The sequence below is a fragment of the Phasianus colchicus genome, chromosome 10, assembly GCF_987193195.1.
Source record: "Phasianus colchicus chromosome 10, bPhaCol1.hap1.1, whole genome shotgun sequence".
Taxonomy (NCBI): domain Eukaryota; kingdom Metazoa; phylum Chordata; class Aves; order Galliformes; family Phasianidae; genus Phasianus; species Phasianus colchicus.
In genome coordinates, this window is record NC_143445.1 from 16,140,876 (window position 1) to 16,382,629 (window position 241,754).

General features: G+C 46.7%; 7 protein-coding genes and 1 long non-coding RNA gene across 11 annotated transcripts; 5 read left to right on the plus strand and 3 right to left on the minus strand.

The window, feature by feature from the left end:
• Window positions 1-588: 588 nt before the first annotated feature.
• PDE6D (phosphodiesterase 6D) lies at window positions 589-31,056 on the minus strand. Its single transcript, XM_031603496.2, has 5 exons — window positions 30,879-31,056; window positions 6,011-6,099; window positions 4,002-4,127; window positions 3,095-3,200; window positions 589-1,222 (listed from the first exon to the last, which is right to left on the minus strand). The coding sequence occupies exons 1-5, from the start codon at window positions 30,926-30,928 to the stop codon at window positions 1,141-1,143; spliced, it is 453 nt and encodes a 150-aa protein (XP_031459356.1). The 5' UTR covers window positions 30,929-31,056; the 3' UTR covers window positions 589-1,140.
• On the plus strand, window positions 23,957-27,241 carry LOC116235379 (uncharacterized). Its single transcript, XR_016469685.1, has 3 exons — window positions 23,957-24,571; window positions 25,613-25,908; window positions 26,776-27,241. It is a non-coding gene; the product is annotated as an uncharacterized LOC116235379 (long non-coding RNA).
• Window positions 31,057-31,322: 266 nt separating the features above from the next.
• On the plus strand, window positions 31,323-52,148 carry COPS7B (COP9 signalosome subunit 7B). Of its 2 annotated transcripts, none has more exons than XM_031603492.2 (7): window positions 31,323-31,919; window positions 37,958-38,134; window positions 38,367-38,442; window positions 39,905-39,993; window positions 40,554-40,756; window positions 41,992-42,097; window positions 43,515-52,148. In XM_031603492.2, the coding sequence occupies exons 1-7, from the start codon at window positions 31,536-31,538 to the stop codon at window positions 43,671-43,673; spliced, it is 1,194 nt and encodes a 397-aa protein (XP_031459352.1). In that variant the 5' UTR covers window positions 31,323-31,535; the 3' UTR covers window positions 43,674-52,148. The 2 variants fall into 2 exon arrangements, with proteins under 2 accessions (XP_031459352.1, XP_031459354.1); XM_031603494.2 differs by lacking the exon at window positions 31,323-31,919 and adding an exon at window positions 35,925-36,023.
• A 694-nt stretch (window positions 52,149-52,842) lies between these two features.
• NPPC (natriuretic peptide C) lies at window positions 52,843-55,458 on the minus strand. Its single transcript, XM_031603495.2, has 3 exons — window positions 55,176-55,458; window positions 53,962-54,289; window positions 52,843-53,099 (listed from the first exon to the last, which is right to left on the minus strand). The coding sequence occupies exons 1-2, from the start codon at window positions 55,266-55,268 to the stop codon at window positions 53,975-53,977; spliced, it is 408 nt and encodes a 135-aa protein (XP_031459355.1). The 5' UTR covers window positions 55,269-55,458; the 3' UTR covers window positions 52,843-53,099; window positions 53,962-53,974.
• A 5,949-nt stretch (window positions 55,459-61,407) lies between these two features.
• On the plus strand, window positions 61,408-225,954 carry DIS3L2 (DIS3 like 3'-5' exoribonuclease 2). 3 transcript variants are annotated; one of them, XR_016469686.1, is made up of 23 exons: window positions 61,408-61,562; window positions 63,324-64,034; window positions 79,136-79,294; window positions 79,598-79,740; window positions 84,833-84,886; window positions 88,167-88,268; window positions 116,559-116,793; window positions 128,234-128,340; window positions 129,528-129,775; window positions 136,263-136,436; window positions 150,262-150,341; window positions 164,841-164,953; window positions 170,903-171,010; window positions 174,152-174,385; window positions 197,162-197,241; window positions 217,794-217,977; window positions 218,536-218,622; window positions 221,913-222,060; window positions 222,257-222,387; window positions 222,673-222,777; window positions 223,353-223,454; window positions 225,192-225,666; window positions 225,808-225,954. XR_016469686.1 is itself a non-coding variant. In XM_031603497.2 (22 exons), exons 2-22 carry the CDS (start codon window positions 63,344-63,346, stop codon window positions 225,288-225,290), a joined length of 3,384 nt encoding a protein of 1,127 aa, XP_031459357.2. In that variant the 5' UTR covers window positions 61,408-61,562; window positions 63,324-63,343; the 3' UTR covers window positions 225,291-225,676. The 3 variants fall into 3 exon arrangements, 2 of the variants coding, with proteins under 2 accessions (XP_031459357.2, XP_090003584.1); XM_031603497.2 differs by lacking the exon at window positions 225,808-225,954 and having other exon boundaries at window positions 225,192-225,676; XM_090147458.1 differs by lacking the exons at window positions 61,408-61,562; window positions 225,808-225,954 and adding an exon at window positions 61,759-61,892 and having other exon boundaries at window positions 225,192-225,676.
• Window positions 225,955-225,994: 40 nt separating this feature from the next.
• LOC116235508 (intestinal-type alkaline phosphatase-like) lies at window positions 225,995-230,150 on the plus strand. The gene is made up of 12 exons (XM_090147459.1): window positions 225,995-226,762; window positions 227,000-227,120; window positions 227,209-227,325; window positions 227,493-227,608; window positions 227,676-227,850; window positions 227,930-228,102; window positions 228,184-228,318; window positions 228,389-228,458; window positions 228,538-228,670; window positions 228,752-228,945; window positions 229,071-229,187; window positions 229,346-230,150. Exons 1-12 carry the CDS (start codon window positions 225,995-225,997, stop codon window positions 229,630-229,632), a joined length of 2,406 nt encoding a protein of 801 aa, XP_090003585.1. The 3' UTR covers window positions 229,633-230,150.
• A 15-nt stretch (window positions 230,151-230,165) lies between these two features.
• LOC116235381 (intestinal-type alkaline phosphatase-like) lies at window positions 230,166-233,260 on the plus strand. The gene is made up of 11 exons (XM_031603502.2): window positions 230,166-230,315; window positions 230,799-230,915; window positions 231,000-231,115; window positions 231,222-231,396; window positions 231,480-231,652; window positions 231,730-231,864; window positions 231,953-232,025; window positions 232,111-232,245; window positions 232,351-232,542; window positions 232,646-232,756; window positions 232,837-233,260. Exons 1-11 carry the CDS (start codon window positions 230,246-230,248, stop codon window positions 233,100-233,102), a joined length of 1,563 nt encoding a protein of 520 aa, XP_031459362.2. The 5' UTR covers window positions 230,166-230,245; the 3' UTR covers window positions 233,103-233,260.
• Window positions 233,261-233,374: 114 nt separating this feature from the next.
• Window positions 233,375-241,385, minus strand: ECEL1 (endothelin converting enzyme like 1). The gene is made up of 18 exons (XM_031603503.2): window positions 241,012-241,385; window positions 238,968-239,786; window positions 238,160-238,228; window positions 237,979-238,089; window positions 237,407-237,499; window positions 236,946-237,070; window positions 236,450-236,672; window positions 236,262-236,360; window positions 236,098-236,172; window positions 235,596-235,699; window positions 235,429-235,487; window positions 235,262-235,313; window positions 235,113-235,180; window positions 234,902-235,026; window positions 234,676-234,741; window positions 234,481-234,576; window positions 233,981-234,057; window positions 233,375-233,880 (listed from the first exon to the last, which is right to left on the minus strand). The coding sequence occupies exons 2-18, from the start codon at window positions 239,715-239,717 to the stop codon at window positions 233,781-233,783; spliced, it is 2,292 nt and encodes a 763-aa protein (XP_031459363.1). The 5' UTR covers window positions 239,718-239,786; window positions 241,012-241,385; the 3' UTR covers window positions 233,375-233,780.
• Between the last annotated feature and the right edge of the window lie 369 nt (window positions 241,386-241,754).

Consider the following 241,754-nt stretch of genomic DNA (forward strand, 5'->3'; position numbering starts at 1 on the left):
CAGCGGAGGCACTGGGGAGGAGGGATGGGTTGATCCCAGGGCAGCAGCAGCCGCGAGCTGCTTCCCGTGGAGCCACTGGAGGGCGGCAGTGCTGCAGCACTGGATGGACAGCAGGACGGGACTCGGAGGAACCTGCTCCCAACCTTCCATTAATATATTTTTATTACTTTGCTTCTCTTTGGCAGAAACACCGCTATCGCTGGATGTCATCCCTCAGTGAGGTGTCACGAGAGAGCTTCTATGTACCAATAAAAATGCTCTTCATAGAGCATATGCGATTAATGATCCCACTTCAACTCAGCCAGGAGAAGAATTGGGTTTTACCTCCCACCCACACACTGAATGGCTGAATTTGGGATCGGAAATGCTGCACTTCAATCCCCGCATCTCTCCTGAAAATCTCAAGCCTGAGCAAAGGATGGGCTGAGCATCGAGTGATCACAAAGTGGTGTTTGTGAGCAGAGGCTGAAGATAAACTCATCCCAAGAGTTACAGTGGCCAGAACTGCAGAGAGCCCTGTTCTGCTGCTGGTGTGAGTGGCAACAGTGTGTGCTGCCAGGCACTGCCGTAACAGAAAGAACACAGAATCAACAGTGCTTCCCTTCTTTGGACGGTAGGAATGTTTTAATTGAGAAATTTGTTTTAATTACATTAGGTGATATCACAGTCTATTTTACAAGTTCAGGGTAAGAAGAAGCGTGGACCAGTTACACAGAAATCCAGTGAAAGGATAAAAACCTACAACATGAGAGAATGAAAAGGTGAACTTAATCCCCTCAAAAAGGAAACGCATTGAGTTTGGTGTGAGTGGAATGGGAAGTTTTTTAACAGGATCCATAGAAGTACAAAGGAGGAAACTAACATAATTTACAGTATTGGTTCTGCATGACCATCGTTGGCCCGTTTTCAGAGACAGCCTCTGTTCCCCAACGCACCGCTGAGCAGATGGTGCTGTCTCTGAGGGTTTGGTCGGGTCTGGTCGGAGAAGAAAGCAAAATAACCGATGGGCAAAGGTCACAACCCACGTTGAGGTGGTTCCCAGGGTCACCGCCTACAGGAGTGTCTTCCACTGGATAGTCAGGAGGTTCTGCACCAAGAACTGCATGGAGGAAAACTAAAACAGCTCCAAAAAGCCCCATCTCAAACGTAGAAAAGTCTCACTCTGGAAGTGCTTACAAGAAGGTCGTCATCATAGAATTTGGTTTCTATAATAACATTACCACTGTGGAAGGAAAAGAGGAGAAAGAAGAGGCATTAGAAGAATGCACAGCAGAAAACAACTTCTCCTTTCTGTGCTGATGTCTACCCCTGCTCCACCAGCAAGAGTTTGGAGCCAGGTGCTGGGAGTGCTGTGTCCCAGCCCTGTGCCCACTGGGGCTGAAGGATCTCCCCACTGCATTCCCATGTGGAGCAGCTCCCACCACCCCAACAGTGCTGTCTCCCTCCTGGGCTCAGCCCCATGCAGGCTCACTTCTAACCCCTTCCCCCCTTCTCTTCAGTGAATCTGAAAAGCAATGCGGTTTCATTTTTATAAGCTGTCTCTCTGTCTTCTAGTGCTGAGCAAGGGACTACAATCAACTGAACACATCATTTCCTCCAAGACATGCTTTAACACAAATATATGAGCACAGTTTACATGAACTGCAATGGTAATTTAGATTTGGGTGTGACAAAAAGCGCTGAGACAAACATGAAGTCTTCGGGAGTATTGGAAGGAGTGGGGCTCTCCATGTCTTAGCAGCTGAAAAAGAAAAAAGCTGATTTCTTTGGGCCACAAAGTGTGTTTGGATCTGCTTGGGCTAACTATTCTCTTGCAGAAAAACACTGCCCACTGCAAGTGGACAGACACCAGGGAAAGAACAGGACATTGGAAAATTCTCAGTGTCATTCAAGAACTGGACCCTTGGAACTCAAAGTCATGCAAATGACATGATGTCCTGAGACAGACAATGCCAACTTGTCTGACATTTCTTTACTCTATTCCTAAACTGGCACCACCTGTACAGACTGGGAGCTACCAGTTCTGTGAGCCAAGGGCATGTGTGACACCTACAAACTTCTGAGCAGGCAGTGCCAGGAAGCACCAACTTAATGCTAATACTGTCTTCTGAGCCCGCTATCTCTTTGGAACGTGTTGTGAATACAAAGCAGTGCTGGTGGTTCCCGTCCCAGTGCCTTCTCTATGTGACTGGCTTTCCTCCAGATGGAACGAGAGGGAAAATGCAGGAGAGGGAGGTCTTCCAGAGGACACGGTGACCTTGCAGTGAGACTAGCTGCTCCCTATCTGCCTTGTGTTGGCACGAGGATTCCCACAGCCTTCTGTCTCTGCTGGCAATCTGCTCCTTGTGCGCTTGCCAGCACCCATCTTGCACCGCATCAGCCGCAGCAGGGAGGGAGGCCCTTCGTCAGTGATTACAGCTTCCCTGGGGCTTTCCTCTAGGAGCCTTTTCCTTCATCCAAACAAAGCCTGTGCCCTGCTGTTCCCATTCAGAGCAGTGCCCAGCACACGTTGTTCTGACCTACTCAGAAGTCGACGTGCAGACTCTGACAAGGACTGGGCGTTTATGAGGAAAGTGTGTGAATCCCATTATGGACTGCAGTAAAACAGCTGTTAAAGGTGTTTTATCCCCATATACAACTCCATATGACTAAATGTATGGTTTATGCTCCGATGTATAAGACACAAAGCCTGGAAAATGGTAGTGATGAAACAGCCATTAGAGCAGCTCCCATTCACTTACCAATAGCTGTATCTGAGAATGGCCCAAACAGCTTTTTATTTTATGGGCCCACGTGGATGTAAGGAGTACTAAGTTGTAAAACATTTAAAAACCCTTTTGCAGATCACCTTTCAAAATATGAAAGCAGCTCTAATGAGGGATCAGTTCCAGTTTCTCCAAACTTTTATTGCTATATTAATGCAAATTGGACCTATGGGACAAAAGGTAACGAGGTTGGCTTAGCCCCTTTTGTCTCTCAGTGACTAACAGCAGTGAGGGTGACTCAGTTGGTAGCAGCTCCCTCTCCATTCCCACCGTGGTCCCCAAGGAAATGTCACAGCTACTCTCAGATTCCACAAGCCCAAGGCACTCACGTTAAAACGTTAGCTGACATCATCTGTGATTCAGGTGCTGCCTCTATCAAGGACTGCCAAGTGTTTGTGGAGTTAGGAATCACAAAACCAAATTCAAAGAACCATTCTGCAAAGTAAAAACAAGAGGCATGTGAAAGAATTACAAATAAAGCAACAAATGTTCTTTTGCTTTTCACCTGACAGGCTGGGGAACTCCCTGAACTATCCTACTGCCAACGTTTTACATTTAAATTCCTTGGTGCTGCACCAAACCCTGCCCTCCTCTTACTGCTGATACTCCTTTCTGTCATAGCTGACAGAAATGATAAAGGCATGCCGTTTCCTCGACATTCAATGGAAATTCCATCACACTTAATGAGGAACAGGGAAACCACATTCCCCTCTTGCAGCCATCCCCCAGATCCCTTCAGACCAAGCATTACCCCAAAGACAAGGAGGTCAATGTTTATCTGCCCCTCCTCCCCCCAGATTAAGACTGATGCTGCAGTGAGGGAGATGAGATGAGCTGTGCTGCGTGGAGGCACGCAGATGACAGGCAGTGGCACTGCTGCAGTCAAAGAAAAGCAGAGCTTCTGTGGCCCAGCCCACAGCCTGATTCCAGGCAGCATGAGGTGCTGCTGAGGAAGATGCACGAGTGCCCACCACGGTGCCACTGAAATAACCTGGTTCCTAGCCTCAGGCAGCCTGTGGTGGATTTGTGTCCCGCAGTGTGATTACCCAGATTTTTGGCTTACATAACAAAGTGTTAATACACTTATGAAATGCTATCCCTAATACTGTGGCCCATTAGTCCTGATAAGATGAACGCTTCAGGGTTACTCAGAAAAATTAAAATTTCTGTGTTCGACCCACTTGAGCTCCTCTGATCCCCCACCCTAGGGTCCCTCCCCACACTGCAGATGCCCACCTTCTAAACACTGCCCTTTGAAATAAACTTTCTGTTCCAGTCGGAATTTTTCCATTTGTTCTGCTGAGGAAAAGTTTAACTCCCGAGACACTGCTTTGCATTTCAGGATTTTTTTAGGAACTCGAGCTGTCAAACAGATAAACAAGCATTATTTGGACGCAATGAAACAAACCCAGGTGCTATTACAGTACACTCTGAAATACTGATTAGTGCAGTACGAGATCACAGTAGCAGGAGAAATACAAACACAAAGGGCTCCCCATGCTTTGTTTTTGCACTTGTGGGAGTGAAATCTGAGATGCAAACAGGTGAAGTACCTTGCTCAGAGCCAGGAGTACTGCACTGCTCTCTGACTCTTAGCTCTTAGCAGTCTACTGCTAAAACACACAGTTCTTCAAGCCAAAACATGAGATGCAACTTGAGTTTCTGCTTTAGGAACTGTGCAGCCAAGGGGCTGTTCTGAACACTGAGTGTCTTTCTCACTTCTTCTTCCCTTTCAGACCATGCATCCCCAGCAAACTACGAAGAGCTGCTTCTCAGCCCAGCAGCAGCAGTTTCAGCCATCTACACAGCCACAGGCAGAAAAGTCTGCTTCAGAATTTAAGGGACAGTTCAAGAGAGAAAGTAATCAGTGATCCAAGATACCCGGGCTCTTGCAGGATGAGACACTGATACCATTGGCAAACCATACCTGTATTTCATATGTTTTTTTTATAGGCAAAGGGGTAAGAGAAGGGTCATTTTGCAGCAGATATTCATTTGCTGAAAGGTCCAAATCAGGAGAATATATTAAAAATCTCCAAAGCCCACTGTATGTAAGTGATGTGATTGTACATAATCCTTCCTGTGTATCAGAAAATGTTTTTTTCATGTAAATTTATTAGAAATAAAGCAGGGAGGGAATACAGCTGGTGTGTGCTTTATATGCCAAACTGTTCCTAAATGGAAAACCTACCAAAATGTTGCTGAGCAGACAGCAGGCTGCTGTTTAATAAAAGTAAGAGTCTATCAAACCCCAGGCAAATCCAGCTAATGTAAAACAGCTTAATGGAGTAGGACCTTGATATGAGACCAGTCGAGAGAGCAGGAGGGGTGAGGGAATGCAGGCTGTCCTATCCCAGGGAAAGCTACACAGCCCATGGTTTGCCAAAATAAGAAAATGAAAAAGAAAGCTGGAAGTGCCAAGGAAGAGTTTTAAATTTAAAAGTGCTCCGATTTTTTGTTGTCTTTTTTTTCAGCTTGGAAATCTGCACAGCACCATTCTTTACTGCCCTCACAGGTATAGACTGCAGCCTGTTGTGAATAAACAGCCCTCTGCAGTTAAGTGTAAAGTGACATATTAAACTGTTCTGCAATTTAGTAATTACATTTCTTGATGAGCAGGTTTGCTTTAATAATGTAAAACTACAGAAGAAAAGGCCACTTTTAATAAAAGTAGGTCTGTGTAGTCTTTAAACCCCCGACCTAACAGATTTTAATTGATGTTTATGACATCAAGCAGAACATTTTCATTCATTTATTTTAAACTCATTTTACCTTTGTACCTCCATCCATCTCAGCCTTCTTTCCTTGCTAAGCTATATGGGAATAGCTTTTCCCCCTCTCTTTTCCTAAGGAAGACCACCCCCTCACCCTTAACCTTTCCAGTGGCTTTTTCTCATAGCTATTCTCTGCACCAAGTCAAGTTTGCAGTCACCTACCTAGAAGATGGATGACTGAACTGCAGGCCAGATAAGGTCTGACCAATTCCTTGAACAATGGACATTAATCTCACACCAGAATATGCTTTAATTAATTCCCCAAGCTCCTCTGATCAAGGTGAGCTGCTCATTCTTTAACCAGACGAGGTTCTGGCTCAGCACTGTTTAACTTGTCCCTTTTGCCAGACACCAATTTATTCCCATCCTTCTCCACATGTTGCAGATGCCCTTCAAAGCACAGCACGCTAGCAGTTCTGGTGACCAAGAAGTACAGTGGCACCCAGCCCCAAATGCACACTACAGCCATACCTTCGTGCTCCACTCCAGGTACAGACAGATCTTCTGTTCCTTGCCAGAGGATCTTCCCCGTTTCTGCATCCCGAAGATTCATCCAATTTCTGGTTGGGAACAATTAAGGAAAACAAGCTACCTATGTCCTCAAATGCAGAAGCGCCTGGAATTCTTGGTGCAGCTCTAATACACACTATCCAGCTGAGTTTCAGTAATGTCTTCTGGTTTGTAGGAGGCCAAGGAAAAAGGTCATGGAGCAAATAAATGAACCAACCAACCCTTGACCAGAATGTATGCAATGAGAGCTGCGGAGGCACAGATTCAGTTTCCACTCAGACTGAAGCTTGTTAACCTCAGTTATCAATTTTTGTCACTTCCAAAGGATAGAGGCAATGTCATTGTGGTGCAGAGAAGCAGGAACATTGCTAACAGCAACAGATAATTCCACACAAACAAATGCTCCTCTCCAGCATTTGAAAAATGCTAGAAAAGAAGTGCTTCCTATATAACATTAGAAAAAAAGAATAATACTGATCACACTTGAGCTTTTGTAGTTTCTAAATATTAATATCAAAGGTTGTTCTATTGCTGTTGACCTGGTAACTGGCACTCATGGGAATTCTCCAGCCGCTGAGCATGAAGAGAAAAGAGACTTTTCACTCTGCATCAGTGGATTAGGCACCAAAGTACAGGCAAATATAAAACAGTCACATTTTCAAAGGAATAATTAGCAATGATCTTAAGCCTACCCTGGAAAAATCTCTTCTGTAGCAGCACTCAGGCATTTCCACATCAAAGTAAAGTGCCTGCACACCTGCAGTGCTCTTCTGGACAGGGACACAGCGCTCAGCCCTATGGCCCTATCACAGCCCCTGCTCTGCTGCTCACCTGAGTGAGGTACAGGGAGGAGCTGTGAGATTTGTGTATTGACTTCATTCTCTAACACACACAGTTTCTGGGCAGGCTCACACAGATTCTTCACATTGATCAGTTTTCTTTCTGGAGCTCCTGGGAAGAAACAGATGCTTCAGCAAATTCTGTGTTCCAGGGTAATGTTGTTCTCCAACCTCTCGTCCCCCACTCTGTGCGTACTGGACTGAATTGTTCCAAAAAATGTACTTACTATCTGCCATTTGATCCACAGGAAAACAAGAAGAAGGTGAAGAGCATCATCCCTGGAGGGCTCTACATACTGCCCTCATCTCCTGGCAGAAAGCTAACAAGTTGAAACCCTTTCCCAGGTACCAAAACAAGGGAGATAGTGCTGCAGGCAGCAAGTCAGAGAGAAAACGAGCAGCAGTTTCATGGCAGAAAGAACCTGCAGAGGGGCTGGGCACTTCGTGTGGTTCTGGCTGGAAAAATCCAAGACCCCAGCCAACACAGGCTGCAGGATGGAACCGCCTCAACTGTAATTTAAGATGTCAAATACATAAAAAAAAAGCCACCATTTTTAGATACATCTTCCCACAGACACAAAAACCAGCCAGGGTGGAACTATGTGCACAGAAAGCAGTATGCTATCTATCACACACCACGTACGAGAGAAAAATAACAAATGAGACAATCTGAGCATCTCACTGACAGATTCATTTATCTTCACAACACCCTGAGATGTAAAAAGACTTGACTATTAGCAGTACAGTAATTCAGTAAATTGGGCACTTGATTACTCAAACCCTACATTATATTTAAAAAATGAGCTCCTTCAGATGTACACCCTTGCTATTTGTTAACTATCAGTATCAGTGGGAATGAGCAGCTCTCAGGTCTGGCTGTAGGCTGTACAGTGGCAAACTGAGCAGCAGATTGCAGAAGGGCTTGGGTTGGAAGAGACCTTAAGGACTACCCAGTTCTTACCTCCTGCTGTGGGCAGGGACACCTCTCATTAGTCCAGGCTGCCAAAGTCGCCTCCAACCTGGCCCTGAGCACCTCCAGGGCTGGGGAACCACAGATCTGGGCAGCAGCACCAGCACCTCACTGTCCTCTGAGTAAAGAATTTCCTCCTTACATTTAACTCAAATCTTCCCTCCTTTAGATTAAAGCCATTCCCCCCTGTCCTACCACCATTAGGCCATGTAAAAAGTCTCTCCTCCTTCTGCTTATAAACTCCCTCAAGGACCAGAGCCTTCTCTGATACATTCAGCCAGTTCTTTTTTCCTTGTAACTAAACATTATTAAAAGGGAAGAAAAGATCATCACATCTCGAACACACACACAATCCTCTTCTACTGGAAAAAGAGCTTCAAGTGCAGGAGATTCACTCTTTAAAAAAAATAAATCTTTTAAACACAAATCTGCATGCGATTTTCTGAGTCAAAACTGAAATCATTTATAAAACTTAACTGCAATGGAATTAAAAAAAAAAAAAAAAGGGCAAAACTCATCACAAGTGATTTTTTGGCAAGAGAACACCTGACAAAGCTGCAGCTGTGCTGCTTACCTAGCTAGCAGCTTATCACACTATTTCTGTCAGCTCGGACAGAAAGGCTGGTGCTGGGACATAGCCCAGAGTGAAGAAAATGGAGATCTTGAACCAAACCCCCACACACAGTTATCTTCTAATGTGTTTAATTGGTTTAAGATTCTTCCATCCCAGCATGAGAGATGTTGTTACTAAAAATAAAAAGCACTCCATCTTCCGAGCTGCAGCGGAGACCTGCGGGCAGGATGAAGAGGGCATTTTGAGGATTGCTGGAAAGGAAAAAGCAAATGAGTACAGGTTTCACACAGCTGCTCTTTTTGGAGAGGCTCGTGCCAAGCCACCTGGAGGGAGAAACTACAGAGAGCAACTGCAGGGCCATGCAGGTCCAGCTTTGTGAGCGTAATGTGTATTAAAGAAAAAAAGGAAGAACTATGGTATATCCTTAGTTCTGTTTCTCATTCTGAAATCACAAGAACACTCCCCAGCCATTAAATTCTCCTGATTAGCTCCTTTTGGGCGATTTTTTGTAGGAAACAACATCTGATTTAAGACTCCAGAGATCAAATACTCTTCAATCCCGAAGGCAAGGAAGGATTAGGTAGAACAGCTGAAGGAAGGGAGTACTGTTGATCTATTTATATTCCACCACCTATTGGGTCAGCAAAGTCTTACATAAAAGCTTTGTAGTAGCTGGAATTTGACTTGCTTTATATACTTGACATGAATTAACTTCCTCACAGACTTACTTTGCTTAGCCTGATGAAGGGAAATGGTTTGTGCATTTCTAAATCCAATTTCTGTTGTCTCGAATGCCTCTGATCTCAGAGCAGAAATTCCTCCCCTTTCCTATCTGTCACAGACATCGTTTCCTTCAAACAATTCAAAATATACATACTTATCTTTAAATGTTTTAGCATTGCAAAGATTCCCATGCATTACCACACTGGTAATTAAGAATCCCCTTGAAGAAAGGGGATGAGTACCAGCAAAATTAATTATTAAAGGAAAATGGAGTTAAAGGAGTTCTGGCCCGATCTCCCAGATTATTATTTATATGCTGTAATGTTTAGCACTTTTTGACTATCTGAAAGGCTGCAGAGAACAGTGGGTGTCATTTCTCCCATTACAAACCGGTCTATTTTTTGTTCTGTTCCTTGCTGTCTACACCATTCTGAAACCTTTGGAGCTGCTGCACTCTTATCTCTCATAATAAAAGCAAGCTTAACGTTCATAACCGCCCCTGCATGAGGTCTTTCATCATCTTTGCCAGTTCTTTTTGGTACAAGAAATGCAGCATCAAGAACAGTTCACTGCATGCCAGGTGCAAACAGGATCTCAACAATCAACTGGAAATAATGATTGTCCTGCAGGATAAAAAACAAAGAGAAGGCAGAGCTGAAAGCCCCAAACCATTCCGACTTACACCTCTATTGCAGACCCAGAGAAGCTTCAGATCCGAACTGCTCAACCTTCACTCCTGGTTCCACACTGCTGTGCAGAACAGCTACAGCCACACACTGCCTAACGTGGGAGAGTGTGCTGCTTTTCAAGAATAAGTGAGGATCAGCCTGTAGGGCTTATATTTTTTTCAGCTGCATTTTCCCAGAAGAATTCTGTTTACTCAGAGGTTTCAATCCAGTCTGAGGAGTAAGGACCAAAACAAATCATGCAAACTACAACTAACAAAACCACAGGATTACAGAGCAGACCACCTGAACATCCTTCTGCTTCTACTCCACTGATGCCATTAGTCCTCTAATCGTAACAGTCTCTAATCTCACTTTTTATTACAATTCCCAAATCCTTCTCTCAGAGGACTCTTAATTGTGTGCTTACATTTAAGCATGTGCACACATACCCTGTGGAATCAGGCCTTAAAGTTCACTGTTTGCATACAAAAGAAAAGCAGCTGTCTTTAGTGTTTAATAAACCACAAGTGTAAATGTTGGCAATGTGCTAAGAGAAGAGGAGTCTCTCCTCCTAGGCTAAGGCTAAAATTCAGTGTAAGATCATATGTGAAGGAAGCAAACAGATACCCCTCCACTCCATCTAGTAATAGAAGGGCCAAAACAAATCACAAATATTCCTCCAACACCCCTGGAGCCTTTGGGCACTGCACTGTCACCTCCTCTTGCTTTCAGACAGCAGCAGCATCCCCTCGGTTCCAGGTGAGTCGGATGGTGCTCCCAACAGCTCCCCAAGCAGCAGGTATTTTTTATGCACCATCCTTCCTGGAGTGACACACAAGATACGGGTTACTGTGCTTCTCCAAAAGATGCAGGTGCTGAGGACTGGAAAGGTGCTCTATTAAATCCTCAGATGGGAGGAAGGCAATTATCCCTTCAAAGCACTCCTGGCACTCCAGTACTCACTGAACAAGAGGCTGCTTCTGAAGTCTCCTGTGCAGAACAAATTGCTGCGCAGCAGAAACCAGGCAGAGCCACTGATTAATGACAAAATGCAGCAAAAATCCCCAGCAACAAAGTTATCTCATAGCAAATTATGTTATCAGGGGATATACTTAACAGCATTGTAGCAAAAAAAAACAAAAAAAACCAACACAGTGTCAGATACTTAGTGTACTTTGTGCTAGTCCTCCCTGTTTGCTGGATTCCCTCTTCCATCTTTGCTTGCAGTTGCTGTGTATAAATATCCTGTATCTTCACAACATGTTTTCATCCAACATCAGACAATCCTGGATTAAGCTGTGCTTGGCCTCTACTTGGAAAGACACTCATACACATAACTGAACACTGTGTCAATCTTACATTAATTTTAATAGAAAATTGTGCTAATAGTGCAGAAGTTAATACTGCTACATCCTATTATATTAAATAGATTTCAAATCACTTCTGTGGCAAAAATGGTCCTATCAGGCAGTCAGGTTGGTCCCGCTGTTAGGCAACAGTATTCACTGCTACATGTCACACTTTTCCTGTAAGAACTTGACAGAGACACTCTGCACTTGGGTAACATCCCTGCAGATGAGCTCTGTCCCCAGCCTGGATGTATTTTCTACTTGAGTTCTGCTAAGATAATATATACTAGGAGGTTTGTGTTGCGGCACGCTGTCGATACCTACAACACAAATGCAGCATAGATCAATCTGTAGTCAGATCAGCTGCAGTGCTAGCAAATGGGAGAAACACACAGCCATTTCATTCTGCCTACCCTGGAAATGCAGCAAAATCATGTCCAACATTTGCCAATAAAACATGTATGTGGATTATCCCGTTTAACATCTGTGCCTTACAAACAATTCTGGTCCAGTAAGACAATTATGATTCACTATTTTCATCCAAATGGACACCCAACAGTCATCTCTACTCCACAGCACCCCAGTGACACCACGTAGCATAGAAGGCACAGGGTTTGCTTGCAGTTGGCTCACATCTGATATTCACTCCTGGCAGTTTACTGTTGGACATATTCACATGCCCTAACAAAAGGAATGCAGATACAGAGTTCCTTAACTCTGAAAAGAGAAGCGTCCAGCATAGGCAGGTGGGTGGGAGAACATGTTTTGTTTCTTTAGAAACAGAGAAATATTGCACACCAAGCCAGTCTTCCACTTCACTGACTTTTCTTCAAACCAAAAGAGCAAGAAACAGGTGCTCACACTGAAGTGGAGAGTTACAGACACACTGAGACGAAACTCAGCCTAAAGCCAAACCGCTCCTAAGCTCCAAAAGAAAACAGGTAGGCTTTGAGATCTCAAACTCTAAAGGAAAAAAAAAAGCACTCATGGAGCAAGGAGTTAAGTGCTGTTTCAAGTGGGAATAAGCCCCAAAGCAAATCTTGTGGGACTGGTTCTCCTGTTGGAGGGAGCAAGCTGCTTGGTGTGTCAGCTCTGTGAATGTTAGAAATGGGTTTTGTTTCCTGTAGAACCAGGTGCTAAGATGGTTCCAAAGCCCAGACAACAGCAGTACAACAAAAACGAGCTGAAGCAATGCAATGCCTTTCTGCTGCTTTTTGCTGCCTGCGTCTTTTAGGCTTCTCTTTGGCTTCTCTGAACAGGCTTGATAGAATTCCATTATAGCAGTGCCTCAGCAGGAAGAATAATGAGAGACCACATCTAGAGATCGCTTTACATCCTAGGTAATAAAACAATCAATAACATAAAAAAACTCATCATTGTTTGCAGGACCATCTCATAAGCATGACCTGCACAAAGAAAATTATTTTCTCGTTCCCAGCACAGTAACACCGCTCCTCCCCACCTTCCTTCCATTTTAAATGGATCTTGAAATTAGCATGTAAGAAAAGCCTGAGCTCACGCTAAGAAAGCTCTGAATATTAACATAATTAATGTCATCAGTAATACTTGGAGTTTGCAGAAACAGCGGGTGAATCAATGGGAACGATGTATTCATCTGAGAAAAGAATGTGACCTTTAAAATCCATAGGGCTTTATCAGAAGGCAATTTTAAGGCGGTTTCCTCGTTGCTCAACAGCAAGAATAAAACCAAATTTGCTAAGAGAGAGAACATACAGGAGAACTAAAAATGCAATTAAAGCCTAATTACAACCCTGGGACCACCGTGCAGAAGATGCCCCACCTATAGAAAGGTGTGGCAGCACGCAGGGCAGCCTGAGAAGCCACCCCAAGGAGAGGCAATTAAAAGATCATTCCTGCAATTCAGATCTGCCTAGATAGAGGTGTTTTTGTTGTTTTTTTTTTTAAATCCAGAATGCTTAAAATTAAGTTAAATGCTCTAAACCCCAAAACAATTTGGAATAAAAAGTGTGCAATTCAGCTCACCTGCTCTTCAATTCTAGCACATCACACCATTCTCCATGCAAGTGAGCACTGTACTGTGATTCAGCGACTGGAAAAACTTCATTTTATCTCAACTGCTTTAGAACAGTCTTCTCAACACAACAGAACTATGATGATAACACTTCAAGGTTCTTAGCAGTAAGTGAACCAGAGGGAGTTTCATGGAAATAACTTATCAAGGGGTTCTGGTGAATAGCTTCACCCTGGTAGATGAGGCTGCAACCAGAGAAACGCACCGCCCTGCACATCATTGTGTGCTGCTGTTCTTCACACTCTGGATGTCCTGATGGTCACACAATGAAATCAGCTTTGCTGGTATTTTGAACCTCAATGTGCCTTTTAATTTATACCATTATTCGACTGATTCAAAATTCACATGATGTTAGTTTGTCTAGAAAGGAAAGCTTGGTTTGATTTCGTGTCAGTCTATTAAGGACCTTCACATTCCTCCATGCAGAGCACAGACTTGAGCAGAGAAACAGAGACTTCTCTGACCAAATATTTAAATGGGATAAGCATGGCTGCTTTGCTGCTGTCCTACACAGTTTCCTTTGAAAGACCTGTAGCCTTGTGTAAAGTGTGAAAAAAAAATCCTGAAAGGCTTTAAAAAGGCAGTTCTATATAGCACTGTTTGTGGTCAGTCAATGCCTTTATTCCTCGAAGGCCTCTGCAATAATTTCTCCATTGAGTGATGTTTATTGAAAATGGTGCAGCTGAGCACCAGCGGGTTCCCCTGCTGTTTGGTTTATCTATCCTCTGAACTCCAAGCAGCATCTCGGTCTGAAAGTGTTCCCCTGGTAAAATAAGCAACTGACAATACAAAAAGCCCAGATGACTTCCAACTGCCAGCACTAATGTTGTGCCTACAAGCTTTTTCCTCTGCTGCAGTTTCTCCTTTTTTTCTCCTTTACTTCTTCCAGCAGAGCTCTCTATCACATCAGCCCACTGAGTTCCAAAAGACTACTCCTGAAAATCCATAGATTTATTAGAGTCACATAATTTAGAAGCATATGTCACTTCCTGGATGCATTAACACATCAGGTATTTCTAAGAACAGGTCTGCAGACTGGAAACTGCTGTCTGATCGAGCAGCTGGCAACCCTGCCCACAGCAGGGGGCTGGAGCTCAGTGATCTTTAAGGTCCCTTCCATTCTGGGATTCCATGATTCTATCTCCAGAGGTGTCTGGCTTCAAGTCTCATGCTTCAATACAATCCTGCTTCTCTCTTTAGGCAGCCAGGAGCTGTGCTCTCTGCCCGATGGAAATTCTTACTCTGGCTTGGAAGGACTGCGCAGAAGCAGACTGCTGCAATCACACTGCGGGGCGGGTGCCAGTGGTTCCCTTCACTCCATGTTTTCTTGCTTTTGGTGGTTTTTGTTCACTCTAACTAGAAAGCAGGGCAGCTCTGAGTCACTGCATCGCTAATGGAAGTGGGGAGCAGGAAGGAAATAAAGATGACTGGTTACAAAATTAGAAGTACTTCTTAGTGTCTAAAATGGCTTTGTAAAGCAGGGCAAAAAAACCCAGATGTGTTAGCTCTGTGAATAGCAGCAAAATACTTCCAGGCAGAAGAATGAGTAAACCTATGAAACTTATCAACAACACCTTTGTTCATTCAGGCAACATAAAAGCACCTGAAATATAGGAGAGTTATAGGGAAAAATACTGTATTTGTTTCTTCCTTTGTTCACTTTAATTCAGATGGAGTTCCTGTGAAAATGCTTTATTTCCTTTTCTATTTCCTTAAGTTTGGATGCTCAGGCAAATTTTGAAGTGAGATGCTTCAGTGAAGTCCACATATGGGCCATATTTAAGCTCATAGGTTGTTTCTTTGTTCATTTAAGACAAGCAATCAGCTAAGGCAGAAAAAGTGACCTCCTCCACTCAAAAAATTAGAGATGCCAATGATGTGCAGTTTCTAACACATCTTTATGGACCAGGCTTCCTTGCACAGGATGTCATTAGGTGTAAAAGGGAGCCCAATGAATGAATGAAGACACAGCACTTTTTCATGTATTCAGGCTGTCCTCAAAATTGCTAGCTCCAGAAACTGCAGCAATAATTTTGCAAAATGTAGTCAGCACTAAATCTGGAAGGTCAGTTTTAGGACAAACGCTGTGACTGTTCCTTTCTGGCACAGACAGGCATGCACCATTTTGTACCAAGCAACCATCTATTTTCTACAGAATGACATTCAGGGACTGCAGTCCAAAAGGCTCCGATGAGCTGAACCAATATTACTTAATATATTACTTAATTCCAAACAGCCTGATATCACCTTAACTCTATCGGCACTCTCAGTGTCAGTTCCACTGAATAGGAGCAGCCAGTTTTTTTTCTTCCTTGTTTTCTTTTTTTTCATTAGCTTTTTTCAGAGCCTCCTGGGGTCAGAGCAGTCCTAGAATACAACGCCTCTGGAAAACAGGCAAAATGTTCCAGTAACAAGCTTTTCCTAACTGAATGTTGCTTGAAAAAGTTTCCAGTAGTTCCAGCCTCATCAGATCCAGCTGGGATTGGGCAAGGATTTGGAACTCATTTTTTTCACTCACAGTGGTAATGCTTTTATAAAATCTACTAGCACATCCAGTTCAATGTTTTAGTGGGAAATCTTCCAAATCGTAGCCATCTACCTGAAACCAAGCTTCTACATACAAGGCTATCTTCCATTCACAAATTCCCATGCAGGAACATGTGTATTTACCTTGATGAACTTCCTCTATTGTGAAGGACATCTGAACGTTTGCTAACTCTGTCATATCAGATTGCTCCACAAAGGCCAATTTTAGAGAGAAACAGCACATCTGTTAGCACAGACACATGCTGTGACTGTACAGCAGGGATCATCAGCCCAAGTCTGGCTACCAGAAGTACTCCTGTGTCTTAGCACTGTACCTCAGCACCACAGGCCAGGAATACAGGCTAATGACAGCCAGACAGAGCCAGCACGTGTCTATCAGACCTTGGAATGCTGAACCTCCCCTGTGACATTTTAAGCCTCTTCTTTGTGCTTTGGGAGAAGCCACCGCCCTTGGCTACTCTACCAGAGGAATAACTTTTGGAAAAACAAATTGATTACTAAGTTGAAGAGAAAGGTAGAACACCATTTTAGGAAATGAGATGTGCACTTACATGAGCCTGAAATGGATCAGCTACATACACACAAAAGGGTGACTGAACCTTACTTGGAGTTAGCAGAAACAAGCCATGGGGAATTCCACCTGTTGGCGCAGAGTGCATTTTAGTTCAGCCTAGATGAGCTGCTTGGCTTTCCAACACTTGTTCTATTTATTTCTCTACTACAATCTTCTCAGTGTGACGTCTTCAGTGAGGAGATCACCACTTCCCCTATCCTGGTCAGGGAGATTAAACAACATCACACAGTGAGAAAGCAAGTGCCTGAGATTGTACTCAGAATCTGTGCTGGTTTGCCATAAAGATCTGGCATTTAAATGACTGAATAATGTAAATCTTACACTAATATTAGACTGCTGTTATGAGTAGGTATTACAAGAAAAAAAACAGATTTTCCTTTTGAAAACATTTCTCTTTATCTCTATGTAAAAGATTTTCCCTGAGGTTTCTTATGTTCCTGGGAGATAGGAATTTAGTGGTGGACTTAATTGTGCCCAGCTGGCACTGAGACCACAAGCTAGGGAACAAGGAGGTTGTTTTTCATTTTCATAAAGCTCAATAAATACACTGTTCACTACAAGAATGACAAGTGATATACAGGCAGAGCAAAGTCCATCTATTTTTGAACAGACCAGTACCAGATTTTGTAGCATTTCTGTACAGGATTTACCAGTATAACGAGGATCCCAAGAACATAATGGAAGTAATTAACCTCCCAGTTTTGTGTTCACATTCATGGGAGGCTGCTTTAGGATGAGAAACATGGAGAGAGAAAAGAGGATCACAGCTGAAACAAAAAGAGAGGATTTATTTCTTGTCAGTTGTTTGGCCACACTACAAAGTAAGCAGACACAGCAGCAATAAATTGGGGCATTTTAGCAGAAAAACTAAGCAACAATCTTAGAACCACACAGCTGAAAGCTCAGATGCATGGCATCAGAATAGCCGGACACTTAAATAAATCTGCTTTAATTGCTTATTTTCTATCTTTCCCCATTGTAAAACAAACAAAGATGCCATTGAGGAGGCCTCTGGTAAGGCAATCAGAACATGAGCTCGTTATTACAATAATATTTTGCATAAAAGCTTCCCTTACATTTATTAATCCAAAAGAACTCTAATTTCAAACCCATTATTTTACTATGGCTTCCATCCTCAACAGCTCAAAGACTTTTCTGGATTTTTCTACTTGCTTTCCAAGCTACTAAACTGGGCTGCCTCTCCTTACCTTCACTTTCTCAATTTCCAGCTGCATGCCCAGCAGTTCAGTAACGTGTGGTGCCCCGTATCACCCCTGCTATGGATGGCTGCCCATACCAAAGTTCAGCACCACACAGGTCACACGCACAGCATGCACGTACTTCTAGACATCTATGCTGCTAAAGCCTCCTATTAATCGTTCCTGTGCTGCCATCAATGAAGTAGCTGATTAGTGTTCACAAAGGAAGTGGTCCCGCCAGCTTGGTTACCTCCCTCAGCAGGATGCTGTTTGCTCAAGAATTTTACTGTAATCTCCGTTGGCAAAAAAAAAAAATATATATATATATTCCACACTGAAGACGTAAATATTTCATCTTTCAGGGGAATCCTTTTCCTCAGTCTTCATTAAGGAAGAAAAACATCCCAGTCCTTGCAGCAGCTGCAGGCCTACAAATTCTGTAAAATGAGGAGGAGATACAAGTCCTTCCAACTGAACTGTGTGCCCCTTACCTGTCCCTCACAAAAACACTGTTCTGCAGACAACTGCTGGTTAGAAAAGGTTCCATCCACGAACCTTACATGAGGCAGACTTCCCCCCTCCCTCTACCAAAGTACCTCATTAATACAGAGCAGACAGCAGAGGGATGCACTAACATGCGAGACAGCGGAAATCTGGATGGTAAAAATCAGCAGTTGTTTGCAGTACTCTCTGCTGAACCAAGTATCTTGGCCATTCAAACTCTACATCTTAAAACATAGATTTCAACACCAAATCTCTCTGCAGTCCTAATTTAGCTTGATGAGAAAAAAGCTGCAGCAAGTATGCCAAATGGCAGACTGATAGCATTTATCGACATACTTAAACACTGAACATGTCCTAAAGGAGATGGGTCTTCAAAAGAGAACACTTTTTTTACAGCTTTTTTGTTAACCCAAGCTGACTTAGCTATCCTCTTAGTGTCTGGAATAACTGATACATAATGCTAACTGTAAGTATAAAATTTGATACAAAATTCAATCTTCATTCCAGATATATCAGTGGGAACATTTCTTCCCATAAAAGTTTTGATGGAATACAGGAGATTGATTCACCCTCCCAAAATGATATGAAAGGATTCTGCTTGTTGGAACTATAACAAGAAAGCCTTAACAAGAACCAGCACTTCCATCTATGAAGAAAAATAACAGATCTGGAAAGCAATCTAAGAAACCTCTAGCAGCAATCCTGAGATACCAGAGTTCCTTAAATCTAAATTCCAGAATCTAACAGAGCCAACACTAAGATTACTCTACATAACCCATTATATATAAAGCCATAAGCTCAAAGAACTCTCAGGAGATAGTTTGGTGTTTGCCAGCCTTCTTATATAATTAGTGACTGTCTGGCACACGAAAGCAGGCAACTTTTGTACCAAGAGCTTTCGTATTTGGCCAACACTTTTGCATAAGGGACAGAGAGTAGTTCCTAGAAAGTCCTGCCCTGACTTTTTACATTTCTGTTAAAGCTGACGTTGCTCAGCCTCTTGTTCCTGCAGAGAATGGGGAAAGAGCAGAAGCAAAACTGCCTGCAATGCCACTCTTTAATTTGTGCTGCTGAGAACAGATCCTGGGCTGGGGGAGAATTCAGAGTCATTGTCAAGTCAGGTGCCCACCTACACAAAGAAAGCAAAAAACTGCCATGGAACAAGACTGTGTGCAGAAACTCCCTACAGGGAAAATCTGTAGCTCAGTCTTCACAGAGCCACATCCTGATTTCAGAGAGGTCTGTAAAAGAGGAAGAATTAATTTCTGCAAAGGACTTCAGAGGCTCAGAGGTTGTTATTTGGCCAATCTTTAGGTTCACAGTCAGCTCTCCAAAGCCCCTTCAGATCAATAAAGCCTACAGCCATGATGTCTGGTAGCTCCAACCTTCCAGGAAATGAGCTTGTGAGTTTTATTCTAATTGTAAACACACAGGTGTTGAAACCACCAGAATCAATAGTAAAAGGAGCACTTATGAGATTCTTGATGTCACTCAGAGAAAAGTGGGAATAAAAGGTCAAGCACTGAATTTCTCTTGCATTCGTACACTGATTCTGTCTAAACCCTTCTTGTGCTATGCAAAGAGAATTTCTGTTCCTCAATAGCTTATCAATAAAATATCAATTTTTAAAGAGTACCTCTTGCCAGCAGCTGAATTAATTAAGGGTTTGCCAATGCACAGAAGCCAAGCCAGATAAGGCCCAGAACAAATTCAGAGTTGAGCTATTCATTCTGTATTTAACCCTTGTCAGAATGTTCTCATCCTGCATTGAGTCCAATTCCAAAGCAGCTTGATGTGCTTTGAAGTGACTTCCGTTATTCAAAACTGGCCACATCCTGGGATAAAGGTATCCACAGTGAAAAAATTAAGCAGAAATGGTTAAGCTGGAGTATATTTTTAGGATATAAAGCCTTAGATTTCATCTACACCAAAGCCTTTTGCAACAGTATAGCTGGGGAAAAAAATGACAGGCACTGCTTTACTCACACAGTGGAGCTACTGCAGTTCAAACACTCCGGGCACGACAAGCTGCACACTGCTCAAGGCAGCTGGCTTAAAGACTGTGTGTATTCCCTCGGGGTGGGATTACTGCTCTGCATGCTATTCAGGAAACCAGGCCAGACAGTTGACCTTCATTTTCCAGGTGTGCTCATATGCCCTCTCATAAGCACTGCTAAAAAGTGACAAAAAGGAATGAATCCTGAAAAGAAAGCTCCTTTACAGAGCTTACAAAGGAAACGACAATCGCAGCCACCAGAGAAAAGGTGAAATGAGTACTGTTGCTAGAGGACAGCTGTTAATTGGTCTATGAGGATTTGTGTTTATGACAGTGAAAACTAACGTGTAATAGAACTAAAGCTGCAAACACAGTTGTGCTGTTTTGTTCAGCCTCACAGCAAAACTCTGACTCTCTGCACTGGAATTGCTGGAGCAGAAGACACTCAGTTTTACTAAAGGCAAATTACTCAAAAAACTTTGGGCTTTTTTTGGACACTCACACCTCTAGCACTGTTCTGACATACAATGCACACAGCACATCCCTGGCTGCTTCAAGCCAGCGCTGCTCTACAACCAGGGATGCATTTAGAGACAGATCACCACAGGTTCTCTGGGAAAGCAACTCAGTATCCTTGAAATGTAATTAGAGAACCACAAGGGGATTTAATCTTATTGAGATCACACAGGAAAACAGTGTTTAACCCTGGAACTTAACACTCTCCACCTAATAAACAAAATAAAAATTCCAATCAGCCAGAGGAACAACTAAGACAAGCACTTTCATGAAGTCCACAATGACAAATTCCAATCTTGTATTTGCTGGAGTGGCACAGCATGGAAAATAGCCGCATCCTTCCTGGCATTACTTTAAATGGTTCACAGATCCACATACAACCCACGAGACAGCACCAGCCTGAACTTCACTGTGTTTGTGTAAGTTAGCCCATGTGTGCATGAGGAATGGGCATACTTGAGCCTTGCCAACAGTACAGCCCTCACAGACAGGGCCCCCAAGAGGAAACACAAAGAACATTTTCACTGCTGACTGCCAGATTTTTCCAGGCGTGAGTTGGCCAGTGAATCCTAGCATTCTCAAGACCAAGGCAGGGCATTAAGTGAGGATGTAAACGTTTACGTGAATGCTAACAGCCCTCTAACCTCATGAGACGAGTGAGGGTCAGAGGTTCTCCAAGAGAAAAACAGTCACAGAAGCACCTTTTAAGATCATCTCCCTCCTCTGCTGTTATTGTTCAGAGCAACAAACAATTGTCACTGACATGCCAGGAGGCCGCTACGCAGACAAGGAGTTGACGGCTCATGTCAGGATACGTGGTATTGGAAAGACAGAATATAAAATCACCAGCTGCTGCTCTGGACAAGAGTAAGTTATTTACAAAGTGAAAGCAGTAAATTAGCTTAATGGCAAGACCACATGCTGCGGTACAGATCAAACAATTTTTTTGTTTTCCATTTCCAGCTGACAGGATTGAGATTACTCAAGGAAATCGAGTTCATTATCTTGTCTCTTCTGAGAAAGGAAAGAAAACCTGGGGCATAGAGACCAAGAAAGGAATGAAAAAACCACCATGAAAATACAGTCAAGAGGGAATGACTGGCGGCTGCGTGAGGAATGTAATCTTATAAATGGACCAGAGTGCACTGAAAGCAGAGGCAGAGGGGAGGAATCAAGGGGGATTTAGACAGATAGAGGCAGAACTCTCAGGAAACAGGGATTCCATATCAGAATTACTGTGCTTTTTTAGGAACACACTAGAATATGAGAAGTGCTTAAATCTGCAGTGTGGATTAGTGGATTAGACAAGTTAACCATCCCAGCATTGTGCAGCTTTAGACAGTATGGCTGTCTGAAAAGACAGTAAGTTGTCTGGAAAAGAGCTACAGCAAAGCACCAACACCGTAAGCAATAAACTCCATGCCAACGTAGTTCAGAGTAGGTAGAAGACTGGTATTTGGTTCTGAATGTTGAACACTGATGTATGAACGAGCTCCACAACGCGTCTCTACAGATACACTGATGTGAAGTGCGCTGCTGTGAGCACTGGAGAACATCACATCATCAGGGCATCTCTGAGAAGGAGGCCTGGGCACCTTCTGCTCTAACATTGGAATCCAGATTAAAGATATTCCTGTGGGAATGCTCAAATCACTACTGAAATTACAAAAAAGCCCAATGAGCTCTATTATTTCCCAGCCGTTCCTGTGGCTTTCATTGTCAGGGAAACTTACAGTTAAGCTCATACTAAGATTTTTGTTTTCACTTATTTTGATAACAAATTTGTAGCTATTTATGGGATATGCTATACAGAACTGGATGACCCTTTAGGTCCCTTCCAATCCAAGCCGTTCTACACTTCTATGCTATGTTCTCAGACAAGTTGAGATCTGATCTTTAAAAAAAAAAAGCATATTAATATAATTTTCAGCTGAAACAACTGAATAGATTACTTCTACTGTGAAAAAAGATGTATACCATACACGTATATGTATAACACCACATATAAATAGTACAATCAGCTTTCCTTCACAAGTAGATTATTAATCACAATGTGGGTATTGGAAAACTATACTTCCATGCAGTTGATACAAGTATTATACTTTTTCAAACATTATCTTTTGTTTTAAAATGTGTAACTTCATAAAACTCAAAAGAAAGTCTAATTGGCATTACCTGAAGCCTCTACAGGTGTGCCTACATTAAAATGTTATCTTTAGTTATTTATTTGACTGCATATAACCTTTTCAAATACGTCCCTGCCTCCTTTTCTGCATTTACTATTTCAGAACTGGCAAAACTGAGGCTTGTGCATGCAATTTTGTTAAGCAGTGCCACTTTTCACTTCATTCAGCAGGAACCCAGAAGGTACCATTGCATCAACGAGACAGGATCAAGTAGTTGCTGTGATCATGTCAAACATTTTCACCTGGCCTTTGGCAGACCTGTATTTACATGAGGAAGAGGCCACAATAAAAGCAGCATGGCTGGGGCTCTAGAGGAAGATAGCCTTGCTTCCCAGACTCCTGGGTATTACCTGGCCTGTATTTCACATAGGTTATGGGGGGAGATGATGGGGCTGCCTGTGGTGAGAAGGGAGGCTTGATTCTCTTCTCTGAGGAACAGACCAGGCTATTGAAGAGGTAAGTTCACAGCCTTCCCTGGGAACCTGTTTTTATTCTGCAAGTGGTACTTCAGTTCAGGCTACTTCATAAAGATGATGCTCTTAATTTTTATGTTTTTGTGAGTCTTGGAGCTTAAAACTCTGAAGACCTTGTTCCAAAGGCAGGATTCTGATAGGACTAGGGAACTTGTCTTTTCTTTCTGAGAAGATAAATGTTTCCCTACAGAAGTGGAGCTTAAGGTTGTTATTATACTAATATAACATAGTCCCCTTTGAATGAATCACAAGGGGAAAGCATATAAAAACAACTCCTTTCTGGGGCTGCTTAAACACGGCATTTTCATTGCAAGTGTAACTGTAATAACTCCTTGTGAATTAACTAGGGTGTCATAAATGAACAGCCCAAAGTAGCTGTGGAAACTTGCTGGCTTCTTTCCCTCTTTCTGGAAAGACTGTTTTAAAAACAGTGTGCACTTGTTCCCTAAGGCTGCATGGGATTTCCAGCCACTGGCTTCCCATGTCTGGCTCATCGTTTGTGGGAAAATCAAGTTTCTAAGGGCATTTGCTCAATGGTGAATTGCTCAACCTGGTGATGTGGTATCAACATTAAGAACTTTTTGCACAGAACAAGAGGAAAGAGAAGATGTATCTAAAGGGCATTTTCTTAAGTAAGGGAAGTTAAGTAAGTGTAGACTTAACAATGTGGTATTAGCAGCTGAACAATGCTAACCTAGGATTTTAGACTTGGTGCTGCAAGAGTAGCTAAACAAGGCAATGTGGGCAGAGCTGTGTCTGTGGTGAGGACTGTGTCCCACAGTGCTGAGTAGTGGAGGAGGCAGTGTGAGGCTGAGCAGAAGCTCAGTGGATGCAAGAGTGAGGCTGGGAGCTTTGGTATGTGCCAGCTGCAGCTGGCTGCAGACAGGGCTGCTGCTCTCTGCCTTCTCCAGCTGTGTGCAACTTTCTCCACCAAATCTAACACCTGAGCTGTTTGTAAAACTGCTAACCCCATCTACTTGCCTATCACAAGTCTTTGTTCCTTGGCTTACTGCTGAAGCTGCATAAGCTTGTGTGCCCTGCTCTGACTGAAAGCAGAAGGTTGGATGGCTCATCTGAACAAGGGGTAACAAGCAGCTGGAAATGGTACTCTCAGCTCTGCACGCCTGCTGTGATAGCAGTGCATGTAAAGAATGTAAGGGTGGATAACTTTAGAGGCTTTCTTTCCTCAGCAGCAATAAAACCACATCACTTCCTAGACTGAACTTCTGGAAAAAATCATATTAATTTCACCTGGATCTTATTAGCCTTACAATTAGAAGGACTTTTTTCACTGTTTTGTGTTCTGGGAGAGAAAGTGACTTTACTGGATTAAGCTGGGCTAGACTGAGAGGTGAGTACTGTAATGCACTAAAGAGTCTATTCTAAAGACTAAAATTGGAAGCCAAATGTCTAAAGCACCTCTAGAAGATTCCCCTGCTTTACAAATAGTAGTTACTTCTAGATATCCAGTTTGCAGATGGAATGCTCTGTTTCCCCATGTACGGGGACAATGGTTCTTCCTCTGCCCTTTCTCTCTTCCCCTTCTTCCTAATGCAGAATGTTCTCCAAGTACAAAGCTAGCAGCAGTCTGTGCCAACAGAGGAACAGAAAATGTGTTCATCCTTAGTGAGGCTCTCCATAAGCATTTTCACATGCACAGAAAGACTTTTATTTAAGGCAATGTAAATAGCAACTTTTTCACTGCTTTTTAACATAGAATTTACTTTTGCTTTTCAAACCAGTGACTTGAAATGAACTCTGCTCAGCAGGCCTGCCCCTGACCAGAAGTCTGCCATGCTTAATAAAACATCAGCTGAGCTTCTTGCTTCTAAGCATGTGAAGTGAGGGGGAAAGAGGCATACAGGCAATCTGGTTGGGTGGGGTACACATTCCCCTGGAATGAGGGCAATCTTGCACTTTCTTTGATGCAACAAACAGAAGGGGAAAAAGTCAGCTGCTCTATGTAACAGCCTTCTGACTAGCTACTGAGTAGATGACTGGTGCACACATCACAGCATGTAGACTGACACATACAAATACTCTGCCATAGAACTACTAAGTAAAATCCCCTACACCTCCTGTCTAGGGGAAGACAACATTGCTCAAAGTTGTTAAGCTATCCTTTCAGTGAAGGAATGGATAAATCTAATAACACAATGCTTTAGTGCATTGTTATCTCAAAGGCTAATGAATGTGAAAATGACTCTTCTTGCTCTTGCCTTCTGCCAAGCCTGTCATTCTCCCAAGTATGTAATATCTAGTCATGAACACAATCAACTGAAAGGCTGAATTATCTGACAGGTTCTCCAGAAGTATCTTCTGTACCTAACACTGACATCCCAGTCAAACCTTACTTCAGGAAAAATCTGATAATGGAATCTTATGTTCATAGATACAACTGAGAATCCTGGCTGTCAGTCAGGATTCAGCACTGTGCAGCTGAGAGGTGGCTCCTGTTCTCATTGAAGAGTACCTCAGTTACTGGAAGGTACCTTCTGGATGGAGCCTTCTAATGCCCTTGCTGTGCATACCAGGACATCCTGCCAAACATCTGGGAACTTCATAGCAATGCCCAATGAGGATGTTGCCACATCTCTTTTGTCTTTACCACAGCCCTGGTAATGATATTACAAAGATGCTGATTCTTTTTCTTTGTGGGTGCTTGTGATGCATTCTCAGGATGAAAAGGTAACTGCTGAGAGTACTGAGCATTGCATTAAAAAATAAAATTAGTATTATATTTTTTACACATGAAGTGTGTCCATACATGATCTATTCCTTAAGGCGTGCGAGCAGCAGAAAAAGGCTTTGTCTCATCCATTTACAGAATTGTTTTTTTGATGATATACAAGAAGAAAAAATCTCATATTTGGAACTGAATTGAGTTCTGTGCTGGCTACCTGTATGTGGGAGCCCAGCAACGTGTCTCATACTCCTGTGTAAGGTTTGACTGACTAGATAGAAACAGAGCATTGGTTTGTTCTTTAACTGAGGGTCTGAACTCAAATTTGGAGCTGCCTTAATTTCCCAGTTTAGAGCTAGGGAAATACAAAAGGGTTATAGATCTTGTAGAAGTCAGAGTGCAGTGGCCTGCTGTCTTACCAACTTCATGTAAAATTCTCACTCTTGACATTCTTTCCAGATCCACTTCAATTCTGAGATGATGTGTAAGAAAGCTGAATTAGCTTCCATGCTTTCAAACAAGTGTTAGTTAAGACATAATGCTGTAGCACATGGCAACTAATTTGTTATTGTAACAGATGAGCTCTTGATGTACCTCCCTCCTTCTTCTGCCTAGAACACAACACACTGCTTCCAATGCTACAAGAGAGCTGCACTAACTCTAAAATACAGAAAGCTGATTATAGCTCATTCAAACTGTCTATGGGAAGAAAAGCAACAACGCTGTTAGAAGCATGATTCTCCAATGAAAGAGAACTGGAGGAGTGCTGTGATGAATTTTTTTTGGATGATGTGAAGTTTTGTGGGTTGTGAGTGTTGAGGAAGAGGTAGGTATAACCAAACCTGGTAAAACTGCTCTGGTGGTTTTTGCAGATGTGCCTCATGAACTGTGTGATAAACATGGAGAGCCTGTCTTGTCTCCAGTCTACTATAACTACAGATCATCAGAGCAGAACACCTGTTGATGCTGAAGACAATTCTGATAAGGTGCTGATAAGGTAAAGATACCTCAATCACAATGATACTTCAATACCACGTATAACCTGGCTAAAGCTTTTAGGTGAAGCTGGCATCTCTGAAACAAAGACCTACCAATTCTGTTAAGGTGTGAACTTGTGCTGCAGCTTGTGTGAACTAGGAAATGCATACCACCCTTTCTTGTAGAGCACCACAGCAAAGTGGTATAAGATCAAATGTTCAGGTTACATAAATGAAGTCTATGCCTTCAATGGGAAGAACTATTCCTCTTTTTAAAAAGAAAACAACCAATGGACTTGGACTTGAGTGGGAAGCTCCAACTTATGTCTCCCAGCTTGCACCAGTGCAACTTTAAAATCGGCTAGATGCAAGTTTTGCTTTTGGATCTCTACAGAGTACACTTCCTAGCTTCTGGGCTGCCCTGCTCCCTCCTAGGTGGGCAGTGTCTCCTAACCCATCAGTTTAGTGATTCATCTTCCTCGTCAGCTGCAAGAAATCCAAACAAGCCAAAATCTGAGAGAGCACACAGAGGGAGAACACAGAGACGACTTCTAAAGCCAGTTGAAGCTGCCACCTTGTCATTCCTGTCAGTACTTCAATAAATAAGTATTTTAAGAGAATAGTCAGTTAAAGATTGACTGACCTGACGAGAATAAATTGGAAACCCAATCTGATGGAACTTCTATTTGGATTTGTCTGTTTGTGAGTGCTGCAACAAACCAGTCACTTTCTTATTTTGGGAACTGGCAGGCAAGATTGTGATTCATCACAGTTCTTGTGTGTATGGCAGGAACAAGGTAGAGGTTGGAGATGAGTCCCATTTTCTGCAGATTAAAAACAAGGTTTGTTGTTCATAAGGATATAACTAAGACCATTACTACAGTTGCATCCATCCTTCCAAGATATTAATGCCCTTGAAAAAAAATTGATTTCCTAGATGGAAAAATAAAGATGAGAACTGGAAGAAGCTCTGGGAAACTGGAAGACATTGCAAAGGAAGCCTCTGGGATTTCAGGGAGCAGGACAGTCTCCAAAGCGTTCTGCCTACAAAAGCCTGAGTGCCCGAGCTGCTGGTATGTGCTTACACTGACACAAGCACTATTTTCATGAGTCCGTAATTATTCTGACCTATAATTAATGCTTTCCTCGTGCTTTGTTTACTATATCAATTTGTTTCAGGAGCCTTCTGAAGTGCAGCAAGGTACTGTATAGCCTTTAATGGAAGTTCATTGAGGAAAGTTACCCTAAATTGTTAAGTGTCTAGGTGGCAATTACCTAAGGTTAACATTCTGATGAGGCTCTTCTGCGAAGCAGCAAATAATAGAGGTAATATCTTGTCTGGATTGGAAGTTTTAAAATAGAAAATGGATATGCTTACTTAGTACCTTAACCGTGGTACAAGAGTCAACTGGCTTTTCTGAGCTCCTTCTTCCTTGCTGGTCTGAGATCAAGTAAAACACCACTCTGCAGTTTGACAGAGAAACTGCCCCAGTGCAGGGGGAAGCTACGGAGGGAGTGGCAGAGCACAGAGCAGAGTCAGACTGAATGCACTTGAGATGACAGGATCAGCTGTGCACAAATACTTGTGGAAATGAAGCTCAGTAATTACAGATGCCTTCCTCTGGAATATTAGCTAATTGAGCTGGTATTACTTATGGCCAAACAACCAGAATGTATTCTCAGAGTGCTAGACCACCAAAATGCTGTATTTTAAGCAGCACCCTTAGGACAGTGAGTTGATGAATGAACCTGTAAGGTCTGATAACAAGAACTGTCTCTCAAGAAGCGACAAGCTGTAGGAGTTCTTGATAGTTGCTTTCCATCTTTTATTGTAACACGTTTACTATGCTGTTGGTATCTAGTTAACTGGTGCCACAAAAAAAAATCCTAGTGTAATAAAATGAGTATTCTCTTTGCCTGCAAATATCAAATATTTCTCCTTTTGGTTTTCATCTTCTTAAGTAACAAAATCTATGGGAAGAGGGAGTAAAATATTCTGGTCTGAATTTGACGCTAGCCACAGCATGTTTCTGTGCTGGTGTCATAAAGGAAGGGAAGCATATCTTGGTCTTAAGTCAGAGGGTGGATTTAGGCTGTAATTTAATGTGCACAGCAGCATGTCCCAATCAGCTTGAAAGCCTGTAGTTAGTCTCTTCTCAGGAGCCACAAATGAACAGCCTTTGGCTGAGGGTGCTTCGTTACTCAATGTGAACTCCATTTCCACATTGCCTGTTCTTGTATTAAAGTGAGTATTCTGGAAAACTGATTCCTCAGTGATGCCCTCTACCACGTAAACCTATCTTGTCACAAAAAGAATTAAATATATTCATATCTGAAGTACTACTGTGATGGCTTATGGTGCTAAAATCAAGTTTGCAGGGTGTGCTTAAGTTGATGGAGATGAACTCCTTCCCTCCTGGGCAGAGCAGAAAGTTTTCAAGTACTCCAAATATAAACCTAACAGCTTCTTAGAGGCTGTTTCTCTCTTCCTTTTATACTAAGGGCACTAAGTTAGCACATACAGTAGTACAGGGGGCAGAAATAAAGCATCTCTTTAAAATGTACCATTCTAGAATACACACCCTCAAAAAGGAGGTCTGAGCTGGTGGCTGACTTACAGAGAATGAGGCCACATCTGGGCATGAGCTGCTTCCTGTGTGGATGGCGCAGTGTCTCAGGGCTTTCTCTCATAAACAAGGAATGCCTGCTCTGCCATTTTCCTGTTATACTAGAGGCATGCATGCATATTATTTAACTATTTCAACTTAAGTTCCACCTACGAAATGTGTAGAGAAATGTGTAGAGAAATACTCTCCTGACTCTCCAATTCTTGAGCTATTGAGTTTAGTTTTACCACTTTTCTCCCAAAGGTCAAAAAGCATTTTCTACTGAAGCTACCAAACAACAAAAGTGATTTTTCATCCATAGCAGGACACAGACTTTCAGTCAAATTCTGCTTCTGGCAAAGAACACGCACAAACAAGTAAAAACAAACACATAAAAGTTTGTAGCTTAGGCTTAACTCTCCCAACGCTTCTCATCTCTACCAGAAGCTCAGTCTCATCTTGTCAGAAGCTTATGCTTTTCCTAATTACTCGCACAAAACGTTCTTAAATCATGTTTTGACAGCCGAAATCTTACATCTCCATAAACAAAAAGAACTGTCAATATTACTAGTGCAGAAGCAAAGGAACCAGATGCACCAGAACTAAAAGCTGGGGGGAGGGGACAGTGATTCATAAGTTCAGAAAAGCATCTGCCAGTAGTTTGATAGCAGCTGAATCCAACTGAGTAACTCAGATTGTGCTGCAGCTGGCACGGAGGTTATCAGCACCTCGCTGGCCAAAAACACGCTCAGGAATAACAGCACTGGAGCAAGAGGGCATTCACTTTGCTCCCGTCCTTTCCATTATGGGAAATAAAATACAACCGATGGTCTTCTCGTGCTTTGAGGCCGAGCTGGCACCTGCCCGCTCTGCACAGAAGAATCTGCTATGCTGAATTCGGGAGCTGTGCGTTTCTCCCTTGCACACGGACTTCACGCTGAGCCGTTCCCTCCCCGGGGCTGTTAGGCCGCACGCAGGGACACCCCGAGCCCGCATCTGCCTCTCCGCATCGGCACCAAACTCGTGCTCGACCAGCACGCCGAGCGACAAGGCGAAAACTTTTACCGCGAACCGCAGAGAGAGGCGTAAAGAGCCGGAGCACGGCAGCGCTGCCGCTGAAGGAGCCCGCGGTGCCCGCACGCAGCCCCGCAGTGCCCGCACGGAGCCGCACCGCGTCCATAGGGACAGAGCCCGCAACCCGCGGCGGGGGGCAGGACGCGCTAGGAACAGCCCCGGCTGGGGGAGAGCGTTGCCATGACAACCGCCCTCACACAGGGAAACGGCGATACCCAACCCCCTCCCCCCCCCTCCGCTACCCCCCCCGGCCCCGCCCGCGGCCCGTTCGCTCGCCCGCCCGCCCGCCTCCCCCTCGGGCCCCCGTCGGGCGGATACAGCTTGAAGCCCCGGAGGATCTCCTTGGCCCGCTCGTCCGTGGCCGACATGGTCCTGCCGCGCCGCGCCGCGGGCGGAGGGCGCTGCGCCGGGCTCGCCTGGCTGCGCGGGCCTGGGCGGGAGCGGCGCTGACAGCGGCGCCTCAGGACCCCCCGCCCCTCCCCCTCGCACTCCCTCGCACCCGCCACCGGCCGCCGCAGCCAATCCCGCCGGCCGCCCTCCCCGCCCCGACTCGACGGCCAATCGAGAGCCGCCGACGCCCCTGCCGGCTGAAGAAGGACGGCAGAACGGACCAATCGGACGGCGCGTCCCCCCCCTCGGTTTATTCAAGGGCGGCTGCGCAGCGCTCGTTAAGACGCGGCTGACGTCGGCGAGGACGGGAATCGCCGCGGGCCAAACCTCGGTTTGGTTGGCGCGTGCCCGGAGCCGGGCCGTTCGTTAATACGTTAGCCCCTCTCTCAACGGTCCGCGTGCGGGCGGCAAGCCGGGGGCGCGGCGCAGGCTGCCTCAGAGCTCCTCAGTACGGCGCCGTGGCGCAGCCCCGCTGAGGAGAGCTGCGCGGCGGCCGAGGCCGCGTCGAACGCGCGACGGTGTTTCACAGCTTACGGGTGGCCTTAAGGCCGGCGGCGGGCAGCGCCGGGCGCCCCGATAGCTTACATGGAGCGGCCTTGCTGCGTTCTGGACGGCGCGCCGCTTCCCAGTGCGTCCAGGGAAGGGCAGCGAGCGCTCCCGAAGAAAAGCTGGCAGGGAGGCAGGGAGAGCGCGGGCGGCGGCAGAGCTGGAGGCGGCCAAAGCGAGCGGTCGTGCGCGAGGGAAGAGCCTGCGGGGCGGCGGCTGCTCTGCCCGCAGCGCGGGGGGCTCCGTCCCGCCCCGCTTAGGGCTCCTGGGAGGCGGCAGCCCGAGAGAAGCGGCTCTCGCAGCGAGCAACCCCTGCGGCAGAGGAGGGCTCCCGACACGCGGCTGGCAGTGCTTCCAGATGTCGGTGTCGGGGCCTTTGTGGTTTTGACGCGTGTTCCCAAGCTCGCCGCGCTGTGTGAGGAGGTACGTGCTTGGCAGCCTCTGCGTCTCTCAGTTTTGAACCCCTACCCAAAATTAGGGAAGAAGCGTGCGGTCTGGGGAATGCAGCAGGCAGTGGTACCTGAGGCGGCTGAACTCAGGAGGTTCAGGTCCGGTGTCAGGAAAAGGTTCTTCAATTAGAGGTTGGTTGGGTGGTGGCACGGGTTGCTGGAGTTCAGAAAGCGTCTGCACGGTGCTGTCAAACACATGGTCTGAGTTCTGAATCGCAGAATATCCTAAATTGGAAGGGACCCATAAGAATCATTGAGCCCAACTCCTGGTTAGAAGTTCCGCACAGGACCACTCAGAACTCAGATCATGTGTTGGACAGCACCGTGCAGATGCTTTCTGAACTCCAGCAACCCATGCCACCACCCAGCCAACCTCTAATTGAAGAACTTTTTCCTGTCCAGAGTGACAGAAACCCTGAGTTCTTTCCTCAAAATACTTTTTATTGCAAGAAAGCTGCAGCAAGTCTCGCTATTCCCTTGCACCATTTTGTTCTGAAAACCTCACCTTTGTTTTTACATCTCTGGAGCATGCAGACCTAGCAGGCATCACAGTCTCTGAGCTGTCATTGCAGGTGAGGAGATGCCTCCAGCCTGCTTTCTGCCTCCCCAGAGCACATTGCAATGCTGTTTTCCAAAGGTACTGGTACAAGAGCTGATGTTTCAGGGAGATGGGTTCATAAGCTGGGGCCTTCCCCCATCTGACACTTGATGGAAGGGGTCATACAACTATACATGTGCCACTGTCCAGCCACACTTCTTGAGGCTTACTCAAGGTGAGAGATGGTTAGACTCTGGATCCTGGGAAATGTAGAGAGTTTGACAGCTTCTTTAGCAACTCTTGGGTGTCCCCAGCACCTTGTGTTCTAGAGATGTGCATTGGCAGCTACGGTGTTGAAAGCCTGAAAAGAGGGAGAAAATAAATGGGTAAAGTATAGTGAAAGTGTGTGTGGATGAGGAATGAAGCCACATCCAGGACATTGTTAACATTTACACAGCCCAGCTTACCCCTAGAGCCACTGTCTCTTGGGTCAGGCACAGGTGCTCCTGCTTTAATGTAGCTGTGGTGCCAGCAGTTGATTGTGGTTTGCTTTAAGTTGGTTGGGAAGTAAAATTAGTAGACGCTTTAGGAATCTGATCCTAATCCTGGTCGATAAACCTAGCCTAGTGCATAGTTTCTTAAAATAATGTGTATTATGTGGGTTATTGGTAAACTCCTATATTGTCCTAAGTATCTCTCTTCACAAGAGTTTTTATTTAAACCACTTTATTTATTTGTTGAGGAAAAAGATAAGAAACACAAAAGTACCTGCTTTCATCAATTGCCCTCTCCTTGGTGACACCAGGTGAGAACTTTCTTGCCAATGATACTTCAAACTGGGATTTCAGAGGATAAAAAACAGCTCCGGAATCACATGTTATGGTGCAAGGAGGTGCACACCGACAAGGGATGGCAGCAGAGTGCAGACATGGGCAGGGCAAGCAGCCAGAAGCTGGAACTCAAGAGCCTTAAGCTCCAGACACTGACATTGGTGTGACAGAATCTGCTGGACAGGGGGATGTCACTGAGCTGTAATCACAGCCTTCCCCATCTCAGTCACTTACAGGTGACTTTGCAGCCTCGTGCGTTATTTCCCAACTGAGAGAAACAGTATACTCCAGGTCTCTCTCTGGGGCTCCATGATTCCACTGCTTGGAGAGGTTCCTTTTGAATTTGCGGTTTCTTTTCTCAGGCAACACAGGGAAGAAAGGTGAAATTATCTGCTGCCTTAAAGGGACCTAGATTGCAGAATCACAAGGGGAAGAGATGGGGTGAGTCAAGAGATAATGCCAACATTAAAAGATAAAATGGATTAACATCTCCCTAAGTGTGGAAAGCTGCGTGGGTGGAGCAAGACGTTGCAGTAGCAGTTTAAAAGGGGACGAAACAGCTGTGTATGCTTGTATTTTTCTATTTTTTTAAAAAAGAAATCCATCCCAAAAGCTTAACTGATGCTATCCTCCAAAGTGCGCTTCAGACAGGCATGCTGGTGGGCAGCAGTCAAGGGATGTCAGGACAGCCTGACAAAAAGACCCCCCCTGGATGACCTGAAAGGAACTAATGCAGCAGGGCTTGGTATCAGCTGGCAGTTTTTTATCTGCAGACTCCAACAAGAGGTTGCAAAAATGATCCATGGGAAATAGCTCACAGTCATGTATTTCCATTTTTGCTTCAGCCCTGGATTTCAGTTTTAACAGCTCTTGAGGTAAATGAGGTGATGTACTTTTCTCCCAGGGCAGTTGTGTCAGTGTACCTGTGGGGTAATATGAGCCATGGTGGAGGGCCTGTTTAGGATGTGATTAAAGAGTTAATTCTCCCTCCCTGTGCAGATGAGATCTAAGTGTGGCTTAAGCAAATTACTGAGTGGCTTGTTATAGCCCTGGCTGAGTTCCCTTGCTGTGCTGGGCCTAGTTTTTTACATCCAATTTGCTGTTGTGACACTCAGAGCTTCAAAGCATCCCAACAGCTGCATTTCTGTGCTCTCCTGACACCCCTTCTCTGGAAGATGGGACCCCAGGGATCAGATGTGGATGGCTCTGAAGCACAGGCTAAGCCCTGTCAGTTTCCCTAATAGTTTCTGATGTTCATTCCCCGAAAGCTCCTTGTTCCTGGCTGTGCAGGTCCATGGTTTGATCTTCAGGGACTGGCTGACTTAAAGCCAGAAGCACTTTGCTGTTTGCTAAGGAATTTTAAACAGAAGCATGCTTTATTCGCTGCAAAGCATACACAAATGTGCAGATTTCAGGAAGGGAAACAGCTCCCACAGCCCTCTTGCTCCCACCTCTGCTCTTCTCCTCCTTCCATGGAATTTTTTGGGTCCTGGTCTGTCTCCTGGAGAGGCTCTTGCTTCTCCAGCTGCCCCCTTGATTCCCCATATCGCTCAGTCTTTTGGTTTGTCACTCATACACATCAACCATTCACCTCAAGATCCCAAACCCACTTCTCGCACCTTGTGATCCTTCACCCCATCTTTTGGCAAGGTTCCATTTGCACCCTAGGAGGACTGGCTGGCTGGCTGGTCAATGGCTCAGCTGGCAGCCTCCATTGTCCTGCCCAGCACAACTGCTCAATTGTTTATTGCCATTAACAGCCCCATTGCGGCTCCTCAGGCATTGTCTGGTTCTTGCCATAAAATGGAAGATTTAATCCACTCTGAAGGCTGTAGCATATGCACAGATTCAAAAGATGAATGGAACCTGTAAGTGTAAAATAGACCCAACTCTGTCACGCAGTCAGAACAAAGAACACACTAAAATGTAGCTTTGAAATGGAAGCCCTTTGCACAGGTCATTGCAGAATGCAAAAAAAAACCCAGACGATGCCCTGGCGCGTCGTATCCCCAACACCTGCTGTGCCCTTGAGACAGTCAGACACTTTGCTTGCTTGTAATTAAACTGGTTTTCAGGAAGTGGTGCAGCATGAGAGCGAGCGTTTGCTCTGCGGGCCGCTGGCGTGATGGCTCAGGGAGATCCAGCCCAGCCCTGGGGCAGCCTGGCGTCCCACGCTCCTGGGGAAGCCGCAAGTGTTGCCAGCATCACCTCACCCCAACAAATGAGTGTGCATCAGGCGGGGCGTGTTAATCACGGTCTGCAGGTGGATGTCGTTACGTCGATTGCAGAATGGCCCCTGCCGTGGGCAGGGACGAGGGCTGGGCAGGGCAGGCGCTGTGCGCTTGTGGCTTTGTCCACATGGACGTGAGGACCGGGTAATTCAGAGACCAGAACCGGGGGGGAATGAGCTGTGCCCTAGGAGCAGGAGGGGGCGAGTTGGGAAGGAGCAAACCTGGCTGCAGAGGGCACGCTGTGTCTCAGCCCCGCTGCTACACCCGGCTCGGGAGGCCGCGCTGCGGGCACAGCGCGCCGCTTGGGCGTCGTGCCGGCGACCCCCGGCCGGGGCCGGAACGCTCGGAGCGCGGCGCTGTGTGCCGGGGGAAGGAGCCGCGCGCGGACCCCGCGCCGCCATCATGGCGGCCTGAGGCGCGGCGGGCACGGCGCCGGGAGCCGCGGGGCGGGAGGTTGGGCGGAGAGGCCGCGGGGCGAGGTAAGGCGAGGCCGGGAGAGCGAGCCGGGGAGCCGCCTTCCCGCCGGCCGGCCCGCGGAGCCCTTCCTCGCTTCCTCCGGCTCTGGCGGAGCGGGGCGGTGGGTGCCTGGGCTGCTGAGGGAGGGCGCGGCGTGCGCCGGGGAAGGCCGGAGTGGGGCGCGGAGCGGGGTGCTGCGCGGCGGGATGCTGCACGGTGCTCTCAGCCCGGAGCCCGGCGGGAGTCCCAGAGGCGCGGCTCCGTGTGGCTGCGGTGGCGCTGGAATGTGAGCTCCGAGAGAGAGGCGAAGAATTGGCGTTCGTTTCTCCGTATCCCACGTCTCTTTTGTAATCCTGTGTGGGTTACCGGAGACGGAGGCGAGGGAGCCACGAGCTCTGCCTTCTGCTCCCAGCATGGCTCCGGGCTGGGGGAAGTGTCAGCCCCTGTGCCTGCCCCGTATCCGGGAGCGGGGGCAGCCGGGGGGTCGGGAGGCAGATGGAGTGGGGCTGTGTTGCAGGCGTTTCTTAGGTTGGGAGTGCAGAAATGATCCAAGGGATGGAGCACCTCCTCCACTGTGAGGACAAATTGAGAGCTTGGGCGGCGTGAAGGAGGGAAGGCGCTGGGAAGACTGGGGAATGGGGCTCTGGGTACCCAAAGGAGGGCTGTGGGGAGGGGACAGATTCTTCAGCAGCGCCTGTTGTGATAGGACAGGGGAAACATTTTCAAACTAAAAGGGGAGATTCAGATAGCGAGGCACTGGCAGCACAGGTTGCACAGAGGTGGTGGTGCCCCGTCCTTGGAGACATCCAAAGTCAGGCTGGATGGGGCTCTGAGCACCCGATGGAGCTGTAGGTGTCCCTGTTCAGTGCAGGGAGTTTGACCTTTAAGGAACCCTTCCAACTCAAATGGTTTTATGAATGAAATGGAGCTAAGTGTGTTTTCAGAGGCTGAGTGATGAATGAAGCTGCACTGCCTGCAGTGCAGACGCCCATGTCACCCTGCACCCTGTCTGAGGCAGCCGTGTGCCAGGGCTCAGCCCCAAGATACTGGTTCTCCAGTATCTGATTTCTTCACCAGAGTGAGGGTTTCCTCCTCTACCTGAGAGTCATATTACATCAATATAACACGAAGAACACCCCTCACCCCCCACTGGTGTCTGAATAATATGCTTTGAAAGTTTCTTTTTTTAGTGTTTGTAAAAATGTCTTTTTGTTTCACATTGTTTACAAATAGTGCTTTATAAAAGCAACATGCTGGTGCTGAGAGACAACATGCACACAGGAAATGTCAGGCAGCAGCAAAAGACAAAGATCTCTCTTTGCAGAGACTAAAATAGAGCCTTTGTAGAAAGGGTATTTCTGTCACTGAAGCTTTACCATTAACCCAAAACACTTCTACTGTATAATGGAGGCTGTGTACAGGCCACAGTTCTTTTCTCCTTTCAGGCTTAAGAAAGCAGTGGGCGTTATGTGCTCATGCTTTGTCTGTGGTGATGTCAAAAATGCATTATGCAGGCCTCAAGGTGGTTGAATTCTTCCAAGTGAATTTGACCAGTTGCTGTTTTGCAACCGTGCAATGAGTTTTGGGAAAGAGGAAGTCTTAGCTGCCCTGTGGTAGGCATAGTGATGTCATGCCTGATAACATGTGATAACACCTCTGCAGTTGTCTTTTATTTGACAGCATCAGTAGGTGGAAAAATCTGAAAAAAGCATGAAATGTAAACTCCTCACCTACTAACAGAAGTGGATTCTTGAGGGAACTGACCAGCCTGAAATTTTGCCCAAGTATTATCTGTTACTTTCCAGATAAATCGGGATTTGAGCCTGCAGGGTTCTTCTGAATGCCAGAGGGAAGCAGTTTCAGCTCATGCTGAAAGATTACTGCTTCTAACATGTAGTTGGACTGAATTTAGCAAAGAGGGAATGTATGAATTAACTCCATCTTGTTTTATTGACAGATTGAAAAACTTAGAATGGCTGGAGAACAGAAACCGTCCTGCAATCTTCTAGAGCAGTTTATTTTACTAGCCAAAGGTACAAGTGGCTCGGCTCTGACTGCTCTGATAAATCAAGTGCTGGAGGCTCCTGGGGTTTATGTCTTTGGAGAGCTGTTGGAGTTAACAAATGTGCAAGAGGTAAGAAATAAATTTCTATCCTCATGTCCCCTCTGCACTTCCAGTATAAGGGTTCCCCTGAAGCTCCCTTGTGAAATTTCTGTGCCAGGCCTGGTGTGACTTACCTCGTTTCTGAGATATTTGTGTATGAAGCTGGCATTGTTTTTGTCTGTATCTATTTAGATGTGGAGAAGTTGCCTACCAGTCTCATGTTGTCTGTGTTCCATGGGATTTCTTTTTTCTTCCCATCCAGCTTGCTGAAGGATCTAATGCTGCTTATTTCCAGTTACTGAACCTGTTTGCGTATGGAACGTACCCAGACTACGTAGGTAAGAGACTGCTGCCTGTTTGCAGACTGCAAAGCTGGATTGCCCATTAGAATTGTCACAGACAGTTCTTTGCTTTTTGTGGTACCTGGTGTAGTGTGGCTTGGTTAAAGTGTCTAAGCACACAGTTTGCTTGGGAGAGTTTATATAGGGGATCACTGGGTCATAAGCACTTCTTAAGAGAAGTGGAAGGGCCATAACCAGATGAGAAGCTCTGGTATTTTAGTGGTTTGGCTTGGACTGCAACACTAGATCCAGCTGATCTGTAGCAATAGTCATTGATGTTCATAGGACGTTTACATCTGCAAAGCACAATTTTAGACATCTGTTCTCAAATTTGAAAGGCACTGCTTATGAAAGTTGCAGAAACTTTGTAAAAATTGTTCTACGTTATTTATTATTTAAACCATAAAAGTTTTCATAACCTTTTATTGTGACAGCATTGCTGAAACAAAATGCAATGGTTTTTTTGCTCGAAAAGAAATTATAATAATGACCCTACAGAAGGGCTACATGTGAAACATCCTTTTGTCTGTTAGGATGTGCTTCAATTCTTCTACTGCTTAATTCTTCATTGATGGGTAGCAGCTCAATCCAGACTATTACAGACTGTGACAAATAATTCTGTCATAGTGCTGGCTGTCACCGCAGTGGGTGAGCATCCAGTTCTGGTAAGGAGAAGCTGCATCAGTAAACGTAAGTGCTGGAAATTCCAATGACTGTAGGGCAATGTGAGCCTTGTGCTTTTTGTGACCAAGCGGAGGATGTGTTTGCCATGTGTGGGTCCTGCATCCCAGCCTGCAATAGTGCGGTTCTTTTTTGAGAGAGGGCAAAAATGAGAATTGGTCAAAATGTGGATCTTTGAATGAGATGGAATGGCTGAGAGAACTTGAGCGCACCAAAACACTGATTTTCATTAAAGCAGGTATTTTAAAGATTTGATTTGGAAAGCTGGCAGTTTCCTTTCTGCTTTTAAATATTCATAAGCATATGGATACAGCATGGTGACAGTGAGGCTGTATAAGTGTGTGGATTCAAAGTTGCCAGGTAGTTGAGGTACTCTCAACTAGAAATTCTGTAGCCCTTCAGAGAGAAAACCAACTGCATTTTACAAGCAGATCACCAAAGGATGTTTAAATTTGTCAGCCCATTAATGAAACAAAAATAAGTTGGTTGTGGAAACCAAGCATATACCAGCTGTTTTGTCAGGGCATTACTTGTGTAGGTGTGAATTCTAATTCTGAAGCCAGAATTACTAAAACAGAGAAGAATAGAATTGTAAACCTGCTTTTTAAGATTTTCCTCTCTTTTATCTCTGGGCACAGCTCTCTGCTTTACCAGCACCCCCAGTAGTTGGAGTTTCCTTTCAGCATTCAGCATAGTGTAACTGGCCGGTGGTTCTGCAACCTGGATTGTGTTGTTTGTGTAGGAAAGCTCTGAATCTTATCTTTTTTAACATTAACAGCAAACAAAGATAACCTGCCTGAATTAACAGCAACTCAGAAAAACAAGCTGAAACACTTGACAATAGTAAGCCTGGCTTCTAGAATGAAGGTAAAGTACACTGTGAATGACAACAGACTTTTGTTTGTTTGTTGGAAATTGAATCAGTTCTTTGCATTTGGGTTATATTAAGCTGAGTGCTCACAAAAGTGCTGCAACTTGGAAAGAAGCTGTAATGTGTGATGTTCCCATGGTGCATTTGGGACATTAACTTAATGGACTTTTGGAGATGAGGTATGGAAGTGTCAGAACAGCCATACCATTTGATTAGTAAGGGCTGGGAAACTTTGTACGGCTTCTTTCACTGCTGGAGGTGAAGAATCATCCTTAAAAGGACAACCTCTTTGTTCTGGAGGAAACTAATCGACATTCTTAATTTCTTCTCCAGTCCCATTACCTTTTTCCTCCAGAAGGCACTATGCCAAAACTTCAGGAACTACCCAAGCCGTGCTGGAATATTAAATAGCATAGTAGCAGACGTTTTGTCCCTGTTGTACTTTCAGACTGAAGTGTAGGTTGCCATAAATGTCTGGGCCTTGACCTTCTGCCAACACTATTTCTGTTCATTCTGGTTAGGACTGCTAACTTAGTCTTGGACTTGCTGATTTCAGTGCATTCCCTACTCCGTGTTGCTGAAGGACCTGGATATGAGGAATCTGAGGGAGCTGGAAGATCTGATTATAGAAGCGGTTTATACTGATATTATCCAGGGGAAGCTGGATCAACGAAACCAGATGTTAGAGGTGGATTTTTGTATCGGCAGAGATATTCAGAAGAAGGACATCAGTAACATTGTCAAAACACTCCAGGAATGGTGAGGCATTCTCTCCAACTCGATTGTTTCTTGTGCATAGTTTGCCCTATTTCTTTCTCTTTCCTTGAAAATTCTAAGTGCTGGCTTAATTGAAACTTGTTCCAGCAATCATGAGTCTTATGCGGCAAGCAGAAACTTAAAAGAAGAGTCTGTTGAGTGATTTTTTCCATGATCCCATCTATATTTCAATTTCTGTTATGTATCAAGCCAAACTATACTAGGTCTTGAGATTCTGATTTCACCAAAACTTCTACATGACAGAGCCCTAGGGAGGAGTCAAGGGCTTTTTCAAACAGTTAGGGCCAAATAGTGGTCACTGACTTAGGGTCTGTACCACTCCCTGTCCTGCTATTACACTCAATAACAAAAGCAGAACTATTAGTTTTCAGCCATTTGTGATGAGACCTTATGGGGAAATTCCAGAGAATCACACTTCTTAGGACAGATGTCTCTTCAAGTCTGAAGTGTTACATGTTTGCCTTTTCTTTGCTCCTGCAAATGCAGGCTGCATGCAACCACAGTGTTTGGGGCTGTGGTCCTGTCTTTGTATACCTGAGTGAGAATCTGCTTCTCACTTTTTGTCAGATTCTCATCCAACAAAATCTCCCTGTAGTCAGTGGAGGCTGTGGCAAGTTCTGAGCTGGCTGGACATCACTGCCTGGTTTTTGTTACAGTAATGGGTGTGTAGAAAGTGATTAAACTGCTGTGGTAGAAGCAGGGTTTTTCCCTTTTCTGCCCCAATCCCATCTCAGCAGGAGAGCTCTGGCAGCCTTCAGGAACTTAAAGCATCATTTGGAAGTTAACAGTGAACCCATTGCCAGTTTCTTTTCTGTCTTCTCCAATTATAAGCTCTGTGTTGGAGGAACACTTTTGAACACTTGCTGTGCAAGGGAATTCTCTCAATCTGACTCCTGTGTTTAGTTTAAAATTTCATTCTTTTACATCCTATTTTAAGCAGTAATTCTGATTGAAAAGGTAACTGATGGTGCAATAAACCTGCACTTTGTGATGGACAGGTAAGAGTAACACAGATTAGCTAAAAAATGCTGTGAAATGCACCAAGTAATCAATAAAGCTTTTTCTTGCCAACTTTTTTGGAATTGGTCTTATAGCAGGACATATGAATTTAATAATCTTTTGATAATCTCACTCGAGCATAACTTTTCAGATTGCACGAGTGAGCTGCTCCAGAGAGCAGCTCCTAAATACTCTTGGATATTTGTTATGTCTTGCAGGTGTGATGGTTGTGAAGCGGTTCTTTTAGGGATTGAGCAGCAAGTACTGAGAGCCAACCAATACAAAGAGAACCATCACCGAACCCAGCAGCAGGTAGAGATGGAGGTGGGTGCAAATTTATTTCAGACTGCTCAATGCTTTTTGATTGAATGCTACTGTCAACTGGATAGTCTGGTAACACCTGGTTAATGGTTACAGCTCCTCTGATGTACTCTAGCAATTGTGCAAATCAGATGTACTGTTCTGGAGTAGGAAAAATAGAAATCTTTTTCCTTGTGCTAATAACACCACAAAGACCTACATCAAATTTGCCCACTCTAAGTGGGTTGGAACTTTTCTGTATAAAAACAGGCCAGGTGGGTGCAGTGCTTGTAGTTCCCTGTAGGCTGATTGATTAGGGAAAGAGCCCTTGTGATACAGAGCTTGTATATAGTTCTGTTTCTTTTGTGTAAGGAAGTAAAACCTCACTTTTCTTCTCAATCTGAGAATGTAGGGCAAAACAAACAAAAACTAAAAATCCCTCGGGGTTCATTGCTTTTGCTTACAAGGGCTCTTGAGCAGTGTGAGCTGGGCATGCTCCCACTGTAGGCTGTATCTCTTCTTAGTCCATAGATGGCAGCACGAGCACACAATGTCAGCCCCAGCTGATGTGTATTTACTAGTGAGAACAAATCTTGGCTAATACAGCTGTAAAGGTGAAAATGGTCCTCCCGAGACACTTGCTGAGGGTTTATTTCTTGCAGAGTGCTGCATCCCTGCAGGTTTACATTTGCTTTCCGAAGCAGTTCATGCTTGGCGGCTTGATTGGCATCTGTAGTGCCTTTTGTTTGCCAGATGCCTTTAGCCTGGAGTTGGTGCACCTAACTCCCAAACTTGTTTTGGCCTTTTTTTTCTCTTTTTTTTTTTTTTCTTTTCTGTTTTTAGTGTTTGCTGATTGTATTACTGGTGAGTCCTACAGAGTTTCATGAGGCAAGGTACGGTGCCTGGTGCTTTGTCTCTCCTTTTCAGCCAGTGCAGTGGGTGCACTACTCCTCCCTCCCACGGACCAGTTCCTGTTCTGCTTCTAGCAAATATCCGTGGCTCAGCCAGATAGATCAAGTGGCATTTTTCCTTTTTGTTTTTGAGTGCTGTTGGAAGCATGCATTTGTTTCTCTCTGACTCCTTTGTTGCTGCTGCTTCTGGCCAATCTAATGGTAAGATGGCTGACTTCTGCACCAAGGCAGTAGTAGCTCCCTTTGGCCAACCAGGAAGATGGAATAATACTGTACTTTTGTCTCTTAGAATAAGTAGGTAATCTCTAGTTGTTTCCAGTCTGAGTCCAGTATGGATTATAAGAATGCTGGCTTTAAGTGAGCACAAAATGTTGCCCCTTAAAATTCAAATGCAGAGTCTGTTTCTGGTGGGAGAATTTTTGATAGCCCTCCCTGTGTACTCCAAGGGATTTTCAGCATGTTTATGAACAGAGTTTCTAATGCAAAGAGAAAAGGAAGCAGGTGCTGACTCACTGTCTCTTCTTGGCCAGGTCACAAACATAAAGAAAACATTAAAAGCTACAGCCTCGTCGTCGGCACAGGAGATGGAACAGCAGCTGGTAGAGCGAGAGTGCCCTCCACACACAGAACAAAGGCAGCCCACAAAGAAGATGTCCAAAGTTAAAGGGCTGGTCTCCAGCCGTCACTAGAACATACCATCCAAATGTCATTCAGCTAGGAATGACAGCAGGAGGAGCAAAAAAGGGCCTGTGTCTCCTTTTCCAGTGGGTTCTGGGCAAGCCCCTTCCAGGCTGGCAAATAAAAGCCCTGTTTGAATGCAGCACCTGGCAGAGTTAAACTGTGCAGCCCCTATTTGTTATGAGGGTGTCTCTGTTCTGGTCCTTTAAAGAGGGACTTTCGAAGAGAGGGACTAGCACAATGGGGCAGTAAAAAAAATCTGTGGACAGTTTTGCTCCCTCTCAGCCAGTTTCATTGCTGCTTAACTTTTAGGAAGCTGCTGTACTAAATCAGATCTTGGGAGAACTTCTATATTAAGAGTGAATCCCAGGGTTGAAGTGTGGCTACCAAAGCCAGGCTGGGAGCGAGGAAGCCATCAACACAGATCTTTTCATTCCCAGAGGGAGTGCAGAAAGATTTCTAGGCCAGGAACTGCTTTGCATGGAAGTCTTCAGCCTTTCCACTACCCCTGTCTGTTTTGAACTGGGGTGAAATTCATGCTACCTCGCTCTGTGAGGATGAGATTCAGTGCTGGGCTGTTTACTTAACTGTCTGTTTACTGCCCTTACTAAGCCCTTCAATCTCTCGCAGATTTAATGCACTGGTCTGCATCTCTGAGGTTTCAATACAGAAAGGAGGAAGCAGGCTGCTCTTCCAAGCCTTCCTTCTTACAAATGGTTAGGGACACAGCAGAAACAGTGTTCCTTTGGAATGTGATGTCACCTCTCAGAGCTGCTTGTGAGTTGTTCCCCCATTGATACCTCCAGAGGGTAATGCATTTGTTCTTCCTTGGGTGCTAGTGACAGTGGTCTGTGTGGGAGAAGAGCCCCTTTAGCATTGTGGCAGGCTGGTGGCCCAGGACCCACTGGCAAGGGTCACAGCAGTATCCCCTTGCTGAACCAATGGACTTGACTAGTCTTTCTGAATTTTGAACACTTTCAGGTTGTATTTTCTTCTTCTTTTTTCCTTTTTTTTTTTTGTACATTGTTGTGATTCTGAAGCATTTCAGCCTTTGATTTGTGTTTTTTTTAATTTGTTACAGACTAACTTCAGGTGGTTTGCGCCTGATTTGGTGAGGAATGGGTTTTTTTTTTAAGGGGGAGGATGGGGTTGGCAGTGAAACAGCAATTCACAAAAAAAAAAAAGCACATTTTAGAAAAAAAATTAAAAATGCTGATTTAATGTCAGAGTTCAGAGTCTTGGCTTTGAGACTGCTTTAGCACTTGTTCACATGAGCATTTACTTGATTCCTGATGTTACGTTATCAGAAGGTCTGACTAACCTCCCTGACGCATCTGGGAAACAGAGAATTACTGTTCCTTTTTTGTCAGTACTTCATCTTTATCCAAGTTTGCATGGAAGGATCTGTGGCAAAGACAGTAACTGAACCCACAGTCCTGAGCCTAAACACCGTTGCTGCCTGATAATGGGAGGTTTGAAGTTTTGCTCCATTTTTGGCAGTTGGATGCCTTTCTCTTGGTCTCACAAACTGAAGTGTTTTACTTCTGTCAGTGTTGTTAAAAAAAAAAAAAAGGGGGTTTCCAGGAGCAGGAAGGGGGGCTGCTCTAGCAGAGGACAGTCACAGTACTCTAGTCCTGCATTTACTTTGTGCAGTGCACTTGCCTTCCACTAAATGCTGTAGAGTTCTTTGCCATCTTCACATCCTCAGTCCTTCATTTCAGGACCTGCTGTGTGTTTGCAAAAGGAAATTCTCTCCTTTTCTTTTCTCCTGCAGTGCAGGCACACCAGCTTTCAGTCTAAGAGGTGGATCTAAATGCTTCCCACCCAGCTGCCTCTGGGTTGAGTCCCTTGATTTCTGATTCATTGTCAGCTCTCTCCCTTGAAAATTCTAGCCAAAAAAATTCCCATTGAAAGATGTTAAATGTTAAGTGAGTAAGCCCAAAGCATGAAGCCTTCGCTTATATCTCAAGGGAACCCTTGCAGTGGCTGTTCTGGTTTCTGTACTAGCATCTCCTGGTGTTTAGCTGACAGCTTCGGGAGGTGTAGGTGGACTTTGTGTACCCAAGTCTTTTCGATGTGTGTGATGAAGAGGGGCTGAGTCTGCTTCTGGCTTCCCGTGTGGGTGGCTGCAGTGTACTGGTCATCCAGCTCCTTGCAAGGTTTGGCTGGTGAGAGGTTGTGTGGTCCTCAGTAAGCTGTTTTCTTTCCCTCCCATTTCTAATAGCAGTCCTGCAAAGATGCAAGGGGAATTCAAATGTCTTTGGAAATCAGTTTAGCTCCTCAGCAAGCCTTAGTGGAGGGGAAATAGATGTGAATTTGACATCCCTGATGTTTGTTCCCTGCCAGTTACTGGAACCACATTAGTTTGCTGAAAATTCTTTAGTGTGGTGGAAGCTCTTGAGTCCATTCTTACATTTTTGCTGTTCTCAAAGCTTACTTGGACTAAGGGTCCTATCTGTGCTTCAGTACGTGTTGCCTTTGATCGGCAAAGAAGGGAGGAAATAGCACTTTGAATAGAGCAGTCCTGTGTTTGATGGTGAGAGGATGGAGGGGGGAGGGACATTGGGAAGAATTGAGCTGTTTGCGTGTTTGGCTCGTCCTGGTGTGCCAGTGATGCACTTGGTGCAGCAAAAAGAGAGGGGTGTCTTTGCAGTGAGCCCAGCCTGAGATGAGTCATTAACAAATGACATGCACAGAGTACCTGGGGGAGGCAGACAGCTCTGCAGCAGCTGGTTAATGAGTCTGGCTCAAATGAAAGAGTTAGAAACTATTCCAGGAATGAAGCAGAAGGCATAGTTGTTAACAGGGAAGGATGCAGGAGGTGCTGGGCTTTTTGAGAAGGGCAACACAAAGATGGTGACTGCAGGGAGGGCAGCAACTTGGAGCAGATTGGTCTGAATTACACAGGGACTGAACTGTGGACAGTTTGGAGTTGGGAATGTGTGGAGAGAATAACTGTGCTCTGAGGACAGGAGGCAGATGGAAGTAGAGGTGGTTTTGATGCAGTTCCTGGTGCACTGTGTGTGCCTGTTGGAGGCAGCTAACACAGCTAGTGTGGGCGCTGCTGGACATTACTCCCTGATGTGGGGAGAGCATCCTGACCTACTTTGTTTTATGGCAGCCATGGGCTCCTCCAGCTGCAGCTTGCTTCAAGATTGCAGCAGGACAGAGTTTGAGCTATTGAACTTCTGTTTGCCTCCTCCACCCGGAGAGAGACAAGTAGACAGAGCTGCTCTTAAAGGCTTTATTGTCTAGCTTCATGTTCTGCAGCTCTGCTTGTACTAGTGCTTGTTTAATATGGAACTGAGCACTGAGCTGGAAAATGGAAGAGAGGATCTCAGCTGATTGCAGTGCTGGTAGACTGCCCTAGCCCTAAAGCTGTGCCTCGTGCTAACAAATGTCCCTGCTGTTCCTGCTGTGGCTCAGTTGATAGCAGCTAACATCAGGCAATTCTGGAACATGATAAAGCAATGCTGATAGCAGTCTTTTTTTTTTTCTTCCTTCTTTTCCCTTAAAACAAAGTTTGGGTTGAGCATCTACTGTTCTTTTGCCTTCCTCCCACCTCATTAGATGAGTTGGATGCTAGTTTAAGTCTTCTGTTGAGAAGAGGAGGTTAAATTGGTAATGCTGTCAGACCTTCGTATGTTCTGATTTGAGACACATCCTGCACTCAGTCTTAGAGCGCTGTCTAAGCTGTTTAGAGAGACCTCTGATTTAAAAATAAATAATAAAGCCCACCTCCTGCTGGGATAAAACAGGCAGAGTTTGTGCACTTGTAGGTTTGTTGGTGCTAAGCCTGTTAAAAGATTTGCCATGGAGGGAAACATTTATTTTTATTATTATCAAGGTGAGGAAATGGACCCAGCCAGTCAGGCCTTCGTCTACTCCTGCACTGAATTTTCTGTTGTTTTTTTCCTTCACAAAGTCCTTGGTAGCATCTGATCTAATGCATAGGAGCCAAAAAGTGAAATTGTCAAGTTTATTTTTGTGTTATCTGAAGGAGAGTAACCCAGGGGCATCGTGAAAGGTAAATTAAAGTTGAGAGTGATCTCAGTTCCTACTTGTAACCTCAACCTTGTGTGTTTGTTATGGAATTAAAACCTGTCAGTCTGATTGAATTTCTCAGCAGAGATTTTAGAAATATGTCATTGTTTCGCTCTGCTCTGTGGCAATGGCCAATGTCTCTCAGGGACTGTTGACATTTTGCTGATATTTCTTCAAGTTTGGCCCTACCACAGAGGTAAGTGATTGAAGCCAGCGAGAGGTGTGCTATAAGGAGAGTGCCTATTGACCCCCCTTAGCTGATTGCCTGCAGCCTGCTTCTTAGTGGCACTTTGGGGGCACCCCTGTTCCCAGATAGTGGACCAGGCAGAGGACTTGGCAGAGCAGTGCTGTGCTCCCTGTCTCCGAATACACAGGCTTCTTTTTTCTGTAGACCTCACAAGGTGCCCTGATGTATTTGCTACAGGTTGCAGACTGTGAGAGTGTGATAGCTGGGACCGTGGCTTTTTCTTGTCAATTTGTGCCTGTAGTCCTCATTTGATGTGGTTTTAGTGAAAGGTGAGGCACCTCTCCGCGGCTCCAGCTCTCCTATGGAAGCTTGTAAATCTCAGTATCATGCAGGCATTTTTCAAATGTACCCATGGCACCTCTGTATTTTCAGAAGAGCTCATTCAGAAGAGCAACTCAGAAGAGTTGCTGACTGGGTAAGTGAAGCCTTGCTCCGTCAGAGATTGGTCTTTTCGTGCTACTCTGACCGTAGGTCCGTATCTTCATGGGTATGAAGTTTGGAAGTAGTGCTGTTTGACTCTCCAGACTCTTCCTGAAGATGCTGTTTATCTCACCAGCCCTGGTGTCTCATATGCTGCATAATCCTAATGCTGCCTTGTGCTGATGCAGTGACGTCTTGGTGTTTCATTGTCACCTTCGCAGCTGTTAGAGAGCACTGGTTCCTACAGGACCACCTGCCAGCCTGTGATGCTGTTCATTTTACATCACCGTCATGAGATGACACCTCCTTGCTGGCAGGCGAGCCAGGTGGGTAGGCATTGCTCCTCTGAGCTGTTTTGCATTTAAGAAAGGGAAGTCTGTTGCCTGATTTAGTACAGTGAAAATCAAGGACATAGGACAGATTTATGAAGAAAGGGCAAAGCATGAAGCTGTGCCCCATTCCAACTCTGCTACAGCAGAAAGCAACCCTGGGCAAATCAGCCCCTCAGCAGCTGAGTTTCCCTGGACAGCTTCTCTCGTGTGTGCTGGCTTTGAGACAGAAGTTTGTGAAGTGTTTTGGTCTCCTGGCTGGGCACAGCTTAATTGCTGATTTAATTGAAGAAGATACAATGCGTGCGTATGGAAGGAGGGGACCTCAGAGCTTCTTAAGCTTTTCTAGAAGTCGTCTTCCACTTGTGTATTGTACTTTCTTTTCCCTGATGCAAATAAGGTGCTCCACTGTGGGAATATTGGCCTGGAGTATTATGGGTAGTATGCCAGGTTAATTATGAAGGGGGCAGGAAAAATAGCCTGTGCCGTTTTCAACAATATCAAAGGGATGCTACCTAATGATTTTCCTATTAGCTCTTTTCCCAGCCTGCCAGAGTCACTGCAGAAATGTCATTTACAAAGGCAGTTTGCAACTCATTACCCTGGATTTTCACTGTAGTTCTGCTCCAGAGAGCGTGGGCTTTTGCTGTGTGCCCCAACCTAATGAATTGCCTGATTCAGTTAGCACTGCCATCCTTTCTGACAAGGTTAGTTGCTGACTGACAGGAAGGGGCCTGGATTCAATTCCCTTTTTGTTTTCAACTCATGCTTGTGTCAAGTGCAGGCTCCCTCTGGAAGCTGCCCTGTGATCCTTTTCCTTCGTTTTTCTGCATTCTGAAGGAAGCAGCCCATACTCAGAGAAGCCCTTGAGCAAATGGGGGGTGGGGGGTGCATCTGCCCTCAGCAGTCCCTACTCAATGCTTCAAGTCCCATGTCAGGTGGAAAATTCCACCGCTCCCCTGCTCTGTGGCTCTGGGCTTTTCTTTCTCATCATTGGTTTGGGACTTGCTGTCACCTGAGCTGGGCTTTGTGACCCTTCAGCAATAAATACCTTGGAAAAGCTGTGTTAAGGGAAGAAACGTGCATTGTGACCTAGGAGAATAGAACAGATTTGCCATGTGGGAGGGCAACTGTGCCCTTATTTCTGGGAGGTCCTTCTCCAAGGTCTGCCCTGAGCTCTTAGGCCTATGCAGGGCATCTGTAGTACAACTCTAGAAAGAACTGCTGTCCTGATCTACCAGCCAGCCATGTGCTTTTCCATGCTGTGGGTCTGTGGCTCCTGTCATGCTAGGAGTAGCTCCTGAAAAGGAGAAATCAAGGCTGTTCCTCTGTTTTGTTTCACAGTGCTCCCACCTGAAAGCCAGACAGGGCTGCTACTCATTCTGCTGCTGGAGCTGGAGGTGTGCTGGTCCAGTGTGCCCTCAGTGTGGACAGGAGCCTGGGACTCCAGCCTCCCTCATTTCCAGGCATGCAGACACGTGTCCACCTCTGCTAAATGCCACTCTCTGAGCTCACTTTTCAGAAGTGGCTGCCACCCCCCTGAGGCTGCAGCTTGCATCCAGAGCAGCTCTTGGTGTTCAGTCATGCTGTGTGTGCGCTGAGATGTGGTGAGGAAATTTTTCAGTGCTGGCTGTCGATCCTTTTGATGGATGTCATGAGGATTTGACCTGGTTGGACCGCACGAGGGGCAACAAAGTCAGATCCATTTGTTTCTGCTGCACATGATACCTTTTTCCCTCTTAATTGGATTCCTGCATCTGCTCTTTCCTCCTGGCCTCATTTCCTACCGAGCCCCTGTGAGGAGGACCTAATTGTGGCCTTATCAGATGCTCACTATGCTCTAAGGAGCCGTTTCCCATTCTGGCCGGTCTGCCAAACCAGGGAGGTGCTCTGAATGCTGACCTTGGCTCACCATGCCGCTCTGCCCTGCTGATCCTCCTTCCTGGCTGTGCACCGTGGTGCTGAGTTGACCTGAAGGTTTTCCCAAGTGCTCTTTCAGCCCCGAGTGCTGTCTTCCTTCTGCATCAGCTGGCATCTCCACGTGGGCACGGTGTTCTGTCCTGCAGGTTGGAAGACATTGTGCTGAGGGACAGGGCAACTCCTCTTTGGTCAGAAAGGAAGCAGCAAAGCAGGGAGCCAAGTTGTTATCCCCTCCCTTGGCATGGGGAGCTCTCACTGTTGGCTGTGCTCCTGACAAACTGGTATCCTTCTGTCCTCCTCCTTGGGCTTGTTCTTTCCCAGGGAGCCCTGGGGACAGAAAGGACCAGTGCTCTGAGGCTGTGTGTTTCCCCTCGGACTGCACTCTGCAGAGGAGAAACGTGAATCCAGAGCGTGGGCAGCCCTGGGCTGTGATATCTGGGGTTGCCCCCAGCCTGAGCTCAAACAATGTGCTCTGCTCAGGTCATCAAGGTTTGCAGAGAGAGGTGAGCCAGTTCACTCTGTTGGACAGAGGCTCTCAGACCTCTGGCAGATGGTTCCATCCTAGCTCTGGGCCTCTTCGTCTCAGCCTGGTGCTCTTAGCATTGTGCTGAAGGACCAGGAGCCAGCAGGCAGCCAGCAGGACTGTCTCCTTACACTGCTGCTAGACCTGGTGCGTGTGATCTGACTTACAGATGACTCCTTGCTCTCTATCCCTTAGACTTGCTGGGTGACAGGCAGTCCCTTCTGATGGTCATCACTTCAGGAGCGCCTGGCACAGCCCCTTCTGTCCCGTGAAGAGCTGGTAGAATGTGCTTCATGGGCACATTGTTTGCTTTACAGGGCCCTGAGGGCCGGTTGTCATCACATGAGGACATCTCTGGCAGGCTGAGCTGAGGGTGGGCATGGAGCTGCCTCCCTCCCTCCCAGGATGCGTGTTTTGTTCCCTGTAGGCAATGTCTTATGTGGTCCATGATCTGCTGCTGCTGCAGGGCTGTGGGCACTGTGAGCTGGATACCAGCCTCTGAGTGGGGAGCTTTGTATGAGGCTGGAAATGCTGCATGTGCACTTCTAATGTGATGGTTGAGCTGTCGGGGGGGTCAGGATGAATCCTGCTCTGCAAACTCACGTTACCTAATAGCTGGGGAGAGCATGACTGGATGTTTCTATGATTTCCTGATGGTTGCTAAGGGGAAGGATCTCTTTGCCTTTAGGTCTCTGTGACTCTTTGCCCTGCCCTATGTGCCAGAGCACAATGGCACGCAGCACCCGCTGCAGTGGGGAGGGCACAGTGGGTGCCTCCCATCACAGCTGGGCTGGGCACCTGCTGCTCTTTCCTTGGGCCTCTGAAGAATGAGACCAAAAAGCCTTCATGCAGGAGTTCGCCACCGTACTGTGCTGCCCACTCCCTTGCTGGCTGTGCCCTTCAGAGCACAGAGATGTTTTAATGATTTGTTTCATGCACTTTACATAGCAAGAAGCTGAATCCTTACCAGGCAGTTTCACTGTATTTTGGTGTATGGTTAAATACATCGCTGCTGCACGAGAGGACTCTACATCTTAGCAGCAAGAGGGAATCTCAGCAGCTGAGCAAACTGCCGGGTCCTGCAGTGCGAGCAGCTCCAGCACGCGGCTCTGCTCCTGCTGCACAGCACATCCAGCACTGGGACGGCAGCTCCGTACAGCACCCAGAGCTGCACAGCATCAAACAGGGACTGCAGCCCGCAGCCCAGAGCTGTGCTGTCACACTGCTGCTCTCCCATCCGTCTGGGCACTGCTGCCATGGGCTTTGGCAGTGAGCTCAGGTGGTTCCACCATGCAGAATCTGCTCCGTCTGAGCGTGGCAGCGCATGGCATGGGTTCACCGTGCAGGCAGGATCAAAGCTTCCCCCATCACGGCCTTTCTCTGGCTCCTGCCTTTTCTAAAGCATCCAAACCATTTCTTCTCTCCGCTCCGTTAAAATCAATCAATCTGACGTTTCAATTGTACGTGGGTTTGATAAATAAAGACATGTTACCAAATGCTGCACCAAATGATTTTTTTTTCTTTCTTTTAACCTTTTTGTGAACTACTTAGGACAAAAAATGTTACAATGCTTGACTTCTCATTTAGTTACATAAATAATTTTTTTTATAAATATCTCTTTATAAACAATATATAAATAGCTTTACAACATAAATACATTTATGCATGACATGAATTTACAAACAGCAACGTTATACAGCCGGCTTCATCAGTCTCTCAGAAAAGCACTGTCCCTTGTCTCGGTGAGTGTTTGTATATATAATATATATAAGATAGAGAGCGCTTTTTAAAAAAATAACAGAACCAAAACAGCTGGTGCCATGACTCCTCGTACCGAAAAGAAAAACACAGCCACATCTTTTGTCCGATCCGGGGAGGTCTCTGCTCTTCCGGGCGGTGCTTGGGGGGCGGCCATGCCCGGCCCTGGGGGGAACAACGGAGCCGCTCCGGCGCTCTGCGTGGAACGAAGGAGAGCCGTGAGCGGCCGCCCTGCAGTGCCCCGCTGCGGCCCGAGATGCGTCCCCAGCGGGATGTCCTGGGTTGGGGTGCGGGTACGAGCTCGGGCGCTGTGCCGGTGCAACAGCAAGGGGAAATCTCTCGCCCTCCGCTTTCCGGGTCTGGGTGCCAGTAGATGGGCTGAGGGATGCTGACTGCTTGTCCCGGGTCTAGCCAAGGACGGGGAGGGCCGCCGGGGGCTTGCAGCCTTCTCGTCCTGCCCGACGCTGCCCGCCGCGCTAAAGCTTTATAGGCAGGGGGGGATCCGGGAGCAGAATCCGAACGGAGTTGGGATTCGGGGGAACTTCCACCCCCAACCCAGGCCGAAGGTTTCTGCTCCTCGCACCCGGTATGGACACGGGCTGAGAAAACGCCCCGAGCTGAGCCGGGCGCGCTGGGAGAAAGTTCTCATCAGCACTTAACGAGAGAGGGCGATGCCGCCCGGGGATGCCGAGGGCCCGGCGCCGGCACCCACGGGACGCAGAGCCGCGCACCCGGGTCCGGGACGCGCTACAGGCGGGGGCAGAGCCCGGACCGGGGTAGAGCGGCGGCAACCTCGGTCCCCTACGGCGCGGAGGAGCCGCCCCGTCCGACGCTCCCCGGGCCGTTGGGCTCAGAGGATCTCCCGACGGCTCAGCGCACGGCCGGCCTCAGCGAGCGGAGCTCCACGGGAACCACCGGCCGCGCGGTGCACGCACCCCTCGCCCGCCCCCTCCACGCGGACGGACGCTGCCCTCCCAGCGCTCCCCCGGGGCAGCTCCGCGCCCGGCACCGCCCCGCGCCCAGCACCGCCCTCGGGCCGCGCCGCGCCGCGCACTCACCGCCAGAGGTCCCTCAGCAGCCGAGGCCGCTCATGGCGCCGATGCGGTCCAGCTTGAGGCCGAAGCAGCCCTTCCCGAGCCCCTTCTTGTGCAGCCCCTTATGGCGGCGGCCCGACGGCTCCTGCAGCAGCCGCGCCCAACCCGCCCGGGGCCGCGTTTCTGCCCGTGCCTCCCGCGCCTCCCGCGGCCCCGTGCCGCCGCCTCCGCCGCCTCCTCCGCGGTTCCGCTCCTTCTCCTTCTCCTTGTCCCGCTCCGCGCCCGCCGCCTCGGGCGGACCCGCCGCCGCCGCCGCCGCTGCCGCTGCCGCTGCCGCTGCTCCGCGGGACGCCTGCGGAGAGACGGGCGGTCATTGCGGGGCGGTCCGCGCGTCCCGGGCTCCGTGCGTCCCCACTCCGCGGAGGAGCATCCCCCCGCCGCCCCGTCCCCGCGTGGCACCCGCTGGGTCACTGCGCCCCGGAGTGGGGCTGGGACGGAGCTCCCCCAGACTGCCGTCAGGGCACCCCCAAACTGGGATCGGAACACCCCCAAACTGGGGTCACTGCACCCCTAAATTGAGATGCCGTGCTTCCCCCACCTCCCGCCAGCCCTCAGCCCCTTTCGGATGGTCCCGCTCCCCAGCTGCAGAGTCACTGCCACTCTGTGCTGATGCCGCTGTCCCTGCACTCTGCAATGTGGGGAACAACCGGGACCCCCACTTTCCCAGGTCTGCTGCTCACAACTAGTTAACGCGCTCTGGGCACTCCCAGTTCTGCCTCCTCCTCACTGCCCCCGCTGTCCCGTTTGGGACTGCCGCTCACCCCCTCTCTCTCCATCACAGCTCCCCAGCTCCCCATGCTGACACTACCCCCCATCCCCCCGCTGTCCCACTCCGGCTCCGTGTGCCGTATCTCCGGCACAGGTGTCGGTGGCCTCCAGGACATCCCTTCTCCATCCCCGAGGGACACCATGGATGCCCCCCTCGGGTTTCGAACTCACACCTACACCCGGGTCTGACTCCTGCACCGTAGGGTGACGTGGAGACAGCTGTGTCCCCGCTGGCTGTGGTCCCGCAGGGTGAGGGCACGCAGCATCCCCTCCAACCACAGTTCTCCCCGACACGTGGGTCGGTGGTCTCCTACCACTCAAAAAACCCCATGGGAAGGAGTGCCCCGCAGTGCCACCCCCTCGCCCTAAGGACTCTTTGGGACGCAGCAACGGGGCAGAGGCAGCCCTACCTTCTGCGGGAGCTGGGATGCCGGCTTCGCCTCCAGCCCGACGGAGAGCAGAGCGAGCAGCAGTCCTCCGGCCAGCACGGGTGAGATCTGCATCCTGCGGTGCAGCCGGAATGGGGCCGGGGGGCAGCGGGGAGCCCCGGGAAGAGGCCGGGACGGAGGGAGTCAAAGTTCAGCGCGGAGCCGCGAGGTCCCTCCTGCCGCCCGCGCAGTGCCGAGCCACTGAACTTGGGCTTTCTGCTTCATTCATTTTATAACCCAACCTGCTCGGTGATGTCATCTAAACAACCAGGTCCAGCCCGGCCTCCCACTGCACAATAGCAGGAATTTAAAGGGGGGGTCCCCTCTCCCCTGGCAGGAACAAATGACACATCAGCCCAAGGCAATGGGCTCACGGAGTTGCAGAGTCAAAGAGGAAAGTGAGGGGCATTTGGCTGAGCTCCCCCAGCCCCCCCCAGGGTGGCTGTTGCCCCATATCCCCCCATCCCACAACCCCTCTGCTGCCCCCCCATCCATGCTGATCCCCAGGAGGGGCACGGGACGGCTGCTGCACTCTGTGGGGGGGGGGATCCTGGAGGGGGATTAAGTCCCAAAAGCAGAAATTAATGCAAAAAGCACTTTTTTTTTTTTTTTTTTTTTTTTTTTTTACCCCCTCCGTCCAGGCTTAAAAATCAGAATGAAACTTCCAGAACCCTGTTTACCAGGAGAGGGGGACACTGCCCTGCATGGCAGTGACATGGGGACACATGGGGACACATGGGGACACATGGGGACAGGTGACAGTGGCACTGCTGGTGGCATGCAGGTGGATGCTGTAGCTCAGAGCGGGGACCTGGTCCTGCTTCTTGTCCCTGCCCTCCCACTGGGGGTCGGGATGCTGCCCTCACCCTGGGGCATATCACAGCTGCTGGTGGCTTCTTCTGCAGGGCATGTCAGTGTCACCCGGCCCCTGCAGGGACAACCCTGGTGCAGCGTGGCTGTGATCGCTCCCACCTGCCGCTGGGGCTGTGATGGAGGATGAGCCCTGGATGCTGGTGGCAGCTCAGGGCATGCAGCTGAGGGCAGGATTTAAGATTTGTGGCACCACTACTGCTGCCATGCACGGGACTGGAGCAGCACCAACCCCATCCCTGGCACCCCAAAGCACAGGATGCTCTTAGTGCTACAGTGCCCCAAATCCTATCCACAGGACCAGAGAAGAGCTCCAGGCTCTCCTCAGATTGATGCTTTCCCCATTCTCTGGGGCTCCCTGGTGCTCTGCTCTGCCTCCAGCAGGATTGGGACTCTTTGGGGGGCTGTGGTTTCCCCCCCTGCAGCTGCACTGCTGGGCACGGGCCACCTCGCAGGGAACCATCCCTTCAGCTCCATGCGGCCGGGAGCTGGAAAGAGAAGGTCTCGGTGGTTTTTCCATTGCGCCTGCCAGGTGGAGACAACTTGGGCTTTTTGGAGAGCAAAGTTGCACTCGGGCACTCGTCTGCATGCAGGCAGATAAAGGCGATGGAGGCAGCCGGCCCCGCATACCAGGTGACCACACGCAAAGGCGTGGGGCACACAAGGCTCTTCTGTGCTTTCTGGGGCTTGGCACACAGCCCCATGGGGAAGGAGCCCCCCTGGGGCTGAGAAGATGCAGCCTTACGCCAGAGCATCCTGCACATGGCACGGCACGGCTGGATCTCACTGCTGTGCTCTGCTGGGTTTCTGTGAGCATGTTTGCTTTGTCCCGATGCTTGCAGACTCAGTTTTGGGGGCTGTGCTTTTAAAATCCAATTAGTGCTGTTATTCAAATCACCCTGCCCTTAACCAAAACCAGACCACATCCACCCGTGCTGTTTCACAGCAGCAAAAAGCTCTTGGGCGGGAGGGCGGGGGGCAGAAGGGATGGAGAAGGGGTTAAAAGCAACGAAACCTTTTGCTTTGTGGGATGGGGGCTTGGAAGCCTTTAACCCTTGGAGGGATGTGCTGTATGACCCCATGGCTGAGATCTGGCAGAACTCAGGACATGGGTGGATGATCTCCCCCCCAAAGCATAGGGGATGGCACTGTGCAGGTGGATGTGTCACCGTGTCACCATGCATGGCGACAGCACGGCTGTTCCTGTAGAAGTGCTGCCTGATCATGCAGGTGATTCCTGGGGGTCCTGTGTCCTTTAAGACCCTCTGGATCTCAGCAGAACTAGGGAGCCAGGTTTTGGGAACATCCTGCATCTCAGTGCTGATCTGGGGCTCGCTGCTCCGATTTGGGTTTCTGTGGCTGCCATGGGCCAAGGAGCAGCTCCCAGTGGAGGGAAGTACCACTGCAGCATGAGGATGATGCTGTGCTCCTTGCATGAGAAATCTGTGTCCACAACAGAGCAGACAATTACCCTCTGGCAGTCCCAAATAGCATTGCCCCAGAGCGAGCCGCAGGCTGGTGTCTGCCAAGGGACCTCTATGGAGGCTTTGATGTGACACAACAGCAAGTTTCATCAATTCACCTTGTTTTACAAGATTTCGGCTCTGGCCCTAGAGCAGAATAGGCAGCCCTGGTGACACAAGGTGCAGCCGACCCGTCTGGCTCCATGCAACTTGTCCCAGGGGAGGCTGCACGGCCACGTTTGGGGGAAACACCACCCCAAGGGGGTTGGGTGCTCAGAGATTCCTATCGCAGGACTGTGGGCACCTCCTCGCCCACTGGCCCGGGTTCTCCATGCCTGAAGTGCTGATGGCAGCCCTCGTCCTGTTTGAACATCCCCGGTGTTTATTTTGGATGGTTCTGCTGAATGAGGTATTACAGGAAACGCTAAGTGGTTTTACATTTCCCCTGTCTCCTTTGGGTCTAGGAGAGGGCTTAGGTCCAGGACACACACGTGTCCAACAGCCTCTCGTCCCCATCTGGGATTGGGATGAGCATCGGTTCTGATGAATGGGATGGGGACACACTGACTGCCAGCAAAGGATCCAAGGGAACATTCCAGTCTCCTCCCCAGCACCCTGGGCAGCAAGAGCATGGGGACAAAGGAAAACCCCAGGCAGAGAATACTGGTTCTTTGCTGGTGTTGGAGGCAGAGCCCAACACCATTTGGATTTGCCATGTCAAGGTACCTGGGATGCTCCAGCATCCTCCAGACTTCCTGGGCGTTTCTTTCCCAAGGACATGGCAGTGCTCCAGGGCTGGAGTGGGAACTTCTCAGACTTCTGTTTAATATATATATATAAAAAAAAAAAATAATTACAAGTTAGGCAATTAGGATGTGCTGAGAGCATACGCCATGAGTCTCCTAATGTGTCAGCTGTGGAGGATGTGAATTACATCGCCTCCAGCTGCCGGCAATGAACATAGGAGCAGGTTGTTGGGATTTTCCAACCTACATGCCACGTTATTCTTTGTCTTCCCTTTCCCAGATGCTGCTCTAAAAAAAAAGGGGGGAGGGGGACAGTTCTGGGAATATTTCATCTGCAGTAAAGCCCCAGCATCAGCCCCATACTGGTGGTTTTGGTGCTGAGCATTGCTTTGAGAATATCTGCAATGCTTTGAGCACTGCTTTGGCTCTTGGCCAAAGGATGGTGGCTTGGAATGGCTGTCACCACCACGCTTGTCCCAGAGAGTAGGAATGAGGCCACAGGGAACTGAGCCTCATCCAGAGACCATCCAAAGACCACGGTGGGGACAGACACCCAGCCCAGTCCCAATGTCCCCTTGGTACCACCCAATGTCCCCAGGGACATGTCAGTACCATGTCCTGATTGGTTGTGGATTGGACACCTCCTGGCTCAGACGAAGCCCTGAAGCTCCAGCTGCTCTGAGATGATTTCTGAGGAACTGCTGGGAAATCCCATTTGGCATCGGCCCACGGGGTAAAACCATGGGCGCACCGAGGGCTGAGATGGATGTGAGGGATGCGCGGAGCCACGTCCCTGCTGCTCTCATGGTTGCAGAGGTGAAAACCTGGGAATGGCTCCTCCTGGGGCCATGGTCTTGCTGGAGCCAAATCTGGGCATTCTGTCCTTATTTTGGCACGAGGCCTGGACATCTCCCATGGGGGGACTGAGGGCAGGAGCCAGTCCAGAGCTGTGGACGTGCGGGGCTTCACAGCCCCGACCTCCTGCAGCCAGGCAGAACAACAATGCAGGCTCGCACGGACATAATGGCCAGGGCTTGCTTGAGATACAAAAGCTCAGGGCTTTCACATGAGGTAATACTGATAAGTTACACTCTCATTCACCACTCTGTCTGCCAGCCGGCAGTAGAGCTGCCCTTCCCTGCTCGCCTTCGCTGGGACGTGCCCGGCCGCCGTGCTCTGCTGCTGCCTGATGGGAATGGGGCCGTGTCCTGCCCACACCCCAGCGCACCGGAACCCTGGGATTTATCACTCATAATTTCTCCGAGCATCCCTTCGAGGCTTCACCTTGCCTCTGGAATGGGTTCAGCCATCAGCAAGCGAAGAGGATGCTGAGGATGGAATTGGAAGGCATTCAAGAGGCAAAGCTTGAAGACCCCGACCCTGCTGCTTCACCCAACACATGGCTCTGGCTTTCCTCAATGTCCCCTTCAGCTCTTTCTCAGCTCTTGCCCTCTGGGGTCTGGGTATCCCTGGACAAACAGCCACTCTCCCCGGCCTCGGGGGAGCAGGAGACATTCCTGCATGTGCTGCTTTGTCTGAAGGAGACGGGAACCCACCCGTCCTGATCTTTGGTGATGTGTTTCCCAAGCAGAGGGCCAGAAGACTGGAGAAGCTGAAAGACAGGTGGGGCAAGACCATGATGGTTGTGACACAGTGAGCAGATGAGTATCTATTGAGGAGAGAGATGGCTTTTAGCTTATTTCTGGCTACACATCGTCTATCTTCTATCTCTCCCTGAGCCCTGCAGCTTGTGCCCTCAGGCATAGTGCCCACGCTGTAGCAATGGCAAATGATCATAGAATCAGAGAATTGTTATGGCTGGAAAAGACCTCAAAGATCACTTAGTCCAAGTAATGATGAGACTCTGGCCAAACTTTTCAGGTGCTGCTGCTATTGAGATATTTCCAAAAGAGCTCCGAGACCACAAACCCACAGCCCCACTTTGCTCAGGTGAGATTTGGGAAGCAGAACTGCTTGACTTTCACCCAGGGTTCCCTCCATGCATCACTCCGGGGCGGTCCTGTCCCCGTGGCCAGTCACCCCTGAGTAACACTGATGTAAATGAGCACAGGGTGGGCCTTTGCTCTAACAGCAGAGGAGCCAAAGCCTTTGTAAGATGATGAGCCACACGGTTTGCTCCTTGGCTGAGGTGCCGCAACACGTTGGTACAGCCACCAGTGAGTGCCCGGGGGGGAAGATGGTGAGATAATGGTGTGCTGTGGAAAAGCAAGCCAGGACACCGGGCTGGGCCTGCTGCTACAGGACCCCAGGGAATGAGAGTGCAGGAGAAAAATCTGCCCTTTGAGAAAGGCCGGGAGGCACCGCGGAGGGCTGTGAGGTGAGCGCTCGTCTCTGATTGACAGCTGTAAGGGCAGCAGAGAGAGAGGAGTGAGGCCTTTCTTTGCCAAGGGAACACTTGGGAACATCCCGTGTGAGGTTGTGGCTCGCAGATACCAAATGCCCCTGCTTCTCCCTGCCACGGTCCATCATCTCCTATGGAAGGAGCAGTGCGTGGTGAAGCTGTGGCAGCCAGCGGTGCCACCCGGTGCGCCAGGGAGCCGGGCCAAGCTGCCAGCTTGGCTCTGTCCCCACAGGGGTGATGAGGAGCGGAGCCACAGCGTGACTCAGTGGCATGGAAGGGAGCTGCCCGCACCACATGGCTTCACAGCAAGGGAGGCTGTGGGCTCCCATGACCCTCTGCCCCATCTGAAGGGATGGCATGGGCCAGCTCTGCGCTGCTGGGATGCTGGGATGCACTCTGCTAGCTGCTGTGCTGTTAGCAGAGTGCATGGCAATCGCTTTGCTCTGGCAGCAGCTGGGAGGAAGAGGGAAAACACAGAAAGGAGCTGCCCATGTGACGGCATGTCCCCTGGTGCCAGCTCCGGCTGGGAACGGCGTCCACCCTCTGTCTCTGGGGCCGGAGGACCATCAGCTGTGCTAACACAGAGGGATGCTCGCCTCCCTGCTGCGCGGCGCCCGCTGCCTTGATGGTGACATCCCAGCGCACGGGGAGATGTGACAGCCCTGCGGAAGGCATCTCTGCCTGCCGCTCTCGGCCCGCACAGCAAAAGCCCTCCGCTTCGGGACAGCTTCCCCGGCCAACCCAGAAGCCGGAGCCGGCGCTCTCTGCTCTGCACGTCTGCCATAGGAGCGTCCCGTTAGGCAGCTCCATCGAACGCTCCGCGCAGCGAGGCCTTGCGGGCCGTGCCGCGACCCGTAGCCGCTCCGACCCGGAAGCAGACGGCGGGCGTACGGACATTTAAACGGCGCGGAGCGGCGCGGCGCGGCCGGTGAGTGGGGGGCCGGGGCGGGCCCGGTGCGGAGCGGCGCCTTCGGGGGCTGAGCGGGGCCGGTCCGCAGCCTGGCGGCGCTCGGGTCCCGCGGGCAGCGCCGTCGTCGCCGCGGGTGGCGGTGGCCGAGGCCGCGCGTCGCGGTGTAGGGGCCCGGCCGTGCCGCCCGGCGGGGAACCGGCGCTGTTTGCTGCGCCTGGTGCTGCCGCGCGGGGACCGCCGGCCGTGGCTGTTGATGTCAGCGGCGGCAGGTGTTTGTTCTTTGTAGATAAAGATGGCAAACTCCCATCTGCCGGAACTGCTGCTCGGAGAGCTGCCGCCGCCGGCTTTGTGAGTGTTATCTGCCCCTATTGAACCGGCAGTTGGCGGGGTGACGTTAAAAGAGAGCTCGCTGCGGACCTCCCCGCGCGAGGGTTTTGTAACAGCCGGTCAGTGTGTTAGAGGAGCCCGGCTATTGGCCGGCACCGATGGAAAATCTTAGGAACGAGGATTGCAAACCACACAAAGAATTTTTCCTATTTATTCAGGGATTTTTAATTTTTGCTTTGCATTGTGCAGTCTGTTCGCATCCGTCCTCAATTACTTCAGCAAATCCCATCGCAGTGCGCTGCTTCCCTGGGAGGGTCAGAGCGGGGAGGAGGCAGCGCTGAACTCTGCCCTGCCACTGGGCTCGGAGGTGCAGAGAAAGGAGGGTTGAATGGGCAGTGTCCTTGTTTGAGTTTAAAGGCTGGTTTTGGTGGAGGAAAGGTGAGAGTGAGGCCTTGAAGTGTCAGCGTAACGGCTGGGGTGAAATTGAGCTGTTTGGATGCTTTAGAGGAAAAAAAGAGACCTTTTTAATGGAACCCTGCAGGATGCCATGGTTGCCCTGGTGAACAGCCCCATCGTGGTTTTCAGTTCCTCCTTGGTGGTAGATACAGCAGAAAGAAATCATCAATATTCCTGTCCAAGACAACAATATACCTGAGTAGTTTAGCAGTTTAATAGGTTGTTTTGCTCCAACAACTTACACTACAGCAGCTGAGGATTATAAGTTGATGTACTGAAGTCCCATGTTTGTGCTTGCAAAGGTGGAGAGATCATACGCTCTGTGGAGACCGATGCTGGATGGGGTGGCAGCCTCTCTTTACTGAGAATTAAGAGCTCTTGCAAGATACTGAGGTGTGCAAAGGAGTGTGTTTCATGTCAGTCACGGTGGGGCAAGTTTGTGGCTAGAAAGATGGACTGAAATGGTCAGTGTTGGTATTCAGAGCAGCTGTTCTATATAGTTCTGCAGTCTGTCACTGTGAAGGTGAGGTAACACGCAATATGTGTTCTTTACTCCAACCTGTAAGGACTCGGTTATTTCTGAAGGCTTGAAGTTGAACACAAGATTTTACTGCTGATGATCTCTGGACTGACACATCTGGTAGTCTTGTGAGCTACTCCCTTAATTTACCTGGTTGTCGAAAGGCAGGGAAGGGAGGATTAAAGGAATCAGTTTTGCAATGGAGGTGTGAGCACTGGGACAGAAGTCCTCGCTTCCTGTGGCACCTGGATTGTGGCCGCTCCTTGTTCACCACCAGTGGTTTGGTACAGGGCAGGTGTTAACGACACGGTGAAACCCTTTCCCCCAGTAGAGCAGTTAATCAAACTGGTATTTGTGAAAAGGTCAATATGTTCTCATTCAGTACGTTTGTGTCTTTAGCGTAGGTAATTATTTGACATTTTGTTTGAAGAAAATGACCCTCTTTTTTCCCCGTGTCTATTTATAACTCTTTGAAGTCTGGCCCTGTTACTGCACTATGGATCCATCAGGGCATGCAAGAAGTGCTCCTGCCCAAGGTGCCAAGGAAGGATTAAGCAAGCCCGCCATTCCCCAGAAGAACGCTTACGCTCGGCTTGTGCAAAAGCACCACAGCGGTCGGTTCCGGTCCTACATGAACCGAGTTGCACAGAAGATGCAGCTGGAAGAGAGCACATCCAATGAGCACAGCTCGGACCTGGAGCCACCCCTGCGGAGAGGGCTGGTGAAGGAAAACCTGGCCAGGAATGGATTGAACGTGCGCAGCTATTCCCCAGTCAGAGCATCTCACCTGGAACAGCCTGGAGGATTTGAGAACGATAAACCCCAAACCCTTTTCAACAGATGTCTTCATAGGAAAAATGCCAGCATTAACTCGGAAGGAGACTTGGAGGTGGAGGAAGACTGCTACGTACACCGGCACGGGGCTGCGGCTGACTCGTTAAACGTGAGTGATGCCATGGGTAGGCGAGTATCGACCGGCCTGAGACACAGCGCGGCTCTGCAGAAGTCTTCTGGTTCTGATGAAAAGGATGAGGAGGACATGTGGAGGAGGAAACATAAGAAACGAGGCAGGTGTCCTGCCAACACTGATATGGCAGCTGGACACTTGTCGACTGAGCACTTTAGTGGGGATGTGCTGGCAGCAAATGCCAGGAGAACCAGTCTCTTGTCTGCAGGTCAAGTCCAAGGTGAGTTCAAAGTAATGAACTGCTTTGTGCCTTTGCTGCAATTACCCTGGAATTGAATGCGATGTTTTAGCCATGAGTGAGTTAACAGGAGTCACTTCTACTCTGTCCAAATGAGTCAGCCCCTACTTACCTGTGGGTGGCTTCGTTCTGATTTACAAGTAAGCCATAGTCCATGTGCAAATGGCTTTGTGTGGAGCCAGCTTGGTGCTGGCAGGACCTCGTCCCCTGGCGTCAATTCTTTGTGGCTGTATTGCTTCCAGCACCAGCTCAGGACTAGGAGAGCCCAGTTTCTGTGATGTGCAGTCCAAATTAATAAGACTGCTGGATGCGAGCTGGCTCAAGGCAGAGGCACAGCTCCCCCTGCATCTCTTCTTTGGAGTGCTGGTTGGCCTCTGCAGAGCATCCGAGTCCGTCTGATGCTCAGCCTAGGGTGCCTGCATAATATCTAATCCCTGATACGGTATTGGCTGTAGTAAATCTTGCTGTTAGTAACAAAACAAACGACATCTTGCAGTAGTACAGTGAATGTCTCTTAAATGTGATGGTTAGGGCAAAAAGCCAACCAAGTTACAGGGATTAAAAAAAAAAATTGTTAAAACACTCCACAGCATTAACAAGCAACCAAAGCCAGGCAGTTTAAATTTCATCTTCCTATGTAATGGGTTAAAACTTCCTCTGAATAATATTTATGGCAAAATACTTGGATTGCCTGGTCTTATGAGCTACTATGGAGGAACTCATAAATGTCACTGCATTAAATTCTCTGTAATAAGTCTAAAAGAAATGGATTTCTCAGCTGGGTACAAGGGGCCTGAGGTCTGTCACAACTTTTGGATTGGAAATCAAGTATATGCTTAACTCAGTCACTTGCAAAACTACGCCCCATCACTCAAGGGTGGCAATGTGCTTTTTACAGAGCTTGCTAGATTCTCAAGGCTGCAGCAGTAGATTATGTGCTAAAGATGGTAAATTCTGATGTGTCCTTGCAAGGCAGATCATAATTAGAGATTAACACAAGCAGATTATGTTAATATTTGTAGATAACCCTGATTTTGGGGAGTGGTTTTTTTTGCATGCTTCATTGTAACACTTCTGTATTCATCATGCTAGGTTATTACAATAAACTTCATTGCCTTTTGCCTTTAGGGGTCTAATAGCTTTTGGAGAGTAGGGAAGAGCAGCCAACAGATTCCATGCTGATGTTAATTGAGACTAGTTAGCTTGTTGGTGTTAGGTGCTGTGCTTTACAGAAACTGAATCCAACACCATACAAGCTAATTGTGTGGGTACAGCAGGAGGTGTGAGATGCCTGCATGGAGCCATCCAAGCTGATCTGCATCAGGGCTGCTGCAGGCCTGGGCTCCCTTCTCTTCCTTCTAACTCACTGCCAGATGCTGAGGCAGTGAGAAGTTCTGCAGGAATGCAGGTTGTAAATCTCACCGACAGCAACGTTTTGTACGTGTACTGTCTGCAGCACCCTGAAGGATCGAGGTAAACTTCTAAAGCAACTCTAAAATTTGGCCTGAATCCATAAATGTGTTCGGTGCGGAACGTCGTGGATTTGTTTTGTTCATGGGGTGAACTTCAGTGGTTTGTTTGGGCATTGTTTCCTGATTCTTTGAAGCTGGTTTGGGATTTGTATCTTTCTGCTGTGGGAGAAGAGCGATGCTGTCACCCTTCCCAACCCTCGTGGAAGTCTTTCTGGTGTTAGGAAAGCAACAGCACCTGTCCAAAGAGGAAGTGTGAGAAAGCTGTATGTGGATTAGGAAGGCTGCTTACCGTGAGCGTAGGGATCCCAAGTGTCAAGGAAATGCATTTGCAAAAAGCATGTTCAGTGGGGAAGTCTGGAGAACCTACGATTGTAGCCACGAAAACTATAGGTGCCTGCGTGGATTTCAGTCTAACAGGAGTAGCCTGACTTTCAAAATTAAGCACCTGCAGTTCCTTCCCGCTTTTTGGGGAGGGAGGTTTACAGACCCTTTGAAAACTAGTTATTTATTTAGAAACTCAGTACAGAGACTGAGAGTAGAAAATGTTGGCCCTTGTGTTTGACCTCCCAGGTGGAAAACTCACCCTGTGGGGAAGATTATTGGAAAACTATTTACTTAAGTGACACCCTTCCTTTTCTTCCCCGTGCATAGCTGAGCCTGGTTACACTCCAGAACGCTTGCAGGGATGTAAAAACAGCTTCCTGGGGAGGAAAGAAATAGGAAAAAATAGATGTAATTTGATTCAGCTAAATGTCTTCTGTTTGCTTTGAGTACGTTTTAGCACTCCTGTCTCAGTGAAATGAAGGCTTTGCAATATGCGAGCACTTAGATATAAGATCTCAGACATCACAGTACTAGATTAATATTTTCCCACTTCAAAGCTTGCCTTTTTCCCTTGATGCTGATATAAGTCATATTACGTTGCGCAGGCAGGTGTCTGGTTTGATCAGTTTAAATCAAGACTTGTGTGGCAAGAATTGCTTCTGTCATAGCAGTGAGGCATATCATCTCTTCAGTAGTGACATTTCCTCACAAATTGACTCTGCTTGGGCTGTAGCATGCTTTCTGAAAGGCTCTTTGAGCTAATCTCAAAGCCCGGCGTCTCTCTTTGTATTGCTTTGTTTCATTGTCCTCGTCTTAACAGCTCTTCAGCTCAGATTTAGCTGTGACCCTAAAACTGAAAGTGCCACCGTGGAGGGCTGAAAATCCTCTTTGGGGCTCTGTGCAGCAAGGAGCTGGTCCCTGTTCATGTCCTTTTGGTGGTGCTGCAGTTGCTGTAAGATTGTGCGGATAAAGGGGAAAGCGAAGGGGTTTGTGTGGCTCCAGATGAGCACTGCTGAGCCCTGCAGCTCGCTGCCAGCAGTACTGTGCTGTCTGTGGGAAGCAGTGAAGAGCCCTGGCAGTGGTCTGCTAGTTCCAAGAGAGCCTCATCTTACATGGAGCCAAGCTGCCGAGGTAGGAATGCATTGAAATCATTCACTGGCTCTTCCAAAAAAGCACATCTTGTTTGGTTCTTCTCTTACCTTTCTCTGCTAACCTGCTGTGGTAGGACAAGAAGCTAAGACCCAGAGTCTGCATCTGGATGGCTGCCATACAGGAGAAGTAGATTTTAAGTTGTATGTACATCATTGTTGCCTCTGTCATTCTGTACTCTACGGTCCCCAGTCTTGGGGGGTAGAAGTAGATCTGTAGCAACTAATTGAGAAGCTGACTGTGACAGTCTCCTCTGTGGCACCTGTTGTTACAAAGTACTGGTCTGTCAATGCCCTGTCTAGCTGTACTGACATATTAACTGGAAAAAGTAATGAATGATAGGTGGAAAGGCTTCCTTAGGAGCTCGGATTTGTGTGAAATCGAGCAACATGTTTAAAATTTGATAATAGCACTGTCTTGGTGTGAGCTGTAATTAGCAAATGGAACCTGCCACTGAGCAGTGAAGATCCCTTGTCACAGCAGGCTGAAATGTTCTGTCACTCATCAGACTGGTTCCTTCTTTGCTGTTTGCTGTTTCTTTTCTTTGGACCTTTCCCCCCTCCTTCACTCGTGCTCAGCTGTGGATCCAGGCTTAGAGGTACAGCATCTGGCACTGTGCTGGTTGACGTCCTCAGAATCAGCATCTACTGCACAGCTCCTGCTGGCATCTTATATATATACCTTTTATATAAAAGTTCGTATAAAGTTTATATAAAAGTTCATGTGTCCTGTAAGATATTTCATTCGTTAGAGCTCCCTGAAACCAAAGCATTACTAGAGGCTTTGTAAAATCCTGGAATAACTGTGGGATGAAGAAGTTGAAAGAACGCTCTATAATGCACATGGATGTCGTGGATGCCATGTTTTCTTCTCTGTTCAGAGAAATTCAGAATCTTATGTGGCTGACTTATTTCTTCCTTGGTTAAGAGAGTTCTCTGCTCTGTCAGGATGCCCTTTACCTGCTTTTCTGCCTGTGGGGCTTTCATCACAGAGTCCTACCTCTGAGCACTATGTGGCTCTGTAGTTTTTCAGGCTGTACCACCAACTAATGTTGGTTCTTTGGGGAGCTTTTCTACCTCTCTGCTCCGAGTCCCCTGGGGTTGTGTGGAGCCTTAACGTATGCTGTCACCATCTGGTGTGTCCAAAGCTTGGGTTTGAACAACTCTCTGTTGTCCCTTGTCTGAAACATGTGACACAGCTGGGAACAGCACATGGCATTTGTTGTGAAGGATCTACAGGCTTCAGGAAGACAAAGCTGCATACAGACATGTTCTGCGGCTTGTTCCTCCTGCCTGCGTGACCTCTGTAAGCATAACTGTTGTAAAGCCTCCTGTTCTGAAGCTTCTTAAACTATGATAAAGCAGAAAATCACTCTGAAATGTCATTTTAAATTGTAACGTGTATAGATTTTCTTCTAATACAATTTCCTTGCTAGTTTTTTTCCCCCCCTCAATCTCCTATCCGTTAGGCTCGTTGTTTAAAATTTGGTTTTCATGAACAGAAAGTCTTTCATGAAGTCTCCTGAGTTGTTTTCTGGTTTTTGATCAAAGACTGTAAGGGTTTTCCCACTTCAATCCTGTTTGTTATCAGAATTTATTTTCAGGCAGGCTACTGACGTCTCTATCATAAAAGGCCTTTAAACCCCCTTTTCCCTGAGGATGGAAGCATGAACTCTTCCTGCAGCATCTGTCTGTCACATGGCTGCTACATGAAGCTTCGTCTTAAATATCTGTGGTGTGTCACTTCGCTGGTAAGGAGCTTAGATCAAGATGCCTGTTTTGTTTGAGACAGCAGGGTCTCGTTGCTTATTGGGTACGTGTGTTCTTCAGCCTATTTCTGAATGATTGTTGCTGTTGGTGCCTTCCTGAGTCTGCAGGGAAATCTGCAAAGGTGAGGGGCCTCCAAGTGTGGGATACAGCATGATCTTTGGGAACACCATCTCCCAACCAGACTATTTCAAAAGATGTCAGAAAATCCAGTACATGAGAGTGGGGTGGTTTTATTGATGCAGAAAGTTGGGTGGAGCAGGGTGCTTCTGCCCCTTTGAAGGCTGATTGCCATGAAATAGGTTCTATTGCAGGGCTGTATCTGTACTTCCTTGGGAAGAACACGAGCACCAGCTTTGCCAGGTACCCCCCTGAGGCTCCTCTTGCTAAAAGCTTTGCAGGGTTGTGATGTAGTAGAGCTCTCTTGCCCACCTGCCAGGGTCAGCATGGCCCCTGGGCAGGAGAAGCCAACTCTTGGGTAGCAAAGTGCTTTGCCTGAAATGGCATGAGATTTCTATGGCTCTCTGATTTGTCATGTGTCTGACATTTATTAGGCCAGTCTATGATACTTAACCAGTTTGGGCAGCTTCCACGAAGAAGGGTTTCTGGCAAGCAGGCTGGTGTTTAGCATCATAGCTTTAAAAAGAGTTGTTGCTGTCAGATGGAGTCGTGTTTGTGGCTGCAACCCTGACACTTGAGAGGTTCAGCATGGGTAAAGGAAACGTTCTGGGATGTTTTTCCTGTATGTTTGATGGGCACAGCTGGTCAAGAAATCCCAGAGGTTTTGCCTTTTCATCCTGCACTGCAGTAAGTGTTGTTTGTGTTTGTTCCTCAGGTTGAGCTCTGAAGGAAGAACCATAGCTTTTCCCTTCTTGCAAGGCAGAAGTAAAATAACGTTACCTTTAGTGACGAGTCTTCCAGCTCTTGTGTGGAGCAATTCAGTGCTTAAGAATGCTGCTATCTCCCTATCTGGCACCGATAAACATGAGCCAGCGACCGAGTAAAGGCTACAGAACCAGCTCAATAAATGGAGAATGCTGGTTGCTGTGGAAATCTTTTACATGTAGCAAATCTTGCCAAGCCCCATGTGACATCTGCGTGATGTTAATCATTGTAATAAGATATGGGAGAGGAGGGAAAGCTGAATTTACTGTATTGCCCCATCAGAGAAACACTTGAAAAATAGAATGCTCCTTTCTTTAATGGTTTAGCAACGTCATCACAAACATAAATTTCTGCATTGCTTTTGATAGGAAAAAATGCTGCATTCCCAAAGCTTGTGCAACTCTGTTTTTGGCTAGCATCAGCTGTAGTATGTGAGTTAATATCTGATGCGTCCTCTCCTGGGGAGATGAGGTCCTGCCTTGCAGTGGCTGTGGTTTTGGTGTGTGATCTCACAGCTCTGTCTGTGCCTGCCGACGGTTCACCTGCTTTTCTCAGAACTGTGTCTGTTCTTTTTCTGTCTTCATTCTCTGAGATCAGACCTTGATTGTGTAGCTCTGGTTACTGGGCCTGCCAGTGCGATGCCTGTCCAGAGAAACAATAGCTAGTCCAAGAATTGATGTAAATTTTTAATTAGTTTTAAACCCATAATGCAGCTTGTCATCAATTTATGTGAGCAAAGTCCTGTTGAGTTCCCTCAGTACCAGATTCTTTGCAAAAGGGTTTGATGATAGCTGTGTGGGTATTGATGGCAGCATGTTAGGATAATAAAATCACAGTGCGTGTGTAATGGCTTAAAAGCTGCTTAGCCGGGCTAATTAAATGCAGCTGTAAATTGAGAATGGTTACCAACAGGTATGGCTGGTTCCTACAGTGTTATGTTCTGCCCTGTTCCTTCAATAATCAGGAGGAAAACATGCAGGTATGGCTGAAATTTTTGTATCTTGGATGTCTCAGAGACAGCGGGGAGTGTTGAGTAATGGGGGCAGTTACTGGCAGCTGCCTGCATCACTTGGTGGACTGGGAGCAGGCAAAACAAAATTCATTTACTGGGCCTCCATGGAGCAGCACAGGGAGCCCAGCTTGGGAAGCAACAGCTTGGAAAAAAGTTTGGAGTTTTTGATGGATTAATCAGCTGAACATCTCCCTCCTGTGAAATGTGACCCAAAGGGTAATGTATGAGTATGGAAGCTGCAAGATGGAGTATGGGCTGCGTTTGTCTTCGGTGCAGCAGCAGCTTCTGGAGTGTTGTATCCTGCAGTGATGCCCTCTGTTTGGGGAGGATGGTGATGAATTGATGGATGCCCATAGGAGGGCCGCGAGGAAGATTAAAACGCTGGGAGCATGAGTGAATGATGTGAGGAACCCTGCTTTACTTATCAAAGAGATGCTAGGGGGAAGGGAGCTCTCATAAATTGCCTACATGGGGAACAGATGTTCCATAATAGGCTACTCAGTTGAGCGGATTATGATATAATGCATTTGAGGCTAAACAAATCCAGGCTTGAAATAAAGTGCAATTTAGCAGTGAGGGTAAATGACCGCTGGAACAGTTTTACCAAAGCTTGTGGTGTGTATGCTTTTACTGGCATATCTGAAAACCTTGATAACAAATTCTGTACGCACAAAGCATGCTGTGGCTCAAACAGGAGTGGATTTCAGAAAGCCCTCTGTCCTTTGCTCTCCATGAGGTCATCCAGCCCCACACCCCCATCACCTCTGTTGCTCAGATAGTCTCTGCAACGTCACCTTTGCTTCAAGTGCCAAGGTAGGACAAACATTGTGTCAGCTAAGTGCAATTCCTCTGCAGGCCCTGCTTGCTGTCTGCTGGTGCCCGGTGCTCCAACCTCTGCTCCTGGCCCTGTCCCTGGTGCTGGAGGCCACTTCCCACCTCAGGCCCCCAAAACCTGGTTCCATGTGCTTTGGAACTCACGGCCCCAACTCCTTCTTGTGGGGAAATCCAAGCTGCTGAGTGCACTTGAGTGGGGCAGGATGGAAAAGAAAATGTTGGGATCCACTGAGTAAAATAATGTTTTCAGTGACAAGAACAAAAATTTCCAAGGTGCTGATGGAAAATGTCAATGCATTGTCAACACATCTGTGAGCTGCAGCCCACAGATGTATGGGGCAGGTCATACCTTGGGACTACTTCTGGCTTTCTACAGATAAAAGCTGGCAGCAGTAGTGTGTTTTGTTTCATTCGTGTGTTTTTAAGGCACTTTTTCCACAACAGCACTAAGGACTACACGATGCGTACCTACTGGGTTGAATGGGCAGTATGGGCAATGATTCTTCAGCAGGTTGTCATATTCTGCTGCACAAAGGGTAACTTCAAGATATGTCTGAATCTAGAAACAGTTCTTTCATTTCTTCAGCTGTTAACATCTAGTGTGTTAGCTCCTCCTGTCAGGTGCCTTTCAAAGCATCTCGATTTCCTCTGATCTCCGAGCGATTTGCTTGAATCCCAGAGAAATCAAAGAGAACTTCAGCGGCATAATGTTTTTTAAGTATTTCTCTTGAAGTGTTGAACAAGCCTGTTCACATCAGGGCTGCTGGATAAGAGGTTTGGCGGAAGATAATTTGAGCAAAGGGAAGGATAGAGGTCAGGGTAGCAGCCCTGACCCACATCCTGGGGTAGGAGGGGAGGCCTGGGGGAGTGGAGGAGCACAGTCATCAGGCGGAGTAGGTGCTTAGGAGGTCACGAGCAGGGTGGAGCAGGTTCACAGAGAGTCCTGAAAACCAGCGGAGCTGCATCCCCTCCCTGACAACGCCGCTCTGCTGCTGCACGCAGCTGGAGCACAGTAACTATTTTGATAAACTTTTAGCCTATTGCTACTAAATGAGTTTCGTCACCAACCCCTAGTTCAGAGCCTGGAATGGTATCTTTGGCTCTTGTGCTCCTATAGTTTTCCTACAACACAATCCTTGATGAGGAATTGAATAAAATTGTGATTCCTGCCTACTGAAGGCAAAGTCTTGCAGGCATGAGGATGCATCAGAAGTGTTTTGCAGAGGAAGCATGCTGTTGCAGGCGCATGATCTTCGTGTTTGGAAGCAATTTCTACAGCATTGTTTTCCTCAACTGAAAGAGTTCATTTTGCATTTTTTTTTTTTCCTGAAGCATAGGCCCTTTCAGGAAGCCACAGTCAATGGAACCATTTCATTTTTCCTAGATCCATATTCAGATCTAAGCGCATGCAACACAACAGTTTTAACTGAGAATACACAGTTTAAAGCAGAGAAGGAGTGGCCGCATGAGCTTCCCACAGCTCTGTGCTGAGCTGGGTGTGGGTCTGGGAATGTGCTTCTGTCTCTGCTCTCTACTATCTATGTATTCCTGGACATGCCGCGTCACTTATTTACTGCCTCCATCTCGTAAGTGGGGATGTTTCCTCAATGACATACTCCAGTGACCAAATTCTGGGAGCCAACTGTAGGGGCACAGAAGCAGCTTGTGACCCTACAGACTTACTCAAGAGCCATGGCAATGAGTATTTCCCCATCCTGAGAGTCACTCTTGGACATCAAACTTTTCTGTGTGGATTTTGACGCTTTCTGCCAAAAGTGTTTGGAGTCACCCTTTCCAGAGATGCTAGATTTCTTCCTGGGTGCACAGATGAGTCCCAACCAGACGTCAACCCAGTGTGCAAACAGTTGTGTTCTCTAGAGGAACTGGTTGTTTGAGTTGCTTCTAAGATCATCTTTAAGAGGTGTGTGGGAAGGCTTTTGCTTTATGTGCTGTCATCTTGCTTTGTTTTATCTAGGCTATGGAAAATTATAGCTTGGGTTTATGCTGTGCTGGGCCCTGATGGCCCATCCTAATGTGTCAATTAGGGGAACTTGGTGGGCATGGGAGCTAGACCTGGAGCTGAATTTCAGTACACCTTCCTCTCAGTTCAGGATATTTGCATATAATTTACATTTTTTTTTATGAGTCCAGGCATTTAAGTGTAGGTCTGCGTTGTTTCTCCTCTTTGAATGACTGTTTAATTAACTTTAAACTTAATTACGCAATCTGCCATCTGCCTAAATCCCTACAGTGCCGTGATGTCACCCTCCTCTTCCACTTCTGCCACGATGCTCCTCTTCCTGGAAATTTGCCCTACTTTTAAATTGTTACGGTAATTTGAAATCACCTGCATCCTTAATTTTTTTCTGAGTAGATCCTAAAGTCATGTTGTAGGAAAGGTTTTTTATGATAAGGGTAGTGAGGCACTGACGTGGGTTGCCTGGGGTGGTGGTGGATGCCTCGTCCCTGGAGACACCAAAGGTCAGGCTGGATGGGTCTCTGAGCACCTGATGGAGCTGTAGGTGTCCCTGTTCAGTGCAGGGAGTTGGACCAGATGGCCTTTAAGGGTCCCTCCCAACTCAAATGGTTTTATGATTCTATGAACAGCCTGTAGCTCCGTGGTGCATTCCTGGATTTTTGGGGTTGTGGTACAGCACAGGGGTGTGGCAGAACCTTCAGTTAAGGATTATTTGAGTTTGTTTCATCAGAAAAGAATCTTTTTTATTTTCTTGTGATAAGGAGAATGTGCTCTCAGACTTTCTCGTAGACCACGGATTGAACACCCGAAGTACTGCCTGCCAGACTTATCTCTGCGGCAAGGAAACCTCAACGAACTGATAACATATCTCTAAGTCTTGACTTTCCATTCCTAAATTTCTAATGAATTCTTTCCTGTGACATCCTTATTTCTCTCGATTGCTTTGTCTTTAATCTCAGGCCGTCTACTTTATTTAACCTGTTTGCTCTGAGATAGTGTAAAATGCATTTGAGACGTTTCTGTTTGGCGGCCCTGAGTTCTGAACTCACGGGATTCCTGCTGAAGCTCCCAGCACAGGCTGCCATGGAGCTGAGCTCATGGGGAGCACGGGAGATGGGATTTGGTCCTGCTTATGTTCCTGAGCCATGAGCACAGAATTCTGCTTGAGCTATCTTCCAAGGAGTATCCTTTTTCTTCCTGGTACAGAACTCTTTCTCTGAACAGCTACACCAACAGCTGTCTGTGTTTTTCCTTCTAAAACAAAATAGAACAGAAAAAGTACTTGGCTGTTACCATTAGTGGGACATTTAATCTCTTAAATCCACAAAATGTTTTTGAAAACATAAATAGCTAGTTACTTGTGACCTGTCTACGACCAGCTTTTTATTGTCATTGCTCGCATTTGAGACGGCTTCACTGGTGTTTGTTGTTTTTGCCTGTGTGCAGTAACTTGATCCTACTTATTAGAGTAGTCATTTAAGTGCTTGGAGCTCTTGTTAGTCACTTTTGTATTATGGCACATACTGGATGTCTCTGGTGCATTAGGAATTAAAAACAATATAACAAGCATTTCAGCTTTTGAATTTTTAGATGAAATTTTCAGAAGCTCCCGAACAGCAGAATATGTCAAATAGCTTGTCCACTGCCTATTTTAGACCATGAGAGGGGAAGACGTGGGGATCCTAGCAAAACCTGCCTGATGTTAACACAGCTTCTACTGGCAAAGTATGCTTCTGTTAGTGGAGTTTATTTGACTTCGGAGAAACAAATGAGCCAGTTGCCTGGTACAACCACATCAACTATGTGCCTAGCTGGAGCTACCAGCCAGAAACTGCATCCCCCAAGCTGACAATTGTTCACTTGGGACGGGTCGTTCACGGGCTGGTAGCTGCCGTGCCTTCTGGTCAATGGGTGTATCCTCTGTGGTGTAGTAAGTGCATAGCTGGGCTGTCTTGAAGAGCTAAATGTCAGGGAACCTCTTGGAAGATTTGGAGGAAATTGGCTTAAGTCATTGAAATGTGTCAGCAATAAAGGGAAAGGTTGTAGGAATAGGGGCAAATATTTAGTAACCATGTGTCGAGGGTGTCTCATTAGCTGATAACAAATTGTTCTATTGCGTTTTATCAGTTCTGGGGATATGCTTCTGTTTCTCTTCACGCTTACGCTAACTGGATAAGCAGTGGTATTTCAAAGATTCCTTTGCACATCTAGATTGTGATCTAATGCTGGGAAGCAATGGGAAAAATCCCTTTAGCAATAGCAGAGCCAGCAGAAGGCCTGATGCCCAGTTGTGGGCTGATCATGGTAATTAGTAGAAGGAAGTATTTAGTGTTGAAAAAGTTCTTAACAATAGGGTTATAGTTCCTTCCAATGCTTTCAATGTTCTTTTGAGAAAAAGGAGCTGTGTTGGGGTGGCTTTCAGTGGGGAGAGATCCCTAGAGCTACAGGGCAGTGCCCAGATAGGACCCAGTTGTTGTGGTTCTGCCTGCACCAGGGGAGCTGGGGTAGGTACAAACCACACGGATGGGGATGCAGCTGGAAGCTCAGCTGGAGGTTGAAGTGCCAAGAGATCTGGTAGATGTCCTTCGGCAGGAGAGGGAGCAGAGAGGTATTCAGGGCTGGGTCAGCATGGACTGGTGCCTGACGGAGTGGTTGGCAATGCAGCCCATGGCAGGGGGTTGGAATGAGATGATCTTTGAGGTCCCTTCCAACCCAGGCCATTCTATAACTCCGTGGTGTCCAAGGAGTCACACGTGTGCTAATGGCAATTCAGTAAGAGATACGTTCCTTCTCTGCTGGTAGGAATCAAATAGCTTGCCATGTGTTAGCATGCAAACTGAAAATGTTTTATTTTTAGTCAGTCAAATTTAGGATCTCGGTCCTTTCTTATATAATCCTTTATGCAAATTTTAGTATAAAAATCAGACACTTTGGCCTTGCTAAGTTCATGATTAGTTACCATATTTGTTGATTTAGTTGTCCATCTAGTTGATCAACTGACTAATAGATACAAGTTTAATGAAATGCAGTAATTTTCCAAACGTAAACTATAGTGGTTTTCTGTGAATTATGTTGAAATAAGCTGATTTAAAGCATCTAATCTCCTTTCTTACTGTAAGGCAGATCAATTATTTTGGGAATCTGCTTGATTTTTTTTTTTTTTTCCCCACTGCACTTTAGCCTCCCTTCTGCTGCAGGTTTTATTTATTTTTATTTATTAAATCACTTTTATTAAGTATTTTAATGCCTAGAATGCATTATACTTTGTGTGACTTCTGCACGTTGCTCCTTATCCTAGAAGATTTTATCTTACAAATCATGCATCTATAGCAAAGTAAGAAAATGAAAACTCTTGCCACACCTGCTGTTGGAATAGTTTCATTAATTCTGTGATTGCAGTTATATCAGGGTATTCTGAATACACCCATGCTAGCTATAGAGTTTTGCAAGTTGTGGTTTGCTGTATAGAATATTGTCTGTTTGTCCATCAGAGCATTAATGCTCATCAACACAGGCAGCAGGAAAGCTTATGGGAAATGTTTCTGTCTTCCAGTTTTGAGGGACAGGTGTGTAAAGGAGGCAAATGCTGAGTGTAGCCGAAACAGATGGCAACCTGTGGTTTTCTCTTTCCCTTAAAAAGAGAAACTCAAGAAATTACACTCGTACAGAATCAGGCACGTTCCAGTTGAGCGCTAATTGTGACAGTTGTCTGTGGCTTTATAACAGCAGTGGTTTTGTTTAGCCAGAAATGTCAAGGTCAACACGGTCAGACATTTATCCAAAGTGTCTGTGTGCAGACTGGCTTGCAAGCCAGCTACGTTGAAGCACACTTTGTTCATTTGAGTAAATTGTTTCTCTGAATTTGTGTCCAAGTCTGAGCGGATGAAAAAGATGCTGGAGAGCGAACCAAAGGCTCAAGTGTTGGAAGTGTGTGAGTGCCTCTGATATCTGCCTTGCATGGAAGGTGCTTCTCCTCTGCTGCTGTTGCTGTGCATGAATTTGGGCGGCTGTGGCCCAGGACTTGCTGGCATAACAGCCATGGTGAGTGCTGGGGCAGCTCTGCTCCACCATGGCCAATTCTGGCTCTCAGCTCGCTTGCAGACTTACTAGACAGTTGTGCTTTTTTTCCTGCATTTTAATTTTCTGCTTTTTTTTCCAGCTTAATTACATGTTAAGATCTAGCCTCCTTTTTATCCCAAGCTCTTTAATTCATAGTAGTATTTTCTGTGACTCGCTGCCATAGAAACGAGGGCTTTAGAGCACCTTAAGAGCTCATGTAACCCATTGCACCACCTCAAGGAAAAAACTACTCCTAGAGCAGCTCTGACAGACGTCTGTCGCACCTATTTTTAAGAACCTGCAGCAAGGCAGATGGCATGACCTCTCTGGCGAACAGCCTCGCACCTCTCTTTTTAAATAGCTTTCCTAAGATCCACTTCTCTTGTTGCAGTCCAGGTGAAGTTCCTTCTTGGAAGTGCCTGAACAACTTCTCCAGGACCAGTGGTGCTGCCAGTTCGAATGTTTTGCTGCTCAGTTCTCTAGCCCGTATTTTAAGTGTCTCGTTATCAAACTTAATCTTTTGACCCTTAGGGCATTTGCAAATCAGGTAATTTAGTTCCTTATAATTGGGTCTGTACAGGTAGCGTTGCCTCTCCTGCATCTGTGGAAATCTCAGTCTGCAGTTGTGCTTGTTGTTTTGCAGCTGAAGCTTCCCTCAGACTCCTCCCCTTCTTGCTGCTGCTTCAGTTTAATTCCATGAAGCAATTTCCAATTTAGTTCGTGAAGGATATTGTATTTTTTTAAATTACCTTGTAACTTGGATAGCCCCATAGCAAATAAGTTGGCACTGCACATTTTCTGACTTGCAGGTACAAGCTTGGACCCAGGGAGCGTAGCCAGGAGGGGCTGGAAGGCAAAGCTGTGATGACATGTTCAGTATCCAGGTGGAGGGCCAAGAGGGCAGCTGCACGGCGCTGGGTTGCATTCCAATGTGCTGATCCGTGGAACAGCGTTGGCATACGCTTTGGAAGCTGCTGCTTGCTCTCCTGGCTGTAGGGAAGGGTCTGAGGTGATGGCAGGGAAGGAAGGGGTGAGTCTTTGCAGAATATTTTTGTATGATCGTGACCTATTCTGAGCAGGCTGGGCGTTTGGAGCCTTGGCATTTCTTGGCAGTGTCATTGTGTACAATGCTGCCTCTGGTAGCAAAAAAGTTAATTAGTCCAGGGTGGGTTGTTGTGATTCTTTTTCTTTGTCCCTGAACTACTTTATTTTAAATGCAAGTTGCAGAGAAGTTACATTTTCTCACTATTTATCTGGGGGCTTAATGGGGTGGAGGTAGGGGCTTTGGAAGCCGTTTAACAATTTCACATTTTATATGCTCTAATGAATTTCCCAGGATTTTGGAAGGGTTGTATCCAACTTTAGGATCGTAATTTCCAGAGTTCCGTTTATGCTAAAGTAAGTTAGTGGTGGATTAAGAGGCATGAAGAGCCAACAGATTACAAATGAGCTAATGAAGACATCATTTCTTTTGGATAAAGAGCATGACTCACAGTTGTGACTGGGATTGAGGCACTGCAGACCATGAGTTTCACCAGGACCATGAGCTGGCAATGAGGTCTTTCCTCACCCCCCTGCTATTTCAAACTTGTGTTTGATTTCAGGTGCAGAAAAGAGAGGGTTTGCAAGGACCAGAAACAACTCGGAATCCGCGAGAGCTCCCCAGAACTTCGATAGGAAGAGACAACTTTCTGAATCGCAGACAGAAACAATGAGCAATTCAGACAGCAGAATAAATCCTAGACAACTGGGAACTCCCAGAGGTATTAAAGCAGAGCGCGTACACGCTTCAGGAATAAGCTGCCTTGAAGCATGTGCTAAGTGCTATTAAAAGATGGGCTGGGATGAATGCTCTTAGCTCTAAAATGAGCTGTAAAAGCTGTTAATTATTTGTAAAATATGATCATTCCAGGATTTTCAGTGCTCTGAAGCTGGGTGCCAGTATTTCTAGGCAAACCCTTCCCAAAAGTTCAACTTCCAGTACAGAGCGTCTGTAGAGCTGCTGTTACATAGATACACAGACAAATTTGGTGGGCAAGATAACATTTATTAATTTCTGTTTGCAGGAGGACTCTATGCTGCTGTCCCAACATCTGGTGACAGAAAGAATCGAAATAAGCCTGCTCGAGGGAAGAAGAAGAGTATATTTGAAGCCTACATGTCAAAGGAAGATGTTTCAGCAGGACTGAAAAGGAGAGAGCTTATTCAGGTGCCTGGAACATAGAATGCTGTTGTGCTAGATCTGTGGAAATCACAGGCAGTTGTTAGAAGTCAGTATCAGTTAATTGTTTGGCAGGGCATTGATGTATGACTTGTAAATGCTTTCTCTGGACTTTTTAGAAATGGAATGAAACTTTTTATATCCAGCTACAGTACAGTTTTTGGTTTGACTGTAAAATTCCTGATTCACATTCACAATGAATTGCAGGGTTGCGTGGTCTACTAGCCATGATTGTGACCTTTGTGGAGTCTTAATTACTTTTACCAGTGACAATCAGAAACACAGCAGGTGCTGGCAGCCTCTTTCTTAGTCAGTGTAAGTGAAAAGGAATGCCCTTAGCAAGATGCTTCTTGCTAAAATTCTTTGCAAAGACAGATGTTAGTTCTCACCAATGAGGTGCAAGTGCCTTCTCATCCAGATGTACTCATCTCCTTTTAATTTGTCTCTATGAACTCTTCCCAGAAGTCTCCTTCCCACAAAAAAAAAAGCACCACAGGAGAGATGCAGGTAATGATGTGGTCCCTGAAGTGTCATAGGGCTGTGCCTATGGAGGCATTCAGTAAAGTGTTATAAACTACAAATTAATATCAAACAGCCAGCTAGCAGTGCTGGAACTTGAGTTACTTGCATGATTTTCTTTGTGATCCCTTAAGGACATAGGGCTGGCCCAACCTCCAATGACAGCATGGCTTAGTGAATTAAGGCACAAATATTAGATGGAGCACTAGAACCCAGGATAGTACAGAAAATCAGCTGCCTGTGTATTTGTAGTTATTTGCCTTGAACAGGTAGCATGTTCTCATTTTACAGATTCTATGCCCATCAATCAAAGGTTGGACTTTGTGCTTCCATTTGCAGCAGCAGAATTGGAGCTGTAATTGGGCAGCAGTTCTTCCAATATCTAGCACAGTGTAGGGGTGGACCTGCCACTTGTGTGGGTAACTGGATTGTGGAAGGAGTTGTATGTGAAAGCAAGCAGGACTGAGGTTTGCTGAGATGCAGAAGTGGAGAATGTCATAAAATAGCAGCTGTAATGCAGTCCTCATTGTGGTGTGATGCAGAGGACACACCCAGCATCCCAGTGAGGTCAGATTGGCTGAGGAAAGGGCAGGTGGAAGTCAGTGAGGGCATTCCAGTCACTCACACTGAGGCATCATTTACCCAAACGCCCACTGGTTGTTGTAATGCTGTTAAGGTTGTGAAATTTTCATCAGTGCATCAAAGCTGCTGTTGGCATCACCTACCTTTTTTGTCTGATAGCATTAAATGCAGAGTGTGTAGACTCCTGGTGAGGTCAGCTGCAGCTGCTGATGAGGCACATCAGGCTATGGCCAGTACCTGAGTACTCCATGAAAATGCCAAGTCTCAGAAGGCCTGTGATTACATGCTATCTGGCAAAACAATCCTTCGTTCTTGTAAGTGCGTAGTGTCTACTCTGGGTCATGTGCTATGTGACTGAAAGAGTCACATACGCTTTCTTAAGCTGTAGCTGTTTTCCTTTCACCCAGTCTCATGTCTCAGGGAAACAGCTCAGGCTGTACAATCTGGATTTAATCACTTAGGGCTGAGTGTCAGATCATGAGCATTTCAACTCAGCGTCTCTCATTTTTGACTCATTCATCCTCATGATCTCATCAAGACCATTCATCATTGCCTTCAAGCAGGATAGGTGAGATCCTGAAATTCACTGAATGAAATAATATTAAGCACCGCTCTGTACAGTGGCAAGAGACACAGTCAACAAATATGTTGTGGTAATCCCTTAATGCAAGATATTAGTGGCCTGCAGAAATGCTCAGTAAGAACTTGCAGAAGAGGATACATACTAGTCTGAATCTCGTGGTCCTGAGCAAACTTGGAATCATAGAATCATTTCAGTTGGAAGGGACCCTTAAAGACCATCTGGTCCAACTCCTTACACTTAACAGGGACACCTACAGCTCCATCAGGTGCTCAGAGTTTCAGCCTGACCTTAGGTGTCTTTAGGGATGGGGTGCCCACCATCTCTCTGGGCAACCTGTGCCAGTGCCTCACCACCCGTAGTGTAAAACACTTTTTCCTTATATCCAGTCTAAATCTCTCCTCTTTCAGATTGAAACTTGATTGCTAGCTGGTCAGAAACATGGCTCTGAGTGGGAGGGTGCCAAGATGGTGCAGGGGAATGCCAGATGTGGGTGGCAGGAAAACACAAGATCTAGTAGGAAGGAGAGACCCTGCTGTGAACTCTGAAGATGCTGCTGGGCTCTGGTAACAGAGCAGTGCAACTAAATATGCCTGAAAGCACAAACTACTGGCAGATGTGGGAGATCTCCTAGATGAAACACGAGTGCAATGAAGATTAAGCAGTCTTAGATCAGGAAGGACAAAAGTGTATCTTGATGGGCGTTGATATCTGTCAGTAGCAATAGCCTTAATGACTTCTGGTGCTGTATCTAACATAATTCAGTTTTCAGTAAGTAGCATGGAGAAGTGTGCCCTGCAGCATTCCTGGATTCATTTAATCAAGGGACGGGTGCAGAAGTGTCCTTCTACGATATAAAGGATCCGAGTGCAGGTGCTTGAGAGTGCACACATCCCGCTTCCACACTCGTAAAGCTGTCTGCAGTGAGCAAACACCAAACGTATCAGGTTGATTGGAATCGGAGGCTGAAGGCAAACAAGATTGAATAACTTCTACATGGTTACGTAACCGGATGGTGTTGGCCATACACAACAGATGAAGTCAGGTTATGTGTTAAGGAGCATTGACCCAAAGGACCGTGGTCATCTTACGAAGCGCCAGCCAGAACCTCATGTCTGCCCCACGCCTCCAGCGTCTCCCAGACCCTCCCTGCAGGGCTGCTGGGGTCAGGCGGAGCGAGAGCTCGCAGCACAAAGGCACTCAGCTTGCTTTGCCACCTGGAGGGTGTTTTAATTTGGAGAACTGTTGCTTTGTGTGTATGAAGGCTGGGGATCCCCTGCTTTTTGTGGGCTGTCTTCTCAAAGGTGGCTTGGTAGCAGGCAGGCACTTGAATCCCGACCTTTAGTTTGGCACATACAGCCCAAGTGAGGTGTAAGTGTTATAACTGTTGCAAACTGCTGGATTTGAGATCCTTGAAGTACCGTCTGAGTATTGCCTGTCTGGTTCTAGCTGAAGAACTTGAGAAATGCTAACTTTTTTGTATCTTGCTGGAGGAGTTTAATTAAGTTAGAAACTTTTTTTGGCTGGTCTGTGCAAAGCTGACTTAAATAGTCAGAAAGTGTTTTAGGAACCTTCCTCCAAACCTCTATCTTCCTTCTCAAAACAAAGGCTCTACTGCCATAATAATACTGATAAATATAGCAGCTATTATTTGTGAGGTATTGTAAAATAATACAACATTCGTGTGACATCATGAGACTCTGCAGCCAGATCCTCACCCCCTAATACACATATGAGAACAGTTGTTCGTTGCAGATGGGGAGAGAGACTGGTTCCAGATATGATATCACAGCGTGAAATGTACAACATTGTAAATAGGATTTTCATAGGCACAGATAATAGGGCCCATCTGCTTTCTAAGATAAATTTTGGGAGTTCCTTGCTTTAAGGAAAGAACCGAAGTATTTTAATGCTACTTGACGTAAGAATTCTAATGCTGATCATAATTAGGTAGTGCATATAAAATGTTGTTACACTGTAAACATGGTAACACTCTGCTGTGTGTTTGCCTGAGCTGGGTGTCCATGCACACGTCGCCACTTCGGCGCCTTCTGGGCCGTGGGCACAAAAGGGGATTTTTCACGCTCAGGATGGGCATCTGCACCTGGCTGATTGACAGCTGTCCCACACTGTTCAACAGGGTTCTCCAGAGTAACATGAGATACGCACTCATCTGCTTTGTGCTGTTGGGCAGATCCTGGGTATGAGAATTATTTGACTTATTGTCAAGTGGAGCAATCATTGCTCTTATTTTTTTTTTCCCTTTCTCTCTGTAGCAGCTTCTTTGCTAATGGTGTGTTAGTTTGGATGGCTGGTTCTGGAATATAAGTGGGGAAAAGACCCTTGAGAGTTCTCTGTGAAGTATCCCCATGCTTTTCTTTCTGTTGTTCCTGGTCACTGGCTAGCCATGTGGCTAGTGCACTCATTGATACTAGCTTCATAAGGCACAACACGATGGCACAGCAAGGTAATCAGGTAATGCCTAAGGAATACAGGCTATATGGTGCTGGTGTTTCCAAACTCAAACAAATAAAAACAATGGAAAACCTTCATAAATCTGCAAATTCTTTTTCAAGGCAGCAAAACTTCCTCATGTAATCAGTTTTATTTTCCTCTCGTCTGAATGTTTCCTAGAATACATAAAAATTATGTGCTGCAGTAAATTTTTAAGGAAGCAATCCCTGTGAGAGACTTCTATGATTACTTAACACAGAAGTGCAAACAGATGGAATCTGTTCGTGTAACAAATTGGCCAGCATTGTTTCAAATATCCAAATGAAGAAAGTTTAAACTTTTCAGCACAAGGCAAACACCTGTGCTAAGCAGATAGCTAATTAACAGGGCTGCGGTTCTATAAGAACCGAGTTCTGTAAGCTTTAACTGCAGCCACCTGAACCCCAGATCCTGGGACTCTCTGGAATGGAATCACAGTTGCATGTTCATGCAACAGCAGGTCAGCTTTTCCTTCTTCTTTCTCTTCTCCAAACTAAGTGAAGCCAATGCTCTCCTTTTCCAAAGCAGAGCAAAACAAATTCTTTCAATTGTCTGGTTTTTTTAATGAAGTTGGTGGATGCTCTGCAGGAAACGTGTGAAGGGAACAGGGGGGCTTTTGTATCCATAGTTCATGCAGTAGCAGCAACAAGCAATGATTCAACATCTCCTCTGTGACAGACTGCAGTAGATCAGCTTAAGCCTATGATGAAGCTTCTTTTTGGCTAGAAATTTCTCGGATGCTAAGTTGTCAAGACTTAAAATGTATAATGGAAATTTAGATGTATCTCTCATGTTTCACAGCAGATGTATTACCCACAGCTCTAATTTAACTGATGTTATATAAAATTAATAAGATTCAGGCGTAATCTTTCTCTGTCTCCTTTTTTTTTTTTTTTTTAATTTAAGGGACCCTTGAGAATAAATCCTAAGAAGTACCATGAAGCCTTCATTCCATCTCCAGTAAGTGTAATTTTAAAATGCTTTAAAGTTCATAAGTAAAGGTGCATTAAGATAGGAGTTATGCTGTGTATGAAAGGTCACTCAGAGGTGAGTGAGCTGGAATAAATGAACATGATCTGGATTTACTTTTAAATCAGATACTCCCAAACAAATCTTGCTTTTTTATCCTTCAAAGAACAACTGACTTTGCTTGTGCTGAAGCTGGGGATACTGCTGGGTCCCACAGAAGCCAGCTGAACTCAGGTTTGAGGACCACCACACAGCGTAATTGTAAACCCCTGGTTCATGGCTACAGAGGTTTTATAGATTTTCCACTGATTTAAGTTAATCTTCCCTAAACAAATATGCTCTCCTTTTTCGATCTGCTGCATGAGCTAATTTGAAAAGTCATTCCAGAAATAATACGCATGATTCCTTTTCATGTGCCCGCTTTTGCACTAGCTGGATATTGGTTGGCTTGGGATGTGCTTCTGTCACGTGGGACTGCTTTGTGCCTTGTCTCCCTTCTTTCTTTATGTCGACCCAAAAGAGGGGCTCTTGCAGTTTCAAGGACTTCCAATTGGGAAAGTGACCTCACAGATGGTGCAGCTGAAGCTTTTTATCCGCATCTGACTTGGCCAAAATGTTACTATCAGTGAGAGAGTTTAATATTGAAATGTTTTGTAGCTGTAGGGGATAGGCAGTGAAACACTGACACTCTTGTCCCTGCTACTGACAGCAGTGATGTGTTGGAGCTTGGATTGAAAGTCTTGAAATGTGTGCAGTGTCAGTTCAGTTTGTTCATTGCAGATGATGTTTCACAGCGCTCTGTGTTGCAGGAGGCTGACGTGGTTGAAGCTCAGGGTGCATGAAGTGGGTTCTTGCTATGAATTAGAGGAAGAAGTACAGAATACCTCAGTAAAGTAACACTGAACTTGTAAGGGAGAAAGGAACTGTGATCCTTTCTTCTTGGAAATTACGAAATACAAGGTTACATGTAAAATCCAGCTACTGACATGAGTTTCAACAGATGTGAAGCTGTACCTCTGATCAACCCTGGTGCCTTGTGTGGCATATTGCTTGCTGCTTTGCAAAGGAGGATTAGCTGAGGTTACCTCATTTACCTTTCTACTTTGCTTTCCCTTGTTGGGCTGAATCCTAGAATCAGCCTTGTCCTTAGTAACAAGCAGAATTAACACCTGGGTGAATGTGGATCTGGTGTGAGGACTGTCCTTGCTCTGACAGATGTTTTAGGAACTTCTCTTTCATGTGACTGTATTTGCCACTGAGGGTAGCAGGAGGGTTTGCAGCCTTAGTGTTCTGCAGGACTTCCCATCATTACCAGATGCTGCAAGAGCTACAGCTGTGAAGAATCACCCCATGTCCCCTGCTGCTGGCCAGGGCACCATCTCCTCTGCTTGCAGCTCTCACTTGGCTACAGCTCCATGGATGTTCAAATGCAACAGCTGTTCACCTTTTAACACCAGAAGTCCCAGCGTGTTTCTTGCTGTGCATGTTCTGTCTGTCTGTCTCTTTGTTGCACGGCCCAGAGCCTCTCTCTCAAAAACCTTGGGGAGAAGGGAGACAGGAAAAAAGTGCAGAATAAACAAATTGTCCTGAATGCCAGCCTGTGTCTCACAGCATGGAGCAGCTGCATGTAGCAGACAAAAAAAAAAAAAAAAAAAAGGCATTTTCTTTAATAAATGACTCTGATGAAGTGGTGGATTTAGGTGAGGAGCTTGGGCAGAAGGCAGAGGGTGGGGAGGAATGAGGAAAAAGACCATGTGTAAAAAATCTGGCTTTTTGAAAAGAACAGCTTCCAATTTGAATTATGTTGGTCCAAGAAGCTCTGCAATTTTTCTGCATCTTGTCATGGGAGGCAGCTTTCACACAGCTGTTGAGCTGCTGCTGCTGCTTTTCTTTCTAAGAGTAATTTGGTCTCTTGGAGGACAGCCTTGGTTTCACATCACGGCAGGGTTCTGTCGTTTCATTGTTTTGGTATCTAAGCAGAGTAAGATATTTATGTGATATTAAGGCCTCGTGTTTTCAGGTTATAAAAAGTTTTTCTTGGAGGCTGATTATGCTGGTAGTTCTGATTGGATTTACTCAAGCATTTGAGATTCTGAGAAGCCACTGACGTTGTGAGTGAGATTTTAACTTTTGTGAGGCAGCTTTTTCATTGAAAGACAATGCAGTTTTACTCTAAAGAAACTCATCCTCTTTTTTTTTAGTTTGTTTGTTTGTGTACTTCAAAATGATGATAAGATAGCTCTCTGTTGGAAAAGTCTGTTCACTGCTCACCTTGAAACTAAATGCTCACATTGTTTGATGTGTTCGTGGTAATGTAAACAGATTCATGGAATTCTTCATATACCAAATTGTGAGAGGATAGAAATGAAAGCAGCAAGAGTGCTATAGCTAATTAGACAAAAATAGGGACAAAATTGGCAATACCTTAAAAACTAAAACATCTGCGCTGGCATCTTCAGAAAACTTTGTCTTTATTCACCCCATTAAGAAAATCTTCTGCTCCAAATCTAGATTAGCAGAATGCCAAACGTGTCTAGGGTGCATAATCATAGTGTCTGCAATTAGTAGAAGCTCTTGTGCAAGGATGTTAACAAAGAGTATTGAGAAAAGATGCCCTAACACGTCTGCTTCAGCAGATGATACTCATGCTTGCAGTTGGCTTCTGTAGTCACCATTCCTTTCTGAATTTGTTCTAACATCAGTTGTGCCAAATGCGGGATATACTGTGTTTCTTCATTCAAAGGAACTGCATCCTCAGCCTCTGTCCAGGCCACCTCCACAGGCTGCCTCTCTGATCCCTCTGGCCCTGCTTTCCCACCTCCTGCAGGACAGCAGCAGGCAGCTCCGCGCGGGGCACTTTGCAGTGACTGCCTTGTAAACGTGATCTGAACAATAGCTTTTGTGGTGCTTCAACTGGGAACTTAATACATGGAGAACCGTGGCTGCGGAGAGCTCTCTACTCGTTCCTAAGAGTAATTGCAGAGGAACTGAGCAGAGTTTGCAGACAATATACTTGGAGAGCTTGACTCTGCCTTGGATAAATACTGTGCAACTACTGTGCTGGCACATGCACAGTACAAAGAGCTTATTTGCTGAAAGATGTTGCATATTGAAGGGCATGTGGTGAATCCATTTCACTCCTGTGCTCGACTGCAGGATGTTTGTCTCACTCGGGTGTGTCTTGTTGATGACAGTGTTTTAAACCTCATAACAACTGTAACTTAATACGCTTTGGTCCGATGTTGATTTTTTTTTTTTCCTCTTTGTCCAGGATGGGACTCGTGATATCTTTATTGATGGAGTGGTTGCTCGCAACAGAGCCCTGAATGGTGACATCGTGGTGGTGAGACTGCTTCCCAGGGAGCAATGGAAGGTCAGTTCAGTGTTTGTGATATGACAGAAAGATCTTATTGCTTTTTTCTTCACTGAAGTTAGGGCCTAAACAGAGAACAGAGAATTTCCTACAAATCAGATTAGTTAAACTGCAGTTTGCACGGCTATGGATTAAAATATTTATCTATTACAATGCCTGGAAGGAGCAATACCTGAAATGTTGAAACATTACTCTTTGCATGGGATGAACTTTGTTACCGCTGTGTGAAGTCTGATGACAAGGCTGATTCAAAGTGCAGTTATTAGAGGTTACTTTTGATATCTGGTCTTTGTGCTGTGGCACTGGACAGCTCTGATAGGGTATTTGCAAATGATGTTGTTATTTCACAAGTGCTATTCACAAAGCTTTCGTAACGATGGACCCTTTCTACTTTGTGCGTCCTCAGTCCATGGAAAGCTCATTCTGACACAGCTCCGGATTTTGTAGTAATACCCATCCTCACATGGTTGAGGAATGTGTAAAGCAACCAGAGCAATGCAAATGTGAGATAATCTGGTTTTCATTTTAATGGCCATGAAGTCCTCTCTGTATTATTATTTTTTCTTTCACTAAGCAAAGTCAGAGTCTTTTCAAACATCAGAACGATATTATTTTGTTTGCAGGTTTATCTTTAAAACTTTTATGCAAGAAAAGTTCTTTCTCTTCTAGAGATGTAAACTGTGGGAAATATTAAGATACAGTCAGCGCTTGTAATTTGGGTTTGTATGTGTGAGCATGACAGCACTGCCACAGTTTGCTTCCCACACACTCATAGTTTTCAAATTCTTCTTAAGAATATGAAGACTATTGTATATTGTTTGGACAAAAGTAATGAGGATGATTCCAGCAGGGTGGGAACAGTTCTGGACTGTTTTGGCCTGGTTCTTTTTACTGATTCGAGCTTCTTTCTTTGTCTGAGTTTGTGTGATTTTAGACATGCAAATGCAAGGTTTTCGGTCTGTTCACTTATGGAACTTCTTATCTTGGCTGTTTCATAACAATTGGAGTGATGGTTTGAAATGCATTACAACGTTTCTCTTCCTTTTAAATCTGTATGAAGTGAGTAAATGAACTATGTGTATATTGGCACATGTAACTGCAAAACTGCCTTATGCAACAGATCATCATGTGAGAACTAAAACATTATACATATATCCATATACAGTCAAGGCGTCTGCTGCAGTTCATGCAGCCTCTGAGAACTGATATTGAAGGTTGAAGCAAAAGTTCTTTGATTGCTATTGGAGAGTCCAAATCAGTTCAGGAAAGAGTTCAGGAAAGCTGTGTCGACTGCTATAAGTTTGGATCACTAAATCCCTATGAGTAAATTGTATTTAGTATTAGACTATTTCCAAAAGTTGGAAAAATAGAATAGTTTGGTGCTTAGATCCCTTGCCAAGACCTGCCAGCACAAGGTCTTCTTTGTAGGCCTGGTGCAGGTTGCCTGGGCTGGAAGCTTTGTAGTTTTACAGTTTTATCACCGGCTCTAAACAAAGATAATGCCTGTCTCACTTATCCTCACACCTTCGTATGTTCCATACTAATGGTCTTTTGTGAATAGGTGAGCTATTTTATAAGAGGAAGAGTTCTGAGTATTTTCTCTATTCTGGGCAAATGCTGAAATAAATAAAACTGCTGAAGAAATGGTGTCTGACTGCAAGGAGGCAGTTCAGAAGGCTTCAGTGTTTTGTAGTACGATTATGATCCTTCTGTGGTGAATTTAACCTTGCCAAGTGAATTAGCTGGAACATGCCAGTCATGTTTTTCAGTCGCACAGGTGCTGCCCTATGTAGTGTTATTTTTTGTTTCTTGCCATCAGCAACTTAATCAGCGATGACATCCCTTTTCCCCTATTCCCTGAATCTCTTGCTATGTGCTCGTGTTTGTATTAGTTCTTTGGGAAAGGTGCCATAAAGTTGCACTGAAAGATACTGAATTCTGCCAAGTAATTCCTACTGATTAATGATAAACTGTCGCAAGCTATTTTAGGTTTTTCCATTTGTTTAGTCTCATGCTGCTGCAAAGCTGCCACATAGGTATCTTGAGGATTTTCTCCTTCCCATTGGGCTTTCAGAGCAAGCTGAACAGCTTTGATTATTTCCTTGAGAAATGTAAATCAGACGAGTGGTATAACTGATGCTCTCAGAGGAGACTTTACAGGCTCTGTACATATTGGTTTGTTAGGATGGAGATGTGCATGCTGATCGTTTTTATGGTTCACCATTCCCAACCCATTAGCCTGCGTTCTGCTGAGAGCTGAGCTGCTTTTTTTTGCTGGTGAGCCTGTGTCCTGCAGAAGGTAAGGCTGCTGATGGAGCCGTGTCTTCAGCAAATCAAGCACCCTGCTCATCCTGTCTGTCTGAAGAGAGGTTTCGTCAGGGGTGCACTGTGTTCTGCTGTGCTTGTGGTATTGATGCCTTATCCACAGGTTCCTTTGTCACAGTGAAACATACAGGAACGTCTAAATATTCTGGATGCTTTATGTAATACCTTCTTTGAGAGGCAAAGCAATATTTTCTTCCTCCAGCCATCCACTCCCTGGCTCAGTGGTGGGAAATTTATCAGGCTTGAGTTTCTCAACATCATGTCCTTCCCAGCATGTGCACTGAGAGGTTGGATGAGTGCTGTGGTCCTCCCTGGGCTTTTTCTGCTCACACATCCTCTGTGAGAGCTGCTTGCTGCTCAGGGATGGTCAGTTTGTCAGCTCATATTCCTGTGCTTGCTATTGGCTCGGATCAAGAGCCAACAAATTCGATGGGGCACTGAAGGAGAGACTTTGTGTCCTGGGATTTTTGTCCTGGGATTTTTGGGAGAGACTTTGTGTCCTGGGATTTTTGTTATCTTGTGCTCCAGTAGAAGGTAGCCGCCGTCTCCTGCCAGGGCAAAGCGGCTGGCGTTGCGGTGACCACATTTGGAGGCTGTATTTCAGAAGTTCCTCTCTTGTCCTCTTGTGTTACATCTTGGGAATACTGAGGTACTATGGTAACTTTCAAATATTTAGCTGTTGCAAAGTAAGGTATTTGACTTAGACTGTTTTTCCAGGTACTTAACCTACTCTTAGCGAATGAAGTCAGAGTATCATCGCAGTCAGTTTGACTGTCCCCCTCCTCGTTTGGGCTGTAGGGCTTCCCTGAGTCTGTGCCTCGATTTTGTGGAAGAACGTCATGATAAAAGATAACCAGTGATGGAGAACTTGCCTCAGACCTTGTCAATTATTCTGATAAGGAAGAAAAACAGCGCTTTTATTTCTTGACTGATTTTCACTACTTTAAGTTCCAGCCATGGGTTTTTATTATGTTTTATGGACTTGTGCTTACATCAATTTCAGGAGCTTCAATTATACAGTGACATAATTACTGGAAGGCAAAAAAAAAAATAATGATACGATGATTACAGCAATATTTCTCAAGCTTGTCAGGGAGGGAACAGCGTGTCAGTATAAAGGATAAGCCCAACCCATCTTTCCTTGCAGCCTCTCTTTGCCTCTTTTACCTTCTGCTTAATTGCCAGATAGAATTTGTTCAATTTCAGATAGCTGTTTTGGTTTTTCTTGCGAGATGTAATTTCTTTGGTTGAAGGAAATAGCATAATAAGTCACTTGATATCACTTGGGACTTGGATTCCTGGCCCAATCTCTGGTGCTTTTAGAATAGTGGTTTATAACGTGGAATGTTTTTCATGACAACCGTCTCACGCTTTGCATGCTATGGCTGAAACTTCAGAGTTTTGCTCTGAAAACAGTACTCACAAGGACTTTATGCTGCATATTTGACTTGTACTGCTCAAGGTTATCTGAGAGGATCTTTGGGGTTCAACCCCTTATCTACAGGAGAGAGCTCTGGCTCTGCGTCTTCTTGCAGCAATGATATATTCAAACAATAATGTATGCTCTCTATATAATAATAACGTGTATTAAATAATAGCATATTATTAAGAGATTAATCTACTAATTTCTTTACCTGCTGTGTTTGGTCTGTGTTGACTGCTGTAAGCTTGGATCACTAAATCCCTATGAGTAAATTGTATTTACTCCATGGCCAAAGCTGTGGTTTACGTATAGTGTGTGCTGCTGGATGGCAGGGCCAGCATTTTGGTCACCCAAAATGTTAGCAGTAGTCATTTGTATGAGAACACGTTCTATTCAACAGAGGTGTCAGAGACAATACTACGCAGCAGCAGATCTTGGTACTGCCTCTTTCAGAACTGTAAATCAGATAAATATTTAAATGCTTTCTGTACAGAAGATGTAAGCTGCAGTTCACTTTTCCCAGCTGTGACTGTTGTTGGCATAACTACAAAAAACAAAAACAAAAACAAAGCCCAACACAGAGTAGGAACAATTTGCTTCAAACGCATCACGAATACCATCATGTATAGTTTGAACAGAGCTACATATCCTGGCAAGCCACTGCTCCAATTGTTGGTGTGAACCCCTGAACCATCAGCTGGCCGGAGGGGATGCTAACTTTGAGTTTGCCCCAGTGAATAATGATTCGTTTCCACCAAATTCTTCTGAGAGTCAGTTTCTTCAAAATCTCCCAGCTAATGTAAGGATAACAGTAACGCAGGAGGAGATAGGGTTCTTACAGGGTTATCACAGCAATACTGTTTGAGTCTGACAATCAAGAATGTTGTTTGGAAACATTACGTTCATAATAATAATTATATTAAAAAAAAAAAAAAGTTCTGGAGAAGCCATTATTGAAATAGTAAGTGTTTTGGCATGTTAAAAGCGTTCAAGTGGAATTCATGATATCCAGGAGTAAAGTGGGAAGCCTGGGAAGCCAGCTAGGAAAGTGTCCAGAAAAGCAGAGCTGTAGCAGATGTGAGGGTTTGATGGATGCTGTAGGGGAGGAAGGGCAGCTGGTGTTTTGCTATAGACTTTGTAGAGAGGGCTGTGAGCTGCACACGGGTGTGTGCAACCCCTCCCCATCTCAGAAAATCAAACACAAAGAGAAGCCTCACTACGTGCATACTTACTGACAGTGCTATTCTTTGGGTGTCTACACGTTGTTCCACAATGCTGGGCCTGGTGGGCCTTCACTGTTTGGGCTGGGTGTGGGATAATGACTGTGGGCTTATAGCAAAAATACCGAGAACGTAAGAAAAGTTGTTCAGTGAGAGATATGTGGCATGAAACTTCTTCTGGATGTTGCTTTCATGACTTCTTAATCAAATATCACTTGAATTAATCAATGTTTTAATGCAGTGAATTTTAGTAGATAGACCTGGTATGCTTTTTATGAAAAGCAATTGAATAAGAATGTTTTTGAACAGCGTAGTGTCCTTATAATCCTTCCTCCTTCTGTGCAGGATGAGAGTGATATTAGAAGGCAGAATGTTTAGGGAGGGAGAAAGGCAAGTGTCTTATTATTGACTGCATCCTCCCTTAATGGCACAGAATTACATCGTGGTTTGGCTGCTCAGATGCAAGGTGTTACCTTCAGTGAACCATCAAGCACTGAATAGTAATCAGTAATAATAATCACAAGCAGTTGGTTGTTAAACCTCCAGTGGAATACCTGCAGAGAACACCCCCTAGTGATGGGGTGACTTCAAGCTTAATGGCATCACTGAATTCATTCTGTTCCTGGAAGAGCTGTGTCTTGAATGGTAGTGCTCACGAGGGCCTCTGATCCTACTTCAGAATAGGACTCCAGCCAACCTTTAATACCTGATCTCTTTTACTGCTCATTTTTCTCCTCGGTCACATGAATATAACCTAGTACAGCAAATTGTTTCCTTTAACAACTAACTTTTCATCAAATGATTGTTTGAAACACTGTTCTTCCAAGTCTTCTGTAAATATGCACACATCACTGTAGATTATTCCTAATCCAATCTCTTATATAACCACTATCATTTTGGACTTTTCTTAGTCCTTACTTCCTGTGGAATTAGTATTTCTTAGAACTGTTTGCTTTTTACCAGTTTGGAGACACGTTTGATGATATCACATGAGCCTTTGGAGCCCACACCTTCTGAAGGAGGGTCAGATACCTGTTGTTGTGATGGTGTTGGACTGGGGAATGTCACGCATGTTAAACTCACACAACTTTTTAATAAATGCTCCTTGAAAGACCGTCCAGATTTTCAATAGTCTGGGCTTCTTTCAGATCCACACAATTAGACATAAGTTTAAATAAAGTGTACAGATGATAAAGGTCCTCTCTGGCTGAAGCTTTGTACAATGAATATTATACTGTAAAGAAAGGGCCAAGTGAGTTAGATTAAATTTTAAGAAGATTGCACCCTTGATTAAATTTGAGATCTCTAGAAATGAAGAGCTAACATGACACCAAAAAGCTGTTAATCATGAACATCCCTAGATGTTTTGGATAGCATCCTGGGTTCTGAAGAGAAGAAGTGCTGCATATCTGTGGCATGTTTATTCTTGCTATTGGCTGGCAGTGATTGGCTGCAGTATTTGCATGTGGTCAGAGCTGCTAAGCTGGCTCATTAAGTCTTTTTCTTATTTCCTTATCTCATGTCTATTTTTCTTAAAACCATTAATCAGAGGGACGGGGTATCAGAAAGAGGTCATTTATGTAAATGAAGTATTGCAGCAGCTGGTGGTGTGGGGGTGAGAGGGTTTTCTGCTACAGGTTCTATGGGGCAAGATGTGGAACCTCATTAATAACCAGCTGATTCTTGAAGATAAGGAAGATATTTATTGTTAGTGATGACATGCCTTAAATTGTGGGCAGAAGGTAATTTGTAACTCAGAAAAGTTGTTGCCAGCCTAGTAGGTAGGTTTAGAATCAGTCTGTTGCTAGCTGCCAAGTGCTGGGATGGGTGAGCCTTCTCCCCAACACTGATCCCATGTTTGTGTCTAGACAAGGCCAAGCCCTTCCAGGGCCTCCCACCGTCCCTGTCATACTTCCATGAAATCATTTGCTATTGGGGGGATTCCCTGCTGCTCAATCTCTGAAGCGAATGCTAGGCAAATCACAAGAACTGGGAATGAATCTATTCTAGGTGCAGTAACACCATGAGAGGTGCCCGTTGTGCTGTATGCATCAACACTGGTTTTCTTAACGCTGCCGACATAAGAAGTCTTACTTCAGCTGCTGCCTGATGTTATCCTTAACCTGATTAACATACAAATCAATGCACTGGAATCTGTATCTGTGGCAGCATCTCGTTCTGCAACATCTTGAAGAATTGCAAGTGATTCTTTTAAAATGAAGCTTCTTGTTTAAGAGCTGTCAGTCATAAGACTGGAAGGTAAATTAAAATTCTTCCTGATTATCTTTTCCAACAAATTCCTCACTGCTTCAGTAGCTGTGCACTTGACATCATTTCTCAACGTGTGCTTGCTGATAAGACAACTGGTGTTTGCAGTTTTGAAGGTCCCAGATTCTATCTGCATTATCCAGTTTTTGTCCCAGTCTCAACTATGTGGAAAATCTTTTAAAAAGATTTGGTAATGACAAGAGGAAATTAGTGCTGGGCAGGCTGCTGATCTACTGAATATGCTGAAAGTGGCACTGCTTATTATTTTTATCGTTGTTTCTATTGGCTTATTTTTGTTTTCTACAAGTTAGGCAATAACTGGTTTATAAAAGTAGGTCTACATCTTTTGTGATTTTGTGTTTTATTTGTTTTAAGCTCTCCAGTATGCTAAATATTCATCCATATTCAGTTGTATTATTTTCTGGGGATGGAATATTTATTTTTACTGTTTTCTAAATTATTCTAAAACAGAAAGCCGTGCCAAAATGCATATTTCTTAATTGTTGAGCAACTTTGGAAGTGTGAAAACGAAGAGTTGGCACAGTGTAGCTAGCACTTGTGTATTTTGGTTGTGAAAAGTGACTGGTGAAGAATTCCCCAGGCGTCATTCTGTGTTCTGTCTGAAAAACATCCTCTTCTGGGTTTCTGCATGAAGGCGTATATCCTGTATGGTGCTTGCTGGTGCTTGGAAATCCCAACTGCTTTTGCTCATTACCTTGTAGTTGGAGCATCCTCGTGGTTTTGTTCTCCTTGGTTTTTTTTGTTTGTTTGTTTGTTTGCTTGTTGATGGAATGAGCGTTGACCACTGTTGTTTGTACGCTATGTTTAGATTGGATATCAGGAAAAGCTTATTTACAGGAAGAGTTGTTAAGCACTCGAGTGGGCTCCGCAGGGAGGTGGTTGAGTCACCATCCGTGAATGTGTTTAAAAACTGTCTAGATGTGGTACCCCAGGGACGTGATTTAGTGGTGGGTTGTTAGAGTAGTATGGTTATGTTGATTTGATGATCTTGATGATGAAGGTCCTTTCTGGATGTGGTGCTCAGGGACATGATTTAGGAGGGTTGTTAGAATTAGGATAGTATGGTTAGGTTGAAGTTGGACTTGATGGTCTTGAAGATCTTTTCCAACCTGAGCAGTCAATTTTATGTGAAAATTGGCATCTCTTTTACTGAGGCCTCCAGCTCCCTCATGGGAGGAATATGTGCATATATACCTCTGTGGTCTGTGCTGAGCCATGTAGGGATACCCAAATTTAATGGAGAGCCATTAGTTCAGTCTGGTTTAGTTCAGTAGCTCTGCTTCATGCACAGAGCCATGTTCTGACAGCGTTGGCGCTACGTTACTCTTAGGACTGTTGTTGAGCTGTGGGTGTAATGTGTTTATCAGCTTAGAGTCGCGTCTTGGAAACTTGGTTTACCTCTTTCTGTAATAGTTTATCACTAATGCATGGTAACGTTTCCTGGCAGGATATGCATTGTTAAAGTTCATTAGTAGAGGGGGGAAAAAAAAAATCAAGGAGCGGAAGGCTATCCTCTTGTAAGGTTCAGAAGTTTGTGAGGCAAAGGAAAAATGTTCTTCATGGCACCTGACATCATTCTAGTCCCACCGTGCTGCTTTCCCATGGGTGACTCCTATCAGTGACTACGTTATAACAGAGCCCAAAGAGTAGGTGTGGTGGCAGCTGGAACTGTCAGATGGAGGAAAGGCTGGGAGGGGAAAGCCTTGTCAGGGCAGTGTCTCTGTCTGTACAGTAATTTCCTATGAGCTGACTGAGACCTTGGGCAGTCTTTTTGCTACTGTTCACAAAACCATGAGCACGCATCAAAATTCTTTTTTTTTTTTTTTCTTTTTTTTTTTCCCCAATTGTCTTTTGATCACTGAAGGAGTCTGCGTTGTCTGGTAGTCAGTTTTAGCTGTCTGCCCTTCTGTTCCAGCAAAGCCACTTATGTGAGCTCACATGTGAGTGGCACAGCACTGTAGCAGCCAACTTCATTGACATGGGAATGGACCTGGGGCCTGAGGGTTGACTTTGGGAGGTAAGCTGCTGTGAACGTAAATAAACTGTTATCCTGTGCTTGAGAGCTCCAGTTTCCAAGCATTAATTTCTTGTAAGTGCTTTGTGAAAGCAGAAAAAAATAATAATCTGCAGTTAAGCTAATCTCTTCTAACAATATATCATGTGTTCTGAGGATCAGCGCTTGAGTGAAGGGCGTTGTCCAAAATGCCAGACAACAAAATACACAAAACTGTGCAGTGCTGTTAGGAAATGGAGCTCCCAACCTTATCACCCTCTGATTAAACACTGTGGTTTTACCTGCCAGGGATCCATTACTTTAGAAAGCCATAAGTATATGTCAAATACTCTTCATTTGGAAATTTTACATCCTGTTCCTTTTGTCTTCATGGACTTGCCTCAACACCTCTGTTCTCAGCAGGCTGGGATTGCTCCCTCCTACCTCACCTCAGGGATTAAATGTCACGTGTTGTACCCTTCCTCAGCTTTAACTTTGTATAAAATCATTGTGGTTGGAAAAGACCACTAAGATCACCAAAGTTCAACCACCATCTAACTCATCCCCACCATACCCACTAACTGTGACCCTCAGTGCCACGTCTCCACTGTTCTTGAAGACCTCTGATGATGGTGACTCCACCACCTCCCTGGGAAGCCCTTCCCAACATATCGCTGCTCTTTTTGAGAAGAAATTTCTCCTAATATCCAACAAAAATAGCTGTATGCATGGGGAATCTGTGTCACTTGAGTGACCAGGATGAGAACAACCCTTTGGCTCTGCTAAGCAGCTCTGTGCCTGCTTGTTAAAGAAACTCCCTTCCCTTAATAGATGTGGTGTGAAGGAGGTACAGACAATGATTCCTAAGTCCTGTCTACCAAGAAAGCTTGGGAAATGTTCTTAGGTTAATTGCATCAACCATTTTTAGGGTCAGCCATTTTTAGCTAGGGCACTGAGACAGGTTGCCTAGAGAGGTGTTGGAGTCACCATCCGTGGAGGTGTTAAGGAAATGTGGAGATGTGGCACTGAGGTACATGGTGAGTGGGGATGGGTTGGACTCGATGATCTTAGTGATCTTTTCCAACCATAATGATTCGGTGATTCTAGCTGCATTCATGGCTGGATATTTCATGGATAGTTTAGGATTATGATATTAAAAACAGCAATGAAAAACATCAACGTGGGGTTTTAAATTTGCCATGTGTTATTTATTAATTGCTGCCACCTTTTTAAATTTTCAGATCTTTTTCAGGGTTGGTCAGAATGGCATTAGGCATCCTGCCTGCTCTGAAATGAAAAATAGTATTGGGTTATCATCAACTCCATTGTTTCCTGGGACACGACCAGGGTAGTTTTATTTATTTCTTTACCCACATACACATAAACTTCATGATAAAAAGACAAAAGCTCTCTTCCCTGAACAGCATTAATTACTGTGATACGCAGTTGTGAAAAAGTTATGCCTCAAACCAGTGAGATTTTCCCACCCCACACTTCCCAGTATTCTTACTGTGCAGAAGTAAATCCGGACTAACTGAATGAGTTTAAAATGAGAAAGTTCAGTTCATGTCTCTTTGATGAAAGGTAATGAATGCAAACAAGATTTTTTTTGAAGAAAATCACTGACCAATGTTTAAATCGTGCCTTAATACATTATGCATGAAAGTATGTGTATGTTTCTGTAAGCACTGTAGTTACAGTTGGGTTTAGTCAACCTTTCTGTGTTACAAGCTTAGAAAATTGAATGCAACTCTACTGTAAAACTTGGGTCTGGGCAGAAAACTGACTGTAGAGGTTTGTTTAGAAGCCAATGCTGTGTGGACAAAATTTGGTGAGTCTGTTTAGTGATTTTTTCCAAATTATGCACACTGAAGTGGTTTCATATCACTTTGAACCCATGGAAGGACTTAACTAAATAATTTTCTTCTAGAATGCAGTTTTGTAACTTAGGTCTTCAGGATAAAAACTTGATGTGTATTCCAAGGGTAGCAAACAAGAGGATGTGTTTAAACTTTTGCAGTTTCTTTGGAAAAGCTTATGGTTGCTGGAATTGAATAATTGAATACCCAGTCAATCATACAAGTGCACTACAAGTGAGTATTCCAGTGTGATTGATGGGGAAATCTTAAGCAGTTGTTGGCATGATCCATAGGAATGAGCCACTCCCTCTGTGGGTCAAGAGTACAGTAGTACCTGTATGACAATTTCTGACTGTGTGAGAGGAACAAGAGTGGTGTAAATTCCCAAGAAATGCATAGGTCCTTGAACTGTAACCTAGAAGTTTCTGGCTAATATGCTTGATTAACTGAGGCTTCTAAAAGTTCTGTATTTTATCATTAAATGAAAATGAAGCATACTACTTCTTGTATTGAAGGACTGTAGCATGCTTGTTTCGCTGTGCCTCTGTTGCAATATCCATATGTTTCATATGATATGATGCAAAATATTTACACAGGTGAGAACAGTGCCTAACTACGTACAGATTTGTATATTGATTTGCTTCAACCCCTACTTTCAAACAACCATAGCAAATTTCTGTTTTCCTTTTAGAGATCTGGTGGATTCTGAGGGCTGGTAGGTTTTGCTGTCTGAATGGTTTATGACATTTAGAGTTTTGAAGCTATTGATGTTGAAATTGTGTCTTTTAGTTATAAATTCGTAACTGGCTGTAGTATCATTTGAAGTGGAATTTGACAGGGGCAGCTCCTGAAGTTATGGATAAAATGAGAGATGCACTTAAATGTGTAAGGATTGAAACTGGTTTTCATATAGGTTTTGAATTATCAGCTTTATTTTAACTTGCCTGAAGTAAGGGTTTGAACAACACAAGTACACAGGCTGCATTGGGCAAGGAAAGCAAAATTCTTTTAAGACCTCATAAAAGCCATTTAAATGGTAAAGTTTGGGTAGAACATTTTAATTGCACTTGTAGGACTGCACATAAAGCAGTGAAAGAACTTCTGGGAGGTTTCAAGGCAACTTTACAAAGTGGTCAAATTAGGAAGAAAATTATGAGCTAAGAACCAAATAACTCGCTTAGTTTTATTGTGGTGGAGTCCCATTAAGTTTTTACAAGGAAGCAGGTTTGATCATGCACTTGGTTTGAAGTCAAGTTTGCGTTGCATGTAGTCTTTGCTCTTCAGAAGCCCTTCTTAGTTGATTTGAAGGTGCTTGTTGAAGGGAAGATGCCTTTTTGGAGGCGGTGGCTGTGTATGCCCGTGGCAAGCTGCACAGGTGCTGTGATGCATTGCGGGGAGCTGTGGTGTGAGCCGGGAGGTCATCGATAACCTTTGTGTGCTTAGCAGGACAAATCCTTCCGTTTCATTGTTCCACTGCAAGCGGACGCTTATCACCGGATGTTTTCAGACTTGTATCCCTTTTAATTTGTTTTGGATCGTGGACTGCAAAAGCCATTTAATCATCTGCAAAGCGCAGGAAGAGCATTAACTCCAGAAAGTGGCCGGAAATGGGAGCGAGGGTTTGTGGTGTGCTGCCCCGGCTGGCTGCCCTGGGAGCCGCGGTGCCATCCAAAGCTGTCTGTGTCACAGAGCGCGCAGCGAGCCTTCCACGGCTGGGAGGATTGCTTCAGCAAGAATTGTTAATGTGCAACCTCTTGGTGTCATCTGTCCTTTGACCCTTACGTAGCCTGGCTGAGGAAGTGCAAGCAGGGACTTTGGGTCCCAAATGGAGAATAGGGTTTGGGATTTGAATCCCCAGCGGCCCCAAAACAAACTGCAGTGTGTAGAGTTCCCTTCCTCAGATAATGCTGTGATTGACAAAATAACCAATTAGCTTGCAGTGCAGATAGCTGCTTCATAAGAGCACGGAATCATTTAGATTGCAAAAGACCTTCAAAATCATCAAGTCCAACTTTCAAAACAAGGCAGAGAATTTGAGGTATTTAAGAAAACAAACAAACAAAGGAAGTGAAGGACTCGGTGTCTTACTTAAGAGAGCATTAACTTGCTTTTCGTGTCTCCTTAGCTTTCCTAATAACTAGGATGCTTTGGGTACTAATAGTCTTTGATGGAATATCATCTATGGATAGAATAAAAGCAGCAAGTAGGAAGTTTGCCTTGTCAGAGCCAGCAAATACACTGGAGTTGCTGGTGAGAAAGCAAATTAAAGGAGCTTCCTAAAGCTGTGAGCTGCCTGGATAGGAACTGGGAACTTTCTCCTTCCTTTCCTGTACTATCAGCTTAAGATGAATGGTGAGTCATTGTTAACTACACATCGTGTTTTGTTATTGGAGAACTGTCAGAAGATTTGATTAATAATCCACAGCGTTTGGGTTCATTGTGATAAAAGCAATCATAACAAAGGACTTTAGCGCCTAGCTTGGCACTGAGGGGAAAATCTTATCTTAAAGGTGTATGTATATAGAAGGGCAACTTTTTTTCTTTTTACGACATAAATATAGGCTCACTTGGTGAGTTGCAGGCTCGTGGTACTGTTTCTAGAGGCTACTTTCCAGGCTTTCCTGCAATGAAGTGGAGATTTAGTCCTGTCTTCTGTGGAGTTTCAAGAATAGAGCCCTTGAAACCTCTTAAGTTACGTGATGGAAGTTGGTATGGAAACAGCTTGTTTAAATGATGCATAAATTATAGTGATGAACATAAATTTACTTTCTTCCTAGTTTTATGGAATCATTAAGGTTGGAAAAGACCTCTAAGATATCAGATCCAACCGCCAGCCCATCCCCACCATGCACACTGGCCACGTCCCTAAGTGCTGCACTTTCACAGTCCTTGAACACCTCCAGGGACGGTGACTCCCCATCTCCCTGGGCAGCCTGTGCCCAGGTTCCTCACCACCCTTCTTGAGAAGATTTTTTTTTCCCCTAATATCCAACCCTAACCTCCCCTGGTGCAACGTAAGGCCCCTGCCTCTCATGCTGTGCTATCACTAGTTTCCTGGGAGGAGAGGCTGACCTCCACTTCATCACAACCTCCTTTCAGTAAAGAAGCCTTCATGGAAAGGTACAACTTTTTTCTGGGTGCGGATCTTTGAGTTTTTCTTTTTTAATGTCTTTTTACTAGTTGCTTAAATACACACACACACATATATATAATTTACACATTTATTATATTGCAGTTTGCCTTCGTGGATAACCTTGAAATAATTTCTCCCAAGTAAGGAAAGTTAGTAGACACCATCCTCTAACGACTTTTACTAAGAGGGGAAAGTTGATGTAGTGAAGATTGCATTGAGTTCAGCAGTTCTGGATGAAGTAGCTTCAAATTGACCAGGCTTGTTTAACTGGTGAGGTGGCAGAAATCGTCACTGCCTCTCTTAGTCTGCGGAAGGAAAGAGGCTCCCTCCTTTCTAGTAGAGGAGATTGGCATGCTGTAATTTTTAGAAAGGAATGCTCACAGGTAGCACAGCCCAGATGCACTGTTTGGGCTGGCTACCTTGCTGAGGTTGGACTTGATATCCTTGTTCCGTGATTTCCAGTGTTGAAGTGAGAGCTCTTGCTGGATGACTAACACATTTCAACACCGGTAAGCGCTTTTGAAGACTGAGTGCTCTTAATATATTAAATATTTTATTAATGACATAAGCAGGTGTCAAGGCTGGTTCACAGTCACATGTTATTGAGCTGTGCTTCTGAATTTGGTCATTCTCAGATTTGTTTTGCAGGAGTGTGGAGTGGGGTTAATATTTGACACTGCAGAGGCTGTGGCTTTTTGCCCACATGGCCTGTTAGCAACTTGGCTTTGTACCTTTTAACACAACCAAGCACATAATTCTTCTTGTATTTCTACTTTCCATTGCATTTCACTGCAGTGTTCACTGTGCATTTTGAAGAGAAGTGGAAGTGTGTTCAGGATATTAAGAGGACTACGTTGCACAGTGGGCACCGATTCATTCTATTGGAGGTAAATCTCTTCCACTGACTCTAGCTAGGCAGCTCGTCACCACTTCTACATAGCCTGTGAGGTGTGGGTTGTGATGGTATGCAGCCATGCATTTTTTTTACTGGAAAGCAAGGTTTATCTGGAGGGAAAGATTCCTGGCCAGCTGTAGGGCAGAGGTTTGGGTTGTCAGCAGGGGGGAGCTGGCTTCTCTGTGGCCGTCTGAGCTGCATCTTGTAGTGGTGGGCTTCACTGTGCTGAGCCAAAAGATAAAATAGACAAAACTGAATGTAGATCAGTGGATTAATCATTTCTGGGAACGGCTGTGGTATTAGAATTTGGAAGCGTAATTCAGAGATTTGCCAAGTTAGCCAGTGCTGGCCACTGGGAGAAGAGTTTGCCCAGGAGGAATGAGTTATAGAGTAATTCAGGAGTTTCTTAAAAATAATAATAAAAAAATCTTGCACCTTAGTAACCGAGGTAATGGCTTTGTACTGCCATCGTCACTGCTTAAATCTTCAGTGTTATTTTTTCTTTGCACCTGTTTTTACTGATCTCATAACTGGCCATTGTTACAGAATGAAAGTGGAATTTGGTGGAGAGACCAACTTTTCCCTTTGGATGGGATGCGACCTACCTATCGCAGTAATATTTCTGTGCTTGTGACCGTGGGCAGTCAGTGTTTCCATTAAAAATTTCTGGATTTTTTTAAAAGGAGCTTAATACTCAGTTGTAAAAATTTGTTCTTGGCAGAAAAAGTGTATACAAAATCTCAGCTTAAATAAGGCTTTTTAATGAAGGGAGAGGAAGAGAGCCCAGGCTCCTCTGCAAGTTGAAGTCACAGAAGAGAAACACTGAAATATCTCGTTAGAGACAGAAATGTAGAACAGAAACCCTCCAGTGTTAGCTCTTTGCCCCGTGTTCAATTTTAATTTGAATTGTACCTTTTGGTTCATTCTGTGGAAAGGTTTTGGTGGAACAGCATCCAATGCCAGGCAGGAAAAAGCACAGCAGAAGGTGGCTGGCATTACAGAGCCCTGAGCTCCGCGGTGACTTCTGAGTGCTTGCTGCTGTTTTGCAAAGGTGGGATGTGTTGTACCGTGCTCAGGTGGGGGGAAACCTTGTTCTGAAGGTAAGGAGCAAGAATTTGCGTTTCCTATTGGCTGACTTTTCCAGTGCTGCAGGAGATGCTCAGAGACCAAGCTTAATCAATGTATATTTTCGCTGGGTTAAATAAACCTGAATACTGACGTAATGAAAATCAGTTGAGGAGCCTGGTGGAGGAGGCTGATGCATTTTACCCTTCTAATAAACACTGTTTCAGAACTTAATGAGGGATACCATATTACTGGAGGTTTACGCAAGCAGACAGAGCTATAGATGTGTAGCTTGAAGCACTTGCTTTGTGCTAAGATTCATCCCCAAGTAATTTGAGCAGATCCTTGTGACGCAAATGCCAGCAGTCATTTCCCTGTCACCATTTCAGGAGGAAACCTGGTCCTACTGATTGTTTTCACCAGGTGGAGAGAAAACACTGCAGCAACACGCATCCTCAGCAAAATGCTCAGCATCTCCCATTTGGTTCAAGGGATCTTTACTGCACCTTGGGCCCCTAGGTGCAAATGCAAGCTCAAGTGATTTCACTTTAACTCCATAAGATGGGCTCTTTTCCAAGTCAATCTGTGCATAACCTTATTGTTCTCATCTATTCCCTCCTGTTAATGTTTTATCTTTAATAAAAACTTCCTAAAAGTTCTGTGCAGCAGTGTTGTATGGTGCTGAGTACAGTGTGTCCCTGATTCAGACCGGAGCAAAAGTGCACAAGTAGAGAACAAATACAGTCATCAAGGTATGAATTCATTTCAGATAAGTGAGGGTAACCAAATTGTCCATAATTCTTATTAATATGTTTGAAACTTCCACACTTGCTACCATCAGCTGTAAATGAATTGACCCATCTCTTCCACCATGTGAGTTTCTATGGTGGAAGGCTGATCTGTGTAGCTGTGAGCACCTCAGTACGTTCTGTGTGGTTAACAGAAAGTGAGAGGGTGTGTTGGTGCTTCTGATAAAAACCCTAAGCTAACATAATGCTCTGAACCTGGGTGTGAAGTATTTGGGAATGTTAATCCTCCCATCTGCACATTAACCAAAGGCTGTCCCCATTTAGCGAGTGGAGAAGTATCCCCTCACTTTGTCTTGGGGCACCTGCCTGCCCAGCTGCCTTAATTTGCTTTTCCTTGACTTGTGCTTGCTTTGACACCCATGAAACAGAGCAAACCAGGACCTCTAATCTGTGAAAACTGTTCGAGTATTTATTTTTGTGGCTTTACCCCACACAACCTTGCAGCCGCTTTGCTCTTTTCAACCTTCTTCTCACACTTGGCCTCTGTCTTCCTAGCTGCGTTAAATTCAGCTGTAACCTCTTCAGGAGTGAGCAGGTCTGCCCAGCACGGTGTCAGGTACTGGGAAGTTGGTAGAATGGTTAGAATGGCTTACCTGAAGTCCTGGTAGCAGATGGCAGGATTGTTTTCCTTAAGCTTTCCCTAAAGGACCTGTTGTGTGCCTTAGACAGGGATGGATTCCGGGTGTTTTCTGGCTCTAATAATGTTTTGGTATGAATGTGGTATCATTTGAAGCTCTGGAACTGCAGCCCAAAGAGCTGTGGATGCCCCGTCCCTGGAGGTGCCCAAGGCCAGGTTGGATGGGCACCGAGCAAACTAGGCTGGTGGGGGGCAGCCAGTCTATGGCAGGGATTGGGTCTGCATGGGTTTTAAGGTCCCTTCCAACTCATCCATTCTGTGATTCTGTGATGGCAGACAAAGATTGCAGATGTCTTTCTAATTAGGCATTGAAAACCCAGTTGTCTGCATGCTTAGCTGAAATGGTGTCTCAGTCAGGAAATCCGAAGAAAAGGGATCTGTAGCAGGTTTCGGACACTTGTGGGGAAACCTTCCAGCCCAAAGCCCCACGCTGTGTATTTGCAGGAATCTCTGAGCAAAGCATGCTGCTGGCTGCTCCCTCCTCCTGCCCACAGGCGCTGTGTGCATTGTGTCGCAGTGAGATGCTGTTGGAACTTGCTGATATCAAAGGGTGAAGGAGTGCTTTTGGCTTCTCTTCAGAAGTGACTTTGGGCACAGAAAGCTCTCAGCGTGAGAGGCAGCTGGGGTGCCCCTGCAGCACCTGTCAGGAAATCCTTTGCCTTTATACCAAACGGTGGGGATCTATGGAGGAAGCACTGCTGTAATCATACCCTTTAATAGCATCGCGCTGCCTTCGGAGGTGGCTGTTGTTCTTGGCTGGAGCTGTGTTTTGATGCGATTGAAATCTGCTTTAGGAATCAGTGGAGGTGCCAGTTTCCTCGATGTGACAGAGGTTGGAGGAGTAGCACGTAGTTCTGCCAAGCTCACCTGATGGACCGGAGGCAGCATGGCAGGATGCAGGCAGTGTGCAGCTGTGCTTTGCTGCCTCGTCCTCCAAGTGCACTGATGACAATGTATGTGCAGGAATGTTTCTGCAGAAAATGAAATGAAATGAGGATGGGGCAGCCAAGCTGTTGACTGAATGCAGCCATGAAGATGAATGACAGAAGGGGCTGAGAAGCGAGGAACTATGTGAAGCACTCCTGGAGTGGGAACCTCAGTGGCACTTCAGCAATGACTTGTTTAGGTTCCTGATGCTCTTCTTCGCTGCATGAATAAATAAGCAGACCTGGGCTGATGGAACACATCAAAGGAGGCTCCCACTGGGCCATATATACTGTGAAAAGTTCCGTAAATTATTCTGTAATATGACAGTTTCCAATTATGGATTTTCATATTAAGAGACTTATTGGCAAACAGTAATGAGAGTTAACTGTGGAAATTTCTATTGCTTTTCTTGGCCCCAGCGAACTTCCTGAACACTGTGTGCTTTGTCCCAGGTGTACCATTCTGGGCTTTGAATGTGTCAGAACATGTGTGGGGCTGAGACCCCTGGGAACTGGCACTCAGAGCCCAATCAGAAAGACTAAATGAGAAAATGAGGGACTTAAGGAGCAAGCTGCGGCGTGTTAACTCCCTGCTGAGTTGTTTGTTTCCCTACTCCATAACTTCAAGTGCTGATCTCCAGTGAGGGATTTTCACAGACACGTAAGGAATCATTTTTTACGTGATTCTAAGCAAAGCTTCCAATCTGCATGGCCTTAGGAGATAAAGAGATGCAAATATCTTGGATAGCCCTCACGGCACATTTCGATCAGTTATCGTTGTCAGCCCACTTTCCTCATATGGGCACATGTGGGTGCAGGCTTGTGAAATGCTGAAAATGTCTTCAAAGAGTATTATTGTTTCCAGGAAATACGTTTTTCATACATAGCTGTATTGTGAAAGAAAAAAGAAAAGGCAGTTAATGGGTAATGCTTTGGGTTTGTGTGAGCCAGTGGTGTGGATTTGCTTGGATCGAGGCTCTCAAATGATACACTCGGCACAAGTAGATTCTTTTCTGATTACATGCACGCACTATGTAATAATCACATCTTTTTAAAGATATTGATTCATGGTATTGTTTTGAAGTTGCAGACGATCCAGAAGCCTGCCTGCTCCTCTGCACCAGCTTCATGCTGAAGGACTTTTTGCAGTAGTTTGCAGAAAATGCAGCGATTTCAGAGAATCATATCTTTTGAAGATGTAACCTTACGTTGCTCTCTTCCTCTAATCCACCCCTCATGAGTGATTTATTCTAGGGACTGTGCATCATAGGCTTTGTCCTGGCACCCGTTCCCGTGGTGTTGCAGCGCCTGTCCGCGTTACCAGAAAAAAGATGGCTGGGAGACAGTTTCTAAAAAATAAGTTAAACCAAAAAGAAAAGAACACACACGCAAAGAAAAGAAAACCAATTCCAGTTAGCAGAGAGGGTTTTGCTGCCAGTGTGGATGGGGCATAATTTGATTTAAATGACTTTTGAAAAACAGTTCTCAAAATTGTTCCATGCATTTTCTTCCTGGCTACTGTTGAAAATATGGAGCCGAATATTTTCTGTGATGTTTCAAACCAATATGTTCTGGCAACCTCAGAGCTGGGCCCTGTGCATTACGCTCTCGTTTCCAGTTCGCTGTGGCCTGGAGTGCACCGCACAGCTCATGAGATGCACCAAAGTGGGAGGTCTTGCGAGGAGCAGGCAATGCAGAGCCCCAAGGTACAGGGAACATTGCGCTGGGGTCCAGCAGGGCGGCTGCCAGCCCGGAGGGCCTCTTTTATGAAAAGGGTTTGCTTGTAGATGGAGGAACTGCGTGTGCCTTATGGGATTTTTGAGCCTGACTGTGGGGTGAGAGTGTAGGAAAAGGTCAGTTCCTGCGTGTGAAATGTTGGATGCTGAACTGCATCTTGTGCACCTCCCTGGGGTCAGAGTTTTTCACCAGGGAGATTTGAGGGGATGTGATAATACTGCTAAATATTCATCGCTGCTTTAAATGTGACAGCGTACAGCTGCCCAGGAGAGCCGTGTGTGGGCTGTGAGGTGTTTGCTGCATCACTTCTGCTCCGGGGACTCCTGGAGAATGTGTGTGGGAAGGTCCGAGCCATAGCTGTAGTCATGCTGAAAATAGAGGCTTCGTTTTCAGCCTCGCACCAGATCCTGGGGGTGGTAGCTGGAATGGCAACTGTGGAACGAGTTTGTTGATCTGGCTATAATAATACACAGCTCTTTGTAGTGCATTGGGAGCCCAGAACAGGTTGGGCTTGTCCACCATGGAGATTGCAGTGTTCCACGAGAAGACCCAAGGATGCTCTGCTGCCCTGTGTCTCCTTGATGCTCACAGCCTCCACGTGTCGAAATATCACACGGCTGCTGTGAGGTGCCCTCATGCCCAGAGCTGGAGGATCTGAGAATCAGGAGCGTACTGATGGAGCTGTCTGATTTACTGAGTTACAGGACAACCAGATGAAATGAACTCAAAGCAATGGGGTGCTGATCACAGAGGCGTATATCCTACTGCCAGAACTGGGAGAGATGGGGAGCCTGCAGGCAGGCCTGGAGGCAGGAGGGACTTCAGGAGAAATGGGGGCAGAGGAGAGCGGCTCCTGCCTGGTGATAATGAGGTGTTGCTGGATGTGTTTGGAAGCAGACCGGAGGTGTGGGACAAGGGCCAGGCAACGTGAGCGTGGAGCTCTTTGGGAAATGATAGGTCAGAGACCAGATAGGGAATGGAGGTGTGTGGGGAGGAGGCAGTTCTTGTTTTGACTGCAGAATTCAGAAAGGTCAGACTTGAAAATATTCCCTTTTGATGCTTTTCCACTTGTTGCTCTGGGTGTTTGTACAAAGGGTAGGAGAAGGACTTGGGGTGGACGTCTGTAACCTGTGATGTTTAAGTACAGACCGAAGCAGAGAGAAGATAAAAGAACAGCTCAGGAGTGATGGAAACAGGGTAAAGTAGTGAGAAAAGGTGACTATTTGGCAATGACTTTTTGTTTTTCTGCAGTTAATTCTGTTACTTGGGTCATCATTCCCTCCCTGTGGCCAGACTCATTGCTTATTTCAGGCAGGACTGATAACTACTTCTGGTGCTGGAGGCAGCCTGGAGATTCCTGGTGGCATTCACTTCACTGCAGGCTGCTCTGAGAGGAGAGGATGAAGGATGCTGGGAGGGAAGGGCAGGAGCAGGCTTTGGGGATTTGCTAGGTTTGATGAACGTATTGCAGATTTGCCTCTGTATTTTGTTTTGAAAACACGTGTGTTAGATTTCATTTGTTTCTCTCCCACCTCTCACCTCCTGCAGTGGAGAGCTCTGAAAACACTCAGCAATTAATCGTGCTGTCTCCCCTGCACAGCTGGGGCTGGCTGCTTCTATGGAGCCTTTGCCTGCTTGTGGAGTTTACTCCTTGGAATCTGCAACATGGCTTTCTTGCAACTGTGTGACACCTGGGAGCAGCAGAGCCTACTGGGGAGCAAGCACCCTTTGCTTGTCAGGAGGAGAGATTTTTGGTTTGGATGTTTGTACGATTATTGCGTCCAGTGTGATGTGCCTGGAATGTAAACTATAACGTGCTGTATAATATAAAATAGCGATCCTGCTGGCTGTTAGCAAGTGTTTCCAGTGACTTAGAATTTAAGATTGCTTAAAAAAAGCAAACACAACACACGCACGAAAACAAAACACAAAAGAGCAACTTTAACACTAACACTACAGTTATTTTAAAAGCAACACCGTAACAGCTCCCACAGAGACTGCTCATCTGCACCAAGCTGTCATCTTTGCCAGAGCGTTTGGTGTACGTGAGATTGCAAAGAGGAGGGAAAGTGCCTGGGACAGGTGGTTTTTCTCTTATTGGAAGTACCATCCTTTCTTTAGCCAAGGAGGAGCTCGAGCAGGCCAGCCTGTGTTTGGTTGCTCTTTTCAGAGAAGCAAAGCTCTTCCTTGTTAATCTTTGTGGTAGCTTGGCTCTAGCATGTATGTATGAGCTGTGACAGCATCCTCACGCTAGCCAGGCTCGCTCCTACTCCCTCGTGAGTGAACATGAGGGAACCAGGTTGAAGTGAAGCCTGTTTAATATGGCAAAAGCTGAGAGACTAATAGATGCAGGTGTTCACTGTATTGGTATGAAATGTGTTGTTTGTGTTAGTGTTGTGGTAGCAACGGTCTTTTTAAGGCTGAGACGGTAATTTGGTCTGAAGTCCCTGTTTTCATCTGTCTTTCTTCCTTTTGAAAATAACCCCTTTTAACCTGTTTCTCTTTTTCAAACTTATTGCTTAACTGAGCTCAGCACCAGAGAAGACCAATGGCTCTGCCCTAAACTTTGTCTCTACCATAACTTGTCCACAGCTAAAGCAGAACTTGTGTTTGAGCAATGCATTATTTGGAAGGAAGGCATCTTACCTTGATTTGCTGGACTCGGGAGATAGGCTTGGGCTGATGACCTTATTTCCTTAGAACTGTTGCTGTGTTTTGTGCTCCCTGTTCCTTCTTTGCTCCCTGTCCTTCGCTTCCATGTGCTGACGAATTGACTGCACCTTTCTGCAGCAGCTCGAGGAGCCCCTTCGGACCTCACTGAAGGCAGTTAGCACAGGTGACCCGACACTTCAATCTTGCACATTCTGGGTTTGATGAAGTGCTCTGTCAGCTTTTCAATGACTTGAGGCGAAGGGCTGTTGTACTCTATCATCTCTGACTTTTCTGCTCTATCAGTATGAGAATATGCACTGCAAAAGCCTGCTGTCTCCCAGCAGTGAGATGTTACGAAGCTAAGATTGCTTTTACAGTTTGTAGCAGAAGGGATCCCAGTGCTGACATTTGTGTTAGAAATCTTCCACATGCTTTCCAGTCAGCAACTTCCAAGGCAGACCCATTCACAGGCATGTGCTGCGTATTCTTAGATACTTGAGTTTACTTTTGGCTGTTCTCAAACGTTCTGAATTCTGATCGGCCTTGTTCACCAATTGGACTTGACTGCTCTGCAAGTCTTTGTCATCCACAAGTTTTATTACCAGTGACTTAATACGTAATTTCAGATTATTGTGAACGCTTGGCCAACTGCAGACCTCCGTGGAATCCCACCAGAAACCTAATTCGCGATGGATTGTTTTGTATTCTTGTGGGTTTCCTACCGCATGTTCACAGCAGGACCTCCTTTGGGGACTTTGGTGAATTCTGGAGCAGCAGAAGGCTCCTCCCAGGGTGTCTGGCTGACTGAGTTTGACTAATCTGATAAATATCATGAGCATACTCCTTCGCTGTCAAATCTAAACGCATTTAAGCACTTTTCTTTTTTAAAGAATGAGTCATGTTCTATTTGTTGTTTCTTTCTAAGTGAAAGCAAATGCTGTCTTTGAAACTTTTAATCAGTTCTGCTGTGGGAAAGGACAGCAATTTTGAAAACCGAGCACAATTAGTGAGATGTTTAAAGAACATTTTAAGATGCTCTCTGCTCAAGGTAACACTTGATGTCTCAGCATGGTGGAGAAGCCTCACCTGAAGAATCTCAGGAAGAGTGTGTTCTACTAGAAATATCTAAACTTTAATATCTTAGTCCCTCTTTCTAATGCAAGCATTCTGAGATGAATTTCACTCTTTTTTTTAACCCCTGTCCAAAATACTTGCAGCAAGGATACTCTGCCCAGGGAGGTGGTAGAGTCACCAGCCCTGGAGGTGTTCAAGAACCGTGAAGATGTGGCACTGAGGCTTGTGGTTAGTGGGCATGGTAGGGGTGGGTTGGGGTTGGACTTGGTGATGTTGGTCTTTTCCAACCTCTATATTTCTGTGATTCTACTTCCTTACCTGCAAGGTGCTGGCAGTGGAGAGGAGGACTCTGCATGAGCTTCTGTTGAAAACAGTGGCACTGTGTGCAGGTTTTAGCCATGCAAGGTGCATACCTCCAGCAATGCCTAGTCCAGCAGTCTGTGTATCTATGTCTCCTGGGTGATGTGGTTCCATGTGTGGTTTGTAAGGATCAGAGATGAGTGAGAAGGAAAAACGGGCCTATTAGGATCAAGGTTAAATACTCTGGGGAGTTGGTACATGTATTGGTAAAAGCAGTGGGGATTCGCAGCTCAAAGGAGGTTGCAGGTCACTGCTCTAGCTCAGTAGTTGGAGATGGAAGACACATGTGAGTGGTTAACTCTTGCCATTGAGGAAGCAGCAGTAGAAAAACCATGCCTGGTGTGTGAGAGTAAACAGGCCTGTGCTTTCTCCTATGGATAGAAGGCTTAAGTGGAAAGTCTGTGAGAAGTCTGGAGCTAACGGGGCAGATAGAAGATTGCTGCTGGCAGAGAAAGCCATTCTCTGTGGCTCGGAAGGCAGCCCTCAATGCTTTCAAATGTACGGCTTCCTGGTTCAGTTTTCTGCTGGAACAGATTCCTCCCAAGTAAGGACAATCATTCATTTGATGGCTTCTTCAAGACTGGCCTGGATACAGCGAGGTAATTGCTCTGCTGTCCAAATTATGCATATTCATGCCAGGATGCACTTGCCCACTGGCTGTTTTTTATTACATTTATGGTTGAGATGGGATTTTCATTCAAAGATCTTGTGTTCAGTCATCTGTGACTTTACAAACCAATCACTATGGGGCAGAAACTTGATGCTTATTCAGCAATGGGTGTTTGTTTAAAGTTGGAAGAAAACTTATTCAGCCACTATCTTAAGGATCAAACATTCAAATAAGCGATTGAATGTCAAGAAAGCGCTTCTTAAAAGGTACTTTTTTTTATTAAGGAGCATATGAAAATAATACAGCAGTGAGGTTGATGTTTAACTTCCCAAGTCAGAAAGTTAAGCTTCTTTTATGGATTTCAACCATGCATCCTGGGATGTCTGCATGATAATAGGGTCATACACTAGAAGGGAATCCTCTCTTTGTGGGTCTGTGCAAAGTACTGAGTGCTCTACTGCACGTATGGCTGTGTGACAGACATGCACAATTGTGCATTTGATTTGTTTGACATTTCTGATGAAGTTCTGATATATTCTGTCTGTCCGCATTATTTCATATATGAGCTCCAATAGCACAGTAAGAAACAGGAGAGCAGAATAATGAAAGTGTCTATCTTCCAAGATGCTGCATGCAAGAAGAGGTCAGTCTGCTGGTCAGATATGCTGCTGCTGTGTTTTAGACACTGAGTGATGAGCTCATGTTGGCCAGTACCTCTTTGATCTTAACTGGAATAATTGTATCCATTGAGCTTCAAATTTTGTGAAGTGTAATGCAGCTTTCCAGCTGTGTGATGTACAGCTTCCCCAGATTTTTGATGTGATGTAAGAATTTTTGTGAAATTCCCTGCTCTGTTATGTCAGCCTAAGTGATCTGTCTTGGCCTTACAAAGATAACCAATCCTATCACCCATGCTTGACAGCATCTAAACGTTTTGCTGTTCTGCTCTGCGTGGAGGCTGTGATTTTGCAGACTCTGGAAAACTTTACTCAAAAATCCATTTGCAAATCTGTAAGGAAATGTGTGACTGGGGGCTTAGGTAGTCACAGCTGGAGCATCACACGAGCTGGTGGCAGTGGTGTGTATCCTAGCTTGGGGGAAGCATGCTAATTTTAGAGTATGGCATTTAAAAGGAAATGAGTATCTGCTGCTTTCTTTAACACAACATAAACTCTTCAAGCATAAGCTTGTCAGTGCTGCATCTTTAGAGGAGTGCTTCCTAGCATTCAGATCTATTTGATGTTGTTAACTGCATTAGATATAGAAAGATTTGTGATTTAGCACCCAAAACACATCCCACACTCCCAAAGAATGACTTAAGAAGAAAAAAAAAAACACCCAGGCAAAGCCTGAAGGGGTTGAAGAAAATGAACTCCTGCTGCAGTTGCACACTTGCACACATCTGGTGCAACTGAAACTTAAGAGCTGAGTACATCCACATCTGACCATAGCAGGGTCCAAACATTACTGTTGACACTAGTTTTCTTTTTGGAGAGGCACACTGGCAGCATCACTCGCGTGTGGAGCCTTGTCAGCTCTCTAATCTAATAGACTGTTCTTGCCCAGACCATTGTATGTCAGTATTTTGTGTACTGAATGTAGCCAGCTTTAATAATAGGCAATTTTCCCACCTTCTGCCAAACCTTCCCCTCTTCCCCCCCCTTTTTTTTTTTTTCCACAATTGAATGTTTGATTCAGAATCTGCCATGGTAACAAATTATATACGTATTAAAGAAAAAAAAAGAAAAGAAAGATGAAAAGCAGAGTCACAAAAGGTAACAGGAGTTCAGGGTAATGTCATCTTAGGTTTTTGTTTTTTTTTTTAAGACTTGAATTCAACCCCATTTTAAAATTGATTTTCTGTTACATATTGTGGAAAGATTACAAAAAAACGGGTACTGCTTGGAAGCATGGATGTAGCTTTATATATTTAAAGTTCTGGAAGTCTTGCTTGCATAGGTCTGATTTGATCTATTTGCCTTTTAGTTACTGGACAAAAAAAGTGGAGCTTTCTGGATTGTACTTTTCCTCATTTGGAATGGTTGTCTCCAGCTAGGACCTTTTGAGGCTGCTTATGCTTTACTGCTGATGACTGCACATTATCAAAAATATGTTACAGGAAAGCTTTTTTCCTGTATTTTTAGAGGTCCCTTTGCTTGGGGACTGGGGATGGAGGAGCAGCACCTCCAGCATGCATTGTGCCCAGCGATCACCAGCAGCAGTGGTGCCAGGAGGGCTTTGGCATGGGATTCCCCAGCTTTTGGTGCCTGTGGGTTTATTCCTTTTCCCACCCTGATCTGAATTTTGCACTGATGTACTGCAGCTTGAGGGAAACTTAAACACGGCTTTGAATCTGGGCTCCAAGACTGCTTGGGTCGGTTACATGGTTGGGTTGGCTGCAGTTTGCTGCTGGTTGTGCAGAGGATGCTAGGAAAAGCAAACTTGTCCAAGGTGTGAACTGTTTTGATCACTGTAACCAAGACAGAGCAGTTCCTGCAGTGCACAAAGAGGGATGCCATCCAGGTCAGTTGCTGGCTTTACCTGGACAGGGTTTCTGCATACGCTACATGGTTTCTCCTCCCCATGTGCCTCTGCTGTACCAAGGTGGGGACAAATCTGTAGCAGTGGCCAGAGTTACTAGTCTGAACTACCAGGTAGTTATTTACTGGTTAAATGCTCTGAATTTGTACCCCTTGGTAATTTATTTAGGAGATCTGCATAGGTAGCAGCAACAGTGGTGTGCCTTTAACAAAAAGACAGCAGCCTACAATAAATGTAGATGTTGGTGCCTCACTGAGCTGCCACAGTCCAGTTCCTCCCCAGGTCACAGGGCACAGTGTTCTCCTCTCTGTTCTTTTTCAGTCCGTTCCAAATCATGTGCTGGGAGCTCCCTGGGTGGGCACCGTGTCTGTGGACAATGGCTGAGCAGCTCCTGCAGCTGTACCGCATCCTCCTCCATCGCTGCGCTCACTCCCAACTTCTGGGAGCTGATTAGAGGCTTGGCAGGAGCTGGATGGTTATGCTCTAAGTACGTTTTGGATATGTTATTGTCACAGTTGAGGTACTGCAAAAGCCATGCTGTTCTCATCTTTATCCTAGCGAGGTGCTTCTTTTGATTGTGCAATATCTGTGGCTAATTACATGGCAATTGCAGTGTGCCACCAGCCACCCACAATTCATTGTCAGGTCCTCGGGGATGCGTATGAAAACAGAAAGATAATGTTTTCTTTCTTCAGTCCAGTGATTTAGCTCGCCTCTTGTTTTTAATCCCCTGCTCCTCCAGGTAATAAAGCCAGATGGTAGTGACAAAGAAACAGAAGCCACGCATGAATCAGATGTCCCCGAGGATATGCTGGGGACTTGTGTTCCTCGAGAGGTGGCAAAAGGCGACGCTAAGAGTCCGGATGTCATTATCGAAGCTCAGTTTGATGATAATGATGCAGAGCAGGGACAAGACCACTTGCCGGACACGTTGGCTCATGACATCAAGAAACTTTCCCTGGATACCGCTGAAAAGGGTGAGTAGATCAGAGAGCTGATTTAAACCTTTATTTGAGCAAACTGTTGAAGTATTGCTTTGTTGCCTCGCTTTGTTGCAAGATATAAAGTACAGGCATAAAATCTTAATGCCTTATCGCTTCTATCCCTTTCTGCTAAGCCGCCTTCGTAGTTCTGAATGGATATTAAGGACTGGGTTTTATGTAGTTGTGATTGATGTAAAGTAAATCTGTGAAACAGAAGTCACACCTTTAGATTTGCAATTCTCAGGGCTGTCTGGGGACTGCTGGTTGCTATTTTATTCAAGATGCTGCTGTAGCAGTTTTCATCGCAGTTTGGCTGGCCAATCTATGTATGTCAGTCTGGGGATAAGAACATATTTCCTTAGGGGCAGCGAGGTTTGTTGCTGTTTTCAAACAGTTGAGTTATGAGCAACTTAAAGATTTGGTCCATTTAAAAAGAAAATTGCACTAAAACCTAAAGCCAATTATGTGATCTGTTTTGAAGGCAAACCTATTTTATTCTGAATCTGAATTCCATCCAAACCATCAAATGTTGCTTAGAGCAAAATAAAATAGGCTCCCCTGTCCCAGACTATTCCATGCTGTTCTTTGCGTGCACTTTCTGGTACTAAATCTCTGAAGATTTCCTCTTCTGAAGAGCTGTGTGTCGAAAGGATTCTGACAATTGGCGCAGCAACTTAGGTTATAAGTAGTTGTTGGTCTCTGACAAATCTTGGTGGTTGTTGTAAAGCTATTCTATTTAATACTTTGCATTTTCCTGAGATATTTTCCTGCTTCTGGAGATGCGCAGACCTCTGCTTATGCTGTTGGTAGGTTTCCATTTCTCACACCCATCTGTTAATAGAAATGGAAATAGCATTTATGTAGAAGTGTTGTAGCTTTTATGACAAAAGGCTGGTTTCAGCTTGTGACTGGAGTTGCCACCCCACCAGTTCATGATGCTATTTCCTTCTGGTACTTCCTCTGGCTTTCATTTACTGCCAAAGTACATGAACCAACTTCCATCTTGTTCCATTGCTTTCCAGTCTAAGTTTTGTGTTGGAAGTTACTCGTATTGTCCACAGCTGTTTTGTGTAGCTAGCAATTAACGCCATCTTTTGGAAATCTTGGACCCCGTGTTAAAGTTGTACGCCGTCAAGCTGCTGCTTTGACTTGGCAATTCTCAATTTCCTGATGTAATCCTGAGTCACGTGTCTGTTGCGTCTCTGGTCTTGCTTTTAGTAACAATGGCAATTCAAAAGTCAGAAACCCAGAAACTGTTGGGACCGGTAACCTAAAATAAGTATAGACTTGACCCAGTATTTTATTTCACCTGTATAAGTAGGCTTGGGTGTAAAAGCACAATGGGAATTATTTTTTTGGTGTATCATAGTTCTCAAGGTGCCCTGGAGTGACTGCAGTTGGAGGCTCTCAGGTTGTCTCTTAAAAATCTGAGGGAGTTCTGCCATTCATTTCTATCTTTGGATAGTATGTGTAGGACAAATGTTAGATCATATTGCTGGCTACATGGTGGAAACCCAGCCTATTTCTCCATTGCTGTTTTCTTTTTTTCACGGCCTTCCCTTGTTCATCCTCAGACCCTGTGGTTGGTGTGATTGTGCTGGTTAGATTTCTGCTGAGTTTATTTTATCAACTCACTTAATAGCTGCTTCATCTTCTTTGGCTATTCAACCCATATGGATTTTTCTCCACTTTCTTCCTCTGCTATTTAATGCCCTCCTTTTTTCGTACATATAAAGTTTACGATGCTGCTTTTTCTGAAGGTGTTTTTGAGCAGCTAATGATTACTTTGGCTTGTTTCCTGTCCTCCATGCAATTTCTCATATCATCACATATCCACATTTGCCTGGAAAACAGCTGTAGTTATTCTAGCATCAGTGATAATTGTCCTGAAAAAAGAAGAGACGCTGCCAAATTCTGCCCTCAGGACAGCCAGGTGTGGCTTAAAATGCTTTTTTAAAAGGACCAAACGTGTACTTTTTCAAGGCAAAATTTAGAATTTAGAAGTTTGCTGCACTTGCTAGGGCCTTCCAGTGGAACAAGGCAGCAGCGCTGGAAGGCAGGGTGGGCCTGCAGCAAATGCAAGTGTCCATAGCTACCCTAGTATAATAAAAAGCAAACTCTGCTCACTCTGGGTTGGGGGGTAAAAAGATCTAGGGGAAAACAACAAAGCCAAAGTTGCTCTTGACATTAATGGGCAATGCTCAACTCTCTGTGCACTTACACAGGCTTTGTAGGTAGCTGTCTCTCAGTTGCAAGATGACTTTTGTCCTTTCTGATGGAGTAGAATTACGCAGTGTCTTTGTTGACCTATTTGTTCTGCTGCTGCTAATCAGGATGAACCAGGAAGAATAAAAGTAGATGAGTCATTCAAATAAGAGCACTCTGGGTCATGCTGGGAGTATGGGTTGATGTGATGTCCTTTCTACCCTGGCCTGTTTCCCATCTCTCCTCGTGGCTTTGTTCTTCAGAGCACAATCCCCCCTTCATCTCACTTATGCACTGGCATGAAGAATTTTGAGTTGGATCTTGCTGTCCGAAGCTCTGAAGCATGAAACTTTGTGCATGCTGATTATGGCCCAGGTCTGAGCAGGCTGAATTTCCTGAAGGTGTGCACTGGGATTTCTATGCTTCTGCAGGGCTTAAAGTGAGCCGAAAAAGGATGGGAAAAACAAGAAAGAAGTCTGCAGAATGAAAGAGACAATTATGTCGAGCCTAATTCTCAGCCTATGTAATTTCTGAAAGTTTCATACTCGTAAAAGTGCTCAGTATTTGCTCTGCTCAAGGATCTTTACATAAAAGTTTGTCACTGATGTCACTGTACCGGAAGCTGTTCTGATCAAACTAGTTTGCCCTGCTTTGCTGAGCAGTTGGGTTAAAGATTAGAAAGGTCTCTGGTTTGGGAAGTGATGAGCCCTTTTCCTCTCCAGCAAGCTGTTCCACATGAAGAGCAACACGATCTTGTTCCAAAGTTAGATCTTCTTAATGTTAAGTGCTGGTCACTGGATGTAAGTCTATTTTAGTAAAGTTGGAAATCCCTTTTCTCCTTTCCTCCTGCGCTTTCAGCTGTATTTCCAGGGCACAAATATTTCTACACGCTGAACAAACTTTCTGTTCTTTCCTTGTGAGGACTGTACAAATTAGCACTGTGAGTGCCCAATCTGAAGAAAGCCTCTCAGCTCGCTCACTGGTGGCTTTGAGCCCTCCAGGATTTCCTATGCCCTCCTGGAACGCAGGCAAAGACCAAGGCGTAGTATCCTGGCACTGCTCTGAGCAACACTGCGTGCAGAGAAAAGATTAATTCTCCGTAGTGCTTGGTAAATCCTCACAGTCTTACCCTGAGTTCTCAGGGTTACTCTGTGTCACTGCTATGCAAAGAAGTCATCCACCAGTGGGTACGACCTTTGCCAGATCTGTAATTCTTTTCCTTCATCGTCATTCGCATTCACTACTGGAACAGAGGTGGTGTAACTTGTATCGTTATTACTGAGTTGGAATATGTTACTTCTGTGACTTATCACTGCTGTAAAAGGATTTTCCTTACACTACATGTCAATATGTAATAAAAAATAGAATTTTTTCTGAATCCTCCCAGCCTAGGAAAAGGGCAAAATGTTCTGTACAGAATGCTTTGCGATGGTGTATCCTCACTCAGGCTTGTATGTCACCTGAGTTTGTACAAATGTGAGCTGTCTCTTGTTAAATACCGGTATCGTTTTGCTCTGATAAAGAGAAAGTAGCTGTGGAACAGTAGCAACTACTAGTGAGAATGGCAGCTGTGCTCATAAAATGCTTCAGCTTTTCTTTGCGAAAGGATGTTCAAATAAAATTTGTAAAGCCGTGTCGCTGTGCCAAGAGCTATCTTGGTCAAACTAGTTTGCTTGGCTTTTCTCAGCTCTTCTCATGAGAGATCTTACTTTCCCAGATAGGCTGAATATCCTGCTTCCCACAGGGTGGCTCACAGAGGTAATTAGGTCGGTGGACCGCCTGCCCTGGCGGCAATCAGATAGCTGTGTTTGTTCAGGATTTCCCCTTACACCTACACTGCTGCAGATCAGAGTTTAAATGTGTGAGAGGTTTGCTCGCTGCCTTGACGTCATGAAGTTTGAATAGAAATAGCTCGCTTACGGGCAGAGTAAACTGACAACCAACTCAGCCAATTGTGGGATGGAAAATTGAATCAAATAGCTGATGGTTAATAGGTAGAGTCAGGGGAATTGGGGCTAGAGGTGCTGCACAGCTTAGTCCTGTCTCCCTGCCTGTTCAGCATTGGCCAGGTGGACTCTGGTCAGTCTCTTTACAAGTCAGATGTGACTATCTCAGTCTCTAATAAACCTGGTGTCAGCAATTATCACCTAAAATTGCTTGGTGTCCATGCTGCCGACTACAGGATGTTACTGAATACCTTGGGGTTGCTTGGTTCAGTAGGAACGGTGACGTTTGGTACCCTTGCATTATGGTCATACTGTAATGCAGTAATGCATTTTTTGCTTGAGGTTCTGCTCTGGAGTCAGTGCTCAGAAAGGCTTTTGGACCCTTCTTGCAAAGAGGAAAAATGTATCTATAATCTTAGGTTTGTTTTGCACTTCTGCAACCACTCCAGAGCTTCTGTGAGTCTTCTGCTTTCATGTGCTTTCTCTTTTTTTCTTTCACGTGAGCGGGTGCTTCTGTGCTCACCTGGAGTCCTTCTGCAGTCAGCAGTGTCTCATATTGGCATAGGCAGAGTTTAGAGCAATATTCCCATTTCCCTGCTTGGCCAAGTCCCCTGGTAGGGAAGGGAGATGGTGACGAGAATCTGGACAACGTGCTCATCCCTCCACTCTGCTCAGGTCCCATTCTTTTAGTTTAGCTGACTTTAAATCTGTGACAAATGTGGAGCCCACCAACCTCACTGGCTGCTGGAAGGAATAAATGTTCCTCTCTCTCTTCTTCAGAGGCTCCTGTTTGTTCTGAGTACTTTTAAGGAGCCTTCATGGTTCTTTCCTAGCCTGCAGCTTTCTGGAGATGGATCGTCTCCACTGCATAGCTCTGAACATTTCTAGGCCACAACAGAGTGAAAGCTCACCAGGAAATCTTCTCAGTTACATGGCTTTTAATAGAAATCCTTGAGGTGGAACTGTCAAAAATCAGATCGGTTTCACTCTGCTTGAAGCCTGGAAAACCAGCAGAGGAGCTGGAGCCATTTCAGCTGCTCCACTCAGCTCTGTATTCGTTCATCATAAGTTCACGTTTGCAGGTCTCTGGATCTAGCTCTTTTGGTTGTTGCTGTAACTTTTTGTATACGAGAGCATAGATGTCTTGAAGAGTAAACAGTGCAACAACTTAAACGTGTTCAACTGGTGTTGGACAAATTGGGCTTTAAGGTAGTATTGATTGGATGCTACAGACTGGCTAAGCCTCTGTTGTTCTTGTGCTGCACAGCTGATGCCTGCAGTGGAAGTTAATGTTGCGGAAGCTTCTTATGCTGTTCTTTCCCAGTGAGTTATCTTGACCCCCAAATGACTTCTTAAACAAAGAAAAAAAAATGACTTTGGCAGTTAGTTAATGGGAATTAGATTAAGTTCAGCGTATTACCATATGTTCCTGAATTCACCTGTGTTTCTCCTTTGAGTTAGGAGTCTAGGTCAAGAAAAAGGAGAGGTTATGGTATTACAACTGAATGGTGGGTGTGAAGATAAACATGTTAGAGTATGGTCATTGTTAGCAGCGTGATTTCCAGGATGAATCAGATTAGGGTTCATTTAGTTAACATATTTTCCATGCAATTGTAAAATTGGACACACACGCTTTAGGAACAAATGCTCGTACAGGAAGGAAGAACATTAAGTAGGCAAAATAGTTAATGGAAATGTTTCTGTAACATTTTAATTTTGCTTGTTGTTAATGTAATAAAACTGTATTTCTGTAGACTGTCGCACTGCCTGAGTTTTTGGAGATTTAATTCTTTTGCAATAGAGCTTCCAGCCCCCCTGTTGACTGGCAGCTTCTCAAGGATGAAAAAGGGTCTGAGGTCTGAATACCAGCGCTGTGGTTGCAGTCATGTTGTGAGACAGACACAATTTGATCTCTTGGGTGAGATGGCAGCTTTCCAAAAGGACGTTGAATCTTTGTTGATCAGGCTTAGAGGGTTCTAAGGAGCACTGACACTTCTATCTCATCATTCTGCCATCTCCACTGTCCTTTCTCGTGGAGGTGGCTAAATACAAGTAGGTGGCTGAGCTGTGTGTGTAAGGAAGCTGGCTGTACTCGTGTCTCCATGTTGCCTTTGCTCTGTGTTATTGCAGATGGTCATTTTTTTTGCTGTACACATCTGTTGCTATGCCCTTCCTTTCCCTCTCTGAGGGTCTCCTCCCATTTGTGTGCATCTTCATCAATCTCCTTGGTCATCATCTGAGTCTCCAGGTCAGCATTGCCATTGGCTGTGCAGATGTTTGAATCCAGGTGTTCAGACGTGAGCGGCTGTGGCAGGATGAGTCTGCTTACAGTGTTCAAAACCAGCATCTCTGGGAAGTCACCTATGTTCTGTTGTCACGCTGACCTGTGATGAGGCTGCTCAGGAGTGCTGTGTGTTTCAAAGCTGCTTTTCTTTTATACCTGCAGAGCCTTCCCACGTTGCACACACAGGAGCAGTTAGGCTGAATTTGGACAAGCTGCACTTGTGGAATTCCAAAGCTGTTATCTTAGCAGTGTTGTCACAGCCAGCTGTGTGCTCCCTCCATCACAGGTGGAAAGCTCCATGTGTGTAGATATAAATACTTGCAAAATATTGCTTCTTGTTTTCCCAAACAAGACTTGTAGCTTATTTAATGTAAGTTCTAGTTCTGGATTGTGTCTGGTGACAAGTGAACAGGCCCTTTCACTGCCCAAGTTGTGACTGGATTTCACATCAAACTGTGTTGGTGTACCTCTCTCAGAACCAAAACAAGTTTCTAGAAGCTGAACTCATTTGACCAGGAACAGATCTTCCTAAGAAACCAGATTCCTTTTACTTTGACCCTCAGAAAATTGCATTTTGGTTTACTTGGTGATGTGTAAGACCAAGCATGGCTGTGAAGTATTGTTTAGTACCAGTGGTTTTGCATTCTGGAGTAAAAACCTGCTCCGTGCAAATGAATACCAGTGACAGAATGTGAAGAACCATGTAGCACCATTAGCAGAAATGTGTTTCTTTCTTATCCCTTATCCCTTACCTGTTATCCCTGCCGTTAAGATCAAAGCACAATGGCTGTGATCCAGCACGTGTGCATGCATTTGAATGTACTCGATTTTGGTTTAGGGGAGTTTTCCTTTCCATATGTCTCTTGTGTTAGAAGGCAGAACTTCCAAAAACGCATCATTTCAGCGTGGTGTAACACACAACCCTTGAGGTGATATTTATAATCAATTGTGTTTTTTTTAAACATCGATTTCCATGTTTTGTGGTACTAAAACATAATAAACCGAAAACTGCTTATTGAAACAGACAGCAGAAAACCTGAATTTTGCCACTTGGTTAGGAAGTAATAAGCTTTGCTCTTGAAAAGCTTACAGGTATTCTGCTACCTGAGCACCAAACTGAAGAATCACATTTTCATTTTTTACAAGCTTCCTACCACTGATGTCTTCTGATGAGCTGTGTAGGTATGCCCATGTAAGCCAGCTAACTTCTCAAGCAGATGGTTCTTCTAGCTGAAGTAGCAAATATTAAACTATATTTTTTTAAAAACTTGTTTCTTTCCATCCAGAAAGACTTTTTTTTTTCCAGTGAGTTGTTTTTGAGATCTGAAACTGTGATATATTTTCATTTGCAAGTGGATATTGCATCTTTAATTGTATTCTTTTTGGACAGAATTGCAAATTTCCACAGTGACCATAGTGAAAATAACTTTGGATCTGTCACAAGTAATCAGAATTCTAGTCTGATGACTTTTGGTCCACTTTGGCCATATCTTAATGCCTGGTAATTTAATTGTAGAAGGAAATTTGGGGGAACTTTTTTAAAAAAAAAAAAAAAAAAAAAAAGGGAAAGTTTGAGCTAGGAATGCTGTCAGGCAGATCTGGCTGTGCTCTGAAGCTGCCTCTATCCATCTGTGACAGAGGGAGGCGAATTCCACAATGTCCTGGATCTATTTTTTTGGTAATAACAGAACTAATTTGACTTGCTTTTTGTATCTTGTGCCTAATATATATTTTTTTAAAGTAAGACTGTTACAGTTTTGGTTTGTCAGATAATCGCTGAAAGGAAAACACTGAGATTATAATGCAGTTTCACTGGATCCTAGTTGCTGAAGTGTGTTTTCACTGTAAGATAAGCTTATGAAGTATTGCCCAAGCTAACATAGTAAATCTTTCTCAGAAAACATGTCTTTGCCCAGGGTGGAAATATTGAATGGTCATTGGATAACCACTACAGTAAAGGGGTCAGAATAATTCATTTTTAGTTTGGCATAATGCAAGGAGTTTCTTCCCACCTCTCCTACTCAAAAATCTGCTTCTCTCACAAGTTAACTCTCCTTTAGAATTGCCTCTATGGCTCTGCTTTGCTCTGTGAGCTGTCTCCCAGCTCAGATCTTCCAGACCACCAGCTTCTGCAGGAGCCCTGGTTCCTCTCTCCACCCACCTACCCATCAAATTCCAGCTTCAATGAATAGAAAGGCAAGAGGGAATGGCCTCAAGTTGTGCCATGGGAGGTTCAGGTTGGATATTTGAAAAAAGTACTTCTCAAGAAGAGTGGTGGTGTGCTGGCACAGGCTGCCAGGCAGGTGGGGGAGTCACCATCCCTGGAGGTGTTCAAGAAGCATAGAGATGTGGCACTGAGGGACGTGGTCAGTGGGCAGTGTTGGTGGTAGGTGGATGGTTGGACCAGATGATCCTGGAAGTCTTTTCCAACCCGTATGATTCTATGAAGGCAGATGTGCAATACTGTCAGACTGTGTTCAGGGGACTCAGGTACAATTTCTCACTGCCTTTGTTGTAAGGAAGCTGTGCTGCTGGTGCTCTGCTGGTGTAGACCTCTGAGCATTAGATACAGCCCTGTTACCAGCAGAATGTTAACTTCAAAAGAAGCAGCTACGAGCTATCAAAAAGTCCACATCTTTTGGCCCCAAGAGTACAGAGCTTCTTGTGCATCTGTTTTCCTGTCCTTGGTTTCAAGAGTGTTGTCCAACAGTGAATGTATGTGTTGGCCTTTTAGATACTAGAGAAAAGTGGGAGGAATAAGTAGATGTCTGGGACTTACTTCTTTTTTTTTTTTCTGTTGATGTTGTAGATCTGACCCTCTTTCTGATGGAGTTTCTACTAACTCCAGGATTTTTTGGGAGGGCTGCTGAAACTGGAGAGACCCCTGAGGAAGGAGGTATTCTCCAGCCAGCCAAAGGCCCCTGGTTGATTTTGGCTGTGAAGGCAAGAGGCAGGCTGTGCCATGTGTCAAAGTGAGACTTCATATGCCTTCTGGTACCTGTCCTGGGTTCACATAGGCAGAAATACAGCAGTCCTGCCTGTTCTTTGTCCCAGGTGAAGGACTTGCTGGTGACCCATTTGCTGGGCTCTAAGTGACAGCCCTTGCTGGTGGTTCTGTGCTTTCCTATGTGTGCGTGTGATACCTTCCAAGGACGCTGCTGCTGGCTCCTTTTCTTCCTGCTTTTGTGAAAAAATGCAAGCAACTTTTTGGAGAAATTGGAATTGGAAGGAAAAGTGGAAAGAAGTCAGCGTCAGTAGGGACGTATTCCTCGAGCATGGTGCTCTTCTCATTCTTGTCTGATGTGCCTCAGGTCAGTGCTGTCATTCTGCTATGCTGGGAAAGCACTGAGTGCAAATCTTGCTTTTTCCAGACACGTGTAGGTCTGGTTCCTCTTCCATCCAGCGTGTGCTGTGTGGTGGCAGAGTTCACTCCAGCAAAGCACTGAGCTTGCGTCAGGTGTGCCTGCACAGCTGGCCCTTGGAAGGCTACCAAGCTCCCATTGCCCCCCACTGCCTGCCAATTTTTCCTTGTCTCGGATCGTCCCGTTCTTGGTCCAAGTTGTCTTTATGGTTGGCACACCATAAACCCTTTCCTATTAACTGATGGCTTGAAAATTTTTAAGAAAATAGAACTGCTCCTTGCTTTTATTCTTTGCTGACCAATTTCCTGGTCCAGCCTCTAGCTGACAGTGATCTTAGAGGGGAAAAGCAATGAGGTGTGTAACTCGAATATCTCCACTTTTTAAACTGTGTATAATGATCCCAGCAGGTTTTTTTCCAGCTTGTTTATAACCATGAGGCTCCATGGGGGATTTATCCCTCAGTAACCCTTGTTGTGGCAAACCCGAGTTCATCCAGCAGAAGTGAGGGAGAATCATAGAATCACTAAGTTTGGAAAAGATCTCTAGGATCATCTAATACAACTGCCACCAATATTGCCCACTGACCACGTCTCTCAGTGCCACATTCTCATGGTTCTTGAACTCCCCCAGGGACGGTGACTCCACCACTCCCTGGGCAGCCTGTGCCAGTGCATCACCACTATTTCTGAGAAGCACTTTTCCCACATATCCAAGCTGAATGTCCCCTGGCACAACCTGAGGCTGTTCTCTGTCGTCCTATCGCTGTTACCTGCAAGAAGAGGCTGAACCCCACCTCGCCACAACCTCTTTTCAGGGAGTTGGAGAGAGCAATAAGGTCTCTCCTGAGCCTCCTCCAGAAAAAAATCACATCCTAAAGCCATTGTCCGACCAGTAGCCACGGGCTCTCAGCAGCCATTTGGCTCGCAGGGGGCTGGTCCAAGCCTTCTTGATGGCAAGGATTGCGTTGACTGTTTGTAAATACACAAAGCATTGGCGTGCCAGCTGCCTGTAACAGATATTTTCATTGTCAGTTGATTTAAATACTCTTGGCATCTGGTGAAGGAGTTTCAAGGGGAAGGAGCGTGGCTGTTTGTCATACACAGCAATTACTTTCATAAGGCTTTTTAATAATCCTGGTCTGCAGCCGAAGAGGGTCAGCTTTAGTAGATGTGGTTTCAATGTCTAAGATAAACATGTGTTTTATAACCTTGCATAACATTTGTTAAGGAAATTAAATATTAAATGAATGTATGTACTTAAAGGACTGTTTATATAATGTTAATGACTCCAACTAAGTAGTGCCAGGAAATTAATGTATTTCTTAGTATTTAAGAAATAGTGTGTTTTCCACCATTTTGTTTATTATGGCTGATAAATTTGTACTTGTAAAGTTTGGATTTGTTTTGACTTTTGTTGTTTTTCAGCAGATCTCCATGGTAAGTGAGCATATACCTGCTTTCTTTTGTAGTCTGGAGAAATAAAGTTGCTTAATACTTGGCCATGCAAGCACTTGAGAGCTCTCTCCTTTCTGATGAGTCTAATTCATGCACCTCACATTGTATTTTACTGTAAAAGTCCAACATAAATTCATGATGGAAACATGCTACAGTAATGGCTGTGTTTCTCGTCTGTTGCAGTGAAAGCTGGTGGGATGGGTGCTGTGCACAGAACAAAACAAGAGGACGTACCCAAGGTGAACGATCCCAGGCTCCTCCCAGATAAGTTCCTTCAAAGGACAGCTAAGGTAAGTCCACAGAAAGTGGCAGCATGAGTGTGTTTCCAGAGGCTGAAGGAGGACCAGCATTGGCCTCCCTGTAGCCTCCATTTGTTGATCTTTGAATAAATGTTCCCTGTTTCAAAGAGAGTAATTGTCCGATCTGATAAAACTCAAGTGTTTTGTTATTTTTTCCAATTATGCTAGTTTAAATTCCCTTTCTTTGTTAGGCAAAATTATTTAACAAGAATCAGAAAAAAAAAAAAATATTGGATACTAGTATGTGTGTCAGAATATCCAGAGTTGTCAGAATTAATACTTGAAGACTTTGGAAGGGCTGTTAGCGCTGTTGGTTCAAGACTTGAGCCAATCTTCGAATGTCAAGAGACTGGTGGGACAGGCTGGGTCAGGTCTTTTCCACGTCTTGTGCTTTCCTGTGCAGCCTCTCATTCTGGTCCCTATTCTGGGCTGGGCTGCCCACTGGTCTCCTCCAGCGTGGCAGCTGCAGCGTTCAGAATCACACAGAGGTGCAGCTTCTGAAACCTTCAGGAAGGACTCGTCTGTATAAGTTTAGGAAATCAGCTATAGTATTTCTGTTATCCAGTTGATTTATTATTGTCTACAAAAATATAGCCTGGATGAACACCTCTCTGGAACAATTATTTAATGATATTGTAATTTATTATTCTTTTCAAAGCAGTCTTGTATAAAGGTAAAATAACCCCTAACTTCAGAAAGCACAGAGAGGAGAGAACTGCCAAATTCCCCACAGCACATCCTTTCCTGTGGTTAGCATTGGATCTGCCAGAGGCACCGTTTTTGAACTGGCCTGTTCTGCACTGAATGTCAGAATCGCAGGCCGAGGATACAAATGAAAGATCTAACAGGAGTTGCTTGTATGTTGTGGCTAATTCCCTGCATTTGGAAGCATCTGCTTCATGTCTGGTTTTGTTCTGTAATCAAGAAAATCATTGTAGAGAGCTAGCACTTGGAAGGCACATAGCTCATCTATAGCCATCAGCAAGATGGCAAGGAAAATACACTGTAAATAGGTGCTCAGTTTAAAAATGCACACAAAAACATATGCATAAAAAAGTATAGGATGTAGGCATTGTGATTTTCCAAAGCATTCTGCTGAGCCTCTGTGTACCCCTATTCTGCTGTAGGAAATAAGTTCATCTGAAGGTATTAACTGTAGAAAACCTTGCCTCTTCCAGGTGGTCTATATTTTGGAAAAGAAGCATTCTCGAGCAGCTACAGGCTTCATCAAGCTTCTGGCAGACAAGAACAGTGAGCTCTTCAAGAAGTGTGCCATGTTCTCACCTGTGGACCACAGAGTGCCCAGGGCCTACGTGTCTTTGGCTGATTGCCCCTCAGACTTTGTGGCCAGACCCGAGGACTATTCAAACATGCTCTTCATCTGTCGCATAGTGGATTGGAAAGAAGACAGCAACTTTGCATCAGGGTATGTGGCTGCTATTGGAAGCAGAGATAAATGAGATTCACTTATTTCGATGTATGCAATAAAGACATGAATCTGTTAGCTGCCCAGTGAGGTTGTGGATGCCCCATCCCTGGAGGTGTTCAAGGCTGGGTTGGGTGGGGTCCTGGACAGCCTGGTCATGTATTAAATGTGGAGGTTGGAGATTCATGATCCTTGAGGTCCCTTCCAACTCAGGTGATTCTGTGACTAACAAGGTACTTGCCTTGCATACCTCCTATAGCTAGTGGAGAAACTCAGATGAGGCTAATGACTGCTCACTGCTAGTTATGTCTCATGGCAATGTAACATTAATTTCTTTTGGTGCTTGCTCTGACTTGCTGGGATATCACAGCATTAATGAGTGTGCAGTCCTTGCTCAAAAAACTAACAGTCTAGAGAGAACACACACGGGTCCTTAGCCTGACCAGCAGAAGCACTGCAGGGTGCTGGACTGGACACCTTTAGCCTTTTTTCCATCCATGTAAGGAAAGTGCGAAGTGTGTAAGCAAATTCACGTCTGCCAGAGGATGAAGGTCAGTAGCTGTGGGGCCCATCTTTGGTTTTCTTTTAAGTTGAAAAAAGTCACAAATGCGATATTTAAATTTGCATTGCTTCAAGGAAGGATGCTAGAAATCACAAAAGGATTCATTGATATCTGAAACAGATGAGAATGATATTACACTCTGTGCTTTTTAGGAGGCACTGTAAGGCCACTGCTGTCCAGAGTTCAAATCAGAGGTGTTACTGTGAAGGTGAAGATTTTAAGCCAGTGTTATTCAAATGGTCTGTGCAGAGCTGGATCCAGACTGTAAGTTCATCTTACCTTTCCCTGGTGAAGACCTTGTAGTCCTTAGCATTTTTGCTTTCTTGGGAACTGCTGCAGTGCACTAAGCACCCACCTGGAGCAACCACACTGTTTCCTATTGATTGGGCCTCAATAAGTAGTGGTGGACATTGATAAATCTGTTCAGTCATCTTGGGAAAAATGGAGTAGTCCTGATTTAGTTGGTAATGTAGAGTAGGTAGCTTTGACACATGGAAACGATGAGCCGAATGTTAAAGGTGATTGGGATCTGGATGTAATCTGGAATATGTACAGTAGTGGGAGTTGGGCATAAAGCCACTTTCTTTTCCTCTTGCAAACCTGTTCTGATGGAGCATTGGGACGTTTTTTAGAGTTTTTTAGAGTTCTCAGTTCAAACTCCTTATAAAACTGAAAACTTGCATCAAAACTTTTGTTTTGAAATGTGCTGGCACAGCCCTAAAACTAAAAACAACTGAAGTCCTTCTTGCTCTGCGGATTTTTTTCTGTTTTCCAAAGTTCATTATCAGTTGTGGCTGCTTTGTAACAGCAAGTTTCAGATGTACTTCTTGAGAGACACATGAGCAGTTAGGTCACTCTGTATTTTATGGCTAAACTTTTATGTGTGAACTGAAGTGGCCTCCCTTTGAGCCCCACTTAACTAGGGGCTGGCTGTGCTCTGAACTTCACTATGACTAAGTTGCTTGTTGGCAGAGAGGTTTTTTTTGTCTTTGACTCCAACAGAGAAAAGACTGGAGGGTGATTGTGCTGCTTGGCATCGTGTCCCAAACAACCAAAACGAATTAGGAGGATGGGCTAATATCTTTTTTTGGGAGGGGGCTAATGCATTTTTCTTTAATTGTGCTTCTGACAGCATTGTATATTCTCATCTGGATATTTTGGTAGTTTCCAAGATGTAAAGGGTGTTGTCAGGAAAGAAAGCTTCCATGATTGTCTTCATACATAATTGTTTCCTCTGCAACTCAGTTGCACTTCAGTAAGTTCCTTGTGGAGATGGGAGCGTAAAACCTTGTGACCCATTTTGTTTTTAACTATAAATACATGTTTGCTTAGAGAGTGCAATTCAAGGAAACCTCTTGAAAGTCCCATAAGTTCCTGTTTCTTTTGGAGTGTGTTGATAAGCTGGCTATCTTGCTAGCTGAGCCCACACCTGAAAGAGATGAGCAAGTGACCAGCAACTCATTGCATGCTTGGTTTTCTAAACTTGCTTGGCCAGGTGACTAGTTAAGGAAGTTGAACGTCCAACCTTGGTTTTGTTGACTGGAGACTTGTCACTACATCCTTCTGGGTCCGTATCTTCTTTAACACAGGCTCAGCTAAGGCGAGTCCATTAGTCGTACAGCTGTATACAGTTTTACAGCTGGCAGTCAGGTTTTCCTTCCGGCTCTTGTCGTACCTGGTGGCACTGTCATGCTGCTTGGCCTCAGATTCTTCTTTTCCCCTGCCTGCTCTGGGGGAATTGAGGAAACAAGTTGCTCATAGCTGTAGGGATAGTTCCTGCTGAGGCAGTGCACCCCTTACTTCTGTCCATGGACTTCGGCAGTACTGCCATTATTCCAAAAATGTCTGGACAGAAGACCTGTAGATCTTCTTAATGCACCACGTAAGTCTGCTGGAAGTACGAGGAAAACTCCCTGTGAGGTTGGCAGTAATTTCTTCTGGATGTCTTATGTGTTTTCAGGCACTTTTTGTCCTGCAGTTGAACTCCTGCAGGCTGCTTGTGCGCCTTCATCAGCTTTCCTTTTCCCTTGGGAAGCTCGGTGCTGTGTTTGGAGTTCGCAGGATCTTCGTGGTGACCACGCGTGGCAGTGGGATGTCCCAGCTAAGGGCCTGGTGGTGGCACTGGTCAACCAGAGTGGTCACCTGCAGAGCAGGAAACCTGGCAGCCCCTGGAGGTCCCCTTGGGGAGGGGGTGCGTTTCTGTGTCGTGATTGCCACCTGGTGGTCACCACTGAGACACGGTCCCCTCTGAAGGCCACCTCGTGTCACCCTGACTGCTGGAAGGAGCAGTGAGGACCCGGCAGCTCCATGTCTCAGTGGTGATGCTGTGAATGCATGCTGCCGAACTCCCTTCTGCATGTGATGTGATTTTACTGTGGCAGTGAAATGCCATTTCACTGTACCTGCTTCAGGTCGCAGATAAAGCAAAACAGCTACAGAATATTCTCCTGTTTCATAAAAATATTACAAGTACTGCTGTGTACAGTTGTTTCCTAGAGAACTCTTATCAGTGATGAAATCTAAGGCTGTTTGGAGCATTAGTTGAGACATCCCCGTGTGTTTGAAGATGGTTAAGGATGGAATCTTTACTTTTTGCCACCACAATATGGTGATGAATAAAACTATTAAAAAAGAATAGAAAATTTTGCATTTGTAGCTTTTCATCAAAGTGGTGTGTAGTTACTGATGTGGAGGGTGTTCAGGAGGCTGGAGCATTCCTCCTGTGAAGAGGGGCTGAGAGAGCTGGGGTTATTTGGCCTGGAGAAGAGAAGGCTCTGGGGAGACCTCATTGCAACCTCCCCATTCCCAAAGGGGCCTACTGGATAAACTGTGACAGGATAAGGGGTAGTGGTGTTTTAAAATGAAAACAGGAAGGTTTAAAGTAAACAGAAGGAAGAAATACTTTACTCAGAGGGTGGTGAGGCATTGGCACAGGCTGCCCGGAAAAACTGCCCCATCCGTGGAGGAGCTCAAGGCCAGGCTGGATTGGTTTTTGGTCAGCCTGATCTGGTGGGAGGTATCCCTGCCCACGGCAGGTGGTTGGAACTACGTGGTCTTACCAGGGACCTTTCCAGCTCAAACCATTCAGTGATTCTGCTGCTGCTCAAAGAAACCCTCTGAATAGAATGGCTGTGGGCATCTCTACTCTAGGAGGAGGCTGAGAAAAACTATGAAGTCCCTGGGGAAGTTACTCAGTTCCATCTGGGAGCCTGCCTGGCTTTCTAAAAGAAACAAGTCTTGTGTAATTATGCATGGTCTTTTTGGAGAGTTCTTATCATGTAACCTTTGACAACACTGGCTGGTTTTGGCTGAGTCTGGGGAATGGAGTGGGTTCCAATGTACGTTTGTGGAAACGGCTGGCTGAATAGATTTGATCAGCATCCTTGTGAAGGGGCAGATGGCAGCGGGAGTGTGACTGCCTCAGGCACGCAGTTGTGGGAGATGAGGCCATGGTGAGTCGGCAGCTCAGTGAGCTTGGAGCCATGGCTGGTTGGAGAAAAACCCTTCACTGCAGCCTCCCCACATCCCAACTGCACCGCGTTGCTATCAGTGCTTTCTTTGGTTGCGTACTGCCTGGGCCTGACGTCAGCACGAGGGCATTAAAGCAGCCCCGCGGGCTGTTCTAATACTCTCCCAACAACGTCACAGGCAACGTCTGTTTCATTTTTCACCTTCTAACATTTGGAGAGGAAAAAAAAAGCATGCAAGCCTGGGGTGCCACAGATGCCGTGACCGCTGCTGGGCCCGGTGCCTGTTGTTGTTTATAAGCCTCTTGAACTATTCTTGCTACCCTCAGTGGCCGCAGAGCCCCATGGGTGAGCCTGGCTGTTGCTCCGGGGCCGTCGGTGATCCTATATGCGTTACCTTTGATCACATGCTGTCCTGTCAGATTTTGCTCTGATGCAAGTCATCATGTCTGTGTGACTGTAGCATGGCCCCAATTAAGGCCAGTTGTACAGTTTTTGTTTCAAGGTACTTGGGAAATGTTCCCTGGAACACCGTAAATCAAATGTTAATTACTATTAAAAAATATTAGTCCTATATCAGACCTCTGGGTAAACTCCTTATGGTTCCTAATCTAATTTCAGTAAACGGATCAAGAAAACATGGGTTTCAAAACTGAGCTGGAAAGCACTCTGGCATTAAAAGGTGCTTTCCATGACTTGTAGTGTGGCCCTCCAGCCATCCTCCTGCTTGCTGCCCTTCTGAGGAAAGGGGCACCCAAGACTTAAGCTCTTGCCCTTTCTTTTTGGTAGGGCAGCGTGTCTTTTTTCCTCTTCTTTTTTAAAATTTCTGTCTATCCATCCAGTCAGGGAAGTTGTCTGGGTCCAGGTACTTCTTCCTGTGCTTTATGGAGCTGGGTGCAAGGTGCAAGGTTTGAGCATAGATTCCGGGGGCCAGCAGACCCACAGACCCACAGACCCATCCTTGTGAAGTCTCCCAGCTGCACATTAGATCCTGGAAATGAAGTAGTGATTTCTCTGGTTTATTGTTACTGCTGAGAGAGGAGGAGATAAAACTGATGCCTCGTTTATTTACATTAAAATAAAGATCAGACTGGGACCAAGCTGCAGAAGTGGAGAATTAAGCCTCAATGCCAAATGCACACGTATTTCTGCCGTAGAGTTTACACATAAAATTGAAACAATGGAGGGAAATATCTTTTATCCTTGTTTTCATTTTTATTTTAAAGCTAGGCAATGTGAACTCTACAATTTACCACACCACAAGGCACACAATCCTTTTCAGTGTATTACACAATGTGACAGGTTTATTACACAGCCCTTCCCGTTGTGAAGAGAGAGCTCTGCTCCCATAAGGAAGATGGGCTTGCTTGCACTGCACGGATGGGGTTTGTTCTGTGGGTTTATGGCACGTTTGAAGCACTGAGAGCATCTTGCTAGTCCAAATGACAAGTATGCTGCTTTGGCCCTGATTTTGAAAATCCATTAGTGCCTGTTCTCGCTCATTAGAATTAAAGCAGAAGGATCAATACTGTTATTGTGTATTTTATGCAGTGGAAAAACAAGTATTAGAGTGGCTGTATTTGCACTGTGTTATTACCCCTCTCTTTTGTGTCATATTTTGATGGATTTGCCTTAATTTCAGTTATAATTTTCTTGGACTGGCAGTGTTATCTCTATTGCCTGTAGTGTTTAATTCACCCTAATGGCAGTATATTTAAAAAATAATATATATATATGCCTCTGTGTACTATAGAGCCTTCTTGGGATGAAAAAGGGGAGGAGAATCACTGTGGGTCTTTGACTCTCCTGTAATGTTTGTAAGCAGACAGGGAGAGAGCAATTCCCCCCTCGTTTGGAACCCCACTTGGTGCACTGCATCCAGAACCGAGCACTTGTTTGACACCAGAGCTCTCAACAAATGTGCCATGGGGTTTGCAGTGGGACAGATGGAAACTTGCTCTAAGCGTAATAGAGCAGCTGCCTCATCCACACGTGCAGATTACTGCAGTAAAGGCTATTAGTGTGTGAGACAAGTTCCTTTGTCTATGATTTGCTTCTAGATCATGGTTCTGAGATCTCTGTGCCTCCAGGAGAGGAGGAAGAAACTAGCAGGAGCACACAGGTTCTGAAGGGAGCCTGGACAATGAATGGAGAGGCAATCTGTGGGCACGTCTGTTTTTGCAGGCCCTTGTAAGAAAGGCAGCAAGGGTTCTTTGTACCTCTGCCTTCATGGGGCAGCAGTTTGCCCAGGCAGGGGGGTGTGCATCTCTGGGATGAAGAGAGCTATGCAGAGCATCCCAGCAGCTCAGCTGTCTTCTGCAGAGTCACCCAGGATCAGGTGGGATCTTGCTTTCCATTTCAGGTTATGGGGCTGAATCACTTTTTAAAGTAATAAGGAGAGGAAGGAAGATCTCAAGGAAAGAAGCTTTTGCAACCCTTTCTCTCTTTCTTTTTGCAGGCAGTTGGCCAAAAGTCTTGGTCAGGCAGGGGAGATCGAGCCGGAAACGGAAGGAATCCTGACAGAGTATGGCGTGGACTTCTCTGACTTTTCCCCCGAAGCCCTGGAATGCCTTCCCCAAAGCCTGCCCTGGGTCATCTCACCGGGAGAGATGGCCAAAAGGAGAGATTTAAGGTAATGACAAAAAGCCTGGTCTGTCGCTCCTCCTCAGGTTGGTGCAGCATTGCTTTGTTTTTGTTTTGTTTTGAATTCATCACGTTTTGAAAAGGCTCTGATGTTATTACAGGTAGCGTATCACACGTTACCTCTGCTAATGTGGAAAGAAACTGCTTTTGAAAGTACCTACAAACCCAAAAGACGAGTTATTTGAAGAAGTGTTTGTGAGGCAAAGTAGGCTTTTTCTCAAAAGAACTATTGAAAACTGAAAATTTGGTGTTTGGCACCTAATCTGAAAGCTTTATGTTTTTGTCTGGAATGTATTACGTATTTTAAGGGTAGTTTTATTGCAGAGATTTTCTGAATGCTTGGCAGATCAAATTATCTTGGACATTGTTACTTTGAAACTTAAGTACAGGTAGAGACTGTCCTATGTTTTCCTGTCTAGTCTCAGCATTCTTCTGCTTTGAAGAACTGGTGTCATGGGGAGTTTGTGGCGGCTCTTGGTCAGGTTAGCAGCTGGCAAATGCATTCTCTCCCTGTAGCCTGGCAGCTTCACGCTGTCCACCCACCTCACATTACTCGTCCCTGCAACTTTGTGTTGTTCCTTTCTACCAGCTTTTGGGAACTGTGCAGTCTGTTAGGCGATAGACATTCTGACATTGTTGGTCTGCCAAAATGTAACAGGCAGACTAGAACTTTCTAGACTTCACTAGAAAAGATTTAAAGACAAAAGAAGAGTAGTTTGAGACCTTGATTTGCAATAAAGGGAGGAAGCTGCGTGAAAGCAAAATGATACTTGTGTTATTAAGATGATAGGATGTGTTCCACTCCCACATTTGTTTTGCTTGAGCATCCTGTCTCTCTTGGGAGGTCTCATTGTGTTGTGGGTAACAGATTCAGCGGCTCAGTGTGGTGTTGCTTTCTTGCTTATCACTGAGGTGAAGCAGACCCACAAGTTTGATTCCTCAAGATATCACTTGCAGTAATAGAAGCTCCTCTCTCTCTTAGTCTGTTATTGGCATGAAAGCTAGCAATTGGAGAGGGATAAGCTGATAAACTGCACCCATTTGTATCTGTGCTCCAACTCCAGGTGTTACTTTGGATTTAATCCTGCACTGCAGCCTTTGACCTTCGTGCTGCTTCAGCTTTGCTGGCTCTCAGTTGCCATACAGTGGGATAGTTCAGGGGAGGGCTGCACTTCTGTTTGACCTGTGGTAGCACTCAGGTACCAGATCCAGACTGTAGACTTCAACTGGCTTAAAACAAACAAACAAACAATGCTGAAACCTGCATTTGAGAAGTCACTGGAAAGTGATTATTTTTATATTCTTGACTACATTTCAGTAGCATTCTCTGCTTCTTCTGACCAAGATCTTTCAAGCAAATAAAGAGCTCAACTTGTCTACAGTCAGACAGTCATTTTTGGAAACAAATTCCAAGTGGATTTCTTGCTTTTATTGCTGAATTATTGCACTGGGGCTTATCAAGGTGATAACAGTTTCGCAGTTAAGCCATTTAAATCCCTCTCTGCCCCTTCCTGACCATAGTGCACACTACAAAGATTTCCTTTTGATCCTCTCAAATATAAACATTTAACAGTCAAGGTTTTTAAGACAATTATTTGAGCTTAATTTACTAATCCTTTTAATGTCAACTAGCACACTGCTGACTAACAAGTCTGTAGTCTAAACACGAAGATAGCACAAGACTTTTGGTTATGACTAGGCACCTGACCTGGGCAAACCCATCTGCTGAGGCTGAGTGAGATGAAGGACAGATATCTTGCCCGTGCCATCTTGTAAATGTGTTCCTTATTTTCCTGCAACCCTTTCAGTTTTACAGAAAGCATCTTCTTGCCATACATAGTCTGTTTGGATAACAGCTGTGATCTCACCTAGACAGCCTGTGCAGAATTGCTTCCAGGAGGTTTTTCTTCTTGTTTCTTCAGCAATGGCTCACAAAGAAAGCTTTACATAATATTTTTATATTACTTAAGGCTGAGAAGATCCAAACCTTGTGGATGGCTTTGAAATCTTTCAGCTGATTTAACTCTCTGCCACTCATGCAGTTTCATCATGGACAGCTGCTTTTTACCTGCATGATTTTATCTAACTGTGAAATGAGGCAAGTATTTAATGAGCACTCCCAGCTTAATTGTTTGTAAAGAGCACTGAAAGCTTCTAATGAAAGGCACTAGGCAAATGTTAGGTACTGGCATGGCATATTGCAACTGTATTTTACAGAGGGCATGAAGTTTCATAAAGTATCACAATTGCGTGGTTGAAGAAACTTCCCTTCCAGAGATATTAAATGTGTTAATACGAACAGGAGCAGAGTGCTTTCTATTATTCAGGGGAATGGAAATTGATATTTTTTCATTGAAGCTTGAGGAGCATTCGATCTTTTGTTTTTGGAGAAACATCAGAGGATTAGCATTATAGGCACAAATTTTGGTGGGTGTAAAGTTTCAACCATTCTCCCATCTTTCCTATCACGTAATTGTCATTTCAATGTTTGCTTTGCTTTCTACTCAGTGTTTCGGTGGTACACAGCCTGTGCACAGAAAAGGGTCAGGGCAAAGCAGGAAATGCAAATCTCTGGGGTGGATGCAGCAGACAGGGCACTGGAGGAGACCATTTGAAAAGGGGTAGCCGAGAATCTAAGAAATACAAAAACTATTTATTTCTATGTCTTGTTCCAAATGTTTCTAATTTCATTCATATCTTTTTGTTTCCTTCTTAACTGGGACGAGAAACTAAAGCCAGGAAAGTCCGATCATAGTGGGAAACAAAAACCTAAATATTGGAGAGAGAAAAAAGGCCGTTCTGTGCAAAGCAGTTCTGCCTTTTGCATGTCTCCCATTGTTGGTGTTACTGTGGAAAATGTATAACATCACTCTTTTGGAAAGCACTAGAGCCTGTTCAAGTGGAGATGGTTTATATAGTCAAACATGGAAGAACTTGAAGATATCTGTTTCTTTACCATTCGCCTAATAACAAGTGAGCCTGTTGACCTCTGCTGGACTATTACAAATGTGAAACTTGGCACTCAAAATTGCTTGCTCTAAATTTTCCAGTTGCTTTCTCTTTTTCCATTTGATGTCATCCTGCCAACTAGTGATTTTATTATTATAAACAGGACATTGTATTCACTTTTAAGAAGAAATATGAACCTGAAGGTAAAATTACAAACTGCAGTTTCTCAGCTGGCAAAATACAAAACAATGAGCTAAAAATACTGAGCAGAGAAAGGGTGCTGTGGCAAGAAACTCTGAAATATCTGCAAGATGGATGTGATCTGGAGAGCAGAAACTGATGGACTTCAAATGAAAAGCTCTGTACTCATGAGAATCTCTAATGGTTGAGATCAGAAGGGATCTGTGGAGATCGTGTACTCCAACCCCTCTGGATGAACTAGAGCAGGACTCAGGGCTGCTGATTTTGGATATCTCCAGAGATGGAGGTTCAGTAACCTCTCTGAACAACCTGTTCTGGGCCCTGATCACCTTTACTGGCTTTTGTTTCATTTATCATATTTTCTTTAACCTTTCAATTGAACCCTAGATAGCTCGAGAACAGTCTGGCTTGGTCACCTTTATTTCTGCACATCAGTATTTCCTGACATTTATAAGATGTTCCCACCTGAGCTGAGCTTTCTCCTTTTGAGGCCAAACAGTCCCAGCTCTCTCAGCCTGTCCATGTAGGTTACACACTCTCATACCTTAATCATCATTGAAGTCCTTCAGCAAACTTGCTTTGGTATGTTGATATCTTCAAGTTACTGGTAAACCCAATGTTAGACAGAGCACTTGAATTGTGGTCTCACCAGTGTCCAGTAGAAGGGAAGAACTGAAGGATTGCATCCCTTGACCTGCTGGCAGTAATTCTTACTGCAGCCCAGGAGGCTGCTGGCCATTGCTGCAAGGGCACGTTGTTGGATTCTGTTCAACCTGCTGCCCACCAGGACCCTGGCCCCATTATTGCCAAGCTGCTTTCCAACTAGTTGGCTCTCAGCTGTACTGGTGTGCAGTGTGCAGTGTTATTCCTCTCCAGGAGCAGGACTTTGATTTTTCCATTGAGCTTCATGTGGTTCCCATTGACTCACTGCTCTACTGAGGTCTCTCTGAATGACAGCAAAACTGTCTGTTCTTCCTTTGAGAAGCATGAGTCTTTTTCAGCAGCCTCCTGGGGGTCTGGAGAGCATCAGACTGGGGACAGCAAAGATCCACAGCATTGGCAGGGAGCAATTAATACTCACTTGCTTCCCTGCTAGGGCACAGCTAATGAGTTAATGAACTTTGCTCTTACAGGCAAAGAGCTCTGAGAGTACAACAGAGCTTTCAGCCAAAGTTTGCATCTTGGTATTTCAGTATGCTGTGACCTAAATTGCAACTGACCTAAAGCTCTCAAAATTACTAAAAGCTAAATTGTAATTTTGGCTGCCCATTCAGAAATGTAGCATCTTTTCTTTGGCTGATAAGGGAGGAATGGTAGAGATGCTGTGCTGGCTCTGTCCTACTGTGGAGGAAAGCACTGTTCTTAGCACTGTTTGTAACGGGAAGGCGCTGGCAATGGGACAGTACCTGCACTGTGGTTCTGCCCAGTGTTTCATTCTCACTTGAGGTGTGGTGCAGCTAATAACAGGGATTAGCAGTGCTTATGGTAAAGGTTTGACAGCGTGCTCTTTGCAGCGGTTGCCCAAGAAGATTATTGGCTGATAAAATGAGAGGTGATGGCAAAAAATGAAACACAGAAAATGGCAGCCTTGAGCAGAGCGAGGACTGGAGGAAAGCACTCGGCCTCTGAAACAGATGCCTTTTCAAGGCAGGTGGAATACTTTAGCTTGAAATGAGTGCAAGTCAGATAAAACATCATTAAACAGCTTGTTTCCTGGAGATTTTCCACTACAAAAAGCTAGCGTTAAGTAGAGCAGGTCTTACTCAGCTATAATAGGATACGTGAAAATGCTCTGGTTTCTGATGGAAACTGAAAAATGGCTTGTTTAGCTAATGTATAAGCAACATTGCTACAGACCTGACTGTTATCTTGGCGCGGAGCAGAGACGCAAACAGGGCCAGATTATGATCTCTGCCCTGTCACTGGGCACTGAGCTGCTCTGTGACTAATTCAGTGCTCTCCGCAGGGAGATAGAAGGCACACTGAGGAGGATTGCTCAGTGGTGTCCAAGGATGTCAGATCTAGTCCCTCTCTAACAGGATGGATTCCAGAAGAGCGGTGATGGCTGTAGCTGTTCTGGGTGCTTCTGCTGCCCTTGGATCAGTGAGGAGAGCTAGCATTAGCTCCATGCTCACCCATTAGCTCAGTAAGTAAAACCGAATAAAGCAGCGCTCCTGTCAGAGTGATGTGATTCAGCTCCTTGCTTCTGACGTTCAGTTGGCTTCTTCAGGTCCTCCGCTCTGTTTTCATAACATTTTCTACTACACTATAGCTACAGCAATTGTGGTGACACTGTTTTGTGCAAGATGATGCATGGTGTTTGCTGTCAGATGCTGCTGTTACCAGTGGCTGGTGTACACAGACGCGCTGGCAACTTCACTGCTGTTTTTCCTTACAGGAAAGCGCGTGTGGTCACTGGAAGTGCAGCTTCAAGCGGAATCAGTGGTGTGCAGTTGGACAGGGATATTGTGTTCTCTTATTGTACACCATCAAAACTGAGCTTGCTTAGTTAAGAGTCTGTTTTGCTGTGGAAAACAGTAATAACTTTTGCAACTGGGTTGTTATACATACGGTTTTGTTCCTGTCTGCCTGCCTGTTTTATGGAGAGAATAACAGAGGGAGATGAGAATTAAATCTTTAATCAGTTTGGGAATGTGTCCATTTCTTTCTGGGTTCTACTGGATGACAAGGTGGGCTTTAACTGCATGTGGTGAGCAGAAGAGAGTGCCCTCTCCTGTTGTGTTTATACGTGTTGCTAGATACTGCCTCTTTCCCTGGTATCACAGTGCTTTGCTGGCACTGTTCTCTCACTGCAGGTTGGGTAGGTAGGAGATGAAGGATCCAAGACCTGGTATCAGGTGGTGTGTCAGTCTGTTGCTGTGGATGAGAAAAACAGAATTTCAACCCATTGTGGCTGATCATTATAGACAACAACATCTTCTTTCTGATTTCATTCTGATTCTGAAGACTAGGAGGACCTATTTGCATCTTCACAGAATCCAGTGTTTGCATTTGAGTCTCATCTCAGTCCACCTTTCATATCTCTGCAGAGCTCTTACCTTATCTGTGGCCTTTATGAAATGAGTTTTCACATACTAATAGGAAATGGTGCCCTTAAGGCAGAACGCCAGTCATTGTCCCAGCTTCACAGGAGAGAAGGGCACTTTTGTGCCCTTGTGCAACCAAGAAAATGGGAAGCAGAAATCACTTTTTTCTCCAGATCTTTGCTCTAAGTTGTTGAGTGTCCAGATCGTGCTGTCTGACCTGATTGTTTTGGATGATGGATCCTTGTTCCCAACTGGTTCTTGGATCCTTGCTCTCTAAAAAGATAGAAATGAGCATAATATAGGTGGGAAGTGATGAAGGTGTCACTGTGGTTAAGAGATGGGGCAATCCAGAATAGACCAACTAAGGTATTCTGGGAGCTGAGGGACTGACTTGGAAGGGAGGATGAACCATTCAGTGTGTGTTTGCCAACAGTGAGTCACAGAATCACAGAATCGTAGGGGTTGGAAGGGACCTCCAGAGATCATTGAGTCCAACCCCCCTGCCAAAGCAGGTTTTCTACACCAGGTTGCAAAGTGGAAGTTTGTGAAAGATGTAGTGCTTAATGGTTAAAGTGTGTAGACCAAAAGGAAGTGAGAATCATTTATGATGGTGGGAGGATACAAAGGGGTATTATGAGGACAAGTAAGGTAAAGCAGAGAGGGAGACCTTTCCTGTCCAGCCTAAAATAGAACTAAATAGAATACCTTTGAGTGCTAAAGAAAGTATTGGAAACTCCATCACTAAAGATGCTTAATACTATACTGGAGAAAGTCCTTGCAAATGTATTGTCAAGTGTAGCTCTGACCTATGAGGGTTGGATGACCTAATGTCTCTTCCATTTCTAGCTCTGTGCATCTATGATTAAAGTAGTTTATATAATGCAAGTGCATTTTCAATTACACTCCACCTTCTTGCGTGGGATAGTGGTGGTGCAGAGACCTCATTATATTTGTGGCACAATTACAGCGTGAGTTGTAGGAAGTATTGCTGGTGCTTGGTCTCTTCTGACATTCTGATCTCTTTTATATATACATTGGCTTTTCAAACCGTTTAGTTATGTTACAAGACTGCAGTGCTCTTCTGGAGGCCATAAATATATGGAAGGAATAATTGATTCTGGTTCGGCAGTCCAGGGAGCAGTCCTTGGTGAAAACGTAAATGTTTACGGTTGTAGAAGTTTAATTCATCGGGAGTCGTTGTCAGCCGTTCTCTTGGACCGAGGTCTGTTTTCTGAACCAGAACAGGACGTTAGCTCAAACATAAACACGCAGAAATTAAAAAGAACAGGACAGGTTTGATGTATAAAGTTGGTTTTGATGTATAAAGTGCGTTTTATGCTGCGCTGGGTTTTTGTGGGGTTTGTGCAATTAGTGTTCGGAGCAGGCAGTTTTGGCTTCCCATTACTGTATAATTTCAGTTCGTTTTGAAATTCATGCACCATGCAGAAAGAGCTTTGTGCTGCGTCGAGTATTTCTGTCGATGTGTTACAGTGCAGTCAGGGTGCCTTCAGAGATTTGTCAGGGCACTTCTACTGCATGCATGTGTTGTAATGTATTCCTTTTAAGCGTCTGTCTTGGAAGCAACCGCTGGGGTTTTAAGTGAAATCTGCCAGCATCAAGTGTGACAAATGTGGTAGACACTCCACGTAATAGATGTCTTTGGGAGTGGGATTTCGAAATCTCTGAAAATGTTCAGGCACTGATTGTTCTCTGAAATTTCTGCCTGCAAAAGGGTACTTCACACCCATGTGAGTGATGAACACGGGTGGAATTGGTCCCATGCTTGTTGGCACTGTGCAGCAAACCTGTGTAGACAGCGTGGTCAAGTTGGGTTTACTTGTGATTGAAGAATGAGATTGATTTTTGTGGTTGCCATAACAATTGGACTGCTGTGTGAAAAAATGTTTATAGCTTTCACTGGAGTGAGTTGACAGCTCTAGGATGCCTATTTCCAAATTAAAACAACTGTTTCCAGCTCTGAAAAATGATGTGTGTTTAACTTTTCCAAGGTAGAGCTCAGCGGGGTCTTAGAAATGACCTGAAGAGCTCAAAGATTCTTAAAGTGCCTCTGCTGCTTAATTTTGAAAAGCCAGCTTTGAGCTGGAGCTAATGAGGGAAAATCAGGATGCTGAGCTTTCCCTCCCACACAGCTATTGTACGCACTCACAAAGTGAAGAGAACAGGACAACCTAAAGAGTCCCTGGAAGAATGTAAATGCATTGCGAGTGTCTAGACATGCAGTCACTCTCACTGTAAATGTCTTAGCACTGACATATTCAAGTTTAAAGCAGGCTTTGCAGTGCCTGTACTTTAATAAACAAAATGATGGTCACTACCATCTCACCTCAAGCTGCAGCAGGCTGCATCCTCCATCCTCAGCCTTCCAAGGTTCCCAGAGAGCTGGTCTGCTTGCTTCTTTGTCTGGTAGGGACAATGTCTTGCTTCATCGAGGGTTTTCTCATGCTGTGTTGGGTACGTGCAGTTCTCCAAACTGCTATTTCACGGTTGCTTGCATTTGTTATAGCAGTGGAAATCTGGGCTCTGTGTCTCTGCTTATGGGCTGCTGTCTGCGTGCTGCTGGTGGGAAGGCCATCCAGTTGTGCCTGGAGGGTTTGTGTGGCTGATTTGGTTCCCATCGAGCTTTTCATCAGGCTGCTTTTGCAGAAACCATCTTGATAATGCCCAAACTTTGCCTAGCTGCTGCCCATGCCAGAAACCCTGGCCCTAGCACAGCCTGAGGCCACGGCTTGGCAAATGCAATGCTTCATCTTTGTCCAGGTAGATTTCCACTTGAGTGCTGGAGTACTGACCACTGGGATTGTCATAGTATTATAGAATAGCTTAGATTGGAGGGGATCTTCAGGTTCATCCAGCCCCAACCCCATGCCATGGCAGGGCAGCCCCCCACCAGCTCAGGCTGCCCATCCAGCCTGGTCTTGAGCGCCTCCAGGGATGGGGCATCCACAGCTTCTCTGGGCAGCTGTGCCAGCTCATCTTCTTGTGTTATGGGTGCTTATGTTTTATGTCTAACTTCAACCAGTGTGTTGAATTTCTCACTCTTCTAGCTGGTAAAAAAGCTGATGTTGGTGTATTGTACCCAGCTCTGCAGCACCAGCTGTATGCTGTTCTCTCCACTAATTCTCATGAATACCTTTGCACAGATGTACTTATTTACACACAGAAAAACAAACTGCTTTTGCAGCCCATGATCTGTGAACATTTTAATTACGATGATGGTAATTCTAGCTCACTAACAGGCTGTTTATCTTACCTCTACTCCTGCAATAGCCATTTATTTTAGGTCCTTTTAAAGGTAAAAAGACTAACTGCTCTGCAGATATGCTTGTCTGCTTTAATTAGTCTTCCTTAAGCTGTACAAAGAGAAACTGCACTTAATTAGCTAACCTTAAATTAGGATTGATATTCCAGCCTATGTGTGTGCTGTCATTACTGTCCAGTAAATGGAGTGCTGTGTTCTGCAGATTTTTTCCCCAGATGGTTGATATGTAAGATGGCAGATGGAGCCAGAGCGCGAGCTTTGCCTTCAGCAGTGTTTAAAGGGCTTTACAGGGTGCAGGTCCACCCTGCTCCTACAAAACTGTTGTAGGCATGGCCCACTTCCAGTGCACAAAGCTCTGACCATGAGGAGGAGGGGGAAAAGATTTAATTTTTTCTTCCGTTGGCAGAAACTCCATGCCAGTGCAAGTCCACCTCTGCAGGCCTGCATTAAACACATGTTTTGGACCCAACATCTCCCATAAAAAGTGGAAGTTTCCACCTCGGAGTGTTTGTGCTCAATCAATGTGTGGAGGCTGGGGGGGTTCTCAGAGACACATATTTATCTTGAGCCCTATTCAGCGTGAAGGCTAGAAAATCTCTTAACTCTGTGTGTGTCTCTATCTCCTCAACCAGTTTCCTCTAACTAACCAAGTTGTGTGTATGTTGGAACGAACAGACTTGGAACATCTCATTACTTTTACAAAGTATGTTTTGACAATTTGAAATGAGTAAAACAGATTTTTTATTAGGTGCAATGACAATGAGAGATGGCTCCTTCAGGGCTTTCAAAGAAGGGGGAGGGAGGAACGATGAGACTTCTTAATCCACACAGTCACCTTGGCAGCCCTCCAGGAGCTGGGGACAGCTGCCAATTCATATTTACCTGTGGTCAATGCAAATATGCATGCGTGCAGCCATGATATTTGCTTATGCTTAAGCAACTTCTTTGTTAGCAGGTGCATGAAAAGTTCTGTTGCCTTGAGGTTTGGTCACACAATCACGGCAGGTTGGGTTTGTTATTGGTTACGCTCAGAACTGTGGTCTGATCTTTGGGCTGCAGCCTTGGGGGTATTGTGTGGCCAGTGGAGGAATTTGAACGGCTCCTTCCCCTTCACAGGGCCATATAGCTGGGAGCAATGGTATTTCTTCACCCCAATGGCTCCAGGGTGCTCTGTGCTGCAGCAGATGCCAAGGGAAGGGGACGTTTTGTGGTGCTGGGACATCCCTGGAGGCGTTCAAGGCCAGGTTGGATGGGATCCTTGGGCAGCCTGAACTGGTGGTTGGCAGTGCTGCCCACAGCAGGGGCTTGGAACCGCTTGATCTTCAAGGTCCCCTCCAACCTAAAACTTTGTATGATTTGCACTGCCCACACCCAGCCTTTCCTCCCAGCCTGCCCCTCACCCGCCCTGGGACCAGAGGTGGGTCTGAAGCTGCTGGAGATAACAGGCGATACTGGTAGGGCTGCAGGAAAAGCAAGAGCCGATAGCAGAGTCTATGCCTTCCTCTGGGAGGAGCGCATGCAGGCCTGCTGCACCCGTGCCCAGCACTGTGCTCCCATCGCTCGGCAGATTGTTTTCTTTCCCACATGCCAGTTCCTATAGCCATCTGAAACCTCTCCAGCCATAAAATCTGAAAACCAGAAATATAACTCATCACACTTAATAATGCAATTACTGGTAAGCGGACTTCACTTAGAAGACTTTAGTCAGGTGTACTGCTTTGTGCCAGAATTATCTCACTGCTGTGAATTTTGAGCTCTGCTTGCAAATCGGCTTCACTTGTCCTGCTACCTGGACATTGGCTCTGCAGTATTTCTGCAATCCTCGTGCCAAGGAGTATCATTCCCTGTGTTACTTGCTTGGTGACTTTCTTACCTCACCTTTTGCAGTCTGTGCCCAGAACAAACTGCCTGTGACAAGCTACAAGTTCAAGTCCCTTGAGCAGTTTTAAAGGAGGAAGGGAACTGTGCCTGGTGCTAAAGCATATCCCAGCTGTGCAGTGAGCAGAAGTGCTGGTGAGAAATGCTACATCAGGATTTGTCTGGACCCCACTTCTATTCTGATCTGTGAACTTAAGTATCTCCGGCTGAGAGCTGTGGCTGTGCCTGCGTGCTATGCAGCTGGGAGCAGGGCCAGCGTGTCCCAAACACAGCAAACCATGCCCTGGGTGCTTTGTGGGGGGCCAGGTGCCCCCCAGCCCACTTCATGCATTCTGAACGAACCACCACCAACCTCTGTAGCAGGCTTGCTTGGCCAAACACAGCTCAGTGAAGCAGCCCGTTCCTTGCTACCATTGTATGAATGTGTTCAGAATTTGGCACCCGCAGATTTATGCTCACTTCTTTCCAGGGCAGACTGCAAATATGTGCTTTGTTGAAACCAATCTGCTAATCTTTAAACTGCCTGGAGCTACAATTCTCAATGGGTGGCAGACGCTTGTGGTTACAGGCCCGAACATCTGGGATAAGCTATCTATTCCACTGACACAGGAACCCATGCTCTTTGAAGAAGTTCTTTAACCTTTTTCTTGATCAACTGTCAGTGTAAAGCAAGCCATTAGTTTTTGCTCAGCGCTGTCTGCTTGTCTAAATTGGGTAACTTAAAGGAAAATGTACTAGATGTGTCACTGCCAGGTCGCTGTTGCATTTCTACTGTGAGTTGGTGGGACCTAGAGCATGGACACATGCATGCTGGCACGTATGTGCCTACAAACTACTTCTTGTATGGGTCTGTCTTTGTTTCTGCATGCAGATGTGTGTCCCTGGAGAAAGCAGTACCTTGTGGAAAAGGTATCCCGAAATTCCAGCCTTAAGTGGATTTGATAGCAGCCTTCCTGTGCCTGGAGGGGGCTGTACGAAAGAAGAGGACAGAGTCTATAGCAGGGTCTGCTGTGACAGGACAAAGGGAAATGGTTTGGAACTGAAAGAGGGGAACTATAGACCGGATATACGAAGTTTTTTTACACTAAGGGTAGTGAGGCACTGGCACAGGTTGCACAGAAGGGGTGAGTGCTCCATCCCTGGAGACACCCAAGGTCAGGCTGGATGGGGCTCTGAGCACCCAATGGAGCTGTGGGTGTCCCTGTTCAGTGCAGAGAGTTGGGCCAGATGGCCTTTAAGGGTCCCATCCAACTCAAATGGTTCTGTGAGTCTATGATATATTTACAGAAGTGAGGGTGCTTGCAAGCCTTTTAGTTGATTTCCGCTGCTGGATAGCAAGGCAACAGCAGATCAAAGTCCCAGTGTAGTTGAAAAGATTTTATATCTTTCAGCATCACAATCTCTAATTTGTTTGGATGCATGAGAAGGATCAGAAAGTAATGTGCATCTGGGGATTAAAGCAGCTTTGCTACTCATTCTGAAAGCTAGCATATTCTGAAAGATTTTCAAAGTCTCAGAAGGGAGTGAAGTGCTTTAGTGATTTTTATGTCTTTGAAAATCTCTGTTTAGTTTCCCTGGTGGAATTACATAAATACACACTGCTTGCTGTCTGATGCCAATAGATCCCACCCAGGGCAGTTAAACACCAAAGTGACAGGGCTGCAAAGATAGACATTGCTGTCACTGTGCGAGCAGCCATGCGCAGAGATGAAGACCTGATAATTCCTTGTGACACTCCTTTAAAAGTTTGCTGCGGTTTTTGCTCCCACCTCTCCTACCTCTGAGTCTGTTGGTGGCAATCAGAGAAAGAGATGTGTTCTGGTTGTACCTCTCCCAGAAGGGAGTTGCCACCACGAGCTGTGACTTTGCACCTTGAGATGTGACATGCAACATAGGTGTTACAAAGTACTGCAACCCTTGAGTGTCGTTACATGCTCTCACTTGTTCCTGTGCAGGTCACTTAGTAAATGTGTCGCTTGCTCCATGCTAGCAGTGCTCCTGGAGTTACTGATGTCCCAGTATCTGCTCTTATGCATGGTAATGTGGGTTATTTGTGTTTAATTCAGCTTTGCAACTGGGAGACATCTATTTTTCCACTAGCTGCAAGGCACGAAGACTTTTTCTTGCTTGTTACTTTAGAGAGAACTTGATGGGATCAGTTGTTTACTTTTTGTGAGGAAAATCAGTAATGAGATGAAAGCTGTTACAAGCAAACAGTTCTACCAAGAACAAAAATTGAAATCAACAACAAAAAAATCCACAACGTCAAGGAGTATCACTTCTCCAAAACCTTATTTTAGATTAGATCTAGGCTTTCAGATTAGTTTGAAGGTGTTTCAGCAGTCTGAATCTTCTGAAAACATCGTTATTGTTGTCTGGATGTCTCTGGGCTGTGTGTTTTGATGCCTTCTTCATGACTGGAAGATAAATTTTCCTTTTTTTTTTTTTTTCTTGGATAGGAAAGAATGCATTTTCACCATCGACCCATCAACTGCCAAAGATCTTGATGATGCTTTGTCCTGTAAACAACTCCCTGACGGTATGAGATATATTTTACAAAATACTGCTCAGTGTTTATATTCAGCAGCTGACACACTCATATATGTAATTTGTCATGAAGTATTCTTTACCAAATATGAGTAAATGTTAAACTGGTTTTCTCCTATTGTTTTAACTGTCTATTTTCAGAAATTGTAGAGCAGATCTCTTCAATCTGCAGTAATATTGATGTCAGGAAATGCAGAAACCACAGCATTTTGCATAATCGAAGCTGTAATTTCATTTGAGCAGATCTCAGCTGCCTCCTGTCATTATTGGGCTTATAGCAGAATAGCTCACGTGCCACTCCTGCATACTGAAGCCTAGTAGATGTTTGACCTGGAATGCATGGTCCCCGATTAAAGGAACCTTGTTTTTGAAGGTCACTGGGGCTGCATTGCTGCATTGCTTCTCAGTGTTTGTTTATGGGATGCTGAGAATAGTCAGATGAGCAGAGTGTGCCTTATAAGTTGTGCTCTTCTTCTCATTGCCTTTTAAGTTTTCTGTTCTGCCTTATTTGTGCTTTTACTATGTCATAAGCCAGCAGAACAGAAAGTAAAGCTTCAGAAGCCAAGTCTTGATGATTCCGACTAAAGGAACTTCACTCGTGTAAGCTTACATTGCTATCCAATTCTGCTCATTTAGTTTGATGAGATCCAGTAACAGGCTTGGTTTAGAAATAGTACATGGTTTGATTAACACATCTACAAATAATGGAGAAGATAAAGTGACTTTTTTATGTGTTTAGTTTTACTTGTTGTTATTAGTGATCATGATATGATGACATCAGACATGGCTCTCTGGTTTTGATTGCTTTCATTCTGTGTAATGTGGCCAATGAATATTCGTGTCGTTTAGAGCCTGTTACAGAATAGCATTACAGGGCTATAGAGCTGATTAAAACAAACAAACAAACAAAAACAGTTGAAAGAAGAGTTGAGGCTAATAAAATTATTCCTAATTGTATTGTATGATATCAATTTTGAGGCCAGGTTAAGGAAAAATTGTTGTTCTATCTCACTGAAAGTTTAAACAGTCTCCTTGAGAGATCCTAAATTTAACTCTGTCCTCCCTCTTTGCATTTTATCATCTAGATTATCCATAGATCTATGACTATGTTAGTGATCCTGCAGTCACTCGGAACAAAGACGCTGAAACTCTGACATCTGAGACTCTACCAATCACACCTGCATGGGTTTTAGGTGCAGCATGAAAACGTTCATCGAGCTTGTTTGTGGGACATAGGTCTGCATTTTTCCCTTATCAATCCTTATCTCATCCCTTGGAGAACATGTTCAGGGGAAATAGCTGTTCAGGCAAGAATTCTTCCTTTCCAGAGACTGCATTGCTCATGCCTGGAACTTGGTGCCAGTGCATCAGGGATCATCACCACTTGTAATGTCCAAGGGGCTTCTAGACATGATTGGGCTATTGCCCATGTGTTCTTGATTGCAAAAAAATCCCCCTGTGAGGCTGAGTAGTTTGGCAGCAGTGCTGCCACACATGCCTTCATCTACAGAACCTCTTTGGAACAAGTGCATCTCATGGAATCAAACCAAGGGAAAAAGAAAATGGGATTAAAAGAGAGAGAGAGAGCACCCACCTGAGTTTTCATTGGCCTTGTTATTTCAAAGGTCATCTCTGATGTGCTTATCTGTAGAGGACAGAGGTTGCGGACAAAGATCACATTTCCTTTTTGAAAAGACCTGAAGAAACCCTGGAGAAATCAGGGGCAGGGCATAGCTGACTTTCTGAGAGTAAAACTGAAGGTTTGTGTGGCTTGTATCTAAAATTTATGGAGTGGGAAACCTGCACTGAGTGCTTGATGCTGTGGTGGTGATGGGTTGGTGGTTGGACTAGATGATGTTAGCGATCTTTCCAACCTCGATGAATCTGTGATTCACTGAAAGTTGGCATCCTTCCCAGGAGCGCTGTGCACATTCCCCTTTCTTCCAGGTGAGCCTCAGATGAGTAAATCCAAGTGACAGATAAGTAAATTCAAGAGCAGACAAGTGCATGCCCCCAACAGAGGCTGTCCCAGCCCAAAGGCCCTTTGTTCAGCCCCGCATATTGTTTTCCACAAATCATCAGATGTGGTTAAGAGCCCTCTATGGAGGATCCAGAATGGTTCAAAACCAGTGCTGGAGGCCCTTTGGGCTCACTTGCTTACAAAGCTCATTCTATTTGCAGCCGTTGTGTTAAGGAGAGCTCTTCTGGGAATCTTAATCTTGTGCATACTGGGGCTTCTTGATGCATTTTGGAGGATTTCTGGCTTTAAAAGTTGTTATACTAGCTGCAATTATTATGACAAAGAGTTGTTTTAGAGGTTAAGAGCTCATCCAGGGCTGGCAAGCCTTCATGTCTCATGAGGACAAAGTTGTGTTAAGAGTTAACAGAGCTTTTATTCCAAACGTAAATCTGGTTACAAGAAATTATTATTTTTTCCATCTTTTTTGCCCATATGTTAAACACTTAAAAAAAAAAAAAAGAAAGAAAAAGAAAAAGAAAAAAAGAGAGAGCCAGCATGAACAAACCGCATATCTGGCATCCTCATGATGTCAGGAGATCTCCAGAAATCAACAGAAAATGCAGTACCCGATTCAGAAAATGCCCCAAATGACCCAAAATAAATGCAAGTAAAAGACTTTACTCACACTTTCCCTATCAAGCACCCAAATGAATGCAGTTTGGCTGATTTGGAAGAATGAAATTGTCCTCAAACATTAATTGCTAATTTATTCAATATTGTGGCAGTTTCTTTGCCCTGACGCAGAGACACGTGGGTCTACTTTTGCACCTTTTCTTAGTTTTAAAACTTTTCAGTGTAACAGTTATCTGTTCTGCTCACTGGATGGAGGACTTCCCTATGCTACATACTCAGTAAAAGTTGAACATTTTTTTGCAAAAGTAATCCATAAGTCTGTCATAAAGCACTACCCAGTAGCAAAGGAAGCATGGGATGACTGTGGGAAGAGCTTTATTTTTAATGGAGCTCATAGTAAGATATTGCAGCAGTTGGAAACTTTACAGGGATATATGTCATAAGTGGGCCAATCTGGTTTTGAGAGGATTTTATATTGAAGTCTGCTTTTGATTAACTGTCGTGCTCCTCGTTATTGTTTAATGATAGGAGTAGGGAGGTACGCTTGCTGTTTGCACTTGTGAGTGTATATTTTAAGAGATCAGCTCCAATAAAGAATGAAAATAGGGTTATTTATGTAACAGCTTTAGAAATATGAACGAGCTGTACTCCATTTAGATGACTCAGCATAATCTTGGAGTAGGAGATGGATCTGGACGGCAGCAAGTTTCTGCAGCATTTGTAGAGTTGTTTCAGGATAGCCTGAGGTTTTAAGCAAGTTCATTTCAGTCAGTGCTCCTTTGTGATCCTTTCTGCACGTATTCTAGTGAATGACTGCAGCCAGGAGCACGCCACGGAGCAGCTCTCAGTTTGAAGGCTCACTGTGGGAGGAATCGTTGTACTGAAGAACAGAAATACATTTTGCAGGTTGTTTGTTTGACTTCTTTTTTCCTTAGCGACACTGGTCTTCTGTATTTCGAAGTGAGGTCAGATATAGAGACATTCATTGAATTCATGTTTTTACCTGAGGACCTAAGCAAATGAGATTTCTGCAGTATGCTGCTACCTGTTTTTTCCCTTCCCTTTAAATTCATTCACCCTGTTGGTGAATTCAAATCAAATATACCTAAGGGAGATGCAAAGACATTGTGTTTCTTCAGGTATCATGAAAATGGGATCTGAGCAAAGAGGAGAGATTCACTTAGTGACCCAAATCTGGGCAAAGTGCAGCATGACCTTTGTCCTTAGCAGACGTGTGAGAGTCTTCTGTGGGCTGCAGTTTTCAGAAACAGATCTGAGGAGTCTGTGGACTCACATCTCTGTTCAAGGAGTATTTTCCGTGTATGATGGTAAAGGTATCCTTTGTTTACTGCAAGCCTAAAGAAAAAGCTTGCTTTCCATGGACCTCATGGACGCATTAAGACATCCTTATTGCATGAGCTCCAGTGTTTTGCACTGAAATAGGCCTGTAGAGCCCTGGTAGCCCCAAGATGTTCTCTGCCATCTCAGGTGAACACTTGCTTTTCCTTTTCTTCCATCCTTGTTCTTTCCCAAAGCAGATTACAAACGTCTGAGGACCGAGTTGGTTTTGCAAAGTTATGTGCACTTATTATTCAAAGTTGTAAATAATCCCTCTTATTTAGTTTTGTCCCTCTAGCCACACAAGTACTGTAGGATGAAATTTGCTGCAGCGGCACTTGGTGCAAACCTTTCAGCTAAGCCATTTGGTTCCTGCAGCATAGGCTGTAGGAAGAATTTGTAATTAGTGTCTTGTGAGCTGATTTGCTGAAGATAAACACTGAAGAATGGACTAGTGTTGAATCAAAAGTTATATTATGATTTAGTATGCTTTCTTCTCTGTGAGGTAAATGTGTAAGATGAATAGATACCAGACATGGTTTGGAGAGAAAATGACAGAAAACCCACGTCACAGTGTGAGTTAAATATAAAATGATCATAAACTGTAATTTCCTTAAATTTATTGCAGGAGTGGGAAAAATAAAGAATACATACAAGGAATGGGATTGTGCATAGTATTTAGTTGGTTTTTCCTTTGGTATTGTACATAATTAGCTGAGCTCTACTGTTATTGCTGATTAGTCTGGTGCCTTTTTATTAAGGATCTATGTTGTGTCAGTAGAGAAGTGGAAAAGACAGATTGCAGTGATTAGAAACAGGTACATTTTTCCTTTTTTTTTTTCCATCAAGAACTTGTGGTTGCAGATTCTTTGAAATATGCAAAATACAGTCAGATCTCTGCCAAATCCAGATCAATGTTGTGTCCCACAGTGTGGTCCCATGCATTGCTGGAGGAATTGCAGCTTGTACAGTATATTTTGCCTCTTATTTTAAAATAACATGGGGTTGTGTCTGCGGAAACACACATCACTTCCAATTTCCAAGGCCAGAGTTGAATGGAATCAGAGGGTTGAATTGCGTCACCCTTCCCCTACCAATTTCATCTCTTTTGAAATCAACAAGAGAGCTAAACAGCGTCGTGCTGCCCTTAGCTTGACTGGAAATAGAGCAGATGGTGATTGAAAGGGTAATAGAGTAAGCCTAATTCCTGAACAAGTGCACTAAAATAATAAAGCACTGGGATGCAGAACAAGAAGGTTTGGATTTGGTTTGAGCATTGATTGCTGGAACATAATTTGTTAAGGCATTTCTTGCATCTGTGTGAAAGCTACTTGTGGGAAGATTGTGGGTTTTTTGTTTTGATTTTTTTTTCCCCCCACAAAACTTGGGCAGAATTTGTTATTGGTAATTCATATCTGTTGCACTGGATTTTTGTATTAAGTATAGAAATTTTATAAGGATTCCACCTATATTCCAAAAGCCTTGCATTTGGAAAACAGAGATATCAAATCAAGACAGTACATAAATAAATTCATAGAGGAAAAGGACGTAGGGTTTAAGCAATATGAAAGGTAGGTTGCCTATAAAGGGCTAATCTAATAAAGATTGTGGCTGCAGAACATCCAATTGGACATACAAATACAAGTAGAAGAATTACTCTTTAAAGTGAATGTATTTTCCTGAAGCGAGGAGGGCTGCTGCAGGCAGAATCTCTTTTTGAATCATTTCAGTTCGTAAATTCAGGACCTGGGACAATTCCCCAAGGATTTAGAGGCGTGGGTTTTCCTGGGTCAACAGGTATCCCTAGTTTAGATACTAACTTAAAAATGATAGCACCCAACTTTGTATTGAAGAAAAACCCCACAAAAGTTCAGAATTCATTTAAGGAGTTGGGTAATGAGGAGAGAATCAAAAATTCCTGATTTAAAAGCACTCTCTCTAGGATTTATTTTCACTGAAGAGGACCTCAGAAATGAAGAGGGTTGTTAGAGAAGAACCACAAATGGTAGATGATGACCAAACAGAGCTAGGGAAAACAGGATTTTCCAGCAAATTCAACAGATAGCAATCCAAAGATAATTGACAGTACAAAAAGGGTACAAATAGCTAGGAATAAGTTCCCACACAGTTGACTTCAGTCATATGTTCTGTTGCATGCAGGCAGTAAAGATACTATTGCTGTGTATGTTTGTTATCAACTTTTCAAAATGGCAGGATCCCTCGGAATCACTGAACTATTGTTGTAACTAATAATTTATTGCTGTGTATGGGTTTTAAGAACCTAACTGACCAGGAAGACTGTCTTCTTACAATGCAGCTCACTGCTGACTTCTTGATTGTTGACTATTACATTGGTTACTCAAAGTGTAAAACAGGGCGCAGATGGAAATGTTTTGGGAATGTTTCCGAACATAAACGAAAAGTTGGATGGCTAAGAGCGAAATCTCAGCAGCTGCCTTCTATTCTCAAAGAAGCTGAAATGTCAAGGCTGTTCAGTGGGGAAGTAATTTGTATGTGTTTGTATGTGTTTGGCCTAGCACTAAATTCCAAGGTCTCTTTGAATGCCTGGGAGCATTCATTCAGCCTTGGATTTCTGTGTTCAGCAGAGATATCACAAAAGATTGACCTATGAGAGAGGCAGGTCCCTTCCCACTCCAAACCTTCACTTCAGGAACAGGATGACATCCTACACTCCCAAATGATTGTGATCCATCTTGAAAGCTTCTGGGTGCCGCTTCCCTTCTCTTCGTATTCAATGACTGTTGATTTCCTGATAGAGTTAACCTCTTGAATGGGACTTGGAATAGTGATAACAACAAATTGTGACGTGAATGCCAGAAATTGTCCTTTTGCCTTTGTCACTGTGGAAACATAGCTGCTAAGAGGGTGTTTGATAGAGCTAAGCACAGACTCCCTTGGTAACTTCTGTCTACCGGCAAGAAGTGCTTTCTGAGCTGCAGTTCACCTTGGTGATCTGCTTGACAGCTTGTCTTGGGAAAAGATTGAAGATCTGTCTGTGGAGTGGTTGGTTTAGGCTGAGTAGCAAAGATTCGTGCTGGGCATAAGGCACGAGCAGTCATCTAGAGGTTCTCCTAAAGATGGCCATGTGGCAAGCGCTGTCACCCAGTGGAGAATTTAAAGTATCTGAGATTCTTATCTTCGTTTTACTTGTAACACTTTAATTTCTTGCAAAGAAATTAATACAATTTTTAAAACTTCTCAGTGGAACTTGCTGTTTTGGCACCTCACGGTTTGCTAGGTGTTTGTGCAGACATGGAGGAAATCAGCTGTTGTTACCTTTTGCAGTGTGCATCAGGCATCAGCACAGGGATAGGGAGGAAACGTTTGTGAGCAGAAGGTAGGACAAGACATCGCTGCATAAGATGCTGCTGTGTCTGGTCACAGTCTTCCAACGTTGGCCAAATTTGATGTATGAAATGACAGTCTCTTCATTTCCATCATTATGTTTGCTGTCCCTAGCTGTCCTGTGGCCTGCCTTGATGTTTACTATTAAAGTACTTTTGCCTTACTTCCATCTGTATTTTTCTGTGTGATTCTTGTTCCTCAGTGTGAACAAATTCTTATGCTGTGTACTTATTCTGTTGGATATCATTCCCTGTGTCCTTCAGCAGTTAAATATTTTATCTTGTACATGCTGTGTAAATTCTGTCCTTCCGAGTATTCAGTGCTCTTCCCCCAGGATAATTCCTTCTTTGTTAAAGTATCTGGCTCAATGGTGCAGTGGTAACATTTGCACAGAAGAGCTCTTCTGTTCTCCTCCTAAGTTATTGCATCTCTTTGGGAGGCAATTTTCATGAACAACAGAGGCAGTACCTGTGTTCAGGATGGCAGCACCTCCCATCACAAGGTGAAGAACTGACATGGGTTTGCTGGCAATCCAGAGGACAGGACACTTGCTTATGGGTTTCTCTGCCTTGGTACCAAAGTATATCCTGTGAGATCTGGAGATCCGACTTCTGATTCATCACCAGCTGAGATGCTTCCAGCATCTACTCTGTGTTCCCATGATAGGACTGACTCCCACACCTCCTAGGAAGCTGGGGATGGTTTGTGATGATATTTTGCCATCTCTGAACATACTCCTCAGTCTTGGGCAGGTTGGAGAGTGTGTTGCTTGCAGAGGATTTAAATGCTAGCCTTAGTCAAAATATTTAAATGCTGAAGTGATTTGGGTTATGCTGTTTTGTGTATAAAGCTCAGGGATTTGTAATGCATGATGTGTGAAGTACCTTGTTATGTCAGTATTCTGGTTTTGTTTTTCAGTATAAAAGGTAGCTTTTACATTCTATTAAGAAGTGAGTTTAGGAAGTTGCTGAATTTATTAGCTGCTACGGACAGAAAACTATGCAATTCACATGGAAGAACTGCTCCCAGAATTTAATTTAGTAATAAAATCTCCTCATACTTCTGAAATTGTTTAAAGATTTGTTTGTTGGTCATGGAAAAAAAAGTATTCTGCTTGGGAACTGCTCCTTTCCTAGTAGATTTCTCTGCTTTACATCTTCACTTGTCCATCATTGTTAAAGGCACTTAATGAACACGAATTCTGTTTTGTACCTTATCTGGAGCCAATCCCAAATTTGTTTGTAAAATCATGATCATCTCCATAACATTCAGTCAGTGCCAGAGACTTAAGTACCAAAGGTCAGAGTGGCTGTGAGAATTGAGTAGAACAGCACTTTAAAAGTCACTACAAGCAGATAGGAATTATTCTGGATTTTAGACTCATTAAAATCTCACTTTGACCTTTTGACTTAAAGAGGAAGAAGGAAAAAAAACAACACAGAAAACCCATTACCATCTATTTTTATAAGTTGAGCTGTGAATGTTTTCAGGTTCTCTTGGGATCGCTGAGGGCATCCCTTTCCAGCACTGCCATTTGTAGCAGTGGTTTCTCAGAAATCCGGAAGATGCTGAGATGCTCTCAAAGTCTCTCTGTGGCTGGTGAGCACTGGGAGTTGTTCCCATGGGTTGTTTCTCATGTAAACCAGAGAGGCTCAATAGGGATATGTCCTAGAGGCCAGGCTGCCAGTGGTGCCTGGTGGTGTTTTATGGATCGTGACTCTTTAGAGATGCTTATTGTTTGGATAGAGAGTTTTTCCTCTTTTCAAGTCATTGCAACTTTCATAAAGTCATATTCATGGCTGGTTGGAAAACTGCTGCTCGGTGCCCTGGGGACTTGTCCTGCTCTCTTTGAGGTACGGAATTCTGATTCCTTTCGCCAGAGTCTTTTCATAAGGTTATGTTGAAGAAGAGACCTTTTGAGAAAGGAGAAGATATGAATTGCTTTTAGAAAAGTGTAATTAGTTGTATTTCGGTTGGCTGGAGCAGCATCATATGATAATTTAAAAACTTTAGTATCCTGATAAACAAGTGAATGCATTTATGCTCAGTTGCACTGTGCTTTGAAAAAGCAAAATGGCCCTGGGGCACACAAGTAAAATTTAAGCACTCTCTTTGTTATTTTAAAATAACTGAAATAAAGCACACTGATTTTCTGAACAATAGCTTGGCTTCCTGTGCCTGAAGAGTAACCTCAGCTGAGAATTAAAGCCACCCACCTGTATCTTCAGACTCTAGAGCAGACAAATAACTTGCTTTTCCCACAGTTCCACTTGTGTTAATCTCTTCTCCTCTTCTCCATATTGCTCTTTTTTTTCTTTTTTTTTTTGTTTCTTTTTTTTCCTTTTTTTTCTTTCTTTCTTTTTTTTTCTTCTTTTTTTGCTGTCATTCTCTCTGCCCCTATCCCAACATGAACAGGGCCGTGCCTGGACCATCCATGCACCCATGTAGTACATGCATATCCTGAAGAGAAACAGATGCTTGTGCGTGGGTCAGGTCCTTCATTGAAAAGCACATGCTGATGATCTGCGATGATCCTTCGCTCCTTCCAGCATCTTTTTCCTACTTTTGCTGGATGCTAAGCACTGCTTTGCAAATAAGTGTAAGTGAGCAGCACCAGGTACCTCCAGGGCAAAGAATGGGGAAGAGCTGTAATTATTTGCTACAAGAGTTTGGCCTAACCTCAGAACTGCTTTTAATTGCTGGAAGCAGCTGTCTGTTTTCTGTCTGGAGCAAACACTTAACAATCTGCTTTCAACTTTCCTGTATCTCCCCAGCTGAGAGGTAACAGCTTTCAGGAATAGTTGTTAGCACAAAGAACTTGGTATTAGATTTGAAGTCGACATAACACTCTGAGTGATTGTATTCTCTCCTGAGAAGGGTGATGAGTGAAGGTGAGACGGAAATGAAGGAGTGTGTATCCATGTGCTGGAGAGTTTCCTTTTGCTGTTTTATCCTCAAGGAGTAGCATTTTTAAATTCCGTGGTCCAAAAATTTACTTGTGCCAGAGTATGAAATGAATGTGGTTGGTCTTGGTCTTTTCCTCTGTATTTGTGACTAGGGTGCTGAAGATGGAGAAGGGTTTGCTGCCGCCATGTTAACTCTCTACTGTTCTGATATATTCAACCCAACTTTCTGATTCCTGGGGCAAATTCTTGATACAGCTTGCTGGGTTGGCAGTTTTTATGGAACATTTATAGATTCAAAGGTCTTTCTCCTTTCTTGCAGCTCCTTCTTGGTAATCCTTTTTGTTTAGAGTTGTCCTTCCTAAAAAAAAGAAAAAAGGTCTTTGAACTCTTTTGTTGTAGTACTTGAGATCATCAGTGAAGAAAAAAGAAACAGCTTGTTCTTTGTTCTTCTGTTAGGTGCCACACTTGAACCACTGTCCTTTGATTTTTAGCATCATATCAATGTTACGCACGCAGGGTTTTGGAGTGAGTTCAAACAAGCCAGATTCTAAGATCAAGGAGCTGAATCTTCTTTAAAGAAGCACAGCATTGTGCTGGGGGATGCAGCTTTGCCATTTGGTAAGCATCTGGAGGAGATCCAGGCTTCGAGAAACTTGGAGAATTTCAGGTCCGTTTCATTCTGCCATTCCAGCCACTCGTGATGTGGTCAACAAAAAAGGAAATGGTCGTCTCTGATGTAGTGTCACCACAAATCCCATCCATCCCTTTTGCAGAGAGTTTTGGCCTGGGAGTTTCTTTGGTGGCCATTTGGCCAGTGATTTCCCTCTTCATACTTGCAGACCTCCTTTAAAATAATATTCCCCTCTGCTATCCATCTCTGCTGCCTGGTGTCTGGATGTGCAAAGGAGGCAAATAGGTGCAGTTGGCCAATAAACCACATGTTGCTCAATTCTAAACTGCATTCACCATTGCTAATTGTCTCCCACTCTTCAGATTCACAGTGATGGAGTTTGAATGGCAGTTTTGCACCCACCTTTTTTTAATGAATAAACTTCTGAGATCCTGAATGAAAGAAGCCATCCGAGCACCTTCAGCATTTTTCATTACAGTAGATGCTCTCTTTTGCTCTTGCTTAAGTGTATCAGCTATATGAAGTGTCAGGCTTAATCCCCCACATATTCTTATGTAGATACTCTAAGAAAGAAAAAAGGTCTTTAAACTAGTAGTGTATACCTAGCTTTAGGGCTTGTTGTGCAGCTTTAGGTTCATTGTAGGAGAATTGTAAATTGGGGTCAGGTGAGTCTGTGGTTTGTAATGTACACCTTTCTGTGAGAAATTTAGATTGAAATCAGGATGGAAAGCAACATGCCAAGATACGAAGCCTGTGTTTGCTAGAGAAGTAGATTTTGTCATCAGAATGAGGGTGGAGTAGGCAGTATAGCAGTGTGTAGTGTCTGGTCCATATATTGCCAACCCTTCCCTCTCTGTGGCAAGACTTTTTCAGTGTAGGAGGGTTTAACTCTCTTCTCCTTTCATTCAGGCCACATATTCTTTTTTCCTTGGGAAATAGCGTAGGACTTACAATGTGAAATGCTCCTTTTGTGATTGTCATAAAAATTAATGAGACTAGAAAAACTGTTTGTGGACCTCGAAGAGAATCCTAGTGGAAGAACTTTGTAGATAGAGAAATACTATTCATTTTAATTGGCAAATAAACCAGGAGAGAGCACTAGGCAGGTATTGCTGTGCAGGCTTAGGCCGGTATTTTCTGCAGCACATCCAGGGGAAATCAGATTAGTTGACGACTGTCTGTATCTTCAATTTTTCTTGGTCTGAATTTGTTGGGGGATGAGAGAAATGGGGTGATTCATACTTGAGCAAGGCAAACCCAAGAGCTGCCAGTTTGCATTATGTCAATGTATGTAACAAAATATTTAGATAGAATTTCAATTAAAAGTTCAAAAGCAGGGGGCTCGTGCTGACCCCAGCTTTTAGAACCTCTGGTGGGAAACCTGAGTGAAATGTAACTCCGCACAACGTGTTTTCGTTGGCGAACTCCATGTTTTATTATCTCATGCAATGAGATCTTTCTTGGTTTGTCAATTTTCTACCGAGGACAAAAAGTTCATGTATGTAACAGTGCATATATTGAATTAAAGTGCGATTAAAGGCATGATGTAATGACCCCCTCTCCTTTCCTTTGGTCAATATTTGCCTGCAGGGTCAATACATTACAATATTGACTTCAAAGTGTTCAATATTTTTTTACCTTCTGAGTGTGTTGGCTTCAAGTGCATGTAATATTAGACCTGTCGGTTGAACTGTTAGTCTAAGACTTACTGTCTTAAGTAGTTTCAGGCTTGGATGCCTAATCCACGTAGAGCAGCTTTCAGGGCATCTGATAATATCACAACACAGCTGTCGGCAGCTTTCTGAGCTGAACCATTTAATCTGCAGCCTTTTCTCCCAGCTTTCTGAGTGGTGGAATTTGTCCCTTGGTGTGCAATGGGATTATTGCCTTCTTCTCCTGCTGCCATGATATTTACTCTCTGCAGGACTTTCCAGCAACTATAGGTTATGTGGAAAAACCTAAACCCCAGTGCTCCCATCTTCCATGTGATTTTCTGCTGCCTTTACATCTCCACTCTATCAATGGTATGAAAGTAGCAAGAAAATACTTCGGAGTGTACTTTACGTCTGTAAACACAGCTTAATAAAACTGACTGGGGGAGCTGTTGGAGGCTGCCCAGGAAAGAGGTAGAATCACTGTCCCTGGAGGTGCTCAAGAACCGTGGAGATGTGGCACTGAGGGATGTGGTTAGTGGGTACGGTGGGGATGGGTTGGGGTTGGACTTGGTGATCTTAGAGGTCTTTTCCAACCATAACGACTCTGTGATTCACCTCTTTCCGTTCCTGCTCTGCTGAAATCCAGCACTGTTACCCATTGGGTGCACCGAGGCAGATACACTGCACAGTGACATCAGCTATTAACAATTTGTCCTTCAAAAATGTGACACTTGAGAGAAAGGCTTTGATAATATCCTTCGCAAGGTGTATAAACAAACAGGATTATAACCAGTGTGGTATCTTATTATGCTGTCTTTTTGAAAGAATAGAAGAAAGAAAAAATATTTATAGATACCACAAAGTTAGTGAATTCCTCTAAAGAACTGAATGTTATAATTAGGAACCCGCCACACTTAGAACTATTCTACAGATAAGCACCTCAAATCTAGTCTCCTTCTTCCAGAGAAAACAAAGGTCAGTGGGCTCCTTTGAGGATTAGTAGACCAGAATTTCTTGGACTGAAGTACTAATTACTTCCAAAGCTGAGGATGATCCCTACTTCCAAATTCAAATTATTGCTGAAACCTCACAATAAACCTCAGTAATACTCCTCTCTAGCCTAACTTTTGAAGTAAGATGCTTTTAGACTAGACTATAGTTAGAGGACAAAGAACCTAATCTGAGGATAAAGCAGGATAACAGGGAGAATATTCTTGTGGAAAGCTGCATTTCTGCATAGCCTGCTACTAAATTACTAAATTATTTAAGACTTCTGCGGACATCAGCAGCAATTTGTGCTTGACCCAGAGAGATTTGGAAGCAAGTTCAGCTCTGAGATCTGAGATCCTGAGGCAGGCTCAAAACCTGCATCCTGTACTGCCTGTGGGGTTGCAAGGTGAGGTCCCACATCCCGTATCTGGCAGCAGAGCTCACTATTATAAGCTCTTGGCTGTGAATACGTAGCCACACGGCTTTTAAAGGCTTGCACACATCCAGCACTGCCTGAGCACTCACAGGTGGATGTGGGATGAGGTAAGCTGTGATCACAGTGGTGGTGAATTTGGTAGTTCTGAGAGACCAGTTTTCATCCCAGAAGGGAAGAGATGGATAGAAATACCATTTTTGTGAGCTATAGGCATAGCATATAGGGGAGAAGTCAGAGTAGTTACATAGAATAATACAGAGAGATTAAAATGCAAAAGAATTCAGAATGATGAACAGATTTCTGAAAATCACATTGTCATTCTCTTTTCCTTTTCTTTACTGTCTCCCTAACCCTGGTGGTACAGGTGGTACAGGACTCACACATCACAAGGAATGTCTCCCAAAAGTGATCCAGCAGAAAATGCAGAGATCATAAAACAGCTGATTATTATTATTTTTTTTTAATTTTCTTTTCCTCTGAAAAGTAACTTCTGGATTGAATTATTTCCTTTTTCCCCAGTTCCCTCAGTGCCTAAATTTCTACCTGCAGCCTACTGACTTCCTTGTGCAATTTCAGGGAACTTTGAAGTGGGTGTTCACATTGCGGATGTAAGCTACTTTGTACTGGAAGAAACAGCCCTGGATAGAGTGGCGAGCGAGAGGGCAACGAGTGTCTATTTAGTGCAAAAGGTAGGAACAACTTTTCTTCTTTTCTTCTGAGCACTATTTGTTCCTTTTACCTTTACAAGTTTGTTTTCAGATGCCATCAGTCAAAATCTGGTTACTATTGCAACAAAACTACAAAAATTGGTGAACTGGTGTCAAACACGAGACTTAATGCTATGCACTGGCTCAGAGCTTATGAAGACAGCAGTCATGAGCAGTCCATGGCTGTGTGTCTTTGGGTAGAAACTCAGGTATGCCAGGGCTGGGTAGCTGAGGAGCAGCTTGATTGGAATAGGTCTCTGCTGACCTGGAGCTGGTTCAGGTCCCATAGCTTTAATGCTATGTTTGTGTCATTGTGAGCTGGAGATAAGCTTGACAGGCCCCGCTTGGTTTCTCTGCATTGCTGTTGCAGGCTTGAAATTTGCAGATCATAGAATCATTAAGGTTGGAAAAGGGCCTCTAAGATCACCAAGTCCAACCCCAACTGACCCCCCACCATCACCACTGACCACATCCCTCAATGCCACATCTCCATGGTTCTTGAACATTTCCAGGAACAATGACTCCACCACCTCTCTGGGCAGTCTGTGCAGGTGTACCACCACTATTTCTGAGAAGAAATATTTCCTAACATCCAACCTGGATAGTGATAGTGATGGAGATAGTGGTGGTGATGGAGAGTTTTGTCATCTCACTTCTTGAGGAACCACAGTATTTCAGTTTTCTTTCATCTTGGTATCCCAGATGTGGAGAAGTGATGCTCTCTCATCATGCACTGAAAAGATTTTTTTTTAATTTTAGAGATTTTAGTACAACAGAAGCAAATATTAAACTCAGTTTTGAAGTTGACCTGTAAACCACAAAAATGTTCAAGTTTGAGCTTAGTATTAGAGAGCAAGCATCCGTGTTTCATCCGTGGATGATTACTTCTGTCTCATTTTTAGGTGAATGTGCAGAAACCCTTCCTAGCTCATGAACAATTGCAGGTACTGTATATGAATTGAAGCCTGGAAGATTGGCTCTTGGCTTCAGGTAGTAGAAGTCCTTAACAGTGCAACCCTTCCCACGTGTTGGGGCATCTTTGTTGATATAAACAAGCACATTCTAATTGCTGGGTTGTGTGGAGCAGCCATGAGAGCAGTGCAGAAGTGTCTGAGCTGGATTGGTCGTAGTGAGACCAAGGAGTGACCTCACTGAATATCACCTTGCCAGGGATTGATTTCTCCAGGAGTGGGAATCGGTGTGTATCTCATAGAAACAGCAGTTCTGGCACCACAGCCTTCCCAGCCCTACAGTCTCTCTGTCAATAAGCCCTTGGCTGTATGATACTCTGCTTCCACCTCTGGTAGGGATGACTCCGTAGCTGTCACTCACCATGCAACTCATGCTTGAAGGCATGTAGTTTTTTGGAAAGAAGGATTTTTTTTTAATAAGCATTTTTAATGAAAATGTAGCTGAATTCAAAAGTTCATTGTTCCTTGTAAGTGCTTTTTTTTCCCCAAACATCAACCATGTGTGATGCCTACAATAAGTTATATGTTACCTTTTCACATCCATTATCTCCAATTGCTCTTCACCTACCTTGGTCTCTCAGCCAGGGATAGTGTTTTGCCCCCTCTACTGCCTTGCAGAGAATGCATTTTAAGAGTACAAACCAGGTTAGATTACTAAAGCACAATGTTGGTCACTCTTTTAATTGCAGTGGATGAAAAGGAGCAAGAGGATGGGCAAAGGAAAGCAGCCAGCAGTCTGAAAACAAGATGGTAGTGTGACTCTTGTAGAAAATATGCTTTCCTTTGATGGAATTGTTTCCTAAGACAGCTGTGATTCTGCTAGAGGTTAGCACCATGCTAATCCTCCCAAAGAAGTTAAATAAGCCACATATTTAATTTTCCTGAGACGTGTATCCAGAAGGGGAGTTATTGTGTAATTGCTAGCGGTCTATTTAATAAAAGTCAAAAGTTTTTGAAATAAGAGTGTATCAGGTTTTAAGAAGCGAGAAAACCTAAACAGTTTCCTCTTTTCTGGCACATCCCTTAGTGTTATTTTAGGTGTGAAGCAGCTCGAGTGAGAGGTCAGCCATAAATCTGTGTAATATTTTATTGGTGCTATTTTATACTCGAGATCAAAGATGTGATCTGTAAGTCTATCTCCGTGCTGAGTCCCAGGACTTCGAGACATTCACTTTTGACACCAGCAGGTTGTCGGGGTGTTGATATTTTGATAATCTCAGGCTGAGTAACAAAGAGTTGCTCAAAATCTGAATTCATGGAAGTGTTGATATAACTCTTAAGCAGAAATCTTGGCTCATAAACAAATTGCCTATTTCCTCTGAGTGTCTGTTAGTGTGTAAGCAATAGGCTTGCTGAGCCCTCCCCATTGTTAGACCTTGGCACCCTCCTCCTGGTGCTGGGGTGGGCACTCCTGGTCAGTGCAGTCACTCCCCATAGGATCCATGGGAGAGATGAGGTCGTCCCAGGAGTCGACAGTGGTTGTACCAACCAGCAGGGCAGTTGCAGAATGGGATTATTTGAGACGAGCAAAACTGTCTGTGTGGCTTTTTGAAAATGAGGAGTTTGTTCTCTTTTTCCCTGCTGGTCTGATTGATTTTTTCCTCCTCTGTTCCTTGCAAAACTGCTCCAGCAAGTCCAGTGAGCAGAGCTGCCCTGGCTACTGGGCTCTGCACTTGGCCAGTGAGTGTCGTGGCTGCAGCAGATGGTTCTGATTTCAGAGGCAATGTGAAGTTTTATCACCCCAGTACGTATGCTCCCAAAGGAACAAATCTGAGGCTGGAAACTCACACTTGGATGCTGGAAGTGCTTTGCTAGCCTAAGAGGCAAAGCAAAAAAAAAGAAAAAAGTACAGCCCAAAGGGCTTTTGCAAGCAGGAGGTTGGATAGATATTTCTGTGCCTGAAGTGACTCCTCCATCTGAGGTCTAGCTGTTAAGTACATTGCAGGCCATGGTAAGAAGCCCAGGTGTTTTATAACCCCCGGGTTGACGGTGCTGTAGGAAACCCCCTGCAGTGCCTTGTCCGACTTTGGCTTTTCCCTTGCCTGGCTGTTCGAGGGGCTGGCAGGGCTGGAGCTTTGCTGCTCTGGCCAGGTACAGCAGCAGAGGGCCTGAGGAGATTTCACACAGAGAGAAATGTGGTCTGATTTGAAATGCAGACTTGCAACTGTGAGCCTGGTGGATATCAGCCTTTTGCTGGAAGAAGTGCCCATTTCGTATCTCTTGGGTCCTGCTAGGCTGGTGGGAAGAGATGATGTCTTTTATTGGTCTGGCTGAGAGATGGGCTTGGAAACCAGACAACACAAGCCTTTCTACAGCCCTTGATTCTAGGATATGTTCAGTAAAAAGCATTTCCGAGGGGCTGGAGGTCCTTTATTTCCATGGTGAAAGCTTTTTCCCTAGCCCTTCTGGACTCCTCTAACTGCACTTCTAGGTCCAGCTACTTTTACACACCCCCTGCTCCCAGCTTTTTTGAGATGATGCCATGCAACCCTGCTATTTTGTAAATCTTCCATAGGCTTTACAGGCATACTTAAGGAAATCTCCTCTCATCCTGCGTCTCTTTCAGAAAGAGATGAAAATAATCCTATTGCAACAGTTCCTTCGGGGCAGCCCCTGGGATAACATCTCACTCTCTGAATTTGACACAATTGTGATGTCTTTGTACATTTAATGCTGGGCTTGCAACTACTGAGAGCCCTTTTTGACTGTGACTGAATCACGCTGAGGATCAGGCCAGAAGAGGAAATTCTTGCTGTCTTTGGAGACTTCTTGCACAGCCTGGGTTAAGTTGCTTTGCCTGAAGTTTCTCCACTGCAAAACAGGGGTGACGTGGGTTGGAGCTTCTCCATTTAACAGTAGGTTTGTTATAGCTAATTGCTCGGTGAGCACTTAGCACTGTAATTATGATCTGAGTTAAAGCTTTGCTTGTGTTTCACATCATTGAAAGCCCTTCCGTAGAATTATAGCCTCTTGAATTGGATATTAATCCTGCTCAAGTACACTTAAAACACGCATCCTGTTGTTTCACTCGGGCTGTTCTTCGTGGATGGGCTTTCATGTTTCATGTCGGCGTTTTGCTAGCAGGCTGTTATTGCCTCAGGAGAAGCGAAGGGAGAGGGTGTGCAAAGGCATGAAGATATTCAGTAAGTACAGAACATCATCTCTGGGAACCAAAAAAATAGTCATAAGGAGGATGGAGAGAGATGGAAGCAGATGCTGGTAACAACATCCTTAATTTGGATGGGAAAGGGTTGGGAGCTTTTATTAAATTGCCAGCACGTCGTTCACTGTGATCTGAGCTTCGGGGTCCCGTGGAGGTCATGAGCAATCCTAGACAGGCAGGGATTTCTGATAGTCTGGAAAGCTATTGTCTCTCCTTTCTGCTCCAGGCTGGCATCGCTTGGGCTAAATTTATAACCCTGCGGCGTGGGCCCTTCCAGGCAGCATGGCAGCCCTCACGTACCAGATCTGTCAGTTATGAATGTATGAGTATTGTTAATGTGCTTTGCACAACTGGAATAACAGAGCTGACAGCCTTTGTGTTGCGGGAAACAGCTTATCATAATCTGTGCCCTGTGACCTCCCAGCTGAACCGGCGCTGCTGATTCATGTTGAAAGGGACTCCTTGACAGTTGGAGACCGTACAGTTAACCTCTTGGCATTACTATACAGTGCAATTAGAATGGATTTATGGCCATCGCCCGGTGCCAAACCACAAATGTGATTAAATATTTTAGGAGTCTTTCCTTCAAAGCAAAAGGTAAATATCAACTGTGTGCACTTAAGGGGAAAATGGGCATCTGAGACATTTTTTTTTCTTGCTGTGTTGAAGAGCAGTTGTTCCCTTCACACCCAGATATGAAGTGTTGTCTGTGAAATCACCAAATCGGTGCAACAGGGTTTGGAAGAGCTGGGGTTGCTGCTGTTCCTGTGAGCTGGGTGGCACAGGGGTGCAGTCAAAAGTAAGGTGAATTAAAGAGCTGAAATATCTCCGTGGCAAACATGGCCATGTAGAGCATTTCTCTCTGTGCTTTCCTGGAAAGTACCGGCCCACAGTACCACTCAGAGTAAAAACAAGAAGTAGGTAGTTCTTCTTTGAGGGCACTTACTGCTTCCTTATAAAGGTTAATAATGAGAAGAGAAATGAGAATGTCGAGCTCTAAATAATTAGGTTTGCTTCATTAAACAGCTTCTAAATATTAGCTTTACTTCTGGCTTCACCTGGAAAATAACTCAGGGAAGGCAGAAAGACTTGGAGCTCCTCAGCTTTGCTGTAGTGTGAATATGTGATGAGACACTGGCATAGGCTGCCCAGGGAGGTGGAGGAGTCACCATCCCTGGGGTTGTTCAGGAAATGTGGAGATGTGGCACTGAGGGACATGGTTATGGGCATGTGGGGATGGGTTGGGGTTGGAGTTGACCATCTTAGAGGTCTTTTCCAACCTTAATGATTCCATGATTGTACGTTCTGCACTTCTGCTTTTCTGCTGCAGTCAGGTGAGTAATATGTAGTTTGGTAATTCAGTGATCAACAGCTACAGTATTGATTGGTTGTAAGGAATTAGAACACAAGCTAAAACATCTCTGCCAGGAATTTCTGTTGGCTGACATTTTGTTCAAGCGGAGCTTAACACAGGAAAATAGTAATTGTTCTCCTTCTGTTTGCAAACACCGTGTTCAGTAGTCACAAAACAGGTGCTTTTGTTTATCTCACCAACATCTACGCAGTCCTGTCTGTGCTGCAAAGCACAGCTCAGTCCCTATTAGAGCTATGCACACTCCTGTGAGGCGTGGGAGAAATTTCATTTACACTTTGCAGAAAGCAGCCTCAGACTTGCATTACTTGCCTGGTGCAGTCATTAGTGGCAAAGCAAAAGGTGCAGTTCCCAAATCCAAGCTCTTCAGGTTCTTACTGACACCACGATGCTGCTTCAGCACTGAGTTTCCTCTTCTCTTCTAGGTGATCCCAATGCTTCCCAAGCTGCTCTGTGAGGAGCTGTGCAGTCTCAATCCCATGCGAGATCGGCTGACGTTCTCTGTGATGTGGAAGGTGACTCCAAAAGGCAAGGTAAGTCAAGCAGCATCCTGCTCATCAGTCCTGCCTCAGTGGCCAGATCCTAACCTTGCAAACAGAGTGGTAAAAATGCCACCCCATAACTGCCGGCTGTATAGCAAAGGACTTACTGGTGAACAGTAACAGAGGATGTAGGACTGTCCCTATATCTTGTCTTACTGATGACTGGAAAAATCTCACAACGTGGTAGGAAGAGTATTTGTATGAATGTTAGAAATGGAGGATTTCCAGCTCCATGCCAGGTCACTCATACATTTAATATCATACCTCCAGCAGCCAGTCACAACTAATAGCCTGGGACAAGATGTTTCTCCCTGAATCCAGCCCTGCATTGCGCTTGCAGGCAGTTGTGCTATGCGGTGGGTAAGGATCCCTCTGTGGTCTCCCTGATAAACAGAGTCTTTTATTCCTCATCTGTGCTGCAAATTAAATTGATACATGTAAAGTGTGATAGCTTTTCAGCAAAGGCACAGCTCCGTCCTCTACATGCTGTGTTATTCCTGGAGATCAGCTGTGCAGCAAGCTGCCTTTGGCTCTCTTGATTTCTGTCCCTCTCCTACACTCTTAGTAGCAGCCCGACAATCTCCTCTTTGGTGATCGTTGGGTCCATGCTGCCCTAATGGATAATGAATCTTCTTTTATGCTTTAACAAAATGTGGTTTAGTCCTGTATCTGTATCTCTCCAGCTCTGGCACTGAAGTGGATTTAACTGTTCACTGTGAAAAACATTCTGCTTCCCGTAGCGGCAGCATGATTACTCCTGGGACCTTCTAATTGTTGCTACTTGGTGGGCCTTTTATTGACTCTGAGTGCTCTTTGAACAGCTAATAGTCAAGTCTTAATTAAAATAAGCTTTTAATTAAATTCTGTCTCTTATTCCCTGCAATGTACCCATTATTTGCTTTTCAAATAGTATTTGTACTGACCCTGTATGGCCAATAAGGAGGTAGGAGGATCGCAGCACCAAGCTGCCTATGGAGGTGGCTGGTCCCAGCAGAAGCAGTGCTCTGGGGCACAACCTGGGGAAGCAGACTGCATGCAGGTGTCTGAGCAGCTGGGTTTCTCCTTGGAGGCTTTGCAGGGATAGCAGCCTTGGTTGGAGTCAGTTGATGTGAAGAGGAGCTTATCTCTGAGGTGGGACAGAATAGATCTCCTGCATTTCCCCTCCGAGCTCCCACTGTCAGTGCTCTAAAGCAAGTAAGTCCAGAGCCTGTGCATCTCCCAGGGAAAAGACAGCAGATTCCTCTCTTGAATGCAGCTGTTAAGTTGGTGGAGTTTTTGTTTCTTGTCTCGTATAGAAAAGTAATGCCAGGCTCAGCCCCCCTTGGCAACAGGCACTTTCTTGTTTTTATGGCTTTTGCATTCTGGAGTTGTCATCAGGAGTGTAACAAAATTTTGCCTGAGCAGTACTCCACGTAGCTCCGTGGGCTCCAGTGGGACAGTGCAGTGTGATGTCAGTGGGATGACTTTCCAAGGGCAAAGGCATTAACCATATTGCTGAGCCTGTGCTGTTCTTCAGGTGCAGAGCTGGGCGTTTCTAGGAACAGCGTGGCACGTTCCTGTTTGGAACCTGTTTGCAGTCAACAGAAAGATATTTATAAACAAACGATGTAACTCTTCTTGTTATTGTCTGCTGATGTTTGAAGCACAACCTGAATGTAGCCTGAGATTTGACATTCTTGTTCTGTTCCTGGGGCCCAATATGCTGCATCTCTCATCTTACAAGGAAGTGAGTGGAACTATGAAATATTTGGCCTCGTCTGAGCAAGCAGAAAAATAAGATTTTGTTGAAAGCTTCAAGTTCAGGCAGCAAAGTGGAAATCCTGTTCATTGCCTCCTGCTAGGAACAGAGCGAGTTCTTGGAAATGAACGGCCAAAAGCACCATGTATCTTCAGACCTGGCTCCCACTGCTAGCCCAGAGACTGGAGAAAGTGTTCTTTCTCAGAGAGTTTGGAGCACGTGAAAGTGAGAGCCAGAACTGATAGTGCCATTTGGTGCAGAAGTTGATAGCAGGAGATGGAGCAGCGGAAGAGAAATAGGAGCAGCATCTGAAAGCATTTGAACAGCAAGTTGAAAAGTGTTGCCTATTACAACTGGAGGTTCTGTAGAAGTGAAGGCTGCTCAGCCCTTCTCAGCAAGGAATGGCACCTTCTTGGTGCCTGACTACCATCCGTGTACTGTAAGTCTGAAGTAACTGTTACCAGCTAACTAATAATTACAAAAGTCAGACTCAAACAGCATATCAGCTTCTTCCACATCACAGACCTTGCTTGTTTAATATCAGGAGATTTTGGGTATCTGGCAGATGTCATCAGATAATGCTGACCTTCCAGATATGGATCCCCCATCACTGAAAGAAGCCTAACCACACTGAATGAGATGCAGCAGAGCGTGGAGCAGGTGCTACCAGGAATTTTGCAGTGCCTTTCTCTTCCTTTGTTTGTCCTTGTGTGTAGATAGGGGTCACATGCACAATAACTATGAGCTGAGGGTTTGAACACTTTACATCACAAGGTATCACTTGTGCATCCTGTCCACCAGGACACTTTCTAATTGAAAATGAGCTTAAATGCCCTGGGACTTTCAGAGATCTGAGCTGTACTGTACTTATGTTAGGAGGCATGGGGAGGGAGACAGCAAAGGTATCTTGGGGGTTCAATCCTTTCTTTTTAAGAGAAAAAGCAATGTCCTTGAAGAGTGTTTTACAGATGGCTGTGTTTCACAGACACTTTTTCTCTTGTGCTGATGAAGGGGCAAGGTGGTACTTGTACCTAACATAGAATTACAATTCTGCACTCATTCGCTGAGCACTTGTGCTTTGAATGGTTGATCACAGACTGCATCCCTCTCCAGAGCCCTCCTCCTGCCAGTGCTCTTGACTTTTCTGAAGAGCATTCGGCCCTTTGTCCCTTTGCCATTTTCAATGTGAGAGAAAGACTTTATCATGCCTACACACATTACTAGACACTAGAGAATCTAAAGAGCCTTCTGATTGCCTCAGTATGAGAAGATCTTCACTCAGCAATGAAAACTAGTGGTGAGGTCTGTTGTCATTCTTTCTGCTGTTGGTACAACCTCTCAGGCTTTTGTGCAGTGGAAGCCTTTAGATCTGCCTATACTTTCCTGTTTTGCAGATCCTTGACGAATGGTTTGGGCGGACAGTCATCTGCTCCTGCGCAAAGCTGAGCTATGACCACGCACAGAGCATGATAGAAAACCCTGGGAAGGTGTTCTCACCTGAAGAACTGCCCCCTGTCTCCCCTCAGCACTCAGTAGACGAGATCCAGCAAGCTGTGCTGAATCTGCATCGCATCGCCCAGCACCTCCGCAAGCAGCGCTTCATCGACGGTGCTCTGCGCCTAGACCAGGTGGGATTTGCTATTGTATTCCTTTAGAATTCCCTGATAGAACAACAACCCCAAGGGAAAGGTAGGCTGGAACAGGAAGATTAGTTGGTGTGCCTAATGCCGTCTTAAAAATGGTATCAAAATGGTATCAAAATATAAAAATGTGTACCAAAAGCACCAAGTAGGATGAAAGGAAGAAAAAAAAAAAAAGGCTGTTTTTTGAGGAGTGGTCCATCTTCCAGGATTTTTCAGAATCCTGAAACTATAGCAAACTTGGTGAGTAACATGTACAGCACAACCAATCACAGCAGTGTCATTTGGATATCCTTAGTGCACATCACACTGTGAACAGTTATCCTCCACATTTATTGCTGTGCTTGCAGTACTCATGTTTTCCACCACTTTCATAGCAGTTCTCTGACAGGGAAAATGACTAAAATGTTATTTAGGCTAATGTTTATAAGTGAGTGTGGTTCAGAGGGAAGAAATGTCAGTGAGGCTGTTTTGTGTCTGGGACAATTTAAGTAATCTTGTATTGGCTGTAAAGTAGAAATGACACACACAACAAGTAGATCCAGATATTTTAGATTACTACAGCAAAAATACTCTGCATTTGAGGTCCTGCTGCTCTGAGGTGGCTGTGGACAGGTTTTGTGGATAGGAGATTCCTGTAATTTGTAGAACCCAATGGCCTTCCCGACCAGGAGACAAAGTCATCTCTTAATATAAGGAAACTCTATTGTTTCATATTGCAAAAGGAGCATGAGTCAACATAATCATATTGCTGAGAAAGAAGCTAGTGTACTGAGATGTATAAACAGGACTATTGTATGTAAGAGGTATGTTGTAATTCTTCCATTTTATTCAGGGCTGTAGTATTGTCTCCAGTTGCGGGAAAGCATGGTCTGATTGTAGAGAGGGAGAGCAACCAGTATCTGTAATCAGTGAACTTCCTTGAGAGAGCATGTAGCTTAATCTGGTGGAGCTGCTGTGAGGAGGAGGCAATGTAGTGTCACCATTCCAGGACAGGCAGGATGAGACATCAGTGTCTTGAATTTCAGAGATGGGGGTTATACTTTAAGATGAATGTTCTGGTGTAAGAGTTGTGGTGGCCAAGGCTGTTTTGCCTGCATGCATTGAAGGTCCTTAAGGACTGGTTAGGAACATGCAAGTAAGCCTGGAGCCAAGAGCTTTTGGTCAGGGTCCTTCCTTGCTTGAAAGAAGCAATCTGTTCATAAACTATTTTTGGAAATCAGACTCTCATTTTGAAATCGTGCAGAGTTTGTTTAAAACTTTTTAGGAACAGAAGTTCACCTCATTGATATTTATCATGCAGTGGCTAATAAGCTGGGCTTTTGTTTCCAAGCACGCCGAGTGCTAGAGAAATGCAGTTTGCATTACACAAGTCATTACACAAGCTTAGTGTTGTGCTAACAGACACCCTATGTGCTTGACTTTAGTACCTGTTATCAAACTAACCTCAGGATACGTTTTAAAACACTTGTGACATTTTAAATGGGAGGATTTGGCCAGGAAAGCATCCTGTTCCAGTGATACCCCATAACAGATTAGCGGTGTTTTGTTTTGCTCTGTGCTGTTGTGGAGGAGCCATGAAAGAGGAGGTATTGAAGCATCACTTGTGAGATTTGGGTTAAAAGCCACTTCTGCTTCTACTTCTAAAGGGGCTGATTCCCAGTCAGCCTGCTTCCTAGGTGGTGTGATGAACTGGGTTATACTTCACAAGAGGCATTTTACACTGTACGGAATCTGTCTCCCCTGGCAAGAATGTCAGGGTGAAAGTAATGGTCATTGAGAAGGAGTGTATTTTAGTTCAAGGAATACTCTCACTGTACTTACTCTTTTCAAGTGCTGCCATGGTTGATAAACTACGTCCTCCTCAACACATGGGAAAAGCTGTTAACGTAAGGCCTGAATAAAAGCAGTATTTGAGGGGTGTGTATGTGGACATGTCCAGTGTATCTGGTGGGACAAAGCAGTATGTAACTAGGAGTAGAATGAGGTTAGTCCATCTGCCTTTGTTCCCCCACTTTGAGTTCCCATGGATGCAGCTCTGATCTGGGTCTGACTTCCAGGCTCAGGGTTGGGCCTGAATGGGAAACGCACCTTTCTAATCTCTGGACCTCTCACTGCTTTCCTGTTGAGTAATGTAAATCCTGAACAATGGAAGACAAACTCCAGCAGGAAACTGGGGGCAATGAATTATCTGATTCCAAATAAATATGTGAGGAAAGGAAATGATCGTCCCATAGTATTAAGGGAGGGGGTGGCTGGGCATGGGTGACTCCTGTGCTTTTTTTCTTTCCAAGGGATGTGAGCCCTTTTCCTATACATTGCGTTATGTTTGAGTTCTGCCTTGAGGTCACTCCCTACTGAACAGTGATGACCTTTTTTCCTAACTCCCACCCTGCCGTTTTTCAGCATGACATGCTCTTGTGCTTCCTGTTAGTATGAAGAAAATCATTATGAGAAGAGTCTCCCTTCCTGCTTTGCCATTGGCCATGGTGGCCTCGAGTACCTCGGGCTGGTGCTTTCCCTGCCTGCCTCAGTTTCCCCTTAGCCATGTTATTTATTTCCCCTGTAGCATCCATATAATTTAGGATCAATTCCCCAAAACTAAGAACATCTCTCTTTTGAAGCAATTCACATTGGGTATTAGGAAAAGTTTCATCCCAGAAATAGTGGTGGTGCACTGGCACAGGCTGCCCAGGGAGGTGGGGGTGTCACCATCCCTAGAGGTGTTCAAGGACTGAGGAGTTGTGGCACTCAGGCACGTGGTCACTGGGCACAATGGGGATGGGTTGACATTTGGACTTAGTGATCTTTGTGGTCTTTTCCAACCTTAATGATTGTATGTTGTGAGGAGGGGAAGGTTTCCTGTCTGAACATTGCTGCTGCATTTTTGTGACCTAATGTGAGAGCAGCATTTGCTTGCCCATAGCTCTCCTTCAGCAGTAATTTTAGAAGCAGGAATCTCTGTAGCTCAACAATTGAAGAATATTTTTTGGATAATGTGGGAATAGCATATCTGAATCACTCAGCAAATCTTGAGGAAAAATTACAGATGTAGTCTTGAAAGCTAAGGATTTGTCAATGCAGTATCACTACAGGGTTGTGAAATTTTTAATTCCTGCTCCAGTTTGATCCTGGTCATGGCAACCTGCAGACCTGCCAGTCTTTTTTTTTCCTAATTTCCTTTCAATAGTCTTTAAGAGGGGAATCCACCTCCATTAGACCTTGAGTCTGAGGACCTTCTGTGCAACCTGAGCCACATATCTGATGCTCTGTGGGATCGTGTTGTTCCCATAGTCCTCTTCTGGGGCTTTTTCCCTAGCATATAGTTGTATAGCATATATGTTGGCTTGCTAGCTCCAGAAGGCAACTGAGCACTGATTTTTAAAGGTTTAAAGTCTTTGCATCTTCAGCAGCTAAGGAGCTTACAAAACTTTGTCCACACAAACAGAGATGAAGGTATTTCTTTTCTTTCTCCTTTGGAGCTGCAGCTTTGAGATGTAAAGGCAGGAGTTGCTTTATGCTGTGGCTTTGAGCCACAGTGTTCAGGTATTTATGGCATCGTTTGCTCCTTGCCTCCCTTCTGCCCCAAACCACAAAGTGCCACCCCTCTGCTGTCCTCTCGCAGCTCTCTGTGCACTCGTGCTATAAAGTGGAGCAGGGATTTGACCTGGTTTAGAAACCAAAGTGAGCACTCCTCACAACTTTTCTTTTTTTCCTGGCCGTGTTACTTTCAAGCTGGATCACTTCCCCAAACCACAGCTTTTAGAAACACTAGCCAGAGAATCAGATAGAAACTTGCTGTTAAAAAAGAACCATCAAGTTTACAGAAAAGCTCCTTAGCTCAAGCCTGCCTAGAGGAGACCTGCTGATAAATGGTTGTCTTTTTTGGCTTCAGCAGTTTATAAATGAATCACAAGGACAGATGCCTACAAAGAGACAGGTTCAAAGGGATTTCAGTGCGTATTTAAAATGAGAATGCCCCGAGATGCTGATCTGTCTCTATGACAACTGTGTGAGCTGTGAGAGGTGGTTGTGCCGGTGATTCTGCCTTTGCCAATGCACTTAGACCTGTGTGCTCAAAATGTTGGCTTTGACCAAAGTTCATTGTGTGGAGAACCCAAAGCACATTTTCACTTGTTGGGTGGCTTTCAATTGTTTGATTGAATAGCTTTTCTCCTTGTATTCTGCACAACAGGTGTTCAGCTTTGCAAGTGAATATGAAAAAAGAAAGAAAGAAGGATAAAGATGGCAAAGATGAGACTGTTATGCAAATGCAAGGACTGAATTGGTAGCAAAGTGGTCTCACTTCTGCCTGTTCTCAGGCTGTGTGCTGGGTCAGTGTCACCTCATCTGAGCAAGCATTGCTTTTCCCTATGGGTTTCTTATTGTTTTGAGTAACATAAAGACAGTAAAAATTGTGGTGGTGTACCTCTGCACCATGCTGGAGACCTTGCTAGTGTTCTATCCAGTGGCTGCTGGGGATAAGGAAATAAGTGATCTTGAAGAATAGCCGTGTTTAATTAAAATTGGTGTGACTCCCAGAGTAAAAGTGTTGCTGCTGCAGGAAATGTGTGACCCCCAGTCACACACTGTGTGCTAGCAGCATGCCAGCTCCAAAGCTCCCAGTTAGATGCTGTACTGCATCAACTCACTGGATCTGTATAGTTTTCAGACCTCTCAGAACAGATTCTGCTTGATTCAAACAGTTCTGAGAAGCCAACCACACATAAAAGGTGAGGAGAAGGAGGTACATTGTATGTGCAGGATGTGACTTTGTATGTTGGGAAATTTGGGATTTCGTTGTGGCTGCTGGGACAGGACAGAAATACATTTTTAGAGTTAACTCCTGCTAAATGCTGTTTGCTTGGAAGTCTCAAAAGTCAGAGATTAATTACCATCACCACTGAAATATTCCAATATGAGTAGAAATAATGATGAGACATTTTGTCATACTTTCTGCTTTGTGTTTCTAAGGTAAGCATTCAGATCATGTAGTCTTTTTGCTGTGTGGAGGTAGTAAATGTTTCTACCAGCACAGCCAGTTAAGCAGCCATTGTGCACTGAATGCAGAATACCTGTATATGAACAGGAGGTGCTTTGGCTTGAAACTCTGCTTGGTTCTGATGGGAACACTGGACAGTGGGTACCAAATTCCTCTCATGTTCAGTTTCCTTGGGATAGGCAGCCACATGGTTTGGCTTGGGAGAAAAACCAAAAGGCTGATTTATAAAATCTCAGGAATTGCCATGATACCTCCTAAAGATGCTGCAGCAGCAATGGCGTGTGAGGCAGGATGGGCTGTACGTTCAGTGCTGTGAGATAAATGGAAATGCAGACTGACAAGGGGCTTTCACTATTCACTTCCTATCACAATTCTGCCATTGTCTAGTGCTTTTCTTTGATGTCTGGTTAAAGAGACGTTGCTGATACCCAGAATGGGGACAGCAGGTGCTGTGCGATCATTATGGACAGTTGCTTATACTGCATGATACATTAGGCAGCTGGGGGGAAGTTGGATGTATTTGGAGATTAATTTCCTTTGGGGATTTTAATAGTCTTTTGCATAGCCCCAGTTAATACATCAAAATGAGCATCGAAGGCCATAGCTGTCTTCTGAGAGCTGCTGCTCTTCCCTGCAGGAGTAATCAAAATGCATTTGCAAAGGTGAGTTAGTGAAGTAGGAAGGATTTTCAAAATGCCTTTCCTATGAAACCACAGGGAAAGTGGTCCTTTGCAGGCCAGTAGGAAATGTCATCGCTGTCAGGAGCAGCCAGCAGCTCAGGTCAGGCAGTTTGCACACACACTGAGGAGGCAGTGTGAGGTCATGTTATGGAGCTGGGTCTGTGTGGGCTGAGCAGCTTTCTGTGTGCGTGGAGAAGTTTGCATTGCCAGTAGGCATTACAATATTTTGATGAAGTTGGGGTTTTGAGTAGAAAGCCTTCAGAATCTAATCATGGAGGGTCTTTTACCCCAGGATTTTAATGAAGTGCACCCAGGAGAGTGAGCAGGATTGATGTCCTCACACACATCCTGCCGTTCCCTGATCATTCTTCTGGAGCTGAGCAGCTGTGTCACAGCAGGAGCAGGTGGTGAAGTGGCCAAGTTGACTCCAGCAGGAGCAGGGAGTGGGACACTGGAGTGTAGGACTGGGCTGTAGAGCGTTGTGCTGGGAGCCACTGCAGCCAGATGTCTGGGCAAACACATGCAGGAAAGAGCTCCCCACACAGCGGTGCTCCAGCATTGATTTACCACCTGTGCAAGAGTGGGTTACAACTTTTTCTATTCTTGTTGGAGTATTCCAGCTATTAACTGATGTATTCAAGTTCTCTGGTCATATGCAAGTGGTTTTTAATAATCAAATAAACACATCTTGACCTCTTTGCTGTATTGAATCTACCATGTACCAGAAGCTCCTCCAAATTAAAAAAAAATAATAATGAAACAAACAAACAAACAAAGTCATTGATTTTGAGATGCTGTCACAGCATTAGCTTCATTCATCTGCCAGCATCAGAGCAGGTGTCTCTGTGTGTCAATCAGAGTGCTGCTATCCCATGGAAATACATTGTGCTTGATCAAGGCAGAGTTACAGTGGGCAGTGCTTCATGACATTTTCCAAATGACTTGATTTTATACCATCAAGTGATCCAGCCACTGATCAGCCACTGTAAAAGGGGCTGAGCAGGCTGCCATCCCGTGCTGACTTGCTGGTAAGGCTGAAGGCATTTGCAGGTGCTCCAAATTCACACATGGAGACACCTCTTGGTTTCCTGGAGTATCCAGTCACCACCGCTGGGTCAGCAGCCTGGGGTGAGTCGCTCCTGGGGCCTTCAGACAGCGCTGAATGTCTGTACGTGAGGGAGAGGGCATCTGTTGTAGGTGCTGCCTTGGTGTGAAGGAATATGTCTCAAACATGAAGCTGTTAGCTAGGGGGTGAGCAGAGAACTCAGTGCTTGATCTAGCTCTCAGCGCTATTTTTGAGGTTAGTGGGAAGAGAAGTGGCTTCTGCTGGTTGTACTTCAAGAGGTTCAAAACAGACAAACTGATTCTACATGTGTAGTGCTGCATGTGGGCTGAGTGTTAGAACAAAATTCTGATTTTGCATTTCTTATTGAGGAAACAATCCTTGCTCTCGGTGTGTCTTGCTTTCCAGTTGATTGTTGGTGTTTTTCTGACCCAGCGATGAACAGACGTCATCAGAAAGTCTTCTGTTGCTTCAGATTGCATTTGTCACATATTTGAACCTGACTTGACAAGGGTTTTTTTTCAGGTATTAATTATTGCTGACTGCATGGCTAATCCATCATTCTGTTTAGATGGAGTCAGTGTGTGTTGAGTGATATAAGTTCAAATGTGATCAGTCTGCCGTAGGTGAAGATGTAGCAGCTCTTTGTCAGAGCCAGTTCTGTTTCACCTAGCAGTAAATGGAAGAAAGGCTAATTGTATAATGACAAAAGACAACGTTTGGAAGGAGTTGAAAGATTCAGACATTGCAGTTCTGTGATTCCTCATTTCAGTTCCCAAGTGAGAGCAGAGGGGGGAAAGAATTCTTTGTTTCCATGACCACAGCTCACTTTATCAAGTGTCTGTGGGCACGATCATTTCTCCTGAGCCCTGGGACACTTTATCTTTTCTCATGTAACATACGAATGCTGAAATACGAAGAAGCTCAGAGAGCACCTGTGCTTTCCAGGGCCTTCTGAAATGAGACCAAAAGAGTTTTAGGCAAAATCCCAGCAGCTGAGCTGAGAATGGAGCCCATTTTGCCTGATTTGAAGAAGCCAGTGCTGCTCAAGTCCATTTTTGGGTTTGTCTTTAAACTTCCCAAGTCCAAGCCCATGTCTCCTGGAATGATATGCCCTGCTAAAGTTTGCAGTGATTCATTGGGAGTGCATTTTGTTGAGCAACCCATTGCTTTTGTTTTGAAAGCAAGTGACTGAGAATCTGTCTTCAGTAATCTAGATCATTTATCTTGCACTTGTCTGCATCTTCCCGTGGTAATAAGGAAGTTCTTCTAGCATATGAGTGTAATTCAGAGTGTAGTTTTCCCCTGAATACGTAATTGTGTAAAATGGGACAGTGAAACATAACTTCCTAGTTAAGATTGATCGTCCACTTTGCACTTTGTTTTTGAGATTTATCAATACTTAATATTTCATAAAGACCTCTTCCCTGCGTGCACTCCTTTGTGTGGTGCTTTGCTGGGTTGTAAAAAAGGCAGTGTGATGCCTTGGTGCTGCCTGTTCCCATCTCCAGACATAGCTATTGATTTCTCCCCAGATATACATATTCATAAGTTGCATTGTCAACATCTGAAAACTTGATGGTAGTATTAAACTATGCCCTCTGAAAGTAATGCGTTTTCTGGCTTGGATCTGGGATGGTAGCAGATTTATTGCCAATTTCGTGCCAATTTATTACCAACAGAGTCAGTTGCAGTCCATTGCCTGTTCGTGATGGGTTTCTGTTAAATTGATGGTCACTTGAAAATGAAGCAAGTGGTGGTGAGGAAGTAGTCTCAGGGGTTTGCTAGGCTGGAGTGGTTTGAGAGACTTCAGACATCTGGAAGAAACCAGCCATGCAAAATCACCGTGAAAGGTTTTTGTGGGTGACTCCTTTAACTAGAATTGAAAAACTTGTTCCTGTCTCAGAAGTACAAACTTACCAAGCAGTCACGTTTGTTTGTTTGTTTTAAAAGCCAGCCTAGCCTGAGTGAAACAAATTGTGATTTGTGCCTTCCTTGACAATTGAAATAAACTATTTGCATCATGGGATTTGATCCCTCTGATCTGGCTTTTCTTGGGGACTGCAGAGCTGTAGCTTATTGGGTGTCCTGTGGCAATGCTGGGATCAGCCCTCTGACAGAGACATTCTCACTCCCATGCATCAGCAGGAGGTTTTGCATTAGCTTGACGGCTGCAGTTTCACCTCAATTTCAAGGTCTCTGTTTTAATCTCAAGACTCTCCTTTCTTTTCTGAGAGAGCTCCATTGATCCAGCTAGCGCTTGGCTTTTAATTAGCATGTTAGGGCAGGAGCTCACCCACAATACTAGGAAATAAAATGCTTAAATGGCTAAAATGGGATTTAAAAAGATGCAATTTATTAAATGGTTTCTCTCAGTGATGTGTTTAGCAGGTATAGAAGAGAGAATGAACGAAAGCAGGCTTTGGCATTTAGAAAAGTGAGTCATTTTTTCTGTTGCATCATGTATAAACTTTTCCCTTCTCATGTATGGTATGGTTGAAATTACTTTGAGGTTTTGAATTTTCACTTCAACTCTCTGGTTTTTATTATTTTCAAACATTACTGAAAGTGATGGTTGATAGTCTTTAAACTGTGCTCACACTGCCTTGCTCTTTAGGGCTTTTGTTGTTGTTGGTTTTTTGTTTCTTTTTTAAAGTAAGTCAATTGGCAACAGATAGGTGGAGATGGAGAGTTAATGGTGGGAGCAAGAGGTAGCCATGATGATGGATCCATAGTCCATGGTGGCAAATAGTTCTGCTGTTGAACTGCCTTTACTTAGAGGACCAACCTTGGATTCTTTGTGCATTATGCTCATCTCTTCAAATTCTCAAGCGTTTGTACAGGTTCCTTGAAATCAGCTTAAGGGTCATAAACATGATGGTATTGCAGCTTGTTGAGGCAGCAGACGGATGAGTCTTCTGTTCAAAGAATGCAAAACAGCACAGAACCCTGTGGGATGAACATCCCACTGACACAGGGCCATCACAAGGAAGAGTGGTTTCTGCCACTATAACGTCTTCCACGCTTTGTGAAAACATGGTAGTCTTCAGTGTCTTGAAGCCTTGAACATCTCGAAGGCATTGAATACTGAGAGAGGCCAGGTGGAAATCTGGTATCTGAATGGAGTCTCCCCAGACTGGATGCAGCACAAAAACAGTTGATGTCCATATGGTGTACTCGCATGATGTACACCATGGGGTGAAGAAATTCAGCAGGTGGAGTTGTGTTAAACCTTCCCTGCTCTGCTTGTTTTGTAGGGAGAAATGGCTGCTCCATCAAGGAAGCTGCTGGATCACCATCCTTCCCTTGAGCTGAAGGCTCCCAGCCTCAGCTGGGCATTGCAGCAAAGAGGGGACTTACCCCAGCCCCCTACTAATATCATCTGGGCTCAGTAACACCATTTGGGCTTCAGCCCTTCAGGAAAATTGTTGAAGAAAAGGTTGCTCTTACAACAAAATTATTTGGTTTAGTGGTTTTGGATTTTTTTGCACAGTTTTGGCTTGGTATGCTCTTGGGCCTGGTTTATCCTTGCTCTTGCTGTTTGTAGCTTGCTTTGGACTGAGCACTGAGGAGCAGTGTTTTCTAGAGTAATATTTGCAATATTGGTAACATAGTGATGAGTGCAAAATACAACTCCAAGGGGGAAGACTTGATAAAAACTGACATGAAACGGGTGCTACCACAGGTATATCACCCAACCATCATTAATACTTCACTTGTAGCTTTATGTTAGAGGAGGGCATTTTTTGTTTGCCCAGAAGAAAAACTCCTGCCCTCCTTCATGGAAGTGCTACCCCAAATGTTTTTGAGAACTAACATATGAATCATAGATTTGTAGGGATTGGAAGGGACTTCTGGGGATCATCAAGTCCAACCCTCCACTAAAGCTGGTTTCCTACAGTGTTGTGCCCAGTCTACTTTGTCCTCCTTTGGGAGGAGGTTTGATCTTCAGTGCTGACAGATCTTGTCGAAGCCCATGTGATCCTCCTCTGTTAGATCTCTTAGAGAGGTTCTTATGGGAGGACAGACATTTCACAGCTTGCTGAATGTCAGCTGTGACTGTGTGCCGATGCCTGGAATGTGCTATGCCTGGATGCCGATGCCTGCAGCTATGGCATCCTGGAAATGTAAATCTGGAAAGAGTTTTAGGAGAAGATTCTTTCCTTTCCTTGGCAATAGGAGGAGCTCAGCTGGCAACAGTCCTGAGCCACGTTTGTCATTGCTTTGTAGCTGCTAGGCCTGTGGGAGGTCTTTCCTCCAGGAGATGTCTCCATGACTTTCAGCCACACAGCCATCTACAAGAGACATGGAAGAAATTTGCCCCTGGACCCTTTCCTCATGTGTCCCTGATTAGTCATTGCCTGGAATCTGAAACACCAAAGGCCTGCAGACACTTAATGAGCCAAGGTCCACTGGGGAAGAGTTCAGCAGTCTGCAGGGCTCACCTGACTTTATCCCACTCGTCAAGCAGGATGACTTGCACGAGGTTATCTTGAATCTCATCCAACATTTATGTTCATTGCAGTCAACAAGACAACCTGCTGGCTGTTGTAATAGTGTGTTACTGCACCTAGCTGCAGTGTTGCACTGTGCAAGGGAATACTGGGGTGTGAGGTGCCCTTATATGCAGGCCAAGCAAGTCACCTTGAGCTCCCCACAGATAATTAGAATCACAGAATCATTAAGGTTGGTAATCTTAGAGGTCTTTTCCAAGTCCTACCCCAACCCATCCCCACCATGCCCACATCTCCATGGTTCTTGAATGGTGATTGGGATGGTCACTCTCCCAACTCCCCGGGCAGCCTATGCCAGTGTACCACCTCTTTCTGAGAAGACGTTTTTCCTAATATCCAACCTGAACCTGCCCTGGAGCAAGACCATCATCTCTTGTCCTGTTGTGGTGGCATCTGTGTTTTTTTCACCCAGCTGCTGTGGTCACAGCCAGAGAGGGGTCTCTGCCCTTCAGCTGTAAGTAGGGATTTCAACCCTAGGTTGGGTTGATGGAAAGAAGTGTGAGGCTTGGTTTAGGGAAGAAAAAAATTAGCCCATTCGAAAAGCAATTTGTTTCTGCTTTCTGTGAGCAAGGCTTCCAAATGAACTTTTAGTCAATTCTGCAGTACAATCAACAGGACTGGAAAAAAATACCAAGTGAAGTAACACAGTGGCTGTGGTAAACATGAACTGAGGCCTTGGAAGTAGCTAATGGCATACCACAAAAGACTCTCCTTTCACCCACCGCCGGCCGTGCCAGCAGCGCTCGCTGCCAACGCTGGCTTCTCTCAGAGGAAAGCATCATTTGGCTCCCTTTTGGATTTCATTACTCTTCCTGCGCTCCCTCCTGCTCGCAGCAGAAGCCTTTCCAGTTGTAAAGAAGTGAATTAACTCCCTTGGTGTCAGTGATGGATGAGGCGCTTTCTCCCTCTTCAAAGAGGCGAGCCGTGCCGGTGAATGCAGGCCAGCCGAGTTGAAAAGTCCAAGCGGAACAGGGGAGCCCACGAGGTGACCCAGCTGTCACACGGGCACCCTGGGGACGGCTCCCACTGGTGCCATGCGGGGCGGGAACAAAGCCGCTCTCAGCGCGCTCCCCTCCCGCCGGGCTCCTGGGTTTTGTCCCCTTTCAATGGCCTTGGGCACATGGCTTCGCACACAGCAGCCGTCGGCACAGGGCTCGGAGCCTCAAAGGCTTTCAGGGTTAGCGCGCTGCTACTCGGAGAGCTCATTCCGGGCGTCCATGGCTAATCATATTAAAGGTGACCTCGTGGGCAGTGCTTTCCATTGTTGCCATATGTTTTGTCCGGTGCTTGAGTGATGTTGTGCATTGGAACGTATTCATGCGTCACCTAATTTAATCACCAGGCTTAATCCCTTCTCCTGTTCTACACTCTTAGAATTTAATGGCTCTTTGTGCATTGTCTGGGTCTCCTTCACAAGCCGATGCAGACTCCTGCAGATATTTTTATTTACTTCCAGAATCTATTTAAAAAAAGCACCCCAGCGACAAACCCAGTAAGCTCTGCAGAGGGTGAGTGGAGTGGTGGGTGCTCCGGAGGCTGATCCTTATCCCTGCCCTCTTCTTCCTCCATCCTTTCCATAGAGACATTAAGGATTGGGCTCATGGGCTTAAAAAAGAACAAGACAAAACAACACGAATGGAAAAATGACTGAGAAAGTTGTGCGTCTCCTTTTAATATTGTTGGAATAAATAACTAATTTTGAGAACTTTACTGTCTCTGTAAAATATGGTGTTGGTTTCTGCCTTTAAAACTTACTGCTTTGGTATGGACAACTGCAATTCCAGCACTGAACTGGACAAGATTAACCCAGCAAAGCCACGAGTCCATCACGCTGGGAAACTGGAAAGTCTGATTTATGCAAAACTTCTGCACAAGGGAGAGAATAGAGCTCTGTGAGAGCCGACATGGTTCACAGAAGCCAGACGTTTCTAGGGAGCGGCTTGCAGGATGATTTCTAAAGCTTTTCCCTGCCCCAGCTGACGCTGCAGTGTGGAGGTATAGGTTAAAAATTGGGATGAGAGATCCAGTTGTCTTGTGACTCGCTTTAGGAGCGGACGGGCTCAGCCCTGGCAGGGGAAGGCAGTGATGAGATTTTAGGATGATACATGATCAGGTTGCTGCTGTGCTGGACTCCCAGAGGCAGGAAGCCTTTTCGTTTTCTTACACTTGCCGAGGCAGATTGTTGAATAAATAGCTCATGGTGCGGCTCAGTTCTTAGATTCTCCTTCCCTGCCTGCAGTGTGCTGGTAGCCACAACTCCAAACAGCGGAATACATCCCGGATGTCTTTGAAACCTTAAACATGGCTCGTACCGCTCTGACTGAATTGCAGCTTTGAGCTTTCCTCTGTGTGAGCATGCAGGGTTTCTTGCAGCTGAGCTTGCACGCGTGGATTTGCTGCTCTTCTGTGACCGTGTGTTATGGTTCAGGCTTGATAGGAGGAAGGAGGAATGACGTAAAAGATTGCAGATTTGTGACCGGTTTTAAAAATAGTTTTAAAATATTATGTATCTTCATTTTGAAGAAATGCAATACTGCTTGGAAACCGCAACTACTGAATATAAACCATGTCAGGCCCTTACATACGTTAAATAACAGTGCGGAATGGAGGGTTATAAACAGCCTGCTGCGCGCTGGTGCTGGAAGAAGATCACTGATTTGCCCCCAGCGATCAACAGCAACATCACAGCCTCTGACTTCGACTTGGCTGTACAACACCACTTTACATTTTATACTGCACCTTTTCAGAGCAGACCTTGCCAGAGCCCTTTCCGAAGCGTGTGCACACAAAACTCGCCTCTCCGCTGGACCGGAGCCGCTGCAAGGGAAGCGGGAGGGCAGGGTGCCCACCCAGCCGCCAGCGGGCTCTTGGCACCTGGCTGGGACAAGTCACCTGGCCCCTGTCCATCCCTGCTTCCGTCTTTTCACAGGCTGTGACAGAGGAGCTGTGAAGTCCCTAGGAAAGAGCAGGTCACTGCCAGAGGAATTCCAGCGAGCCACAGCCAGCCCGTTCCTGGGAGAGCCCAGCAGCAGTCTGCTCTCGTCGGCCATGGAAGGGGCAGGAATGTCCTTGAAAAGCTTGAAATCTCCTGCTGAGAGAGCTCAAAGCAGCAAGATTGGGGCTGGGCTTTGGGGCTGTCTGGTATTTCACAGCAGCACCTTGAAGGATGGGGAAGAAGAGCATGGCTTTTCAGCTGAGATCACGGAATCATTAAGGTTGGAAAGGAACTCTGAGATCACCAAGTCCAAACACCAACCCCTCCTTGCTGACCACGTCCCTCAGTGCCACGGTGCTTGAACACCTCCAAGACAGTGACTCCCCCACCTCCCTGAGCAGCCTGTGCCAGTGCATCACCACTCTTCTGAGAAGAAGTTTTTCCTAATATCCAACTTACCCACATGATGTGATCGAGGCATTCTGCATCTTCCCAATCCCAGCTCCAGTTTAACTGCTTGCAAAAATAACTAAGCTAGAAATACTGTTGTGATCTCTCTCGTTACCTGGCAGAGCCCTTATCATCTCAGCACGAGGGCTGTTCATATTTTAATAAGTTTGTCTCTTGTTTGGGGATTATGACAAGCTTACATCTGTCTTCTCGTGCAGCTCTACGGAAATCCCTCCAGGCATGAGATAGTACCTGGACACTGAATTAATCTGTGCTCCTGTGTTCTCACAGCTCCATTAGGAGCTTAGCAGGGGAAGCAGCGAGCATTAACAAACTTAAGAAAATAGGATTTGCTGTGTTCAGTCTGCCCTCAGCTCCTTGTATACCTCCCAGCAGCAATGACAAAGACTGGGCATGTTACAGGAGGACCCAAAACACCAGATCTGATTTGCAAACTGTACATCAGCATTCCCCAAAGGGAAAAAAAGTTGAGCTGTAGAGTCAGGCACTATAAGAAATGTGGAATCACTTCCCCTCCTGCCATGTGCCCAGAGACATCTGCACCCACGGCTCTTACCTTGTTTCCATATGGCCTGAGCCATGTGAAGGCAATGCTGCGTCCCATTCTCCTGCCTGCTTCACTCAGGTTGCAGCAGCCCTTGGAAACCAATGCAGATCAGATCAGGCACTTTGTGATGGGCAGTCTGTCCTGTTGCTCTTTGTTGAATGCATGTATTTCCTTTCTTTGATCTGGAACTTTTAATGCAGCTGGCTTTCTTGTTGTTTTCCATGAAACAAGCCACTTGCCATGTCTCACTTGTGTTATGTTCCTGAGCAGATCTGGGTATCAGTCACTGTCCAGATCTGCTGCTGCCTCGAGAGCTGCTCCCTTCTGCAGTGTTGCTCTCTCCTGACTTTGGACTCTCCCAAGCTAGCAGTGCTAAGCCTAAAGATAAGCTTGCAGGCTGCTTGAGCTTAGGGCCAGTAAATTGAGACCTGTTTTCAGAGATGACTGTCAGGTGGATGAAACAGAGCTGCTGGGGATAATGATGGGCTGCCTGCAGTATCCACTGGTAACAGCATACCAAGCAGTGGGGTTAGGGAGGTTTTCCACTCGGTTGTGTCACTTTTCATCTAAAGCAAACAGAGAAAACACTGATGGCTTTCCTTTAGTTTTTCAGGATCTCACATTCATATCGTTTTTTGGGACAGAAATGCCTTAGCAATGCCCTTCTGGTCAGGTTGTGCTTCATCAGGCCAAAATGACACATAAATGGCTTAGAGAATGACTGATATCACCTCCCTAGCTCACTGTAGGCTTCTTTCAAATTCCTGATGACACTCAAGCCTCTTACTCTTCGTCATCCTTCTCTCTCAAATTCCTGCTTTTCCAAGTGAATTTCCATAACTCACATGGGGAAGAGTTGGCCAGTTGGGTTGGGTGGTACCTCCCTCTTACCTTCTGTCTGAGTAGAACCAAGAAGTCAGCATTGGTCTTCAACATACAGGAGCTTTCTGTAGCCCCCAAACTCCTCTCTATTAAGGCTGGCAAAGCCCAGCTTGTGAATGAGGCATTCTCCAAACAACGGAGTCAAGTTGTCTTTTGTTGTTTGTAGAGCACCAGAAGGGCTGTGAGAAGCAGTGGGAGATCAGCAGGAGCCAGGAGTGCTTTAAGGGGAGGCTGGGAGTAACATGAAACAGCCAGGCAGTGAAATTTGGCACAAATCTTGTTGGTGTCACTATTTTTTTATGCGGCGTTTCCTAGGGATGTTTTGCTTTTATTTTAAAATTGATGTATGTGTAGCAAATACTTTAAGTTCATTGACAGTTCCCCAGTGGTCCAGAGCATACGGTGCTGTGTCAGAATTCGTTAGTCTCTGAAGAAGATATTTTTAATCTACCAACATAAACTCTTTGCAATTGTATAATCTTTATTTTAGCCCTGTGGTTTCCTAATCATGCATCTAAAGAATGAATCATCCAGTTTATAAATTATAAAGAAAGCAAGCAGAAATGTTCGACTCTAAATAGATCTGGTTCCATTTTCTCTGTTCTGAACTTCTAATGCAGGCAAGTGTGAATGCTTAGAAATGAACTCATTGGAAGTTTATATTTTTGCTAAGTGCCTTGTCTTCCCAGAAAGGATCCTGTGCTGTCAGTTGCAGCTGTGAAGTAGAAGTCAAGGGTACGATGTCAGCTTGCTGTTCTGGTGACCACATCTGCATCTCTTTGCAAAGGATCCAGTAGATGCCATGCTTCTTTCTGGTTTTGCTGTATTACCTGATGATTTGTAGCAGAGGACATGTTGCCATGAGACCATGGAGCAGCTCTTCTGTGTGCTAGGGAGCATGAATTGGTTGTTCTGATCCCATGATGGGAAGACCCTAGGATCCTTGCTGTGTCCCAGGGTAGATTTTTGGAGAGGAAGCCCTGCTGCAGCCTGAGGAATCATTTAGTAATAACTTATAGTGGCTTTAGGTCCCAGACTCAGAGTCTCTCATCAAGGAGGGCAATGGGGGAAAAACATGAAAACTGCTGGCTTCTGTTTTTCTATTTGCTAAGGATTTGCTGGCTTTTTGTGTCTTTTATATTGTTCTTGGGTGAATTGCAGGCAGTAGCAGAGGAATAACATGTGAGTGGAACAGTGGGATTGTAAAATCAAAATGGGCAGTGGGATTCAGGCCAGAAATAATGCCCCAAAGAGTTTCAGCTCCTTTTCATAGGCTAGAATAGACTAGGTTGGGTTTTAGCCCCATGCGTGAGTCTTGCAGCTTAATAACAGGGTTAGCATTCTGGCTAATGTCATGAGAAGGAAAAGGCATGACAGAGCTGTGCTGCTTGGGTGGTGCAGAATGAGTAAAGCCCGAGGCGATATGTTGTTGTGCAGCAAGTAAGAGAGAACCTGTCTGCTCAGGGGACCTTGAGACTGGAAAGCACGGTTGGATGGAGTTTCCATCCCACCAAATAAGACTCCCTTTGTTGCGTTGTCTGTTTACACCCAGTTGTTCTTCTGCCCTCTGGTGGAAGGGAAGCAACATAGAATGATAGAATGTCCCATGTTGGAAGGGGACCCATAAGCATCCTCAAGTCCAACTCCTGGCTCCACATAGAACCACCCAAAAACCAGACTGTAAAATTAGCCTGGACTGAATTTCTATCAAACATGCTGCTGTCGCCATGAGATGGGACCAGTCTGGGATTTCCAACCAGTAGCAACAGCAGTCCCGTGACCAGGTGCTGAGGTTGGCCAAACATTTGCTGACTGCAGAGCCAAACAGAAGGACCACCCAACCCAGTGCAACAGGTAATTAGTTTTGCTGGCAACAAGCTTCCATGTCTTTCCTCTTTTTCTGCTGTAGGACTTTTCCTCTCTTTGTTGTTACTCCATCCTGTCCTTACTACATTCTCTTCTAAAGAAAGGGGCAACCAGAAAGAAGTGCAGCTTCTACCCAGGGTCTTTCTCCAGTAATTCTGAACTGCAGCACAAATAGAAAAGCTCTCTGGAAGAAGTGCTTTGGACTCAAGAACAGCTTCTTTAAGTGAAAACACAGCTGTGAGGTTTGCAGGCTGCGCTTCTGTAAGGGCTCATCCAGTCAGCACAGCCAGCAACGCTGCAGCCCTTCCAGCACGCAGGAATTGGGAAATCCATTGTGAACAAGATTGAGTTTGATGGCCTGTGTGCAGGCAGATGGATGTATTTTTAAGGGACGAGGTGCCAGAAAACTATGTGATTACGTTACTGGAGCACGGCTCGTTTTTTGTGGTTTTAAAAGTGAGTGTCAGGACTTCAGGGCTTTTTTTTGTGTGTGTGTGTGTGTGTGTGTGTGTGGGTCAAAACCGAAGTTTGGGAGGGGCATAAAAACCTGCTTGATGACTAAGTTTATTCTTAAAAAGCTTTCTAGAGCTTGCTAGAGAAGGAAACCTTCTTTATATATGGGAGCTGTAACCAGTCTTTTTGGACCTCCAAGCAGGAGGGATTATAATTGAGTGAGTGCCACAGATAACAGAGTCCCCCTGTCCTTTAGGAGACTGTTTTCAGAGTAATCTTTAGATCCAGTTCCCTAGGTTTTGTCATGCAAGCTCATGTTCTGCTTCTCCTTCTTGCTGTGAGTGGTCTCTTTCAGCTTGAATACCACTACATTGGTGGATTTACCTTGAACAGCATAACCAAGGCTGGCAGAAGCATGCCTTTACATTGACCCAAAATGGGAACATCTGAAGCCTTTGACCTGGTTGCTCAGTTGAACTGATAATATCTCTCTTGACCAGTGCATGTGTAGAGAAAACTTTCTGTCCGATGACAGAGATTTGGTACTCAGAGCCAAAGGGTTTCAAGCCAAATCATTTACTCAGGGGGCACATAGAATTTGCCCAGTCAAGTCAAGATCAGTACTGGCAGTGTTTTAGCAGCCAGAAGGCTTCTCACCTCCTTGTGCTCTCTCCTTGTTGGAGCTACCAGGCTTTATCATATGACTGGGCTTCTAATTGCTGCAGGCCTAAAGCTTGCTTTAGAATGAGGGCTTCTGCTGGCTGCATCAAAGCCCAGGCAAGCCTTGAGGTCCACAATAGCATCCCTCAAGAAGGTGGCATTGCCTTCTGCTCAAGCTTCTATCATGCGCCATCCAACGTAAGCAGGGGTCAGCCATGTACTGTAAGTACATTCTCTTCCTCCATCCACCAGTGGCCAGATCATGAGCCCACCTCTGCTGCATAGCACGTGTGCAATGCTCTCTTGGAGATGCGTAAGGAAAGAGTAATTGCAGTACTTAGAGACGTGGTTTAGTGGGCGATACTGGTGGTAGGTGGACTCTTAGTCTAGATGATCTTAGAAGTTTTTTCCAACCTTAATGATTCTATGATTCTTCTGTTTGGGTGTACTGCAATTGCATCTGGCAGCGAGTGAGCCTATCCATCACTGTACGCGCACAGATCCCAATTACTCCTTTTGACAGCTCTTATCCACGCACCTCCCTGTGCCTCTGACATCTCAATTATTGATGGGGCTCTCCTGGTAGGCTGCGCTCTGTTTGCAGCATGGCTGTGTTCCAGCTCCCTTTCCCATTGAGTTCATGCACGCACCGCACCGAGCGTTTCTTTATGTGCAGAGCTACTGAAGTGGAAAGGGATCTTTATTAGCATGTGAGCTTTGGGGCTGTGCTACTGAAGAGGGCAGTGCAAGCCAAATCGCACGGCTCAGCGCTGGGAAATCTCCCCCTCCTCTCCCTGTGAAGCCCAGCAGTGTCTTGTAAGATGAAATGATCTCATATGTTTAATGCTGAAGATTGTTTGAGCTGATGAGCCTTCCTTGTGACAGGGTCGCCCTGTACTTTCATTTCTGTAGGAAACCAGCCCCCCAGCTGCCCCTACAGCCACACAGTCCTGTATTTTGAAGAGCGGTGGCCTTTGCTTTGTCTGGATATTTGTTTGCTGGCTTTGTGGCAACTCTTTGCATTCTGATGAGGAACACAAAAAAGCAGCGTGCGGTGTTGGAGCAATGTTGTCAAGTTGGTTCAGAGTTAGAGCTGTGCCAGAGGGGGTATTGCAGAAGCCTGTTTGTTTTGTAGGTCTGCGTGTACCTGGAGGCTTGGGATGTCTCGTGACATTGCTGTAGCAGAAGTCAGATAGGAGGGGATGATAAAGGTGTTGTTCAGCTGCTGGCATCTCTCCTATCCCCAGCAACCTTTATTTCGGAAGGAAGCAGATGTTTGGTACTTAGTGAATGAAGGCAAAAGGAAAGGGCAGCTGCTGAGAAGATGGGACCAGGGAGCAGAAGCAGCATAGCAGTACAGTCCCCATAACACTGGCACTGTGGGTATGCAGAGATGGCTGAGCCTGCCCAGCATGGTGTGTTTTGTTTGTCTGGAATACCAGATCCAGAGAAAGAAGGGTTAAAATAACGAAAGTTGCAAACATAGTATCTCAGGGAGCTGTCATCTTTGCTTCCTGGGTAGGCAGGATATGTGGGACCCCGTCCCCCAGACAGTTGAAAAGTCACCCTGCCCTACCTGATAGCTGTCCCCTGCAGCCTGTCCAAACACAGCTGGTTTCCCTCCCAGCCTTTTTCCTTCCTTCCCATGCCCTGGACTCACCCCTCACACAGAGCAGTGCTGCAGAGCCCAGGTGAGCTGTAACTAGAGGTGCAAGCCCAAAGGCCACTGAGCCAAGAGCTGGCAATGGGAGGCTCAAGCCAATCCCTGATCAGAGCTATTGTTACAAGCAGACAAAGCCACACATACCCAATTTTGTACTTTCTTTTGTTTTCCTTCCCTGCAATGTAGTCCCTCCCCTCAAGGCGCAGGGCGTGTGGGGCTGCGATAACCGCTGTCCCTTTTGGCTCAGCAGTGCTTTCTGATATCCCAGCAGGAAAGCTTAGGATAACCTGACCTGGGAAAATGGTTTTGGGGAGTTCCCAGCTCCTCCTGCACTCAGAGGTGGGTCTGAGCGATACTGTGGGCTGCAGCAGGTCAGAGCTCACAGGGCAGGTGCTGTTGGGAGCAGCCATGTGCAGGTTGCCATCTGGACAGCGGTGTGAATTGCAATAGCTCTGCCTCAAACACGCCCAGAGCACAGACACGTGTGCTGCATGCTGCTGTAGGAGTGTGTTTCAGAAGGGCTTACAGGGTTGGGGTTGGAAGTCACAGGAGATTGGTTGGGTTTGGCCTCAGCGTTGCTTCTGGTTCTGGACTCAGTGTCCAAGATGGTGAAGTTTTCCATGATTTCATGGTATTCAGTTTCATTTGGGTCACTGAGAGCACATGTAAGACTTTGCTTCTCTGTAGGGAAGGGAATATTGGTGCTCCGTGCAGTGATTCAGCACATGGAGTTTCTTAACAGCGTATGGGAGAAAGATGCTTTAGTTCACTATTTACTCCTGAATAGGCCATCAATTCAAGTTAGCAATTTTCTCAGAGCCCCCAGGAGAGAGTGTGATCAAATGGAGTGAGGTCAGGCTGAGTGTAACCAACATCTCAGCCTTCACTATGGCCTTCCAGGCCCATTTCAAGTCCTGAATGATCACAGAATCATTAAGGTTGGAAAATACCACTAAGACCACCAAGTCCAACCCCAACCCGTCCGCAGTTCTGAGCACATCACTCAGTGCCACATCTCCATTGTTCTTGAACGCCTCCAGGGATGGTGACCCCCCACCTCACTGGGTATCTGTGCCAGTGCACCACCACTCTTTCTGAGAAATTTTTTTTTTTCCTAATGTCCAATCTGAACCTGGCACAACTGAAACCCCTTGTCCTACTGCTCTCAGCCACCCCCTCTGAAGGATGTGGCTCCTCCCACCCAGTCCTGGTGAGGGGCTGCAGCCCTCCTGCAGGGCACAGAGCTGCCCGTGGGGCACACGCATGGCCCCGCCAGCCTTCCCCTGGGGAAAGAGGCTCAGCTCAGCCCTTTTTCAGGGCTGTTTGGCATATGAAATCACTGGAGACGTTTTCATCAGAAATAAAGTCTCCTTTCAGAACTGCTCTGTGAAAGAGGATTAGCTTTTCCCCCTTAAATAAATGGAGCAGAGCAGTGTCTGCAAGCCGCCAGCCCTCCTTGAGTGCCTCCTTGGAGCAGCAAGGAAAGCAGCTTCCAGGTCCCATCGCAGCCTCCTGCCGGACGCCGATCCAAACTGCAAACCCTCCTAACAGCTCTTTAATAACTCCGCGCAGAAGGAAAAATCTGTCACCTTTCCTTCTGCGGTTTCTCCTTCGCTCTAACGCGCTGGGGGAATGGGATGGAGCCGGGAAGGCTTTCAGAGAAAGGCTCGTGGGAACTGCAGCGAGCGCTCCTCTCTTTGGTGTCTGAGGGGAACCGCAATCGCTTTGGTGAAGGGCGGTGTGTGTGGGTGGGTTTGGAGGGGTGAGCCGCTCTGACCCATGCATTGCAGAACAACCACAAACACTTTATAGTAACAAAGGGTGGAAAAAGCGAGAGCCTTTCTGCAACGCATGTGACTTTTCCCTGAGGTTTGGAACCCCGTGCTATGTTCCAGGCCACGGTGTTTGCGTGTCAGGCTCGGTGAGCTGCTTGGAGTTGCTGTGATGACTGAGAACACAGCCTAAAATGTTGCTTTCTTTTTTGTCTCTCTCCCTTCTTGTACCCCCCCCCCCACCTCTTCTCTGCAGCTGAAGCTCTCGTTTACCTTGGACCAGGAGAGTGGGATGCCTCAAGGCTGCTATATCTATCAGTACCGGGACAGCAACAAGTAAGTCCCACGGGCGTTGCACACAGCAGACAGGGGAAGGTGCACACAGAGGAAACTGCACTGTGTCAGGCACAGGGAGCACAGCTGCTTGTACCACTTAAAAGTAGATTGAAGCAGGCTTCAGGCTTGACCCGAACCTGGGAACAGCTCTTGCAAAACCAGCTCCTTTAACATGCACAAGGCCCTACAGTCCCTTTGTTCCATAGCTCCCTGAGAGGCCAGCCTTTGGGTTCTGTGGCACTCAGCCAGGCTCTGTCCTGGGCAGTTTGCAGTTGACATTCCACTCTTCTGTATGGGAGGGTGGGCTGGGGATAAGCTTCCCTCTGCCCACCTACACAGGGCTGCAGCACCATATTTTCTCTGCTTGAGCTTCACTAGACGGCCTTTCATTTGTAGGTACCATAACCCAAATGCAGCCATTCCTTCTGTTTTTATGAAGTCCTTTGTGATACTCAAGTTTTGGATAACAGTCCTCCATTTCTAGATGCCCTGCCTGGTTTTGCTAGCTGCCTAGTGAATTGGCACCCAAGATGTTTCTATTTCAAATCGCATTCGCGTTATCAAATTGATGGCAGCAGCACAGTTGAGGATATTTCTGTGCTCTCACTGAGTTGCTTTGCACGAATACCAGTGTGTCATAAATCCATAGCCTGTTACCTCCACCCTTAGAGCTCTGCTTCTTGCCAGTTATTGAAGGTTGGCCTAAAATAGCAAGGTATGTGAAATTGTCAATGAGTGCAACACCCTGTAATTAGATCTGCTTTGAAACGCTGAGAGGAGCAGCCCTGACAAGGAAGAAATAAATCTGCAAACAGCACCTACCCCTTTCTGAGCTGAGAAATTTCTGTTTGAAAGGCAGCGGCACACAATGGGCAGTGAGGAAAACCCCCAGGCCTGTTGGGTTTTGTTCCAGGTATGTGTAGATCCCGTGTTTTTAATTGTGGGGATGTATCTCCAGAATCAGCAGTTGTGTTTTCTGCACTGATCCTCCTCTCCCATAGCTCTCTGTGTGCCACTGTTGGAAGAAACTCCTGGGATGGGAGTGGAGCTGTTTGGTGCAAGTGCTGAGGCCGATAGCAGCACAGTTGCAAACATTGCTTTTAGCTGTGAGCCGTCCAACAGGAGACAAAGTCACTGCAGCATGTTGGCAGCTGTTGCTGTTAGAGATGTATGGCTGTGACCTGCATTTCTGGCAACCATGAGAACTGAGACACCCAGAGCAATGCCAGCCAGGATTGTGCATTTATGAAACATGGTGCAGGCAGGAGGACTGGAATTGTAAGCAAACCAAGACCTGTGCACATCTAACAAATCCAGGCTACAATGACATCTCCCCACGGGGCCCTCTGCTTTATGTTTTACAGCTGTCTTGAGCAGACCTGGGGCTGGAGAGGAGGATAGCCATTCCCAGAGAGAGCCCAGTGGGGTTTGGGCATGCGCTCGCTCCCTCCACCCCATGCCCTGAGCCCACTTGTCTGATGGAGTGGAGCGTGGAGGTCTGTGTTACAGCTGTGTACTGCTGCAACCCAATCCCTGTGTCCACACCATCCTTTGGAGCTGTGTGCAGCCCAGAAAAGAAATGTCATGAAACGCTGAGCATCCCTGCCTGGTGAAGCTCCATGCCACTAGGGTAGTGTCCCTTTCTCCAGGTGGCAAATGCTGTTCCAGGCTGCAGCCAGACGGGGCCACCGGAGCACAGCATATGCTGGCCTCTGCTTGCAGAACAAAGGGCTGAGTGCTGCTGCAAGTGTAATTACCAGGGCAATTAAAATTTCTATTGCTTAGGCTAGCAGTGCAAGTACCATGCAGGCTCCTACAAGGGCAATCAATTGGAGTTTGTTCTCTTTAAAATGATTAAACCTTACCAAGGAATTTATGCCTACTTCTGGCAGCTTTTTACTCTCTGCCTGCCTGTTGTGCTCCAGCAATGCTGGTTGGCACTGTTCTTACTGGGAACAGGTACTTAGGAGGAGACTGGGATCAGTGGTGCATCCTCACCAGCATTACTCAGGACATGCAGCTCTGCACCTCCTTCTGCAGAACTCTGTGTAAGCTCCAGGTTTGGGGGAACTTTTGGTCTTTGGGAGCCTTGGACTGAGAGCAAAAATAATGCTGACTATCCAGCTGGTCTGCCCTTGGTCTTCTGCTGTGGTGTATTGCTATCTGATGGCACTTAATAGTCCCAGCAGAGCTCAAGGTGCTGTGCTTGGAGGAGACAGGCTGTCAGTGCAGCCACAGGGGGGACCAGGACATCACTTCTCTCCTTGTTCCTGCTCAGACTCAGACACTTCCCTCCCTTTGGCTGCCAGCCCTTTGAGCCTTCCTGGCCCTACAGGAAATTGCTTGACCTCACACAGATGAAAGCTGTCTGCTTTCTCATTTTTAAGCCATGGCACTTAAATTCTCCTTAGCGGAGATCAGTCAGTATAGCGTGCAGAGGACAGGCTGCTGTACCTGGCTGCTCTAGGAAGGCAGTTCCCAACCGTGACACGGGGACAGCCTGATGATGTGTGCACAGTGACATTCTGAGCAGGAGAATATTGTCAGCCTCGTGTTGCCCCAGCACAGTCACATCCAGGAAAGGAGAGCCTTGCCATCCTTCCTGCAGTGTGACTGCAGCACATCTGGTGCTTGGCTGCTCCCTTCTTCCTAAGCTGAGTTTCCGTGTGCAGGATCTAGTGGCAGAGCCCAGACAGGCAGTACAGGACAGCAAGGCCATTCATATCCACCATGGCTCATGAATCCTGTCTTTTGACATGCAGACCTACTGGTCCCCAACTTAGGAATACGACACCAGATGTGCTGAAGAAGTGCCTGAAATGCAAGCACTTATCCTACGCTTGCAAACTGCCAGGCAGCGGGAGGGATGAAGCTGAAAAGGTTGTGGGTAGTTATGGAAGCCTTCTTTCAGCCCAAGTACAGGAGGAACTGAAGCCATCTTGGGATGTCCCCTGGAATTCTTCTGGCTGCATCCAAGAAATGGAAGATCCTGTCTGTTCTCAGTATTCATTGTCACCATCCAGACACTCCCCAGCTCTACTCACCTGCCCACACCAAACCTGAACCTTCACGTGCATAGGTCTTCCCCCAAGGACTTTTATTACTGCCCCCATTCTCAGATGAGGATTTGTTCATGGTCCCCACACAGCAAAGAGCTGTAAATTCTAGGCAAGATTCTAACTGTTTCATAGGCCATATTTGCAGGTGCTGTAGTGCTACCTTGTCCCCAGCTGGCTGTCCTCTAGCACAGCTCCCCTGCTCCCTTAGCCTCCAGGTACTGCTCTCTTTCTCAGGTCATCGGGGTGCTGCCATGGCTGATACACCAGCTTGCATTGTGCCATTGAGTTCCATTCTAATTCCTCGCTGCAGCTGGGTTTTGTGTCAGGATTATGACTTTGCCGTGTGGGTTTTCACATTCTTTTTGGAACAATTTCTAAACCCAGAGGAGCAGCATCTCACGTGGAAGACTTAGAGACCTCTCACAAAGGCAGCATTGGAGTCTGGACCATTTCTGCCCTCCAGGGATGCAGAGCATTACTGGTACTGCTGCTGTGCAGTGTAGCCACTTGCGGGCAGCACCACACAGCTCTTCAGGATGAAGAGTGAAAAATAGCTCCAGTTGAAAGGAGAAGTGGTGCCCCCTTTTATATGGAGATCAGTGATGCCTGGTACATTGGATTATCGCTTAAAACACCAGGACTTCAAATGCCAGGGTGCATGCACTCCTTCTGCTGACAGGTTAGTGATATATGATGTTGTTTGGGTTAGCAACTGAACTCCTTTGTGGAAGCTTTTCATAAGGTGAATATAATATCTGCAGTGATGTACCCAACGTTGCATCAGGAGAGCCAGCCTATAATTATGCTTGAATTGTTGGAATGGGTTATTTGTCATTTGCACATTAGCTCACTCCATTTATTGCTACCACTCAGGGCTGCAGCAAACTTGGTGTAAACAGCTTGGGTGGAGGTTTTGGTCGCTTGATTTTTTTTTTTAAATGCAGCAAAGCAGAATTTCTTTGGGTTTTCTGGAATGGTTATTCACTGGGAGTGATAAGAACAAAATATCTCAACCAGCTGACTCAGCATGACTCCTTTGTTTTCAAAGACAACTCTCAGGTGTACGGCTCAGCTTGGACTTTGGCATGGACCTGGTGGCTTTGGAGTGAGCTGGAAGGTTCTCCACTCTATGTTTTGGGGTCTTTTGTCTGTTTGTTTCGAGGAACTGAGGCTTCTTTGTGCAAAGAACTACCTTACTATGTGATTGTTTCATGGCATACATCTCTGCAAAGCAGTACTGCTTGTCTTGGGGTAAAAGAATGAGAGAATCCTTAAGATTGGAAAAGATTTCTAAGATAACCAAGTCCAATCCCATCCTACCCCCACCGTGCTCACCGACCACATCCCTTAGTGCCACACCTGCATGGTTCTTGAACACCTCCAGGGATGGTGATCCCACCACCTCCCTGGTCAGCCTGTGCCAGTGCACCACCACCTTTAAGAAGCTTTTTTTTCCTAATATCCAACCTGAACCTCTCCCGGTGCTCAAGGCCCTTACCTTGAGACACCTGATGGTACCTAATTTTCTCGTTAGTGATCAGCAAATACAAACCCTGCCTGCTCTGAGCTGCATGGCTCAGGGCAGTTGCTGAAGGTGCCATCTTCTCTTGTTTGCCTTGTGTTGTAGGCACAGATTTCGTGGGGGAAATCCGTACACATGTGGTCCCTTGGCATCTCAGCTTAGATGAGTGCCGTCCAATAGCGGTTGTTCACCCAAAGCTTATAAAATGCCTTGTTTAGATTTCAGATAAAAAATAAAATCAATTCCATTTGCAGAACTGGATCTACCAGCTAATGTCAAAATCGGCTGTACACTGAGTGGGAATTTTCACTTCAGGGTGCCATGTTGGACTAATTGGCTTAGCTGGCACAGGGCACGTCCTACTGTTCTGTAGCCCCGGGCTCAACTCTACACATCACATAATGTTTTGCAAGCATTTCTGAAGTCTTGTTGGATTGCAGGCAGCTGAGCTGCCCTGTCACTCTTTCCTGGTGAGCTGTAGTAGGGTTTAGGTATTGTTGGAGGGCATTTGAAGCTGTTGGGCTAATAAAGCTTGTATTTTCTTTGCTGAGGAGGAGGAATAACACTTTGGTTATAAGCAGCCACTGGTTGTGAGGCTACATAAGCCTCCCTTGGGCTCAGAGCACTACCAAGATCTGGTAGAAGATGTCTCTGTATGGATGAGAACAAGACTGGAAGCACAGGGCAAACCAGGCCATGCGAGCAGTATCACAGAGCTGACAGAGCAGGATGGAGTTTGGAGTTTTTGTTTTGATACCATATCTTGTCTTTTGTTTGACTTTTTGGTGCTGAACTTTATCCAAGTCTGCAGGTGATGTATGTCCTTCACCTGCCATAGAGTAAGCATTGGAGTTGGCCAAGCAGTGCAGGTGAACTGTTCTGTCACCAAATGTGGAGATAAACCAGTCCTCCTGGTTTGGCATGGGTTCAGTGTAGGTGAAATTGTCCAGGAAACTGAGTGCACGTTGACCTTTAAAACTCCAAAAGATATGTAATCCTTTCTGCCTCAAGATAGGCACTCGACGTTCAGAACATCACAAAGGCTACTGGGACGTATGCTGCAAAACAGCCTTTGCCACCCGAGACCTTGGGCAGCATGGAGTTGTTCTTTCTTGTAGAAGGAACCCCATGGCCATTTCCAGGTGGGAGGAAGGGTTCTTACGAAGGCCTTTGTCCTGGGTACTGCTTATGTGCTCTTCTCAACATGGACCTGTCTCCTTCTCCTTCTGCCACCCAGCTACTTCAGTGGCAGGTTGCCAGTCCTCCAGTGCTGTAGAAATAGTAACTCTCAGCTCCTTGGAGTGCCACTGTCACGTGGGGGCTGCCAGTGGAAAAGGAGACCAAGGAAACCTGACCTTCCCCATCCTGAGCCAATAGGATTTGATGATCTGACTCCTTGCAGATGAAAATTTGGGTCTTTCCTTGATGTCATACACAAATCCCATGTGCACGAGTAGATCTCTCTCTAAAACCCCATGAAGTACCAGGTGAGTCACCCTCCAGAGGGGCGTGTGAGCCCTGCTCTCCTAGATTTCAATCTGGAGTTTGTTGTTTGGCTTATTTCAGTGTTTTCACTTGGTGAGGAGCTGTTAAACCTCCTTGTCAGTGCTGGGTACCCGGGTGTTCAGTGACAGTCAAATAGGTGGGAAAATCAGCTGCAATTGTAACTGAGTCAGAGATGCTGTCTCCATGTGTCATCCCTGGAGATCTGTTTACGTATCCATTTGCTTAGCAGTATGTTTGGAAGCCTTCAGTAGCATTTCAGCATCATTTCCCTGGCCTATATATGTCTCTGCAATGCCCAAGGCACTGAGCTATATCTGAGTTAGAATTGTTAACCTGTGGGTCTGGATATTTTCAGTACTGCTGAATCACAGAAGTCTCTGATTAGCCCTTAGGTACATGGGGTGCAGGTTTGACGTGGGGAAGAACAAACAATCCTCCTTCCACGTGTTCAAGGGCAAGTTAGATGGAGCTCTGGGCAGCCTGATTGAGTGGGTGGCTGCCCTGCCCCTGTCAGAGGTTTTGAACTGGATGATACTTAAGGTCTCTTGTGAGCCTTGCGCACATTCATTCTAGATGAAGCCTCTCACACTTTTACCTAAAAACCAAGTTGCTGGATTGACTCTGTGTCCAAGAAGACCCCATGCTGAGGATCGTCAGACCCCCAGCCATCCCTCTCCCAGTGGGATTTCTAGGCATAGTTTTTCATATTAAATATGGAAAAGAAGCCTTTGTTTTAGCTTATTCTCCACATCCTTGAATGTGCAGTCATGTTGCAGTGACTTGTCTGGTGAATCTAGGTTGTGTTGTCCATTTCTCTCCATGACATTACGAGCTGGGAGCACTGGGACCAGCAACAAGGGCATATGCTTTCCATCACTTTGTTAGGATGTGCTTGAGGTACAACCAAGCAGTGAAAAGCTGCATGCAGCATCAGGCAGTGGAGGAAGACCAAAGACAACAAAGGGGATGCTGGTGACCCAGAACACAAGTTGTGCTGGCAGTGCCAAAAGAGGCTCTGCTCAGAGACACCTTCGTGCTGCTGCCTGCTGTCTGAGCTTTGGGTTTGCCATGGGCAAGACCTGTACAGGGTGTTCAGCACTAAGTACTGCTGCTCCCTTGGGGTTCAGCAGCATAAGTTGGAGTAAGCGGGTGGATCGTCAGCCAGGTGGGGTTGTTTGCTCTCGAAGAGCTCATGGCTGAAGTGGTCTATCTAGGAATAAAGCACACATTTGAAAGGTGAGAGAGATTAGCCACTGGGTGAAGTATCCCAGGAGAACACCAGGGAGTTCTCCCTCTCTCAAGGACAAGAGTGCACTTCTGAGAGATGTGCTTGGAAATCAGAGGGTGAGAGAGGAAGCACTTCTCCTTACTGGCTCTTGGGCAGCAAGAGTGAGTGGTTTTCCTTTCTCCATAGATGCCATGCTTTGTTCTTTGGGTCCTACTGCTTTTTCAACTGCGTATATTTTTTTTCAAAGTTCAGTGCAGCTAAATCAATCTGGTGATGGACTCTGTTCCCTCTGTTCCCTGCTTCTGCTTTGAAAGAAGGAGCTTCATATCACCACTGTGTTTTGTGTGCTCATTTCCTCAGGTTATCACGGTCACCCTAAATGGGGTTCTTGTTACAGCTTAGTACTTTCACCTCTTTCAATTTGTCATGTGTTAGTCAATCTGGAGCCAGATGGGTTTGTTACCTGGTTTTGCCTGTACTGTTGGAGGCGTTCACAGCAATGTAAGAGAATTTGGTCACAACTTCCTTTCAAGATAATGGGAAGATATTGCTTGGAAGGAACCTTCTTGATGATTGGAACGTACTTTGCATTAATGTTTCCATTAATGTTAATGGGAAATGGTTCTAAATTCTTCAAATCAGTTTCAAATGTCTTAAGTTTTGTGTCCTTCACCTGTCTCACCTAAAAGGGGGTTGATGATCAGAAATGCTCTTAAATGAGCAGTACCGTTATTGACCAAGGTGTCTTTGTTTTTCCACCTTTGCCCTCCTTGGCAGTGCTCTGTTGTGAGACGTCCCCTGTGGGTGCAGGGCAGTGCAGCAGGCTGCTCCTCCACACCCAGCTCGGCCAGCCTGGGGTCAGCCCCAACTCCCAGAATTTAGTGAGACAGATGGATCTGCATTGATCTGTCTGTGCAGGGTGAGCCAACATCAGCCAGAAATTCTCCTTTTCTTCTGTCTGCACGTTACTATCATATGATAGATAAATGGCAAGTATGGGGCAAGAAGGAAATAAATGCTGCACTAATGCGTAGGAAGGATCATTAGGACAGAAAGACATTGATATGGCCAGGCTGCAGCTAACCTGCATCTCTGTGCTGAACGTTGTACCCTGCGGAATAGCCACTGCAGAAGGCAGATCTCAGCAAGGTTTCTGCTATTTGCTTGTTGCAGGGGGTGCAGAGACACAGAGTTTGGTTCAGAGTAAGAACCGGTTCTTGGCAGCAGCGCAGTGATGCCTGCTGTAGGAAATGCCTCCTGGTGCAGCTACAAAACCATGGAATCATAGACCTATTTGAGTTGAAGGGACCTTTAGAGGCCATCTGGTCCAACTACCCCTAACGAGCAGGGACACCTACAGCTCCCCATCCAGCCTGATAGATGTTCTTGGGTCGCTCAGGTCTGTGCAGTCCTTGCCCCAGTCAAGGCACAACAGAGGTCATGGGAAAGGAGAGAAGGGATGCATTGCTCTAGCAAATACACAAGAGGAGGAGCACGGTACTGGGCTCAGCTTGTGTCTGTGGGTCCCTTTGTGGCTGTGCATTTGGGGGGGGGGTGAACAGGACAAGCAACCTGCAAGCTGCCTGGCTGCTTTGAAAAGCAGAGCCAAGGGATACTTGTCACAAGATCCACAGTGGGTGCAGCTATCCCTGAGCTCCTAAAAGTGCAAAAGAGGGGCAGTTGAACATTGCTTTGTGTGTGCTCATCCAGGGCTTTCATCTGCACGGTGCCACTGCTTGTACTTGACAGCTCAGCTATTGTTGCAAAGTATGATTTAATAGTGAGACTTGATTACAACATGCAAATGTAGCGGCTGGGGGACTATCTCAGAGGTTTGTGGAGATTAGCTGTTAAATTGGCCAGTGCAAAAACATTATTAAGCAGAGAACATAATTACTCATCTTGTGCTTTTGTAGTGTATGGAAGAGACAGATTTGTTTAAAAGCCAGCTAGTCCTGTATAGAGAAAGAACTCGTGTAAATGCCACATCATGTACTGCTGTATGTTGCAGCATATTTTATTAGAGAAGCAATACTTAATAACAGCATTTGGGAACTTGTGGAAGGAATCCATTATATTATTCTGCATCGTAAAGGCAAACCTAATGTCTGTTCTGCGTGAAGGCTGTGCAGATATTGAAACATCTCCTTTTGGTGGAGGTTGATTGCTTTTATGGAGATTGTATCATATGGATATAAATAAATCCAGACTTGATGTGGGATCTGGGAGAAGAGCTTCAGACCGAAGCATCTATCTTCTGTCTGCATGCATTTCCTCTGAAATGCATCAAGGTTCCCATTAACACCTTAAGTGTGGGAAGTAGGAATAAAGAGAGACTGTCAGCACATGGAGAATGAAAGTCTAGGAGTGCACTTGTCTTTATTTTTCACCTTTCAGTCTTGGGGCAGTTGGTTAGTGCTGCACACCTGGTTCTCAGAGCAGTTGTGGTTGGGGGATTCCCTCCTCTCTGAGTTATTTGGGCTTGGGGAGCAGAGGATGAGTCCTGAGCCTCTGCACAGTGAGCATCCACACACAGGAAGCCTGGAACGCCTCTCCGTTCTTTCATTGCAGTTCAGGAGCATTTGTACAGCAGTCATTGCTCCCCGGGCTGGTTCCTGTGTGACTCAGAGCTGAACACTGAGCTGCATGAATCTCAGCATCCCGGCACAATCTGTTCAAATCACTGCACATCTGGATCCGCAGCCCATCCTGCTCCCTGCTTCACTGTGTGGCTGTGCACACACGGCCACACCGCCTTTCTCCCTTCCTGCTCTGTGCTGGTACATCCATCATGGTTGGGGCTGGTAGCGACTATGGGAGCTCACTGCTGCAAAGTGCCTGAACCAGGACCTGGCTGCTCACTGCATCTGCATCGTGGCTGCATCCTTGCAGCAGCATCTGCATCCCTGCTTTCATTATCCACCAGCAAAAAAGGTAATCCTAAAAATACCTGTGAGCCAAGAGGACAGCTCTGCAAAGGTCTGGTGTCACCGTGTGAAGGGAAAGTGATGCATATCATCACCACCAAGCACGGACAGTAGCAGCAGAGGTCAGAGATCAGCTGGGGGTGGATGGCTCAGCCCCACTGGCAGCAAGACACAAACTCAGTGGGTGCCAGGTCCAGGAGCACAGAGTTGCTGAGCTGGGGCACGCTGAGTGCCTGTGCAGGCACGTCTTGGTACAGCTGATTTTTTTATAACGATCTTTGATAGTTTGTATGGAGCCCAACAGTGGGAGAAAGCACACAGCAATATTTCACAATCTGGACCCAACTGCGTGAGGGCTGAATGCGTGTAAGCTGCTCTTATCTCCCTAAAGAACGCATTCACACTTTTAAGCTGCAGATGCAATGATCAGTGCTGATAAGCGCAATAAACTCCGCATGGTGGTAGCGTTGCAGTAGCAGTTCCTGGTAAGTGGAGAGCAAGCAGGAGGGATGTGTTCCTGTCAAGCTCCATTCTGGATGTACAACAGAAATGTCTGCTAAATGGGTGTTAACCTGTTCTCAGCCTAGAGTGCAAAGAATCGCTTGTAAAATCCTTTTCTCTGGCAGTATTGATGTTGTGCAGTGGCTCTCAGCTGCAGGGTTGCTGTAGGGAGAGTTGTGCTGGCTCTTTTATGAATGATGGAGTTGTACTGCATTAAGCTGAATAGCACAGTTTGAGGCAAAACCTGCTCGTAACTGGTCCTAAGAGTTCGCCGTTGCTTCTCTGAAACCCTGGGCTGGAATAAGGCAGTGATAATTAATGGAGGTTAAAGTCCTCCTCCTGTCTGTGAGCTGGTTGGAAATGGAAAAGAAGAACCTGTCACAACTGTGACTGGCTCTAAACTGCTGTCAGGCTCTCCTCCTTCCCTTCCCTTGCCCCAAGTGGAAAATTGTATTGGAAAGCAGCAGTGAGAGCACTTAAATCTTTCCACAGTTCATTTCAAGCTCCCTTTCTTCTTCCCAGCCATTCCCAGGCCAGTTCGGGGCGCGGATGGGAGACTGCATTGCTGGCTGAAACTCACAGGATGTTAAATAACAATGGGAGAGTGGCTCTCACAGAGGGCATGGTGTGCCTGGGCTGCACGTACCATGAGCTGCATTTCCCATGCTTTGACATTCAGCCTGTTTGTACATCACTTCTGAAGGGCTTCCTTTCAGTATGAGATGTATCTTGGTGTGTTATGGAGCAAGCTCAGGCCAAAATGGGATTGGTACCACCTCTGTGGCAGGGGGGCACACTCAGTTGTTGAACAGCTCTTGATGGAGAATTGGGGATCTTTTGGGGTCAGACTTCCGAAAGGACATGGCACTGTGTTTGGCTTCCCCAGATCTCAGTGTGTTCACACCTGTGTGACTAGAACATCAGGGATCTGCTGGGTTTTTTTCCCATCCCACAGTATTTTCAGAACTTGGGAATGATGAGGGACCTCGCTGTTCAATCTGATGTTGGAGGATGCAGTGCACTCTATACACATGGGCAGTTTCAGGTTGGCGCTACTCAGATTTGCAAATTGTTGGCCAAGTGGATAGAGCTTGTGGCCAGAGTCATTCCCATTGGACTGCTGAGCAGTCCTGTGAAGGCTGAGCTGGGCTGCCAGGAAGGAATATGGCTGGTTGGGATCCAGCCACCACGGGAGCCTGAGTCACTCCATCTGTAGTACTGAGGACATGCGAGGCCAGGGCTGGAGACACTTGCACTTCCAATAGCAGGGTCTTTGCAGTTGACTTTCCGTGGTGGTTTCCCAGTGTGGAGCATCAGATCCAGGCACTGAGGAAGAGGAGGGCATTGCCCTCCAATGCAGAATGTAGAAACAAAAAGCAGATTTCATATTGTGCTTCCTTCTAAACATGTACTCTGTTCATCCAAGGGTTAAGCTGCTGGAGAGATGCAGCACTCAGGGCCAGGTATCTGTCAGGCCTGGACTGGAGGCTTGCCAAGACATGGGGATATATGGCTTTATTTCTGTTTTGTCATGTGGGGATTACTATTCAATGTCTGTAGGACAGGAGGGCTCTGGGGCATCTTAGGATATGCCCCATGCTCCAAAAGAGCTTGTTGTTTTGGCTTTGTAACACTCGATGCAAAGGCAAGAATCAATGCCTGAAGTGCTCCTTTTCCAAGGATTAAAAGACGCTGCCAAGGCTCTGCAAGATGTCTGTGTTGCAAATCTTATCGTGATCCAGTGCTGAGATCTGTTGATTTCAGCAGCACAAATGTGCTGACAGATTGTGTGTCTGCTTTTTGGTGATGGTGAATTTTTTCAGAAGGTTGATCTGTGCTGTTAAACTCTGGTTGTAGGCTGGAAGGTAGCCTTGCAAGGGCTCTCCTTCATCACACCTGTGTCCTTCATCAGCTGGAGATGGGTGCTGCAGCCGTGCCCCCTCCGCTATACATCTCTGTTCCTGTGCTGCTGGGCGCTCTCAGTTGCGTGCCCAACATCAGTAGGATGTTTAGCTGCTCCTTCACTATCCCACTGTGTAAACAAGGCTAATTTCAGCCTGCTGCGATGTGTGGGCTTGCTGGAACGTGACTATAAATTCAAGCCTGAATGTTTTCTGGTAATGGATGGGGTGGTGATGCTGCATTGCTGCCTTTAATCTCAGCCTGTCCTTACACCAAGTTAACCTCAGGCTGTCCTCAGACCAAGTCAGGCTCTTCACAGCCCTGTGCCAATAAATCAAATGAAGGCACATAAATGTCAAGAGAGAGAAGTTACAGATGGAAAAGACCTATTGTACCCCAACCCTGTCCTGCTGCAAAGGGAGTAAGGCACTGTCAGGGATTTACAGCACTGCTCTGAGCCTGACCACTGGGGCCAGGCAGGGAAAATGTGGGGTGGGGGAGGATGGCCTCCATTTCCTGCTGCTTTTCCATCCCACTCATTTCTTTGCATTTCATTCCCTTGGCTTTATTTTTAGGAAAGAAAACTGTTGTTGGTTGTATATTCAGCAAAGCCGATAACATTCGTTTTCCTGCTCATTGTTTTTCACTCAGAGCTATGCCTGACTTTTCTTCAGAAGCATGTTTTTCTCACCTAATATTTAGTTTAAGATTGTAGGAGCTGGATGTAAAACCTTCTGGGACGTTTACATCTGCCAAGAGGTTGCCTGAAAGCAGCAGTTATCCAAAGTACTTCAGTAGTCCCTACTTAGAAAACAGCACCCCCAAATCCCGCGTCGCCCGTTTCCCTTTCATCCTCTTGCCAACTGTTATGGGTTGTTTTAACCCCAGTGTGGTGTCCGTGTCCCACGTACCTTACTCCCCTCCCCCTAGGGTTTCCATGTCTTTGAAAGCCTCTGTAACCAGAGCGTTCATTTGTTGTGCTTCACCATTGCTGCAGACCAAGAATAATAGCTCCGAGGCCAGCTGGATCCCTTGCTCTGTATTGATACAACTGTTCCCCTTAACCTGCCCACACTCAGTGCTACAACTGCAGCTCTGAGGTTGAAACAGAGCAGCGATGGGCAGCACTGGGAGCCCTGCTCCGTGCTTGTTTTCCTATAAGCTCGAACAACACTTACAAGCGTGGTTAGGAACTGGATCAGAGACCCAGAGGGGCTGTGTGATAGTTATCCTTGGAGATTGCTAGAACTCAGCTGGAAAAGGCCAACCTGATCCAGCTTTGAAGTTATCCTGCGCTGAACAGGAGAGGGGCTCACTTGGCAAGTCACTGCCTGGCTTCATCAGCATCAAGGGGCACGTGTTGGGTTGTGCCACTGCTGCCTTTGGCTGCCAGATTATTTAGATTACTCTGCATGATTTTGGTCTTTTAAAACTTTTTTTTTTGCTTGCTTGCTTTTCTTGTTCATCTCCTCGTGAACTTTCTCACTCTCCTGCTTGTTTGTCCCTGGGTCACGTCCAGGTTGGTAGATGAATGCCTGACCCAGACACTGCCCATCTCAGGGTGTGCTTCCAGTCTGGGATGCCTAACACATCTGTTTTATTTTCCCTTTGCCTGTAAGTTTGTCGTGTTCTTTGGAAGTAATCAACTCTTCGGTGTCAAGTAAGCTGGGAAAAAGCATAGCCAAAGGCTCAAGGGAGAGATGCACATAAGGTCTACATCTTCTTAGCTGCAGGGGCTGTAGAGCATTAACTGATGGGGATGTGGAATGGGAAGGCATTGGTGGCAGTTCCAGGTGACTCCCTGTTGCACTGTCTGTTCTGAAGGTGTTTTTCTCTGTACTGAAAATTTGTCTCAGCTTAAACCACAATAATAGAAAGCTCAGTTTCTGGAGCAATCCCAAGAGTAGGTTAATATTTACAAGCTCTCAGCTTCAGGTTTTATCTCCATCCCTTGCTAGCACAGAGATAAAATCCCTTTAAAAATCCCTTTTGATCTTTCTGGTTCATGACACGGCGTTAGTAAGACACGTTCCATATGGCAAATATCTTCATGGAAATGCAAGTTTTTCTCATCCTTCCAGGGACCAGTAGCAGATGAGGAACCCCCTGCATACAGGGGCTGTGGCTTTATAATGGAGCATCAGTGATGGACAGTGTACTCCTGCTTGGAAATGTCAGAATGTTATTTCTGCCTCAGTGGCTTAAGATCATCTGTTTACCTAATGGACTTACATTTGCATTTTGCAGGTGTTGTGTTAATATTAATGTGTTGTCTGAATTGTTAATATTCCTTCACTTCAGCGTTACATTAATGAAGGCTGCAGGGGATGGAAAAAAGACCCAACTAATTAATTAAATGGGCAAAAAGCATCTTTAACTTTCCATCGTGCTGCCCTTTGCTTCCCCCTAATGGGTCTTGGCATTTCTGGTCACCAGCCATGTAACACATGCTGCTGTATGGAGCACTCAGCGGCAGACTTGCTAATTTTTCTGACCCATAAATCATTGGCGTAAACTTTTAACTGTGAGGAAAAGTGCCTTTCATTCCTGCTTCCTCGTTTCAGTAGGAAACACAGCCTGATAACAGGCGGTGCTGGGCTGATGCGTGGGGCTGGAAGCTCTCACGTCAGGAGAGGGACTGTCTGCATTTCTTCGGGAATTCTTTCCATTCCCCTCTTAGCCGGACTCTGGATGACATTAATATTATGTGTCTATGAGAGGATTCATGTCATAAGCTCTGCTTTCAGAGCCAGTCCCCTATCAGGCTGTACGTCTCAGGAATGTGGGCTGCCAGTCCTCAGTCCTGCTCTGGGAGCTGTGTCTGTAGGGTGTTTCCCCTTTCCTGAGTGCTGTACCAGACCTGGCCCGGCTCTGGGTTGTTTTGCTGTGGACCAGCTCAGCTCAGGAGCATCCTAATGCATTTCCAACAATGAGGTTTTCCAGCCCAGGTGGTGATTGCTCCCCATTAGACTGAACGCAGCATTTAGTGGTATTTGTTTGTGGTTCCTGGTTGTCCCTCCCTGCAGGGCTCTGATCATCCTTTTGCAGCTCCTTGGAGACTTGAGAGCTCCGTGAGCCAGTGGCTCTCTGCACCTGGTACAGGAACCCTGGCAGCTCAAGATGCAGTTTTGCACAGGAGGACACATCAGTTCCATGCAAGGAGCCTGAAGGTTGTCACCAATTTGCATGAGAAGGAGCAGGCTGCAGTCATATTAACTTTTAATGAAGAGGCACAGCCTGCAGATGCCGTGTCCTCTGCAAGTCTCTCTTCACTTCAGCACTGTTTCCTTCCACGCTCAGTCCAAGGTGGGATGTGGGGCCATGACCAAACCCACAGATGAGGCTCCAGGCCAAGGTATTTCCCTTCTGCTCAGCTGAGCATCCGTGGATTCTGGATGTCCCGTGGCCACCAGTGCTGTCTGCAGCACTCCGACGTCCATCGCGACGCGGTGCTGCCGGATGAAGTCAGCTTTTTATGTAACACTGCAAAATGTCAAGAATTTCAAAGGAACTTAGGCAAATGGGTCTGGCGGTCTAAATCCCTGCGTGCAAACCCAGTGCATCAGGATTTAAGCAATTAATTCCTAATCACGCCCAGTGCCTCCAGTAGCCCAGCTTTAGGATTGGGAGCTTAAACGGTTTTCCACTGTACCGCACTTAATTTGGATAAAGTGAAGTGAGTGGTGTCATGGCATTCCCAGCCTGAAGGTGTGAGAGTGGCCAGTAAGGAACATTTGTATTCAGAAAACCCTCCCATGCATTTGTGTTCTAAGCATCTATTACCAAAAAGGCACCGTAGCTAATAAAAAGGACATTCATTATGCCCCGGAAGGGGAGTTCATTAGAGGGAAAAGCCATTCTAGCTTTGTAAGAAATGAATGTGAAACTGCCTCAGAGCTGCTATTCTCATCAAGTTTCAGTGTTAACAGTTTTAACCAAGAGCTAATTGAGCAATCTCAGAAAGTGGAGTAATTCCATTATTCAGCTCGGCTTTGTTCAAGGCTACTGCCAGCCGTAAAAGGAGCACAAATGACTTTCATCGGGCCAGGAACCACCAGCCTTCTTGCCTGTTGCTACTTTTTCTTTCAAAAAACGTAGGGCTTATGGTCTTTTGGCACTTGTCTTTGGCAAAGGGAGCTCCACACGGGCATTGTGTGTAACACAGCAATCCAACTTTTGGACAACAGGAGATGTAGTGTTCATAACTCATCAAGCAGCAGCACGTGGCTGAAGATGCTCCTCTCCGTTGGGCAGTGTCACGGGAGGACGGCAGACTGTTCTTGTAGGATTTTGAATAGAAAAGGGCCATTGCAGGCTCCACTCTGCCCACTGGTTACAGAGCCCGGTTCTGTTGTTGGCTGCACTCTCAGGAGATGCTGGCTTAGCTAATGTTGCTTTCAATTTCCTTTTCTTCATGGAAGAGCTGTAATCAAAAATAAACATACATGATTTAAAGAAAAGAAGAAAAAGTCATCACGTGTTCGGTGTCTTTGGACTTGAAGCTTTGGAGAGGATGTGCTGGCTGAACTGTGCCGTTTCTTTGCTGTTTTCCTTCAACATCTGCTGCTGCTGTTGGATGTGCACCGCTCTGTTTGCAGCCTTTCGTGGAAGGTGACTTTCTCCTGGTGAGCACAGCAGGATTTAGAGGCCCACTCCCAGGAGGTGGCTGTAGATCTGTTTGTTATGAGATTGCATTGCGGCGATAATCCCCTTCCAGCCAGCAGAGAGTGTGGGCTCTCAGTGATGCACTGCCCTCAGCAAGTATATCCATCTGTGTCTCTGGAGACCTTTCAGGTACACACAGACAGGCTGAGGCTCTCTTTTTTGTGCACTGGCTTCCCATGGCACTGTTTAGTTCCCTGCCTCATTTGTGCACTTTAGTGGATTGCAAACAAAGTCTTTGTCTCTCTCCTTTGCAGCAAACCTTGCTTTGCTAATGTCATTTGTCAAGTTAATCAGGGAGAGTGGGCACTTCTATGGCTGCTTGGTAGCCTGGCCACATTGCTATGGAAACAAGCAGCCAAAGAGGCATTTTGCTTGCCCTGCTTTACTCTGCAGAGATTTGGCAAGAGAAACCGATATTTTATTTGCCATCAACAAAACAGCTCACTGAGGATGCGAGTGGTTTTTCAAGGTTGATGTCAAGAGATTGGAAAGGATCAGAGCAAATAATAACCTTGCTGCTACCACAGTTCCAGGGAGTAGGTGTGCAGCTCTTCTTCCTGTGCCACGTGAGTACTTGGTGCTGACAGAGGCTGTGCAAGAAGAGATCCAGCCCAGCAGCCTGGCTTTGGTGCTGCTGGCTGGTGTCATAGTCCTGCCCAGCTGGATGGTCTCAGAGGTTCATAGAATCGTTAGGATTGGAAAAGACCTCCAAAATCACTAAGTCCAACCTATCCCTGCCATGCTCACTGACCACATCTCCACGGTTCTCGAACATCTCCAGGGATGGTGACCCCACTACTCCCTGAGCAGCCTGTGCCAGTGCACCACTACTCTTTCTGGGAAGAATTTTTTTCTAATATCCAACCAGAAAAGCATGATGTTCTGTGTTTGAGAGCATCTCAGAAGCCCGGGTTTCAGTGGGCTGTAGGAGCCGGCGTGCCTCACTCACATGTGAAACTTGAAGGCGAATTCTTTTGAAAACTGTACACTCAATCTGACCTCTTACATAAGTCAAGGTATAGAGTTTCACCCACTAACTCCTGCACCGAGCCCATAACTCATAAGCAAAATCTGGGTATTGAAAGAGCCGGCAGAGGATGCGTACTTGAGCAGGCTCTCCTCCCTCTCCCACGTGCACATACTAAATGATTCGTTGAACAGGTTTGGAAGCACTCCCCACTGCAGTGCAGGCATATGGGGCTGCTGGTACCTGCAGGCACCCACATGGGGACAGCCTCTTGCCTGCCCACACCACAGGGCAGCAGAAGAAACCTTGCATGAGCCCAGAAAGGGCAAAAGTTCAGATCAGATTGTTTATGGGATTTTATGGAAGCAGGAGCCAAGGATAGCTCAGCTAATCCAGAGGAAACTGTAGCGATGGCGTTAGGCTGCATTTCACATGGGATGCATTCAGTGCGCGTTCGGACGGACCAGTCTTTCTGTCTCCATTTTTTTTAGCCATGAAATATTTTTCTTTGCACTCCTGTCTGCCAGCTGCACTGAGCCAAGCTCTGGGCTCAGCTGTCTTAGGAAAAATGGACAAAAATAAGACAGATAGAAAGAACACCTTCTTCTCATTGACCTCCTTCTTGTCACTGACCTCCTGGCAGGCTGTTGGGTGGCAGTGCTGTCCCCAGTGTCACCAGCCTTCAGTGACTGTCTTTGATGCTGTCTGGGAGCTCACGCTCCAGGTGTGAAGGTGTGGAGTAGACAGAGGAAGGGATTTGATGGAACAAAACTTGCTGCTTGTTCTCCTTCAGGTGTAAAAGGCGCTGCCTTCTGCCTCTGGTGCAGCCCTGTTGGTCTCCTTGTCCCTACACTCTGTTTGCAAGCCTGATGGCTGAAGTGCATGTAGAAGATGGGGATGCTGCAAGCTGGCCAGCCCTGGGTTGGGTGCCCAGCACCCTGGGGCCATGCTGTCCCACAGCCCCCAGGCACTGGTGACCATAGAGGGACTGATGTTGCCATCTGGTGGCTTAGCTGTACAGGAGCAGCAAGGTTTTGCTCGGCCTTCTTGGAAGCTGCCCAAACAAGTGGCTATGGATGCCACCACCACGTCCGCAGCACCTAGCCCTCTTACACCAGGCTGTGGGTGCATTGTCCACCCCACTGCCTCATCCCTTGGCTTGCTGGTAGTGTTGCCATTCAGTGTTAGGGGACTGGTGGCTCCTTCACACTTGTGCTGTGCTGCTGTGCCATAGGGTCTCCCTCCTGCCCTCCTGTTGACCTCTCCACAGCAGTACGCTCCCCAGCCTTGGGAGAGTCCACAAAGATCTTGATAAGGGATCTCCTTCCTGTTAAAGATGAACATTTCCACTGCTTATTACAAGCAGCACGTGCTAATTCCTCCTCTGGGCTCGTCTTTAATTATTTCTTTTCTCTTCCGAGTCCTTGTCAAATCCTCCCTGACTAGGAGCACATTGCAGCTGGAACGTGCACACCCTGCACATCACACCCATGCTCCTGGGGCACAAGGAGTTACGGGATTCAGAAGCCAGCCCCACATCTTGCAGCCAACCCTGCAGAATTGCTGCCCTGCGTGCAGGAGGGCTGAGCTACCCTGATCAGTAGTAGCTCTCTTGGGCATTGCGTGGACTGTGACGTTACTACTGTAAATCTATTATCTTTCGTGGCAATTAAGATCAATTAGGAGCCTGGGGAATACAAGCAGCAAATAACTGGAGGCCCAATTAAGCACATCTTGTTGCTTATCTGAGCCCAGATAAACAAGTCTCTGGTGGCACAGCCCTTTGGATGGGAGCAAACCACAGTTGGTGGCACTGGGATCACAGCCCTGGAGATCCCAGTTCATTGAGCCCAAGGGTGGCACAGCACCCTGCAATCCACATCCAGTCTTCATTTATAACTCCCTGGTTCACAGAATCACAGAATGGCCAGGGTTGGAAGGGACCTCAAGGGTCATGAATCTCCAACCCCCCTGCCACATGCAGGGCTACCAACCTCCCCATTTAATACTAGATCAGGCTGCCCAGGGCCCCATCCAATCTGGCCTTGAACACCTCTAGGGATGGGGCATCCACAACCTCTCTTGGCAGCTGTTCCAGCACCTCACCACTCTCTCTGTAAAGAACTTCCCCCTGACATCCAACCTAAATCTTTCCTCCCTAAACAGGAGGGAAGATCCTCCTAACAGTATTGGTTCCCCCAATCCTATTAGCTCCCATCTCTCCTAACCCAGGGGAGTCCCTTCTCAACTTGGGGTTGTGTTTCTTGCCCTACAGGCTGGTAGAGGAGTTCATGCTGCTGGCGAACATGGCTGTGGCCCATCAGATCTACCGCTCCTTCCCCGAGCAGGCGCTGCTTCGCCGCCACCCACCGCCCCAGAGCAAGCTGCTGAACGACCTGATGGAGTTCTGCCACCAAGTCGGCCTCGAGATCGACTTCAGCAGCGCGGGCAGCCTGCATGTGAGTGCACCAGAGAGCGAGGACACCCAGATTTCCTTTCCTAGCTTTCTCGGGAGATCCTGGGCAAGTCAAGGAGGGAAGGGTGAGGACTGGGGACTGGCAAGGACCGGAGAGCAGTGCTGGGGAAAGGTCAGATGCACGAAGCACAGGAAGCAGGGAGCAATCCTCTGCTGAGTGTGTCCTGAGGCTGAGCTGCAGCTGAACAGCACAGTGCAGCTTCCAGGATTTTCTTTCCTCACTGCAGCCGGACTGTGGATAATCCCCTGTTAATCCCATCCCCTCTGGTCTCCTGCACGCTGCTCTCCCTGCTTGCTGGCCACGCCAGGGCTATGTCAGCGCTGCAGGGCTGTGCACTCAGCTCCTCCACCATGCCTTGAACTCTTCCAGCCCTTCTTTACCACCAGCTCCAGGCAGTGAACACCCATCCCCATGTCCCTCTGGAGTCCCATCAGTGCACACACTGAAGTTCTTGGTGTGGATGGGGCCTGGGCACAGATCAGGGGAGGGGTTCTGAGCAAACTGTTTGTCAGCCTGAAAACTGTCTCTCTTCTCCTTCAGAAAAGCTTAAATGAAACATTTGGAGCTGACAAATACTCTGGAGCCAGGAAAGAAGTGCTGACCAACATGTTCTCCAGGCCCATGCAGGTAAGACCCACATATCTGTAGCTCTTTTCCAAGGCCCTGTTTCCATCCCTGACTCCATCTGCATTACCTAAGCTTGTCACTGCATAGGGAAAGAGTGACTGGATGCAGGGAACGATGCTGTAAGGTCAGCAGGGTCAGGCTGAGCCTTTCCTTGCACGCTGCAGTGCCCCTGTGGTATTGGGATATATCACAGTGGAGGTGATGTGCAGGATGCCAGCAGACTCACAAGAACTCAGCCTGCTCCATGAAGAACTGGTGACAAGCTGTGTGTTCATATTCATGCCACCTCATGTCATGGAAACCATCTAAACTGGTTTCTTGTCCAAGAAGAAATCAGGTGTCAGGACAATGCAGGGTTGTAGGAATCAGAATCACTAACAATGGAAAAGACCACTAAGATCATCTAGTCAAACCATTAACCCATCACCTAAACCACATATCTGGCCACAGATCATAGTCTGATACACAGGCACATCCTCTTAGAAGCAGGGAAGCCCTGTAAATCCTTTGGTCATCTTCTGGACTGAGGCCTCCTCTCAATGCCTGTGCATTGGAGACTCGTTGTGCTCCTTCCAGTGATTGTCATGTTTAATGCATCTGCAGCTCAGGACATTACTTGGGTGCTTATCACCATCAGAAACCTTTTTATGAGGCATTTGTCTTTCTACATTTGCTGCTGGGCATAGTACAGCCTCTTCTGAGGGAAGTCCTACCCCATAGGGAAAGGAGCATGCTGCTGGAATGGTCTCTCTGCCGTGGTCTGCCAAACGCTGCAGGAATGAATCATCTTTCCTACATCACTCATTTGACAATCACTCTTCTAATTAGCTCATTTGCTCCATTTACTCGTTAGCAGTTGCCTGAAGTCCTGCTGTACTTTAGTGACTTAATGCTTGCAAGCGGAATTGGGGACCAAAACCATTTAGTAAATCACCTGCTTGCGTATGTTTTCAGCTCAGGAGTGCTGCTTTCTAAAGTGCAGGGAGTGCCCCTGGAGCTGGCTGTGTTCTCGTGGATCCCATGTTCTGCTCTGATTTGTCCTGGTCCTTTCTGTCATGTCTTCCTTTACTGGTGGAAGGCACTAGCAGGTGGTGTGCATTCCCTGGGGTCCCTTTCTGGTCATGCTTTGGTGCAAGCCCAGGCTTTGCTGGAGGATAAAATCTTCTGGGGAGCAAATAGCAGGCAGTTTGGGGAAGAAGCAAAGGAGCTTTCAGAAGAGATATTCCATGAGATACAGGATTTTGGCAGGAACTCAACCTCACTATCCTCAGAAGGTGGAGGTGTCCTTGTGCTCAGGTGTACAGTGCAGCCCACTCTCTCCTGGCAGACCCACTCCCTGGCATCTCACATAATAGACAAAACCCAGCTTACAGCTGAGCTCATTAGCTCTGCAGGCGCCAGAAGATGCAGAAATCCCTCTTGGTCTGGGGTGAGCTTGTGCAGTTGGATACACTGTGATGTATCCGTATCATCTCCTGTCCATAAGGAAGGGCTGTGGAGCTGCTGGGGTGAAAGATACCAGTGTTGCCCGCTGCAGTCTGTGTTCCTTCCCCACACGTGCTGTTGGCTGGACCAGCTTCCTCAAACACTGAGCAATTGAGATTCCCACTGTTGTTCCTATTGCTAGGAGCAGAGGATTGGCAGTGCAAGGCCATGTCAGTGCCCCTCAGAAAGGGCAGTTTCCAAGTGGGAACAGGACTTTTTGCTGCCTACCCCTGCTGCTGGAGCAGATGGGAAACTCAGCCATGTCCACTCATCCCCACAGCCTGTAATGGAGGAGAGCACAGCTCTGAGCTGGCAGCTGCAGAGCGGGGTGACACAGGGCTGGGCCATGGCTCTGACAGATGGTGCAGAGAGGCCCCATGTCCCAGGTGATGGAGCGGGCGTCTTGGGGACGAGGCCGCATCCAGCCAGCTGTAACAAAAGCAGGTTGATCCCATGCTGATGCCACGCTGTGTCGTCCGTCTTGGCTGCGGTGCTGGTGGCCATCAGCCTCTTGGAAGGAGGCAAGCAGTGGGTAACGTGTGTGTCTGCCTGGATTGCTGCACCAGGAGCTCGTAACAGATGAAAGAGCAGTGACATATCATTTTTCAGGGACTCAGTCACTCGGGGATTCAATCTGTCCGCAAGAGCAGAGCCTGCCTAGGTTGGCTGGGGCTGATTTATTTCCAGGCTCCTTATTGTTCTCCTGGGATTGTGGCAGTCGGACCCTGGGGCTTTGCGACCACTTGCTAGTCAAATCTGCTAATGAGAAAACATCTGCTCTACATCAGGCTGGTGTTATTGTGGAGTGCTGTTGTGGTAGTGAGGACAGGTAGCAGGCAAGTGCCATTGTGTAACCCTACCACGGCCCAAAGGAGCATCCCATCCCATCTCCCATCCCTGGAGGCACCCAGGCCAGGTTGGTGGGGGGCAGCCTGCCCACAGCAGGGGTTTGGGGCTGGATGAGCTTTAAGGTCTGCCCCCAACCCACACCATTGCATGATTTTATGATTCTGAGATTTTGCTGTGACATCGAGCTGTTCCCAGCCTCAGCAAGGGTCATCACTTGCCATCAGAGTGTTGAAAACTGGACCAGCAGCAGCTGGGCTTGGCACATCCATCAGGAAATGCCCTGGATAACAGCAGGCAGCATCTCTCTGACTTCTCTGAGCATGTCTCCCTGCCCGACCGTGCAGAGCCACGTTCAGTGGGAGCTGAACTAATTGAGTGGAGACCATACTTCGTGGAGTCCATCAGAAACAATTTAGTTCTGGGTTGTGGAAATTGGCAGCTCCTAGCCCAGCTCTTGGGTCTCATAATAAGGCCGGGACCGACGCTGCTTTTTTTAACCTGCACTATTTACTTGCCCGGATCAGTGCATTGCTGCTCAGCGGGAGCTGGCTGCGCCGCCGTGCTGGAGAGTGGAGGATGCAGCTGCCCAAACCGTGGCTCCCACGACAGCTCTGTAATCAGAGCTGCCTACTCCTGTTTGTTTTAAATCACTTGCTCTTATTTTTAAACGGGTTCATTCAATCGCCACTGTGCTGTGACCCTGCTGCCACCCCCTGACCCCGCAGCCTCCCCTCCCCACCTGGGCTCGGGCTGTGTTGTTTTCCCAGCCCCGAGGGCTGCTGTTTCACAGATGTAAAAATAAAAGCTGTAACATGTGTGATGAGAGCAGGGGCGGCAGAGCCTGCGGCCAGACCCAGTACCCAGAGGCTCTGTCTTGCTGGCTGAGCAAGCCAGCCTCACGATCCTGCACTGTCCTCCTTTCTCACACCCTCCCCTTGCTTCTCACCGCTTTTCAGATGGCTCTGTACTTCTGCACCGGCGTCCTGAAGGATGAGACCCTCTTCCGCCACTACGCCCTCAACGTGCCCTTCTACACACACTTCACTTCACCCATCCGTCGCTACGCAGACGTCGTTGTGCACCGGCTGCTCTCCGCGTCGCTCGGTGGGTGCTGTGAGTCCCATGCAGGTGGGGCTCCTGGGTTCCTGCGTTGAGTGCTTGGGATCTGCATCTCACCAGGCAGCTCCTTGGCACGTGGGTGTCCTCAATGTGCATGGGGGGAGCTGGGCATCGGGCTGCTGAGGGGTATCTCTGGAGTAAGAGAGTGTGAACCTGTCTTTGTCACTCATCTCCTTCCTAGGCATCAGCTCTCCCATCAAGATGGAGAAGGAGGCCATCCAGCGACAAGCAGAACACTGCAATGACAGGAAGATGGCTTCCAAGAGGGTGCAGGAGCTCAGCACCGACCTCTTCTTTGCCATCTTCGTCAGGGTAGGAGCAGTGGTGTCTTCTCCTGAGGGGTCTCTCGAATTTCCCCATGAGTGCTCAGTCTGGGGTAGAGAAGGGAATGCACTGGGACTGTCCCTGAGCTTCAGGACCTGTAGTCGCCAGCACGGTGAGACAGGGCTCCCCTTGGGCATGCTGGTGTAGGATCAGAAGTGATAGAATATCCCAAGTTGGAAGGGACCCCATAAGGATCATAGAGTCCAACTCCTGGCTCTGCACAAGATGACTCAAAAATGAGATCATATGTCTGAGAGCATTGTCTCCTAACAGGAGTGCGGTCCTCTGGAGTCCGAGGCCATGGTGATGGGTGTCCTGAACGAGGCCTTTGATGTCCTGGTGCTGAAGTTTGGAGTCCAGAAGCGAATCTACTGCAATGTAAGTGCTCCTAACACTGCCAGTTTGCTCGCTGCCTCAGCACACTGAACACAGCCTGGGTGTCCCTCAGGTCCCTGGAGGGGCTTGGGGGCCCAGAGCAGCCTGGTCCCTGAGGACCAACTCTCCCCACTACATGCTGTGGGTAATTTGTCTCTTTAAAAGGAAATGAAGGCAGATTTGTGGGGACAGAGATCAACATGGAGCTGAAGCAAGGAAACAGAAAGGGGCTGGCTTCCATTTCATTTAATCACGTGGTGTATCTGGGGCTGTGACAGCACTGCCGTAGGCCAGCACCTGCGGTTAGTGACAGCAGCTTCTCACAATAACCTGGTTATATGGCTGGCAGTGACATCTTTAAGCAGGACATATAGCATGATCTATGAGCTGTTTGTGTATAGCAGCCACCCCTGATTTACTCACTTAGCTCAGACACATGGGCTGCTGCATCCTGGTTGTTACAGAGCTGCAGAGGGCTCTATGCAAAAGCAGTGTCATCACCATCCGCAGTCAAAGCAGGGAGTGGGGCTGGGGGTGCCAGGGGCCACAGGCTGCTCCCAACATCTCCTTGTCTGCAGGCACTGCCCTTGCTGGGCTTCCATTTCCAGAAGGTGGGGAGGAAGCCAGAGCTGACGCTCATGTGGGAGCCAGAGAGTCCAGAGCAGGAATCTGTGTCCCAGGTAAGACCCCACAGCACAGGATGGACTCATAACCCTATGGATCCATCCCGTAATCTACACAGGGATGGATCTGGGAGACACGATGCCTTGCTGGTGATCAGATCCTGTTGTCCATCTCTGTCCCCCCTCCAGGGAGCCCGATCCCAGCCTCCACGTCTCCTCCCAGCACCCAGCCCTACTCCATCCCATCGCTGCCCCCACGCCTGACCCCACCACTGCCTTCAGACTCTGCCCTGCCCGCTATGTGCACTGCCTCCCAATCCAGTTTCCTCCTGAATTTAATTAACTTGCTGTTTACTTCCTTCTTCCAGATCATCAATTAAGATGTTAAGTAAGATCAGGCCTAAGGCAGCTCCTGCTTAGCCCCTTCCCCCCATCCTGGTATTTCTTGCCCCTCTTGCTGACACAGCCCTGCCTTCAGGTTTCCATCCATGTGACAGGGCTGAGACTCATTTAGGAGGATTTTTTTTTTTTAAATCAGACTTCCTGAGATGCAGCATCAAATGGTTTAACAGCATCTAGAAATCTCTCTCTTGTGTCCCTGTCATCTATTAACTTGGTAACTCAATCAGAGGGAGCAATCGCATTTGTCTGGCTTGATTAAGTGGTGCCTCTCTGCCAACGTTTATCTGGCGTGGCTGTAAAATCACAGCTGTGTTGATTGCTGTGATCTCTGCCTGGTGCCTGGGCGGGGTTGGGAGGGCTCAATCCAACCCTGTCCTCGCACTGAGAGCTCTGTTCTGGGAGAGTATTACTCCTGATAGAGCTGACCTGGAAGATCCCTTCTTGCCCGGGGGAAATGTTGCTCAGCTCAGGAGGGTCAGAGCAGAGCTTCCCGGGGCTGCTGCAGGCTTTCTCCTCTTGAGCTGCACTTGGCTCACAGAAGCCTCTGCATGCATCCTGAAGTGGCCTTGGTTCCTCCTTCCTTGCAGGAGTGGGTATCACTTACACCCTAGCAGGAACCTGCATTGAAAAACGAAGCCCCCAGCATGAGCAGAGCACGTTTTGGTTAAGCAAACACTCAGCAATGGAGGAAACTCCTCCACACCTCCTAAGAAAACATCAGAGCCTTCCCCCTAGGAGCAGCTCTGAGCTCTCCTCAAGCACATCCCAGAGCCTGGAGCACAGAGCTGAGCACAGGATGGCTGCAGAATGGCTTCCCTCTGCTTTGCTCCTCACTGAGTGCTTTGATGCATTTAAATCTCGGTGAGATTTTCCTGCTCAAAGTGATGAATGTGGAGCAGCAGGTGCGAGAGGACCAAAAAGGGTTGGACTGGGTTATTCCGAGAGGCTTTCTGCCTGCTCCTGCTCCCTAAAAGCCCAGAAGGATGGCCCTGCCAGACCTTGGCGACAGTGAGAAGGGGCTGAGGGCACACACCAAGGCATGATCCCCAGCACCACACGTGTCCATGTCAACTGTCCCAGCCATCTTGTTGCCCTGTGTTGGGTGCAGTGCTGATGGATGATTTATGTCCCTACACTGCATCATTGCATGAAGTGATTGATCTGGGGGCCGGCAGGCAGCGTGCATTCCTGAGCAGCAGACATTGATTTTCTGCAGTCTTTATTCCCTTGCGTATCCCTTATCCAATCCCTTCCCAGGTCTCCTTTCGCTGTGCGAGCACCAGCGGTCATTCCCTCATTACAGGATACTGAGAAAACGCGACTCAGCCTAAACCCTGCTGTAATGGCAACCTGCTGAAAATCCCCTCTCCCCTCTGTGTGTCCTTGCTGCAGGAGATCACCATTTTCACACTGGTGGAGGTGGTGCTGAAGTCGGACGGGGTTCCCCTGAAATACAGCGCTCTGCTCAAGAGGCCCAGCACTGAGAAGTGAGCGCGCCCAGCCACAGCTCTGACACTTTGTCACCAGCGCCGCACCAGCACCCACGGGGACAGAGGGGACCCGCCAGGAGTTTGGGGATTTGAATTTTAAAATTGACATCATTTTCTTTCTGGTTTGGATTTTAACCCAGGGATCGGGGTTGCCCCAGATGGGGCATTTCTACTGGCAGATATTTTTAGCTTTATGGTTTATTTTTTTTCCTTTACGAGGCAGTGGGTGCCCGTCCCTTGCCACTGGGGGTGCCTGTGGTGGGGGCTACATGGAGACTGATGTCCCCGAGAGCGGAGGGGCTGCTTTAGGCTGGGTGGGCTGACCAGGCCTCTCAGAAGGACTCTCAGCTGGGCCACGTATCATGAAATAAATCCAGGTCAGCAGCCGTGATGGGGACTGTGCGCAGGTTTCATTTTGCCTTGTTACCCAGGCAGGAATCCGACCATAACTTATCTCCCAGGCTGCCCTGTGCCTCCCAGGGCCTTGTGTAATCCCAGCCTTTCTGTTTGCTCGGCAGAAGGTGGAGGTCAGGGGGATGCACGTGCTCCCAACCTGCGCTGCTTCCGCTAATCCCCCAGTCTGAGCCACCACTGACAAGCACCGGGCGTCTGCCCCAGCCTGGCCTCCAGCCTAACCCCACACCAGGACCCTTCAGCCACAGACAGGACTGTCCCTGGCTCCGTGCCCGCCCAACACTGAGGAGCATGGTGCATGTCCTCACTTCTCTCTTCTATGTGGAGAGAAGCACCCTGCCTCAGTCCTTCACAGAGTGTTTCATCTGTCTGCTCCACTGTCCCTACGGTGCTCTGGCAGCGTCTGTGTCATCACCTCTGTGGGGCTGGGATGGGCTTCTGGCAAGAGGGAATGGATCCATTGTGCTGGCATGCAGGGAGGGTGAGCACTGTGCTTTGCTCTGTGTTGTTGGTGGTGACAGCTGTGGCCCTGGCATGGGTACAACTGCCGTGCACTGCAGCAGGGACCTGGCTGAGCCTGGGCTGCCTGGCTCAGCACCAGGGATTGGGCCCTGGGATGGGTCAGAGCTGGGTACTACATGCATGCCAAGAGCTGGGAGATGTTGCAGTTCTCTGCAGTCCCCAGGGGATGGGCTGGTGGCATCCTTCCAGTTGCGTCTGTGTGCCATGGCCCTGCTGTCCACTCACGTGGGATGTCACTTCTCCCTGAATGTGGGCACAGCAGCCTATTCCTCTGTGGGTTTCCATCTCTCTCCTGCCTCGTGGACACAGAAGGCACTGCATCACCCTGTCCCTTGGGAGAGGGAACCTGAGGACACTGACACAACAGCAAGCTGTCCTCCCTTACCCCTCATTCCAGCATACTCTTCTTGTGTTTTTTCACTGGGGAAACAAGCTCAATCCAGCCCAGCCCAGCATATCTGCAAAAACAGCCCTTTGACCTACGCACTCCCCACCTGTTCCCGGGGTCTCTGCAGGTGTGGAGCTATGGACCCCCAGGTACTCGTACAGCCTCAGGGACACTGAGTGCCTCAGGGCAACCCCACTCCCCAGGAATAGGCTGGAGGTCCTACCTCACCTTGGGGGGGAAGGGATGGCCCTGGGGAGGGCTGGGGACACTGAGAGGGCAGGGCTGGAAGATGTCCCTGAATGTTATCAGCCCATCGTCTCACCCACAGCAGGGGCTCAGCCCTCTGGCCGGACAGGGCAGGGCATAAAGGGCTTTGTCCCCCCCAGCCTTGCACACAGGCAGCCATCAGGAAGGAACGTGGGCTGGGCAGCATGGGATGGCTGCTCTCTCCCAGGATCTGCTTCCTCCTTCTTTTCCTTGCCCCGCTCACTGCCATTGCAACCTCAGGTGAGAGCTCAACGGGGGACATGTTGGGGTGGGAGCTCTGGGGCTGCTCTGGGGCCCTGCACACCCCCAGCTCTGCTCTGACATCCAGATGCTGAGAAGACCCCACACTACTGGAACGAAGGGGCCAGGAGGAGGCTGGAAGCTGCCCTGGCCTTGCAGCCAGTGGCACAGCGAGCCAAAAACATCATCCTCTTCATGGGTGATGGTGAGTGCTGCGTGGGTGCTGCCGTTTCCCATGTCACTGTTTTCAGCACGCTGGGAACAAAGCTGTCCTCCAGCAGCTGGTGGGTCCCTCTTCCCCTGGTAGCATGGCCCTGGAAAGGGAGGGCAGGACCGTCTCCAGTCACAGCTGTTTGTCACCTCTCGCCATAGGCATGGGTCTGCCCACAGTGTCAGCAGCCCGGATCTACAAGGGGCAACTGGCCGGCAGCTCGGGTGAGGAGAGCGTCTTGGCCATGGAGACATTTCCCCACGTGGCCCTGGCCAAGGTGAGTGGGGCGGTGCTGAGGGGGCACAGTGCTGCCCACAGCCCCACTGACCCCAGCTTGCCCACAGACCTACACCATCGACCGGCAGGTGCCCGACAGCGCTGGCACAGGCACGGCCTACCTGTGTGGGGTGAAGGCCAATGCCAAGACGCTGGGGCTGAGCGGGGCGGCCGTCTACGGCAAATGCCGCACAGCATTCGGCAACGAAGTGGACTCCGTCCTGCACCGGGCCCGGCTGGCAGGTATATGGGGTGGGTACGTTCATTGCAGAGCCCAGCACGGCACAGGTGGGCTCCCCACAGACCCTGTGCCATGCTGCAGGTAAGTCGGTGGGCATCGTGACCACCACGCGGGTGCAACACGCATCCCCTGCTGCTGCCTATGCACACTCGGCCAGCCGCAGCTGGTACGCCGATGCCAACATGCCTCGGGAGGCCCTGCGGGACGGCTGCAAGGACATCGCCTACCAGCTGGTGCACAACACCGACATCAACGTGAGCCAGGGACATCGTGGTGGCTGCATCATTATGTGCTGCGTCCCTGTGCCAGAGGCAGCCCTTCCCCTCTCCCTGCAGGTGATCCTGGGCGGCGGGAGGACCTACATGTCCCCCAGGTGGACCCCAGATCCTGAGTACCCAGACGACCCAGCTCAGAATGGCACCAGGAGGGACGGGCGGGACCTGGTGGCCGAATGGCTCAGCAGCAGGGAGGTAGCGCAGAGGGGACGCAGCGCTGGGCACGGTGTGTGTGCCACTGCCACCGCTGTGTCCTCGCTGACAGGGCGCGCGCTATGTCTGGGACAAGAAGGGCCTGGATGCGGTTGATGACACCTCTGTGAGCCACCTCATGGGTAAGAGCGTCGCTGGCTTTATGTCAGCAATGCCATCCCACTCTGGGTGGCACGAAGCAACCCTAACCCGCTCCCTCAGGCCTCTTCGAGCCCAAGGACATGAGGTACGAGCTGAACCGCAACGCCACCACGGACCCCTCCATCGTGGAAATGACGGAGAAAGCCATCCGCATCCTGCGCAGGAACCCCAACGGCTTCTTCCTCTTTGTGGAAGATGAGTGCAAGGCCCTGGCTGTGACATGGGTCATGGCAGCCAGGTGGGAACAAGGTGGTGACGGCCCCATTCCCTGTGCAGGTGGAAGGATTGACCACGGGCACCACAGCGGCCGGGCCAAGCAGGCGCTGACGGAGGCCATCATGCTGGACCGGGCAGTGGCACGGGCAGGCGAACTGACGGAGCCCTCTGACACGCTGACCGTGGTGACAGCCGACCACTCACATGTCTTCACCTTCGGGGGCAACACGCTGCGAGGAGCCTCCATCTTCGGTGGGACCCAGGGAGAAATGAGCATCCCTGCTCCCACCCCGTGCTGTGCCTCCATGGGAGGCCATGGGAGTTCTGGGAAGGCTGCTGACTGGTGCAGGGGGTGACAGTGCCCTTCCCCATGTCAGGGCTGGCTCCTAAGAAAGCAAAGGACAAGCGAGCCTATACCAGCATCCTCTATGGCAATGGGCCGGGATACAGCATCCGTGATGGGGGCCGCCCAGCTGCCAGCCTTCCAGCTGTGGGTAGGATTCTACTGGAAGAGAAGGGATGGGGTGGGGGCCTGGTGCCTTTCTGGGGTTCACTTGGGCAGGAACTGCCCCAACACCAGGGTGGTGGGAGCTGCTTCATGCAAAGGGCAGAAGAGCTGCCCCCAGCACCATTTCTCCTGCTCTCTCCACAGAGGACAAGGACTACAGGCAGCAGGCGGCCGTCCCCCTTGACTTGGAGACCCACAGCGGGGAGGACGTGATGGTGCTCGCTCAGGGCCCCATGGCCCATCTCTTCCACGGGGTGCAGGAGCAGCACTACATTGCCCATGCCATTGCTTATGCTGCGTGCCTCAAGCCTTATGATGCCAGACCCCGCTGTGCTGCACCCCGTAGGGCCTCTGGCAGCACCCAACACTCCCCTTGGCCCTCACTCTCTCTCCTGGCCCTCTGCATGTCTGCCTTCATGGTGGTGGGCTGAGAGACCCCACTGAGCCCTGCTTCAGCCCCCTGTTGTGGGCAGGATCACAGGATGCAATAAAATGTGGGATGTCTGGCTTTGTGTGCCATGAAAGGGTTTGTAGCAGCAGTTGTGCCTTAGTTTCCCCGGGTTGTGACTTCTAACTGGAGCCTGCACTGGGGTGAAGCAGGAGAAGAGATAATGGTGAGGGGTGGCCATGTACCCACAGCTCCATCCCTGGGTTACTGGGAGCCCACGGTACAGAGGAGTTCGCACAGCTTTGAGGTGCTGTGCACAGCCTGGTACAAGGGCTGGTCCTGACATTTAGTCCCCATCAGTGCCTTTATCACTCCAGGAAGTGCTGGGTGGAGCCATCAGGAGCACCCCAAGTCCCTCCTTCTGCACCCCGTGTTCCCTCCCCTCCACAGCACCCAGCAATAAGGTGGCAATGAGGTGCCAACAGCCCAGCCCCATGGCCTTTGAGCCGATGGCCCGACAGGATGCCACGCCATCTGTGAAATGCCAAACCCCTCAAGGGCAGATCCTGGTCCAAAGTCCCCCCCCCCCCCCCCCCCCGAAGTCTGCAAAAGAGGCAGGCACAGCTGGAGCTGGTGACAGCTGCTCCAGTTCCATCATGCGGCTGCTGGTGCCCCTCACCCTCTGCCTTGGCCTCTGGGCAGAGCTTGGCGCTGCTGTCATCCCAGGTAGAAACAGGGATGGGGATGGGGACAGACACCCCTGGTGCCAGTGTGGTGGTGGCTTGGCTGCTCACAGGGCATGGCTCAGTAGGGAGCAGGGATACCCAGCATTGGAATGGGGCTTTGTGTCTGCTGTTTGGGGACTTTGGGCAGGTGTTGCCCTGTGGGGTTGGGGTCCTGCTTTTGTTTGGGTCGGGAGGGGGTGTATGATGTGCCTATAGCTCCTCTACCTCCATGCATTTGTCCCTATCCCACTTGGCAGCTGGTTTCTCCCACTGCATCCCTTCTTGCTGCACACCCCCTTCCTGTCAGGAAGTACATCTCTATGTCCTCCCCTCATCCCAAACCTGTGGGTTCATCTGTACCCCCCAGTGGGATTATCCCATGAGTGGGAGCCCAGCGAGGTCCTCAGTTTGGGGATGTCCACCACTGGGTGTCCTGGGTGTCCACTGGGTGCCATGAGCTGATGTGGGCAATGCCCCTTCCCAGAGGAGGAGGAGGATCCAACCTTCTGGAATAGGAAGGCAGCTGCTGCCCTCGATGCCACCCTCAAGATCGAGCCAAGGATGACTGAAGCCAAAAACCTCATCATCTTCCTTGGAGATGGTGAGTCCATCTGGTGCCAGTGCACAGTGAAATGGGAATGGGGAGGGCATCTGGGCTGGACCTGAACCCTCATTCCTTGTCCAGGATTTGGGGTCCCCAGCATCACAGCCACTCGGATACTAAAGGGGCAGTTGAAGGGGAACCTGGGACCCGAGACCCCCCTTGCTCTGGATTCTTTCCCCTATGTGGCTCTCTCCAAGGTAATTTCCCCCAGTACTGGACTTGGGACCATGCTGCAGGCCATGGGGCTGTGGGGGCAGACATATGGCAAGGGGTGCCAGTGTGCCCTGTGCATGTCCTCGGCAGACATACACTGTGGACCGGGTGGTTCCCGACAGCGCGGGCACAGCCACCGCCTACCTGTGTGGGGTGAAGGGCAACTACAAGACGGTGGGGCTGAGCGCAGCCGCACGCTACGGCCAGTGCAACACCACGGAGGGCAACGAGGTGATCTCAGTGCTGGAGCGAGCCCGTAATGCTGGTACTGCGCAGGGCATGTGGTGGTAGGGACACGGGGCTTCACACCATTGGGGCTGCCCACCATGGTGGGGTGTTTTGGGGCAGGGAAGGCAGTGGGCATCGTGACAACCTCACGAGTGCAGCACGCATCGCCCTCGGGGACCTACGCACACGTGGTGGATCGCAACTGGTACGCGGACGCCAGCATGCCGGCTGAGGCCATAGCACAGGGCTGCAAGGACATTGCCTGGCAGCTGGTGCACAACGTGGACATCAATGTGAGTGCCTGTCCACGGGGGGCAGCCCCTGCTGACACAGACATCCATACACACAGTGCCCATCTCATCCCTTCCAGGTGATCATGGGAGGCGGTCGGAAATACATGACCCCTGCGGGGACACCAGATCCTGAGTATCCTGAATACAGCTCCGAGAATGGGATACGGAATGATGGGCAGAACCTCATTGACAAGTGGCTGTCAGAACGGCAGGTGGGTGACAAAGAAGGGACAGCCCTCTGCCCACCACCCCTTGTGCATGGGGCCGGGCCTCACCGATCCCGTGGGGATCTACCCACAGGGTGCCCGCTATGTCTGGAACAAGACAGAGATGCTGGCTGCCGCTGCAGACCCCAGCGTGACTTATTTGATGGGTAACAAATGCTCCACATGCCGGGATGTGGCACTGCTGGGATGCCTGCAGGCACTGAGGCTGTGCTCACTGTGTCCTTCTGCCAGGTCTATTTGAACCCATGGACATGAAGTATGAAATGGTGCACAATTCTACCCTGGATCCCTCTCTCACTGAAATGACAGAGGCAGCCATCAATGTCCTGAGCAGGAACCCCAATGGCTTCTACCTCTTCGTGGAAGGTAATTCAGGGCTGAGGTCCCAAGGGTGGGCGAGAGAGGGGCAGTGGGCTCTGCATTACAGCTCACTGCAGTGGTTTCCAACCCACTATGGTTACCTGCCTGCAGGTGGGAGGATCGACCACGGCCACCACGAGGGCATGGCACAGCGGGCACTGACGGAGGCGGTGGAGTTTGACACAGCCATTGAGCGGGCAGGCGAGCTGCTGGACGAGGCGGACACACTGACTGTGGTCACTGCTGACCATTCGCACGTCTTCTCCTTTGGTGGCTACACCCTGCGTGGCACCTCCATCTTCGGTAGGGCTCAGAGCAGGGAATGGCCACACGCTAGGTGCTGCCCCTCTCTCAGATTGTGGTGTGGGTCTTCCTGGCTGATCCCCCCTTATAATCTCCTCCTCAGGCTTGGCCCCTCTACAAGCCACCGACCAGAAGAGCTACACCTCCATCCTCTATGGGAATGGGCCGGGCTACCCAGGTGCCACTCGGCCTGATGTGAATAGCAGCATTGCTGGTGAGGGCACAGGGCAACAGTATGGTGGTGGGATGGGGCTGGGGGCCACCTCCCCACTCACAGGCTTCTCTCCCCCCAAGAGGAATTCAGTTACATGCAGCAGGCGGCTGTCCCACTCAGCTCGGAGACCCACGGGGGTGAGGATGTGGCCATCCTGGCCAAAGGCCCCATGGCCTACCTCTTCCACGGGGTGCAGGAGCAGAACTACATCGCCCACGCCATGGCCTACGCCGCCTGCCTTGAGCCCTATGAAAACTGCCGCCAGCGCACCAGTGCTGCACCCTCAGCCCACCTCACCCCGCTGGCCCTGCTTCTGCCTGCTTTGCTCTTATCTCTCTTCCACTGACCCCACAGCTTCCATCCCCATCCCACAGTGCACACCCATGGACAGGGGCTCTTTGGAGTATCCTTGCTTTGGATGCGGTGCACCAAATCCCGGGCATGGACTGGTCCTCGCTGCCTGCACAGGGTACTCATTGTTCAATAAACCTTGGTGTGATGCTAGCACATATGTGGCAATTGGTGTGTGGGATGGGAAGGATGCTCCTGCCCCATGAGTCTCCCCACCACTGTGCTGCCTGCTGCCACCTGTCCCCATACCATACCCTGGCACATCTGGCATATCCAGTGCTTTATTGATCAGAAAGAGCAGCAAAAAATACAGCACGTTTGTGTGCACTTCCAGACAGGCTGGCATCAGCCCAGCCCCCAGTGACTAATGGGAAAAGGATGGGGCTGGCACAGGGATTAGACTCGTGGTACAACCGGTGCCTCCAGGTCCCCTCCCTGCCCTGAGCAGCTGGATGTGGGGAGCTGGGAGCTTTGGGGTAGTGTGGACAAGAGGGTGCCACTGGGAGAGAGAGCTCATAACCCCAGTGTGTCCCCTCTGCCTTGCTACACCCCACCCCAAGTGGTTGCCTATTTTGAGGTGCACCCTTTGCCTGTAGGGCAGGAGGGGAGTGAGCAGAGAGTGGCACTGGTGCAGGGATGGGTACTGGGGTGCCAGCCTGTGGGGACAGCGACTTCACCACACCGAGCACTTGTGCACCGGGTTCATGGGCGAGTTCTTGGGGCAGTGGAAAACCCGGCCAAACTCCTCAAACTGTGAGACGCTGCCCAGAACCCTGTGGGCAGGGGGAGAAGCTCAGAGCTGTCCCAAGGACCCTGCCCCTCACCCCTGCCCACCCCAATGGCACCGCGCCCCACCCATGCCCCCATTTCTACCTGTAGTGCTCCGGGGCATGCTTGTCTGTCAGCACCTGAAGGTAGATGGACTGGGATCGCCTCTTGATGCACCAGTTCTGGGGGAACAAGGTCCCATGGGTGAGACAGGAAGGAGACCCCAGATTTTGACACCCATCAGGACCCACAAGGGCCTGGTACCCACCGGGATTGACCCTTCTGGTTGCTGGGGGATGAGGGCAACAATGCTGTGTTTGTTATTGTAGGGTCTTCCAGGAGCCTACAAACGTGGTTTGGATGGATTGGGAGCACTGGGGAATGTTTGTTGTTGTAGGGTGTCTTGGGGCTGCGGTATGTACAATTGTGGGGTCCTCCAGGTTCATGTGAAGTTGTTGTAGTGGGGGGGTCTCTGGCAGAGACGGGGGAATGTGGTTGTTATTGTAGGGACCCCAAGAGCACACAGGCTGTGTGGGGTGGTCCGGTGGATAGTGGGGGTATCTGCAGAGCCCAAGAGCTGCTCATAGCCACAGACACTACCTCACCTGGGCAAAGGCGATGAAGAATAGCTGGTCGTGAGTATACTTCAGGTGGTGCAGGGGGTGCTCAGGGCCATGCTCCCGCACCCACTTCTGGTAAGCCTGGAGAATAAGAAGTGCCAAACTGCCACAGAACCCCCAGAAAGCAGGACTGCCGCGGCCCTGCCAGGGCTGTGACACTTCAGGGTGGGGGACACTCACATAGTAGGCGAGCTTTAGTCCCCCCATGTCAGCGATGTTCTCCCCCAGCGTGTGTTTGCCATTCACCTGCCAAGAGAGGGGCAACATGGGTTGAGCAGAGATGTCCCCTGTCCCTATGATGGCATGAAGGCAGTGCCTCTGTTTCCCCCTCAGGGCTCTGAGGGTGTTCTCAGCTGAAGTGTGCTAAGTGGTGGGGTCCCTGGGCATCGTTGTGGTGAGGTCTCACCCGCTGGTTGTAGACAGTGAAGTTGTCATAGAGGTTGACAATGCACTGCGCCTTCTTTAGGAACTTGCTGTACGATGTCTCTGTCCACCAATGCACCAGGTTCCCATGTCGGTCATACTGTCCCCCTGCAGGCACCACTACTGGTCATGCTGAGGGAGCTGGATGGCCCCAGGACCCGCTCTCCCACCCCAGCAGGGTGGAGGTCTCTCACCCCAATCATCATAGCCATGGGTCAGCTCATGCCCGATGATAGTGCCGATCCCACCATAGTTCAGCGACCTGCCAAAGGGTGCAGTGATTACCCCAGGAGTTATCTCCACCCAGAGCCCTGCCCTGGCCCCTCCCCAGCCCCACACTCACTGCGGGAACTCAGGATCATAGAGGGTCGGTTGCAGGATGCCAGCAGGGAACACTGGGAACAGAGGACAACATTGCAGGGAGGGGACAACCCTTTCCTACCCCGCAGCATCCCCTGGTGCCAGGGGACACCACATTGTGCCCCCATTCAATGCTGGGTGATGCCTCACCCATCTGATTCTTGTTGGGCAGGTAGTAGGCATTGAGGGCCTGGGGGGGCAGGAGCCACCTGCAAGGAGAGATGGAGGCTGTGGGGATGTGGAGGGACAGGGAAATGCCACCCCCTCGCACAGCTAGGATGCCCCATGGGCCCCCTCCCAGGTAGAGTGATACCCACGCAGACTTGTCCACCTCCTGACGGATCTTCTTCACTGAGAGCCTGATGCTGAAGGCAATGCTGTTGAGGATGTTCTTGAAGTAAGTCTTTTCATCCACCTCAAACTGCGGGGGGCATGGCCATATCAGAGGAGACTCCAGCCCCAAAGTCCAGCCCCATGAAGTGTGGGGAACAGAGCTAAGGTGTCCTCCCACCCCTATGAGCCTTGGGAACAGAAAATGTAGAGTTGTGGTGTTGTACTGGATGGGGTACAAGTGCTACTGTGTCCCCATCACCTCCCTGGAGTTCCTAGGTCATCAGGGATAGGGACACCTTCAGTCCCTGCCAAGAATGGGGTGCAATGTGGGGAAAGGCTCCACCTATGTGGCTGTGGTCATGCAAGTGATCTACCAGGAGTTGTCTTGAATTGAGGTAGTATCTTCCCATCCTGGTCTGCCTGCATATCTAACTAGCCAGACATAGGGCCCATCTCCCACACTGTGTGCCCCTGTGTGCCCCTTGCCTCATACTCCTTGTCGATGGCTTCTGGCTTCAGCAAGAAGTCGGGGTACCCAATCATCACCATCATGTACTGGAGCTGTGGGCAAAGCAGGCGGAGGCGTCAGGGCCCCTGTCCAACATCTCCCCATGGGGACAAAGATAAGGGAACATGCTGGGGGCTGCCACCTTGGCCCTGGCAGCTCTCCGTGTCTCCTCATCCATCCAATCCAGCTCATCCAGGCGCTGGTCCAAGATATATTTGATGTCCTCCACCAGCTGCTGCACCTACAGTGGATCACCACGGGTGGTGGGATGATGTTCCAACCACCCACCTGCAGGGTGGCACCTTGACAAGGGGACAGGAGGGCACCTACCTTGGCCTTGCTGGCAGAGGAGAAGTACTCCTCGACAAAGAGAGCACCCAGGGCCATGCCAAAATGCTTGTTGGCCTGGCTCAGGCAAACCTTGCCCAGCTCCAGCTGCTTCTCATTGCCCTCCATCTCCTTGGAGAGCTCATGGATGGCATCACGAAAAGGGGTGGAGAGGTGCTCACTCAGCACCACCACAATGCGCCACAGCATGTAGTTGTGAAGGATTCTGGAGAAATGGGGTGGGATCAGGTCTCTTTTGGGCATTTACTGGAGAGGGGACATCCCAGCATGGAGTACCCATGTCCCATGGCACCCAGGGATGAGGTGGCTCTGTGGACATCCCTGCAATGTTCACGGCATGGTGCAGGACGATGGCTTTGTTGGCAATCACAATGGGGAGGTTTTGGTGGGGACTCATGATGCTGCCCTCCACCAAGGTTTTGAGGGTCCATCCACAGCTCCACATGTGCCCACCCTTTGTGTCTTACCACCTCCTCACCTGCTGGGTGTCACACGGATGAGGTCAGACACCTTGTGCATGTAGTCAGTGGCCAGCAGCACCACCTCTTCATCTTCTGAGAAGTTGTCATGGAAGATGCGGTCCAGCAAGCGCTTCCACTTGAGCTGGCAGCAAGGAGCACATCAGGGTGGGGACCCCATCCGTATCACCGGGCTTTCAGCCTCCACCACCCCTTCCCATGGGACCAAGCCTGGTCCTGACACTGCACCCAGCACGCAGGGAAGTGCAGGATGGACTCATCACCATCCAGAGTGCATTGATTTGGGGGAGCAGTGCAGAATATTTCTAGGGACATAAGGGCATTGCACCACAGGGGTCTTCTTACCAGGGGACATGGAAGTGGCAGCAAGGAGAGTGATGGAACAAGAGGACAGGGACAAGCAGGGGCACAGGGCAGGCAGGATATGTGGGTAGCAGGGTGCTGGTGGGGGGGAACGCACCGTGGGGGTGATGCGCTGCAACTCGCCCAGAGTGACTTTGTGGTACATGCTGCTGATGTCCCTCCGCACATCGTCGTACTCGGACACTGTGATCTGCATGGGTGGGTACAGTTGTCACCGCCCCACTTCCCATCCAGGGGAGTTGGCATGGGGATAGGCACAGCTCTGGGGCAAGAAGGGCTGTGGGCCCACATCCACCATGGCTCACTGCCCCAGTGGGAGTCCCAAGGGCTGACACAAGATCCCTCAAAGCTGGAATTTGTGTTCCCCAAGATAAAGGCATGGGGCCTGCAAGGAGCTGGGATGCCCAAGGACTGGGCATGGAGGTCCCTCAAGGCTGGGACCAAGGTTCCCTAAGATATGGGCATGGGGTACTTAAGGGCCTTGCGTGGGTTCCCAAGGATGGGGAATGGAGCTTCCCTGGAGTGGAACTGGGAGTTCCCAACATGGTGAGGCTGGGGTCCCTGGGAGTCCCATGGACAAGACATGAAGGCCTTAGAGTGCAGATGTCCAAAGGGATGGAGTCCTCAAGGACAGGGCAGGGGCACCCCAAATCCAGGACCCCCACTCACATTGGCGAGATGCTGCTCCAGCTGGAGGATTTCCTGTGCCTTTTGCTCCACGTGCTCAGCCCCCAAGAGTGTGAGCAGCTTCTCCATGAAGACACGGTAAGCAGCCAGGATCTGTGCCAATAGATGAGATGTGTGTGCCACCTGTGCTGCCCCTTGTCCCCCTTTGTCTCCCACTCCTCACCTTCTCACTCTCCTCATCCTGCCCCAGGTACAGGGTGCGCTCAGGCAGTGTCAGCCCATCCTGGTCAATCTGTGGAGAGATGAGAGCAGGGAGTGAGCAGAGCTCCAGGGCGAGTGGGGAGCTGCACTGGTGGCAGGTCACTCCCTGACACCCCGAACAGTGGCCTCACTCCTTTTTGCAGGACGCCCCATGGGGAGCACAGGGATGGGCAATGCTGCACAACTGAATGCATCGCACGCCTGTATCTTCCCCATCACACAGAGCCAAAGCCTTTTTCCCTGTGACACATGCTCCCTCTAGTGTACGCGCACTCTCCTTCAGCACAGCCACTCTCCTTCCCGTCCCCTGCCTCACACATAGACACACACACACCTACACAGTCACATCCCTCATCCGCAGCACCACCAGGCATGGGGATCAGAGAGACTTCACGCCCACCGGTACCACTGCCATGCCCATCATCTTGTCCCCACCATGCCGTCCCCATCCTCACCATGCTATCTCCATCCCTACCATGCCATCTCCATCCCCACCATGCCCCCTTAGTGTCCACCCTTATGTCTCCACATGCCAAACCACTGTTCCATTGCTGTGCCCCACAATCATGTCATCATCATGCCCACCGTGATGTCCCCACCATGTCACTGCCATGTCCCAGCTGCACCCACTGAAGATGCTTGAGGCTTGGCCACTTGGACAGAAACCACCCATGCCCTGATCGCACCATAGAGTGAGAGACATGGGTGGCAGGAGTGGGGCAGCCTGTCATAGCAGTGCCACTGGGATGAGGATGGCAAGGTGTCCTCACCCGGATGACGTAGCGGGAGGTGTTTCTGTCGTCCAGGCTGACAGTGAGCGAGAACAGCACGGCGGCACTGTAGACCCCCTGCGTCTTGTAGAGCAGCTCGTTGAGGTCTCCACTACCCGGTGATGCATCCCATCCACCACACTCCCCAATCACCTCTAACATGGGCCGCGGCCCCAAACGGTCAATCTCAGCCCGATTGAGGCACGAGCGGAAGAACTCCTTCACCTTCCTCTCGGCTGATGTGGCAGCACGGCGGCGCACAGGGCGGCTCAGCAGCGCCCGCAGCTTGGCCTCATTCTGCTCGGCGATGGCCCCAATGGTGCCATACACCAGTTTGTCCTCAGGGATGCCGTGCCGACGCAGCCATCCTCCACAGGCAAAGGAATAGAAATCCTGGCAGGGGTCGATGGTGGCATCCATGTTGGCACTAAGGAAGCGTGACGCCCGTAGGAAAGCCTTCTTCTCCTGGCAGCCCTCCAGGCAGTAGCTGTCCCCTTCAGCCGCCAGGTACTTGAGCACCAGCATGCACGTCAAGATGACACAGAGCCCGGCTGCAAACACCAGCCCCGAGAGCAGGCAGATCTCCCTGCGGCTCCAGCGCGGCAGCCCCCCACCGCCACTGCGCTTCTTGGCCCCAGCACCCAACTGGAGAGCAAAGCCATTGGGCAGCGTGCCGCTCTGATAGCGGCTCACGTACTTCACCTCCTGGAACTCATCGTAGTGGGCGGTCAGTGAGTATGTCTTCTCCATGTTGGGGGCTGCAAGTGGGGCTCATGGACCCCAGTTCATGCTGGAGATGTCCAGGTAGGTAAGATGCTCCTGGAAAAGGCAAAGGATGTGCTGTAGGGAGGAGCAAGACGGGGGATGTTTCTTGCTGCCATCATCTCCCATGTCATTGTCCCCAGCACTGCAACATACTCGTGGCATTGATGACCCTAATGCCAGGAGCTCAGAGGCATCCCAACCCTGTTGCTGTCCCCTTTGTCCTCACCTGGTGCTGGGGCAACGTTCCCTGCACCCAGCCCATGGCTCAGCTCCATCCCACCCATCTGGAGACCGCACTCCAAGTGCAAATCCAGTGATTCAGGGAGCTCAGCATCACACCGCACCCTATGGGCTGAGGGGGTTAGAGGGCTGCCAGCCCCTCCAGGCGGGGTTGCAGAAGGGGAAGAAGGGCTCCAGGGAGATTTTGGGGGAGGAGGGCACAGCACAGGGTTGGGCTGGGTAGTTGCACACTGGGTTGCATTGCCTTGCACTGCGTCGTGCTGTGTTGCATTGGGTTGGGGTGGGTCACGGTGCTCTGCGTTGCAGTGCGTTGTGCCCGATTTTGTTGCATGCAGCACACTGCGTGTGCAAAGTTAGCTCCTGTCTGGAGGGGTCCCTGCATCCCCCGCAACCCCCAACAATCCTTCTCTGCTACCCAGTGTCCCGTGGTCTCTGTTCTGGAGATGGGGGTACTCTGCCCATGGGGAGAAGAGGGATAGAGGGTGGGGAGGACTTCAAAAGGAGACCCCAGTCCTTGCTCAGTGCACACTGACACCAGATTTGCAGGTGTGGGCAGGACATGCTGGAGACAAAGGGCTGCTCGGTGGGGGTGTGGACTATATTGCTGCAGCAGGACCCTCTCAGCACCCCCAAAGCCCCACTGCCTCTGCTCCCTCTCAGCAACTTAGGTGAAGTTGTGCCTGGGCATCACAGCCCTGTGCTGGGGAGAGGTTGTGTGGCTGCTGCTGCCACCAGAAAGTTTGTGGGGTGAGCGGTGAGCACGAAGTGGGGGGGGGGGCAAAGGAGGCTGGAAGGGCTGCAAGGAATGAATGGTCCCTGGAATGGTCCCCAGGATGCTGGAGGGATGCTCAACTAAATGCTCGGGGGCTGCTTATGGGATGCTCGGGAGTGCCTAGTGAATGCTGCTCAGGATGCTCCGGGGATGCCGCCCAGGATGCTCGGGAGGTGCTCGCCGCGGTGCCCAAGGGATGCTCGAGGGATGCTCGGGAAGTGCTCCCTGCTCCCCGGCATATTCGGGGGACGCTCGCGGGATGCTCACCGGTAGGCTGCGGGAGGGTGCTCGGGGCTGCTCGGGAGATGCTCGCCGGGATGTCCGGGGGTGCTCGGGGGCGCGTCCCGCTTGCTCACCGCGGCGCTCTGTGGCTGCTCCGGGCTGTGCTCAGGGGATGCTGCTGGGGATGCTCTTGAGGTGCTGCCCGGGATGCTCGGGGGGTGCCCGGGGGGTGCTCACCACCGTGCTGGGAGATGTCTGCAGGCTGCCCCGGCTCTGCTGTCGGGTCGGTCCGGCGGTGCTCGTCCGGCTGCGCGCCCCGTGCCGAGCTGAACGGAGCTGCGGGGCCGGAGGGAGGGAGGCAGCGGGGCGGGGAGGGGGTGGCGTCTCCAGCCCGGCTCTCCCGCAGGCCAGGCTCCATTAACGAGATTATTATGCAAATAGAGCAGCCCTGTGCCACCCGCCTGCCTTACCTCATCCCCGGCGGCGGGGAGGCAGGGCAAGGGGAGGGCGGGGGGATGCCCGGACCCCCACCCCCGGGGGACTGGCGTAGGGTTGGCAGTGCCACCAAGGCTGGCACCGCTGTGTGGGGACGCCTGTGCCACATCCGACAGCCTGGCACATACGGGTGGGCACTGCCCTTGGGCACATCGCGACTGTCGGACCTCCCCCCCCATGCGGTGCCTGAGCACCCCCGGGTGCCTGTCCCGTCTTTCCAGGGGGGATGCAATGGGATGGGCAACAGATGGAGCCTGGGAGGCTCCAGGTGAGAGAGAGTGGGCATAGGGGTG

Bases quoted from the DNA above. Each gene is read 5' to 3' on its own strand.
- PDE6D (XM_031603496.2), bottom strand. From the start codon at position 30,928: ATGTCGGCCACGGACGAGCGGGCCAAGGAGATCCTCCGGGGCTTCAAG. The intron at 3,201-4,001 runs GTGGGCATCTGC...TTTACTTTGCAG, and splicing joins CAAAGGGCAGTGTTTAGAAG to AATGGTTCTTTGAATTTGGT. The intron at 1,223-3,094 runs GTGAGTGCCTTG...TTCCTTCCACAG, and splicing joins ATGTCAGCTAACGTTTTAAC to TGGTAATGTTATTATAGAAA.
- COPS7B (XM_031603492.2), top strand. From the start codon at position 31,536: ATGGAGCGGCCTTGCTGCGTTCTGGACGGCGCGCCGCTTCCCAGTGCG. The intron at 38,443-39,904 runs GTAAGAGACTGC...TAACATTAACAG, and splicing joins AACGTACCCAGACTACGTAG to CAAACAAAGATAACCTGCCT. The intron at 40,757-41,991 runs GTGAGGCATTCT...TATGTCTTGCAG, and splicing joins GTCAAAACACTCCAGGAATG to GTGTGATGGTTGTGAAGCGG.
- NPPC (XM_031603495.2), bottom strand. From the start codon at position 55,268: ATGCAGATCTCACCCGTGCTGGCCGGAGGACTGCTGCTCGCTCTGCTC. The intron at 54,290-55,175 runs GTAGGGCTGCCT...GTCTCTCCGCAG, and splicing joins CATCCCAGCTCCCGCAGAAG to GCGTCCCGCGGAGCAGCGGC.
- DIS3L2 (XM_031603497.2), top strand. From the start codon at position 63,344: ATGGATCCATCAGGGCATGCAAGAAGTGCTCCTGCCCAAGGTGCCAAG. The intron at 79,295-79,597 runs GTATTAAAGCAG...TTCTGTTTGCAG, and splicing joins ACAACTGGGAACTCCCAGAG to GAGGACTCTATGCTGCTGTC. The intron at 222,388-222,672 runs GTAGGAGCAGTG...GTCTCCTAACAG, and splicing joins TCTTTGCCATCTTCGTCAGG to GAGTGCGGTCCTCTGGAGTC.
- LOC116235508 (XM_090147459.1), top strand. From the start codon at position 225,995: ATGGTGCATGTCCTCACTTCTCTCTTCTATGTGGAGAGAAGCACCCTG. The intron at 228,103-228,183 runs GTGAGCCAGGGA...CTCTCCCTGCAG, and splicing joins TGCACAACACCGACATCAAC to GTGATCCTGGGCGGCGGGAG. The intron at 228,319-228,388 runs GTAGCGCAGAGG...CCTCGCTGACAG, and splicing joins AATGGCTCAGCAGCAGGGAG to GGCGCGCGCTATGTCTGGGA.
- LOC116235381 (XM_031603502.2), top strand. From the start codon at position 230,246: ATGCGGCTGCTGGTGCCCCTCACCCTCTGCCTTGGCCTCTGGGCAGAG. The intron at 230,316-230,798 runs GTAGAAACAGGG...GCCCCTTCCCAG, and splicing joins TGGCGCTGCTGTCATCCCAG to AGGAGGAGGAGGATCCAACC. The intron at 232,026-232,110 runs GTAACAAATGCT...TCCTTCTGCCAG, and splicing joins CAGCGTGACTTATTTGATGG to GTCTATTTGAACCCATGGAC.
- ECEL1 (XM_031603503.2), bottom strand. From the start codon at position 239,717: ATGGAGAAGACATACTCACTGACCGCCCACTACGATGAGTTCCAGGAG. The intron at 238,229-238,967 runs GTGAGGACACCT...ATCTCTCCACAG, and splicing joins CCTCCCGCTACGTCATCCGG to ATTGACCAGGATGGGCTGAC. The intron at 237,071-237,406 runs GTGCGTTCCCCC...CCTTGCTGCCAG, and splicing joins TGCAGCGCATCACCCCCACG to CTCAAGTGGAAGCGCTTGCT.